General features: G+C 39.8%; 1 protein-coding gene across 1 annotated transcript; it reads right to left on the reverse strand.

Moving 5' to 3' along the window:
- Nucleotides 1–85,355: 85,355 nt before the first annotated feature.
- Nucleotides 85,356–232,111, reverse strand: LOC103176929 (kelch-like protein 1). The gene is made up of 11 exons (XM_042334101.1): nt 231,708–232,111; nt 169,269–169,451; nt 165,470–165,606; nt 150,982–151,178; nt 127,765–127,977; nt 117,832–118,018; nt 103,505–103,729; nt 93,747–93,909; nt 88,035–88,247; nt 86,477–86,648; nt 85,356–85,415 (listed from the first exon to the last, which is right to left on the reverse strand). The coding sequence occupies exons 1-11, from the start codon at nt 232,109–232,111 to the stop codon at nt 85,356–85,358; spliced, it is 2,154 nt and encodes a 717-aa protein (XP_042190035.1).
- Nucleotides 232,112–288,358: the final 56,247 nt, after the last annotated feature.

A 288,358-nucleotide genomic window follows, 5' to 3' on the forward strand; every position in this document is an offset into this window, starting at 1 on the left:
GATATGTTGTCCCCCGATTGATTGAGCATGTGCACAGCCATCTCGCTTGCTTCCGGGGTGCTGGCCAGACAATTTTCACTCCAACTATATAATTTTTGGGTTGTGAAATTGCCACCAACACAGGGGTGGACTAGGTATATGGGAAATTTCCTAATTTCCCCATGAATGGTTCCCGAGCACCCCCATGAATGGTTCAGAAGCTTACCACCTTGTGTACCCTGATTCAGAAATTCCAAGTTCGTTATTAAATGTGCGGATGTTTTATGATTTTTGGCAACCTCATGAATTGGCGTCCCCATTTTACCTGACAATCTCAAATTCTTTAGCGGATCCATTATTGTGCTTCGCTATAAACGCTTTGTGATGTCTCGAATACGTGATAAAGCGCCATATCAAATGCAAGGACTATTATAATGCAGGTTGGGGCTTCACTGTATTAATGGTAGTAGGTAACTACTAATCAGGTTTTAACTCTAAGTGAAAAAGTATACACTGAAAAAAGCAAATCTTCAATTTCAATCTCACACTGATATACCTTAGATGAGCCTTTGTAGAAGAATAGGTGGCATAAATTTAGCATTCCCAAGCTAGCACAGAAGAAGCTGTTGTACATAAAAGGAAGACTTGTGCCTTTTTCCACTTAGAGTATAAATAAAGGTAAATCTTAACATTTTAATTTTGAGATGTTGAAAGTGGAGGTACTGTCTCAGTAATTCCCTCTGATAATTACTTATAACATTAGTCTATATTAAGTGCTATTTAAAAAAAAATGGCTTTTGTTCAATAGGGACATTCCGCCTATTTTATTTGCTATGTGCTGCTGAACCAGCATTATTATACGTGACATTTTGTATATACAGTAGTAATTCTGTCAATTAAATACTAGCAAATGCTATGTACCATGTGATTATACCTTACTACTACAACAACCACCGCAACACATTACATATGTATAGCGCCTTTCACATCAGGAGGACGTCCCAAAGCCCCACACATACAGCCAGTGATAACGTTTGCCTCTCGGTAGTGTGAAATTGTATGACAAGGAAGTAATGTTGATGATGATAGGTCACCAGAGATCTGTATAATAGTCCAAAATTGTTGAGTAAGATATCTTTAACCTGAACAATGTCTGGCTCACGCTTGATGGTTTATATCATTAGAGTTAGAACCTGAAGTCAATCTACCCTGACTTGCAATGTTTAAATATCATGCATATGGGATGTGATATCTTCAATTTTTGCTGACGTCTCAAATTTTAAGTTTTCTGTGAATAAAGTACATTATTCAGCAACTTGGGATGTCCTCCCAATGTGAAAGGTGCTATATAAATGTAATTTTGTATTGTATTGTATTATTTGAAATAGCAGTTATTTTCTGGATTTTTTTAATATGATTGATTTTCAATCAACATTAAAAAACAGTTTCAAACATTTGAACTATTATATTAAACAATAGTTATTTTCAATGACTCCAATTTATACATTTAGTTTCTCTGCTTCTACATATTTAATTTTCACTTTATCAAGCCATCGGTACAACAAAATCTGTCACAGAATTCCAGCTACAGTGAATATAGTAGTATTATTTTGTGCAGGAGAAATAATTTTGTCAGCCAATTATCAGCAAACATACTAAAAGCAGTCAAATCCCTTTGTCTTTGTTAGCAGCATTCACATCAGTAAACAAACAAGTTGTTAGGATTCTAACCACAGCAAATAGTGCAGCAAACTCCTCACTGTTATGAGCGTTTCCATATTAATTTGACTAGTTTCATGGGCTAAAATAACATAAAATGTGCATTCTTAGTAAACATCAATTTAAGTATTTTTATTATAATTTCACTGTAGGCAACAACATTAAAATCCAGCATTCATAATTTGAAAACCATGAGTTTCAATCCCATGAAATGAGATGGTTTTGCAAGCTAGTTTTCTTACAATGAAAGAAAGCTTCACAGACCAGAAACCATTTTACTTCAGAGAAAATATTGAAAAAGAATGATCCTTTGCATGATAGTAAGGCAACTTTAGTGTTAATTAATACTATCAAGTGCTTTGAGATATCCTCCTGACATGAAACATACTATATAAATGTAAACTGTATTGTGAATTATGCACAAATAGTAGATATTTAGTAATATGGTGGGATAAGTCACTGCCAGTGGTACCTAAAACTATTGACTGACGAGTCAAGTCATATTATAATAATAATAATATTGTGCTAATTGAAAGTTTTAGTCAAGAAACAGATAAATGGGAAGATATTGTTGGTTCTTCAGCCAACAGTTCCCACCTCCGCAGAGCTTTAGTAAACCTACAAAAGAAATCCACACAATTAGGGAATATGGACAGATGCTCTTCAAAATATTTTGCCGACTTTAAAAAGACAGTTAAATGGAAAGAGATATAATCATCAAAGGTAATATAATTAAAAGCAAGGATAGTGCTTTACAAGCTATGACAGCTTCTGAAAGGAGTGTCCCCATCAACCTCCAGATTCTTAAATTGGAGCAGATGGAAAGAACTGCTTCTGGTCAGTCCCATGCTGCTCACTCTCTATGTTTTAGAGGGCAATTCAACTCTGATTGGTAAGTTTACCAATCTGCACTGGTCAGCATTTTCAATGGTAAATCAACCCCTAGATGTCTAACATGCAAATTGAATTCTCATCGTCCAGTGCCTTCGGACATCCTCCCGACATGAAAGGCGCTATACAAATGTAATCTTGTTGTTGTTGTAAGGAACATTACAAATTTTACTCCATTATTTCCTGCAATAGAGGAGGAAATTAGATTTATAATGCTTGCTTGGATTGCTATTACTGGGAGAGTCCAGTCCTATTTATGCACAATTAAATGTAAGTACAGAGCTCCACTAGAAAGTGGAGTTTATGTTTAACGTTAGAAAGCTTTTAAGTCTAAAAGTTTGTTTGGAATCGGATTTATGTTGTAGCCAGCAGCATCAATTTGATTCTGAAATCACCTGTAGCCAGTGTTTTTTGGAAAAGAGCTTATAATCAAATCATTCACAACTAAACTGGATGTATGACTGACTACCTCTAGTTTGATGTAAAAAGTAGATTAGAGTAATATCTTTATAGTCTGATCTAAGTGGAGAGGAATAGAGGTCGGGTAGCAAAACTATTTGTTATTGTGAGTCTAATTCTTATTTGGAACAAAACAATATCCAACAGATGTTGTAACATCTGTAACTACGTTCTGGGATTTTAAATCTAAATGTTGATCATGTCACAAATGATGGTGTCCTATACTAACCAAAGTCACACCATCTGCACCTCACTTACAAATGGTGCATTTAAAAGAATCTATATGCAAAAAAACAGATTGGTTGGTATGATTTGCATTAACATAACACCCTCAACCACAATCCTTTGACATTGATATTCTCCCTCATTGCTAGATTGTGGAAGCATTAGCAGTGCAAGAAGTGCAAATGAGGACACATATGCACTTTGTAGAGGAATTAACATTGCAATTTGTCTTGAGCTGCAAGACTGTCTTTAGAGATCCTAGTGACTCATGTCAAGAAACAACTTTTAAATCAATAACAACTTTTAAGAGGGAAGTAGCTAATTATTTGGGGAGAACAAATTTGCAGGGCTATGGGGATGGAGCAGGGCAGTGGGATTGATTTGGATAGCTCTTTTCAAAGCACAGACACGATGGGACAAATCTGTATAATTCTATGATTCTATGAAATGCAGTGTTACAGGCCCAAAGAAAATATTAGACCATTTTCAAATAGGAATTGATGTAAATATTGAAGATTATTCTGTATTTGAAACCCTTTGTGGCAAAGAAGTATTTTCAATTTAAAACGAAAGATAAGTTTAGTTTACATTTCAAATTTTAATTATTTTTCCTTTTTGTCAGCTCCCTTAGAATCCCTGGATATAATAAATATAATAATCCTTGCATTTGATATAGCGCTTTTCACATCTTCTCGACGTCTCAAAGCGCTTCACAGAATAGATTGTAAAGTGAATTGACTATATATTTGTGGGCGAAAGGCAACAGTTAATAATAAGAGACTGGAGGAACTCGGCCTATTTTCACTGGAACAGTGAAAGTTGAGGTAAATATGAGATCGGTGTTTAAAATTATGAGCAGGTTTGGCAGAGTAGGTAGGAAGATATTTTTCCACTGGTTGGTGAATCAGTGACTAGAGGGCATCAATTTAAGATAATAATAAAAATAAATACACTTTTCATTATCATGCCTTATCATGTCGACAAAACATCTTAAAGCACTTTACAGGATTTATTTTACAGTGTAGTTACTATGTATTTTGTAGTTGAAGATAATTACCAAAGGAACAAAGAGGATGATTTGAATTCAGAGAATTGTTGGGATGTGGAATGCCCTGCTCTGAGTGATGATCAAAGAAGGATCCATTATTAGCTCTTAAGAGGGAACTAGATAGATACAATATCTTAAAATAAATAATTTCCAGAGGCTTGAGGAAAATACCAACTGGTAAAAAGTAAAAAGTAGGCCTTTTTCTGTTGTAATATTCTATGGTTGTTTGCTATGCCTTTACTAATTCTATTTAATTCCCCACTTGTAGGTTCATTAGAGCAAACTGAAATGACCCACCTTCCAATTGTCTCACATTGACTCTAGAAAAATGCATAACCTCTGTTCAATTCCTTCCATACTGGCTTGTCCTAGATTAGGCTCTTGCTGTCTGAGAAGATATATTTAGAAATCCAAAGTCCAGCTTGCTGTGATGCAAAGCTTAGATACATCATGGTGCTATGCCACAGAACAGCAAGGCTTTTAGATTTCATTAATAGCTTTATGCTGACGATTTTAAGTTGTGTAGTAAAACATATATCCTAATTGGCTTTATTTCACATTGCTTGGTGAGCTTTTTAACTTTTAGAAGTAGCAGCAAATATTTATGCCAATACACCTTTTATGTTAATTTAGCAAAGAGTTTATAATGCATTTTATTGGTTCCTTTGGTACTCCTCACTAATATTGCTTTAGCGTATCTAATATTGCTTTAAGGCTTCACCTTACAAATCAATGACGGAAACACCTTCTCACGATAAGGTGCTCAGTGCAGTGTCCTGGAGCTCAGTGGTTAGAGCACTCGCCTCGCAACGAGAGACCTTGGTTTGATTCCCGACAGGGCGAAATGTTGGGTACGTTTCCTTACTCCACATGCCTCTTGTTTACCTAGCAGTAAGTAGGAACCCGGTTGTTAGTCGATTGACGGAATCTTTAGAATAGATTTCCCAGTGCATGATAGCTTCAGCAGATATATTGCCAGCAGGAAAATTTGAAGGGATTATTATTGCTTTCTGGGGATAATAATCCCTTCAAAATAATAATAATTTGGTCACTTAATCCGCGACTGTTTGTCAGACACTGCTGTGTACAATTGGCTGCAGCGTTTCGCCAACAAATATACAATCAATTCACTTTACAGTATATTCTGTGAAGTGTTTTGAGACGTCTAGAAGATGTGAAAAGCCCTATATAGAAACCATTATGTTGACACATCTTATTGTTGTATATCCTTGCATTGTGAGAACAGCCCAGACACACAAGTGTCCAGTTCATCCCAAAATTACCATAGCAACTATTTGTGTTGAACCACTGCACAGCAATAAAGAAGTTTTTTTTTAAAAAAGCCTGCTGTAAAAACTGCGTAGTATAATGGAAGACTAGTTTGAATAGATATTCTGTATCTTTAGGATAGATTTCCCTGTGCATGTTAGCTTGGGCAAATATATCGCCAGCAGGAAAATTTAAATTTGTGTTGTAAATCAGCTCAGGGCAGAATTATTGCCTGTTCACATTTTGTAGTTGGCATTAACATTCAGCAATAATGCTTATGGCTGAAGTCATTAAAAGGCAATTTAACCAATAATTAAGGGGCAGAACACCTTGAAACCCACACAGTTACAAATTTTTGTCACTAATTTCATTTTTAACTACTGCCAGTACTTAAACCAGGAGATAGTACATCTCTGGCATTACAACCGTCTCATTGGCACAGCAGGTTTTTTTTTAAAAAAGAGAGAAACACACTAAGAACTCATTCTATCTGATTGTCTGCGATGCCCTAGGTACTTTAGGGTTTTAGACAAGCAACAATTTCAGTGCATTTGTTACAGTGGAAGAAATACAGTATTGTGATTACCATGTTTACCACTGTCCTTAAAGAAACAGTATCCAATAACCTTTCAGTTCCACTTGATGGTTTATCCTGCACAGAACTAGCTAGTAATTGCTGACAAGCAAATAGTAAAATGCCCAAAAGACATCTACATTTAATTAAAATGAAATAAAACAGCCCATGAGTTAAATTCATTGCTCCCTGCATGAATTCACTAGCACGAACCTACTCAGAGAGATTTTTTTTAAAGAGACATCACTAATTGGAGCCTCTGGTAAGCCACCAAGTGGAGTGCATGTCAGACAGAGTAGCCATCCCAGTGTCTGATCAGCCATTTGAAGAATCAAAGTAGAATTAACAAGTCACATCGCTGACGCGTGCAGAGGGACCTCAGGTAGACGTAGAAGATGGACATAGAATCACATTCATCTCTATATACTGTATCTTTCCTGATTCCTGGTGACTCAAGATATCTATAGATTCTTAGCGTTCAATTCCTGAATGTTGTGATTAAAATGTCTTTCTCTGAGTTACGGATGATATCCTTACTTGTTCAGGTTAATAATTAAGGTACCTGGAAATGAAGTGGTAAATTTATTTTTTCTTGTGGCATTTACAGCCATACAAAATTCAGTACAGAAGAGATCATTTGACCCATCAAGATTATGTTGGTGCTATCTCCTCCACTGAAAGTAATGGAGTAAAAAATCGCAGTATTCCAAAATCCACTCCATTCCTTGAATAAGAAATATTTATTCTAAGGATACTATCCCAATTCAATCTAAGTTAGGGCAGTGCCTTGTGAATAAACCATGAGAGCCTATTTTTGGAAAACTATAATGAATAACTCTCAATGAAAATTTCAGGCACGGTTAGAAGTCCAAGATTTCCAAAACCATCACTGCTGATGATACCTAGCAGTGTGAGAGAGGTGGGCTGGTGGGATGGGGTAGTGGGGTGGACTGGTGGGTGGGGTGAGCTGGTAGGGTGGGGTGGTGAGGTGGGATAGTGGGTCACACTGTAGATCAGTAATTCCTAGTTTTTGACAAGAGGTTTTATCACAAATCACAATTGTCACTTAACTGTTTCACAAATATAATCATAAGTAATTTTGCCTTTATGTGTCTAACAGTAACATCATAACATTTGAGATACGTTTAACATGTGATGATCCACTCTCATAAAACATTGATTCTTACTGGTTGTTTATTTCGGAACAGAAATTGTTGGGCTGCTTACTTTCTCAGAGATTACTCTATTAACAATGTTTCCAATGATCTCTTGCATTCTACAGTCAATTTTATTTGCTATTCATTTAGTGTCATTAACACACTGTTGGCAGCAAACAAAATTCCTCTTGGTACTGTGTGTCTATATTTTTGTTTTGGGTAATGCTTGTCTCATGTGCTTAGTATCCACTAGCTTTTGGGACCTGTTGTTGGATCCAATATTGGCCTCTTACTGTTTTGAATACACCCTAATGGGTAGCATATATGAATTTTATGTTACTTTTTGTCATCTTATTATTGCTGGAAATAAACTTGAATCATTAAGAGATAACAAGGGGCTCATCATTGGTCATTGAGAGGATCAAGCTGCGTGAATTGCAATGTCCATTCAACTGAACATTGTAACCTAATGTCAACAATGTTAATTCAATTGGAAAACAAAAGATACAACATTAATGCTTTAGAGACAATTTGTCAGTATTTTCTCCTAATTACCATCAACATTTCATTAAGCCAGTCACACCCACTGAAGTATCTAACTCCAGAACTTATTTGATTTGACTATTGAAGCATCTCTGCTTCAGACCTGGCACATATCTGATGTTGTAAGCTTTAGTAAGGACATTTCAAAAAAGTGACTGCAAAATAATTATTATGGAACCAATTAAAAAACCAATCTGATATGCATCAGATTTACAGCATAGCAAAGGAGCATCACTTTCAGTGTTCCATAATGGAGCAATTTGCATACTATTTTCACATAATTTTATTTAATACAGTACACCTCTTACATGCAGTATTTGTTAGTTTTGTAACTTTAATGTTATTCAATACTCCTCTTTCTGATTTAATTCAGAAACTGAGCTGAAATTTGTTATGTGAAAGTATGTTAATTAACACCAATGGTGCTAATTAACATGAGTTTAAATTAGCAACCTTATGATTATTAACACGTTGACAGATCCCCAGGTTTGCTGAACCACCTTGCAGAACCTTTATTAACACTTGTGCTGAGAAGCTTGGTTGAACTACCCATTCAATTTCTGGATTAATAACCAACAGTCTAATGACACAACCCACAAGTTATGCAATGTACGACGTGGCAAGAGCATTGACAATGGTGTTGAGTGGGGGGTGGTTGGTGGACCTTTGCCACACCAGTTAATAGGTTAATTATTTTCAGGTCCCCACATGTGAATAATGAGTGCTCTGTGTGTTAATTAACTATCCTCCTAGGGGCAGGTAAACCGGGTCTCCTTGGTGCTGAACTGGCTCCAAGGTGACATGGCTGGCGACAGAATGTCAGAATTAAGCCAGCCCTCTGTGGCAGTCTTGATAGTCCTGTTCCTGAGCCAGGATGGTCCGTAGCATTCCAGGGCACTGCTGATGACAGCACAACCAGTATGGCTCATCGGGGTAGGGAGTCATCCCACTCAGCTCCTTTTAACCCTTCAAGCCAAAGCCCAAACTGTTAGGATGGTTCCAGCTGGACAAGCAGCAGGAAAACTTGCTGGACATCAATATCAATGGCAAGCTTTGCAGTTTTAGCTTGTTAGAGTCCAGCAGTACTCCAACGCATACTCTGGGGTCCCCAAACGTTGAGCAAGTTTCCTTACCCCACACACCTCTGTTTACCTAACAGTAAGTAGAAATCCGGTTGCTAGTCAATTTTCCGGGGATAATAATCCCTTAAAACAAATGTGGTCACTCAATCTATGACTGTTTATGGGACACTGCTGTGCACAATTGGCTGCCGCATTTCGCCCATAACATATACAGTCAATTCACTTTACAGTATACTCTGTGAAGCACTTTGAGACATCTTGAAGTTGTGATAAGGCGCTATATCAAATGCAAGGATTATTATTATTATAATATGAACTCTTGCTTCCATTGTGCTTATACATGCTTTACCAGGTTTCATGTAAAATTATAATCATTTTTTAAATTTAGATTTCCTCAGGCAACCTTGCATAATGAGTGACCAAGGTAGTTAGGGGGATATAAAAAAGCATGTTGCGTTATTATATATATCCATATATAGTATATATATACATACTATATATGTATCAAGCCATGAAAAAATATTTGGTTAATATGTTTAAATCTGCAGTCAACTAATATAATGACATTGCTGGCAGGACCTACAACTTTGTACAATTTGGAATCATTCTGACCTTCTACAGTACTTGAATCTTGCTGTGTTAACAAACAGTGATCAACAAACACCCAGTATGTACAGAAACTTCACCTGACCGGTTTACAAATGAATCTTTCTTCTGCCTAAAAACCCACTTAAGCATCCATATTAAGCAAATCAACAATTAAGCATCGCAGTAAATGTAAATGTCTCTCCCTTATTGTCAGTTCTATTTAAATTGTTTTAATTGTGTTGTGTAATCAGTAATGATCTACAGTATAAAAACAGTTTATTGGTATCGGAAATTAAATTGTTCATTCTTGTGGCATACACCTATATTTAACGCAAGCCATTTAAGAAGCAATAAAACTATGGAAACCAATGAAGCACAACATCTAGCAACATAACCCCACCTACTGATTTATTTGAGCAATTACCGGTGTAAGTCATTTGCTTTTTGCTAAGCCTTGAAATGACAAAGCTTTTTCTGATTCACTGACTGGGGAATGCAATCTTCGTGCGATGAATCATTTATAGATTTTCTCGTGGAATCTATCAATTAGCATATGTTTCTGATTTGCAAATGTGTAATTAAGTAAATATAAATAAAAATAATTAAGAGACAGGATGATAAAGAGAGATAAAATGCTGCTATATATAAATATGCTAGTACAACCTTGTCAAACTGTTGCATCAATCAATAACAACCCCTTCATATGGTATAGCGCCTTATCATGTCATTAAGATACCTCAAAGCATTTCATAGGATTCTTAATGTGAAGTGTGGTGACATTATATTTGTAGGCAAAAGAGGCAGCCAATTTGTGCACAATGATGTCTGACAAATAGCCATGAAGCGAATGATCAATTTTATTTGGGGATTGGTGGTCACAACAGTGGGAGAAACTCCCTTCAAGCAGAAAACTTTCAATCAGAATCAATTTCCACTCTGATGTTGATCCTAAATAATGGTCACCAAGTAGAAAAATATTGCTGTCACCTAGGGAGCTATTTCCAAATATCTAGAAAGTTTGTAGTGCAGTATTTTTTGTTCAAAATCAAGTAATACATCTAAAAGCATGTGAAATTCTATCTACAATTGTCAGGGCATATGGTCTGGTTGATAGCTGAGTGTTTCATTCATGTAGGCAAGCTGCCAATTGCTGCTGAATAGATATTTGGGGAGCCAGGAATTCAAACATTGATCTGCAGTGTGAACACCAAAGTGAGGATGGATGTGAGTGACTGTTGTCAGAGGCAAATAAAAAATCAAAAGAAAGAACTTAACAGAGAGAAAATAAATCAAGAAGCCAAGTAAAGTAACAAAAGCAAACAGAGAGAATTAAGACAAATGAAGATAATGTCAGAGAAGTTAAACAAATGAATTGCTATGGGATATCTTCAACTTAACACCATCCTGTGGAGTCTTGTAGCTCAGTGGTTAGAGCACTCGCCTTGCAAGCAAGACACCTGTGTTCAATTCCAGGCAGGGTGAAACCTTGGGCAAGTTTCCTTACTCCACACGCCTGATAATAATCCCTCCAAAATAAAACAATAATAAATTAGTAATTTTCAATCCACGACGGGGACACTGTCGTGCACAACTGGCTGCCGCGTTTCACCCACAAATATACGGTCAATTCACTTTACAGCATATTCTGTGAAGCGCTTTGGGACGTCGAGAAGACGTGAAAAGCGCTATATCAAATGCAAGGATTATTATTATTATTAATCTCTTGTCTTGGGCTGAAACTCAATGTCTCTGTGTGGCACCTTCAATATTATCTAAATATTTTTGTAAATGAACTGTTTTGCTTAATAAATAAGTACTATATTTTCCTTCATCATCCTTAATTTGCACAAGTACAACTATTTGAAAAAAATAGACAAAAACTAAAGAAATATCACTATCTCAGATACATTGGTAATTGCAGAAGCTGTACTATCAACCCAGGGAATATAAATTCAGATACTTAGACTTGAGGACATTTGAAGTTGCCTGCAGTGTTTGAGAAGTTTGTGTTTAGGTTGTTGGATCCAATGCTGTTTAGAAATAGAACTGCAACAACTGATGGGAGAAATACAAATATTAGTGGATCATACAGCAGGAATGAGGATTGCTGTGGAGAAAGTCTAGATAGATTCTGAAAGAGCTGAATGACATTTTCTTATTCTCACTGCTCTCTTGGCACTGTGAAGCTTAGAAGGAGTGATGATAATAACCCAAAAGGATATAGAAAAAAACATGAATATGTCAGTGTCCAGCGCGGATCTAGAAGATAAATTTGAAAATAAATTTCAAACAAGTACATTTGTCTCACTAAAATATATGGATTATATCTTAAATAATGAGTGCTATTGACATAATGAGAGGAATGTTGGTCTGCAAAGTTACTGATGAAAATAATCCTTGAATTTGATGCAACACCTGTGATGTCAAAACATCTCAAAGTGCTTCACAGGAAATTTTTGGCATTTGACGTGACTTATCAACAAATGTGGCAGCCCGTTTTCCACACAAGATACCACAAACAGGCTATAAAGTGAATGACCAATTTATCTGATGGATTGCTGATCAGGACATCCGGCAAAACATTGTTTTTTTTCCAAATAGGATCTTTAACATCCATCTAAACAAGCAGACAGGGCCTCAGTTTAACATCTCATCCAAAGGACAGCGATGTAAAGCTTCCACCAGTTTTGCATTAGAGTATCCGTCTCCATTGAGAACTCAGTCTTCATATGGAACTTGAACCCATAACCTTTGGATCTAGAGATGTGAGGATTACCAGCTGAACCCGACTGACACAATGACTGTGAAAGGGAGATTATACACACAATCAGAATCCTGCAATGAATATTGAAACAGCCAGCGTTAAATTTAATACCTCACTTACTGTACCATTCTACTACTTATGGTAATCTCACTGTCACTGCCAGTGTGGTAAAGTTAAATGAACTGCACTGGTATCTTGGGATCCTAAATTCTGGCCAAATCTCTCTCTTTTATGCAGATCTGACACGCTATGGAGAAAGTCTAGACAGACTCTTTAAAGGCCAAATGGCATTTTCAATGACTAAACCAAATTCTTATGCCTTTCAAGGCAAGAGAATGTATCAAAACACTGCACAGGATATACTGTTAATTGCAGTGACTTTGTGTTTTGTGGCCCAGTTTTGCACACAAACAATGATCCACAAACAGCCATGAAGTCAATGGCCAATTTTATTTGGGGGATTGTTGACCAGGATGTTGGGAGAAACTCACTTTTCTTTTTGAAAGTACCTTGGGATCTTTAACATCCACCTGAACAGACAGACGTGACCTCTGTTTATCTCAATCAAATGCCAAACTGCTTAGCAGAGGTAAAATCATTCAGTTTCATATAAAAGAGTTTTATTTGCAGTAAAAGAGTAATTGATAAGTACTGTCATTGTTAGGTCCTTGGTGGTCCAAGGGAGGTATTTTCCTTGCTCACCATTTGCCTTAAGATATGACTTTGAGATTGGAGGATTCCGATTTGAAATTGCTTTATTCCACATCTGAGCTTAGAGTCCAGGTTTACATGAAAGCAAATACTGTCTATTTTATAAAATCATAACAACTATTCAGGCTATTTAGAATTCCTCATATGTAGAAGTTAGTTTCCAAATAAATATAACAATTAGAAACTTACATCACCAGCCACCTCTGTAATTATGTCCTTGGGAATTTTATAATTCTCCTTAATGTTCACAGAGATTATAAAGGAATTTATAAGGCCTAATCTACAAAGGAACATTATATTACTTTACATTACATTCAAGTGCACACTTGATATGTTCTTAAGATATGTATACCTTTTTCGGGTTCAGTAAGGAAAGTGTAGTTAGCAAAGTTGAAAGGTTCAGTTGAAAAACAAGCAAGATTGTATACAAAATAAGGTTGAAAACAATAACAAAATTACATTTATAGAGCACCTTTCACATTGGGAGGATGTCCCAAGGTGCTGAACAGTCAGGTGTCGGGACCCAAGCATGGCGGAGGGGTGGGATAGGGGTGAGGGAAGGCAGAGAGTTGGGAGGACGACTGAAGGCACGATCGAAGAGGAGGGTCTTTAGACCGGCCTTGGAGGAGGCAAGGGAGGAAGCGAAGCAAAGGGACCATGGGATGGAGTTCCAGAGTGTGGGGGCAGAGAGGCTGTAAGCGGCCACCGATCGTAGGGCGGTCGGGTAGGAGACATGGATCAGGCCGGAGTCTGCTGAACGGAGGGAGCAGGCAAGTTGGTAGGGAGTCAGCAGGTCAGAGAGGTTGGAGGGGGCAAGGCCATGGATAGTCTCTGAGGGATGGGGAGCCAGTGGAGTCGGGCGAGGGTGGGAGTGATGGGGTCCCGGAGCCTGGTGTGTGAGAGTACACAGGGCTGCAGAGTTTTGCATGATCTGCAGCTTGTGAAGGGAAGAGTTGGGAAGGCCGATGAGGAGGGAGTTCCCTTAATCAAGCCTTGATGTGACGAATGCGTGGGTGAGGGTTTTGGCAGCCTGAGGGGTGAGGCAGTGGAGGAGTCTGGCAATATTTTGGAGGTGGTGGAAGGCAGTGCCGGTCATGGCGCAGATGTGGGCGAGAAAGGACAGTTTAGGGTCAAACAAGACACCCAGGTTCCTGACTGGCTTAGTGAGGTTGAGTGTGCAGCCATGGAGGCTGATGCTGCCAGCGCCTGAGGTGTGGAGGCGCTAACGCAAGCCCATCAGGAGGGCATCGGTCTTGCTGACATTCAGTTGGAGAAACTTGTCCTTCGTCCAGGACTTGATGTCGAACAGGCAGTCCTGGAGTTGAAGAGTTGGAGCTGCATAATAAATTAATGATCCTATTTGAGTAATTTCAGTTCATCATAATCAAGGCATTAAGGAACAAATTGTAAGCAGAATGATCCTAAATCTCCTTGGATTGGATATCTGACAATGATCTATCTGATGATGTAATTTAAACACCATTCTGGACAACTCATGATATGCCAACTTGTCTCATTAGGTGTTAAATCGCCCTAGTCAAAGTGACAAATGACATTCTGTCCATCTAGGATCAGGGCTTCCTCTGCCTCCTCATCCTCCTTGATCTCTCTGCTGTCTTCGACACCATCGACCACTCCTCATCCACCGCCTCTCCTTTCACCTCAACCTTCATGGCTCTGTCCTTGACTGGTTCAGATCGAACCTCTCACACCGCCTCTATTTCATCTCCACAAACGGCTTTTCCTCTAGCCCCTGCACAGTTTCGTGCGGCGTTCTTCGGAGCTCTGTCTATATGCTCCCTCTTGGTAACATCATCCGTAGACATGGGGTTAACTTCCACATGTATTCGGATGGTACCCAACTATACCTCTCTGCCTCCACCCTTGACTCCAGGACCACTGCTGTCCGGACAGAATATCTGTCAGGCATCAAGTCCTGGATGAGAGCAAATTTTCTTCAGTTGAACGTCAACAAGACCGAAGCTATTCTGATTGACTTCCGTCAGTGCCTCCACAACTCAGGCATTGATAGCATCACCATTCATGGATGCACACTGCACCTTACTAAGCCAGTCCGGAACCTCGGGGTCTTGTTTGAACTATCCTTTCTACCCCACATCTGTACCATGACCTGTTCTGCCTTCCCCCACCTCTGCAACGTCGTCCGGCTCCGCCATTGTCTCACACCTCAGGCTGCCAAAATCCTCATACATGCTTTCATTACATCAAGAAAGAAAATTAGAAGTCGCTATGAACTCAGCAGGTCAGGCAGCATCTATCTTTATCGAAGGGTTGTGGACCCAAAATATTGACTCACTTTCCTTTCTCCATAGATGCTGCCTAACCTCCTGAGTGTTCCCAGTGACTTCTGTTTTTGTTTCAGATTTCCAGCATCTGCAGTATTTTGTGTTTTGTTCATTACATTGAGGTTTGATTATGCAAACTCCCTGCTTGTCGGCCTCCCCAAATCCTCCCTCCATAGGCTGCAGATCATCCAGAACTCTGCAGCCCGTTTCCTCTCCCGCACCAGGCTCCATGACCCTATCACCACTTCTGCTACTCTGCTCCAACCCTCTGGAACGCCATCCTGCAGTCCTTCCACTTCGCTCCCTCCCTTGCTTCATTCAAGACCCATCTCAAGACCCTCCTCTTCGACCATACTTTCGATCTCCCTATTTCCCCACTGCCCTCCACCCTCCCCGATCCCCAGCTTGGATCCAAAACTCTGACTGTCCAGCATCTTGGGACATCCTCCCGACATGAAAGGCGCTTTACAAATGTAATTTTGTTGTTGTTGTGGTTGTTGTTGTTAAAGTAGCTGTTGTGTCTGAGTCAGAAGGATATGGATTCAAGACCCATATTGCGTCTGAGCTGACATTTCAGGCTGACATTTCAATGCAGTGCTGAGGGAGCCATCCTTGAGGTGAGTCATTAAACTGAGGTCCTGCCTGCCTGTTCAGGTGGACATTAATGATCCCATGACACTATTCAAAAAGGGAGCTTCTCCTGGTGTTCTGTTCAAATAAAATTGGTTAATCACTTCAAATCCGTTTGTGCACAAATTGGGTGCAATGTTTGCTAATGAAACAATGCTTTGAGATGTTTGGAATTATAGGCACAGTATCAAAAAGAGAATTATTATTCACATATTCCAAAGCACTGAGAAATTCCCAATTAATCAATGGCTAGCACATGTATGTTGTCACTGCGAACTCTAATAATAAACCTGTGGTGATGAGTCACACAAAACTGCTTGGAGCCAAGATTTTTTTTCAAAAAATCAATACTTGCAACAGATCTCAAAAACCGAATGCTGCACACAAGACTATCACATATTCATATACTGATCATTAACGCCAGCAATTTATTCCCAATAAAAATGGTCACTGGTGTTTATGTGATAGATATTTATATTTTAAGGGAAACTGTTCACATTAAATTGACTTCCACGACTTAATTGTTTTTGGTATGAAAGTATATCTTAATACATGACTGATCTGCAGTAATCCTACTGAATATTTATCCAAATGTAAGAAAAGTGTGAAAAATTTATATAGCACAAATAACACATCATATTTTCACTTTTTCCAAAACAAATTAATTTATTATAATATACACAACACTATTCTGTGCATGTACATATAATATCTATACAATTTGTAGATATGTTCCATGAGATGAAGTGACAGACAGAAAGATATCTTTATGTTTCATTTTGTATATGTACTAAATAATTTATAATGTAATAGACTTTCTCAGAATGTAGTGACCGACTAAACCATAATGTCCTGCCACAGTGGAAGCCTTGCTATGGGTTATTAAGGCTCTACTGAATCCACCCCAAACTCCCTTCGCTCTGGGACTGCAGGATGTTTCCAGCTCCCCTGGGATAGGGAGAACAAATGAAGTCTAAGGCGTAGCTGCATGAACAGGCTGGAGCTGTGGTGGAGAACACATGTGACTGTTGAGTACAGTGCTCGAGAGGCTAAGAGAACATATTGGTTAGTACCTAGATATGATGGGATCCATGAGTGAGAGTGAGTTGCAAGAGAGGTTCCAGGAGACTATAATAATAAGAGTGCAATACCAACGATGCACCCTACAATAATAATACTCCTTTCATTTGATATAGCCCCTTATCACGTTGTCGAGACGTCTCAAATTGCTTCAATGGATATACTGTAAAGTGTAGTTACTGTGTGTTTTGTGGGCAAAACGTGGCAGCCAATTGCGCACAGCAGTTTTGCACCACTCCAGGTTTGTCAGAGGTGGTGAATCTTGTCTATCTCTGGTAGGGCCACTGGAGGCTGCTGAGATTTTGATGCTATGAAGACTTGGTATTCACTGCATTATGCTCTACAAGTATTTCACACACAAATTGGTATTCTGTGCACCAGCTCATTGTGTGCTTGTGTAGATGAATGAGAACGGTTGTTCTGTGCTAAATACCAAGTAGCCATAAATTGATAATGAGACAAAGTGGCATACACATTACGCATATTACTTAGGGTGGGGTGGAGGGGGGGAATTTTTCACTGCTTGTTTTGACTTCAAGGAATGTAAGTTACAAAATGGCAAACTGGTATTGATGGTACAGTAATGTCATATTACAGAAAGTCTCATTTTCAGCATCTACAAACAATGACGTTTTATCGGTTTAATCTGATGGGCACAGATTTGGATGTTTAAATTCATCCCAGAGGATTTAGTACCTGTGCAAGAAGATTTGGAGTATTATGTTTCTGCAGTTCCATTTTTCTTGTGTCATCACTAAATACTTTCATCATCCTCTTGGGTTTAGTGGGGACAACTGCAGTGTTCAATTAATAGTTTTCATAATTACTACTAAATCGTCTCTTGAGTTGTTCAGATGAATAGCCTCCCAACATCCTCACTGCAGCAAATTGTTACTGTTGTATCTTCTGTGATGTGGTTTCATGTCTACTTTAACTACTTTAGCTTTACAGACTCATTCTGCTCATTAAATATAAAGGTGCATCATAATATAAATGTGTACTTTATATTGTAGTCCCATTGCAGTATTTAAAGAAGGGAGTTCTTCTGGTGTCCTGGCCAACAATTTGTCAGATTAAAATGACCATTCACTTCATGGGTGTTTGTAAGATATTGCTGTGGGCAAACTAGTTAGCCTGTACATACACAATCTCTATAGTTTACATTACTACCGCCTCTCCCTCTCGCAGGCCAAAACTGCCTTTTATCCCAAAATCATTTTGGAGACCAAAAACAATCCAAAGGCACTGTTCTCCACCATCCATCACCTCTTCCTCACAACACACCCACTCCCCCACCACCACAAGCTGCATCCATCCTCACTTCAAACCAAGTGCAAAGAGGTCCAAGACTTCTTTATGTCAAAGATGGAAAATATCCCCTTGCCTGTATCCTCCTCCCTACATCCCCTTCCACACTCCCAGACCGTCTCCCCCACCCTTTCCTACTGCCATGGCCCCTCCCATTCCCCCCTTCCAACACTCCTTTGCTCCAATTACTTTCCCCCTCCCTCTCAACCACATTCTTCCAGATGAAGCCCACTACCCACTGTCTCAACCCCCTCTTCACCTAATTGCTGGTCAACCAGCTCCCCCTCCTCTCTCCACTGCTGGCTGACAGAGTCAACCAGTCGCTCTCCTCAGGTTCTATTCCTCTCCCCTTAAAACTGCTGTCATCTCCCCCTGCTTCAAACAACCCACCCTTGACCCCTCCAACCTCACAAATTACCATCCCATTTCCAATCTGCCCTTCCTTGCCAAAGCTCTGGAATTCGTTGTCGCGTACCAGCTTTGCTCTCAACTTTCACTCCACTCCTTCCTGCAGCCTCTCCAGTCTGGTTTCTGGTCTTCCTCCATTCTTCCACCTTGCCCCTCCTTCCCCATTTTCAGGTCATTGCTGAAGACCTTCCTTTTTGACCGGGCCAACATTCACCTCCCCCTCCCCCGGCTCGGCGTCCTGCGTCACCACTGTCAAGCGCTCTGGGATGCTACCTTGCGTGAGGGGCACTATATGAATGCAAGTTGTTGTTATAAACATGGAGTCCCATAGCGTATTGATTGGAGCACCTGGGTTTGATTCCCATGCAAAGCAAAATGTTAAGCAAGTTTCTTTACCCCACACTTCTCTGTTTACCTAAGAGTCAGTAGGAACCAGGTCGCTTGTCGATTGGCAGATTGCTTTTCTGGGGGTAATAATCCCTTGAAAACAAATTGAAAATAAAAATGTTGACACTCAATCCACAATTGAGTGTGAAGTGCTTTGAGATGCCTTGAAAAATTAATAAAGCACTATATCAAACGTAAGGCTTATTATTATTGTTATTATAATCATGTGAAGTCTTTTGATCTATTTTGAAGATTTGGTAAGGCGCTTTATCAATGCAAGGATTATTATTATAATTATTCCAACTCCAGGCTCAGTTCATTTATTCTTGTACATTCAACCTTAGGTTTGAGGAAGAAGTCTGGTGACTAATCGTTAGGTAGCTAGCTGGATCATGTGCCATTATGTCGGTAATAAATAATCTTCCACACAATCACCTTCACAGGCCTCTGATAATGTCATAATTTATTTTCTCAAGAAAACAGACTTTTTTTCTACCTTGTTTAGTTTGCATCACCTAAGTTTTAAAACAGTGTCAATGATGTAGACGTCCGACTTTCTGGAGTAATATGGCCATCACAGACTAGTGATGAAGAACAAAAATGTGCTGTCTTATATACTCTTTGCAAATGTTATGCTATAACCCAGTCTCAGAGGAGCACACTAGTGACACATTTCTATTTGCAACACCATCTAAAACCCTCTCACCTCTCCAAGTCAAATTGTCACTTTATTTGCCAAATTGGCAGTAGTTTCTGTTGTGAATCATAGCCACTAGGATGTATGTTGATACTGTCCAATATCATTGAGCATCATTGAGCATAGGAGCACTGTAGCTAACCGAGAAAGATGACCTTTACTTCATCAGTCTTGGCTGGCTGGGTACAGGTTCCAGCATCAATCACAGCATCATCTAACCCATCTCATTCAGCCTGCTTGACATTCACAACACATGAATAATAATAATAATAATAATAACAATAATCCTTGCAATTAGTATCGGGCCTTATCACCATCATTGAGATGTCTCAAAGTGCTTCACAGAATATATTGTAAAGTAAATTGACTGTATATTTTGTGAGCGAAAGATGTGGCAGCCAAATACGCACAGCAGTGTCCCACAAACAGTCGTGGATTGAGTGATTTTTTAAAGGATTAATACCAGAAAGCAGTCCGCCAATCAACTAATATTCAGGTTCCTACTTGCTACTAAGTAAACAGCGGCGTGTGGAGTAAGAGAACTTGCCTAAGGTTTCACCGTGCGGGAATCGAACCCGGATCCTTTCACTTGTGAGGCGAGTGCTCTAACCAATATAATAATAATCCTTGCATTTGATATAGCACTTTTCATCTCTTCTAGATGCCTCAAAGTGCTTCACAGAATATACTGCAAAGTGAATTGACTGTATATTTGTGGGCAAAACGCAGCAGCCAATTGTGTACAGCAGTGTCCCACAAACAGTCATGGATTGAAGTGACCAATTTATTATTGTTTTTTTTCTTGAGGGATTATTATCAGACATGCAGAGTAAGGAAACTTGCCCAAAGTTTCGCCCTGATGGGAATCAAACCCAGGTGCTCTAACCACTGAGCTACAGGGCTCCATACAAGTATTATATATTTATGGACCTCTGAAATAATGTAACTGAATTTTTTGCACTTTATCCACTGACAAACCTGACTTATTCACTGAGACACGTTTTTCCCCACAATTCTTAATTTTTTGGTAGAAATATCCAGGACAGAACTTTATACGGGTTATGAGGCTAAATCATTCAAATTGCATGATTTGAACTGCAATTGGATAGTTACGCTCATCTTCAAATCCTGCCTTAAGACCTTTGTTTTTGACTGTGCTTTCAGTCCCCTCCCTCCCCGTACCCCCCAGCTTGGTCTTCCAGTGAATTGTGCAAAGCACTTTGAGATGTACTCCTAATCTGAGAAGCGCTATATAAATGTATAATGATGAACATATATTCATCATTAGCTGTATCAAATGCAGGTTAACATTATTTATTATATAACAACCACACACTTCACCTATTTCTCCATGGTATTATTCATAAGGCAAATATAAGACTAAGCTCCTGTAACCAAAATAAATAACTAAATATAAATTACGTAGACAAATCTTTATAATAGATGAATGTTTCTGATGCACTATGTGGTATCGCATCGTATAACTAATTTTCCCTCCACTATATCAACTTAAATTTAGTTTTGGGTTATATCCATCTGATCTGTATTCAGGCTCCTCATCATAGAAGGAACTTCTTCATCAGTACTTTTGTCTATTTTGAGGAGTTTGTGGTCTCTATTTCCCAATGTTGTCACCAGATAAATGAAACAGACTTTTAGGTGTAGTATACAGGTAAAATGTAGAGCATGGGTAAACATTAATTGGGTTTTAACTTGTGCACTCTGGCTTTAAGGTGATTCTGGGAACACATTTCTGAAACTTTCCAAACTCAAAGTCTAAATTCAGCACTGCTTTATCTTATCCCACCAGAGAGCAAGATAACTGGGAATGAAAATTACTCCACTGAAATTCAGAGATGGGATATTTTACTTAAGAGTCAATTCACTTTATAGTATATTCTGTGAAGCGTTTTGAGACGTCTTGAAGATGTGATTGTGTGCTACATCAAAAATCCAAGGATTATACTGAGACCTGAGAAATAAAAGCCATTTTCATTAGAACAGAGAAAGTTGAGAGGAGACCTGATACAGGTATTGAAAAATATGAAGGATTTTGATCAGGTAAACAGAGAGAAGCTGTTTGATATATCAATCACTGGAGGGCATACATTCCCCTCAAAAAGTGAGAGGTTAGGAGAATTTATTTTTACACAGAGGTTTATTATGATATCGAGCCCTATACAAAAACAATAGTTGCAGCAGTGTCCATAACAGTTTTTGAAAGGAAAGTAGACAAACATCTGCAAAGTAAAAGGCTTTGGGAAAAGGTAGGGAAATAGGACTAACCAGATTGCTATTAAGAGGTAGAAAATATATAATGGGCTGAATGGCCATCTGTCCTACAAAAAACATTTTTTTTTGTGATTTGTACTTATTCAATAACTTGGTAAACTTTTTTTAATAATAATTTTAAGCAGAATATTCCTATTGCTCAGTAGAACAAACACACAGCCATTGGAGTAGTGGAGAATAAACTAATGAACTCTCCCATATTCTTTGGTGATGTGCTCAGATTAAGAATGTTTGGAAGATTACAAATGCCCTGTGTCTATGATCACTCGGTTTCACACTAAGCCTTAGAGCTGTACTTCTTGAATTAACTTCCATACATTCCACAGATACAAAAAAAATGAAAAAACGTTTACCAATAATTATAGCTGGAGGGGTTGAGATAACAGTATAAATTGTGAGTGCAACATTATTTAGCTTTATTTACTCCTTTCAATTTTCACTGAAAGGACTATTATAGTGACAGTCTTTGACAATGTGGAAATGGTCCTAGAATTGAAGCAGGAGTTGAATAGAAATGATATTGTCTTAATCAATTCTCAAAGCCATTATATGAACAGTTACTTCACCAAATTTTACAAGGAATATTTGTTTGTATATTTGTACATGCTATACAATAAGAGCTGCTCGCATCTCTTCAAATTTGTCACGACATTATACCAGGAAACAAGTGAATTAGAAAGACAATTTGATTAATGTCGACACGCATGCTGAGCTTCAGCTCTACTGAAGAAAGTTGACAGTTACTATAGACTGATTGTAAATGAGGATAGATTGATTTCTTAAAAAATGTAAATGAGTACCCAGGCTTTAAAATGGATAGGCTTTTACAGTTATTACAATACTTCTCTGCATAACCTTTTATCTAGGTAACATCCTGCAGTATGTCACACATTTTATCTATGAGGTTTATAGAATAGTTGGGTTTCTACACTTGTGGAGGAAGAATCAAAAGGAATCAATTAACAGTTCGCCAGCAAAAAGTAAAACAATTTTTTTTCAAGAAAATCTTCAATTTTGTCCCTACTTTCATTGAGCTGCTCGGTTATCCTCAGGTATGATTTCATGGGTGTTGGTTGCTTACTGTGATTAGACAGTGACTGTTGATGGGATACACCACCATGTGACATTACAGTTGAGCATAACAGACATTCATGCACAAACACACACACTTCCCAGCAGACTCAACGATTATGGTGATTGATAGCATCACTAGATTTTCCTCTCTCCTCCCTCAGAATTAATGCTAATTGTAATATATAAGAGAGTCTGGAATGAGAAAGGGCTTTTGGAGAAAAATTCTTCACAGAAATTATAGAGATCCTAGAAGTTAAAGAAACAAAAAATTCCAGCATGTGAATCCATCTCTATAATTCATTTGTGGCTTCACTAGCTTTCACAGAATACATGTATTCCTTTTCTCATTTCTATCTCAGCTCGAATAGTGCTGAAGTCATCATTTCTTGTGGAATATTGTTTCATCTCAGCCCAGAACTATCTCTACATTCTCTATTAAGCTTCTCAGACAGTACCAGTTCATCGGTTCATTTGTAAAAGAACAGATCAATGCGGTACCGACTGCATTTGTGGGAATCTGTTACACTACTACTGACATCCACTGCAGGGAGGTACATTAGGAGACTTAATATTTGATCATCTGCTTTTCCTTGCAGTTAAAATGAATGGGAAGAGCTCCATGAATATATTATTTTGCCATTTGTGTCAGTGACGTTTCTGCTAGCAAGGCAACAAATGTAGCAATGACAGATCTTGCAGTAAAGTATCCAATATCTTCTATAGCAGGATCCCTTTATTTGAAATAGATGAAATAAACCTACTTATGGATGTATGTATATGGCCTTGTGTGTATGTATGTATTGTGTGTGTGGGTTGGGGGAGGGAGGGTGGAGGTGGGAGTGAAAGGCCTCAGATCTGTTGCTCCTGAATGAATAGAGTTCAACAGTAATTCCAAGTTGATTTTTTTCTAGAATATCTTTCCTTTTTGTAAGGTACAATTCACTTTTAGAAGTTAAGTATAGCAAATTGTTTTCAAACCCAATGTGTGTTTTTTAAAAAAATCTCTTTCATTTGGTGCATTAGAAAGACAATACTTCCGGATTTGTAATTGTTCGGAATCAATTTCACCTTTTCTCATTCAAAGTGTTCTTATCAGAGTTTATCTGATGCACTTCATTTATCTTACTTTTAAGTATTCAATTAAAAATAGAAGCACAGTACAAAATAATGATGAATTGGCTTGCAGATTTGGAACAGTACTTTAGGTCAAAAATTGAGGCATAGTCACAGTAGATCTAATGAATATCGTGAGTTTATGGGAAATGTTAGGAGAAGTTATGGGTATGGAAATTCAACTAAACCTTGATAAGTTGCAATATCAAATGCAAGAATTATTATTACACCTCCCAATATGTCCAATGTCTAACCAGAGATGCAATATTAAAAAATACGTACATGTGAGAATGGTTTAAATTTCCCACATTAACCTTGAGAGAGGCTGTGTGTAAACAGCCCAGCCACTTCTCTGCTGCAATTGGCTGTGTGCATGCATGCGCTTGACTATCTCAAGGTTAATGCGGAAAATGTATCCAACAGCGAGTTTTGTCATGGACAAATGGAAAAATCATGAACGTTTCCGATTATTATTATTATTTGAGTTGAATTTTAAACGCTGTCAATAAGCACAGAGAATGTTTTAATAGAACATTTTAGCAGTCTATAACAGAGTAATTTTACATGTCTGACTCTAAAACTTTGCAACGTTGAAACCAATATAGAATTTTTATAGATTGTGACCTCACAAATTAGGCCATTTAGCCCAGTGTCTGGACAGCCAAAAGAGGAACATTTTCCAACTTAAACTCGTAGTAAAGAGTTCCTCTGAAGGTTTGTCTTCTGCATATCAATCATACTGTTGACAAGGATGGTCGCTTCCAAGTTTATCTCTATGGTATGAGTGGAAAGGAGCAAAATAATCCATTAGTTCCATCCAAATTCAATGATGAGGATAATAAAGCCTTTTCCCAATACTTAATTGACTATTAAACCTGTCAGCAGTGGTTTTGAGAAAGCCATTGCTTCCTTCTTACCAGAGTTTTGCCTGAACACTTATCTACCAGTCAAATGCACTATTTCTTGAAACATACCTTTTCTTCTCAGCCATCGAACACACAGTGATACAGTAATGGAATGATGATTTAAAATTTGGTGAGCAATACTTTTAATACTGATTGGAAAAGGGTGACAATATTTGATACAGCGTTTTATCATTCTGAAACCTCCCAAAGTATTTCATAAAATGTTTCTCAATTGATATGCAGGCACAGATTAAAATGTCACTGTTCAGAAGACGGTGTGATATTGTGAATATCACAATTAATATTAGATGGATATAAATCAATAAAGATCACCCACTTGTGAGATCAGTCCTTGTGACTTAATCAAAAATGTTTGTGACATAGCATACACTTCCTGCCTAGAATGCTTGATACCAATATTGAGTGTCCCAAGTACATTCTCTTTCAATGACATTATTCACCTTGTTGAGTACAAAATATTAATTAAATTCATTTTTGTATCTTTCTTTCAGATGCCTTAGAGTGTGATGTTGCACTTTGTGATCTACATGCTGTATCGCTTTAAAAGGGTGAATCGTGTTACATTACAGATCATAAATACCCTAATTTGCAGGACTATTTTATTGCAATATAATCCTGCCATTGAACATTAGCCAAAATTAATGAAAATAAAAATGCATTTCTAATAAACAGAGAAACTTGCTCTGAAGAAAGATTAATGAGGCGAAAACCTTCACAGACATCGATGAGGTTTATGAATTATAAACCTTTCACATCCATGAAAGATTCTCAATAATTAATCAAACATCTCAGTACGTTTCCTCTATTTCACATATGAGCAGAGGGAACGGTTTGTGAATTTCTGGAGCTGGCTTCTTCCAAAATACAGTGTACATTTTAACATCAATAAAACTTCTAAGAAGTTAAAAGTCTATGACTTTCCAGTATACAAGTTAAATTATTCAAATCTAAGTGACCATATGGCACAAATTAAGCTCAAATCATTACATACCATGAAGTATTTGATCATCTTGATCTTTTTGCGTTTGCTTTCCTATTTTCCTGAGCTGAGGGGCAGCACAAGCTACATGATGACATTAGAATTACAAGTTACTTACATATAAGCACAGTGAATATTTTAGGTATTCTGGTACAACTCAAAGGTAGGGGTGAGATCTCTTGCCTGGAGCATTGTCTGGGTTTCAGAAGCCTATATATGTCATGTAACCCAAGGTAGTAGGGTGGAGAGGGGAAAGATGACCAAAAGCACAGTCAGTACGTAATACAAGCTGCTTCATTTAAGAGCTAATGCTGCTTTGAAGCATGTGCATTTCATGTATAAATATTTCACCATGAATTACTATGACACAAAATTGTTTTGTTTGCTGCATTGTATCCTAATGATCTTAGGTCATCTCATAAGTTTTTGTCTTGTAACTCTTACTGTTAATTATCAGTAATGGTCTATGGATGTACATAAAACTTTAGAATTCCTTAATTGTTGAACTGTTAAGAATGATTTAAATAGCTGAAACAACTCAAAGTGTTTCACAGGATTTTCTGCAAAGTATAGTGATTGTGTATTTGTAGGGAATTTGTTGGACATTTGTGCAAAGCAATGTCCCACAAATAGCCATGAAGTGAGTGATCAATTTTATCTGGAGGATTGTTGGCCAGGGCACTGGGAGGAGCTCATTTTGAATAATTCAATGGAGATCTTTAACATACACCTGCAATGTTAAGTCAATGGATACAAATGACAATGACTTGTCTTGTATAACACCTTACTGTTAACCATTTAACAAAGTTTTCAGGAAACTTCAAGGAATATAATACTGTATAATACTTCTTGTTCATCTCTGGACAATATCAATTGATGCTGTCTTGAAAACCCATTTCAGTATAGAGACTGTGCAACAACATGTTTTGACAATTCTCAATAGTTAACCTTTTTTCCCAATTTTAATGTATGTGGGTCCTCTCCTGTAAGCCTCAACTGCACGTTCCTTTCTGAGAGCAACCAAGCAACTTGCCTTCAGTCTTTTTGCAATGCAATTTCTGCTATTGATCCACGCAGTATGAGGGCTGCACAGCCCAGATTGAATCATCTATGATTGTTACTCCCTATGGTTAACTTACTGGAATATGGTGTGCAGTTAGCACCTACCTTTAACTCTTGCTCCCCCACCCATACACACACAACACACCCTCACACACATAGAAAACCTAATTTGGGTCCATATCAAAATATTGATAGCAAGTAAGTTCACACGCACAAAGTGTTGTACACAACATAGGTGTCAGATTTTGGGCAAACAGCAAGTGAGTGAAAAGAGATGATTCAAGTTTTATACACAGGAAAGTGAATGTATACAACCTGCAGAGGAAAAGTGTAAATGTGTACATGTTTAAAACAGGAAAAAATAAGTATATAATGCAAGAGCATTCACATGAAAAATTAAGAATTTGCTGTAGATCAGCACATTTTTTCTTGGAGGGATGAAATGAATTGAGGCACTGTGGTGATAAGCTCGATATACTTCCTACAATATCCAATGATGGACACTTTGGTACCTTCACTACAGTAAATGCAAACTCTGCTAGACTGAACATTTGCCAAGCATCTTGTAGATTACACAGATATTAGGGAGATTGTAACCCATCGCCCCACTGATTTCCTTCCAAGGTCAATTGCATTGGGTGTTCTATCCAGGCAATTATTGATTTTTTTACACTGCATAATTTACAGAGAATTGCTGAGATTTTGCAAATGACTCACTGTACAACCGTGCAATTTAAATCTTTTAAGCCAGAGTGAATTGTTCTTGATGGCTGACTTGCAAATCATATTTGACTGCAAGTTAGCAAAATAATGTATTTGCTCTGAATTTCTGCTTAGTTAAAAAGCAGCTATCCTACTGACCAGCAATCAGATGCTAAGAACTGCAAGCCAGATGTTGAACATAAAACTGAGCTTTACAGGTGTCAGCAGTGAGAATGCTTTTGTTATGTGTGTGTGTGTTGGGGTGGGGTGGGTAAAGATTGTTATTGAGGAGGACTGACTCCCACACATTCGGGTGATACTTTTTTTCATACTTTAAGAATTTCTACATTGAAAATGTGATTTAATTCACATTTAAGGACTCTAACCACTGAGGTTAGAGCACTCGCTTCGCAAGTGAGAGACCTGGGTTCAATTCTTGACAGGGCGAAACCTTGGGCAAGTTTCCTTACTCCACATGCCTGATAATAATCCTTCAAGAAAAAAACAATAATACAATTGGTCACTTCAATCCACGACTGTTTGTGGGACCGTTTGTGCACAATTGGCTGCCACGTTTCACTCACAATTATACAGTCAATTCACTTTACAGTATATTCTGTGAAGCGTTTGCTTTGAGACATCTAGAAGACATAAAAAGCGCTATATCAAATGCAAGGATTATTAATATTATTAATTAATTCCCATTATAAAACCAGCACTCAAAATGTATTATTAATAATAATGATAATCCTTGATATACAACTTGCATTTATATAGCGCGATTCATGCAGGATAGCATCCCGGAGCGCTTGACAGTGGTGGAGACTAACACCAGGCCAGGGGGAGAGTGAAGGGGGAAGTGACTGTAAGTCACCATCCAAGGTTGCACACTCCACCTTAATGAGCCAGTCCAGAACCTTGGCGTTTTGTTTGACCCTCAACTGTCCTTTCCACCCCACATCTATGCCATGACCCGCTCTGCTTTCCTCCACCTCTGCAACATCATCCTGCTCTGCAATTGTCTTATACCGCAGGTACCGAAACCCTTATGCATGCATTCATAACATCCAGGCTTGATTATGCAAACTCCCTGCTTGTCGGCCTCCCCAACTCCTCCCTCCATAGGCTGCAGATCACCCAGAACTCTACAGACCGTGTCCTCTCCTGCACCAGGCTCCATGACCCTATCACCCCATTCTTGCCTGATTCCACTGGCTTTCCATCACACAGAGGATACAGTTCAAGACCTCACCTTCAAACCCCTCCATGGCCTTACTCCCCCACTATCTCTGTGACCTCCTAACCCCTACCAAGCTGCCTGCTCCTTCCACTCAGCGGGCTCTGGCCTGCTTCACGTCCCCGCCTCACCCGCCCCACCATTGGCAGATGGTCCTACAGCAACTCTGCCACCACCCTCTGGAACTCCTTCAAGACCCATATCAAGACCCTCCTCTTCGACCGTGCTTTCGATCACCCTCCTTCCCCCCCTGCTCTCCACCCTCTCCAATCTCCACCCCCAGCTCGGGTCCGAAATACGACACTAATATCCAGCGCCTTGGGACGTCCTCCCGACGTGAAAGGCAATATACAAATGTAATTTTGTTGTTGTTGTTTTAAGCACGATCAAAAAGGAAGGTGTTTAGGTGGGATTTGAAGCTGGAGAGGGAGGGGCAAGGCAGTGGGATTGAGGGAGAGCGTTTCAGAGTTTCGGGGCATAGTAGCTGAAGGTAAGGCCACCAATGGTGGAACGCAGGATATGAGGGACAAAAGGGGGCTGAAGCCACCCGAGCAGAGGCAGCGGGTGATGGAGTGGGAGGTAAGCAGATTGGAAAGAAAGGGAGGTGTGAGGGGGGGAAGTGATTTGAAAATGAGTGAGAGGATCTTGAAGTCAATGCGTTCGGTAATTAGGAGTCAGTGGAGCCTGCCAAGGACTGGTGTGATGGGGATACGGAGTTGTGTGTGCATAAGTATCCAGGTGGTGGAGTTTTGAATTGAATTTTGTGTATGGTGGAGCTGGGAAGACCAGTGAGGAGGACATGGGAATAGTCCAGCCGGGAAGTGAGGAAGGCGTGGACGAGAGTTTCTGCTGCATTGGTTGTGAGGTACGGACAGAAGAGGGTAGGTAGTTTGATAGAGGTGGTGAAAAGCAGTCCTGGTCAGGGAATGGATGTGGAGTAGAAAGGAAAGTTGGGGATTGAACCTGACGCTTAAGTTGTACATGGGGTCGGTATCCCACAAACAGCTATAACACTCAGCTTTGCATTTGCCGAACTCCAAATAAGATTTTTAGCCGTCCAATGTAATGGTGAAAAATTGATATTTCATATCAGCTTCAATCACATTAATTGTAATATGAAACATCATATTATCCAGTCAGTCCTAAAGACTGGTCATGGACATGATTCCCCCAACTCCCCTGAATTCAGTTAATGTATATAAAAGAAAAACTCCTGCTACCTCACCTGCAGATAAGCAGAATTCAATATTTTATTTTGAATTCTGCAGTCAGCATTTGAATGCTGTTTCATAGGATACCAATTGAGTTAAGTTGATTTCCTACTTTTCACTGCATTCAAATCCTTTGAATTGAGTGCTCCAAAGGAATGGAGATTTCTTTCCATTTTTCTGAGGTCAGGAGAGGTGACAGCTGTTGTCTGGGACAGTAATTCTTACCACCCAGTTCTAAAACTGGGACAATATTCTTCCCACCCAGCTCCAGTTAACCATATAAGCCAAAACCCCAATGGGCAGGATGTCCGAGCTGGATAAGCAGCAGGAAACTTGCCAAACAGTACATTCAACAACAACAACAACAACTTGCACATATATAGCACCCTCCACGCGGGGCAGCATCTCAGAGCGCTTAACAGTGGCGGAGCCTAACTCCAAGCCAGGGGGAATGGGGAAATGGCCCTAAGCAGGGTCAAAGAGGAAGGTTTTCAGGTGGGACTTGAAAGAAGGGAGAGAGGGGGCAAGGATTGAGGGAGAGTGTTCCAGAGTTTTGGGGTGTAGTGGCTGAAAGCGTGACCTCCAATGGTGAGGTGGAGGGTGTGAGGGACAAGCAGAAGGTCAGTACCAATCGAGCGGAAGCGCCGGGTGGTGGATTGGGGAGTGAGGAGGTCGGAGAAGAAACAAATACTCACAGTCAAAGATCAATAACTTTACTGATAGAGGTGAAAAAACACATTCTTGATATTCAAAACATTTAATATTATTATGTTTGACAAGTGAATTCCAAATAATAATAATAATAACTAGGCCCTTTACAATACTTCTTAAGGAATTCCATACCACAGCAGGCCTGTATTTCATTTTTTTTCAATGTGACACTGATATAGAATTCATTTAATGTATATTTGAGGAGATTTCATCAAACAAATGATTTTCAATAATGCATTGAAATTATACTGTCTACAGCATTCAAAGCACCACAGTGCAAAATACCAAAACCCATATTGGAATTGCAGAGAAGGCAGGACAACAATGAGATTTTAAACGGAACCAAGACAAAACTGCAGTATCTCTTTTACACCATACAGTAAATGGCCAGTATAAATAATGTTGTTTGATTTCTGGAGTTCTATTAATGGGCCAAAAACAGGAATATACGCTTCACTAATAAATCAATTGAGTACATTCATTATTGCTGACACTGTGTGGCCTGAATATCACTGAACTATGTGGAAGGATTGCAAATTTTGTTTGAAAACTTCATAGTTTGCTCGCCAAGTTCCAAAGTAAAGGACTCTTGGATCACTTCTAAAAATTTATCCCAACATCATATATGCTGATGTTTTACTTTAAATATCTTCCTTTCCATATTATTGTTAAAACAAAAAACAGCTGGGATGCGATTTTACATGCCCTATTTATATTACTTTCACCTCAAATATTAATCTACTAAATCACCACAGGACACTCTAAGTCTAATTTATCCTTTTTGTTTGCCCAAAGGTTATAATAATACTTGCATTTGATATAGCGCTTTTCACGTCGGGAGGACGTCCCAAAGCGCTTCACAGAACACACTGTAAAGTGAATTGACTGTATATTTGTGGGCGAACGCGGCAGCCAATTGCGCACAGCAATGTCCCACAAACAGTCGTAGATTGAAAATGACCAATTTATTATTGTTTATGGTTTTTGGAGGGATTATTATTAGGTGTGTGGAGTAAGGAAACTTGCCCAAGGTTTTGCCCTGTCTGGAATTGAACTCAGGTCTCTCGCTTGCAAAGCGAGTGCTCTAACCACTGAGCTACAGGACTCCAGGCCACTGAGATACAGGAGCTACAGGACTCCGGAGTTAGTTGGTAACATGCACAAAGTATAACAGAGAGGTGAATTTTAATGAAACTTAATCGAGGACAGTGAAAAACTTGAAGTTTATAAAAAATGAGTAACAAAACAGAGAAGCAATTGTGTGAGGCAGACAGAAAAGTTCAGACAATTGAGCTTTAAATTGTAGTCAAGGTCAGTACAGCTATTATCAGGAAATAAGCAGATCATGCACGAAGGCAGATTTCAACAAAGACAGCAATTAGCAGCACTAGAGTACAACTCAGTCATCCAGTCATTTCTTGCCTCTCTCTGGCATAACTCCAAAATTTCCATTGGACCAGGCTGAAAGCATAGTAAGGGAATAGATAATGTAGACCTGAGAAGCTGCTTTATCTTCAACTGAACAGTAGAACTAGAGGACATGGCCTGTGATTGGAGGGGTGTAAATTCAGAACAATTCTGTGGAAACACTACTTTGGTGAACACGTAGTAAACTTATGGAACAAGTTCCCAAGGGAGACAGTGGAAGCAGAAAATGTCATGTGTTTCAAGAACAAATTAGATAGATTTCTGCTGGAAAATAATATCTTGTGATACAGTACATAGTTTGGGATACGACATGTCAAGCGACTGCCAGGATGGTGGAAGGCGAACTAGATGGACCTTGGTCTTCTTTTGTCTAGCAAATTCTTATGTTCTTATGGTCCCATCTGCCTGTTCAGGTGGATATTAAAGATCCCAAAGCACTATTTGAAAAGAGAAGAGAGTTTCTCCGGGGTCCTGGCTTACAATCCCCTCAAATAAAATTGGTCAAGGCTGTTTGTGGGACATTGCTGTATGCAAATTTGCAGTTGTGTTTGCCTACAAAATACAGTCACTATGCTTTGCAGTGAATCCTGTGAAGCACTTTCAGAAGTCCTTCCAACTTGAAAGTATATATCATTGCTTATAAGTTCTATCAAATCAAATATAATTAGAAAGCTGCTGATGCCAGCTGATATTGGTGTAAGCAGTAGCATGAGTGATAGTCCTGTATTGTTTGGATGTGCCAGTAGAGCACACATAGCAAAATAATAATAATAATCACATTATTGAGATGTTTCAAAGCGCTTCTCAGGATATACTGTAACGTGAATTGACTGTATATTTTGTCGGTGAAACGCGACAGCCAGTTGCACACAGCAGTGTCCCACAACAGCCATGGAGTGAGCAACCAACTTTGGAGATGGTGGTGGGGGGGAGATTTTAGCCAGGACACGAGGAGAAACTCCCTTCTCTTTTGAATAGTGCCATCTGAACAGCCACATACGACCTTGGTTTAACATCTCATCTGTAAGATGGCATATCTGACAACCCCCAGCATTGCACTGGAATGTCAGCTTAAACTATTTGATTCCAAGTCTAAATATGCGGCCGGAACCTTCAACCTTCTGACTCAGTGGCGAGAGTGCTACCAATGCGCCAGGCTGACACACAAAACGTGGGGAGAGTAAATATAGTATCCCTTCCCAAGGTCAGTGCTTACCATTGTTTACAGATTGCAGGTGAAGTCATGATGTTTTAAACATGTCTGCTCTGGTTTTTTGAATTTGTGTAAACAAGACATGTGTCATAATGAAATGGGCTTTTGCAATTCACCAAACAAATTGCATGAAGCAGAGCTGCCAACCCTGGGGAAGTGATAAGACAAACTAGCTCAATGGCAGAATTTATTCCCACCCACCCCACCTCACCCTTTGCCTCTTTGTTAGAGCTTCTTAGCCTCTTTGCTAGAGCTTCTTAGCCTTTCCCTTCGAGCATTGTATTGCCTATTAATTTGCCTCTCACCTACTGCCTGCTCCAATCTAGAGTGCTCCAATCTAGAATGCCCTCGGTACCTCTGCCCTGCCCCCTCTCTCGCCTTTTTCAAGTCCCGTCTGAAAGCCTTCCTCTTCGACTGTGCTTACGGCCAGCTCCACCCCCACCAGCTCAGGGTCAGGCTCCACCACTCTTAGGCACTTTGAGACGCTACCCTGCATGGAGGCGCTATATGTTGCAAGTGTTGTTGTTATTCCATCTTCCCTCATTGAATAAGTTATATAAGTGGAATCCTGTAGCTCATTAGTTAGAGCACTCACCTCGCAAGCAAGAGACCTGGGTTCGATTCCGGACAAGACGAAACCTGGTGCAAATTTCTTTCCTTCACATGCCTGATAATTATCCCTCAAGAAAAATAAGATAATAATTTGGTCACTCAATCACAACTGTTTGTGGGGCACTGCTGTGCGCAATTGGCTTCCTCGTTTCGCCCACAAATATATAGTCAATTCACTTTACAGTGTGTTCTGTGAAGCGCTTTGGGACGTCCTCCCTACGTGAAAAGCGCTATATCAAATGCAAGGATTTATTATTATTATTATTATTATTTACAATATATTCCATGAAGTGCTTTGAGATGTCTATATGATGTGAAAAGTGCTATATCAAATGCAAGGATTATTATTATTATATAAAGGTGACATTTAATAATATGTTTGATTTGATCACTTTAAATGCATTTTAAAATACTGTAAATTTAGATGAGTGACCATTGAGGCCTCAGCAACTGAACTTCTGATACTACATTAAGAATATCAGAAAACATAGAAAAAAAAGCAGGCTTAACTATGTCAGCTCTACAAGCTGTGTACAATCTTCCCTTCTGTCGTGCCATTTCCCCAGTATATCCCAGGTGCTATATTTCTCCAATCTCAGTGGCACGGAAGCTACCCTGTTCCATGGATTGCTTGACTCTCTTTTGATTTATCCTTTGCAGCTCAATTTTCATTTACTAACCACATATAAGTGGAATCCACATTGTGGAGTCCTGTAGCTCAGTGGTTAGAGCACTCGCCTTGCAAGCGAGACACCTGTGCTCAATTCTAGGCAGGGCGAAACCTTGGGCAAGTTTCCTTACTCCACACGCCAGATAATAATCCCTCCAAAATAAAACAATAATAAATTGGTCATTTTCAATCCACAACTGTTTGTGGGACACTGCTGTGCACAATTGGCTACCACGTTTCGCCCACAAATATACGGTCAATTCACTTTACAGTCTATTCTGTGAAATGCTTTTAGACATCGAGAAGATGTGAAAAGCGCTATATCAAATGCAAGGATTATTATTATTATATAAAGGTGACATTTAATAATATGTTTGATTTGATCACTTTAAATGCATTTTGAAATACTGTAAATTTAGATTTATTCCTCAGCTTTCAGTAAATACCAATTCACTGGCTTCCTTGCACTGAATAAGCCCTTTCGCAATATGTTAAAAATGATTAGTACCATTTTTGTTTTCTGAACCCACAGAGTTTCAGTTGAGGTCCAGGAGGCAACAATTGAGAGCTGCTTTGCAGGATTAACTTTGTATTCTGTTTCAGCTACACCCAAATCCTGACCATCGGATCAACACAGAGAAATCCATGGGCACAACTATTGGGATAATAATAATAATAATCCTTGCATTTGATATAGCGCTTTTCACGTCGGGAGGACGTCCCAAAGCACTTCACAGAACACACTGTAAAGTGAATTGACTGTTTATTTGTGGGCGAACGCGGCAGCCAATTGCGCACAGCAATGTCCCACAAACAGTCGTAGATTAAAAATGACCAATTTTATTATTGTTTTTGGTTTTGGAGGGATTATTATTAGGCGTGTGGAGTAAGGAAACTTGCCCAAGGTTTCGTCCTGCCTGGAATTGAACTCAAGTCTCTCGCTTGCAAAGCGAGTGCTCTAACCACTGAGCTACAGGACTCCACAAGGATGATCCCTGCCCCACTTAAAGTTTGTTAAAAACTTGTTTGCAGCTCATCAAATTACTTGTGTACTGTGCTCAGCATCTAGCTCAAATAAATTGCTTATATTTACATCATCTATACCTCTTAGCATTTTGACTTAAAAGTTACATTTCAGAGGAATGTCTGGATTCTCTCTTCCCAATCCTCTCGGGTCCCACACCGAGCTCAGGTTCCCAACCAATACTATTAAGTGCATTAGGATGCCTTCCTGATCTGAAAAGCATGTTGTAAATATAAATTTGTATTGTAGTTTAGCCAATGAAACCATTTTGTCTTAAAAATTGTGTTTGCTCAGAATTGGGGAAAATTATTCAATTCAGTCTTAATTTGGAAGCTGGTGCCGCTGAAAGAATTGTGGGGAGGGGAAAGATGACTGAAAGAGCGGTCAAAGAGGTTTTGAGATGGGCCTTGGATGAGTCAGAGAGACTCCAAAATAGACTTCCAGACAATGGGGCAAATAGGCTGAAAGGTGGAATTTCAGGCTTTTGACCCGTTGCCAAGCCAATCCAAATGGAGGTTCCCCTTAAAATGAATGTAGCTGCTCCAAAGCTCACTTTGTTTTAAACTGTATGTGCCCCCAAAACCCTGACATTTCCCTGACTAAGTATTGCAGTAATAATCAATCAGTGGGAATTTTCTTTGTCCTGCACTCCAGATTGGCTCCCAAATATACATTCTGGTCATCCCCAGAAAATTATGTAACCAATGGAGTTCTGGATAGAAGTGGAGCTACCTCGCATTGACTTTGGCCAGTCAGCGCCCTGATGTTGCCAAAGTGCGTCAGAGAGCTGAGCTATGCCGTCATCCCCAGGGCTTACTTTCTCCGCGTGCACTCCTTCTTCATTGCATTTAGCCTCAGCATCATTGACTCCTCGTACTTCACCCTGTGCTCATCCTCACGGCTCTGTCGCATTATGTGATAATTCCAAATATTTGATTTATGCGGAATACAACATCAAAGATCATCTCACAACAGGAACTAACTGCTCCAATTTTACTCAGCCACATCTTGCACTTCAGCAATATTTATTAATGGGAATGGGTTAACCTGAGAGGTTGCAGAACTTTTCTTGTGTAATTTTAATGAAAAAGTATATAGTCATTTTATTTATTGTGACATTTTACTGCCTGTTATATAAACTATGTAACTTGTCAGCCAAAACTGCTTTCAAAATTGACTGTGACAAATATATTGGTTCTGTATGTTGCCTTCCAACCAACACTGAAGGTAGTTACCATATTTAAACAATTTTCATAAGTGTTTCACTGCTTTTGTTCATAAAGTATTGATTCTATGATTGTGAGGCCTTCCTGATTGACTCCCGTCAGCGCCTCCACACCTCAGGTGCTGACAGCATCACCATCCAAGGATGCAGGCTCCACCTCACTGAACCAGTCTGACATCTTGTCATATTGTTTGACCCTCAACTTTTCTTTCTACCCCACATCCATACCATGAACCGTTCTGCCTTCCCCCACATCTGCAACGTCACCCGGCTCCGCCACTGTCTTTCTCTTTGGCCACCAAAACCCTCATCCATACATTTATTATATTTACGCTCAACTACGCCAACTCCCTGCTTGTAGGCCTTCCCAACTCTTCCCTCTACAAGCTGCAGATCATCCAGAACTGTGCAGCTCATGTCCTCTCCCGCACCAGGCTCCGTAACCCTATCACCCCCACCTTCGCCCGGCTTCACTGGCTCCCCATCCCCTAGAGGATAGTGTTCAAAATCCTCGTCCTTGCCTTCAAGGCCCTCCACGGCCTTGCTCCTTCCTACCTCTGTGACCTGCTAACCCCGTATCAACCTGTTCTCTCCCTCCGCTCAGCAAGCTCCAGCCTGTTCCATGCCCCACCCGGCCCACTCCACCATCAGCGGTCGGGCCTTCAGTCTCTCTGCCTCCACCTTTTGGAATTCCATCCCACAGTCCCTTCACTTCGCTCCCTCCCTTGCCTCCTTCAAGTCACGTCTCAAGACCCTCCTTTTCGACCGTGCCTTCGGCCACCCTCCTACCCTTCCTGCCCTCCACCCCATTGATTCCATCCACCTGCCTGGGTCAAAATCCCTGACTCTCCAGCACATTGAGACATGCTCCCAATGTGAAAGGTGCTATACAAATGAAATTTGTTGTTGTTGTTCAGTTATGGAAATAAAGGAGAGTTCAGTCTCATTTATGAATAAAATTAAAGCATGTCCTTAGTGCGGAAAAAAGCTTTTTCTTTGGATTGCATTTGAAACATTTTTGGGGGTAAGAAGACTTGTGTCACTCTGAACTTTAAACTCAAGATAGCCTGGAGAATTACAAGTGCAGCAGGAGCAAAAGTCCTAACCATGTGTAGCTAGATTTTCTAACAGGTGTTCAAGAGATTTGGAGACTTTCTAACCCAGATACTGTGCTGTGTGGACAATTGTACAGCTGCGCATTGGCATATTGGAAGGGATTGATTTGCACTGACTAATTGGTCACTTGACCATCCAGAGAATAAATTAACAAATGCGTTGGCATAAGTGATATAAAGGAACAGATGTGGTGTCCTTACTATCCATCATACAGTGTTAATAAGCTGTAGACTGACTTAAGGCAGATACTAAGATAGATGTCATCCCTTTGGCAAGACCTGAATAACTGCGGTAACCAAGTGGAAATTTACCACGGACACGTGCGACCTCAATGTTAAACCATATGAGCAAAAACACCCAAACGGGCAATGTGCTATATAATAATAATAATAATAATCCTTGCATTTGATATAGCGCTTTTCACGTCGGGAGGACGTCCCAAAGCGCTTCACAGAACACACTGTAAAGTGAATTGACTGTATATTTGTGGGCGAACGCGGCAGCCAATTGCGCACAGGTCACTTACTCCATGGCTGTTTGTGGAACACTGCTCTGAGTAACTGACTGCTGCGTTTCACCCACAAAATACAGTCACTTTACTTTACAATGGGCCACCTAGGTTTGTATCTAACTTACATTTGTGTTTGGAAACCTGGTGACATTTATTATTGTTCGTATAAATGCCAGAGGTGCATACAAATGTTATGGTACTTGTTCGATTGATAACAGTTTGAATATAGGAAATATTTATACATGTAATACCTGTCTATTTGTTGGTTGACACTGTAATTGGTTACCTTGACTGATTATTGCTGGAGAATGAAGCTTCAAGACAAGTAAGTGGGAGAAAGCACTCCCCGCAACAATATAAAGTCATACACATGGAGATATGTGTGAACGTACCTGTAACATTTTCTATGTATAAATTCTTTCACTGAATGTTGCAAATTTGACTCCAATCTGAATGTGAATTTTCATATCCTGAACAAGTAACATGAAAACATGGGGAGGTGAGATGGTTAAAATATTTGTTCTAGGTACTACACATCACAGTTTTTATTATTGCTTAGCTCCAGATTCGACAAAGGGAAGATGTTAGCTTTATTATTAAGCAAGCAGTTTTTCTATTTCTGCCTGCATAAGCAGTCACTACACTTAATAATAATTCCCTTAGACATAGAATTACATAGAACATGATTGTATGCAAACAGGCTATTTGGCCTAACTAGTCTTGGTTGATGTTTATATTTCACATGAGCTTCCAATCCTCCAAATCGCCTCTGCCATTCCCTCTATTTCCCTTCTTCCTCATGCTTCAGATATTTGATTTGATAAAGTGCTAGAAAAAAGCAGATTCTTCCCTTTTCAGTTCATGCTGCAGCATGCAGCTTCGAGGACTCTTGTCTTGCAATTTTGTACAAAGTCTGACACCAACAAATCTATCCACGCCTCATTATTAATTACCTATCAGTCAGGCAATGCTCAGGATTTTATGAGCCTGCAGCAAAAAGCTTGTTGATTTTATGACTGTAATAAAAAAAAAGCCATGGCCTTGCTTGGAGGAGAAGAGCTGGTGCTTGACCTAGGAAAAATATGCATGTTAAAGTGAAAATTGAATCCAATATGAATTAACTGCTTAATAGCTAAACCAAGACTTAATTTTCTTCTCAGATGTCCTTCAGATTATTAACAACTGTGTACCTTTATTATCTACCTTTCCTTCATTAGGTTCTCCTATTAATAACTGCTGCTGTTTTTTCGCCAATGTTTCCTCATTTCTCTGTTCTGGACATATTGACTTTTGTTTGGATATAGATCTATAGGGACTCAGTGCCCTCCAGTTGTACTTCAATCAAGTGGCCTTTCCTCAATTATAATAATCCCTGTGTTTGATATAGCGCTTTATCACGTCTTCATGATGTCTCAAAGTGCTTCACAGAATATACTGTAAAGTGAATTGACTGCATACTTAGTGGGCAAAATGCAGCAGCCAATTCCACACAGCAGTGTCCCACAAACAATCATGGTTTGAAGTGACCAATTTTTTTTTGAAGGAATTATTACCCCGGGACAAGCGGTCCACCAATCAACTAACAACTGGGTTCCTATTTACTGCTAGGTAAACAGAGGCGTGTGGAGTAAGGAAACTTGCCCAACATTTCGACCTGCTGGGAATCAAATCCAGGTTTCTATCTTGTGAGGAAAGTGCTTTAACCATTGAGCTACAGGATTCCACATGTGACTTGGCAAGATTATTTGGGGACACAGCTAAGTACGGTCAACCTGACCTCATGAAACATCCACAAAAGCATACTTTTCAGTAGGGGATCACTGGATACAGATTTGTTACAAGAGCCTTGTCTGATTTTCCTTTCTGTTTACCCACCAATCTCAGCACAGACCTTCTATGATCTTCTGATACATTTAACTCTATTTATTCTGTATTCAATGTTATGCCATATGTTTTCATGCCTCTAACCATTGGCCATAGAAGGGGCTAACTTTGGTATGTTAAAGCAACTAATAGTATAATCTTTGCATTTGATATAGCATCTCATCGCCTTTCATAGAACTAAAGTGCAAATTTCGTGGCAGTGTATTTGTAACCGAATACTATAGACAGTTTACCTGCAGCAATACCAAACACCAATTAATTTCAGATCACTATTTCATCTCCCTTAAATCCTCAATCCCTCTCCCCACCACCACCCAACCCACTTCCATCTCCTATCACCCCTGGAAAAGAATCTCCCTGCATTCCCTCTCTGCTGCCCTGGACTCATCCGAACTCCTCACCCTCTGGCCTAACTCCCTCACTGGCTTATCCTCCTCAGTCACTCTCCACCACAACTCCCCCTTCACCACTCTTGATGCCCTTGCCCCCCTCACCTCCCAAACCACCTCCCACTCATGAACCTCACCCTGGTACACCAGCCACCTTCACTCACTCAAGGATCAGGTGCATACCACTGAATGCACCTGGTTCAAATCTGATTCAATGGTCCACCGGCAGATCTGGCTGCACCACATAAAAACTTATTGGTGCACCTTCACCTCCACTAAATCGTCCTTCTATTCCAAGGTAATTTTGGAGGCCAAGGACAACCTCAGGCTTCTCTTCTCCACTACCAACCATCTCCTCCGTCCACCCTCTGACACCTCGCTCATCCTCTTCTCCATCTCAATTATGAGGAGATGCTGAATTTCCTCAAGACCAAAATTGAGGGGCTCTGTTCAGCCGCCTCTGCCCTCCCAACCACCACCCCCAACCCATCGCTGCCTCACACTCTGGCATCTACCTATCCCTCCCTCCAAACCTTTGAACCCGTCTCCCACTCCTCTCTCACTATAACCCACATGAAGCCCACCACCTACTCCCTTGACCCTATCTCTACCCGTCTACTTCCCTACCAGCTCCACCTCCTCGCCCCTTTACTCTCAGACGTTATCACCTCTCCCTCTCAACTGGCACTGTTCCCAAACCCCTTAAAACAGCTGTCATGGCCCCTATCTCCCAAAATAAGCTTCCCTGGACCCAACCCTGCTCACTAACTACCGCTCCATCTCCAACCTCCCTTTCCTATCCAAGGTCCTTCAAAGAGTTGCTGCTTCCCAGCTTCACTCCTTCCTTTCCTGCCACTCCAATTCATCCTGGTCAAGGTGACAAATGACATTCTGTCCATCTGTCACCAGGGCTCCCTCTGTCTCCTCATCCTCCTTGACCTCTCTGCTGCCTTTGACACTGTGGACCTTTCTATACTCCTCCACTGCCTCTTCTCTCATCTTAACCTTCAAGGTTCTGTCCTTGAATGGTTAAGATCCTATCTCTCACACCAGCTCCACTTTGTCTTCACAAATGTCCTCTTCTCTTTAACTTGTACATGCTCTCTCTTGGTGACATCATCCACAGAAATGGGGTCAACTTCCACATGTACGAAAATATTTCCATTAATGACCCCAGGACCACTGATGTCCTGACAGACTGCCTGTCCTGGATGAGAGCCAACTTTCTGCAGTTGAACGTCAGCAAGACTGAGGCCCTTCTGATTGGCTCACACCAGTGCCTCCACACCTCAGGCACTGGCAGCATCAGTATCCATGGATGCACACTCCACCTCAGCAAGCCAGTCAGTAACCCAGGCATCTTGTTCGATCCTCAACTATCCTTTCTCCACCACATCTGTGCCATGATCTGCTCTGCCTTCCCCCCTCCTCTGCAACAATCACTCGGCTCCACCACTGCCTCACCCCTCAGGTCAATGAAACCCTCAATCGTGCCTTTATTACATCCAGGCTCAACTATAGCAATGCCCTGCTTATCGACCTTTCCAGCTCTTCCCTCCACAAGCTGCAGATCATCCACAACTCTGCAGCTTGCATCCTCTCCCGCACCAGGCTCCGTGACCCCATCACACCCACCCTCGCCCGGCTCTGCTGGCTCCCTATCCCTCAGAGGATCGAGTTCAAAATTCTCATCCTCACCTTCAAGGTCCTCCATGGCCTTGTCCCTCTTACCTTGCCTGTTCCATGTCTGGCACCCGGCCCACCCCAACATCGGCAGTTGGACCTTCAGCCTCTCCGCCCCCACTCTTTGCTTCTCCATCCCACATTCCCTTTGCCTCACTCCCTCCCTTGCCTACATCAAGACGTGCCTCAAGACCCTCCTCTTCAACAATGCCTTTGGCCACCCTCCCCTTCTTCCAACCTTCCTAATCCCTACCGCGACTGCTACGGTCATAATCGCTGACTGTTCAGTGCCTTGGGAGGTCCTCCTGACATGAAACGCGCTTTACAAATGTAATTTTGTGTTGTACAAGTTAACTTTTCATACCGCTAGCGCACTCATGTTATAACCAGCAGAGAGTGCTGTTTCCAACTTTATTGCTTCAGAATACAAATCATGCCCAAACACTTTACATGTCCTTGCAACAGTTCTGTCAACAATGATATCAACAGCAACAAAAAACAATAGTGAAACATAATTATCTATTAAATGTTCACATCTACATAATTTTCAAATGCATTGTATTCTATTGATGTTGATATCCAATTTTTCAACCTATTTAATGGACTCAGACATTGTGAGTTTACAAAATATGTTACAGTACTAAACATAACTAAGAAAGATACACAAGGCTACAGAATTTTGACATAGACATTTTAAAACTGAGAGTGTTCAGAGCCAACTGTTTTAATCATTGAAGTTGAGTTGTGAAACATATGTAATGGACTTGGTCCTATAACAAAATGTATTATTAATGAATATAATAATCTGTGCATTTGATATTGCATCTGATATCGAGACATTTTAAGATATACTCTAAAGTGGATTGACTGTTTTGTTTTAATAATAGCCATATGCATTTTAAGATGAAGTAAAATGAAAACGTTAACATTGACATAGATTTTTGATTATCCGCTACTCACTCCTTTGTCGTAGATTCTGCTTCTCTTCCCCCACCTCCAATCTGCTTCCCTAACCCTACCACATGTTTGCCACAAATGCTGCACTTTGCAGTAAACCCTGCGAAGCGCTTTGAGACGTCTTCTTGATGTGAAAGGAATTATACTGAATGCAAGGACTATTATGTTTTATCAGCATGTTGCAGGTTAACCTTAAAGAGAGCATTTTACTCTATTTGGACCAGGACGAGGGAGGTGGGAAGAGGTTGGAATTGGAAATCAAGGGTAGGCTAGCAAATAGAAGGAGGTGGGAGGAGAGACAGATTGCAATGAGTTAAATTGAGCAAAATATATTGAGCAATGTAGTGTTAAATATGTAGTGTAGTGTAATGTAGTGTTAACTCTTCCTTCCATCACCACAATTAAAGCCAGTCCAGGATTTGAGGATGCCACTGTTGAGGGCATGAAGGGATTCAATGTCTGTCCTCAATACTATTCTGCAATTTTGTCAGAAGTACACAATACTCAGCCAGCAGGTGGCAGGGTCACTACATTCAGCTTGATGCTGGAATGGCTACAGTAATGTACATCACCTTTCATTTGGCAGCCGGGAATGAGAGAGGAAAACTAACTGTTTGTGCTGGAGAGATAAGACTTTAGTTCTTTTTATTTAGGCTATTGTGTGACTTTTCATCCTCCATTTCTAGACTCTGGTAAAAGCCAAACATGCTTGAAGAACAGGTAAATTCCTGGATAGCTGGTCAAGGTTTACACTGTAAAATACAATCAACTCCTGATAACTCAACCCTGATTTAACTTGTCACTATCATTTAAATCATCATGCTGTCAAAAACTTGACCACATTTATTTATATATTTATACATATGCTTAACTCACCACTCCGGATAACTCGTCACTGAGCCTTTTCCCCTTGGAGTGACGAGTTATCAGGAGTTTACTGTAGAATGTATTCTTCTGTCATGGTATACAGGGATCACTTAAAACAATCATTTGCATTATGATTAGCTCTAATACAGAACAAAAAAAAGTTTTTAAAATGCTTTAAGTAATTGTGTGCATTATGGTACAAAAGTTATTTCTATAGAATGACACTAGCATCTAATGGGGTTTAATGTGCTGGATGTGTAAGCTATGTTTAAATGCCTGTAATTCCCTCTGTACACATTTCTACAAAGGGAATCGCAGGCATCCTTAAATATGTTTTTAACATTCAATGAAAGGGATTACATTGGTTAATTATACAATTAAGGGAACCCCTAATTCCCACTGTGCACATGCATTTGCACATCCCGCAAATTAGACCCAGATGTGGTAATCAACTGAATGTGCAATAATAGATGAATATTTCAATCTTAAGTTATGTGTGCGGGTCAGTTAAAGCAGCCATTTCCACCAAAAAGTGAAAATAAATCTCAAAAATGGTGGGAAGGTTTTATCAATGGCAACTGTGAAAACTCCATTCTAAACGGATACGATGCAATTTTGTATCTGTTATATCCAGATAATAAAAGTATCACCAGTGTTAGCGATCAGCACATAATGAACTTCAATGAGATTCTCCCAAAGGTATCAGATTTGCTCTGGTCCTGCTGAATGTATCACATTCTTTATTTTATAGATGTGTTAATAATAATAATAATAATAATCCTTGCATTTGATATAGCGCTTTTCACGTCGGGAGGACATCCCAACGCGCTTCACAGAACACACTGTAAAGTGAATTGACTGTATCCCATCTGCAGTAGAATGTGCTTGGATTCTGCAATTACAATAATAGAGTAAGTGCAATCTTGTATTTTCCAATTACTTTTTTTTAAACAAAATAAAATCTGACATTAATAGAAATGTAATACCATAGAGTTTTTTTTCTTAAAGAAACTCATCAGTTATCTGCACCATTTATAAAGCATTGCAATTCACATGCAAATATGTTCAAAGTGCTAATTCACGCATGCGATAGGAGAGAAAAATACATTTGGATATTAATCTTTTCCCGAATAGTAATTTCAGTAATTTTCAAGAAGGCCTTCTGATGATTGTGCATGCACACTATACTCACGTGGCAAGAACGATTAGAATTCAGAGAATGAGGAACTGACAGTTGGGTAGATTTACTCACAGATTTATGACTACAGGATTGATTGAGATCTATAAAAATGTTGGAACGGATTTAGGGCAGAAAACATCAAAAAGGATTTAAGCTACATGAATGGAACACATCAATCTAAACCCTTTCTAATTTATTAAGAAGTAAAGCATTTCTCTGTGCAAGGAAAGATATATGTACTGTTTCTCAATAACTACGATATACATTTATTTTGCTCCATTGATTCAGAATGGGGGAAGAATTCTGCTTAGAGAGTAGATATAGAGAAGCATTAATATTACAGTATTTGTATGGCTTTGAAGTCAACCATAATGTAACAGTTTGCTTTCTGTCAGTTTAAGCCTAGCATTAGTTATTTTTGGATAAGATGGACAGGAGAGTATGTATCTTTGGACTATGTTGCATGTAATGTTAATTTTATACTGTTGAAAACAAAGCAGTTTTGCTTAATGCAGTAGTTATATGAAGTTAGAAATGTCATTTATACTTCCTGCTTTGCATCACATCAGGGCATTAAAAAAACAGATACCAACCTCCAAATTCATGCACAGCTCATGGCTTATGCTGTTAAAGAGGCAGCCGTGGAATTCAATCGTTAATGTCATTAATAAACCATTTCTAGAAAGTTCAATATCTGTTAGCCTTCAAAGGACCACAGCAGAGGGAACACAGTTTGATTCATTCTGTCATATTTATATTGCAGCAGGTTCCAATTGAACTATTCATCATACAATGAGGTTGGGGCGAGGGGCAGAAATCCAGCAAAATTAGTGCTGGCTCAACAAGGTTTAGGGTAAATTAGTGGCAATAATCAGTGTCGACTTAGCAAATGTTTCCTGTGTTGGTGACACTTCCTGTGATAAATCCTAAATGCATCATTCCTCCAAGCAATTTTGTCTGTTTAGGTGAGTGTGAAAGATCTTAGGACTATTCAGAAAGAGTTTCTCTCAGTGTTTTGGCTAACAAGCTTCTTGATTCATCAGTCATTCACTTCATGCTGTATGTGGGATCTTGCTTTGTACAAACTGGCTGCCGTGCTTGTCTATGAAAAAATAGTCAATACACTTGACAGAAATTCATCTACTTTGAGATATTTGGACTTTATCAAATGCAATGGTTATGTTTTCAACTGATTTAAACAATGCTCCTATTTTCTTCAAAATAACAAAAACAATTGAGAAATTTTGTGCACTTAGTTCAGGGCTTGAAATAATTCTGGAGCCTTAATCTTATACAATATTCAGCCACAAGATGGTAGTAATGGTCCTGGAAGAGTTGTGTAGTGTCCAACAGGAATTGAGATGATTTTCTGTTGAAATCGAGTAGCAAAGGACATAACTATATATGTGTGCGTGTGTGGTATGTTTAACCCTCACATGTTATTTACTGCAAAGGGAAAATAACTCAACTGCTCCTGTTGCTTTCTTCTGGGCATTATATGCAAATGCATTAAGTCAGTAATGACTGACATCCCAGCTTACAGAAATCCTCAACACCATCTTAAGCTTTTTTTTCAAATCTGCTAAAATGGTTGATGCTACAAGGTGAAAATGCAGGAACTAATGTGATTATCACCATGGAAATTCTACTATGTCCATGTCAGAGTGACTCTGGTCAACCTTAACTGCTGATATGAACCATGATTTTGTGTATAGAAATATTTGATTCACACCAGCAGTGGATTACAATATGCAAATAAATGTTCCCACCACCTATTGGAATTTATCCCATCCATAGATTTGGTGGTGGCAAACATCCTTCTGCCCAATGGGAGATAATTTATGTAATAGTGCTCAAGTACTCTGGGATGCCATCCTGCATGAGGGGCACCGTATAAATGCAAGTTGTTGTTGTTGTTATAGTAACTGTAGCCTAAATTTTCAGTGTTACATTTGGATGCGTACAAGTCTTTTTCCTTTGTTGCGAATTTGAGCTTATTTAAAAAAAGATTTAATGGACTTTGCTGTATTAAGAAGAACCCTTCAATCATTGAAGTCCTTTAGCTAAGTGGTTAGAGCACTCGCCTTGCAAGCGAGAGACCTTGGTTCGATTCCTGGCAGGGCGAAATGTTGGGCAAGCTTCCTTACTCCACACGCCTCTGTTTCCCCAGCAATAAGTAGGAACCTGGTTGTTGGTCAAGTGGCGGATCGCTTTTCTGGGGATAATAATCCCTCAAAAAAAACAATTATTTGGTCATGATTGTTTGTGGGACACTGCTGTGCACAATTGTCTGCCACGTTTTGCCTGCAAATATACAGTAAATTTACTTTACAGTATATTCTGTGAAGCGTTTTGAGACGTTTAGAAGACGTGAAAAGCGCTATATCAAATGCAAGGATTATTATTACTATTTGATCAACATGAAGTTTTAAACTTTTGTAACAGTGTACAAATTTGATCTCCTCCTTCCAGAATACTGACCCTACTGTCTTCCCATCAGAGCATCACACAGTTTTTAAATGAGTACAGAGTTCTGGCTTCAACCACCCATCTTGGTAACCTGTTAATTTAAAGTGTGCATGTTCAATGTCTTTGTAATTGTAAATTGGGAGAGATGTGGTTAGCTTATCTTTAGTCACAGAAGTTGTTTGATTCATGATATTCTGTGCTGTCTATAGCGATGTGAATCTTAACAGCATCAGATTTATGCAACTGTGGTTTAGAGGATTTGTTTTATTGTTTTTCTTCAAATCCTTCTCACTCAATGTGCTTACCTCATGTGAGTCTCCACAGAGGCATATCTTTTATCTTTATCTTTTGTGGAGTCCTGTAGCTCAGTGGTTAGAGCACTCGCTTTGCAAGTGACAGACCTGAGTTCAATTCCAGGCAGAGGGCGAAACCTTGGGCAAGTTTCCTTACTCCATACAGAGCCTAATAATAATCCCTCCAAAAACAATAATAAATTGGTCATTTTCAATCTACGACTGTTTGTGGGACATTGCTGTGTGCAATTGGCTGCTGTGTTCGCCCACAAATATACAGTCAATTCACTTTACAGTGTGTTCTGTGAAGCGCTTTGGGACGTCCTCCCGACGTGAAAAGCGCTATATCAAATGCAAGGATTATTATTATTATTATTATCTCCACTAAACTTAAACGCTCTGGAATGCTACCCAAGTGAGGGGCGCTATATAAATGCAAGTTGTTGTAAACATTTACTTGCCTTTCCTGATGCACAGGAGTGGGCATGCATACTGCCAATATGTGCCATTGGAGGTTTGCATCCACTGTGGCAGTTAGTTCATTTTCTTGGCCCTGTTTGGAGTCAGCACAGCAGCTAAGACTCAGAAGGACTCCCTTCTGTTGAGTGGAAAAGCCCTGTTCTTCTGCTGCATGAATAATGCAGGTACATCCTGGCCTTTTGGCGCACTCCTATTGTTCAGCAGCAAAGAAACTGGGCAAGTGTCCAATGGGTGTTGTAAGCACAATGGAGCCGCTGGAGTGCACAAAATGTGATTATTACTGTCAACAGTGGAGAACATAAAGCATATGCAATGGTTTGGACAGAGGCCTCGTAAATTAACAAATTATTGGATTAAGTAGTAGAAATGAGGCTATCGCCAATGGGCCCCAAGCAAAGTAACTCCAGTGTCTTTATAATTAGCATTTGGACCATTTTTATAGTATTTAATTTGGGATGACTGATTCAGGATCCAACAAAAAAATCTGAAATGTTCAAATGATTATTGGTTGACTTGGAAATCTGTATTTGATGAAAGATGTGTTTACAGCTGCCAACAGGAGATGAATAGCAGAAAGGTGATTCACTTCCTATTTCATTGTAAAGGTGGCACATTTGGCCTCCTGAGGGTTTCTTTATTCCAAATGATCTAAGTGGAAGAGTATAGGCATCAGCATCCTTCCCTGTGGCAAATTTGTGGCAGCAGAACAACTAGCACCTACTTCCCGTACTTCCATTATATTGCAGGACTTGCAAGGAAAGTGTTGGATTGGGGTGGTGGGGAGACTATCACTGGCTCCAGACATGGGCTGCCTGTCAAGGTAAACATTGCCACAACAGACCAGTGATGCAGTGTTTGAAGCAATAGCTTGCACTTACATAGCACTTTTCACATAGGATGAATAACTTGAATCACTTCACAATGAGGAGGCAATGAAATGAGGAGGAGGAACAGTTTGAGAGTGTTGACCAAAGCCATTGGGTGAAGAGATATTTTTCTGAGGCTTTTGAAAACTGAGAGCAGATACAAGGAGAAGGGGTTTTGGGAGAGAGTTCCAGAGAGTAAGCATGGCGATGAAAGGCTAGCCACTAATGATGGGACCTGGGAACATGCAGCAAATCAGTCTCATAAGAGCAAAGGGTGCAGCCAGGAGAAGAGGGTGCTGAGTTCTCCCTATTATGGTTGGTGAAACTATCCCACAGTATAAATTAGGCAATTTCACAAATGGGGAGGGAGGGACGAGGTGCCTCCTGAGCGCTCAGACCTGAATCTGACTCTGGATCTGAGCATAAGTTAAGCACAAAAGAACTGCACTCTATTCAGTGCATCTTAAAGGCTCATTGTCTTGCATATTATCACGCCTGAGCTCTGTACTCTTCAAAACCAGGCTGAGTGATGAGCAGCAGCAGCCATCTTTTTTCCAGGGCTTTGTGTTCTCAATTTTATGAGATGAAGGGGTAGAAGGGATAAACAAAAGAAATTGCAAACCGCAATATTCTGAATATTCTGTTTTAGTTGCAGTGTACAGAGTAGTTTGAATATTTTCAAGAGGTTACTCATCACCATGCTTAAGAGAATCCAAACCAGATGGAGAGTTACACATATGGATGGTTAGTAAAGAAAATAGTTGAGGTGCCAGTGTGTTTTTAAAAAAAATCTTGTCCAGATTTCACAATGATTACAATAACTTTTTATGGAAGGTACAAATGACCTTTACCTGAGAATACTCATTTGCATGTATTCAATGGCCACGTGAAGAGGTGTTGAAGTTGGATGCTTTGCATTTTGCCTTGGCACCTGATAAAAAGTGTCCAGTGTTTGAAGTTTATTTTTGTACACTAGGGTTGTTTTGAGCTGAGTGGTAAATGCACCAGATACTGTACTGAAACATTGACTGAAACATTTCTGTGCTGGAAACCCACTTTTAATCTGTGTTTTTGTATTAGTAAGTGTGGCATGATGGCACAAGAACTTGTTTACACATCTACAGGTATGTGGGGCTGCTTGAAGTAAGTTTTAATTAAACCTTTGGTTCTCCCCTTGGTTTGGCACATTCTTATTGATCTAATCGGTTGCTCCGGTCTACTACCTGCTGATAAGGGTGATGGGGAGGGGAGTGATGGTGGGTGGGGAGGGGATATGTAGTTGCTGAAACCTTCAAAGCATATTTTTTTCAAAACAGGAATTCAAGTCATGCACATTTTTAATCTTGTCAGTCTTAAGACTGATAATGAGAAAGTAACATCTGTTGTGCAGGTTTGTGCAAGTACTGTGCAGTATTTCACAAGTATGCTAATAATGAACTGAAGTCAGGAATTCTGAGCAATATAGTTTTACACCGATCAGTTTGCTTAATGTTTAAGTGGAGAGGGTTGAATTAATAATCGATGTGAATTTTTAAAAAAAACAAAATTTTGTTATGCAAAATCTGACCTAGATTTGATGATTTATTCTCCATGGTCTATTCTCTCTGGTTTATGGCTCCAATGAGTGCCTCAGCTCAGATGCAGATCCCTGACTGTCCAGCGCCTTGAGGCGTCTTCCTGACGTGAAAGGTGTTATACAAATGTAATTTGTTTTTGTTATGTTGCATTGTTGTGGTGCTGTAACTGGCATTCCTTCCAAATGGACTTTATACGTTTCCCAAACCTTCTGCAATTCTGCTCAAGTTGTTCAGCTGAACCAGATCCGGTAATAAATGCTGGCTCTACCAAGGTCACCCACATCAGGAAAACTTTTTTTAAAAAACAAAATTGATGAATTGATAAGAATCTGGGTTGAGTGAAAACTGGGACCAAATGTATGTGGTGGTCAGCAGAAGTATTCTGTCCCCTCAAGTGTCTACACAAGCACTTCCAGTGGGGTGTGTGTGGTGGTGGTGTGGGGGGGTGGATAGGGGCAGGGGGCATCTTTATAACCAAGGATTCTTAGCCAGTTTGTCACAGTTGAAATGGGTTTCCACCACACAACTGGGATTCAATGTAGCACCTTGTTTTTGGTTCAGTTGCACCATTTACGTGTCACCAACACCCACAATGAGAATAAACGTGCCCAGTTCGGCAAGCTACTGTCAGTGATTTTTTTAACTTCACCTGTGAAGGTGAATCTAATCCATATTTGGCAAATTCTTCACTAGAGTATGTATTGTCATTTACAAGTGAATTGGACAAATAATCGAGGCAAAGTATTGAAGGGTACAGCAAAAAGGTGCATGACATTAGAGCAGAGAAGGTCAAATTGGGAGCTAACACCAGCTCAGATACAATGGGCCAAATGTCCTCTTCTTGTGTTGTGTTTGGTTCCATCTAAACTGTATGTTAAGAAATTATTTCTTGATTGCTTTTTCTACGTTGGTGTTAGTGTTGAGGTATGGGTATCAGTGCAGGCTGAGGATGTGTATGGCACCATGTGTAGATTTTCGGGCGGCCGAGATGGGGCGGCCGAGATGGGGCGGCCGAGATGGGGCGGCCGAGATGGGGCGGCCGAGATGGGGCGGCCGAGATGGTGAGAGGTCATCACGAATAATTCTGCACAGGCTGCAATAGTCTTAAATAAATTGTTCTTTTCAGTTTTTACTGAGTGGACAGGTAACCGCCCTAACCTGGAAAGAGAAATCACGTATGGTGTCAAACCCAGTTGCGATGTGCAATTGCTCTTGATGACCTGAAACTCAACACGGAGTCAGTGCGGCATTCACATTAAAAGCTTTATTACTCATACATATATGGGGTGCAGAGCAGTAGCGACAACCTTCTTTTAGTGTTGCTCCCTACACTGCACACCAAATAGGTGAAGCAGCTCACCTTTATACAGATTTCATTGTACCATGAGTCATTCAATAATCACAAGGGGACATTCTAAATTGGTTACATTTCAACATGTCCTGTCTCATGAGGGGGTGTCTGCTTCTTTACAATAGCAAGACAAAAATGTCGTTCTCCCAAAAAACATCACAAAGGTGTTATTCCGTTTTAGGCAACATGAGACAATAACCTCATCTTTCAATATTTGACACATGTTGATAGAACATAATTAGACAATGCAAAAAGCTGATACTGCTAAATAATATCAAGATGTGGTACTGATACCAGACACAGAATGCGGTACCGATACCAGACATTTATCATCCACAGCGAGTGCCTACTGGCCAAAGCTTAAAATCTGAGTCTGAACCATTTTAAAATACTTGTCACAAGCATCTATCCTTTTGCGTGCAAAGCACTTCAATGACATGCCTGACTTTACTTGCCCATTGTTGGCCTCCTGCTTATCGCGAGCTTGCACAATTTACTAAAATGCTAAAATGCTGTATTCGCTTTCCACAATGGCACAGAGGAAATTTGCAATACTATTCACATCATTACTAGAGCATGCCAGGGGACTGGAGAATGGCAGATGTTACGCCTATTTTTAAGTAAGGCAACAAAAAAGACCCAAATAGACAACCACAAAATTTGACATCCATTGTCAGCATAATTTTGGAGAATCTTACTAAGGAAAGATCAAAGAGCAGTTTAACATCTCATACAAAGGACCACACCCAAAGCACTGCACTGTATGTCAGATAATGTCCATAATGTCCATGAACCAATGTGGGGATTCAACTCACATCTTTAAGACTCAGAGGTGCAATTGGTACCAACTTGCCAGTCTGACACACAATGTCAATGTAAGACATCCATTGTGTTTTCCAATTTCTGTGACAATTTATAACAAATTTAAGAAACAGCAATATCATTCATGAATTTAATCCAGGATCTCAAATCTTTCTTACTTCTTGTTCCATATGGTGCTGCACAAATGCTGTATACGAGTCATATCTGTACCATGGTCTATACCCACTTTCTATAAAGAGGCACATTTCAAAAAATATTCCAACTCTCTCACATCATAGACCTAGCCAAAAATCCGTTTAAGGTTATAATGGTTCAAATTCATTCACAGTCTCACTTCCCATCGAGTGGGATTCAGTTTAACATAAAGTCAGCACAATAGATTACCAAGGTTCAGACACCTCCAGATTTGTAGAGCAACACTGCACCTTGCTGAATACTTAATTGGGAAGAGGAGTTGACAGCAAACAAAGCAAGCTCTTTGATACAGTTCCTCATGAGAGGATGCTGCTGAAAGTAAAGAAAGCAGGAATCAGTGGAAAAGTATTACAATGTGTATGCAACTAGGTGACCAGAAGAACCCAGAGAGTGATAGTATAAGGAGTGTCATTAGACAACGTGGAAAATGTAAGCTACTTCACATGGGCACAAAATAATCCAGGAAGCAACTATTTGGAAGGAAAAATATGTTTGTTCACTTACTAACATAACAATCCTTTTATCTTCCAAACCCAATATCAAGAGGTTTGCTAAAGAACAGAAGTAATACAATCATCTGGACTCCAAGCTCTCATGGCTGTCTGTAAGAGGGTGTGCGTCACATCCCCAAACAAAAGGTTTACTTTAAGAAGGGAGCTCTACCTCTGCACATCCATCTTCACCAGACTTTCCTCTCACACTCGCAAGCCCCCAGCTTTATACTGGCATTCAATTATCCATAAGAGCTGGTGCCCAATTATCACAAACTCTAATCAAGCCTCATTGGAGTCCTGCCCTTGTTAGCTCTCTTTAACATAGGTTTTTGATCAACAATAACTATAAAAGGCAGTGACATGGTTTATCTTCCTGTCACTCTGTCATTTGTTGGACTATGTTCATACAGATAAGTGTCCAGTGTGCTTTAATGCATGTTCCACTGATTAAGTTGAGACCAATGTGTCTATAGTTGACAGATGTACCTTTTTCAACTCTCTTGGATTAAAACATCCACATTTACTTGTTTCCAGTTTATTGGTTGAAATTCCTATAGACAAGTATTCAAATAATTAATGTCATTTAGTTTTTGTTTTCCTGCCATATCAGTTGCATTCACATCGTCCGTAGAACCAGCTAGCAAGTGGGAATTGGTGCAGCGGGAAGGCGCTTCACAGTAACGGATCCCAAGACCAAGCCAGGGGGAGGTGGAGGAAAGTGACCAAAGGCGTGGTCAAAAAGAAAGGTCTTCAGCAGAGGTCTGAAAATAGGAAGGGAGGGAACGAGGCGAAGGGAGTGAGGAAGGCAGTTCCAGAGCCTCGGGGCATAGTTGCTGAAGGCACAGCCGGCGATGGTGTAGCGGACGACTTGAGGGACGGGGAGGAGGCCAGACCTGGAGGAACGAAGGATACGGCTACTGTTTTGAGGAGCGAGATGGTCAGAGAGGTTGGGGGGGTGCAGAGGAGTGCAGGGACATGAATAAAAGGGTGAGGATCTTGAAATCGATCATCTTTGGGACAGGCAGCCTGTGCAGTCTGGCGAGGACTGGAATAATCGGGGAGCAGAGTTTCGTGCAGGTGACAATGCGGGCAGCAGAGTTTTGAATGATTTGGATTTTATGGATGGTAGTGGATGGGAGACAGGCAATCTAAAAGAGGGGAAGCAGGGGGCAAAGTGGAGGGATTGGGAGAGATAGTTACAAAGCTTCAGAGCTTAATGGCTGAAAGTGTGGCCCCCAGTAATGGAGCGGAAGGGACAAGAGTCAAACAGCAGGCCAGAGCCAGCCGAGCAGAGGCAATGGGTGGTGGCATAGGGAGAAAGCAGGCCAGAAAGTTAGGAAGGTGCCAGGGTGTAGAGGATGATTGATTGTAGATATCAGAATGTAGATATCACTGGTGGAGTTTGATGCTGAGCTGGGCTGAGTGGAGAGGCCAAGTTCCTCTCACAAGCAGGGAGGAGAAAATGGGAAAGAATAGGCATTCATGGTCTGTTTCATGTTTTCCAGCATCTGGTGTCAGGAAAGATTTGGCAGAGCCCTTGAAGTACTGTAAGTTAAGTTTTCTTCTCCAACATGACCTAAGTAAACACAGTTGAATAAAAAGGAGAGAATTGCAAAGGAGGGAGTTACTGGTAAGATCATACAACCACAAATTGTTCAGTAAAGTTGAAGCAAACCATTTTATAAGTGTTTCTGTAGGATTCGTGTGACCCACGAGGTTCAGTTTCTGCATTATATCTTCCCGTACCAGTTCCTTGACTCTTCAGAATGAGAATCTCTGCGACCAAATGAAGAAGGAAACTTTCAAGTGCTTTAGTTCAGTTTTCTCAGCTTGCTTTTTGACACTTTGGATGCCAACACATTTAACGATCTAACATATATCGTGGCTTTCCTATTAGCATGTTTAACACTGTCATTCCACTTGACAATATATTCTGTGAAACATCTCAACGACGCGATAAGCCGCTATATCAAATGCAAGGATTATTATTATTAATTTTGAATGTTGGTGGTATTGAGCATGTTTTTTTTAATTGAGCGAACCAACTCCCAGGTCACTTCCGTTGCTGCGCCTTGATTTGTCTGCTGGGAGATATGTGAGAGCGAGGTAACTTTTCTTTCCATGTTCTGCTACGTTCCAGCTTCTCTCCTGCGTTTCAACCCTATGGGGATGAAAAGAGAACATCTTGAGTAGCTCAGTTAATTGAACACTAGACTTGGAACAACAAAGTCCTCTGTTCAAACTTGTTAAGGTCGATTGAAGAAGTTCTGGGGAAGTTAAGCAGAGTTAATCTATAGCTGATGTGCCTCTGGTGAGATAGTGCAGGCAAATCTGCAGTAATTTTAACACTGGTGTCAGCGAGGGTCTCAAAGCATCTGAATTTTGTAGTGAACTGAACGTCAGAGACCTGGAGGAGGAGGAAGCTGTTTCTGGTCTGGGCCAAGGATCATTACATTGCACGCCTGTTTACTGTTATGTTCAGTAACGACATCGCAGACAAGCTGTACTGCAGGGGTGGGGTCCGCTACGACATCCCACTGCCCAGTCTCTACCACGTACTGGCCCCTTCGGTCGAAGCTGCTTTGGCCCCAGTGTTGCTGTGCGTGTGTGTGTGGTTGGGGCGGGGGGTAACTGGAAATGCTATGCCTGAGAAATTGGGAGTGAGGCATATTGTTAATATGAGATAGGGGAGATTAGTTTGGTAAAATATCACTGCTGTGACATTCGCACTTTCAGTATCCACATCCCTCATTCTCACTGATCTTGATGACCCTTCCTTATCTTTATTTTTTCTTTGAGTTTAGAATGTAATATTTGACACATGCTAAAACATTTTTCGCTGTTGTGTGTTTTCTATGCCTGTCCCCTCCACTCTCTGTGCTGGTTTTACCGGTCACCGCGCTATTGTGCCTGTGTCCTCCTAGTGATGGAGTAGACCCGAAATACCGAACTAGTTATTCCAACTGTTGGATATCAAGAAAGGTCACCCAGCATTCCGTTTAGGCAAAATCTGTTAAACCAAACTTTACTAGTTCCATAAAGTTAGACCATGGAGGGATTACAACAAAGCAATACTACCGCGGGTCGGGACGTTCAGCAGCCGAGGTTCCAATCTGTCTTGTCTGGGTATTCAAGCTTTTTCATCTTCCATCAAGTCTTCCCTCGTGCTCCTCCGATTTTTCCCTTCTGTCTTTCCTTCTTTGTTCTCCCTATCTTTATACTCTCATCCCACTCCCTCTATACCTTCCTCCAATCTCTTATCAGTCGTATGCAACCCGTTATTAACATATCCAACCATGTTTCCTTCAACCCTCTTTCTTTGTACTGACCCCATATGTTCCATGACTTCTCACCCATTTTGACCCATTGTTAGTATGTTAATTCTGCACCCTTATGCTAACAAATTTAATCCAATATGAATTAACTGCTTAATAGCTAAACCAAGACTTAATTTTCTTCTCAGATGTCCTTCAGATTATTAACAATAGTGTACCTTTATTATCTACCTTTCCTTCATTAGGTTCTCCTATTAATAACTGCTGCTGTTTTTTCGCCAATGTTTCCTCATTTCTCTGTTCTGGACATATTGACTTTTGTTTGGATATAGATCTATAGGGACTCAGTGCCCTCCAGTCGTACTTCAATCAAGTGGCCTTTCCTCAATTATAATAATCCCTGTGTTTGATATAGCGCTTTATCACGTCTTCATGATGTCTCAAAGTGCTTCACAGAATATACTGTAAAGTGAATTGACTGCATACTTAGTGGGCAAAATGCAGCAGCCAATTCCACACAGCAGTGTCCCACAAACAATCATGGTTTGAAGTGACCAATTTTTTTTTGAAGGAATTATTACCCCGGGACAAGCGGTCCACCAATCAACTAACAACTGGGTTCCTATTTACTGCTAGGTAAACAGAGGCGTGTGGAGTAAGGAAACTTGCCCAACATTTCGCCCTGCTGGGAATCAAATCCAGGTTTCTATCTTGTGAGGAAAGTGCTTTAACCATTGAGCTACAGGATTCCACATGTGACTTGGCAAGATTATTTGGGGACACAGCTAAGTACGGTCAACCTGACCTCATGAAACATCCACAAAAGCATACTTTTTAGTAGGGGATCACTGGATACAGATTTGTTACAAGAGCCTTGTCTGATTTTCCTTTCTGTTTACCCACCAATCTCAGCACAGACCTTCTATGATCTTCTGATACATTTAACTCTATTTATTCTGTATTCAATGTTATGCCATATGTTTTCATGCCTCTAACCATTGGCCATAGAAGGGGCTACTTTTGGTATGTTAAAGCAACTAATAGTATAATCTTTGCATTTGATATAGCATCTCATCGCCTTTCATAGAACTAAAGTGCAAATTTTGTGGCAGTGTATTTGTAACCGAATACTATAGACAGATTACCTGCAGCAATACCAAACACCAATTAATGAAGATGTCAGTAAAGTCTTTGCTATTGTGCTAAATGAAAAAAAAGCTTCTTTGTGGGATAGAAATCTGGAATTCTGACAGTCCAAATCAGTTACATCATGTTAAAACCTGCAGAAATCTTTTCAGCACAGTTCTAAATTCTGAAACATTCAATGTTTCTGCAACGCTGAAGTAGCTCACACTATATTAACCAGAATGCAGTCAATATTCCATCTTATTTATGGCACTGAAACTGTTTTCCATATGTCTACAAAAATCTAATGACACTAATTACTGATAAAGCTGTTTGATGCCACCAAGAGAGAGCATGTACAAGTTGAAGAGAAGAGGCCATTTGTGGAGACAATGTGGAGCTGGTGTGAGAGATAGGATCTTTACCATTCAAGGACAGAACCTTGAAGGTTAAGATGAGAGAAGATCTTATTCTCTAATAAACTTCTATTAAAGAAAGTTTATTCTTTTTGTATGAAGAAAGCAGTTAATGGTTTATTAATTCTGTATTCCTAAGAGCAACAAAAACAAGTTTGAAAAACAGTACGTATCTCTCTCAATAAAACTTGATCTTGTTTTAGAAATGTTGATGATTTCTTTGCCCTTCTAGCTTCCCGTGCCTCTGTTCTGAACGACTCCTCATCTTCAGCAACATCAACCCGCACTTCACCCCTGCTTGTTCTTCCTCCACCGTCCTTTTGTCTCTCCTTTCCTTTCACAATTTCTCCCTCCAGATCCACTCTACCACCCACGTTCATGGCCATCCAATTGACCTGGTGATTTCCTGGGCCTTAGTGTCTCGGATATCACAATCACTGATAAAGCCATTTCAGATCACTATTTCATCTCCCTTAAATCCTCAATCCCTCTCCCCACCACCACCCAACCCACCTCCATCTCCGATTGCCCCTGGAAAAGAATCTCCCTGCATTTCCTCTCTGCTGCCCTGGAGTCATCCAAACTCCTCACCCTCTGGCCTAACTCCTGCACTGGCTTATCCTCCTCAGTCACTCTCCTCCACAACTCCCTCTTCACCACTCTTGATGCCCTTGCCCCCCTTACCTCCCAAACCACCTCCCACTCATGAACCTCACCCTGGTACACCAGCCACCGCCACTCACTCAAGGATCAGGTGCGTACCACCGAATGTACCTGGTTCAAATCTGATTCAATGGTCCACCGGCAGATCTGGCTGCACCACATACAAACTTATTGGTGCACCTTCACCTCCACTAAATCGTCCTTCTATTCCAAGGTAATCTTGGAGGCCAAGGACAACCTCAGGCTTCTCTTCTCCACTACCGACCAGCTCCTCCGTCCACCCTCTCACACCTCGCCCATCCTCTTCTCCATCTCAATTATGAGGAGATGCTGAATTTCCTCAAGACCAAAATTGAGGGGATCTGTTCAGCCGCCTCTGCCCTCCCAACCGCCACCCCCGCCCCATCTCTGCCTCTCACTCTGGCATCTACCCATCCCTCCCTCCAAACCTTTGAACCTGTCTCCCACCACCACTATAACCCACATGAAGCCCACCACCTACTCCCTCGACCTTATCTCTACCCGTCTGCCTACCTACCAGCTCCACCTCCTCGCCCCTTTACTCTCAGATATTATCAACCTCTCCCTCTCAACTAGCACTGTTCCCAAAACACTTAATTGCCCCTATCCCCTAAAATAACCTTCCATGGACCCATCCCTGCCCACTAACTACTGCTCTATCTCCAACCTCCCTTTCCTATCCAAGGTCCTTCAAAGAGTTGCTGCTTCCCAGCTTCACTCCTTCCTTTCCTGCCACTCCAATTCATCCTGGTCAAGGTGAGAAATGACATTCTGTCCATCTGTCACCAGGGCTCCCTCTGTCTCCTCATCCTCCTTGACCTCTCTGCTGCCTTTGACACTGTGGACCTTTCTATACTCCTCCACTGCCTCTTCTCTCATCTTAACCTTCAAGGTTCTGTCCTTGAATGGTTAAGATCCTATCTCTCACACCAGCTCCACTTTGTCTTCACAAATGGCCTCTTCTCTTTAACTTGTACATGCTCTCTCTTGGTGACATCATCCACAGAAATGGGGTCAACTTCCACATGTACGAAAATATTTCCATTAATGACCCCAGGACCACTGATGTCCTGACAGACTGCCTGTCCTGGATGAGAGCCAACTTTCTGCAGTTGAACGTCAGCAAGACTGAGGCCCTTCTGATTGGCTCACACCAGTGCCTCCACACCTCAGGCACTGGCAGCATCAGTATCCATGGATGCACACTCCACCTCAGCAAGCCAGTCAGTAACCCAGGCATCTTGTTCGATCCTCAACTATCCTTTCTCCACCACATCTGTGCCATGATCTGCTCTGCATTCCGCCCCCGCCCCCCCCCCCCCCCCCCACCCGCAACAATCACTCGGCTCCACCCCTGCCTCACCCCTCAGGTCAATGAAACCCTCAATCGTGCCTTCATTACATCCAGGCTCAACTACAGCAATGCCCTGCTTATCGACCTTCCCAACTCTTCCCTCCAAAAGCTGCAGATCATCCAGAACTCTGCAGCTTGCATCCTCTCCCGTACCAGGCTCCGTGACCCCATCACACCCACCCTCGCCCGGCTCTACTGGCTCCCTATCCCTCAGAGGATCGAGTTCAAAATTCTCATCCTCACCTTCAAGGCCCTCCATGGCCTTGTCCCTCTTACCTCTTTGACCTACTAACCTCTTGTCAACCTGTCCGCTCCCTCCACTCAGCAGGCTCCGGCCTGTTCCATGTCCACCACCCGGCCCCCACCCTTTGCTTCTCCATCCCACATTCCCTTTGCCTCACTCCCTCCCTTGCCTACATCAAGACGTGCCTCAAGACCCTCCTTTTCAACAATGCCTTTGGCCACCCTCCCCGTCTTCCATCCTTCCTTATCCCAACCCCCACCGCTACGGTCATAATCGCTGACTGTTCAGCGCCTTGGGACGTCCTCCTGACATGAAACGCGCTTTACAAATGTAATTTTGTGTTGTACAAGTTAACTTTTCATACTGCTAGCGCACTCATGTTATAACCAGCAGAGAGTGCTGTTTCCAATGTTATTGCTTCAGAATACAAATCATGCCCAAACACTTTACATGTCCTTGCAACAGTTCTGTCAACAATGATATCAACAGCAACAAAAAGCAATAGTGAAACATAATCATCTATTAAATGTTCACATCTACATAATTTACAAATGCATTGTATTCTATTGATATTGATATCTAATTTTTCAACCTATTTAATGGACTCAGACATTGTGAGTTTACAAAATATGTTACAGTACTAAACATGACTAAGAAAGATACACAAGGCTACAGAATTTTGACATAGACATTTTAAAACTGAGAGTATTCAGAGCCAACTGCTCTAATCATTGGAGTTGAGTTGTGAAACATATGTAATAGACTTGGTCCCATAACAAAATGTATTTATTATTAATGAATATAATAATCTGTGCATTTGATATTGCATCTGATATCGAGACGTCTTAAGATATACTCTAAAGTGGATTGACTGTTTTGTTTTAATAATAGCCATATGTATTTTAAGATGAAGTAAAATGAAAAAGTTAACACTGATATAGATTTTTGATTATCTGCTACTCACTCCTTTGTCGTAGATTCTGCTTCTCTTCCCCCACCTCCAATCTGCTTCCCTAACCCTACCACATGTTTGCCACAAATGCTGCACTTTACAGTAAACCCTGTGAAGCGCTTTGAGACGTTTTCTTGATGTGAAAGGAATTATACTGAATGCAAGGACTATTATGTTTTATCAGCATGTTGCAGGTTAACTTTAAAGAGAGCATTTTACTCTATTTGGACCAGGACGAGGGAGGTGGGAAGAGGTTGGAATTGGAAATCAAGGGTAGGCTAGCAAATAGAAGGAGGTGGGAGGAGAGACAGATTGCAATGAGTTAAATTGAGCAAAATATATTGAGCAATGTAGTGTTAAATATGTAGTGTAGTGTAATGTAGTGTTAACTCTTCCTTCCATCACCACAATTAAAGCCAGTCCAGGATTTGAGGATGCCACTGTTGAGGGCATGAAGGGATTCAATGTCTGTCCTCAATACTATTCTGCAATTTTGTCAGAAGTACACAATACTCAGCCAGCAGGTGGCAGGGTCACTACATTCAGCTTGATGCTGGAATGGCTACAGTAATGTACATCACCTTTCATTTGGCAGCCGGGAATGAGAGAGGAAAACTAACTGTTTGTGCTGGAGAGATAAGACTTTAGTTCTTTTTATTTAGGCTATTGTGTGACTTTTCATCCTCCATTTCTAGACTCTGGTAAAAGCCAAACATGCTTGAAGAACAGGTAAATTCCTGGATAGCTGGTCAAGGTTTACACTGTAAAATACAATCAACTCCTGATAACTCAACCCTGATTTAACTTGTCACCATCATTTAACTCATCATGCTGTCAAAAACTTGACCACATTTATTTATATATTTATACATATGCTTAACTCACCACTCCGGATAACTCGTCACTGAGCCTTTTCCCCTTGGAGTGACGAGTTATCAGGAGTTTACTGTAGAATGTATTCTTCTGTCATGGTATACAGGGATCACTTAAAACAATCATTTGCATTATGATTAGCTCTAATACAGAACAAAAAAAAGTTTTTAAAATGCTTTAAGTAATTGTGTGCATTATGGTACAAAAGTTATTTCTATAGAATGACACTAGCATCTAATGGGGTTTAATGTGCTGGATGTGTAAGCTATGTTTAAATGCCTGTAATTCCCTCTGTACACATTTCTACAAAGGGAATCGCAGGCATCCTTAAATATGTTTTTAACATTCAATGAAAGGGATTACATTGGTTAATTATACAATTAAGGGAACCCCTAATTCCCACTGTGCACATGCATTTGCACATCCCGCAAATTAGACCCAGATGTGGTAATCAACTGAATGTGCAATAATAGATGAATATTTCAATCTTAAGTTATGTGTGCGGGTCAGTTAAAGCAGCCATTTCCACCAAAAAGCGAAAATAAATCTCAAAAATGGTGGGAAGGTTTTATCAATGGCAACTGTGAAAACTCCACTCTAAACGGATACGATGCAATTTTGTATCTGTTATATCCAGATAATAAAAGTATCACCAGTGTTAGCGATCAGCACATAATGAACTTCAATGAGATTCTCCCAAAGGTATCAGATTTGCTCTGGTCCTGCTGAATGTATCACATTCTTTATTTTATAGATGTGTTAATAATAATAATAATCCTTGCATTTGATATAGCGCTTTTCACATCGGGAGGTCATCCCAAAGCGCTTCACAGAACACACTGTAAAGTGAATTGACTGTATCCCATCTGCAGTAGAATGTGCTTGGATTCTGCAATTACAATAATAGAGTAAGTGCAATCTTGTATTTTCCAATTACTTTTTTTTAACAAAATAAAATCTGACATTAATAGAAATGTAATACCATAAAGTTTTTTTTCTTAAAGAAACTCATCAGTTATCTGCACCATTTATAAAGCATTGCAATTCACATGCAAATATGTTCAAAGTGCTAATTCACGCATGCGATAGGAGAGAAAAATACATTTGGATATTAATCTTTTCCCAAATAGTAATTTCAGTAATTTTCAAGAAGGCCTTCTGATGATTGTGCATGCACACTATACTCACGTGGCAAGAACGATTAGAATTCAGAGAATGAGGAACTGACAGTTGGGTAGATTTACTCACAGATTTATGACTACAGTATTGATTGAAATCTATAAAAATGTTGGAACGGATTTAGGACAGAAAACATCAGAAAGGATTTAAGCTACATGAATGGAACACATCAATCTAAACCCTTTCTAATGTATTAAGACATAAAGCATTTCTCTGTGCAAGGAAAGATATATGTACTGTTTCTCAATGACTACGATATACATTTATTTTGCTCCATTGATTCAGAATGGGGGGAGAATTCTGCTTAGAGAGTAGATATAGTGAAGCATTAATATTACAGTATTTGTATGGTTTTGAAGTCAACCATAATGTAACAGTTTGCTTTCTGTCAGTTTAAACCTAGCATTAGTTATTTTTGGATAAGATGGACAGGAGAGTATGTATCTTTGGACTATGTTGCATGTAATGTTAATTTTATACAGTTGAAAACAAAGCAGTTTTGCTTCATGCAGTAGTTATATGCAGTTGGAAATGCCATTTATACTTCCTGCTTTGCATCACATCAGGGCATTAAAAAAACAGATACCAACCTCCAAGTTCATGCTCATGGCTAATGCTGTTAAAGAGGCAGCCGTGGAATTCAATCGTTAATGTCATTAATAAACCGTTTCTGGAAAGTTCAATATCTGTTAGCCTTCAAAGAACCACAGGAGAGGGAACACAGTTTGATTCATTCTGTCATATTTATATTGCAGCAGGTTCCAATTGAACTATTCATCATACAATGAGGTTGGGGCGAGGGGCAGAAATCCAGCAAAATTAGTGCTGGCTCAACAAGGTTTAGGGTAAATTAGTGGCAATAATCAGTGTAGACTTAGCAAATGTTTCCTGTGTTGGTGACACTTCCTGTGATAAATCCTAAATGCATCATTCCTCCAAGCAATTTTGTCTTCGGACTTAGGACTTTTCAGAAAGAGTTTCTCTCAGTGTTTTGGCTAACAAGCTTCTTGATTCATCAGTCATTCACTTCATGCTGTATGTGGGATCTTGCTTTGTACAAACTGGCTGCTGTGCTTGCCTATGAAAAAATAGTCAATACACTTGACAGAAATTCATCTACTTTGAGATATTTGGACTTTATCAAATGCAATGGTTATTGAAAACATTATGTTTTCAACTGGTTTAAACAATGCTCCTATTTTCTTCAAAATAACAAAAACAATTGAGAAATTTTGTGCACTGAGTTCAGGGCTTGAAATAATTCTGGAGTCTTAATCTTATACAATATTTAGCCACAAGATGGTAGTAATGGTCCTGGAAGAGTTGTGATGTGTCCAACAGGAATTGAGATGATTTTCTGTTGAAATCGAGTAGCAAAGGACATAACTATATGTGTGTGTGTGTTTGTGTGTGTGGTATGTTTAACCCTCACATGTTATTTACTGCGAAGGGAAAATAACTCAACTGCTCCTGTTGCTTTCTTCTGGGCATTATGTGCAAATGCATTAAGTCAGTAATGACTGACATCCCAGCTTACAGAAATCCTCAACACCATCTTAAGCTTTTTTTTCAAATCTGCTAAAATGGTTGATGCTACAAGGTGAAAATGCAGTAACTAATGTGATTATCACCATGGAAATTCTACTATGTCCATGTCAGAGTGACTGTGGTCAACCTTAACTGCTGATATGAACCATGATTTTGTGTATAGAAATATTTGATTCACACCAGCAGTGGATTACAATATGCAAATAAATGTTCCCACCACCTATTGGAATTTATCCCATCCATAGACTTGGTGGTGGCAAACATCCTTCTGCCCAATGGGAGATAATTTTTGTATAATAGTGCTCAAGTACTCTGGGATGCCATCCTGCATGAGGGGCACTGAATAAATGCAAGTTGTTATTATAGTAACTGTAGCCTAAATTTTCGATATTACATTTGGATGTGTACAAGTCTTTTTCCTTTGTTGCGAATTTGAGTTTATTTAAAAAAAGATTTAATGAACTTTGCTCTATTAAGAAGAACCCTTCAATCAATTCTTAATGATTGAAGTCCTGCAGCTCAGTGGTTAGAGCACTCGCCTTGCAAGTGAGGGACCTTGGTTCGATTCCTGGCAGGGCGAAATGTTGGGAAGCTTCCTTACTCCACACGTCTCTGTTTCCCCAGCAATAAGTAGGAACCCGGTTGTTGGTCAATTGGCGGATCGCTTTTCTGGGGATAATAATCCTTCAAAAAAAAACAATAATTATTTGGTCACGACTGTTTGTGGGACACTGCTGTGCGCAATTGTCTGCCACATTTTGCCTGCAAACATATAGTAAATTCACTTTACAGTATATTCTGTGAAGCGCTTTCAGACGTTTAGAAGACGTGAAAAGTGCTATATCAAATGCAAGGATTATTATTATTATTTGATCAACATAAAGTTTTAAACCTTTGTAACAGTGTAAGCAAAAGTTCCAGTTAGGTAGTTGCTGACTCAGATAATAAGAATAAAACCCATAAGCCATAACAGATCACGGGTATAACTAATGTCCTAGGATGGCAATAATGTGGAACTGCAGCTTCCGGACAAGTGATTATTATCACAATTTTCAAGACTAAAAGTATTCAGCCTCCCCCTATAGGTGTAGTCAGACTTAATCTTCTGTCTCTATAGTAACATTAATAACGATTTACGCAATTCAACTGAAGAAATGTATAAGTGGAATATGTAATAGTTTGAGAGAAAGTATAAAGGTGGCAATGAGGGGAAAGAAATGGTTATCTACAGGAATATGAGATGATAAAACTATGCATGATTTATATGTAGTCTTTTTACTATGAGATGAAAATGATTCATTTTTCATTTGAATATGGATGACTCAGGAGTATGATGGATTTCTGAGTACAAGTTATTAGGTTCAAGAAAGCTCCCAGCTGATGGTGTAGGTTGATAGGCTGTTAGCTGAGGTTCATGTGGTAGTTTGTCATAAAGTAGTTAACTGCTTCCCAGGTGTGAATTGAAATTCTGCAGATCACACAAGTTCACATTATTACTTTTTGCATAGAATCCAAAGAGTTAGGGGATTGTCTATAGAGCTAAAAGGATAGCTTTGTAAATGTTGGAGTATGGCAAGTTAAGCTATTTATTGCAGAAGAAACTGATTAACCCCTTGAATAAGTGGTGTCCTATAGCTCAGTGGTTAGAACACTTACTTTGCAAGCGAGAGACCTGAGTTCAATTCCAGGCAGGGCGAAACCTTGGGCAAGTTTCCTTATTCCACACACCTAATAATAATCCCTCCAAAAAAAACAAAAAACAATAATAAATTGGTCATTTTCAATCTACGACTGTTTGTGGGACACTGCTGTGCGCAATTGGCTGCCGCGTTCGCCCACAAATATACAGTCAATTCACTTTACAGTGTGTTCTGTGAAGCGATTTGGGACATCCTCCCGACGTGAAAAGCGCAATATCAAATACAAGGATTATTATTATTATTATAATACATTTTTTTAAACATGGAAAGTACATGATATAAATAATTATGGTTAGCTAAAAAAGTGGCACATGAACTGTTATTTTCAACCAATTAAAACTTCAAACTGTAAAGTCAGACACAAGGCTATTAACATGTGCTGAATGCACTGAAATTCATAACTTTCTGATCCATGGGCACAAGCACAGCCAACTTAACCAAGCTACATTGTAGATCAAAATGTAAAACCATGTGAACATTGCAATGCTATAATTAGGTATTCACTCTCATTTTCTTTATAATTCAAAGAAGGTTTAAGTCATAAAATAATAAAATATTGTGCCTTCAACCAGGTTTATGCACAGGCTGATATGTTGGTTTCATTGTGTGATGGCTACATCAATGAGCAATCTGGGTGATATCCAGAACCTGCAATTCTTAGTCGATCTCACAGTTTTCTACAAAATTTGCCTGTGCAGCTCTTTGAACTAAATATTTCAACATAAATAATCCTCCAAGGTCATTAATCCAGGCCATGAGACATGCATCATGCTGTATTGTAATTGTCTAATCAAGTTCCATGCTTGTAACAGAATCTGAGAAGCTCCACTAGTTTATATAACACTTTTCCACATTAAATATTTGCCACTACTCATTCGCAATTTTGTGAAATACCAGAGTATGCTAGATTTTGCATTTTTCCTACAAAAAATCTGCAGTTTTTACACTTTCCAGCATATCCTTGCTTTGAGACATTCTCCTGACATAAAACATGCTACATCAAATATAAGGATTATTATTAATATTAAAGTCACAATATCACCTTCCAGGGATAATAATGCCTTCTAAAAAAAACTTTTGGTCATTCAATCCACAGCTGTTTGTGGGACACTGTTGTGTGTTATTGGCTGTCACATTTCTCCCACAAACTACACAGTCAATCCATTTTACAATATATTCTGTGAAGCGCTTGGGACGTCTCAACAATGTTATAAGGCGCTATGTCAAATGTCAGGATTATTATTATTATAGACTCACTCAGGTCAAGCTTTATCTAGAAATGTCTAAAAACAAGGAAAATTGTTTTTTCCAGATGTTAAGGGTTGACAAGGTCCAATATATTGGGTTGATTCATTAAAAACACATAAAAATGTAGGAAATTTGTTGTCAGGATTTAATTGCAGATCTTCACTGATCTTCACTGAACTCCCCCAACTTGTCTTTTTATCACTGAGTCTACCTGTAACTCTGCTACATTTACACTGAATCTCTGATAGGGTAGAAACTATAAAGTGTCAGTAATTAACACAATAGACACATGTTGGATGGTTTTCAGAGTTTAAAGTCAGTATTTACCATTTTTCACCATAAATACCCAGATTTTTAGGATGGAAGTTCCATGAGAAAACATATTTTCTCCAAAAATAACAAATTCTTGATCTTTTCTCCTGTTTTCTTTTGGCTTCTGGGATGCCTGAGCATCAAAATCTTGCTGATTGATGATCCCTTCATCCACTGGCAGATGACCTCTGAACCTTGTGGCAATGTATTTATGTAACATTCTTCAGGATATGCACTTAGTGCCAGGAGTGGTCTAATTTGTTGTTAGCTATCTGAGTGTGAAGGAACTGTTTGGAACTCAGCTGTAAAAAATGTTCTGGTGACCTATGTTTAGCTTTAACATGGGCAGAAAATACAAATCAGTTGCAAACATTTACCAATTTTCACCAAATTTACTTGTGTTTTTTGCTTCAAATTATCTCTCATTTTTTGACAATTTTTAATTCACTGAAAAAATACCTATTTTGTTTACTTTGTGGGTAAAAATCTCCTTTAATAGTTCTAAATCATTTCACATTGTGAGTAATGACAATCAAACATTTTTGTATAATAATGTGAGAACGAATATATATTACCAATATGAAAATAATTCATTTTATGTTAATTATTTACTGAGATGCTTGTGTTTTAAATGTCGCTATTGTGGAGGATAACATGTTCCATTTGAAAGCTTGCAGTGCTGTTTTGCCCTCCCTCTCTGTGACAATAACAGCCTGCTCTACGTCTCCCGACCCACCCGCCTCACCAATGGCGGGAGAGCCTTCAGCCTCTGGAATTCCATCCCCCAATCACTCTTCCTTGCCTCCTCCTTAGCCTCCTTCAAGTCCCACCTCAAGACCCTCCTCTTCAACCATGCCATCGGCCACTCCCCTTCCCCTCCCCTCCCTACTCCCCACCTGACTCCAGCTCAGGTCTGAAATGCTGTACTCTGTCCAGCGCCTTGGGACGTCCTCCCGACATGAAAGGCACTATACAAATGTAAACTTGTTGTTGTTATTGTAAATCTCAGAGCAATAATGCCTTAACACGAAGCTACAGTGCTAGCCTCTCCATTCTTACCTTCACTGGTGGTCATTGCAGACTCACAATCACGCTCTTCTCCGCTATAATGTGGAGTCCTGTAGTTTAGTGGTTAGAGCACTAGCCCTGCAAGTGAGAGGAGCTGGGTTTGATTCCCAGGCAGGGCGAAACGTTGGGCAAGTTTCCTTAATCTACACGCCTCTGTTTACCTTTACCTCCAATAAGTTGATTGGCAGATCGCATTTCCAGGGATAAGAATCCCTTTTTAAAAAAANTTAAATCCAAGACTGTTTGTGGGACATTGCGATGCACAATTGGCTGCCGCATTTCGCCCACAAGATATTCAGTCAATTCACTTTACAGTATATGCTATGAAGCACTTTGAGACATCTCGCAGATGTGATAAGGCATTATATCAAATGCAAGAATTATTATTAAAAAAGCGCAAGGATACAGAAAAAANTATTTGTTGAAAGCACACCACAGCAAGTGCTGTATTAGTTATTTTACAATAAGCTCCAAAAGTGGTGATGGAGCCTACATCAAAATTCCAGACGTGCATCCAAATGTGCGTGTAGCTGGTAAAGAGTTGCGTTGATTAATGAGGTGCTCCACCATATAAAATATAACATTTGTGCTCGAGTGCAAGTGGCTTTATGCTAGTCAGTGCTAACAGTGGATATAATAAAATCAAACCCATAAAGTTGATAATAAGTGAATGTTTTATCTCCAAGGAAAGTGTGCAATGTAATGCATGCAAATGTAATTCTCCACAAATTTATTGGGATGAGTAATTGCTATCTTTCTCTGCTCTGAATAGGCAGTGAACATGACAAAACTTGTAATTAGAAGACTGATTACAAGTTACAAGATTACAAGACTGAAATTTCAAATAAATCCACTCAAAACAGAAAAAAGGGCCTAGACTACACTATGGTAGTACAACATAATATATGTATACTACTATTAAATGAGCCACTATCTGACTCAACGAAAGCCATGCCTAAGATGTTCATTGAGTAAATCTAAGGAAATGTTCCATCTTTCAGTTCTGACATGAAATAAATTGCATTTTGATTTTAAAAAATATCTAATTCTTAAAGGATTTGCCTGAAACATATAATCCATGAATCATTCAAGAGACTAATTTAAGCTTAAACACTGGGGAATTCTGAATGACATCTTCAGCTAAAAAATTACAGTCGCATAAACATTGTGTGCTAAACTTCAGCAGGATCTTTGAAAATGGACTAGAGGATCATATAAATCAGAAACCGGCATTTTCAATAAATGGAACAAATATTGCAGTTCAAAAGTAACCTTGAATATTTCATGGCAGTGGGAATCCATGGTTTCATTTTAGATTTGGTGGTCTATCTTTCAGATCTCTCATTTCAAATTCAACTTAAATCTGTTTTTTGCAACTCTAAAGCTATGTGAAATGAATGAAGGGTCATGTGAAAAGAAACCAGCAAGATTAGACTAATCTAACTCATTGAGTATCCCACAAAGGCTGTACGAATATTCAGTTGGAAGATTCACATTGCTGTTCTTTAACAGCTTGAAGCTCTGAATAACCGTAGCCTTAAGAACAACATCTTCAAATAAGATTGTGGAGAATTTTGAACGATTCTTAATTTAGAAGTCTGTTTCCTGCAGTTATTTTTAAGATCTGTAGACTAATGTTAAATTCAGTCTTATTTTGCAAGTCAATTCTTAAAAATGAACTGTAGAAAACACATTATGACTGCATTTAGGAAGTTCAACATTTTAAGTATGGAGGCTAAGAGATTGAGACTTATGTGGCCAATGATGTTGCGCTTAAGTTACATCATTGGGACAAAATTTGGAAACCTTCATTGTACAATGGCTGTGCTAATTCTATCCTGAAATGCTGAATGATAGAATTCCCCAGTTACTGATAGCCATAGGATTGGTGACCAAAGAATAATAATAATCATTGGTTTGGAAAGCACTTTATCATGTCAGAAGAACATTTCAAAGCATTTCACAGGATTTATTGTGAAATGAAGTGACTGTATATTTGTAGGAAAAGCTCCAACACAATTGCGCACATCAATGTCCCACAAACAAACAAACAAACAAACAAACAGCTATAAAATTAATGACCAATTTTATTTGGGGGATGTTGGCCAGGACACTGGGAAAAACTCTTTTCAAATAGTGCCTTGGGATCTTTAATGACCAAACAAACAGACAGACAGACAGACAGACAGGACCTAAGTTTAACATCTTATCCAAAGGACACATCCTCTGACAATGCAACACATCCTCTGCACTGTATTGGAGTGTCAGCCTAGACTATGTGAGTTCAAGTCCTGACATGCACTTTGATGTCTCAGAGGCAAAGGTGCTACCACTAAGCCAAGCTGACACAACTTGAAGTATTCACAAAAAATACAGGGGGGTTTTCTGGCCATTTTCTCAAAAAAGCCAAACAACACTGTCATAAATGTCATCTCAAATAGCTTCATATAGGGTGGATTTGAAAATATCTGACTAGATTTGAAGTTATTGTACTGGTCCTGATAACTCCTGTTTTGACGAGAAATGTGTTGCATTGAATATGATTTCAATGAAATATAGTATATGTTAAAACTCCAATGTTGTAGATCTCTCTTCTGCTCATCTTGCATCTTGGAGTGCTTAATGGTGGTTTGGTTTGACCCCGAGCTTGAAAGAGTGGGGAAGTGACCAAAGGCACAGTCATAGAGGAAAGTCTTCAGGTGTGATTTTAAGACTTACAAGGACAGAGAGATTGAGGCAGGGATTTCCAGAGATTCAAGGTATCATGGCTGAAAACATGACCACCAATGGTGGATTGGATGAGGGTTGTGCAGAAGACCCTAACCAATTGAGTGAAGGCAGTGGTTAATTAAGTGAGCTATGAGCAGACGGAAGAGGTAGTGAGTTGCCAGGGCATGAATTGATTTGAAAGTGAGAGTGACGACCTTGAAATTGTTCCGTTCTGCAACAAGGAGTCAGTGGAGCCTGCCAAAAACTGGATTGATGGGGTTGTGAAGTCTGATAAAAATGAATACTTGGGCTGCAGAGTTTAGTATCATTTGGACCTTAAAAAATTCTGTATAAATTAAGCAAAAGAATGGTTCCCCCGATTCCGTCACAATGTTTGGGCCCAACAATGGATGTGCAATAGACTTCCAGCCCAACTGCTAGGCTTAAAGTTAGGAACTTTAAGTTTTATTGGTTGAGTTAAACCAGCATCAAGCAGTCTAATTCTTCAAGCTGGCAGTCCAATATGAGGCCAGTTTCATACCCAACCATCATGTCATAATCAGTGGGGCCAGGGCAATTGACACTTGTGGAGCATTCAATGTCTCCAGTTCACAGTGCATTAAATATGATGCAAAGAGTTAAGTCATTTTTATAATGAATTGGATTAATGATCTTTGGAGACAGTTTCCAACCAATTTTGTGTCTGAAGAGGTTTCACTCAGTATGTTTTGACCCAAATCTTTTTTTTAAAAAAGCCCCAAAAAGAGTTGTATTAGTTGGAAAATAATAATTAATTTAAAAATTAAAGTAATTATAGAGAAGAGAATTAGTGAAAAGAGGAATGGTGAGGAGACGTGCAGTTTATTATTTTGTACAATTCATTTAAATATTTTGTTATTGTATTTTAGGTTATAAATATTATTGTTCTAAAGGTACTCTTGCTATTTAATTCTTTAATATAAATTGATTCACCATTGCCTACAAATATGCAGTCAATACTCTTTAGTGATTCCTCTGAAACGTGTTGAGACATCCTGGCGAGGTGAAAGGCGCAATATCAAAGGTTAGGATTATTATTATTTTAACGAATGGAAAGCTGTGGGAGCTCAGAATTTCCTGGGACCTGGCAGACTTCTGGTGGCGTTTTTATTTTTCACATTGCACAAATCTATTCCATGGAAAAAGGGCAGTAAGTGTTTTTGCAAATACACTATTAAATTGTCAATTTAGCAGGTGATGAAGACAAAAGAGGAATGTTTTGCAGTAAACAGTAAAGGTTACGAAGCCATGAGACCTATTGCTCTGCGTACCAATACATTGGAATAGCTAATTGGAATGTTCTTCATGGTAAAAGGATGAAATAAATCACTGTTAACCTATGGCACAACATGTAAACTTGAACTGATTCCAATTTGGTATCAACAATAAAAGAGTTCTCACATATTTCCATGGCAGACAAATGGATTGAAAGTGTGATTGCTATCTGCATCTTTTCCTGAATGAAAATCTTTGTCCATAGTGCTAATTGCTACAATATCAAAATTAGCTGAAATTCATCCTGGCAGATAGGGATAATCTTTGGAGAGCTTTTCAATCTGTTGGTCTAATTTTTTATAAGGATTGAATTTTAGTAAAACTAATTGTCAAAATTTACAAAAATGGTGAGCAAGAGATAACCATTCTATATCTTAAATGTATAGTGTATGTATATATATATATATTATTTTGGTTCAGTTGGTTCCAGCATGGGTCATCCTCCCGACGTGAAAGGCGCTAAACAAATGTTATCTTGTTGTTGTTGTTGTTGGGTCAGTTGTCAGTATTTTTATTTCTGGATCAGAAGGTTGTGGGCCCAAACCCCACATCATGGATTCAGGAGTTTACAATCTAGACTGACATTCCACTGGTCTGGGAGCAGTGTTATGCAAATGCTGTGTTGTCAGAGGTGCCATGCTTCATATAAAATGTTAAATTGAGGTCTAATCTGCCTCTTTTACTAAGGGATTAAAGATTTATCACACTTAGTGAAAATAGAAGGGAATTTATCCTAGCCCTTGCCTCATAGTTGTTTGTGGGACATTAATGTATGCAAACTGATTGCTGTATTATGCATAGTCACTATACTTTACAGTAATTAGTGTAAAGCACTTTGAGATGTTTTGACATTTTCGATGCTACATCAAATTCAAGGATTATTATTATTTTAAAAAATTATCTTTCCAACCAGAAGACTGTTAAACAAGATGAAGTCAATTTATGAATTTGGGCTCATAAGATAACCTGATAAAAAATCATAAATTATGGCTTTTAGGCTGCCTTCTCTTCAACCTTGTTTCACGCTCCGTGAGTTCAGAAATTGCCATTTGCCATTTTGCAAGTATTGTAAATTAGGTGGCTTTCAATAATTGCAATGGTAAGCCATAATTTGCACTTCAAAACCTATTTGCACCTATCAGAATTTAAACCCCTTGATATGGATGATGAATTTAGACATGTAAACACATGAACACATTCCCATTAGGTTCAATAGCTATTTAAGTATTAAATCATTGTTACTGAAGGAAATTGAAGTGTTGGAGAGTGTTCAGACAAGGATAATTCTGGGATTTAGAGCTCTTTAGAAAATGTCACACAGAGATTGGTGAGAATATGCAGCTCACTGCCAGAAGATGTGGTTGAAGCAAATAGAGTTTAATAGAAAATTTGATGCATGCATGAATGAGAAAATAATAGAGGGAAATAGGTGTGGGGAATAGGAGGGTGGGGGCTCCTATAGAGTGGAGTCCTGTAGCTCAGTGGTTAGAGCACTCGCCTTGCAAGCGAGACACCTGGGTTCAATTCCAGGCAGGGCGAAACCTTGGGCAAGTTTCTTTACTCCACATACCTAACAATAATCCCTCCAAAACAAAACAATAATAAATTGGTTATTTTCAATCCACGACTGTTTGTGGGACACTGCTGTGCACAATTGGCTGCCGCGTTTCGCCCACAAATATACAGTCAATTCACTCTGTACCTATCTAGCTTCCCCTTAAATACATCTCTGCTATTTGTCTCAACAACTCCTTGTGGTAGCATGTTCCACATTACCGCTACTCTCTGTGTGAAGAAATTTCTTCTAACTTCCCTATTTGATCTATTTGTGACTAACGTATATTGATGGCCCCTGATTTTGGTCTCCCCCACAAGTGGAAACATCTTCCCTATGTCTACCCTATCAAAACCTTTCATAATTTTAAAACCTCTATCAGGTCACCCCTTACCCTCCTCTAATTATAGTTCAGGGTGTTCTCGCTGTGGCTAATATTATTTAAATTCCTCCCGAATAACTGATTACATTTGGTAATTTATTTAATTGTTTGTGACGTAGCATTCAATCATAGAAATCATAAATTAGGAGTTTCAGATTTAATTCTTGGTTTATGGTGAGTTGTTTGATTTAGGATGGACAGATGTTGGGTAATAATAATAATACTAATAATCCTTGCATTTGATATAGCGCCTTTCACGTCTTTGAGACGTCTCAAATTGCTTCACAGAATATATTGTAAAGTGAATTGACTGTATATTTTGTGGGCAAAATGCCAATTGCGCATAGCAGTGTCCTACAAACAGTCGTGGATTAAGTGACCATATTATTATTAATAGGATTAGTTCATTGTTTTGGGAAAATGTGGTGAGGATTCACGTTCCTCACTATTATCCAATGAGCCTTGCTATATGACATGCACAATGCTTGGATGTTGTCTCAAAACAGGAATTCCGATTGTAAAAATGTAAAAAGATCATTGTTTTTAATGATCAGCATAACTATGAAAACTCATGCATGAAGAATGGTCACTTCGGTAAAATATTGGAGGTTTGTTAACATGTTTGGAATTGTGCCAAGGAATATTGTGGTAAGGAGCAAGGTAAGAAGAAAAGTGGTCAAAAAGAATGTCATTTTCCCAATATTGGGGTCTAATTTGCACTATTTGCAAAGCATACTCAAATGTTTGTAAACTGGTTTGTGACTTTTGGTTCACTTATTTTATGAATCATGAATTCCAAGTTTACAGAGTCTGAAAATAGGCTTGTGGGTCATGTTTTATTCACTGACCTTCATTCTGATTTTATCTTCTTGAGTATCCTAATTAATAGGCTACATATTTCAAAAGCCAGAGGTTGCAATTAATGCACCATATATGTTTGTGAATATCACTAGTTAGACTCTTGTGTAGGTTTCTATAACAAACATAAGCATAATTAACTAACGGTTGTAAGTTCCTGTATTAAACGCATCATCTTATGAGATTCACAAATAAAATTGAATCTTATATGTGAAAAGTTAGGCAGTATAATTTATGCGTTGTAATAATAATATCCCATGCCTTGATATGATGCTTTCTCTCATTGTCAAGAAATCTCAAAGCACTTCACAGGATTTTACTGTGAAGTGTAGTGACCGTGTATTTCTAGGCAAAAGTGGCAGCCAATTTGCATACAGCAATTGCCCACAAGCAGTTATGAAGTGAATGTCCATTTTTATCTTGGGGATTGTTTTATGTGATATTCTAATTGATGATATTTTAGATTAAACCATTTTATACAATGCTAATTTTTATTTGTAATGCTTTATTGCTTCAATTAGTTTGAAAGCTCGTGCTCCTAATTAATTATGTTGCAAGAGATGTATGAGCACTTACAAGCCTATATCTGATGCAACCACGTGAAAGCTACTTTTTCTCGGTGGTAAACTTACATACATTTGGCTGTGAACATATATTCTTCGCTTAGCGATAAATTGATGTGACCTTTGGTGGGGTGCACTTCAAAAGTAGAAAATAATCCTCAACACCATTTTTCCATTTTATTACATTTCACTTGAGTTTAAATTAACTGAAATTATGTGCCAAAACACATTATTTTGGTAAGAGTAAAATAAAATAAACTTAAACCTGTGTATTTATTGTTGTTAAGATGAAGATTATTTCCAAATACGTTTGAGTTCTTTAGGACAATGGAATCAACTACAGCAGAGTTGGGGAAAGGGTAGTTAAATGGGACTAAAAGGATTGTTCTTAAAGCAGCCAGTGCAGACATGATGGATCGAATGGCCTTCTTCTATGATACAAATTTCTGTGATACTATTTATATTATCTATCAATGCTGGGTTCACCAATGTTGTCGTAGTTGGATCTGGGTAATAATAGTGAAGAATTTCAAGGACATTGATATGAACCACTGCCACTGTCTTGTTTTATAGTAAAATTGTGGAGTCTATCCAGAAACAGGAAAGAAAATCTAGTGAGAATGAATACTCTTGAGAACTCTCCTGATTTCTTTAGCTCTGAAGGTGATTCTTGGGATGTCATAGTATGTGTGCCAGATGCACTAGTGCTCCATCATCTGATCAAGGTTACACTGGTATGTTCCATTCAAATAAAATTACTTTGTGTGAGATTACAGAATATTGACTGAGAGAAATCCACAATGTTGCTGCTTTTATTACCAAATGACTTTAAATCTAGTGCCTTGTGTTTCCTCAGTAAATGCGTTGGAAGCCATTGGATTACATGATCAAATCTTGGATCTCATCTGAGGTGTGTAGTCTAAATGCATAAGAATTAATGGGGAGTTCACTGAGGTTATCAGGCATGAAAGTTAGGGAAGATTGACCATTGTCACTGGTAGTTGTGTTCATCAATAACGCCTTGAATAATATCAAGAGGGATCATCTTGGGGTGTCCCAGATTTTCTTGATGATATGTTACTGACAAACTCACTTGGAAATATTGTGCACAGCATTCAATATTACAAAAATTGACCAAGCATTGGGACATGAGGAAGGGTGATAAGTTGGATATTTATGAGCCTCTGTTGACACTGCCAAAGGGAGAGCAGATATAAAGGAACTCTCAGTGGTGGATTTCTATATTTAACATTTTCCCGAGTCAAGTATTTTGTGGAACTATTGATGATTAACCAGCCTGCCTGAAACAGTGTTGATTAGTTGGCATTTAATAACTCTGCAAGCTCATGCCCGAATGGGTAGGATTTTGCAGCTGGACATACAGCAGCTTTAGGCAACTTGATCACTTGCATTTTGCCCATGGCTGTGTTCTCTGTGCATAATAAACAGGAGAAGGATCGTCTCTCCCAAGTCCCTCTTCCCAGGAAAAACCTATCCATTTAAGAAATCAAATATCTTTGTTTATATCAATAGCTGAACTGAAGACATAAGGTTACCATGTCAGAACTGTCTGATGAAAAATATACCCTAATCAATATCTCCTTTAAATAAAAATGAGTATGAAATCTATATCTATAAAATCCACTAGAAAGAAAATAAGATTATAAAGGAAGGCCTATAACAAAAGCATCCCTGTGATCTTTTGGCTTTGAACTGTATTAGAGAATATGGTTCAAAGAGTCTTAGTAGATAATAGCTTTTGTAGTGCTGAGCTCCTAAGAACCATTGACATGTACTATTTCATAACTTGTGTGCTGCTAGCAGATACCTCTTCTAATGTATATACGTATATTACTATTAACAAAATAGCAAAATTCGGCATTCAAATTAAAAGCTACTTATCATCCAGAAAAACTGTATTTGAAAGTATATGGATCTTGTTTAGAAAAGGTACCTGATGCATGTGGATTGTTCAGGATGAACAGGTCAGGTAGCCTGATTTTCTTTCATGCTGTTTAAAGCAAAGCCAAGCAACTTTCTTGCTATCTATCCTGCGACCAAGAAACTTTACGGAATTTATGTATCTTCTAGGAGGATTACTTCCTTGCTGCAATTCTGTCAGCAACCAATTTATAACCATTCAGTTAACTTGAAGGATAGTGTGCGCAAACATTAATTTTCAACATTTATCCTTCTTTGGCCTCTGAATGAAGGATTAGCCGGGCTATGAAATATGCATATTTAGTGGCTCAAGTTAAAGTAAAGATTATGTTTGCCAGGGTTTTAAATGAGGAATCATTAGACCATGAGGTTAAAGGTTAAAATGTATCAGCTTCTCCTTTATGAGAACTAATAATAATAATTCGGTCACTCAATCTATGGCCGTTTGTGGGACACTGCTGTGCGCAATTGGCTGCTGTGTTTTGCCCATAAAATACACTTTACAGTGTATCCTGTCAAGCTTTGACATGTCGCAATGATGTGATAAGGCAAACAATCTCCAAGGTAAAATTGGTCATTCACATGGTTGGTTGTGTGACATTCCTATGTGCAAATTGGCTGCCTACAAAATGCACAGTCACTGCACTTTACAGCAAATCCTGCCAACCACCATCTCCCATATGAAGGCCACCACCTGCTGCTCCGACCCCCTCCCTACCCAGTTGCTGGTAACCCAACCTCCCCTCCTCTCCCTGCTGCTGGCCAACACAGTCAACCAGTTGCTCTCCTTAGGTTCTATTCCTCTCCCCCTTAAAACAGCTCTCATCTCTCCCCTCCTCAAAAAACCGACCCTTCATCCCTCCAACCTTACAAATTAATGTCCCATTTCCAACCTTCCCTTCCTTGCCAAAGCTCTGGAACATACTGTTGCTAACCAGCTTTGCTCTAACTTCTCCCTCCACTCGCTCCTCAAGCCCCTCCAGTCTGGTTTCCACCCTGCCCACAGCACATAGACTGACTTTTCAAATGCCCTCTGCGCTGGTCTTCCCAGTTCTACCATGCACAGGAACTAGCTGATCCAAAACTCCGCTGCCCGCATACTCACCCGCACTAAACTCTGTGTCCCCATCATACCAGTTCTAGCCAGGCTCCACCGAACAGATCGACCTCAAGGTCCTCACACTCGTTTTCAAATCCCTTCATGTCCTGGCACCTCCCTACCTCTCCGACCTGCTTAACCCACAGCCTGCTGCCTCCGCTTGACTGGCTCCAGCCTCCTGCATAATAATAATCTTTGCATTTGATATAGCGCTTTTCACGTCAGGAGGACGTCCCAAAGCGCTTCACAGAACATACTGTAAAGTGAATTGACTGTATATTTGTGGGCGAACGCGGCAGCCAATTGCTCACAGCAATGTCCCACAAACAGTTGTAGATTGAAAATGACCAATTTATTATTCTTTTTGGTTTTGGAGGGATTATTATTAGGCGTGTGGAGTAAGGAAACTTGCCCAAGGATTTGCCCTGCCTGGAATTGAACTCAGGTCTCTCACTTGCAAAGCGAGTGCTCCCCACTTAGATACGGGACTCCACACATGTCCCGGTGGTCACACTTTCAGCCATTATGCCCCAAAACTTTCAGTCACTGTGCCACCTCCTGCTCCCCCCCGGCTCAGCTTTGTGCTCCACCACTGTCAAGCATCATGGGATACTACCCTGCATGAGAGACGCTATATAAATGCAAGCTGTTGTTGTTGAAACACTTTGGGATGTCCTCCTGACATGAAATGCAAATCCCTATATCAAATGAAAGACCTATATCAAATGCAAAGATTATTAGCAGTATTATCTATTGTTTCAATAAATTTATATTTCTCTCAAAGTAAGATTGTTTTTCGATGTAATAGTGAAGGATACATGGAATCAGGGATAAGTTCATTTTTCAGAACTTGTTTCCAGGAATAGCACACTGAAGCTCCAGCTTCTGTTTGGGTGGGTCACTGAGAATGCAAGTGAGATAGATAAAATGACAATGCGTGTGTACAAGGGACATTTCTTTCCACATATTATTCAGTGTACCATTGTCTAAAAAGCAATATACATATATAATGGTATTCAGCGAATTAATTTTCTGCTCAGTGAGTTCAGTGACCTAGACTTCAGACTTAGGAAAATATTCAACATAAGTGATATTAGAAATTGTACTGCAATGTTTATTGTGGGTATCAATCAGTGGCTATTGAAAAAACTCTGGACCAAACGGCAGGTGAATGCAGCTAATCAAAGAATTTTGTATTGTGACAGTGGTACAAGGAACTTTCAAATCTTGTTATACATCATAGTATAATGCTACAAGCTTTAAAGGTTTGTGCAGAATATGAATAATTCTGGAAGGATGAATTCAAATGCGCCAAATAGCATTTTTTTTTATCTGAACTGCTCTTGTGATCTTCTGAATAAAAGTTTGGGATGGGTTAATACCTCGTTTTCTATATTATGAAGTTACTGATGGAATTAGTTTCACCTCTATACTCTATTGGATATCTTAAGTATTTTGTAGATCCATTGCATATATAAAAAATATTTCTGCAGATCTGATTGAATTTAAAGAGAGAGGTTTCTGGATTGGTTTTGAAAGCTGAAGGAGGGAGCTTTCAAACTTGCATTGTGCTCTTTGTGGGGTTTCAGAATAATTCCGGAGTCAGGGGAAAGTGGTTGGAAGTTTACCCACAAATGGTAGAGTGAGCGAGAGGCATAACGAAGGCCAGAGTTGATGGATTACATACAACAACAACAAAATTACATTTGTATAGTGCTTTTCACAGAGGACGTCCCAAGGTGCTTTAAGTAAGACTCCAGGAGATCGCGTTAACTGTGGCAAATGTTTGCTGTGATAACGACGTAGCTACACATTATAAGCAGTGAAACAAATTAGTTTACTTCTGTAATTCATGCCATATCTCACAGACTGCACATACTTTTTATGTATGACAGTATACTTACAAATATTTCATCAGACAAAATGTTAGTAAATAGCATTCTATAAATTGCTGCAGTTCTACATTTGTTAACGTTGTTTCTTCTTTAATTTTCCCCTTTAGTGCAAAGTTTTACAACAACCATATTTTTCATTCCCATTCATTAGGCAAGCTTGATATTTAATGGCTTAATGTGGATTTTTTTTGGTCTTCTAACACATAGAACATAAATTTGACGTTTTCTCACAAAGTATATGTATAGTGATTTTTCAAAGTTTCTATACACATATTCATGTCAATCCATACAGGAAAGTAATCCACTTGAAATATCGTAGAAGTGATCTCACATAATCACAGTGTAGAACTGATCTCACATAATAACAAATTCACAATATTTGTTTTAAAAACAGGAATAACCAAGGATTCAACATTATCATAAGCACAAACACCAAATGTATAAATAATTCTCCTGTAGACAAATTCTTTATGTGCAATAATGTATGAAGTCTGCAAATACTTGCAATAGTACACACCAATGTAAAGCTAGAAATGCTATTATATTTCCAAATTTTATAAAATTGAATGAAGAATTAATCTAACATCCAAATAATCTCACACTAAAGATTGATTAACTAACAGCGACAACTATTGAATAATTATTGAATCTTTGCATTTCTAGTCAATATGGAGAATCAAGTTAGATTAATTCCATTTGAAAAAGAATACAATTGAGAAAATAAACTTCCTGCTGTTCACTAATGTGAGCAAAGTTTGTGTTCTGTACTTCTAATAGGACATTTTATTATAAGCATGGAGCAATAAGTGCGCTAGCATTAGAGAACCCCATTGAGACAGTTAACATAAAATAAATATAAAAATAATTTATAAATTAGCACAAAAGTGAATATTTGTGGACAATAATAATTTGAGGTGCTGCTAATTATCACAATCATATGTGTATTATACTCTATATAAGCATGTTGGTTTTAATCTAAATGTCTTCCTTATTTATATACATGTCATATGATTTTGGTATTCACAGATGTTTCTGAATGGAAATTCTGATGGAAGAACTCCAGGAAGAGTATCTGAGATTATCTTTTTTTTGCTTCCAGAAACACCTCCCTCTGACTTTGTCAAAATGATGTGGCTCAAACTCAATTTCAAAAGTATTTGCAGTTGGCTTGTCTGCTACTTAAGATGAACTTAGAGGACCCACTTTCTATTTTGAATATCTTAGCCAGAATTTGAATGTTGCTTCATTGGACAGCAATTGTAATTCAGTTAATTCAGTAAATTATCTTTATCTGCATATCTTTATCTTTATGTACACCAATCTCTGTGATCAGGAACAGATATTTCCTTAGGCTCAACTTGAATGCAGATGGAGTGATGCGTTAACTCCATGACCATTCTTTCGGAATTGATGGAGGAATGAGACAATCCATAACAGATTTGAGTTGATAATATTGCAACAAATATAGTATTTTTGTAGCATTTTCCAATCCTCTGTTACCTAGATGGCAGTGAAATTCTGAATCGAGTTACATTCACAGAATTACTGCTCAGGGATTTCTGACTGAATCGGACAGATGAGTCAAATAAATATCGATGGCTAATCTACGTAATAGTTTTGGAGTAATGATGTCCATGGTTAGATTTTAAAATGTATCAATATAGTTATGATTACTCAAATATAGATGCAAATAGTAATTTTTTGGCCTTGACCTTAGTCTTAAAACTGTTCTTTATATCCTTAGACCAGTTAAGTAATTATTCTCTTGTTGTTGAGGTTTAATTCATAATAATGAATTGACTTCAATTGTCTTCAAAGTACTCTGATTATACTGAAAATGTCAAATTCAAGAAGTTAAATATTGATATATCAGAATAAATATCAGAAATAATTCTAGAATACCTTTGATTACTTTCAGAATTTTATCCTGGATGAAAGGGAAAAAAAATTATGACAATCCCAACATTATGAGGTTTGACAGATTCATTATATATATCTGTTTACATTTTGTCTATTTATACAAAATGTGGGGGCAAAATACTAACCAAAACTTTTATTTTGTCTTCTGAAATTGCAGTCATCATATTTGTGTGTGGATATGTAGAACTTATGAACGTTTTCATGAAATTGAAAGTCTTTTTGGTTACAGAAGTCTCAGTTGGAATATTTACTGGATAATTCTTTCTACCAGCACATGTTTTCCCACGGAAAAGGAACTATTCTCTATATAAATTCCAAATCTATTATGTTCAAAACATTGAATGTCTTCTCATTAAGTGCTTAAACTAATTTGCAAAGACATTACAGAGCAGGGCAATCTCAATATCATTTAAACAATGTCAATACTGGCAAGAACATTGTTTCCATAAAAGAGATGCATCATGAATTTCTTTTCCGTTTGGTTTGACCTCACAGATTGCTGTTGAGGATTTACACTATCTGCAGGCTACATTAGATATTTTCTAATGTCTATTTCAAGTTTGTTTTGATCCTTAATATTTATTTCTTTGTCTGTAGTAGATATTTAAACCTTTAGACTCTGCTGTTTGCAAGGAACAATCTGATTTACAAAATGTTTCAAATAGCAGTTCAGAAGGGGGAAATGCCATGCATTGACTACTATTCATAGCTGTTTGACAACAATAACACAAGCTCCAGCTCTTCCGATGTTCAGTGATGCTGCCTGTGAAACATAAAACATTGCATTAGTAAATTGAGATGTGTGGAAATCGGTAATCAGAGTGGAAATCAATAAATTAGAACTTTGAGTCCTAATTGAGAACCCAGCTTCCTCTTTTGATTCTTTGAATTTTAACTCATTTTGGTTATTCTGCAGATGCATTTGGATCTATCAGGACAACCCACAGAAAGAATCTTTGCACTTGATTGTATTTTTACCCTCATTGGTGAGGGTAAAATAACCCTCATTGGACCTTTTGTTTTTAAAAAAAAATGACATACTGCTGAGATCCCCAAATCCACAACCATCAGTAACTTTTTCTTCCCTAAGTCTGGAAAATTCCAATTCATGACTTCTGATTTTCTTCTAATTGTAATCTTGTTATTACCATTATACAGAGCCATATTTTATGCCCATTCAATGACCCTACACCATAGACAATAACTGGTAAGGTGGAACCTTACCTAAGGAAACACATTCTTTGAAGTATATTTTATCTATTGTATCTATCTATCTTGGATGATCGATTTATCTTTTTCCCATAATCATGCTTCTCTACTAACAACTGATGATGAATAATATAAATCACAAGGTCACAATTTATTATTGCATTATGCAGCAGATACAGTTGAATCCAGGTAAGTGCAAATTCATGATCATGGAAGCAAGGAACCAAAAGAGGAAGTATCCATTAAATAGTGATCAGGAAAGTGATGCTTGGTTTATTGTGGACAAATTAATTAATCTATCAATTCAGTTCTTGCAACAGTAAGAAAAAAATACACAATGCTCGGATTACATCTGCAGTTGGTCAGAATATAAATCTAAATGGATTTCATTGCCGCCGCAGAATGCATTAACAGATGCTTTCTGGAATACCTGGTAAAGTTTTGGTCACCTACTCTTGAGAAGACTTTCTAGCCCTTGAGAGGGAAAACATTATAGAACGAATATCATGTTAAATAATAGAAATCAAAATTATGAGGAAATGTGCTGGGCCACTACCACTAGTGAATTCATTAATAACTATATCAGTTATTAATATAGTTATCATTAGGCTTTACCTGAATCCATTCATTGGTCTGAGGATCATATGATTCCATTGTGTTTAGATAGGTCTGTCCATCATATCCACCAACTGCATAGAGTCCATCCCCAAGTAAGCAAACGCCAACTGCATCTCGAGGCACACTCAGTGATGCCACTGTTGTCCAGGTATCAGTTTTGGGGTCATATCTATTACACAAGGGATTTAGAAATGCTTTGTTAAGGAAACACATCCAGCCACCATATTGTTGCTAACTTCATTGAAACTGGTTGACTAAATAGCTCAGTATTTTTTTTAAATGTGTACAATTTGAAATGACTTTCCAATAAAATAGTGACATTTGCAGCGTTTCAGAATGTGTTGATGTCACATTGAATGCATTGTGAAACATCATATGACAGTGAGGTATTCTTATATTTTTGCCAGGCACTAAACACTCTTCCCTGTCTGGATTTGACACAAATTACTAAATGATTCAATTGATCTGCATTGTATAAACGTATACGCTAATTCATTCATTCTCCAAGGAATTGTCTGCTATGGGAATACTATTTGTTTGGATGGAATGATCTTGCAAATAGAATGGAATGGAATACACAGGGAGTTTGATATTTGTGGCAAATCCAGACATATCAAAATAGCTCTGAGATTAGGCTATACGTAATTCTTAACGATTCAAGGCTGTAGAATGGAAGTGACATACACAGGAACTTTTATAAAGTGAATAGGGTGGGATTAAAAAATAACAAATAGGAAATCAAGTACTATCCCAGATAAATCATTGTATGATATTCAGAGGAAGGGAGATTAACTAATCCTGTATCATAGTAGGTGTTTACCTAACTCCCAGACATCTTATTTGTTGTATGTTGAAATCCAGCAAATGTAACTGTCAATTTCTATGAAAAATTTTCTATAAAAAATTAGGTTGCTCTGTTTCTGGAATTAAGTCAATCTAACTGCAATATTTCTGATATTACCTTGTGTCTTTGTGCCAGTCAGGTTTGGGATGAGATGCTGCGGTTAACTCAAATGTTGTGGAATGTGTGTGCCTCATAAGTTATACTGTGAATATTTTTGCTTGTAGTTGCAACGCGGTCATAATTGCAGTATTCCTAAAATTATTTTGTTGCTTTGTTTATTGCTTTGGGATTAAATATCCCCTTTCTTTTCTCGCTATGGATTCCCCCCCATCTCCGCCCCATGGATTCTTCTGTGTGCTTCTCAGAATGGAGGCAAAACCATATTTATTTGTAATTCCAGTTGCACAAACAACTTAATTTTAAAATATTACTTTAGCCTCTGTCTCCATAGTCTGATTAAAGGCTTTTTGATCATGTGTGGGTGATTCAATGCTGGTAAATATTTTGACCTTCATAAATGAGAGCATTGTAACCTCTGCTGCTGACACACACCAATAAATGTACTGACCAGCTCTCAGCCACTCATTGCTATTCTCTCATGAGCTGGAATTTAATTGAACCTTAATTTGGCACATTTTCAACATCTGCAAAATATGCACCATCAATATTGTGATCAGCACTACAAGAGTAAAGCGTGCTTGAATCTTTCACCTCTCCACACAGTCTGAAAGTCGAGAGCAGTGGTTTGAAGCAGGAGCATCATGACCTCCGACTGCATATAGAAAACCATCACATGTTGCAACACCTACTCCACCTCTTCTCTTGGACATTGGGGTGCACAAACTCCATTTATTGGTGTGTGGGTCATAGCACTCTATTGATTTGAGACAGGCACTTCCATCCCGTCCTCCTACAGCATACAACCTGACGAAAGAGGGAGAATAGGCAAATATTTATTAAACCTTATTGATGAACACTGGATGAAATGGTGAGAAGACTGATATTTCAATTCTATTAGACAAACATCTTGCATTCCATGTGAGAAGAATAATTTTATTTCAGACAAGAAATATTCAGTTGTTGGTATTGTACCTCTGTGACAGCTACTGTAACAATATATACATGTTTAATGGAATAGAGAAATACACCCAGAACGCTGGATTCAAGATTATAAAAAACAATTTTGTGACATACCAGACAGTATTTATTTACAGAGTGTAATTCACAGCTGAAACAGAAGGGAGATTGAGGCCAGTACATTCGACTCATTTAAAGAATAGCTTGATATTGTAAGGGTGTATGGTTATTCTGGAAGGATGAGATCTAATATGCTTTTTTCCTGAATCTGAGAAACACAAATTAGTAACAAATGCTTTGTATGTTTATATTGTGGATTCGCAATCTTGAGGAACTGGGATGAAATAGATTCAATCCCATTTTTATGCAGAGTCTTGAATAACCAGAATGACTAACTAGTGACTATCCGTCTTGGAGGGCAGTGGGTGGGGGGGGGGCGGTTTAGCGGTGTTTCCTTGGAGCTAAACTGTTTCCAGGGTGACATGCCTGGCAATGGAATGTCAGAATCGAGCCAGCCCTCTATGGCAGTCTCTAATCCAGTTCCTGAACCAGGAGGGTCCGCAGTATTCCAGGGCACTGCTGATGACAGCACCAGTGTGGCTCATCGGCAGGACTTTGCATCACTGGGAGCTTCACACCTGCCTCACACCAGGTTGTTCCATGCACGAGGCTGCATGGACTGTCAAGAAGAGGGGCAGAGCTGACGATATGACTCACCTCCATATCTACCCCTGCTGTCGTCACTCACTCACTGCCTCATGCCTTGTACAACCTGGTGAGAGGCAGGGTGTGAGTGCTGGCAAGAGGGGTGGAGTGGAAGGTATGAGTTGTATCTCCAAGAGGTCAGACGAGGTAAGAGGCAGCTAGAGAGAAGGAGCCATGTCCAGCAGCAATAAAGTAATAGCATTGAAAAAAGATTTTGAGGTCATGTTGATGAATTTGCGTACTTTCTGGCTTTAATATCAAATGTTAAGTGTGAAAACTACATGAAAAATGCTAAAGTATATAAAAGAGGATCACTTTGTGGAATCAACATTTCCAAATGTGGCAGATCTTTGTACATTCTTAACACTACCAATAACAGTCTGTGAAGCTGAATGCTCGTTCTCAAAGATGAGCCTCATCAAAAATTCTTTTGGATCTACAAAGATTCAGGATAGATTGAATGTACTCCCCATCATGTCTATTGAGAACAATTTCATAAGTATAGTAAGTGATCATGTAGTTCAATGTTGGTAACTGCAAAGTCACGCAATAACGTATTTTGAAAAGGAATTGTTGCAATTTTGCATGCATAGTTCAAAGGGCCCCCAAATATGATCTGCCTTAGGGGGACCCCCGATCCCTTAATCTAACCTTTTTTAAGTTGTTTCCCTCAAAATTGTATAGAAGCTTATCTCTTCCTAAACACTAATTATTCCGTTTTAACAAGTGCATTTCTATTATTCATTGGGTTTTTAAGCATTATCAATGGATTATGAAATTGTCACACTTAAATCCTTACAAATGATAACTAATTCTGTGTAAAACTCCATAAACGCCATGGTTCATCAAGCCAGTGTTACTCATACTAGTTATTTATAACTACATGTTAATAGCATTCATAAATAATAAATAATTTCTTATTGATTTAATGACATTTTGTTTGCATAGAATCTTATTATGCCTTGGAGAAAGATAACACTTACAACCTTAGCTGAAATCATCAGTTCACATTTGCCTTCATTGTATATTTATTAAGATTTCAGCATTCTTTTCTAGGCTAATAACTGTATATTTAATTCAGATGTCCAATGAGAAGAATAGAATATTTATACAATCACATGTCTGTTTAATAGATTTACCAGGAAATCAGGGAGTTATCCAAAAATAAGGAATATTAAGGAGAATGGGTAAAAGGCAGCAGAATGGGACAATGGGAACAAACTGTTCTGACAGAGAGCTGACACAGGCATGAATAGATGAAAAAGTTAAAATTATTTTCTACCAAGTCATAAGGCTATTTAGGTTTAAGACTATATGTAAACTCAGAAGTCAGTTAAACACCATTTCTCAGTTACTTGTTGACCTTCAGTTACCTCCATTGTTATCTCCAGTTGTTATGTCCAGTTGTTATCTACAATGATGTATTTTTCATTATTACTTGCTTGTTTTGTAGGCCAGTCCTGCTTGCGGCTGCAAACCACTTGTTAGTAGCTCTCTTGTCTCTGAGTCAGAAGGTTCTGAGTTTAAGCCCTATGTCAGGCTTGAACTCATATAATCTAAGACAAGATGACACTCCAATTGTGCTGGGATTGTGCTGCACTGTTAGAGATGGTGTCCTTCAGATGAGACTTTAAAAGTCCAAGGCTTCATCTGCGTGTTCAGGTGGATGTTAAAGATCGCACTGGCACTATTCAAAAAGAGGGAGTTTCTCCCAGTCTCCTGGCCAACAATCCTCCAAATAAAATTGGACATTCACTTCATGGTGGTTGTAGGACACTGCTTTGTGCAAATTAGCTGCTGCATTCACCTATAAAACACACAGTCCCTGCACTTTACAGTATATCCTATGAAGCGCTTTGGGACATCTGTTTGTTTGAGGACTGCTGGCCAGAACAATGAGGAGAAACTCTTGTTTTGAATAGAGCTATGTAATCTGTAATGATGACCTGAACAGACAGACATAATCTCAATTTAATGTCTCACCTGAAGGATGGTATTTCTGATAATGCAGCACTCCCCAGTGTTGCAGTGCAGTATTTGTTTGCTGCGGAAGGCTGACTAATGTTCGAACAAAAATTCAGAGTGCAAAACAATGTCTTGGTTACAATGAGTTACTAAATCCCACAGGCACTAATTAATGTATAGTAGACATTGTACATTTCTGCAATGGCCCAACATTGGAATTCAAGTCAGAAACTCCCAAGGGTCTTTTTACAAGGAATTGCTGGAGTAAGGAGATTATTCCACATAAATTCTTATGTTTGACATTTTCATGAGAACCTTACTAATTATGGGTTGACTTCCACTGTTCTTAAGAGCAAATAGTCTTCTCAGTAATTAAAGAGGTGCCAGTATATCATTGGAAGGGTAATTAAATTATAAAGAGACATCCTTGGAATTAGATTTACTGTGATCTAATATTCCTATCTTTCCACCAAAATTATTGGGGTTTGGCATTATCTTTTTTAAAAATGGATAGTGCGTCCAATTATTTTTTAGTACTTTCAATTAAAATTCACATCTGTGTTTGTTTGAGAAAAGAAAAAGCTTGTCCAATATCTCTTTAGAGTGAAGATTCATGTGCTGCATCAATGGATATCATTAATAAGAAAAAGAAGCACTAGAATGCACCAAAGATAAGAGAAAACTGTATGTCCCTGCATTAACTTCTATATGGAATTGTACTCCACTAGCTACACCAGTCAGGTGGACATTAAAGATCCCATGATACTACTCAAAAAATGAAGGGTGTTTCTCTCCCAGTGTCCTGGTCATCAATCCCCGAGATTAAATTGAACCTTTACTTCATAGCTGTTTGTGAGACATTGTTGTGCACAAATCGGCTTCTGCATTCGCCTACAAAAATGGACATTACACTTTACAGTGAATCCTGTGAAGCACTTGGAGATATCCTCCCAAAGTGAAAGATGCTATTTTAAATGCAAGGATTAGAATTAATAAATGAGGATTATTATTATTAATGATTCACTGTTTCACTGGTGTAACTCTTGCATTATACTCTAAAATACAAATTCTATAAAAATACAGCATTGTGCCTGTAAAAGGTATGAGGATAATAATAATGGTCCTTGCATTTGATATAGCGTCTTATCATGTCTTCGAGACATCTTAAGTTGATAACTGAGCAGCATTCTGCGGAAGGAAGAGTCTCCCCAGGACTGCACTGCAGCAAGGATCCTCTTGGCGAAAGCACTCTGGGTCCCTACCCTGTGTGAAGGGCGCTATATAAATGCGAGTTGTTGTTGCTGTTGATCCCTCACTAACCAAACTTTTTTTTAAAAGGGTACTTCTATACTTTCCCTTTAAAAGTAATAAGTAATACATTCTGGTAACACCATAAACTTCTTTAGCTCACTGATTACAGAATCATAATTGAGATTGAAGTCCACCCTCTACAGTGGTCTCAGCAGACCATTTCCTGAGCCACATGGATCCAATCCTTGCCAGCCTGGCTTATTGGCTGGATTTGGAGGTCAGGCCGGAGCAGAGGTTAACCTTGCAAGCCAAAGCCCATCTGGATAGGGTGGATAAACAGTGGGAAACTTGCCAGATAGTATTCTCAATGGCATTTTTACCTAGTTAAACTCCAGAACTACCTCAATGCTGTGGCTCTTGCCAACCTGCATCTAATACTCTCCAGACTTAGGTAAGCAGGGTCCATCCTTCCAGGGAATAGAAATCATTGAGAGAGAAACAAAAAGAAAAGTTAAACTGCTTACAGTTTCCATATTCAGAATAGCCAGATTGAATGGCAAGCTGGTGGAATGATTTCCACCATCACTGATGCTGTTAAATACAGATAATTGTACTATGTGAGAGTATCCTAAAATCTTCAGGCTCAGGAAAAGATTGATTTACAGACTGGTTTCATATATTAATATAACAGTCATGTTAAGTCAGTTTCTGTGTCTGTAGCATTGGAAGTTCACTTGTAGAACAGCACTGACTGCATGCTGCAACAGAATCCAGTATGAACCTTCTTGGATGGGGTCCTATTTGTATTAAAGCATGGCTGGCTTTTATCAAAGTAAAATGTTTTAGTATCATTTTGGTGCTTATAATAAGCACTATGTTGCACTAGAAAGCAAGCCCACTGCATAACTATGTGTTTAAATTTGGGATCTGCATACACGTATGTAGTATTATTACACATCAGTGATCAATATTTTTATCCCTTCCCATAAAAATATTGACTCCTGTTAACTTTGCAAGCCAAAGCCCTAACAGGTAGATCCTAGCTAGCTAAACTCCATTAGTACACAAATGCACAATCTGCAGTACACAATCATTGACTCTCACCAACCTGCTTCTAATGCTCCACAGAATTAGTTAAGTAGGTTCTTCCCTCTATGAGGCATATGTACATTCCATTCCAGACATGGGGGAAATTTCAAAGTGTAGGTGACAGACACATGTGGAACCCTGGCTGGCTTGGATGCTTGGCAATGAGTTTCTGCATGTGTCAGAGATTGAATTAATGATTGAAAGCACCAATAAAAATCCCTTCCCATTCTTAATATCAGTCCTTCTGAGAGTGCAGATAACCAGTCAAAGAATAGCTTTGATTGGAGTAACGTGTTCAGGTTGAAGTATACTGTTAAAAATGTATGCCCTACTCACTTGCCATTTAATGCCGCCACTCCTACTGTACTTCTGGCAGTGGACATACTGGCCACATAAGTCCATTGCCGAGATTGTGGATCCCACCTTTCTACTGTATTTAGGTAACTCCAACCATCGTGGCCACCTACTGCATACATAGGTCCTTCTAGCACTGCGACACCTGAAAAAACAGAAGTGTATTGATAAGCTTGAAATTAAATGTCAACAGTAACATTCATGTAAAGCAGGACCTCATCACCTCAAGGTCCATTTATTGAATGAGCCACTTTTGTATTATTTTCAATATATATTGCAATATCTTGAAATACATTATTTTGAATTGAGAGAAAAGTCATTTCTTACTGATGTGTGCTAATTCTGGTTGGCATTGTGCAAGTAATGGGGATGTGTATGTTGTTTTATTGAAGCAGAATTTTTAGATAAAGTCTTTCATCATGCAAATTATAATTACATATTATTGCTATATATGAAATGATGCTCAGCCATAAGCTACTGAATTTGAGTTAGATTTATGGAGGTGATATGTGAATTTAAGTAAGGTTAATTTTTTCTTTAATTTGATTTTAAATTGTTACTTTGTTGCAGCGGCATTATTCTTTATTCTCAAATGCATTTTTGATGTAAAACTTTGCTACTGTTTGTAAACTCAGATATTTTGAGATGTTCGTGAGTTTTCATTCTATTTAGCGACGTGTCAAAGAGGTCTGTCCTGCTTTTGTTACCTTCTAGATAATTAAGGAGACATATTGGAAAATCATTTGGTAAGAGTGTGATTTAACCATATTCTTGGTGCCTGTTGTACTTGGGTAAAGAAATGAACCTTGCATACCATTACTTTAGAAAAGGTATGAACAAAATACAGAAATAGAGCCTTGGCTCACCAAGTCTTCACTCATATTTTTCTCTAAATGAGCTGCCTATTCTCATCCCACTCTCCTGCTTACCCATCTATGTCATGTAATATTCCTTTCTTTCAAGCGCCTTTGGTCATCTAATAGGAAAGTAACTTTATTAGAGATAAGCTGTATAACATTTCCCTCTACTGTGTCCAAGTCCTGGATTTACATACTGTCATGGGTGTTCTTCATTATAGCGAGTATTGACCCATGAAATATTATTCCATTTGGTCTACAGGCCAATTGAAGTTTTAATTAAACACTAATTAATAAGGAGCAATTCTTTAACTATTAGTTCTAAACAAAACACAGTGTGTAAAAGTCTAAAGGGTCATTGTTAGCTGCTAACCTTGCACTAAATACATATTTAGTGTAAGGTTAGGAGACAACTTTAGGTTGAAAGGCACATGATCCTGTAAAATGCAAAAAATAATTTAGTGGACAAATAAGACAATGTTGTATCAGTTATTCCAGTGACAGTATGTTCTAAATTTAATAAGAAAAATGTCAAAATGAATGCCCTCAATTCTAACTTTTGGACTTCAATCAAGGTATTACAAACATGATAAATGATGTTATTTCCAAAACAAAGACCTCCAAGGAAACAATGTCCCATCTACGGTCAGTTTTACTTTCCCTGTGATTACCAGGCTTGCCTTCAGGGAACCCTTCCTACAAAGTGAGCAGAAAAATTCTATTACATTTAATTGGTTTCCAAAGCCTCTGCTTATTGAATTATTTATGTCAGTATATTGGAATAGGATGGTGTTTTCTGATTACTGCTTGAAGGTGTCAGAGAAAGAAGAGGATCAATGTTGTTCATTTTTTCCTCAGTCATTGCTGTCCCTTGATTTGTTTCCGTATCATCTGCAGATTGAAGACTCAACCACTACTACTTGACATCAGGTAAAAACAAACTCATTGGAATGCTTCTTCGTTATGTTTCCTGGCAGCAATTTTTACAGGCAGTGTTAAAAAATTTCAAATGTCCATGCTAAATGATTCATTGCAATTATTGACACATTTATCATCGTGATCTTGGACAACAATCACAAAAACAGAGTAGAAATTGCCAGAAAATGTAAATACAATTGAATAAAATTCAATTACTTAATAATCTTAGAGCCAGGATGCTCAGAGGTATAAATGTGTGCTATTTTATGATCATGAGAGTTTGAGGCACTGCAATCAATTATAAATTAAATAAAGTTGACAGACTTGACTTTAAGTGCATTTGAACTCTCAGGACCTCAGAGGACTTTCCATCAGCAGTTAAAGTGACTTCAACACACAAGTAAGTGATTAAAACCCTTGTAAACATAGTGAAGACAACAGCTTGGCAGATATTTTATCAGCAAAAGAAGAGACTGTTGAGATGTGCACAATAGACTATAAATACGATCTAATAAAATGTAGAGCATTATTCAGGGTACTTGTCTCATATCTGGACAAATTAAGATTTGAAACAATGTTAAAGTTATGTTCTTTTGGCTATATTCTGTAGTGGTTAATGATACTCTAAATATTGCCTTGTCTCATGACCCACAAAACAATGAAGCAAAGAACCAGCTCTTATACGACTAGGGTTTTCCTTTCAACATATTCTCTCATTCACTAATTGATTTCTCTTCCTGTCTCAGTGTCGTTCCTAATTTTTTTTATTGATGATAAAAATTATTACATTTGATATAGGACCTTTGATATAGGACATCCCAAAACCCTTCACAGAATATATAATAATATAATAATAATCTTTGCATTTGATATAGCACTTTTCACGTCGTCTAGACGTCTCAAAGCGCTTCACGGAATATACTGTAAAGTGAATTGACTGTATATTTGGGGTGAAACGTGGCAGCCAATTGCATACAGCAGTGTGCCACAAACACTGTGCAGATATACTCTAAGTGTCGCAACTATTTTTTGTAGATGAATGCGGCAACCAATTTGGACACAGCAATGCAGTGAATGATCAATTTTATCTGGGGGAATTGATGGTCATGAAACTGGGAAAAACTCCCTTTTCTCGAATAGTGCCATGTGGTTTTCAATATTCAGGTGGCTCGGACCCCAGTTTAACATCTCATCTGTAGCATAGCCCAGCACTGTATTGAAGTGTCAGCCTAGACAAGTTCTAAGCCCTGATGTGGGGCTTGAGTCCAGAACTTTCTGACTCAGATGTGCGTGTGCTACAAACTGCACCAGGCTTTTATTTTATTTTCAGGGCGATTGTTGTTAGTTCCTTACCCATGCATCCATGCACAAATGAAAACATAAAATATAAGCCTTATAGAGCGATTTAAACTGGAATGAAGTGGGCAACTATTGTTATACAGAAGGGACTTGGACATGGCTATTTTTATAAACGTAAAATATTTTTATATTGATAACATATATACAATGTATCGACAAAGATATAGTCAAGAGAGATGTTTAAATGATCTAAAACATCTTCAGAATTTAATGCATGTTTTATGAAATCCCATAATTACATACCATATAGTTATTAGTTATGACTAACGCAGTGTTTACACAGTATGGTTTGATATCAAACTGTGGTAATTTGGCCAGAGATTCACCACCAAATGTGCAATATAAAAGAGCCTTAAGATAAAAGTGGCATGTAAGATTTGCAATAGGCTTCTTTCAAAGCTCTTAGCCAGTCCCATCATGCGTGCAAGGAATATCAACATTGGATGTTTGCTCAGAATATATTTGGAAGAAAGGCAGAGAGGAGTGAGACTGCTATATGATTTTCAAATGAAAAAGAAAATGACTCATTTTGGGTCATCACTTTGGGCATTGGCAGAAGAAGGAATCTTCTTTCTTTTATTACATTGTGAAATGAAACTGGTGAAAATTATCAATCCCACTCACTCCGTTAGACATTTTCATAAAATCATAGAAACATGGAATTATACAGCACAAAAGGAGGCCATTCGCCCATCATGTCGCTGCCGGCTTTTTTTAAAAGAGTTATCCAAATCAATCCCAGTCCTCTGCTCTCTCCCCTAGCCTTGCAAACTTGTCCTCCCCAAATAATTATTTACTTCTCTCTTAAAAGTTGTAATCGAATGGGCTTCCGCCACACTTTCAGGCAATGCATTCCAGATCCGAACAACTCAGATCTGGAATGCATTGCCTGAAAGGATGACAATTTTTTGTCCAATTTCTCAGTTAACATTTCTCTTTTACTACAGTTCACATTTGTAGGCCTCATAGCTGAAATTTTACTTTCAATCTTTTGAAAATTATCAGCATGTTTTCGAGTGCCACTTATATTCTGTTATACTTAAGAGAACTGTGATTGAGAAATGAGTAAAATAAACATGGCTTGAGGCACACTATGAAAGCTACAAGAGCAAACTATTTCATTGTCTTGAGCACAAATAATTACCAATAAGTCAGAAAGTACAAGCTATTATTGGTCACTTGAGGAACCTTGAGCAACCTGAAAGTACTTATTCCAATGCAATTTTTCAAATGGAAGCTTTCGGTTGGATAATATTGGCCACTAGATTGTAATATTTATACATTCTTGTCATTCCTTTGGCAGAGCTCTGAAATTTCGGTCCAGTTAAATACAAATAAAAGCTTTATATTTGTCTCCCGAGTAAAATTATTCTTACTGGGTGCTTTAGCTCCCGAGATGTTTGTAAACTTAATTAAAGAAGCATGACTCTTTTTTCTTCAAATAAAATGGTGTGCAAGCATTTGCTACAAAATTTAATCTTAATGTTTATTACTAGGTAAAGAATATGATACAGAAGTTGATATGCTTTATAACTTATTTTATAATTGGTATCAGAGTAAATGGGTTAGATTTATCACCCATCACATCAGTTCTAACACAACGGATTGATTTCAATATCCTTACATTATTTTTCAAATCCTTTCATGCCTTAGCACCTCCCTATCTCTCTGACCTGCTTACTCCCCAACCCACAACATGCTGCCTCCGCTCGACTGGCTCCGGCCTTCTGCATATCCCTTGTGCCCTCCGTTCCAACATCGGTGGCCATACTTTCAGCCACTATGCCCCGAAACTTAGGAATACTCTAACTCTATCTCTCTGTCTTGCCCCTTCCTTCCCCATCTTCAGATGGCGCCTGAAGACCTTCTTCTGCAACTGTACCACGGTCACATCCCCCCCCCCACCGGCTAAGCGGCGTGCTCCACCAGTGTCAAGTGCTCTGGGATGCCACCCTGCATGAGGAGCACTATATGAATGCAAGTTGTTGTTGTTAGATCTTAGTCATCTGTGAGCTTTGATAAGAGACACAGTGCATCTTCAAAATGAAGATACAAACTGATGAAAAATGTGACGTGATGTGCTAATTATCACTCATTTTATCAAATTTTGAATGGGTTAAGTACTAAAGTTTTCCACACTATTCAGTAAAACATTTTCTGAATAGAATAGTACGGATTTAGTTTGGTGAATTTGAAAGTAAATTGTATTCACTGTCAGCGACCTGTCTTTCTGTCACTATGGGTTTATACAGCATAGGAAGCTTCCACAGAAATAACCCACAGGGATTGTTTTATCTTTCTATTTTTGGACCAAAACTCTTAAATACTCTTAAACCCAAAGACATTCCAAAGTTTATCTGTGTAATTACTTGTATTTCTGTGCAACCCAGTCTGACACCAATACAGGATAAATAAGACCAATGTTTTATGACATGAGACAACATATTATTCTATCAAATAATGACAATTGTACCTGAGAATGTAAGAAAATGCATGTTTTAGTTTCCATTGTACAGGGGCATGCCTCTTCCCTGAGAGTTATGGGCTTTGTTTATCAATGAAGAGATGTGTGTGTCGGGAGACTGGAGGAATCATTGCATCTCTCAGGCTATTCATAAAACAGGAGAATGTATTTGCATATCCCTGTTTTGCTCAAAAGCTGTCACTATTTATATAGGTTTAATAAAATGGGTTCAACTGCAACAAAAATTTGTGGGCTTACAATGAGGTACAATTTCCTGTGTACTTCAATGTTCCCCTACAAATCACACAATGTATCCTGTGAAGTGTTTGAGACATGAAAGGCGCTATATCAATGCAATGATTCATTTTAACAATGTAGCCAAAGTACATAAACAGTCATAGCTGGTGCATGTTGATCAGAACAGGGCTTATGACAGGGCTTAAGCAAATCCCCATATTTCACAGATATATTTATTATTTTGATGCAACACAACAAATGGATAGGACGAGCCTTAGTCTGACAATCATTTAAAAGTTATATCTGGGCTGGGGAGAGTGCAAATGTCACCTCTCTTTGACTAATCAAATCAAGAAAACATATTAAGCAAAAATAATTAGAAATTGTCCCCAACAACTAAATTTACATTTTTAAAAAATTGTCCAATTCAAATCTATAAGATTCTAAGAGGGCTGGGTGCACCACCTACTGGACATAGCTGAATGTTTAACAATGTCATTCTCTACTTGGTTGTTTATGGGATATTAATGTATGCAAATGGACTGCCACATTTGCCACAAAAAGTATAGTTGTTTCATTTTACAGTGAATCCTGTGAAGCACTTTGAGACGTTCTCCTGACATGAATCATGTTATATCAAACTTAATTTTATAACCATTTAATACAGAAAAATCAATCCATAATCAGGTGATTTTGGTTTTTGTATCATAATTTAGTAATGATAATAATAATAATTTTAGAAATTGGAATAAAGCCTTTTCAGGTCAGGAGAATGTATCAATGAACTTTACTGTAAAGTATAGTGTATTTGTAGGTGAATGCAACAGCCCAATTGCACTCAGCTATGTCTCACAAACAAACACAATGACCAATTTTATCTGGAGCCTTGTTGGCCAGGGCTTTTCGAGTAGTGCTATGAGATCTTTAGCATCCACCTGAACAGGCAGACAGGACCTTAATTCAACATCTCATCTGAAGGATGGGATCTCTGATAACACAACTTAACCCAAGTACTGCATTGGGGTATCAGCATAGACTATGTGATTTCAATCCCGATTTTAGGTTTAAACCAACAAACTTCTGACACAGAGGCAAGGGTGCCACCAACTGAACCAGGCTGACAGTAGTATCCCATAATAAGTGTGAATTATTGCAAACATGCAAGGATTAAAGCTAAGTCCTGAGACTACACTGCTATGTCTTTTTGGAAAAAAAACATGGTTTGATGGGAATTAACAGGATACCTTGATAATCAGGCAATCAAATAGAGTGTTCTGTGTCAAAAAATATTTATTTTAAAATGAGCTTCCCAATATGTTCCAGAGTTAACTTGTGGGAGAAATGGATTTTGCTTTCTTAATTCCTTGTTTAAAAAATATTTAGATTTTGTTTAAGAATGCCCATTCATTCTCTCATAAATTTCTTTCAAACAACAAAATGCAACCTTGGATTCAATGATTTGTTCCTCAACATAAATTGAAATGAAATAAAATCTGCCATATTTGCTAACATTGTGTCTGGCAGAATTTGATCACTTCTCGATTTCTCAGCCAGAAAGTATACACTCAGAGTCAGTCACTTCCCTGACCCCAGTTTCTTATACAAACTCATTACAACTGCTGTCAGTAATATTGTAAAGATTGACTAGCTATCTGGCATCATTCCATTGCTGTAACTTTAAAAATAACTACATTACTAAATCTAAATTATTTTATAAAGTGCTGATGGATTGCTTTAGAGGAGTTTTGTTTAAAGAAGATTTATAATAATAATAATAATAATCCTTGCATTTGATATAGCGCTTTTCATGTCGGGAGGACGTCCCAAAGCGCTTCACGGAATACACTGTAAAGTGAATTGACTGTATATTTGTGGGCGAACGCGGCAGCCAATTGCACACAGCAATGTCCCACAAACAGTCGTAGATTGAAAATGACCAATCTATTATTGTTTTTGGTTTTGGAGGGATTATTATTAGGCTCTGTGTGGAGTAAGGAAACTTGCCCAAGGTTTCGCCCTGCCTGGAATTGAACTCAGGTCTCTTGCTTTATAATTTGTCTCAGTTCATTAAAGTGACTCAAAGTGTTCTTATGCTTTGGATTGCAGAGCATCTTACAATACTGGTGCACTAGCTTTATCTCCCTATTCCTCTGGCTCCTTTTGAACATTTAACCCTGTACCATTCTTCCCTCTCCTTTAAAATCCTCCTTATTTATCGTCCTCACGAATAACCTGGTTCCTTTATCTCTGACATTTCCTCCCTCCTCTCATCCCTCTGCCTCCATCATCGCGTTTTGCATGTCCCTTCTGCCCTCCGTTCTACCATTTCTACCATCAGCCACTACGCCCCAAAACTCTAGAACACTCTTCCTCTATCCCTCCACCTTGCCCCTTCCATCCCCATCTTCAGGTTATGCCTGAAGATCTTCCTCTTCCACCGTGCCTCCCCCAGCTCAATGGGGTGTTCTACCATTGTCAAGAGCTCTGGGATGTTCCCCTGTGTGAGGGGCACTGTATAAATGCAATTTATTGTTGTTGTAAAGAAAGAAGAAATATGATGTCAAAACATCTTACAGATAATTTCTATTAAGTGTAATAATAACAATCCTTGCATTTGATATAACACCTTAGTTGCCATGGCCAGAGAAAGGTCGCTTTCTCGACATCGAGTCCTGGACGAGAGACAACTTTCTTCAGCTCAACGTGCGAAAAACCGAGGCCCTCCTGATTGGCTCACGTCAGCGCCTCCGCACCTCAGGCGCTGACACCATCAGCATCCAAGGCTGCACTCTCCACCTCTCAAAGCCAGTCAGGAACCTCGGCGTTTTGTTCGACCCTGAGCTGTCCTTTCTCCCTCACATCCGCACCACAACTGGCACCGCCTTCCATCACCTCCGGAATATCGCCAGATTACGGCACTACCTCACCCCTCACGCTGCTGAAACCCTGGTTCACGCCTTTGTCACCTCAAGGCTGGACTATGGGAACTCTCTCCTCGCCGGCCTTCCCGGCACCTCCCTCCACAAGCTGCAGGTCATTCAGAACTCTGCAGCTCGTGTACTGTCCCGCACCAGGCTTCGGGACCACATCACTCCTACCCTCGCTCACCTCCACTGGCTCCCCATCCCCCAGAGGATTGATTTCAAGATCCTCATCCTCACCTACAAGGCCATTCACGGCCTTGCTCCCTCCTACCTCTCCAACCTACTATCCCCCTACCTACCTGCCCGTACCCTCCGTTCCTCTGGCTCCGGTCTGCTCCACGTCCCCCGCCCCAACCGCCCTACTATCGGTGGTCGGGCCTTCAGCCTCTCAGCCCCGAGGCTCTGGAACTCCATCCCCCAGTGCCTTCGCCTTGCTTCCTCCCTTTCCTCCTTCAAGGCCGGTCTCAAAACCTTTCTCTTTGACCGTGCCTTCAGCTCCCCTCTCGACTCTCTTCCTCCTCCTCGCTCCCTCCCTTCCCTCCCCTCACCCTGACCATTTCCCCCTCCTCTCTCCCTCCCTTCCCTCCCCTCACCCTGACCATTTCCCCCCTGCTCGGGTCATGACCCAACTGTGCAGCGCCTTGGGACGTCCTCCTGACGTGAAAGGCGCTCTATAAATGGAATCTTGTTGTTGTTGTTGTTGAGGCAATAAAACAGTTGATCCTTAAGAATGCAATGTGGGAGTGGGATCTTGAACTGTTGGACAGCTTTTTCTCTACCCCTCCCCATCCCAACATTGGGATGCAAGTGAGGTGTACAAAAACATATCATTAAAATTGTATGTGTCTCAATAAAACAGACTAATTTTCTTCCCATTACCAAGACACCAATATAAACACACAAATTTACGGTTTACAAAATAATTGCTTATTGTGAAAGCTAATAAGATTATTTCATGTTGGAATCCAAAAACATGCTTACCGAGACCATGTCTGTGAGTTGACATGGGAGGCAAGGCAGTCCAAGTCTTTGTTTTCGAGTCATAACATTCCACAGTGTTCAAAGTCTTCAGTCCATCTCTGCCTCCAACCACATAGAGTTTATCATCAATGACAGCCACACCAAACTGCAGCCTCCTACCATTCATCACTCCTGCTTGGGCCCATGTATTTGTTCTGAGGTCATATTTTTCTATTGTTGTGGCACCTGATAAGAAATTAAAGTCGACGAGATTGTGAAGTGAAAGATTGCATTGGCATTCTAAATACATACAGTATATCACACACAGCTGAACAATATGTCACACAGAAGATATTTTGCCTTGAAAACCAATGGTATGAAAATCAAATTTAGCAAGTCTAAACTCCAACTAAGCTGCCCAATTACTAGGTTTACTATCTAACAGGTACCATCAAAATTTACTGAGCGTCATGTTGGGAATGTTTAGCACACAGTAACACAATAAATACAATGTGATAATAAAAGCACTGTCCATAGCACTACATGTCTTTTGAAGACTGAACTCTTTGTTGATGTTGTAGTAGTCTTGATCCCAACTGTTCAGCGCCTTGGGATGTTCTCCCGATGTGAAAGGCGCTTTACAAATGTAATTTTGTTGTTGTTGTAGTGAAGTCTAGTTTCTATTTAGCAATTAGAAATATCTGTTCCTCTCCTTAATAGTGTTTCCTCCTCAGGAGTGTTTCCATAGTGCCTTTTGTGATGTTGGCATACATAATGAGCTCAGTGCAACCTTGCTTTACTGCTAATATTCAAGTACTAAAAGCTTACAAAATGTCTCCTTATAGTAACAGAAAACAAAAGCTGTATTTCATGAATAGGCTAAGTTAAAATTTCCATACAATTGTTCAATATAAGTGAGAAAAGGCAGCCCTTCAGATAATCTCTTGGGTAATGCTTATTCTGGTTAATTTGTTTTCTCAAAACACAGAATTATCATCAGTTTGTGTATTCTCTCTTGTTTCCAGCAACACTTAGCTGTGCCAGCACATATGTGCTGCTATATCACAAGCCTGTGCCTTTTAAATAAAGCAAGAAAAAAACTACAAATAGTTTTTGCTATCCTAAATAACCAACAGTTTAACACAAATTAGACAGCATGTAAACAAATAATTTTACTGCTGATATTAATCTCTCTGGAAAATTTTTTTTTCTCTCATATGTATATGCTAGTGTGGTAAGAAACACAGCTATCTTTAGATCAACTCCAGCATTTGCTTCAAATGCTCTAATTTTCAGGTATTTTAGATGCAAAGACTAAATCCTAAAGCTACAATGAGCAAACCAAATACAGATAGTTTTTTTTACTAATACTCCTCAATTTGTCTTTTTACTAAAATTGCTTTTGACACTTTACGAATAACACTATTTGTTTCTGGCTCATTTCAACGTACATATTATGTTACACATTTTGACTCTGTTAGAGTTAATAGAATGAAACCATATTGATGTGAAAGGTCTGATTTGTGCCCCACTGGGATAAGTGCCTAGAAGTAAAAGACATTTTTGAAGGTGGATAAGTTATCTCCCTCATAACAATCCAGACAGTCAGTATTATACATCAAACCTGTCTGGTTCAGGCTTGACACCTGGAGTTGTTGCCTCCAACAAGATTGATACACTTGTAGGTTTGAGCTCTGTTATCATTCATCCAAGAGCCAGGAACATTCTTTTCATATCACAATAGAAAAAACAGCTTGGACGCAAAGAGGTGCAAGAAACAATTAAGATTCAACTGTTCAATGATAAATGTTAAGACTATATTAGTATATTAGACTATATAAGTCCGAGGTCAGATGCAGCATAAGTTAGATCTGTGTATAGCTCCACTCTAATTGTAAAACACATGTTGATATCCATGAATGTAAAAGCATCCAAGTCATCTTTTATAAAAATAAGTTGCAATACTGATAATTTGTCTTATACTATGGTTGAATTTTATGTTTAAGAATCTGGAGATTTTTCTTCAGATGAACATATGACCTGGTTAAGAAATTACAGATGCATGAAAATCAGAGCTCAACAATTTCATTTTCATTACCTGTTTTTTTGCCAAACTTTGTATTATAGTTGTCTTCAATGCAGGTATAGATATACCAGTTTCCAAATTAAATTATCTCTTTGCCTCTGGATTGAACATGAAAACACTGTACCTGGTGACACCAAATACCTGGCACCACCCTATCATTAGTACCTGGTTCCATCCTGGAAGTGTCTGCAGTAACTGCAGTTGAACTATCAGTTGAAGATAGGACGACTAACTTAGGTTTTCAGCCTATCAGCCAGGATTTTTTTTCAGATACCATAACGATCACAAATGTAAATGGTTGAAGGCACTACAAGTGATTCACTGAATGCGGAGAACAACAGAATATTCATGAGTGTTTTCTTCAATAAGTAGACTTCTCTAAAACAACCAATTGAATGATTTTCCATCACAACTGTAATGTTGTGATGGATGTACTGCAGAACAAAGAGTAGCCCTTCTATTGATCTGGAAGAATAATAGAAGTCCTATTAATTATGTACATCAGATGAATATTTAACTACTGTATAAACATAAATAATCTTATAATTGAACATATTAAGCAATATATTAAACCAGTGTACATGGATTTATTGTCATTTAATATATTGTTATTGCCCTGCACCTCATAATAATAATAATAATAATAATCCTTGAATTTGATATAGCGCTTTTCACGTCGGGAGGACGTCCCAAAGCACTTCACAGAATACACTGTAAAGTGAATTGACTGTATATTTGTGGGCGAACGCGGCAGTCAATTGGGCACAGCAACGTCCCACAAACAGTCGTAGATTGAAAATGACCAATTTATTATTGTTTTTGGTTTTGGAGGGATTATTATTAGGTGTGTGGAGTAAGGAAACTTGACCAAGGTTTCGCCCTGACCTGCCTGGAATTGAACTCAGGTCTCTCGCTTGCAAAGCGAGTGCTCTAACCACTGAGCTACATGACTCCACTCATACAGGAAATGCTTATTTATTGTTATTAGCAGTTACACAGAGCTAAGATTTCCTCATCTAATACAGTGTTTATGCACTTTTCTTTGGGACATATTAGAACTCATACGGCAGAGTATGAATGGTGTACAAAATGTGACTAATTACACAGGACATAAAAAATAAATAAAAAGAGCTTTAAATAAAATAAAAGGTTAGAGTTAACTGTAATACATAAAGCAAACCTTTAGAGCCTATAACATCAATGTGCTTCACAGATAATTACAAAAAGATGAAATGACTGTATATTTGTAGATGACTCCACATCTAATTTGTACCCAGGAACGTCCCACAACAGCATGAAGTGATTGATTAATTTATCTGAGGATTGTTAGCCAAAATACTGGGAAAAACTACCTTCTCTTTTTTAAACAAAACGCAAAGTACTGCAGATGCTAGAAATCTGAAACAAAAACAGAGAGAGCTGAAAAAACTCAGCAAGTCAGGCAGCATCTATGGAGAAAGGAAAGTGAGTAAACGTTTCAGATCCACAACCCTTTGTCAGATCTGGGGCATGTTGGGAGGGAGAGGTTTTTAAGGACAAGTTGAGAGGGGCAGGCAGGACAAGGAAGGCAAAGAAGACAAAAAAGAAGACAAAGGAGCGAATGTGTTAGTTGATGGGTTAAAGAGGTGATAATGGCATAAAAGCAAAAGGGGGGGTGGGTTGGAACAAAACTGGGGAGAAGAGGTGTTAATATTGCAGAACAGGCAAAACACCAGAGAGGCAAAGTACGGTCTGAAGTAATAATTATAATGATAACAGAAGATACCTTTCCAGTAACAGAAAGAGGGGGAGGGGGGAAGGTGAGCTGTTATGGTCTGGAGTGGCTGTAGGGTCCCTAGCAGATAGATAAGATGATGTTCCTCAAGATTTCACTGTGGATCATTGGAACAGCATAGGAGACCATGGATGGAGAGGTCAGACTGCAAATGGGAGTGTGAGTTAAAAAAGTATAATTATCTGTGAAGCATTTTGATGTTATAGGTGCTAAAGGTTTGCTTTATGCATTACAGTTAACTCTAACCTTTTATTTTATTTAAAGCTCTTTTTATCTTTTTATGTCCTGTGTAATTAGCCACATTTTGTATACCATTGTGAGTTATTTTAATTCCCATTCCCATTCAGTCTGAAAAAAATTTGTATCAGTGTTAGAAGACAGGAGGGATTCATTTAAGATTACCCAAAAGGAACAGGTCTGTTGGCCTTATTAGCCTTTTATGGTCGCAAACATTTCCCGTGTTTGCTATTTACCAATGACAAGTGCACCTTTCTTTAAGGGACCTCTAAATATGTAAATTGACAAACAAACTGCACCTGTAGACATATGGAGACTACTTTCATGTCTCCTTGTACAGAAAGAATATAGATATATTAGTTATCCAGTATATAGCTCTTTGTGACAATGTTAATTTCATGGAACTATGAACTGATTTGAGCAACTTGTTTGATACTTGTATGTGGCTGAGTGTGACCAAGGAGCCCACTGTCATTTAGCTCTTACTGGCTATTGCTTAAATTTTGTTCTTACTGTTCTTACTTTTCAAATTGCCCTTAAGTGAGATATATCATTTGTGTTCCATTTGATTGCTCTATGATTGAAATGTCACAGTTAATGTGAACTAATCTTTGACTTATTCAAATGCTGTTCCGCTTCCTACATCTCTGAGTAAAACAAAGGTTCACAACTTAGGAACTTATACTGTATTTTGGAAAGTATCAAACTGACACAGATTCAGAACTGGATGGGGGTGATACACAGCTCTTGCCATTGATGGAGTTTGATGGCTTATCTAATGAGCTTCACGTATTCAGTGTGTTAACTCAAGATTAATGTATTGTTTTGGCCAGATTCATCTCTTTGAAATTAGTCTACTTTCTCAAAAGTTCATCGCTATGTCACTTCTAGAAGTAACATCTTAATTGGGATTGAAATATATGTAAATTCACAAACCAACTGCTGCTGGGAACACGTAGAGATTATTTTCATGTCCGCCTGGTACAGAGGTACTGTACTCACACATTCAGATCTTTCATTGAAGAGAAAAAACATAGAGGAATGCATACTTAATTGTAAATTACCTGGTCTTGGTCTGGTAACAATTTTGGTAAATGAAGCATGAGGTTAAACCTTCCAGAAATTGAAACATTGTAACTTTATACAGAAGAAGGTAGCTATGGAGAGGGGTAGTTATGAGAAGTTGGAAAATTAATGGTCTCATCAGTCATTTATGGGTGCCTTGAATTTTAGTGTGTTAAGATAATTAACAATGAATTTTGGCTTCAGAAACAATCGCGATTTCATTAAGATCATATTCATCACTTCTGAAGCACATTCTCTTGCCAGTTATTTGTTAGTCATTTCCTGTCAGAACAGTTTTATTGAGCTTTAATTCATTCAGTGAGCTTGTCAGCCATTAAATACAGATCTGCTGGTGTTATTACCCTAAGGAGAATAGTACCCAACAGTGCAATCCTTTTTCATATTAATTATTTTTTGATTTGTAATCAAATTACATTTTCATTTCACCAGATAGGATCAGAAGAGCTGGTGCTAAAAATTGATTTAAAAAAGTTAGAACTACAATGTGCAAAAACATAGGGGGAAGTAATACAATCATTTTTGTCAATGGCAAGATTTTTTGAACTACATTTGCAATGTTTTGAGCCGTAAAAATTGCAGAATTGTTCTTCACTAAATATTGTTAGAAAATAAGTATTCAGTTGGTGTGTACTTTTATTAATTGGTCACAAAATGATCCATTAATAGGAATAATCTGAAGATTACAATGCACAATGGTACTTCAGATCTTGAAGCAATAGAATGAGAAGAATCCCCTTTATCCCAAGTATTAGGTGATTGAAAATAGGCTATTTACATAAACTAAGGACAATTCTGTGTGATATCACAATGGAATGTCGTGTAATAGAGTATGTTAAAAAGCTGTTTCTAAATGTTAAACCCAGGCCTTTTAATTTAATACATTCTATGAATTTTGAAAAATGTTTAACAATGGCTTGCACTTATATAGGATATTTTCACATAAGGAAACCTTTTTTTTGCACAATAGATAACCTAAAATTGGAGTAGAATTATGTGGAATGGGAGGTAAGGGATTTGAAAGGAAGTGACTGAAGGCACAGTCCTGCAAGAGCATGGTAACAGTCAGAACGAGGATGTTAAAGTAAATCCACTGAGAAATAGAGAGCCAGTGAAGCCAGGTGAGGATGAAGGTGATTTGCTCGCAGAGCCTGGAATGGGAAAGCATAGGGAATGCAGAGTTCTTATTATCTGGAAGTTGTGGAGGATTGAGCTGTGAAGGCCCAGCATGGAAGGCATTGGAGTCACCACTTTACAGTATATTCTGTGAAGCGCTTCGGGACGTCTAGAAGACGTGAAAAACGCTATATCAAATGCAAGGATTATTATTATTATCATGTTTGGAGGTGACAAAGATGTGAATGAGTGTTTCGGCTGCATCGGACGGTTCGTTAGGAGTGGAGGTCAGTTATGGTGCATATATGACAATATGACTTGGTCATGGAAAGGATAAAAGGCTTAAAAGAGCTGTGAGGATTGAACAGATTGGCAATTTAGTGGAAATACTTTGTTGTGTTCTCACTTTACCTATTATGCTAATTTTTCTAATTCATAAAGCATAACAATCTGATTTGTAGCCATCAGCATTTGTTATACAGGTTAACATATAACTTTAAGAATCAGGAGAGATATAGTAACTTCAGCAAATTTCATAATATTTGGAAACACAACAGGATGGACACCTACAGTTATTACTCTCAAGTATTATTCCAAAAAAATACCCTCCTGCCATATTTTTATTCCATGAGTTTAAAAACAACTTCCAAGGAAACTAGTTTCTAAATATTTTCCTTAAAATTCTGAGTCACCCAATTGAAGCTGTATCTGTCATATCATATCTGCTTCAGTAAATTACCAAGACAATAGCTACTGTGCTGGCAAATGAGTCTGAGCTCCAAAGTATCACGTTTCAGAGCCCGACAGCCATAAGGATTGTGGGTCTAATTACAACAACAACAAAATTACATTTATATAGTGCTTTTCACGTCGAGAGAACGTACCAAAGCACTGAAATTATAGGCCATTTATTGTGCAATAAAACGTTGACAGATTTGTTTTTGACATAATTACGCATGTTTATAGAGGTTTTGGAGGATGTTCATTTTAAACCATTCTTCTGGAAAAAAATGTATTATTTCTTCCAGTCAGTACTGGAGAAAATTTTAATAAATTACTTTAAAAGTGTGATGTAAATTGACAAGCTCTCCTCTTAGAATAGCTCTGCGGTCTTTCAATCAGTGACACTGCAGGAATACATTATTTACTTCTATCAAATCATACATTCTGTGTCCACTTTTCAATTATTTGATGTTGTAGTGTAATAATTTTTTTTCTCTGATGATGCTAACTGGTGCCTCCAGTGAATGACGCATGACTTCTTTATAGTCTTCAATTGTTGCAGCCAATCAATTAATTCCTGTCTTCCTTATGTTTTCCTTTTAGTCTAACCTCTGCCTCATGAAATTATTATAATCTTCCCTCTGGTGTTGACAATGCCTAATTTTACAGTCGTTTTTATTTCATGTTCCATTTTTCAGATTATTAATGAATGTGTGAAATTTATTGAGTACATCGTGTTGCAACACTAAAAACAATTAAAAACAGTAAAGTACAGCCTGAACCTGACAAAATCCCTTTGTTGGGATAGGATAGATGTAGGATACAATGCAATCTGCACTCTTATTGGTTTTCTCTTCAAACCATCAAGGGGTGATGGGATATAGGAATTATAGACATAATGCAGGATTGTAGTTAAAGATTCAGATGATGTTATAAACAGCGAGTTTATTAGGTTCAAAATGGCCCTTGATGTAAGATCACTCCAGAGCATTTTCTTCTACCATATATATTTACTGTCAATTTTTTATGCTGGCTTTATTCACTCCCAGATCTTTCAAATTGCAGGTTTCAGTGTGGATATTGACTACCAACCCACTGTGTGTCATTTTTGTGGGACATTGCTGTGCGCAATTGGCTGCTGCGTTCGCCCACAAATATATAGTCAATTCACTTTACAGTGTGTTCTATGAAACGCTTTGGGACGTCCTCCCGACGTGAAAAGCGCTATATCAAATGCAAGGATTATTATTATTATATAGTTGTAGTTGATCTTCACACTAAAGGATGAATGCTAAAAAATGTAACAGGTGAAAAATGCAACATGTGCTGTGATATTATGATGATTTTCCTTATATTTTAAATAACATTTAATCACATGGTCAAAATGTATCAAAGGGCTTCATGTGATTTTTTGTAAAGTGCAGTGATTGTATTTATAGGTGAAGTTGTAATTATTATATTGTACATGACATTTTAATACCAACACCTGCAACTATAAAAATAGCTGGAAGATTCTCTGGCAATTATTTGACAACATTGGACCTTTTAAAATTATGATTTTAATAATAGCATTATCTTATCAGATTTTAACTTTCATGGTTGTAATTTTTTGTAATTAATAAGTGGGAATTGAATTTTTTCTTGAGGAAAAAGTTCCTTAAATGTCTTTTTGGGGGGCATTTAAATAATTAGGGGATTGATTCCCTCATCCAAATCCTGCATCATTCTGTCCCATTTCTGGAAAATGCTGCCATATTTATAGTGAGGACTGTGCAACTGCAGGCTGCTATAAACAAATCTGCACTAATACATTATAACAGGACAGAATTGCATTTACAAGTAAATCTATCTGCCACTCCTCAGTCCATCTGCTTAATCATTTGAGGTTTATATGAATACTGTGTAGCATACTTGGGTGGGCCACAGCATTCAGTGGGTGTGTGGGTCAATGTCTCAGAGGAATAGGTGCACTGGGGCCACCCCAACCAGCAGGGAGACAAGCCAGCCACTTCTAAAGGCTGGTGGGGAGGTGGCCCAGGGAGTCAGCTGGAGAATCCTCATGAACACGGGACATTGCTGACTTCCAACTAGAGGGAAGAGGAACAATCCTCAAACAACAAAACACACCACGGGTCCACTGTAGGAGAGAGATGTTTGGACTGGGTTATGGGAGCCAGTGCTTCCCATGAAGGGCATCTATTTGGTGTTAGAGTGAGTGTAAGGGAGAAGCAGTTTGATGACAGGTGCTCTCAGCACGTGGTTCACTTTTAAGTTCAATAAAGCTAGCATTTTAGACAGAAGAACATATTGACTTTCAATTATTATCAGCCTAATATCCCTGACACTAGCAACAGCTGTTGATCCTCCTTATATCAGTCTTCTATTCAATATTTCAAAGCATATTCTCCCCATATTATTTATGAATAGTGTGAACAGCAGGGAATCAGAATAGAGCTCAGAAGAACTTCACTCATCACTGCCCCCGGATGGAGCTGTTTCACTCTTTCATCTCCTTTTTCTTTGTATTGCAAAATATTTTCAATCTATCCAGCTAATTTGACATTAATTCAAATGTAAAGCTCCATTCTTTCAAAGAAGATTAATCAAATATTTTCTGAAAGTGTAAGCAAATCATATTCACTGAATGGCCTTCACCTACTCAATGAATTCCAATAGATTTATCAGGCGGGCTCTATTCCTTCCAAATCCATGCTAATAACTCATTATGGCTTCTTAGGTCTGTAGATGAGCTTTGAAAGCATCCTGCATGCTGCTTTCAACCAGTTTTCTCACTGCAGCTGTTAAAATAATAGATTCATAATGTCTACGCCCATGTTTCACTGCTTTTTTTGACAAACAAGATTATGTTTGTTATCCTTCTGTCTCCAGGTATAGCTACAGTGTTTGTGCAGCTTCAAAGAATATTCTCTAGATTCTCACATACTTCCACTCCTTTCCAAGGTGCAACCTATCTGAGTCAATTGCCAACTGTTTGAGTTTCTTTAGAACTCAGCCAGTATCCTATTAAACAGCGCTCAAATGCTGGCTCAGGATTCGTAAAAAGAAATGTTGTCCCAGGAAAAAATCATCTCTAAGTGCCAATTACCAATGGCAGCTAAACAATTTTGAAAAGGATCTTGTGTCAGAGTCATGGGGGTGTTCAGACCTGAAATCAGTCTAACTATCACCTGAAATTCTACTGGCTCATAAGTAGATTTGATATGATAATTATCACGTTGAATTGGCTGTGAAATGTTGCAATTTTTACTTTGATGTCTTTCAACTCATCTTAGCCAGGCAGTGTTCTATGAAATGTTAATCAAACATTGTGCTTGGTGGATGGCAACAACAATGATAGTGATAGCTTCAAACCGATCTATTGTGCCAAAATAAAGGTGGGGAGGCGGGGGGAGGCTTCAGACGTTTGTGGTTGCTATGGCAATTCCTTTTTTTGCATTCGGTTTGGACTTTCATTTTTAGCGATTTGATAGTTCTCACATCACAGAGCACAAGTCGCATTTCCACCATATTATTTCTCTTCAACTACTTTTCCAGTCCTTTATTTAAGTACTGACTCCCCCACTCCTCCCCCCAGCCTCAGTTTGTAGCATGGTGTATAAATTATACAGCCTTCCATAATTATTCTAATAATAAGAAATGTTAAAGAAAACCTCTAAAGGAATATCTGGCCTCTGCTTGATAGTTCATCACAAGTTCATCATAATCTTAAACATTTATTATTATCTGACCCTAATGCTTTTTGTTTCTTTTATTAAAAACTTTATTTTAACTGGTTCGATCCATGTCAAAAAATAGTGCAGTATGTGTGCTTGTTTGCAAAATAGACTTTCTGCCTGTTGTTTCACCGAAAGCCCAGTGAGAGAACAGACCTGTCTTAAATGTCAACATGAATATGTATTGTTGGAGCTTCATGCTGCTTCTCACTTCTGAAGGCACTGAGATGCATCAGTGCTTGAGCTGACACACCCTAAAGTATAAAATTATTCCTGAATGTGGGTACCATTAACCCAATATTGTCTATTCAGTACATCAGTTATCATTACTTTCTAATTCTAAACAGCTCTTATTCTGGGCAATTAGTTCATATTTCCTGTATCTTATAAATTGAGGGACTTTCTTTCAACCTAAAATTATTGTTTGTATCTTAAACAGTAACACGGTAATATTGGATGAATCTTGTAATAATTACAGATTACATTTGCTTCCCCACATAAAAACTGTTCCTGGCAAGAGCTAACTATTGGTCCTACTAGCCTACTGATCCAACTTCGCAACACCTATTTCCTAATAACTAAGAAGTCTTATTATTTCTAGGAACTTTCTTTTTGAAAACATTCAAGTCACACCTTTGTAATTACCATTTATAAATAAAACTTATCACATCCTCAATTCACAAAAGTCAACAAAGGCAGGCACAAGATAAAAGTACAAAGAAGGCACTGTAACTGTAGGCAAGACCCTTACTTTTCACATCATTCTGTTCAGATGTTCAGTTTCAAAGCCATCTTTTATTGCATTCCTGCTGGTTTCCCAGTTGCATATTGGTTGTGATTTTATGACCAGACAGACCAGGCACTGCAGCCTCAGAGGGATTGAAGTTCACTACTTTAGCCAATACAGAGGTGGTTTAAAGATAAAATAAAGGTCAGTTGACTAGAGAGAGTTCTGCAGCTTTAAATCCTACAAAACCATCTTAAAAAGAGGGAGAAAAGCCAATATGTAAAGGTAACAGAATGAATGTCAAACACAGAATGAAATTGCCATAAGGAATACTCACAAATTGAATTGTTATTCGCCACAAGGGAATTGAAACTAAGTGTTGCCTCCCTCTGTTTTGAGCAGTGAGTCATTAGCAAAGCCCTTGGAACCACAGGCCTTCAAATTGCTTTGAAGGGAAAATATTTCAAAAGACTTGTTTCTGGTAAATTATATTGTGGTCAACGGTGAATCACGAACATTGTTAAAATCCACCCACCACCATACATACAGAGAGAGAGATGCATACAACACGAAATGCCCCAGAATTCAATACATAAATCGACATTGAAATCATTTGCAATATTTTTCTCTATGTATAGGATGTAGGAAAGGTACATTTATTCCTGAAAGGCAAATGAAGACTAAAAAGTAAATGTATAAAGAAAGATGCCCATCTTGTTCCCTTGTTTTTATTTTAACTAATACATTAACGTATTTATGAAACAACAGTGTTAATGAATAGGTCATCATTTCCACTATTTTAAAAAGGGTACAAAGTTTAAAATCTATATTGGAGGTAAAAAAAATTATAAAGGCAGGTTAGAAAATTGTTATTTCCATTTTCCTATTATCCATTGTCTTTTTATTTTAAACAAAGTTGTCCCAATTATTAATGATCAAATTGTATTTGTTTCAGTTCACTACTCTTTGAAAGGCCCATATTTCTTATCATTAGAAAGAAGGTTTGTTTGGAATTATTTTTGCATGTTTTTCTTCTTTAAACTTCTCGATTACTGTTGCCATAGTAACTTGTTTATTGGCTTCTTTCTATGCACTGGTTCCAGTTTTATCAGTTGGACAGGAGACTCTGGATTTGAGTTAACTTCATTTCTGTTGAAACTACAGTGTCAAAAGTTGTCAAATGCTTGGAACTGGCACTTGTCAAGATTTAGATGCAGATTGGTTGATCAAGGTTAAACATTTTTTTCTGAAGGGTTTGAGAAATCATTCACATTGGGAGTTTTAAGCTACTCTGAATCAGCCGAGTAGTTCTCCACTGTGAACAGTAACTAATTAGTCTGTATTAAGGGAATCAAGTGTACCAGTTCAGTACTCTTCCAGAAGATGGTATCATTAGCTTTGGGAGGTGGTAATGTGTTTCTGAGCAATTCTCAGTGGATTCTTTACTGTGTATTAGTTTGCTGTCCCAATTATCCAGGACATCTGTTTTAGTGTACTCCACTCCATCCTTTCTGGCAAGATTATTAGTTTATTTTTATTCCTGTTTCACGCAGCTATTCATTAAAATGCAATAGTCAATTCTTATTTTGGAATTAGGAATATCTGAACAAGGCTGTGTCTTTCAATTCTCCTGAAAATCTCTGTTTTAAAGTATGCAATTTGAATGCTGTCAATCTGCATTCAAAGCCATTTTGTTTACTGAGTAAAGAAGAAAATGTGTTCTGTGTCTTGGGTGTTTTTACATCAGAACTGTACAAGATGAATGTTGTGACTGGAAGATTTACTTGCTCCTTCGTCAATGAACTGCAAGAACTACAAATACCTTTGCCTTGCCAGAACTTGAAACCCCTAGACTGGGCTGGAGATGGCATGTCTGGGTTGTGCTATGTGACAATGCTGGCAATAATTGTCTAGGGATATGAAAGTAGTGACAGATAGTTCACCACATTTGTAAGACTGGGTGATGGAGAAATAGAGAATGTGTGCAGTGGAGAAAGATTAACAACCTTCTTTTTCTGTTTATGTCACCCAGTATTTAAGGGAAAGCTAGATAGGTACATGAGGGAGAAAGGAAAAGAAGGTTATGCTCGAAGGCTTAGTTGAGGAAGGGCAGGAGGAGGCTTATGTGGAGCATAAACACTGGCATAAGCCATTTGGGCTGAATGGCCTGTTTCTGTGCTGTATATTCTAATGTAATCTAATGTATAGTATTAGCAGTAAACGTTAGAGAGGTGAGTGTTCTGTGTTATTTGCGCAGCTATAAGGTTCCTGGTGCTTATCAGGGCCTTCTTGCCCGATCCAGTCAAACCTTGTCTGTTAATTTAGGTCAGCAATTTTAGCATATAAGGCATTTGGAAGAGGCATGTGAGTTTCAGAAAACATTGATATTTCGAGGCAGAAATACTCATAGAGATTACAGTGGAACATATCTTCCTCAACTGTTTTGATCATTCCTTGGAAGTTAACATGATACATACTCAGTTTTCAGGTGTTATATTCTTCTTCACATGTTTGAATCCTGATGGGGAACCTTTTGAAGGGAATGTATTTTGAATAGTTTGGTTTGCTTCCACAGGTATGGTTCCTTCTTAAAATGTATTGAAAATTTACACACAGAAGGCCATTCAGCCCATCATCTATTGTTTTATTCCAAACAGAATTCTGAATTTTTTATTTGCAATATTGCAGACAGTTGCACTGGGGATTGGAGCTAGAACTGGGTATTATATTCACAGATTTTGCTTTCAAGTTCCCCTCTGAACTACACTTAAGATATTAATTCCTTTCATCTTCTCCTCTGAACTTCATTTAAGACATTAAGTTTGACTACATAAAATCATAGTTCTGAGATTTGGGAAATATCCCTACCTTTATTAGCATCCATCCCTCCAACTGCATACAGAGCTCCAACAGTGGACTTTCTAGGCTTAGTCCTTGGACTTTGCATCAAAGGTCGTCTCTCTGGTAACAGATGGTACTTCATGGCTTCAAGAATGAGTTTTTGACATTCCAGGTCATCCTTGAAAAGAGCATTATTCTCAAGGTCTGCCAAGAGCTATAAAAAATAAAATATTCAAATAAATGTGTGATTTCCACACTTGCCAATTTCTGTTCATAAAATGTATATGGCATAGTGGGGGCTATGTCAGGAGACAGAGGCTGTAATTCAATTCAGCAGTTCTGATGAAATCGTAAACCAATAGAACAGTTAAAATTGGTTTATGAATGTCAGCAAGAATGAATTACAGTCATGTAACTTTCTCTGCAGCATATTTTGTTTGATATAATGTGCACTAACTAGGTTTCTTAAGTCCAAAAATTAATTGGTAACACATATCATTATAACTGCACTATTGAGGAGATCAGCTCTTGTGAACAGAATTTTAATAGGCTTTAGACACACAGAAAATATTGTTCATGATAGATTATAACAACTAAGCATGGTGTATACCAAGCAATTAGTTGCATGGAATTTAATATATTTTATTTGTCAACTAGACTGATAGAATAGATTAAGAAATATTATAGCCCCCATAAGAAGTTGTATGTACTTTGGAAATAATGAGGAAATAAGGTGTGCCTTATTTGATAAAACTAAGCCCCATGTCTTCCAAAATATCGTTTCACAAAATATATTTTTCTCACTTAAATAGCCTGTTTAGCAAAGCAAGCTTAAAATTATAGAGGTTAAAAAGTACCACTATATGAAGTACCAATATATTCAGATAAATGATATGATGTAGCATGCTAATAAATTGGAGAAGTCCACATTTGAGAACTACCTCTCTCTGGAGGTTAACAATAGATCCTGGTCAGTGTTTACATCAATAGATCCTGGTCAACCCCTCCGCCTTGCCCCTCCTCTCCCCTCTTTCAAGTTCTGCCTGAAAACGTTCCTCTACGACCGTGCTCATGACAACCTCCCCCCAACCCTCCGGCTCCGAGTCAGGCTCCGCCACTGTTAAGCACTCTGAGACGTTACCCGGCGTGAAGGGAACTATATTAGTGTAAGTTGTTGTTGTTTATTTCAATTATCCAACAATGTGGATCCACATTATTGTAAAGCAAAAATTTCTGCTGATCTTGCCAGAGAATCTCCTGTTTTTGCGAGGGCAATTTGTTTGTACATTTTTAACTTGTGCACTGTGATGCTGAAAAACTATTACTTACAACAATAAGCCACTCAAACATCAGAATAGAGTTAATACTGTAATATTAACCATTACCTTCCTAAAATAAATACCAAAACATTGTGATTCAGTCGGTGTCATTTATCAGTAGCAGATATCAATAGAGTAGTGCATAATTATTATGGCAGTTTTATTAAGAAGATAATGCCAATAACTGTAGTTACCTATAAAAAAGATTATATCAAAGCCATAATTACCTATCGCAATTAACATTTATGACAGAATACATATTTGCTTTCTTATTGCTCATCGCAACCATCAAGCATTTTTTTAAAAAAATGTTAAATGTAGGAAGAGTGAAAGGTAATGTAATATTTTCAAATTTCTAACAGTGTGTATTATTTATGTGAAGACACACAGGAGAATTTTAGTCTCACTGCAGCATAGAACCTGCATTGATCAACAGTCGAGTCTCATGTGCTGCAATTTCAAACAAGTTCCTTCATTTTAAAAGTACATTGCTGCATTGTATTGGAACTTATATCATCTACTTTCAGAACAGAGTTTCCACTGGTCAGCGTGACATGCTAAGAGTTACCCAGGGAGATCCTGCTCGGATTTTCTAACGAAATGATATTGACACATTAGACTACATTGCACAAACACCAACACCATTGTGGCATAAAACTCAAACAGCAGAGAAGTGATCTGCTGCTGCTAAGAGAGAACGTGCCATTGACAAGCATGTTTCAGTGTGGTGTCCAGGTGGCTTTTACAATTTATCAAGCTAAAGCAATTATAAAATTGTTTTGAGAGAAAAAAATGATAGCCACATCATGAAGATGCAGTTAATGAGCTTAATTGTATGTGCTTGTACTTTAAACCTCATTTGTTAGCATTCAAGGGCCTGAATTACATCTATTTCAGTGTTATTTTGGGACGATCCAGATGGTACCAAACAATGCTGTAGTATATTAATACATACGGGATAGAACTGATCCCTAAGGAGGTTTTTAAAAATTGGCATCAAATATGATTTGCACTACTGGAAGAGGTATCTGGAAGCTGTAGCTGTAGAGAACCGAATTGCACAATCGTGCTGCTATTCATGTTTTTTTTAAAAAACGGACCTGTTACAAACAGCAGGAATAGTGATGATTTTACAACATTCCCATGTTACCCATTACCAAAGTGACACAAACCATGGAGCAGGCTATGTATTCAACCTAAACCATGACAATCCAAAACCACTTCCAACAATGAGACTACTTGTCTGCTTTTCTGTCAGTACTGTACATTAACATTTGTATCCTTTTCTTTAGTATTACTCCCAAGATCCTTGCCACGAGCAGAAATGTAGTTAAGAAAAAGTAAACTGTCTGTAGTTTGTGGTAATTTCATCGTACATGTGGTGACAAATTAAAGGCACAGTGTTCTTTGAGTAACATTGACCTCAGAAGTGGCAGAAGGAAAGGCTATTTAGGAGCAAGTTAATTAAAGCAACACCTGGATCTTAAAATATAAATATTAATAACTCATATTAAAAAAGATGTCCTGTATTCTACCTGAATGTGAATATTATGATGAAAGGCACTCATTCTGCTCCTCATGAACTCACTGCTCCATAAGGGTGTCCATCATCCTATGGGTTGTTTTGTATGTCAGTCATAAACCTGCTTGATCGTATAAATTGAGTCTAATTCAGATTAATATCTGCTGCCATAGAAACTAGGCAATGATGCTTAGTGCATTAATATTTGTTATTTTCTGTTTATAAATGTCATTTATATTAATCTCTGTAATGTAATAATATTTAATTCCGGTAAATTTGCCATTTGAGCCAAGAATAAATACATTTCAGAAGGTAAATAAAACAAATTAACCACAACTTGCATCTATATTAGCACTCTTCACTTGGGATAGTGTATCAGGACGCTTATATATATGTAACATTTTTAAAGTGTGATATGTTAACTGACACCTATGCACTATCACCAGTAATTTAAGCAACCCTATGATAATTAACAAACCCAAAAGTTCCTGGAAGTGTGTACCTAAGTTGAGTAACAGTAAAGCTGGTATCCTGATAACTAGCAGTTCACTATTTCTGCCCCAAATATTTCTGTGTTCCTGGTCATGGAGAACAGTAGATTTCATCAACTAAACATAGGATACCTCTTTGAATCCAATATTCTGTAAAAGCAGCTTCAGATATTGCTGGGAATTGAGAAAAAAAGTTCCATTTTTGGTTACTTTGAATGAAAATAATTAACTACATCTTAATAAAACCATTACTAGAGATTCTGCAATATAATACTAATATTATATCATATCATATCAATAGGGAGTGATGTTAAACTAAGCACCTGTGTATCACTGGGTTGCAGTGATTGTGACAACATAGTGATCCAAATTTTTTATCAGCCAGTTGCCAACTGTGTTTTCTTTCTAATTTCATGATTGCCAATAACTCCTGTGATTTGCTGTCATTGCTAATGAAATCTCATAAGACATTAATGTTGAAAAGTTTGGGCTTTGTAAATTAATGAACCGAAATCCAATTGTTAAAAATCCTGCTTAATCCTCTGACCTTGATACGGATTAGTTAAGATTTTATTGCAAGGTCTGTGCGCATCCTTAATGACTCTTTTGGACTGACAAATTATTATTTTAGTGAGAATGAAAAGAAGCATTCTTAATAAGCATTGAAATTGAATGTATTCAGCGTGGTTGATGCAAAAGTTATTTAAAGATTTATTTTAAGCACAATTCCATTAACCGTGAACAAGGGTTATCTCAGGTGTATACATCTATTTTCCATTATACCACTTGAAGTGTCCTATTTATTCATTTTTAATAAGTGCTTCTGTTTTATCTGCTATTTTTTCATCTTATACCGTAAATGTTCCTTTTTGTCAATAGGTAAGTAATGGGCATATATATCTGTCATTGGAATGCTTTCCATCTTCAGTCAATTTGAAAGCTTTAATGAAAACCTTCCTTTTTTGTCTGATGGCGCTTTAAAAGTGCCAAGGACGTGTAGGTTATTTATTGAAGAAACAACGGCAATTCATGCATAATTCAGAATAGAGGCAAAAAGAAAGCCTGCTGTCAGGCCAGTAAGCATTATAAATGTTATTTTATGCAATGTAACTAATAGGTGATAAGACAATCACTGTATAGGTCTGTTAATGATATAACTGATGGAACTCACAATTTCTGCCATGTAAAATCCATTTTTCTCAGAAAAGGATCAATATCTTCACAGCTCACCAACTAGCAAATATCACTCCATTATTTAAGAAAGGAGTGAGGGTGCAATTAGATAACTACAGACCTGTTATCTTAACTTTTGTTGCGCGGAAGTTAATAGAATCTCTCATCAGGGACAGAGTGACTGAGAGTTTGGATTTTTTTNAAACAATTTGGTCAGCAGGGTGTCTGACACATGCGCAAACCCATCACCATGCTTAAGAGTATCCAAACCAAGCTAAGAATTCCATGCATCCCACCTAGACATGAAAATCCCAGAGATAGAGATTGTTGGAATGGAACACTCTCTCTCCTTGGAGGGACGCATCCTGCTTACCTAATTCTAGAAAGTATTAGGCGCAGGTCGGCAAGAATCAAGGATTGGGAACCCCAGAGTGTGTGTTGGGGTGCTGCTGGAGTCTAACCAAAGCTTGCCATTCATTTTGCTATGCGGCAGGCTTTCCAGCTGCTTGTCCAGCCAGTTGAAGCATCATTTCCTCTCCTTTATATTCCAGCCCCCTTGAGATAAAGGCCAACATCCCATTAGTTTTTGATGACATTTTTGTACATGTGAGCTTGTTTTTAGTGATTTGTGTACTTGAGCACACCTAAATCCCTTTGCTCCCCCATAGTTCTTAGTTTCTCAGCATTTAGAAAATATTCTGTTTTGGTATTTTTGGTATTTTTGGATCCATAGTCAGACCCCATCTGGAGTACTGCATTCAGTTTTGGGCACTGCAGCTCAGGAAGGATATATTGGTTCTGGAGAGGGTGCAGCACAAATTTACCGGAATGATACCCAGGGTTTAAAAGGTTAAATTATAAGGACAGGTTGATTAACCTGGTCTCTATTCCCTCGAGTTTAGAAGGTTGAGGGGTGATCTGATTGAGGTTTTTAAAATAATAAATGGATTCGATAGGGTAGATACAGAGAAACTATTTCCTCTGATGGAGGAATCCAGAACAAGGGGCATAATCTTACAATTAGAGCTCGCCATTTAGGAGTGAAATCAGGAGGCAGTTTTTCACCCAAAGGATAGTGGAAATCAGGAACTCTCTCCCCCAAAAGACTTAGGTGGATAGATATGTGTTAGGTATTAACGCATATTGGGCAAGGGCAGGTAATTGGAGTTGAGGTACTGATCAGCCATGATCTTATAGAATGGCAGAAAAGGCTCGATGGGCTGAATGGCCTATTCCTGTTTCTATGTTACACTATAATAATAATAATAATCCTACATAATTAAGAATTAATACGCAAAATAAGAAAGTATTTTTAGGGGACACATTCAATAGTGTTATGAAGAGAGCTGCAACTTATAGACCTGGAGCTTACCTACCGTACTGAGTTTTCTTGGCTATAAGGGGAGACTAAATTGGCTCCTGACTTCCCAGAGTTAGAGAAGAGTAAAAACATCCATGGTCCCTGTACTGCACCCTCTACTAGTTGTACACATGTGTGGCAGCTGGGTGGGTAGAGCTCTGTGTTCCACAAGCAAGTGGCTTGTCATTGTCAATACTCACACATAAGCAATGCAACCACTTGGGATAGGCTACCAGAGGGAATCAGCACCCATGAAACCACACCCAACCAAGAGAAGGTCAGACCATGGGCAAACAGGAATACGTCATTGGGGGAAAATTAAAAAGATAATTGGACACATTAAACTGATAATAAATAATAAACCTTGCATTTGATGTAGGTTCTTTCACTTTAGGAGGATGTCTCACTGGGATAATAATAATAATCTTTGCATTTGAGATAGCGCTTTTCACGTCTTCAAAACGTCTCAAAGCACTTCACAGAACATGCTGTGAAGTGAATTGACCATATATTTGTGGGCGAAACTCAGTAGCCAACCGCACACAGCAGTGTCCCCAAACAGTCGTGGATTGAAAATGACCAATTTATTATTGTTTTATTTTGGAGGGATTTATTATTAGGAGTGTGGAGTAAGGAAGCCTGTCCAAGGTTTCGCCCTTTCATCATCAAGGTGATAGGACAGCCAATTTATGCACAGCAATGTGCCAGAAACAGTCATGAAGTGAATGATCAATTTTATTTGCGAGATTGTTGGCTATATTTTTGAGTAACTCCCTTTTCTAGTAATGCAACTTTTTTTTTTAGCATATACCTGAACAGGCAAACAGGATCTCAGTTTAACATCTCATCCAAAGAATAACCGCCAACAAGGCAATGCTCCTCCAGCACTGATTGGATTCTCAGCTGAGACTATGTGAGTTCAAAGTGCCAAAGCAGGGCTTGAAAAAAAGAGTTTCTATCCTAATGATATTTTTACACAATCTTTTGTAAATTAAACAATATTGAATGATGATTAGGGAACAAACATTGAAATATCTGATTTTTTACATATTTTTTACATATAATACAATACATATTTGAAAAAGCCTTTCACGTCAGGAGGATGATTTACACAGCTGGCTGGGCATTGGAGCGGCATGGGGGGGAAGGGGCTCGCAGAAGAAGGGTGGGGGAAAGATGAACAAAAGTGTGGCTGAATAGGTAAGTTTTAAGGTAGGCTATAAAAGTGGGGAAGCAGGGGATGAGTTGGAGGGATTCCAAGATGGAGTTCCAGAGATTGAATTCCAGAGATTTAAATTGGCCAAGTTAATAAAAGAAAAACTGAGTTTCATAGATGAATTCCATTTTCTGTGACTAAGAAGGTAGGCAGTGACCTGTTTTGAAGCTTCTCGTGAGCTACTTGCTGACAGGTGTATGAGATAAGAATGATTAATTACCCTTGTTGACAGCCACCTGGCCCCCACCCCAGCTCGGAGTCAGGCTCCCTCACTGTTAAGCGCTCTGAGACGCTACCTTTCGTGGAGGGCGCTATATAAGTTCAAGTTGTTGTTGTACCCCTCATATTTCCCATGTTTTTTTCTTGAGAAATGCCTCACCAATACTTATTGTATCCCCAGAGGCTCTGAGTGAGAATGGTCTCTTGCTCCATGGAGAACTGTTGAGCAATCCCAAGATCCGATGACGTACTTAAAAACTAGCAATCTGTACCACCTTTGCCTTTGGTAAAATTAAAATTCAGATATTTGCATTCATACTTTGTATAGACTACTTATTGGATCGTGGAGTCCTGTAGCGTATTGGTTAGAACACTCGCTTCACAAATGAGAGAGAACCTGGGTTTGATTCCCGGCAAGGCAAAACATTGGGCAAGTTTCCTTACTCCACACGCCTCTGTTTACCTAGCAGTATGTAGGAACCCGGTTATTAGTCGATTGGCGGATCACTTTTCCAGGGGTAATAATCCCTTCAAAAATAAAATTTTAAAAATAATAATTTGATTACTCAATCCACCATTGTTTCTGGAACATTGCTGTGCGTAATTGACTGCAGTGTTTCGCCCACAAAAAATATATATACAGTCAATTCACCTTACTTATTCTGTGAAGCGCTTTGAGACATCTCGAATATGTGATAAAGTGCTATATCAAATGCAAGGATGATTATTATTATTATTTTGGTGGTTTTATTAAACATTTTGACAAACAAAATAAATAAGATATCAGAAATGATTCATACCACCCACCATATATTGTTGACAGACCTGAAAAGGCATTAATTGTGGCCACCTGCCTGAAGGATTGTATACCGGGTACACTAAGAAACCAGTTCCCAGAAAATCAATAAGATTATAACATTTCAGTATCAGCGCTCCCCAGTTGGCTTCTTATAGGTTGTCCGAAGGAACTAACAAAAAGTATTGAACCAGATGCCAGATTGCCAGAATGTTACCATGTCCCACATTCGCTGTCACTTTTTTATTGGGTATAGATACTGTTGATGTCAAGCTTTTTGAGGTCCAGAACATTCCATACTGGATCCTTACATTATACAGTCAGATATTCAGTGCAGGAAAAACACTCATACTGACTTGCTAGTGCCTATGGTTAATGCATTAGAAATCATTTATTTTCTGCATTATCTATGCACTGAAATGGCTACTGAGGTTCAAAATCCATCAATATAGATCGCCTGCTTAATCCAAAATTTGTGACACTGTGATTTTGAAATTAGACCCCATTTAGGGAAAAAGCATTATCAATTCCACCACCGTGTTATGAGTTGTATTGTGTCAGCATCAATTCAGGTATTCTGCCCAGCAAGAAAAGGTAAAGCTAATTGATTAAAATCCCATCTTTAATATCCAATACAGTCCTGGTAGAGAGAGAGATGAGAAGATCAATCAGTAGAAGAACCGTATAGTCACCTTGTGATATAGAAAATATGTTGGTACCACTGTAAGTGGATATTTCTGCTGATGGAATGGTCAGAACAGCTGATTGTTGAATGGGTGAGACTCAAGGTTGATGGGGTGAGGATCGTATCCCAGAATTACTTATGAATCCACCAAGTGTAATCTGCAAATGGGTCTTTGACGTATATAGTGAGGTCCTGTTCTCAGTTAGAAAACATACCCAGTCATGGTATTCAATTGCAATGCTTGTACCTGAAGCACTAAGGAAATGCAACAGGTTTTGGAATCAATAAACAAGAACTGTGAAGACTGGATGTTATATTATTATTTATTTCTGCAGGGTATAGAGAAATCATTGGGAAAAAAATGCCTGTATTTAGAAAAGGCAAATTATTTTTCTATGAATCTGTTCAACATTGCAGACTCCAAAAGAGATAGATTTGTATGTTATCCAGATTATTAAAATTTCATATTGATGTTTTCCCAGATCAATTTAGATGATTTGACATCAGAGTGTACCTTCACTAGCAAAGATATAGAAGACTGCAATGAGTGAAGTTCGCTATTATGTGGATGACCTGATCAGGAGAAACTCGATGCTAGATGGATTTGAGTCTGATCTCTATAGCAAATGTTTGATGTAGTTAGATGTGTTTTCATTCATACATTAAACATGGTCAATGTGGATACTATATTACATTGTGATAAGTTTGAGTTTATGAAAGTGTGGAATCCCTTCACGTGTAGGACACATGGCATAATATCCAGTCTTGAATGAATAATAATCCCTCCAAAACCAATAATAAATTGGTCATATTCAATCTACGACTGTTTGTGGAACATTGCTGTGCGCAATTGGCTGCCGCGTTCGCCCACAAATATACAGTCAATTCACTTTACAGTGTGTTCTGTGAAGCGCTTTGGGACGTCCTCCCGACGTGAAAAGCGCTATATCAAATGCAAGGATTATTATTATTATTATTATCTTGGAGTGGGAAAAATTGGTACATTAGTCTCATTCCTTAAAAAAAATTCTGTGAGTTCACCACAGAATGGCCCAAACTGTCATTCCATTTTATCTGAAGAAAAATATGATGGTGGAAGGTAGCATTAGAGAAATTAGAAAAGAGAGAACTCGGGTAAAATATAAATATTTGATAGCTTTTTCTTAATGTCTTATTTACCTGTGGTGGAAGCAAAGGCAATCTGATGTAGGACAGAAGCTTACTGAGGTCACTGCATCTTTTCTGCATATCATATTTTACCCACATCATCAGGGCATGGAATATTGTCTCTTCTTCAGGAACATTCAGATCATCACTAGCAAGAAGTTTAAGGATATCATCTGCAGGTAACAGCAGAAACTCCTGATTCCTGATCACCTCCACAATATGTTCCTATGGAAAAAACGTAAATTATTCTCAGAATTTTACTTACAATCTCTGTATTAATTGGAATCTGTATTCTTTTAACATGCTCATAAAGCAGAACTTAAAGCTCATCAAACAGATGAGGGGTATGCCACATAAAGTCTTCAGATCTGGATATAGTTCCACACTACTCAAGTAGAAATTAATCAAAATGAGTTTGATTCTATAATGTTAAATAATTCTTATAGAAAATAATGGCATGGAATTATTCCAAAAATGTATTATCAGAAAATAATTCTTCAGATTGACAGACAGATTGTGGTCAAGGAAAATGTGCGGATAATCTGTTATCATTACAAGATACAAATTGGCTACATTGCTGACCAACAGGTTATACTATCACTGTAATGCCCCACTGTGCTAGGTTCTCTTTTTATCTCCCTCTCTCTCTCTCTGATTCATTATTGTTTTCCTCCTGCTTTTTTAACACAGTAGTGATAGTAGACAGAACAACAACAATAACGAGATTACATTTGTATAGCGCCTTTCATGTCGGGAGGACGTCCCAAGGCGCTGGACAGTGTACAACATTTCAGAACAATAACAAATTGCATTTATATAGCACCTTTTTCTTCGAAGAGGACGTTCCACTGGTGCTGGACAGTTGAGGCTAGGATCCTTTCAGTACTCAACCACTGACATTACATTGAGAAAGTAAATGCAACCATATTGAAAGTAGAGAATTTGATTTACCAAAAAAGTAGATTAGTAATGCAGCCTGGTAGTAATGGCCATCACTGCAATGCTAATGCTCTGGATGAGTAGGCTTAGTTTGCTCCTTTCTCTGTGTTTAGATCAAATGCATTGTTGGGTAAAATTAAAAACAAACATGATGAATTGAAACACAAAACACACTGAAAATGAAATTAAAAGATTTAAGTTCCAGGGTAGAAAGTGGGATAAAAAGAAAATTTAGTAACAAAGCTTGCAGGGAAACTATTTTGTAACTTTACTCTCTTCATTATTGTTCAGCCACATCTGAGCATAAAAAATTTCAAGGACGTTTTAAGAACTCCGTCAAATACCAATGTCTGTTTTCTCAACACATCAGTTAAGCTATTTATTACTCAATATTTTGGATGTTAAAAGGTTGTGGCCTTTAACCTCAAGCAGATTAAAATGCTCACCATGAATATTTGTCAATAGTAGTTTAGATTAAATATTAAATTTATGCGAATCAATAGTTATATGGAATCTGAGGGCAAAAGGGAGCAATTTACCTTCAGAAGCAAGTTCGTCATGCACAAGTAGTTCAACTTTAATTGCCAGATCTATGAAAAATTACATTTGATGTTCAAAAGAAATGTGACCTTTAAGGAACAAATTAGCTTTGAGCAAAACTGTTTTTGATTACTGATCTACTAATCAATTCCCAACATAGGCAACACAAGATCAATCAAATATCCTAATTCATTCCTAAAGGTCACTGCAAAGAATGGCATTCTGTCAGAGTTTCAGGCCTATGGGAGATAATATTCTCGAGGCATGGCTATTTTTGAATATGAGGTAAACTCTTATTCAGGCAAAATATTTTATTCACTTTTGCAGTATAATAAGATACCATGTGCCTTAGTGCTTGATGTAGATTGGTATGAAGAATATATTATACACTAGAACTAGTCACTGAGTGCTACGCAAGCTGCTCAGCGAGTCATATCCTACTAGTGTACAATGTACATATTTCCATGTATGATGTTTACGTTATGTATTATCTATGGATTGGAAGAGGGACCATACTGTCTGCATCTACAATACCAAATTAACACTGTGGGAACACTCTTGAATGGCAAATAAGCAGGTTGTTTTGATATGATTGTCCACAAAATACATAGTCACAACACATAACAACAACAACTTGCTTTTGTATAGCGTCCCTCATGCAGGGTAGCATCCCAGAGTGCTTGACAGTGACGGAGCATAACACTGAGCCAGAGGGAGGAGGAGGTACTGTAGGCACAGTCGAAGCAGAAAGTCTTCAGGCATGAACTGAAGATTGGGAAGGAAGGGACAAGGCAGAGGGATAGAGGAAAAGTGTTCCAGAATTTTGGAGCACAGTGGCTGAAAGCACAGCCACCAATAGTGGAATGGAGGGCCCAAGGGACAGCCAGAATGCTGGAGCCAGTCGACCTGAGGCAGTGGGTTGTGGGTTAAGTATGTCGCAGAGGTAGGGAGGTGCCAGGGCATGAAGGGATTTGAAAAGAAAGTGAGGATATTGTAATCGATCCCCTCAGTGACAGGGAGCCAGTTGAGCCTGGCTAAGACTGGTTTGATGGGGGTGCGGAGTTTCGTGCAGGTGAATATGCGGGTGGCGGAGTTTTGGATCAGCTGGATCCTGTGTGTGGAGCTGGGGAGACAAGAGGGCATTGAAATGTCGAGTTGGGAGGTGACGAACGCATGGATGAGTGTTTTGGCTGCATGTGGGATAAGGTACGGTCAGAGGCAGGCAATGTGGCGGAGGCGGAGGAAGGCAGTCCTGATCATGGACCGGTTGTGGGTCAAAACTGATGTCTTGGTTGCACACCAGTTCGGTGAGTCTGAGGGATAGCCCAGTGAGACTACGAGGAGTTCAGAGCCATAGGATAGAAGACGATGAAGAGAGCCAAGGAGTATAGCGTACAACATTTAGTTGTAAGATGTTAGTGCTGATCCAGGACCTGGTGTCTGCTAGACAATCCAACAGATTTGTGGAAGTTTACCCCATGTCTGTGGATGACAACAATAAAAACAACAAGATTACATTTGTATAGCGCCTTTCACATCGGGAGGACGTCCCAAGGCGCTGGACAGTGTACAGCAATTCAGACCTGAGCTGGGATCAGGGGGGAGAAGGGAGGGGAGGGTGACTAATGGAATGGTCGAAGAGGAGGGTTTTGAGGCGGGACTTGAAGGAGGCTAAGGAGGGGGTGAGGCGGAGTGATTGGGGGATGGAGCTCCAGAGATTGGGGGCAGAGTGGCTGAAGGTTCTCCCGCCAATGGTGGGGCGGGTGGGTCGGAGGACGTGGAGCAGGCCAGAGCCGGTTGAGCGGATGGAGCAGGCGGGTTGGTAGAAGGTTAGGAGGTCAAAGAAGTAGGGTGGAGCGAGATCATTGAGGGCTTTGTAGGTGAGGACCAGGATCTTGAACTGGATCCTCTGAAGGATAGGGAGCCAGTGGAGTTGGGCGAGAGTGGGGGAGATGGAGTTAGGTGCGGAAGAGGACACGAGCTGCAAAGTTCTGGATTATCTGCAGCCTGTGGAGGGAGGAGTTGGGAAGGCCGACAAGCAGGGGACGCTTGCGTAGTCGAGCCTGGAGGTGATGAAAGCATGAACAAGAGTTTCAGTGGCCTGAGGGGTGAGATAGTGGCGGAGTCGGGCAATGTTACGGAAGTGAGGGAAGGCAGAGCAGGTCATGGCTTGGATGTGGGGAAGACAGTTGAGGGTCAAACAAGACACTTAGGTTCCTGACTGGCTTGGTGAGTTGAAGTGCGCAACCATGGAGGTTGATGTTGCCAGAGCCTGAGGTGCTGAGGCGCTAGTGCGAGCCAATCAGGAGTGCCTCAGTCTTGTTCATATTCAACTGTAGGAAGTTTGCCCTCATCCAGGACTAGATTAGGACTTATTATTATTATTATTATTATTATTGATGTCCGACAGGCAGTCTGTCAGGATAGCAGTGGTCCTGGAATCGAGGGTGGAGGCAGAAAGATAGAGTTGGGTGTCATCCGCATACATATGGAAGTTGATCCCATGTCTGTGGATGATGTCACCAAGGGGGAGCGTGTAGATATTAAAGAGGAGAGGCCAAGGACAGAGCCCCAGGGGACACCAGATGTGACAGTGCGGGGGCTGGAGGAGAAACCATTAGAGGCAATAAAGTGGAGACAGTGGGAGAGATAGGAATCGAACCAGGCAAGGGCAAGTCCGTGAAGATTAAGTAAGGAGGAGAGGTGAATGAGGATGGAGTGGTCAACAGGTGGCAGAGAGGTTGAGGAGGACAAGGAGGCAGAGGGAGCCTGATCACAGATGTTCAGAATGTCATTAGTGACTTTGACCAAGGCTGTTTCCGTGTTGTGGGCAGTGCGGAAGCCGGATTGGAGGGGTTCAAAGAGGGAATGGTAAGCTGGGACGCGACGACTCATTCCAGGACCTTGGAGAGGAATGGGAGGTTAGAGATGACATCGCCAAGATGGAACATATAGATGAGAAAGAGGAGGGAGTCAAGGAGGGAGCCGTGAGGTACGTCACAGATGACCAGGCGGGGTTGAGAGGAGAAACTGTTTGAAGAGACAAAGTGAAGGTGGTTTCTAGGTAGGACTTTGACCAGGCTGGTGGGGTCCCACTAAGATAAGTGAGGGAGGAGAGATGGTGGATGAGGAAGGTGTCAGAGGTCCAGGAGGACGAAAATTCAGAGGGAGCCTTGGTCACAATAGAGAGAACATCGTTTTGACCTTGACAAGTGACGTTTCTGTGCTGTGGGCAGGGTGGAAATCAAACTGGAGGGGCTCAAGGAGCAAGTGGAGAGAGAGGTGTGTTCAAAGCTGGTGAGTGACAATGCGTTCCAGAGTTTTGGCCAGGAAGGGCAACTTGGAAATGGGATGTTAATTTGTTATGTTGGATGGGTCAAGGATGGATTTTTTTGAGGAGGGGAGTGATGGTAGCGGTTTTAAGGGGGAGAGGAACTTTACAGTATATCCTGTGAAGTGCTTTGAAACATCTTGATGATGTGATGAGGCACTGTATTAAAATGCAATAGTAAAATGTTATTATTGTTACACTCCTATCTTTATTCACTATTCACTCTTCAATTTGCACCACTTTCAATTATGAGTAAATTAGTTTTATTTCCAAATTGGTATTCATCTTGCTAACTGTCACTACATGACATTTAATCTACCTCTGGGGTATTCTCATAACCTTTCTTGTTGTGTGACTTCGGCTAATCACCATCTCCTCCTTTGCACTCCAGCTTGCAACCAATTCTGTTCAACCTTTCCACAGTACTGCACAGTGAGTTATTTTACTGTATTTTATTCTTGCTTACTCATCAACTAAATCACTAACCCAGCTTTACGTTTGTTGTTTACAATTCAAAGTAAAATATTCAATTTGATGTTTATCATTTACAGTAAAGCTTTTACAACCCTTTAAAAAGAAAAGCATTACTATATCAAAGAATCCATTACTGTGTTTGTACTATCGGTAATATTTACAGTTTTCCTATATTGTTAGTTACTTAAGCTTTAAGGATCATCAGCAGATGATGCCCTTCTCCAAGAAAATGGTTCATTGCACTCAAGGTCTTACTTTCACCACTTTGAGACAAGCAATCTTATCTTGTATATGTTAGGTCCTATATCGAGCTCTACCTTTCCTTTTGTTGAATTTTCTTTCCAAGGGTTGCTCTGCCTAGGAGTGCTCTCCTTGTGCAAACAATTAACTTTTAGCAGTCGGATACTGTTATTGCACTCAGCAGAAATTATCCTCAAGACATTTAGATGTGTTAAGGTGCTGCAAAAAATACAAGTTCTTTCTTCTAACTCACAGAACCATAAACATCTAGAAAGCAATCAGAGGTCTTTCAAGACATTATATTAATATTGATGTTTGCTCCTCCAAGAAGCTATCTATCCTAATCCCAAATCCTTGCGCTCTCTCTGGTCTGTCTAATGCTTCTTCTTTATTTGGTTATCTAATCCCTCCAATCAACTCTGCTCCAATAGCCATCCCTGGTAATTTATTTCATATTCTGATATTTCTGCAAGATTTGTTCCCTAACTTCTCTCTTCACATTCCTAGTCACAATCCTTGTAATAAATTCATGCCCTCTTATTCTCAAATCACCAACCAGCAGAAATAGTTCCTCACTATTTAATAATAATAATCCTTGCATTTGATATAGCGCCTTGTTATGTCTTCGAGACATCTCAAATTGCTTCACAGAATATACTGTAATGTAAATTGAAAAACGTGGCAGCCAATTGCACACAGCAGTGTCCCGCAAACAGTCATGGATTGAGTGACCAAATTACTACCATTTTTTTAAGGGATTATTATCCACGGAAAAGTGATCCAATACTCAACTAACAACTGGGTTCCTACTTACTGCTAGATAAACCGAGGTGTGTGGAGTAAAGAGACTTGCTTAACGTTTTTCCCTGCAAACCCAGGTCCTCTCGCTTGCGAGGCGAGTGCTCCAACCAATATAATAATAATAATAATAATCCTTGCATTTGATATAGCGCTTTTCACGTCGGGAAGACGTCCCAAAGCGCTTCACAGAACACACTGTAAAATGAATTGACCGCATATTTGTGGGCGAACGCGGCAGCCAATTGCGCACAGGAATGTCCCACAAACAGTCGTAGATTGAAAATGACCAATTTATTATTGGTTTTGGTTTTGGAGGGATTATTATTAGGCGTGTGGAGTAAGGAAACTTGCCCAAGGTTTCGCCCTGCCTGGAATTGAACTCAGGTCATGCTCTAACCACCGAGCTACAGGACTCCACAATTTATTCACTCAAACCCTTTTACAACCTGAAACATTTCAATCATATCACCCCTTAACTTTCTCTGCTCCAATGGAAATAGTGGACATTAAAAATCCCACAACACTGTTCAAAAATGAAGAGAGTTTCTCCTGATGTTCTGGTTGTGTGTGGGACATTGCTGAGCACAAATTGGCTGCTGCACATGCCGACAGATACAGTTACTGCACTTTACAATAAAATTCTATGAAATGCTTTGAGAATTGTCAATGGTGTAATGAGGCGTTATAACAAACGCAAAGATTATGATTATTTTATTGTTCCTTTATTGTGAAACTTCCATTTGAGAATTGTTCAAGCAGAATGTGCGGAGGCTTCCCTGAGAGGAAATTTCCTAATTTTCCTTGTCCGCAAAAAGACTGGAATTGTAATTGACAGTGTTCTTGTTTAAAAATCTTTGTAAAAGTAAAAACTTACAAGTTAAGAACTTTTTGGATAGTTTATTAGACACCAAAGAACTTTGGAGAGATGAATGCTAATGTTTTTAAAGAATTGTTTGCACTGCTGGCTCTTTAATGACAGATAGTTTCAAAATGTGGTATTCCTAAACACATTCTGTTCCTTAATCATCTCTGGGAAAGACATAAAATGACTACAAAACTATATATGGAAATTCTTATGTCTGGAATAGATTGCACACTCTCTCTTCAGAGGGATTCTTATCTAATTTTGGAGAGTATGAAGCGCAGTTTGGCTAAAGCAGAGCCCTGGAGTTCTGCAACTTCAGCTCATAAATACCCACCAACATTTATTGTCACTGAACATAACCCTGTACATTGCATTCACAATGCCCAGACGCTCAGGTAACACTTTTTGAAGGAAATATAAATATTGTTTGTGTTTTTAATCATTTTGACTAAATTTCAAATTGCTTTCAGTTGCATAAACGAGGCATCAAACTGCTTGTTTCCTTCCCTGAGTTCTTGTGGTGATAACTCCCATTGACAGAGCAGGAGATAAAAAGTCAAAAACTTCCTAATCTTATTTTATTGCTACTGTGAGCTCAAAAATGGTGGTGACTTCATTGATAAAACAGCTTCTAGTTCCTATTAGCAGTAAAATGCAGTGCAGTGTTTTGCAAGAAATAACATCATTAAATCCTCATCATTCACTCTTTACAGTCAGCAGAAGAGCCAACTGTGATGCTCTGCAAAATACAATAAACTAAAACTTATATAAGTCTTATCTTTATAATCAATATAATATCCTAAATCGTACATCCAACTGAATCCCATTCAAAACCTTGGAACGAGTCGTATTAATCATTTCCTAACTTATAATGAGTTCCCCTTTCCTCCATTAGTCCTGCACTTACCAACTGCATTGAATCATGGGAAATGCATCCCCTGACCTGTTGACGCATGGGCACTGGCTGCATTGATTCACGGGAAACGTAATCTTAATCCGTCCGAGGCAGATGAACTCTATTTCCCCTTATTCAATGTGTTTCCAATGCTTTGTGGAGTCCTGTAGCTCAGTGGTTAGAGCACTCGCTTTGCAAGCGAGAGACCTGAGTTCAATTCCAGGCAGAGGGCGAAACCTTGGGCAAGTTTCCTTACTCCACACGCCTAATAATAATCCCTCCAAAACCAAAAGCGACAATAAATTGGTCATTTTCAATCTACGACTGTTTGTGGGACATTGCTGTGTGCAATTGGCTGCCGCATCTGCCCACAAATGTACAGTCAATTCACTTTACAGTGTGTTCTGTGAAGCGCTTTGGGACGTCCTCCCGACGTGAAAAGCGCTATATCAAATGCAAGGATTATTATTGATGGTAAGTGTGCATGCGGCAACAGGTCAAGATGCATTGAACTGCAGGAACCATAGTCTTGAGCCGTCACCACATGCACACTCACGGCTTGATTGAATTACGCATAAGCAGTGTAGAATATCGATTAAATCAGATTTTATTCGATCGATACAAGTTTGCCTGCAAGTCATATTAAATTTTATGGTTCCGACTGATACAACTTATGTGAGTTTTACTGTACAATGCAAATTTACATAGCGTCTTTCACATCAAGAGCTTTTTCATAGGCGCTTAACAATCCTGGCTTTGGCACCCGAGCTGGGGATGGTAGCCAACAAAGGTGGGGAGAGAAAAAATGACTGTAACAGCTGTCAAGGAAATAAGCCTTGAGATGGATCTTGAATGAGGTGAGAGAGAGAGTGAGTTGGAGGTAATCCTGGATGGAGTTCCAAAGAGTGGGAGCAGATAGGCTGAATACCCACCCACTGATGGTAGAGCAGAAAGGGTAGAGACATGAAGCAGGCTGATGCCTGCTGAATTAAGCCAGTAGGCAGAATAATGAAGTCCATGGAAAAGATTAAGTCTGTCAGTGGGAACAAAACTGTATTTGTGGAAGGGGTTCATTGACATACATACTGTATGGGAGACAAAGATCACACAGAGGATTACAATGACAAAGTTTGACTTCAGTTCATGCATTTACTTGCAATCTGTTGTTCTCCAATCTAATGCAGTCAACTGTATACAAACACACATAGGTGAAAAATAGTGTAAAATTAATAAAACTGTCTCTGCTAGAATAATAGGAAATAACATAAAGTGAGAATTACTCTTTTCAGGTGTACTTTTGCTGATGTGTGGCAATAAATTTCACAAAACGTGGCATGTGATATCATCACCAGTCATTAAGGTACCTGGCAGTGCTTTTGATCCTGCCATTATACAGATCAGAGTGTTTCAGTACTACATCATGGCAAACTCAGAGCAAGTTAAACTGGTGTCTCACGAAGCTTCATTGAAACTTCAGCTCCAGTGTCATAATAATTGTAGCCACTGGCAAGAACAAAATCATAGAAGGGATTTCAAGCCATTGTGCAGACATGAGGGAGGGAGGTTGTTTTTACCCACTGTCTTTAGTCATAGATGGAAACATTTTATGTTTCTTAACAGATTCAATAACACATTCAATAAACATATCAAATATGCCCAGAAAAACGTGTCTTAGCTACCAAGATTGCAAGCAAGGTTTGGATGAGGATGACCTTGCAGTTTATTTGACCTTTTCAAGATAACCACCCTACCTTTTCTCATCTATTTATTTTTGGTCACTCGGGTATCTGGCACATGCGGAGACCCATCATCATGTTTGAAAACACCCAAACTAGACAGTGTTTCACATACATATTGTCATTTACAGAAGTTTCTCCGAGTCTGAAATGGAAGCTGTGCTCTCTCCCTGAAGGAACACATCCTGTTTACCTAATTCCAAAGAGTATTTGAATAAAATTTACCTCCAGCAATTTATTTTCAAATACAATAATTTCTGTTTGAAGCTGATTCATAAGAGGGTTCGAAAAGGCAACTGCTTGCCACATTGCAATCAAAGTCAAAACTAAATATTCTAAGGCAGCAAACCTTCGTCAGCTGAAGAGCTAGTGTCCTCTTTATTACACTGGCAACAAGGCTTGAGGAGAAACTCAGTAAAATATTCCTTGATGCACCAAGATGCCACTTTCACTCCCCTCCTATCTGTGCATTTGTGAATCAAACTAAAATTTCTGCGATGCACTTGTGTTTGCTATGGACTTCCACAAACCCCACAGGCAGACCATTAGCAGGCAGACATTAACTTTTGATCCACAGAATAAAACAGTAACAGATTAGTATCTCAACCAGGTGGCTTACCCAACCTCTTTCACTCTGTATTTCTGGGTATGTGAATACACTCAGTTATAATAATCCTTGCATTTGATATAGCGGCTTATCACGCCTTTGAGGTGTCTCAAAGCACTTTACAGAATATACTGGAAAGTGAATTGACAGTATATGGGTCCGAAACACTAACTGTCCAGTGCCTTGGGATGTCCTCCTGATGTGAAAGGCGCTACACAAATTTTGTTGTTGTTGTATATTTTGTGGGCGAAATGTAGCAGTCAATTGCACACAGCAGTGTCCACAAACAGTTGTAGATTCAGTGACCAAATTATTTGTATTTATTTTGAAGGTATTACCCCCGGAAAAATGGATTTGTGCACACCTAAGACACACCTAAGATCTCACCAAACCTCTCCCTTCTCCCTCATGTATGCTGCCTTGAGCCCCTCCCAATCAGCTTCAGGTAACTTAACTCCCCCTTCTCTACCCACTGCTGGCTGACACAATCCACTCCCCCTCAAAACCGCTGTCATCACTGCTCTCCTTAAAAAAGCCTACCTTCGATCCCTCCAACTTCACAAACTTCAGACCCATCTCAAACTTGCCCTTCCTGGCCAAAAAAATTAACTTCTTCACACCTCTCGCTCCATTCCCTACCCAAACCCATCCAGTCCTGCCAACAGCACACAGGCAGCGCTTAACAAAGCAACAAATGACATCCCCTCTGTGACCAGGGCTTCTTCTGTCTCCTCGTTCTCCTAGACCTCTCCGCTGCGTTCAACACAGTAGATCATGCCTTCCTCCTCCATTGCCTCTACTCCCTCATCCACTTTAGTGGGACCTCACTCGCATGATTGGAGTCCTACTTAACTACCTGCCAGCAATACATCTCGGCAAAAGGTTTTTCCTCCCGCCCCCATTGGGTCACCTGCAGGGTACTCCAAGGCTCAATACTTGGCCCCCATCTTTCCCTCATCTGCATGCTCCTTCTCGGTGAGGTCATACACAGACAGGGGTCAACTTCCACATGCATGCGGATGACACCCAAATTAATTTTTCCTCCAGCTGTGACTCTCAGTCCACTGGAGTCGTGTCAGCTTTTTTGATGGACATCAAGGCCTGGATGAGAGCAAATTTCCTGCATCTGAATGTCGGTAAGACAGAAACCATTCTTTTTGGTTCCCATCAACATCTTCTCTCCTGCCGGTCTGAACTCCTCAACCTCCCCAGGTTCTCCCTCAGGCTCACCAAACCCATGCGCAACTTAGGCATCAGGTTCAATCCCCAACTTTCCTCTTTACCACACATCTGTTCCCTGACCAGGACAGCTTTTTTTCACCTCTGTCACATTGCTGGACTCCGTCTGTGCCTCACAACCAAAGCAGCCGAAACCTTTGTCCAGACCTTTGTCACTTCCTGGCTGGACTATTCCAATGCCCTCATCGATGGTAATCCCAGCACCACCATACACAAAATTCAACTAATTCAAAAACTCCACCACCTGGATACTCATCTGCACAAAGCTCTGTACCCCCATCACACCAGTCCTTGCCAGGCTCCACTGGTTCCCAATTACCAAACAGATCAATTTCAAGATCTTCTCATTAATTTTCAAATTCCTTTATGGCATTGCACCTCCCTACCTATCCAATTTGCTTACCCTCCAATCCACCACCCGCTGGCTCCGCTTGGCTGACTCCGGCCTCCTGTTTGTCCCTCGTCCCCTCCTCTCCACCATTGGTGGTCTCTCCCTCAATCCCTCTGCCTTGCCCCTCCCTCCCCACTTTCAAATTCCACCTAAAGACCTTCCTTTTTGATCATGCTTATGGTCATCTTCCCCCTCCCTCTCCCCCTGGGTTCGGGGTCAGACTTCACCACTGTCAAGTGCTCCGGGATGCTACCCTGCATAAAAGGCGCTATATAAATGCAAGTTGTTCTTGTTATTAAGTTTTCTCTTAAATAAATTTATGTTATTTCCTTCAACCATACCTTCCAGCAGTGAGTTCCGCATTCTCATCACCCTCGGTATAGGGATGTCCCTCTTGAACTCCCAATTAGATCTACTACTAGCTATCTGGGCTACTATGCCCTTTAGTTTGGGATTCCATCGAACCTAATATTAAATAGAATAATTTCAATGCATTCTGTAACAAACTAAGAACCAAATAAAAAATATACACAAATAAATTGAGGACAGAAAAATATTGATAAAATATAAATAATAAACAATTTGCAAAAAATTAGGACGTGTGATTATCTTGCAAAACTAATAAATAATAATAATCCTCTCATTTCATGTAGCACCTTATCACATCATCAAAGTTTCTGAAAGCTCTTCACAGTATTTTTACTCGTGTGATTGTGTATTTGTAGGCAAATGAATTGTATTGAATTGAAAATGCATAGATCGTTCACTACTGTAAATCGAAATTCACCACTATATTAAGTCACTCTAGTTTGGAAATAGTTACGATACTTGTACAGAAAAAAGGTTGATTCTAGTTGCATAAATTCTTCTTAAAATACAATGAACTCAACAGAATGCTGAATTTGCAAGCAGTTGTGAGTCCCTATCATCAGAAGGTATTTACTCATCTGTTTGGTGGAGGTCATTGCAAAGTTGTAAGCATCTGAATTGAGCACCAAAGGGCCTTTTCATTGAGCTGCAAAAAGTACACTTCCTTCCCATGGTTAACCCATTTTATTAATGTCAACAGGGCAGAATACTGGACCCTGGGAGCAATTATTTTGCTGTCGAGAAAAAAATATAGTTCAGAGAAAAAAANTATGACTTGCTTTGACGTTTGGAGCATAGTTCTGTTAAAATCTATCATGGTGTTTGTAATGTACATTTTTTAAAATTTTGAGTGTAATTCTAAAAATGTAAACCCATTATAATGATGAAGAAGTAACACGTTGACATATTTGGAATAAACTTGCATCATTATATTCAAAATGGTTTCAATTATTAACACCATACTTTGCCCCATTAGTAAAAGGTCATACCCAGGTTAATGCTGCTTAATAAACTCTCCGACCCACAACCTCCACCTCACCATCACACACGGTCTTGATATCTTTGATCTGTCCACCAATGTCACTCCTGCCTTGACTACTCACATAATCCACATAATCCAGTTAGTTCAAAACTCTGCCACCCACATACTTACCTGCAGTAAACTCCGTACCCCCATCACACCAGTTTGTGCTAGGCTCCACTGGCTCCCTATCACCTAATAGATTGATTTCAAGATCCTCACACTTGTTTTCAGATCCCTTCGTGCCCTGGCACCTCCCTACTTCTCTGACTCCCCAACCCACAACCTGCTGCTTTCGCTCTACTGGCTGCAGCTTCCTCCTTGTCCCTCATGCCCTCTGTTATACCATTGGTGGCCGCACTTTCAGCCACTGTGTCTCGAAACTCTGGAACACTCTCCCTCAATCCCTTCATCTTGCCTCCTCCTTCCCCAACTTCAGCTCGTGCCTAAAGACCTTCCTCTTCAACCGTTCTTACCGTCACCTCTCCCCTCTCCCTGGGTCAGCATCATGCTCTGCCACTGTCAAGCGCTCGGAACACTACTCTGAGTGAGGGGCGCTATATAAATGCAAGTTGTCGTTGCTGATACTATACTCAGTTTGTACTTCCAATGTTGGTTATATAAAACAGGAAATATTAAGCATAATGACTCGTCACTGGAGAAAGAGTTAAATCTAATTACCTGGACTTTTTTTCCATTTTGTAACTTGGCAAAGTTATAAGTCACTCAGAATGAGTCTAACCAACCAAAAATAGCTAACTAGGCAATGCTTTGGGACTGAAACCATGGCTTTTGTATTGATTTGAATTTGAAACACTATTGTGCTTAAAGATAAAGAGAAGGTATAAAGGCAGCTATTGTGCTCTTAGATGAAGAAAGGAAGATGCTGGCACACAGAAATCTCATGAGCAACAAGGAGACATTGTACAAAAGAGAGACAGCATAGGTCTGGAATGTCAATTTAGTCCTATCTGAAGAGCACCTGCCTATAGAGATACAGACTTTCCATCGAGATATGTGTAATCCTGCAAGCTGATTCAATGACTCTAATTGCTCTGTCTTTGGTCATGAAAGTAAAAAAAAGCCTTTTGTTCTTAATGTAAAGTAAAAACATAATGTAAAGCCAAAATCAGATGATAGTGTGGTAGGCTACCTGCATTTGATAACAATCAGTAAATATAAATATTCATTAGCTTTTGTGACGTTTTGCAATCCAACATTACTATTACTAGGCCTTAAATAAAATATACGGTAAAATGTTCACGTTTTTATTAGATTGTTAACAAAAATCTGTATAAACATACAATAATCTTGAACAGGAAATAATATAGGAAATGTTGCTAAACTATAGTCTCTAATTCAAGACAGTATCATACTTGAGGATATAGTTAATAAGTAGTTACATTCAATGTTAACTGCTCTAGTCTTACCTAACACTTAATAGCAGAATTATTTTGCTTAATATATGAAACAACAACAACAAGATTACATTTGTATAACACCTTTCACGTCGGGAGGATGTCCCAAGGCGCTGGACAGTGTACAGTATTTCAGACCCAAGCTGGGATCAGGGGGGGAGAAGGGAGGGGAGGGGCAGGGGGGGTGGCCGATGGCATGGTCAAAGAGGAGGGTCTTGAGGCGGGACTTGAAGGAGGCTAAGGAGGGGGCGAGGCGGAGTGACTGGGGGATGGAATTCCAGAAGTTGGGGGTAGAGTGGTGGCTGAAGGCTCTCCCACCAATGGTGGGTCGGGGGACGTGGAGCAGGCTGGAGCCGGCTGAGCGGAGGGAACGGGTGGGTTGGTAGGGGGTTCGGAGGCCGCAGAGGTAGGGTGGGGCGAGGCCATGGAGGGCTTTGTAAGTGAGGACCAGGATCTTGAACTGGATCCTTTGAAGGACAGGGAGCCAATGGAGTCGGACGAGAATGGGGGAGATGGGGACACGGAGTTTGGTGCGGGAGAGGACACGGGCTGCAGAGTTCTGGATTATCTCCAGCGTGTGGAGGGAGGAGTTGGGAAGGCCGACAAGCAGGGCATTTGCATAGTCAAGCCTGGAGGTGATGAAGGCATGAACAAGAGTTTCAGCGGCCTGAGGGGTGAGGTAGTGGTGGATTCGGGTGATCTTACGGAGGTGAGGGAAGGCAGAGCGGGTCAAATGAAATGTGCAAATGAACAGTCTCTGAAGTGCGAAGTGCAAAAAATAGGAATACAGTAAAAATTTAGAACTACAAGTGCCACGATCAATTAATGACTACCTTATGGTCATTAGTATTTTCATTAACATAGATTAATTTCAAATTCTTGTGGGTTTGCTAAATTAAGATATTAATTGGACATCGACACCTGGACATGTTTCCTGTCTATGTTCAAAGAACAAAAAATGGAATATGAATTTTTTTTAAAAAAACTCGAGAGTAGAAAGCATTCCCTGTTCACTTCAAGATAGGAAAAGTAGAAAAACAGAGCCAGTGATTTCTCTTCCAATATCCTTTCATTTCTGTTTTCCTGAAGGCAGCAATTCATAATAGTCATTCAAGTGTCTCTTCTTCAGATGTGAGTCTGGATAGTGACAATCCTCTTGTCCTTACCCAACATACCAGATGAAAATGTTCCAAAGGGGAGTATGGGGGTGGCACTTGGTAGGAACCAAGAGTGGGTTCTCTATTTGTTTTTCTTTTGGGGGTTCTTGATGAGGCTGACTGTAATTGTTCTATGGGTACTTTGACTGAGGTCAGCTAACAGACCAACTGGCTCTGTAAATATTGATATACACAAGAAACTGGAGGGCTCAATACCTACACTTTCTGAACCCATGCTTCTGTCAATTATTAGATTATTTTTAATAAGGTAATCTTCCACTTTCTTTCTGATGGCTGACGCCATAATTTGTCATATTATTGAAGTCAGGCTAATAGGTCTCTTGTTGCTGGGTTTAGCTTAGTCATATTTCTTGAATATGGGAGCAACATTTGTTTGCTTCCAGTAAATTGGAACCTCCTGCTCCCGATAGATCTCTCACGATGTCTGTCAATGGTGCACAACTTTGTCTCCCCCTTGCCTCCCTAAGTACCCAGTGCATCAAACCAGGTGATTTGTTGTTTTTAAGCCCCTTGAGTTTATGTAGAATCTCAGGCTCCTTTATATTAAAGTCTTAGATCTCAAACAATGTGTGCTGGTCTTTGGCTGGATATGTTCTTAATGTCCTCGCTAGTTAAAAAACTCCAAGATGTAATCAATTAATATGTTTGCTATCTTCTGTATATTATTTTTTCAACCCCATGTTCACGGATACAATTAGACTGAAAGCTAAATTAGCTTTGGGGAGAAATTCCACTTGGGTTTCCATTTATTACAGTTACGTAGCATTTCAAAGCAGTCGGAATTTGGAAAATTGTTGAATTCAAATTTCATTTTGAAGTTTTCAGCTTAAAAGAACATACAGAAGACAGACTTTGAAGAATTCTGCTTTTAAGCATTTGACAAATTCTGGACTCCCTGAAATCTAAGAAAATAAATTTAGAGACCCAGAGTAAACCTGGACCCAGGTACAAACTCTACCTTGCTGTTAATCATATCACTTGGCGTAATATTTGAATTTAAGAATTAATGGGATGAAAACATTATGCGTGATTTAATAATAATCACAGGTAACGTTATCACATTGTCAGATACTTCACCCCTGTTGAAGTGTCAGTCAGTGTCTAGGCATGGGTGAGACCCACTCTCCCAAGTGATTGAACCCAAAGTGACATTGAACATGCTGCTTTGTGAATTGTGACATTTCGGTACTGGATCACAGGATATTGGCTTAACTAACATTTCAATGCTAAGAATTGAAGCAATTCATGCATTGGTCAAGAATACATAAAGGAACTTGAATATTTTCTTGAGATAAAACAAAAATCTGCAATCATTAACAATACAATTTATTTTTGTATCTTGTTTGGATTCTGTAAACTTCTCCAAGATGGTGTTTTAATAATTATATACTTCAATGGCAGTCTTTCTTCACTTCAATATGTACACTCCCAAAGGCAAATAGCAAAGGTAATTGTGGCATCAAGGTGATAAAAAAGAATGGAGTTGAACATTTTTTCTCCTATTAATAATGCAGCAACATCTAATTTTTCCTGTAAGAGTTGTATTATCCAAGATATTAAAGCCATTTATTACACAAAAGAGACTAAGAGGTCAGTTTGTGAAGTTAGATGTGCTATTGTTCTCAGGGCCTAGGCACTGATCAAAGTAACATACCTAATTAAAAAGTTTGGAAAATTCAATATAAGGTTACAGATTCTGCTTACAATGACCACACAGGTGAGAAAAAGTCACATCAACAGTGGAACATGCACAGAAAGTAATCTCCCCTCTGTGATTACCGCACTGTGATTACCAGGTCCTACATCTAAGATTATGTCAATATTCCAGATGTTACCAAGGTTAAGTGAACGTCCATTAAAATGATGGCATGATTCTCCCAAGACAGGAAGGTTTATGAAAAATTAGCATCAAGTTTGAACTGTAGACTAAATTATAGAATTGAACAAGGTGATATTTTAAATTGACAAAAAGTAGTACTTAACAATTAATTAAAAATGATGAGAAACAACTTCTCATTTCTATAGATCCAGATAATTTGGAATTCCAAAAAGAACACGCATAGCACAATAACCGTGTAACCTAAATAAGCAATCTTGACAAGACTGATGGCAAGGTGGATGAGGGGAAACCTGTGGGGAGAACTTAACTTTCTGCTTAGTAACTGTGTTCATTCTTATCATGAGGTTATTGCTTTGTTGCACGTGTTAATTTTCAGTTGATGGAATACAATAACCTAATAATAATCCTTGCATTTGACATAGCGCCTTGTCACTTCTTTGAGCCATCTCAAAGCGTTTCACAGAATGTACATAAAGTGAATTGACCATATTTTGTGGGCGAAACGCGGCAGCAAATTGCACACAGCAATGTCCCACAAACAGTCATGGATTGAGTGATCAGTTTAAATTATTGTGAATGGGATTATTCCTGGAGTCCTGTAGCTCAGTGGTTAGAGCACTCGCTTTGCAAGCGAGAGACCTGAGTTCAATTCCAGGCAGCGCGAAACCTTGGGCAAGTTTCCTTACTCCACACACCTAATAATAATCCCTCCAAAACCAAAAATAATAATAAATTGGTCATTTTCAATCTACGACTGTTTGTGGGACATTGCTGTGCGCAATTGGCTGCCGCGTTCGCCCACAAATATACAGTCAATTCACTTTGCAGTGTATTCTGTGAAGCGCTTTGGGACGTCCTCCCGACGTGAAAAGCGCTATATCAAATGCAAGGATTATTATTATTATTATTATTATGGTGTTCAGATTCTAAATGACGCACCAGCCTCACAAACAAGACTCAACTGGAGGTTCACCCGATGAGCAGTTGAAAGAGGACAATGGTTTGATGCACATTGGGAAAATAGGAATAGCTTTGAGCAGATATTGGAGGGGAAGAGGATGGGGGGGAAGGCCTTTACAAGTCTTTAGGGAGTTTTTAAAAAGTGCAGTATGTCATGTGATAATTATCACAGACCGCATTTTGCAGTTTGTCCATTCACAATGAAGAATCGTTTGACTGCAGGAATTGTTTTATGCTCCTTTTTGTTTTGGATTAACTGTTTCATTCGCCAGATTTATTTGATCTTTTTTAAATATATATGAAAACAATTTGCGTTTGGCCCAGAATGTTTCAGTGTTGTCAATATTGGTCTGTAGCAGACACTTAAAGTGAACTGTTACTGTTAGCTCTTTGTTGCCCTATGGATTGACTTGAAAGTCCTCAGCTTCATCTATAAATCTCTTCATGCTCTAGCAACTCGCTATCTCTGATTTTCTCTTGCCTCACTCTTTTGCTCACCATCTCTGCTCAGCTAACTTGAGTCTGCTGCTGAGCCTTCAGCATCTACAATAAAATACAATATAAATTTACATTTATATGCCATCTTTCATGTCAGGATGTATGCCCCAAACCTCTGAAACTCTGTCCCTCTATCCCTCACTTCCTCATCTATATGTCTTTAAATACCACCTAAAAAAAACTACCTCTTTAACCACAACTGTTGAAAGACTGCTATGAAGACCTGCCTAAAATTCATTTTGTCGTCAGGTACACTAGAATTATGTTTCTAATAAAGCAATTTGAGACCCATAGTTTTCTATTCGTAGTCATTTAGTGGGATTCACATGCATATGATAGATCTGCTGTATTTTACTTAGTAGACAAGTAGAATAAAGCAGATTGCAAAAAGAAAATGAGTTAAAGAGTTAACGTACTCTCCAACTGTTGAGCCATATGGTAGAGAAACCAAATCTGTTCAGTGTAGAGTTTTGCTCCATGAACAGCTGTGAACTTTGTAGCCTACTCATCATTATTATTATTTATGGTCACGGTAGATCTGCCATGAAACCAGACAAGCTAATGATGTCTATAGACCAACATCTGTGCTCTGCCATTTTTCTGTTTTATGCTCTTGGTAAAGCAACAACTGAGCAACAATAACAACTTGCATTTATAATGCACCCTTCATCACCCTTCAGCATCCCGGAGCACTTAAACCTATGCTAAAATTTTCTTTTTTTTAACTTTTTTCCCCTCCAATGTTTCCCCTCCTTCAATAAAGGCATATTAGTTCCATAGACACTAGTAATCTTACCAAATGACAATTCATCATGCCAAGAATGTTTTTTTTACTTTGGGAGATAGCACATCTCAATGCAGTTCTTTTTCTCATTAAAAAAATGACTGATCTCTGGGTTGTCAGGTCTCTGCTCTCACTTCCTGATCTTACATGATCTTAGAATCAAGATAAAGCCAAAGTAAATACACCTCAGACTGCAAAATCATGCACTAAATCTCAGTTTGCCATAAGAAGAACTGACATTAAGAGAAAGTGACCTTTCTCACCATGCTCACAATTCATGAACAATGAAGATTAGATTTCAGCTAAAGTGACAACTTTGGCTCATGTAAGTGTAAATACGTAATATATTTTGTAGCCTCTGAATAGCAGGTCATGACAAACTGAATTGCTAACGTGTTGTGGCGTTTTATTTCTTGCCATAGGGAAACCACTGTAAACTCCTCTGTCAGTGGTAAGCACAGCCAGAACGGTACAAGTGTAAGTAAGAGAAAAATAAAATGATAGCACAGCGAATATTTGAAGTAGATTTAAATTTAGTGCCGACCAAAATTCAAATCATCTCTATGGAAATTCTAGAAAAACATTTTTTTAAAACATAAAATGATAGTGTGCAAGTCATACTAAACTACTATAATCCCCAGGTCACAAATGTAAATGCCAACAGTGTAATAGCAAACAGATTCACAATTGATATTCATTGCACATATGCTGAAAAGCCAGGTTAGAAATCAAGATATCAGGAATAAGGGTGAAAGATGCAATGGAGATATAATGAATTATATACTATGGAACTCACATAAGTTGTATCAGTCGGGACCAAAACATTTAATATGACTTACACAAAGTCCGAGTTGCCGGCAAACTGTCGTAGAAAATCCAATTTAATCAATAATCTACATTAAATTACGCAGTTCCCATGATTTAATGTGTCTTCACCCGACACTGCACTGTTACTGGCAAACATTGGATTCGCAATGAATCAAGGGAAATGAAAGTCTTCTGCGCATGTGTCAACGGGTGAAGGCTACGTTTCCTGCTATTCAATGTAGCCATCCGGTAAGTGCACATGTGTCAATGGGTAAGGACATCATTTCCTGTGATTGAAGGCCTCTGGTAAGCGTGGGAGTAATGGAGGTTATTGGAGCAGCATTACGAGTTAGGAGGCGAGTAACATGAGTAGTGTAAAGAAACCCAAGTGGTTTTGATAGGAAACTGAATGGGACTCAGGTGAATGTACGACTTAGGGGTTTCTACGATTTATAAGTAATAATAATAATCCTTGCATGCCTTATCACATCTTCTAGATGTCTCAAAGTGCTTCACAGAATATACTGTAAAGTGAATTGATTATATGTTTTGTGGGTGAAATGTGGCAGCCACTTGTGCACAGCAGTGCCCTACAAACAGTCATGGATTGAAGTGATCAAATTATTATTTTTAACATTTTTTTAATAGAAAAATAAAACTTATGCGAGTTTTAGTGTACCAAACACCACCAGACGTATCCACATTTGAATTGTTCCTTTGTGCAGTTGTCTTTAAAATCTTTGATACAGGAATGCCTGCCCAGAGTTTGATTTTAGATCCCAAAGGCAGCAGTGTGTGCAGTTTCATAGGACACAATGGAAATAAGTCCGCAATGTGTTTTAGCTGCACTCGAGCATCAATCTCCACAATCGTTGTAGCTTCAGGATGCCCAGGCACAATGAGGAATGTGTTATGAAATGCCGTAAGTTTTATCCCAGCGTTTCAGAAGGGTTAACAAGTAGTGTTAAGTGGTGAATATTGTAATATATTTATGTCAATGTTATAATACAATCCCTTGCAGCCTGCTGCTATACTTATTTCAAAATCCTTTAGCACTGCAGGACTGAGACTTCCATCATATTTCTGACTGCTGCCTCTTTCACAAACTATGACAAACATTGCTTTTTCATTTTTGCTATTCTTTTTTATTGTTCTTAACACCTCATTAACATATCTTCATTACTATTGAAGGTTATTGAATCTCGATGTATATTGCAGCTTTAATAAAATTCAGTAATAACTATTGAGCAGCTAAGACATTCTCAGCTGCTACTTGATCACATTGTATGGATTGTGTCAGACGTTTCAATATCAAACATGACATGTGCAATAGTTTAGTTCTAAGCTGTTCCAGGGTAATGCAGTACGTTGACATTGTTTTATTGCTGCCAGATTGTTTAATATACTGCACCATAAGAACAGCACAGATGAGTTTTTTTTAAAGAACCACATGTTAAAGGAGATTTATTATTAGGCTATCGATATTGTGTTCTGTGGTGCTAAATGTAAATAAGCAGTGTTATTTAGTGTTGGTGTCTGCCTCGAATTTTTCATTTTAAATTGTCATGTCGACCAAAACAATATGGATTTGTACGGAGATTTTATGTTACATCATTCATGATTTGTTGTATTGGTACATATTGCACCCAAATTAATAGATGGGAATTAGACACCTAATTTATGAGGGACGGTTGTGAAAACCCAGCATGTTTACATTAGAAAAAAAATTAAGGGATGATTTTATTGAAGTCTTCCAGATCCTAAAGGGTATAATCGATGAGTTGGACTTCAATGCGTGTGCAATATAGTCAAGATGTCCACAATTAGGACTGTTATTCATTTCAGGTTTCATCTGTGCTTCTGAGATGTTTGTTTTTAAGTGAAAGGTGCAATATAAATACAAGTTATTCTTAACAAGAGGTCACGACTAAAGCTTCTAGAAAGAGATAGAAAATTGCCCGCAAAATATATGTTGCACCTTTAATATGGGACATCGATGTGATACAATGTTAAAGGTAGTGGGTTGAAGAAAACCAAAGGTACATTGAAATGAGTAAGATCTTTAGCAGGGTTTTAAACACAATGATAGAGAGAGTGCAAGGCAGGTAGTTCGAGAGAGTGGAGCCATAAAAGCTGAAAGCTCGAACACTGGTGATAGATCAGAGGATGCAATAGATGTGCAACAAGCCCAAGTTTGTAGAGTGACGAAAGTGGGAAGGTAGTGGGAAGTGGTAAGTGGGAACACCGAGACATATATGTTCTGAAGAGTGAAATAAGAAAATATTTACCGACTTACCATAGTGTATTTATGAGCCACGTTCATTAACTCTATACAGCCTTGAGCATCAGCAAATGCACGGATGCCCAGACAGTTTGATGGATGGAGAAGCTTCATCAAGAAATGACAGCACACCTCCACTACTTGTGAGAGCTGGAGTAAGCAGGCTGCTGCTAAAAGGTTTTCAATGGTCTCTTCCTTTAACTCCAGGCAACCTGAAAACAAATAAATAATAATAATAATCCTTGCATTTATGGTGTCTTTCAGTTTAGGAGGACATTTCAAAGCACTTGACTGTAAAGTTTTTGTGTGTATTTTGTCCCATGAACAGCCATGATGTGAATGACCAATTTTATTTGGGGCATTATTGGTCAGGACACTTTGAAAGAGAAACTCTCTTCTCTTTTCAAATAATGCCATGGGATCTTCAATCACTTGAACAGGCAAATGGGACCTCAATTTAACATCCACTCCTAAGGATTGGATTGTCTGCATGGACTCTAAGTTCAAAGTCCTGATGTGGGACTTGAACCCACAACTTTCAGACTCGGGTACCAACTGAACAACTGAACAAATATTAATTGTGAGATTTGCCCTGTCAATAAGATGTGAATAAATAGATTGCATTCCTTTTGAAGCTGGAGGAAGACCATATGTTCTGTAACAAACAAATGGTGAACAAGGGCAGTGTATTTTATAGCTTCAAAACCACTGGATTCAAAACCGGTGGTCAGGATAAGTGTTATTGCAAAAAATTAAAATATGCTCATCTTTTTCTGCAGTTTTCTGATTGGCCAGTGGTGTCATGGTATCACTGTGGAATTCACCAGGGCTGTTGAACTGGCAAGGGAATTCAACTACACCAGAAAGGCAAGAATGGAGTAGTTCAAATCAGAAAGAAAAGTGGAAAGATTGAGAAAGAAGACATTAAAAAATATCAATAAAATGGGAACTAATAAATGAAATACATGTAAAACGATCGATTTATATAATGCCTTGCACGTCCTCCTTACGTGAAAGGCATTATATAAATCCAACTTGTTGTTTTTGATTTCTGGTATGGGAATATCAAAAGCTGTTTAATTTATTACACTCACAAAATGACTTAATTATCATTTCAGTAAGCTGGCAAAGTGCAAGAAAAGGCCAGAGAGCAAAATATTATTGGCCCATTCAATCTCCAGTCTGTCATTTGTGAATAACACAAATTAAACACAGTGTCTCCTTATAAATTATGGATCTCATGTGGAAAATGGTTAGTTCCACTGCTGGACAACTCCCAGGCTTCAACAGAGTTGTTTGTTATACTGTTGGCCACGCATTTGAACCGAATATCAGGCAGAAGTGAAATAAATTTTACTCATGGGCAAGATAATTGATCCAAGGGAAGACCTTGTCTTAGAGCTAGCAACACAAAAGAGAATGGGAGAGACTGCGGAAAATAAAATTAACCATTTGGCTGGATGGAGTGTAATAAAGACATATAAGAACAGCTCTAAAGCAGGGAGCAGTTGAGAATTGCCTCGGTCAAAATGTCTTATTTGTTTCCTCTACCAATGTATTGAGTGATACAAGGATCTTTTTGATTTGATTGTCTCCAACATCTATTATGAAGTCTAATGTCACCTGTATCTTAAATATTTTGAGATGAAATATGTAATGTTTCATATCAGATTGTTTCATTCAATCTGTTGAGAAACAGAGGATTTTCAGTCAATAATTATCGATTGGTTTGTGGTCTGAATACCATCCTCCTCTCCCCAGACTTCAGGTTTTATGCAAAAATAAATGCTACTGTAAACATTTTCACAGTGGCAGCATGACAAAAATACATTGTATTGACAGGATGGTTGAGTTAAGCCAGTTTCCTAATTTTAGTTATGAAAACATGTCCTCTACAACCGTCACCACTGAAGTCTTCAGATGCAATCATTGTGTTGAAGTTGGGGTGGGGCGGGCAGTGTTCAGAAGTCTGTGAACTAGGATTTGTTCACTTTCCAACATTTTTCTAAATTCTGAGATGAGATGACCTTCAAGAAAACCTCTCTGGCTTTACTTCATTAAATAACACTCCTTGCATTTGATATACTAAAAATTGCGTTCACATTGTGAGGAAACATCTCAAAACACAGGGTTTACTGCAAAATGTAATGACTGTATTTGTAGGTGAACTCAATATTTTAGTCATAAAACCACAACTATACAATTTCAATCATTGCTTGAATTTGAATTTTTTACAATAAACGAGTGTGTACAAGGTAATGTTATCTTCATAGTCTAATTGATATCACTGTGTCAATGAGTTTCCTATAAATAGATTCAATGATCCCATGAGTGAAGGTCAGAAAGGATTATTTAACTAGCAAATGTTGGAAAGCAGATTTAATACAGAAGGGTTAGTTAATATAATCACTCATGTATTTCCCATCTTTCAACTGGCTACATTATTCTTTATTCAAACTTTAGTTTTTCTCATTCACTGACTTTCTCTTGCATGGCAGAGTCTAATGTCAGTTCTAAAGTATGGCACAAAGTCTCATGAAGGCACTTTCAACATAAAGTGTTATTACAACGAATAATAGCTATCACTTGCAAGATAGTAATCTCACTGCATGTTCTAGGTAATATGACAAACTACAAAACAAGGTTTCCCACTTCATAACTATCTTCTAAACCCTTAAATTAAGCAATGGTCTTGAAATTACTGTCCTATAATATTAATGGGAGTTTTTTTNGCTAACAACAAATTTAAAACATATTGCAACATAAATATTTTCCTTATATTATGCCTTCAAAACTCATATACTGTATCATGCACTCCTCAGTGTCTATAAAACCAACCATACATTGCTTGCATGAATACACATCTTCCCATTTCACACAAATATAAAATTATAATTCAGTACCTAATCAACCTATTTCAATATAATTGCAAAACCTCATCTGAAGGTGACTGACTGGTAGAGCATTCCATTAATTGTGCCACTACATCCATTAAATTCTCACCTGCAAAGAAATTAACATTTCCACCAGTTTAAATATTTTTAATCAGCTGGGTGTCTAATAACAACAATAACAAGATTACATTTATATAGCACCTTTCACTTCGGGAGGAAGACCCAAGGCGCTGGACAGACGAACTGGGGGTCGGAGTCGGGGAGGGTGGAGGGCTGGGGGGGAAGCAGGAAGATCGAAAGCACAGTCGAAGAGGAGGGTCTTGAGATGGGTCTTGAAGGTGGCAAGGGCGGGGGTGGGGCAGAGGGACTGTGGGATGGAGTTCCAGAGGGTGGGGCAGAGTGGCAGAAGGCCCGCCCACCAATAGTGGGGCAAGCGAGGCGGGGGATGTGAAGCAGGCCGGAGCCCGCTGAGCGGAGGGAGCGAGTAGGATGGTAGGGGATTAGGAGGTTGCAGAGGTAGGGGGCAGCAAGACCATGGAGGGCTTTGAAGGTGTGGACCAGGATCATGAACTGTATCCTCGTGTGATGGGAAGCCAGTGGAGTTGGGCGAGGATGGGGGTGATAGGGTCACGAAGCCTAGTGCGAAAGAGGACACAGGCTGCAGAGTTCTGGATGATCTGTAGCCTATAGAGGGAGGAGTTGGGGAGGCTGACAAGCAATGAGTTTGCATAGTCAAGCCTCGATGTAATAAAAGCATGTATGAGGGTTTTGGTGAGTATCCAAACCAGACAGAGCTCCACACATGTATGTCAAATACACATGGACATTTCCCTATGCCTGGAATGGAATGTGCACTGCCTGCAGGGACTTACCCTGCTTACCTAATTCCAGAAAGTATCAGTTGTAGGTTGGCCAGAGTTAAGGTGAATGACCTCAGAATGCATATCGTGATCCTGCTGAAGCTTCATCAACTAAAGCCTCACAGCTTACCGTATTTGAAAAGCACTGTCTGGGAATCTTTATGCTGCATGTCCAACTAGGAACACTCTGACCACAAGGCTTGCAGGGTTAACAGGAGATGGGTGGGAAGAATCCCTGCCCACAGTGACCAGTCTGCCATTCCAGACCCTGCTGATAATTCAGGCTGGCTGCGCTGTCATCAGCAGTGCTGTGAAGAACTGCAAACCCAGCTATCTCAGTAACTGGACTACTGAGATCACCACAAAAGGTTGACTCAAATCTAACAGACCCACAATTTGCCTTTAACAAATCTGTGTTGACTGTCATTAATTAACTTATGTTTTTTCCAAGTGATAATTAATTTTGTCCTGGATTATGGACTCTAGAAGTTTCCCCACTATCGACGATAGGCTGGCTGGCCTGTAGTTTATCCTTCTTCCCCCTTTTGAACAGGTTGTAACATTTGCAAGCCTCCAGCCCTCGTCACTATCCCCATATCCAATGAGGATTGAAAGGTTGTAGCCAGAGCCTCCACTATTTCCACCCTAACTTCCCTCTGCAACCTAGCATACATTCCATCTGGACCGAGTGACTTTTCTACCTTGGGGTAAAAATGACTTTTCTACTTTGAACGCTGCTAACCCTTTAAGTACCTCCGCTCTATCAAGTCCTCATATGTGTTTCATGAAGCATAAGGCTCACCCTATCTTTGACAATGTTTTATTGTAGGTTTGCACTTTGTTAAAATCAAGAATAATTTATTGAAGATTATTTAAGGCTGCAATAGTTTCACCTCCACTTTATAATCCGATGCAGAAATACCGACTTCTGATTTATCAGAGCGGATGGAACTCACATTTGCAGCCAAAACAAATTCAGCAAGACAATAAGTACACTCGCTTTGGGAATATAGTTTCCTAATTTGCATTGCCATAGTCTGCAGAAAATTTGGACGAGTTTGCCATTATTATAAATCTATTCACATTTGATGAGGTTAGCTCAGACAATACAATGTTGGCTCAACATGCTTTTTCATGGGCTTTGTGTGGAGGGATTTGAACACCTTGGGTGGTTATTTTCCCATTATAACTGCACGTCATTGATGTTGGTAAAATCGTTGCTGAGGAGAATCATATGGGTACAATGCCAATGTTGATGCATTTGCCAAAAACGAGAGAATAACTGCCCTTAGTATAATATCACCAGATGTTCTCAACAGATATGTGAGCTCTCCAATTGTTGCAATACCATTCAGCTGCTATCAGTTTCATAAATAATATCCTCACAATCTAAGTGAAATAGCTTGTTTGCCTCTACGTTATCTACTTGTCTCAGTATGTTAAAGACCTGGATCATGTTCCACACTGTCTTATTTTTGCCAATTAAAACAATTTCAGTTCAATTCTCCAAGACTGTCATCATCCCTTAGGACCAGATGATCCAGAATTGAGCTTGTTACACTTCTCTGATCCCATTTCAATGCATCAATATCCTATTGAAGATATGGTGGGTGCTCAAAAGCTGGGAACATACTAAAGAATCGAACATCCAAGGTGGCGATTTCTGGATTACTCCCTGTGCCTCGGGCAAATAAGTACCATAATGGCAGGATCAAACATATAAATGCTTGGCTGGAGTAATGGTCCATAAAAGAGGGCTTCAGGTTTCTGGATCATTGGGACCAGTTCTGCGGCAGGTGGGACCTGTATCATATGGATGGGTTGCACCTAAACAGGGCTGGGGCGAATGTGCTTGCAGACAGACTATCTAATGCTGTTGGAGAGGGTTTAGTTTTTTTGAGGGGGGAAGGGAATACAAAAAACGAAGAGATAGGAAATGGAGGAAAAAAAACAGGGGGGAAGTGCAGAACAGCTCAAGTCGGTCTTGCAGTGCATGTGCCTAAATGCACGAAGTTTAGCAAACAAGATTGGTGAGCTGCAGGCTCAAGTGGTCATAGGGGGATACAACGTAGTAGCAGTTACAGAGATTTGGCTCAAGCAAGGACAGGAATGGGAGCTGAATATTCCTGGCTACAATCTATTCAGGAGGGATAGGGAAGGAAAAAAAGGAGGGGGTGTGGCAATGTTAGTCAAAGATACGGTTATAGAAAGGGTCGAGGTGCTGGAGGGCCCCAAAACGGAATCTATCTGGTTAGATTTAAGGAACAAAAAAGGAGCTGTTACGCTGATAGGGGTAAATAGATGAGCAGATCTGCAAGCAGATCTCAGACAGATGCAACGCCAATAGAGTCGTGATAATGGATGACTTTAATTATCCCAACATAGACTGGCAAAACAACTGTGCAAAGGGCAAGGAGGGGGAAATAGTCCTAAAATGCATACAGGACAACTTTCTTGATCAGTATGTTTCCAGCCCAACAAGGAAGGAAGCAGTGCTAGATCTAGTTCTGGGGAATGAAGTAGAGCAAGTGCAGCAGGTTTCAATGGGAGAGCATCTGGGCAATAGTGATCATAACATCATTAGATTCAAAGTGCATATGGAAAGAGACAAGGAACCATCTAAGGTAAAGATATTCAACTGGAAGAGGGCAAATTCCAGTGAGTTAAAAAGGGATCTAGCCATGGTGGACTGGAAAGAAAGATTGGCAGGTAAAACAACTAAAGAGCAGTAGGAAGTCTTCAAGGATGAGATAGCTCGGGGACAGAATAAATACATTCCCACAAAAGGGAAAAGTAGAACTTCCAAACCTCCCTGGATGATGAAGATAATTGTATCTAGAATGAAGCAGAAAAAGGAGGCGTATGACAAATGTCAAACCCAAGATACAGAAGACAACCAAATAGAATATAGGAAGTGCAGAAGAGGTTTGAAAAAGGAAATAAGAGGGGCTAAAAGATTATACGAAAAAAGGTTAGCGGGTAATATTAAAGGGAATTCTAAAATATTTTACAAACATATCAAGTAAAAAAGGCTAGTCAAAGGTAGGGTGGGGCCAATTAAGGACCAAGGGGGAAATTTTATTGTGGAAGCAGAGGGCATGGCTGATGTGCTGAATGAGTACTTTGCATCTGTCTTCACAAAAGAAGTGGATGCACCAAATGCCACAGTATTGGAGGAGAGGGTAGAGGAAATGGATAGGATAAGTATAAACAGAGAGAAAGTGCTGAAAAGGTTGACTGAGCTGAAGGTAGATAAGTCACCGGGTCCGGACGGGATGCAACCAAGGTTACTATGGGAGGCACGGGTACAAATAGCGGAGGCTTTGGCTATAATTTTTCAATCTTCGTTGGACACAGGAGTGATGCCAGAGGACTGGAGAGTGGCCGATGTGATTCCGCTGTACAAAAAGGGACAGAAGGATAAACCTGGGAACTACAGGCCAGTCAGCCTAACATCAGTAGTGGCGAAACTCCTGGAGACTATAATCTGAGAGAGAATAAATCTTCACTTGGAAGAATATGGGTTAATTAGGGACAGCCAGCATGGATTTGTTAAAGGCAAATCTTGTCTAACAAATCTATTAGAATTTTTCGATGAGGTAACGGAGAGGGCAGATGAAGGTAGTGCAGTTGATGGAGTTTATATGGACTTTCAAAAGGCATTTGACAAAGTGCCACATGAAAGACTTGTAAGAAAGATAGAAGCCCATGGTATAAAAGGGATAGTGGCAGCATGGATCCAGAACTGGCTGGGAGACAGAAAGCAGAGAGTTGTGGTGAACGGCTGCTTTTCTGACTGGAGGGAAGTGTCCAGTGGCGTCCCCCAGGGATCGGTATTAGGACCACTGCTCTTCTTAATATACATAAATGATCTGGACTTGAGTATAGCAAGTACCATCTCCAAGTTTGCAGACGACACAAAGCTAGATAGGGTAGTAAACAGTGAGAAGGATAGGAGCCAACTGCAGGAAGACATAGACAGAATGGTAAAATGGGCAGACACATGGCAGATGAATTTCAATGTGGAGAAATGAGAGGTAATGCATTTTTGGTAGAAAGAATGAGGGGAGGCAATATAGGCCGGTAATACAATCTTAAGGGGGGGTAAAAGAACAGAGAGACCTGGGGGTGCAGTTAAATGAATCCTTGAAGGTGGCAGGACAGGTAGATAAGGCTGTAAAAAGGGCAAATGGGATACCAGGCTTTATAAATAGGGGCATAGAGTACAAGAGTCAGGAGGTTATGATTAACCTATATAAAACACTGGTTAGGTCTCAATTAGAATACTGCGCCCAGTTCTGGGCACCACATTATAGGAAGGATGTTAAGGCATTGGAAGGGGAGGAGATTTACGAGGATGGTACCAGGAATGAGGGACCTTGATCATGAGGAAAGGCTAGAGAGGCTGGGATTATTCTCATTGGAGCAGAGAAGGTTACGAGGAGACCTAATAGAGGTCTTCAAAATCATGAGGGGATTTGATAGGTTAGAAAGGGAAAAACTGTTTCCACTGGTGGGTGTGTCAGTGACTCGAGGTCACAGATTCAAAATAGTATCTAAAAGAAGCAGAGGGGAGGTGAGAAGAAATTTTTTCACGCAACGAGTTGTTCGAATCTGGAACGCATTGCCTGAAAGGATGGTCAAGGCCAATTCCATAACTACTTTTAAAAACGCGGTGGATGGGTATTTGAGGAGGACGGGTTTGCAGGGGTTATGGAGAAAGGGCTGGGGAGTGGGATTGACATTAATTGCTCTATTCAAAGAGCCGGCACAAACTCGATGGGCCGAATGGCCTCTTTTTGTTCTGTACAATTCTATGATTCTATGATTCTAGCCTGTAGTTCAGAAAATTGTTGACCATACCCCATGTCGGTATTTTAAGCTCACAGTCTAGGCTGACTGTACAATACGGAAGAGCATTTGTATTGTTGGAGATGTCGTCCATCGGATGGGATATTAAACCAAAGCCTGTTGAGGTGGAAATTAAAGATCACATACAAAATTTGAAAAGAGAATGAAGGTTTTCTGGTGACCCTGCCAACAAAGTCCTCTAGATAAATTGATCCTTCACTTCAGGGCTGTTTGTGGGACTTCTATACATGTATTGGCATCTTTTATCTGAAATCTAATTTCCTAACCCGCTAATTTGATAAAAGTGCATTCTTGCAATTTTCCTCAGGCAAGATCCTATTCAATTTATCCCAGTTATAATCAAATCAAAATTACACAGAACCTTGTCAATTTGTCTGTCTGAGTAATTTAACTATCCTGTCATAATATTTACAAAAATGCCAAATACGTTTATCTCATTCCATGCACAGTCACTATTGGGAAGATTGTCAGTCAGGTCACTGACAATGGTTTCCATGGAAGATGAGGCAAACCAGGCAACTACAAACTACAGAATACAAGATTTTTTGAATTTTATCTGAGTATATTTTGTAGACACAACTATGAAACCATATAAATGAATCACCATTGCTATCGCACAAATCTAATTTTCAAAATCTCGATCGGCTTCCAAAGTGTACGTTTCTATAAATGTGTTATGAATCACCGATTGAATTACAATATCTTCTGTTGCAGTACAACGCTGCAGAAGGATGTTAGGATGAGATGGAAAGGACAGTATCATTAAATCATTGTAACCTATGAACATTTTGCAACCACTATTGATAACTTAGTTAAGTGATTTTTTTTTGCAAGAGAATATGATCTTCCTTGAAGGAACAAATTAAATCATAGTCAGATTCTATAAGATTGGGGTTAATCATGCGGCTATTTCCAGCACTTAACATCCTCTTTGCTATTTGTTTATAATGGGTAATGTGCTTCTTTTTAAAATTGGGAAAGATCCTTTTACAGTAAATCCAAATGCAGGGATTATTGTAATGAAAAGATGATTATTATTGACAATCATCACATAATGGACCCAATTGTCTTGATAAAATCAATCCATAAACATACAATATTTGTCTTTTTTCTTGCACTATAAAATAAACAGTTATCTCCCAGGAATTCAACCCCTGTAATTATGTAGTTGTTACATCCAAATTTTGGGGGGACAGCATGAAAATGAACAGAGCATCCTATGCTGTTGTGGGATGAGCTTTCTGACTTTCGTTGCTGTATGTATATTATACTAAATCATGTATTGTGTGACATGATGGCCACAGAGGGATATGAAATCTGGATTCTGAATCACAGTACATTGTAAAACAGAGCATTTTCTGTTTATAATATAATCTGATTCTGGTTAGATGAACATGGATGAACTACAGTATCTCTTACAGAGATTTCTTAACAAGGGATTGGAGTTGCACAAATAGAGATACCTTTTGGCAACCTCATGCCAGCCTCTGGAAAATCACATAAGTATTGTTGCTACAGTAGACGAAAATACAGCAAACAAGATCCCAACAATTATACCCTTGTGTATATCTGTTATCCTTTAGGTAATAGGGAATTACAAATTAAAAGAGCAATATGCACTGAAAATTTAATTATTTCTCCAGTTGATCATTTTTCAGATATTGTTCAGTCTAAATTTCAAAAAAAATGCAATGGTTAAGGGAACTATCTGAAATTCAATTACACATTACATTCAATGGAATATACAACTGCCAATGTTTGTCAAAATTCAAGAAAGCAAACCTACAACAGAAAATAAGATTTATTAAAATTTTTACCTAAATTCTGGAATGTAAGCTGCCTTGTTCGCACAATGAATCACTAACTTTTTAAAATGAAGAATGATTTGCTTATGTGGAGGTAAGTTCTGTTTTAATGAATCTTCTTTCATGAAATAATAATAATCTTCGCATTTGATATAATGCTTTTCACGTCTTCTAAACATGAAAATTATCACATATATAATATAATAATAATACAACAATACATATATAATATATATATATAATAATCATATATATAATCACATCTTTATCAAAGGTAGATTCCAAGTTTTAATTATTTTTTAGCAAAGGTAATGCTTGCACACAGAAGCTTAACAAGGCTCATTGGCAGCAAGGTCAGTTATATGACAGTATAATTTCCAAGCTTCCTCAATTTTATTGCAGGTATGGCAGCTGTTTTTATATAAACCTAGCTCCTTATCAAACCAGCACAGGTTCCTGCCTACAATCTCCAGTTTTTTTCACAAAATTTTCTGACAACTCAATTTAACATTGCATCAGCAAACAGCATCTCCTACGGCCAGAAACTAGTGATAAAGGTGATGAGCAGGCAAAGTTATTGGTTGCTCAGCTAAAGACTGGTAAGTTGAAATGTATAATCTTGCTGGCTCAAGATATATACATTACACAACATAACAAAATTACACTCAACATTACACTCATGCTAGAATGCAATAGAAAAGTCTTCCCCATAACTATTGATTTATTTTAGTTTTGGTTTGTTTAATAATAATAATTGCATTTTATGTAGCACCTTATCACGTTGTTGAGGCATCTCAAAGCACTTCACTACTGTAAAGTGAATTGACTGTGTGTTTTGTGGGCGAAACGCAAAACAAAGTCAATATAAAGGAATCATCACTAAAATGGCCCTACACAACACTTATAATTTACAATCTTTTTAAAAAAAATACATTTCCTCCTCATTGGCAAACCAATATACACAAACTATATACATGGAGTCCTGTAGCTCAGTGGTTAGAGCACTCGCTTTGCAAGCGAGAGACCTGAGTTCAATTCCAGGCAGGGCGAAACCTTGGGCAAGTTTCCTTACTCCACACAGAGCCTAATAATAATCCCTCCAAAAACAAAAACAATATTAATGGTCATTTTCAATCCACGACTATCTGTGGGACACTGCTGTGCGCAATTGGCTGCCGCGTTCGCCCACAAATATACAGTCAATTCACTTTACAGTGTGTTCTGTGAAGCGCTTTGGGAAGTCCTCCCGACGTGAAAAGCGCTATATCAAATGCAAGGATTATTATTATTATAGTCACATTTCCAGAATTTCCGATATGTGCAGAAAAATGTAACTTTGTTTCAGAAAAAGCTAAGGGCTACATTTCCTCTGCAATTTTCTCTGTAATATATATTAGGAGGTGAAAAACGCAATGCCATATGATAATTATCATAAGTGATAAATATCATTGCCAAACAATGTGGTGAAACTAGTCAATAATTATAGACTGATCCACTGTGTTGAAAACCACTCTGCTGACTATTGATTAGCAGACTGCCAACACAACTTAGATTTTTTGGTTTCTTAAGTTAGCATCCCTGTACACAACAGTCCAAAGCCACAATCTGTTAACTATAAGTAGAATGCATGACATGGCTATTTAAAACAGTGTCAGGGAAAGATGGCGGGAGGCTGGGGATTTGCATACCTGGGGACCAGTTAATGTGTTAAATGTTATAAAATCATGAAAGTCAGCGTATATTGTAATTTATACCATTGATGTTAAGTAACACATCACAATATCACAATTTCCACTCCTTTATCCGTAACGCTATCACTTTTAATTCCGCTTTTACACTGTGGTTCTGGAGCTCTAAATGTCACCCTGAAAAAGAGAAGCCAATATTTTTAAACAGCCTCCAGACCACCTGGGACAAATTATGTTTTTATTTTTGCACTTAGAATGAACATCCTGAATGTAGGTATCATAAAGATGTTAAAATATTCATGCTTACACAAACCACCATTGGAATGTTTTGGAGTTGTCTCCACTAAGTCGGCAAATAATGGTAAAGACTCGGAGATCTGCTTTACGCTTCGGGCTCATTCCCCTCATTTGAGCACCTTTCACTCTACCATCCCTCCAATCATTCCCTCAAAATTCTCCTCATTCACTGTCCCCTCTAAAACCTCCCCCACCTTCATCTCTGACGTCTCCACCCTCCTAGCTTGCCTCTGCCACTGTTCTGAACGCCTCCTCATCCTAGACGACTTCAACCTTCACTTCACCCCACCCTGCTCTATCTCCTCAGACTTCTCCTCTCTCCCTCTCCTTTCCTCTCACAACCTCTCCCTCCACATTCACTTTGCCACCCAATTTCATTGCCACCCACTCGACCTGGTGATTACCCGGGGCCTCAGTGTCTCGGATATCACAATCACAGACAAAGCCATCTCAGATCACCATTTCATCTCCTTTAACTCCTCAATCCCTCTCCCCACCACCACCAAATCCACTTCCATCTCCTACCACCCTAGAAAAAAATCTTCCCGCAATCCCTCTCCGCTGTCCTGGAGTCATCTGAACTCTTCCCCCTCTGGCCTACCTCCCACACTGATTTATCCCCCTCGCTCACTCTCCTCCACAACTCCATCTTCACCACTATCCCTGTCCTTTCCCCCCTCACCTCCCAAACCGCCTCCTACTCACGAACCTCACCCTGGTACACCAGTCACCTCCGCTCCCTCAAGGGTCAGGTGTAGTCCGCCGAATGCACCTGGCTCAAGTCTGACCTAACGGTCCACTGGCAGATCTGGCTGGACCACATCAAAACATATGGCTCTGCCCTTGCCTCTGCCAAATCATCCTTCTACTCCAAGACAATCTAATAGGAAGCAAAGGACAACCCCAGGCTATTCTCCACCACCAACCGGCTCCTCCATCCATCCTCCCACGCTTCACCGATTCTCTCTTCAAGCTCTGACTGTGAGGAGAAGCTGGATTTCTTCGAGTCCAAAATCAAGGGGATCCATTCAGCTGCCTCCGTCTTCCCAACCACCACTCCCTTTCCATCTCACCCCCAAACTCTGACACCTACCCATCCCTCCCTCCACATTTTCGAATGTGTCTCCCCCTCCTCTCTCATCACCACCATATCCAGCATGAAACACACCACCTTCTCTCTTGACCCCATCCCCACCCCACTCCTTCCTCCCAGCTCCAACTCCTCGCCCCTCTACTCTGACACCATCAATTGCTTCCTTTCATCTGGCACCATTCCCATGCCCCTAAAAACAGCTACAATCACCCCCATCCTAAACACCTTTCCTGGACCCATTCCTGCTTTCTTACTAATGGCAGATCTCCAATCTCTCATATCTTTTGAAGTTTCTTGAAAGAGTCATTGCTTCCCAGCTTCTCTCATTTTTCTCCTAGCACTTCCTTCACGAGACCCTCCAATCGAGTTTCCGTGCTGCTCACAGGATGGAAACTTCTCTAGTTGTCTTCCCAACATGAAAGGTGCTTTACAAATGTAATTGTGTTGTTGTTGTTGTTGGAAATCAAATGGCTTTACTCCTGGCTTTTTCTGTGATTCCACTTCTATTATTTAACTAGTGAAGATCCTCCCAAAAAATTCTAATGCAGATCGTGAGATGCACAAACCTCTTGATGTTATTGCAATACCCACACAATGGCATACAGACGTCCGCACATGTGCAGACCGCCGCCTGGCTCACTTGGTACAGCCTTCACTCTTGTCACCTGATCTCCTGTATTATGTGGAGGAAAAGCGGATTCGACTCAGAGCTTGATAAATTTCATTTTTACAATACTGTACAGATTACCACCACAGATAAACTCGCCTCCAGAGATAATGTGGTCATGTAAATGTAGCATAAGATTGCATGTGATGAATACACTAACAAATGTAAAGTGCCAATTAGTAATTAACATGATGATGATGATCTTCTCTGAGCCCAAATGTATAGGGGACTTAATGGGAACCCGACCTTCATTAAAAACACAATCCATACACCGTTGGTTATACATTCTGGTAGATAGTAATAAATATGTCATTCAATATACTGTACCTGTATAAGCAAACTGAACAAGATCCCACAATGCTTTAGGGTCTATGCCCTCCATTTTGATTTCCTCTTGCTTGGCTTCACAAACATCGCTCGTGAACATAGCAGCAAAGTAGTCTGAGACGGCACTTAGAACAAGTCTGGGAAAAGAAGCACCACAAGGGATCTAATTAAATTAGTGTCTTTTAATTAGCTGTGAAGAATTGACAGAAGGAATCCATTAAAAAAAACATACCTTAAGGCATAATGGCACCAGTGAACCATGACAGAATCTATTCTTGGTTAATTTTATATTGTTAGTAAGGATTTATTTTATTGCTCGTCATGGAAAAGCAAAGTTGTGAAATCTGTCTTTTGTTGAATTGAATATCAAACCCAATTGATTTTACCTGTCTGTAGTCAAGATATACGTTACAATGCTTCCTTCTGTCATGTCTGAAGGTTTGTGGAGTCCTGTTGCTCAGTGGTTAGAGCACTCGCATTGCAAGTGAGAGACCTGAGTTCAATTCCAGGCAGGGCGAAACCTTGGGCAATTTTCCTTACTCCACACAGAGCCTAATAATAATCCCTCCAAAAACCCAAAACAATAATAAATTGGTCCTTTTCAATCTATGACTGTTTGTGGGACACTGCTGTGAGCAATTGGCTGCCGCGTTCGCCCACAAAGTCAATTCACTTTACAGTATATTCTGCGAAGCGCTTTGAGATGTCTAGAAGACGTGAAAAGCGCTATATCAAATGCAAGGATTATTATTATTATAAGCTAAGATGAGCACTCAGTAAATTAGCATCATTTGTGCTGAGTCAATAAATTCTCACAGCTTTATTTTAATAAAGGATTGATGAGTTCCATGAAATTAGTCAGTTACTGTTCCTGACGTCCTCCTGATACTAAAGTTGATATTGACAACTCTCATTATAGTACTTGAATGAACTCTAAAGTATGGCATTTTTTAAATATAATTCAACACTAACTTTCTGGGATAATGTTTAGTCTATGGATCCGCTGTACAGAACTGATGCCTTAAGACTCTTATTTCTTATTTTCGTAGACAGCATTTTTTTTCATTTTAGACAACAGAACTAAAATATCATGCAATATCATGATACCTTATGGTACCTTATGGTTCACTTTAGCATCAAGACTTGTTTGTTTGGGATGCTCAGGGGATTATAAAGGCAGTGACCAATGATCTCTGGAGAGAGCTGATAGAATGCTTACATTCATGGAAAGTATTAAAACTCACACCATAACATTTTGTCTTCTGTCTTTTTCCATTTGAAGAGTCTAAAAATAGCATGAAAAGGCCTAGGGTGTTGTTCTGGATAGAACAATTCTAGGTAACCAACTTAGATAATTGTAAAGTGAAATTGTAATGGTTTATTTTGGCACATTGAATCCATTAAAATTGCAGTTTCCATCCCTTTATTTCAATGAGTGAATGGTATACAATTTCCTTGACACTGGCATTTATTATTATTCTTTACGTTTCATTATGAAAATAAAATAAATATTTGTTCCTCAAGAATATCCTCTATAATTACATGAAAGATCTAAGTTTTTAGGCTGATGGTAAGCATGTACCTGGCAAAGCCCCATTGATATGCAATTTTGGAGGTTTTTTAATGTTGTGCCCCATAACAATAATGAAAATAATCCTTACATTTGGTATAGCTAACTTTCCTGTGAGGAGGATGTCTCCAACCATTTCACAGGATTTACTGTAGAGTGCAGTGACTATATATTTCATAGGCAAACTTGCGATTGAACACAACAATGGCAGCCCTAACATTTTGAATTGGCTCAGGTCTAATCTTTGTTTCAGATAAAGTAATAAGGATAATCCTGAAATTTAGATCTTACTAGCATAGTTAAATATATATCCTCAAATTAAGATTCAGGAGGGCATGATCTGGGTCTTTTAACTGTTGAAAGATTATGTAAAAGTTAGCAGATTATATAAGACTGAACAAAGAATCTAAAGCTATGGGCTTAATATAAACAGTTCTCAAGTGCAGAAATATAAATCTGTTTTTCTGTAAAGATAAATCTTTAACTTTTTAAATAGTTAATAAAGTTCAAGTAACATTTTTTTCCTGTCAATGTAGCAGTTTCTGTAGAATAGGCGATAATTTAATCATGCACTTTGTTTTGTCTCATTTTATAAAAAAAGTTGAGTATATCTATCCACCTAGACTGATAATTATTTATGTATTACAATTAGCAAATCTGAACATCACTTCCATGTTTACCTGTTGGCAGAAACTAAGTGCTTTCTGTCAAATTAATGGACTGTAAATGTCTGCCTCCAGCATTGCAAAATTATTGAATACCTACAACCATATGATTCACAATCTCTGTATCCAAAGCGCTTTCTGCTCTAATTATTTCAGGTCCCCATTGTATTATTTTCATGAGACTAGAGCTGTGATTTCTACATGGTGGTAATACTTGAGGATTGTTATCTCACTAACGGCGAAAGGTGGGGGAATTATTGTGCATTTCATTTGTGTGATTTTCAAATGAATCATCAGTGTGGAACAATTCAGGCTTCTGCACCTCACCAAGAAAGATGAATTCAGCCTGAAGAAACCATTTACAATCTATTAGCATTCCTTGTGTAACCATTCTCTTGCAGTATCCTTCTGTTTCATTTAATTAGCTCAATATCTACAGTAGAAATTTCCATCAGAAAGTCATGGCAAAATATTGCATTCAGTTCTCCAGTATGCTTTGTTTTAAATTATAATAATATTATTCTTCATGACTTGTGGCTTTTTATACTGCTGGGTATGCAGCGATATCATTTCTAGTTTGAGATGGGTGCGTTTAGACAAACTGAAATTGTTCAAAGCGTGGGTGAATCAAACCGGTTCTTTGGTGTAATGTCTTGGACATGTCCTGTTGGTGATATGTTGCATGCACAAGTTACAAGTGAGTTGAAATGTTTTAATTGAGGTGTATTAATCATAAATCTATCTAAAGCAGGAGAAGTTGTAGAAGTTAATTAACTAGTCAATTAATAATTAAATACTTTGGGGAAATTTTGCACAAAAGCTGATACTTGCTGTTAAATTCAACATATAAATTTATTATAATGCACTTTTATGTCAATAGAGATGAAAAGTAAATTTACAGATTGTATCTCCATCTGAGACTATTCCAAGATGACTAACTACCAAAATGTAAATGTAAAATAATATTTTGAAATTTCAAACTGCTCTAGTTCTTTCAGGTTTTCGTGCACTTAAACATACAATCTAAATGATGACATGGAATAGAAATCTAGAATTTGTTGCATCAGTTGCTTTAACGCACAATTGGATTTCCTTCTGAAATCACCTTCAGTCTTATGATTCAAACATGTCTGTTTTTTTTTATCCAGAATCTATTTAATAAATGTAATAATAGATACAGCATGGGGCAAGTTAAAATTAATCTTTGAAACTTTGAATGTGTTCTATATGTTGAATTTAGCAGCAAATATCAGCTTTTGTGCAAAAATTTCCCCAAAGTATTCAATTATTAATTGACTAGTTAATGAACTTCTACAACTTCTGCTGCTTTAGATAGATTTAGTTTGCCTACAATGTACACAGTAAATCCTGTGAAGCTCTTTGAGATGTCCTCCCGACATAAAAGGCGCTTTATCAAATGTAACGGTTATTTATTATTATTGTTATTAAAACTCACAACTTGCTTCCAATTTGTTTATTTACTGTGTGATTCTCTTTTGTATCGAACTGAGCTGCCTGGATAAAGTCAGAGTGAGCTGGTAGGAGAAATGGGTTTGAGCCCTACCTATGAGCAGGTATCTTTCGGTTTCCAGCAATCAGGATGACATCACACAGTTGATGCTGCTTTAGGTAGATTTCCATCTTACGAAAGGTTTGCTCCGCATGGTTCACAGCCTGGAAGAACTCCTCCGAGCTATCCGAGTCCATATCACAGTGTGGCATCAGGGAACGGTTAGTCACTGACAGCCTGTGGACCACAAAGGAAGAAAGTGTTGTTGATGAAAAGCCCGAGATTTTGCAGCCTTAATCACAACCCATGCCGACAGCAGCCTCAGGAAGCTGATAAGGGTCATCAATACATGCCTACTCCCTCCTAACACACAATAGATGGAAATTAGTATAATGTATTATTTTGACTTCCTCAAGCTTAACTTTCATTTTCCTTGACAATTATTTTTGTAGTCTAGCCAATGCTTCCAGGAACTTTATTTGATAACATAGCATAGCAACCAATATAAACAATTACATTCTTTTCCAAATGATGATAATTGTCTAATTGGCACAATGAACATATGAAATTATCAAAACTGCAACTCTTCCAAATTAAAGTAACTTTATGGAGTTCTGTAGCGTATTGGTTAGAGCACTCGCTTCGCAAGCGAGAGGATCGGGTTTGATTCCCAGGCAGGTCAAAACCTTAGGTAAATTTCCTTACTCACATGCCTCTGTTTACCTTGTAGGAACCCAGTGGTTAGTTTATTGGCAGATCACTTTCCAGGGTAATATTCCCTTAAAAAATATCCGGTCATTCAATCCGTGACTGTTTGTGGGACACTTCTATGCACAATTGGCTGCCGTGTTTCGTTCACAAAATATAGTCAATTAATTTTACCATATATCCTATGAAGCACTTTAAGGTGTCTAAACAACGTTATAAGGCTCTATATCAAATACAAAGATTATTATTATGATAAAGTAAGAAGCTAGTCCTTGTTAGATCTATAACCCTTGTTGGACTAATTTAGACAACTGTCTTGAATATCCGTTTGTGAATAACTATCCTTGGTAAGTGAGAACAGTGTACTCTCCGCTGATTTATAAATCTGGATTTCCCATTACAAACTTACAATGTTACACACTATAAATCTGTGGGCAGATGGAAAGTATGTTCTCACACATCAAGATTTGTAAATGTACCGACAACTGGAGAATCGCTCTCAAGGACATTTAGCAAATGGACAATACTTTGTGACTGTCATCACAAAACTTATAAAATCTACGCCCTTTTCCTGTTGTTAATCTTGTAAATCTAAACACCAACACTCAATTTGTGTTTACACCAGACAGCTTTCCATCCTGAAAGTGTTGTAACATGAATGTACTATTTCCAGGTGCACACCAATGCAGACTACCACAATCACAAATGTGGCCTGAAAGCTTACAGATAATGCAGGTATACAGGAACAGGAGTAGGCCATACATCCCACCACTTCTTATAGCTTCTTCTGCTTTTAGATCATAGCAGATCTTTTAATTCCATTTCCCCACCTTTTCTCCACACTTTATAATAAATATTTTGAATTTTATATTATTATAATGTATGTTTCACAATCTTATTTCCCAAGTACCTACTCAAGGGTAATTTAGATCTGTCCAAAAGCGTCCTTAGGGAAGTGTAAAGCAGATTGCCACCTAGATTACCAGTTTGCAACTTATCAGCTGGATAATATTTTGTTGGTTTAAACTAGTATCACATTAAGAGCTGGAAGATTTCACTGCCGTCATTGATGTTTCCGATTGTGGAGCGCATAGTTTCAGTGCATTAACCTGTACCAAGAAGGAAGCGGAAAGTGGGAATTATGGTTTGAAGCATTGTTTTACAAGTTAAGATGCCTTGTATGGACTTTCGAGTACATTGTGGATTTTACCAAGTGTTGGCAGAAAAAAACTTAATATTGCTTGAACTCAAAAACAACAACTTGCATTTATATAGCGCTCTTCACACGGGCTAGCGCCGCAGATACGATGGAGCGCTTAAACTCCACCTTATCTGCTTTTTTCACCTGACATACATAACAACAGCAACAACAAAATTACATTTGTATAGCACCTTTCATGCTAGGAGGACATCCCAGGGCACTGGATAAGCAGTGTTTCGGACCCGAGCTGAGGGTCGGGAATTGGGGAGGATGGGGGGCAGGGGGGGGAAAGGAGGATAACTAAAGGCACGGTCGAAGAGGAAGGTGTTGAGATGGGTCCTGAAGGAGGCAAGGGAGCAGGCGAGGCGGAAGGACTGCAGGATGGAGTTCCAGAGGGTGGGGGCAGAGTGACTAAAGGCCTGCCCGCCACTGATGGGGTGGGCAAGGCGGGGTACATGAAGCAGGCCAGAGCCCGCTGAGCGGAGGGAGCAAACAGGTGGGTAGGAGTTAAGAGGTCACAAATGTAGGGGGGAACAATGTCATGGAGAGCTTTGAAAGTGTAAACCAGGATCTTGAACTGTACCCCTGTATGATGGGAAGCCAGTGGAGTCGGGCGAGAATGGGGGTGAAAGTGTCGTGTAGTTTGGTGCGGGAGAGGATACGGCTGCAGAGTTCTGGATGATCTGCAGCCTACGGAGGGAGGAGTTTGGGAGACCGACATGCAGGGAGTTTGCGTAGCAGAATAACACAATTGTGCTGGAAGTTCCAGAAACATATATTCTTCAGTTTTATCTTCCATTCATTATAACTTAGTGAAGCAAACCAAAATACCTGTATTTAGCCCAGATCACTGATTAAAATAATAATAATCCTTGTCTTTGATATAGTGTCTTATCATGTTGCCAAGCAATCTCAATGCACTTCACAGGATATACTGCAGCATAGTTTTGACTGTATCTGTTTTGTGGGCAAGCACAGCAGGCAATTTGCACACAGCAATGCCCCACAAACAGCTGTGGAGTTAATGACCAACTTTATTTGGGGGATTGTTGGCCAGGACATGGGAGAAACTCATATCTTTCATATTGTGCCATAGGATCCTTATCTAAACAGACAGCAAAATAACCCTGAATTAAAATTTAAGAGTTAAAAGTAATTGAATCTCATTGGGTAGTGCAAGTCTCCTGCATCCTGAATCTTGATCTTAGCTGGGTAACTCCTGGAGATGTTAAACATCTCACAGCAGCTCATGGAAGAGGAACATTGGAACTAGCCCACACTTTCAACTGGGGATTGCATCTGCTAGGAGGTGAAAAAGAAAGATAAGCCTTACTTATTGGGAGACTCATTCAGAATATATTTAAATTATTGATAGCAACTCACAAAGTCTTTCACATGAGTGAAGGCTGGACTACCTATCGTTGAAGCTGCACATGTTAAAGGCACAAACCTACTTCATTATTAATGGCAAGCCATTTTATGGTAAATAGTTATGATAGATGCAACTCTTAGAAATATCTGAATCCTTAGTCATATTCTTTCTTCCTGAACCATGAAAATGTAATGTTATTTTAAGAAAGGTTAAATGGATATTATTCTAGATCATTTAAAATTAATTTTCATGAAGGTCAAACACACATAAAAGAATGTCTGGAAACACTCTACAAAATAATTAAATTGATGTCAGAGATCATTTGAACAATCTTTACAAACTGAGTCAATGCTGCATCGAAGTTGCTTTGAATGTCTAGCTTGGAGACTGACAAAGGGTAAATTCATTTAAGAAGTTCCTCTCTGATTTAATATCTTCGAAATAACCAAATAAATGGCAGGACACATGATGGTGCAATGGCTGAATATCAACATCATGGTGGTCTCCTGGGCTCAGGAATATGCTCACAGACTAGTTGGTGTTTAAACACTACCAGTACTGTAAATGATTTGGCATTGTACATTAAGTTCCTGGCAGCGAGTTTCACATTCTCACCAAACTCTGTGTAGAAGTTAATGTGGCAAAGCAATTTATTTGTAGAATGCAGTATTCAGATATACTTAGAAATTTGGAGTCATTCATAATTCTGACAAGGCTATTGAGCTCTTGAGTTGTATAGACAAAATGATCTCGACCACAATTAATCTTTTAACATTTTGGCCAGTGATAATTCTCACATCACACTCTGCAATTTTCACCCTTATGGAAAATTGCTTACAGCATTAAAATGTATAATTCATGCCCTAGTAATTGATATTCAGTTTCATGGCTGCCATAATGGTTGATTTGGAATGGGATAAAAATATGCCCTTCATTTCAGTGAAATTATTTAAACATTCAAGTTATCTCAGTCCAGAAATTGTGCTGTTTCGTGAACAGAATCACCCTGTATCAGCAAACATGTACAATTAAGTTGCTCTCATTCTTATTTATTAGGTTATTCTGCATTTTTACGAGTACATAAAACTCTCTACTCTAGTTCTATTTCAGTTGCTTAAATTCACTTGAGTAATGGTGATGTGTGGATGTATGAATTCTGGGAGATTGGCTGTTCTTTGTAAATTTTTAATGCACACTCACAGGTTGCAGCAAATCAAAATTCCATCAAGTCTCAGCATGAAAGACTATGTTTGTCTTAAATGTTAAGATCATGGAAGATTTGTAATTAAGAAGATAGTTCATTTTAATGACTGCAATAAACCAGCTTTAAGAATTTTATGCAATTGTGCACAGTCTTATATCTTAAGACGATTAAGACAAAACATTCTCATACAACAACTTAAATTTATATAGCGCCCCTCATGGAGGTTAGTGTCCCAGACCGTTTGACAGTGGCGGAGCATGACACGGGGCATGAAGGGATTTGAAACAAGTGTGAGGATCTTGAAATCGATCTGTTCGGCGATAGGGAGCCATTGCAGCCTGGCTAGAACTGGTGTGATGGGGGTACGGAGTTTAGTACGGGTGAGTACATGGGCAGCGGATTCACCCACATACTCATAAACTCAAAATTGGTGGAATTTGGGGGACTATAGGTGTACAAGAGAGATTCTATCAGATATTCACTGGTTGCATTGCAGATGAATTTCTGCTTCAATAAAACTTATTGTAATAATCAAACTATTAAGTCAGCCTGGCTCGGTTGGTAGCACTCTTATATTTTGGTCGAAAACTAGTGGGTTCCAAGTGCCACTTCCAGTTCATAAAAAAGGCTGTCATTCTGATCTCTAATACTATGTTGGGGGAGCACTGCATTGTCAAGGGTGCCATCCAAGGTCCCATCTGCCTGTATAAGTGAACATTAAAGATCCCATAACATTATTCAAAAACAAATGAGAGTTTCTCTCTGTGTCCTGCTGAAGAATCCTCCAGATAAAACTCATGCTAAACTTCGTGTCTGTTTATGGGACATGGCTGTGCTCAAATTGGCTGCCAACTATACCTGTGAAGAAACTGATACAGACACAATATCAAATGCAAGGGTTATTATTAATGTTTCTTAAAAACATTACATAAAACTTAAATGAATTTAAGTGAATCTTTTTGCTTTGCTTTGAACGCTCAGAACAAAGGTGGCCTTTTTCTTAAGTGAAAAATACAAAAAGGCCACAACATGTAGTTTGAGACATACCTTAAAAGAGGAGAAAGTGAGTGAGTTGGAGGGACTGAGAATGGAGTCCTCGAGAATGGATGCCCTGTGGCTGAGCCTGCCCATCAAAGATAGCACGGATAGAGCTGGGAGTAGGTCATGGAGACATGGAGTAGGTGAGTGCCCCCCAAGCAAAGGCCAGATTGATATGAGTGAAGTAGATTGGAGTGGATCGTGGAGAGATTTAACAAGAAAGCTAAATGGGATGTACAGAATTTTGTTGGTAACTTTAACCAGGGTAGTTTCAAGCTGTGGATGGGTTGGGAACTGGATTGGAAAAGTTTGAAGAGAGTAGGGGAGAGGATAGAACAAACTGGGAGGTGATGTCTCATTCCTGCAGCATCAAGAGAAAGGGCAATTGGGAGGCTGATGATGATAGTTTTGAAAGAGGAGTGGGTACTGTGCCAGTGGAGAGGGGGGTATGACGTGGAACTGGGTGATCAGAAACAGTGGGGGGATTGGGGTAAGTAACAGAGGTGGAAACAGTGGAGTAAGTCCTCAATTCTTCAATCCAACTGAATTTTTCATATACCTATATCTCGGAAAATTTTATGGGGATATGTCTTGCTTAAGAATGTGTCTGTATCTCAAATCCCCTTTGCATATGCAACACATCTATTCCTACAAAGTTATTCTTCACAGTTGATGAATGATGACAATTTTCTTGGCCCTCTGAGATATAAATTAATCTGACCCTTTTTTGTGCTGTCTTGAGATAATGAATTATATCATCAATCTCAACTATCAAGAGAGGACATAAATAATGAACAAGGCAATGGTGAAGTAGAGCAACATTGGATCTTGCCTTGTCAATAGTCACCTGCAAACAGGACCTATTCAGAAGTTTGCTTTTTCATGGGAGTGTAACTTTCTGACAACACCTCCTGCTATCTTTTCTCCCTCTCTCTCCCTTACTTGAAAATAAGTGACCACAAATGACAGCAGTCTGTAATGGATCATTCACAAAAAATTGAAGAAAAACCATTGAAGAAATTTATGGAGAAATTTCTTTGTATATAATTCTTGGATGTATTGTTGCCATATTTGGAAATGAGAAGAAGATGAATCTGGAAATATTCACTAGAAGTTGAAGGATCACTAACCATTATGTAGGTTTCCAAATTATTATTTATTTTAACTCAGCAATAAAGCCTTTAATATAAAGGGGATAATTGTTTCCACATAAAAAGACAATAAAGCAATTTAAATACAGAATATCTAAAGAGATTATTCAATAAGGAAGCTACAACATTTCCTAAATCGTAGATAGAAAAATTAAAATTCACACCTCAGATGATTGCTTAAATTTAAGAAATAAGAAAGAATTTGCATATTTAATTTTTGCTGTATAGGGGGATTAGGAGGGGCGGAGGCTCATGTGGAATATAAACACTCAACATGGACTAGGTGAGATGAATGGTGAATTTTGGTGCTAGTCTATGTAAATGTATGTAAAACCTCCCAATTTGTTCCATCGTCTCCCCTACACCTCTCTTCAAACTTTTTCCTTATTCCCTTTCCCCTGTTCGGGTTTCTTCTTAAACATATTGGTGCTTTCTGCTTTAAACACGGCTTCTGACAGTGAATTCCACTTAATTTTTTTAACACCACAGTTGTTACCATATGTTACAATATTTAGAGTATTTCAGTCTTGTTCATTGAGCTTGTGGATGTGAATAATAACAGAAAATTATGCGTGTGAATATCAGTCAGACAATTTCATTGAAGTCATTCTTCACTTCTTTCATTTTAGATCTTATTTAATGATATACACATTGTGTAATCATATTTATTGCTTTTGGCACCACTGTGTATTGCTGTACTAATGCAACATTTGTCTTATAACACAGTACAGTTTGATGAGGTACATATCCTCTTCATAAGCTATGATTTATGTGATTCTATGTTTCTTAGTATTAAAGTCAACTTGTTCTTAATCTTGGCAACTGAAATGTCTGTACATCACTTTGAATTTTACATCTAACTTTTATACATTCTGCCTTACCACTCATTTTGATGTTGTCTATGCAATTAAGCATTATACTCAAAACATACTCGTTCAAGTACTTTGAAAAACAGAGGTCCTACATCCAAAGCTGAGAAACGTTGCCTTGTGAAATTGCCAAATTAGAACTACTATGGTTGACCACAATCAATTTCTCTCATCAACTGACAGTCCCATTTACAACTTTATCTTGGGATCTATGTGGTGTGACCGTTATTCGTATTCTCCTGTAAGAAACCTTATTGGATATTTTTCCATAAGTCAAAATATAATATCCACCACCTTACTCAAGTGTAATAATGGTTCCATCTTTGAATAATTCCAATAAAATGTTTGGTTTCAATAAATTCATGCTATCAGTGATTTAATGCTTTTACTCTCTTAACAGCATGAAAACTGTGGAGATTGCTGTAATATTTGGCCGAGAATTGGTTCCATAACTTTCCTATAGTGTACTGAGGGAAATTAAGAAATGCTGAATGGGAAAATATTATTTCTCTGTACTGAATATTTATAACATAGTCTTATACTTATTCATACTATCATTGATTTAATGCTTTTACTCTCTTAAGAGCATGAACACTGTGGATATTGCTGTAATATTTGGCTGAGAATTGGAGTCCTGTAGCTCAGTGGTTAGAGCACTCGCCTTGCAAGTGAGACACCTGGGTTCAATTCCAGGCAGGGCGAAACATTGGACAAGTTTCCTTACTCCACACGCCTAATAATAATCCCTCCAAAACAAAACAATAATAAATTGGGCATTTTCAACCCACGACTGTTTGTGGGACACTGCTATGCGCAATTGGCTGCCATGTTTCGCCCACAAATATACGGTCAATTCACTTAACAGCATATTCTGTGAAGTGCTTTGAGACGTCTAGAAGACGTGAAAAGCACTATATCAAATGCAAGGATTATTATTATTAAGCAATAAATATAGTTCTTTCACCCGTTATGTTTATTGTTGCAATTTTTCTGATCAGGGTCTCATGAGTGCTTATGCTGTGGTGGTATCTGAGTTTCTGATAACGCATGAAGATGCTATCCCCCTTTTTGAATACTGACAGGAATCAGGAGGTCCGTTCGTTTGAGAGGCCCAGATGAGGAGAAGAGAGGCTGCTGTAAGGAACTTGAATTAAAAGCCAAATGGCTCCTGTGGGGATCTGGAACCATTCATTTCAGAAAACCAGCCTAAGGAAATGAATCAAGCTGTTGGATGGGAAGTTGACCTGAATCGCAAGCACTGACAGTAAATAGCCACCATGTGAGCCACCACTCACATTTATAAAGAGTTACATGAATTGCTATATTAAAATGTGTCTGCCATAAATAATTCTTATCAGGGCACTTTTTAATTATAATCTATCTATGACATTTCAGATGTATTGTTAATGAAGATGAATTAGGTTTTGAGTTGCAGATTTGCTTTTCATTTAGTACACTTCTATTCTGGCATTGGAGTAAACAAACATTAATATTTATATTGTTTTGAATAATAGGAGCACTTATGGTTTCTACAGACCCAGGTCCACGTGCCATTCCAGAATTGATTTATAAGAGAAAAATAAACAACTATCAATAAACCATTGATCCAGAAACCTTATGTGCAGTATAGAAATCAGTGGGAGTCTTGCCCTGCAGGGTTTACTACAGTATCACCAGCAAATTATTGAAGCTGGTGGAAATAGAAGTATCCCCTGCTGCCAGCATGTTCAAATGATTTTATGTCCGAAAGGCTGGCAAACAAAAAGAGAAACAGCTACGCAGCTTAATAATGAAACATAGGAAGAGATAACAGAGATAAAGAGAACCACTTTCCCCTTTCTCTTATTGCCACAACAACAAGCTGAGATCTTACGGTCTTGAGTGCATGTTTCCAGTGATTTCTAAATCACAATTTTTATTTTACTGGGAATTGCAGTGTGAAACAACAAAACCTGCATCTCTAATGACTGCAGTATATGAAGGTAAATATCATGTCATCCATGTTTCTCAGCAGTGTTTTTTTTCGTGAGGTAAAGTCACCAGAATATCTTTTTGTGAGAGATTTGGCCTTTGCACCGTGTCCCATCAAAGACACAGTTGGCTGAAAAGTGCCAAAAGAATGTTTCGCACACTATCTCCAAGAAAACAATGTTTGGGAATGATTAAGCAATGTCATGCAACATTATACATGTTCACGCTGCTGATAATGCAGCATGACTTTAAATCAGTTGTTATTTCTTAGTTTGAAAACTGCAATTTCCAAACAATGCAGTTTTATAAGACAGTCTAATGGAGTCCAAAGCACTGTCATTGAAAAATGATCTGTATTAGAAGCAAATGCGACATGAATAAACGTTAAAACATTATTAAAAGCATAATTAAAATGTTCATTAAAAGCATTCAAGTAGACTTTTGACAGATTTATTGCTTACTCAGTCGACCCAGTGTGTCTATTAGCCAAGAAATGCTTTTCGAAGTAGTGACACCTGAGCACCTTGCTTTTACAAGATTCATAAGATAAATCAATGTCTTCAATTCCGTCAGTGCTTTTATTAAACTGAACTTGACCAAACTTGGAAGCTAGTGGATAATCCTACTGCCTTATTATGAAGTTAACAACAATACAAAGTTTTAACTTTACTCAGTAATACAACATATACATGATAATGTGACTCAGTAATTCCACAGATTGTAAAATATAATTTGTGATGGTGGGGTATGAATAACTGCATTTCTAATTTAAGTGCAACAATTTCAGTATACCATTCCATTCACTCATTATACAGTAAACTGGATTGAATTGTAACATCTCTTTGCAAATGACTTATCCAGCTTCAACCATAGTTAATTAATGCAAAGACATTGCTGTTGGACATGGTACACATTTTAGAAATAGATCTTACATAAATATTTGATATATTAATAAGAAGAATTAAATGAATCAGTTATGGCTTTTCTTGTTCTGTCTTAAATTTTAAATTTGAAAATGAATGGTTTTCATTTTGCAAAATTAACCCACAACCAAGTGCATCCCACATCTTCAGTATATGGTTATTTGCCTCTCTCACAAATATAAACTATGGCCTCAAGCCATCCGTGCTGGCTGTCTGCCTGGAGCATATTAAGCAACCAACTGTGCAATTCAATGCTCCACTGTGAAGACAGACCAGATAAATCCTGAATGGCACATTGTCAAATGAGTTATGCTTTGCCTCAATAATATTAGACCACAAATAATTCTGCTTGCAGCACCAGCAATGAAAAAACAATAATATATGTTATTTTGCCTATCTTTTGTTTGTGGAATTGATTCATTTATACTGAAACATCTAACACCCTTAGATATCACTGTTAGAGCACTGATATCTATGGAAGAAATATTATTCTACTGAGTCTTTGAATATAGTTGATAACTGGTGACAACATTATTTATAAATATTCTTATCATTCATACATCGTTTGTCTGAACTTCTTCTATTGTGGGATTTCTTCCTTTTAGTACCCTCCTTCACCTCATTACTTTGATCTCCTTTTGGGCTTGAAAGGGCAACTGAATATGTTCATAGTGAAGGGATTAAATAATGTGCTTGGAGGGAAGGCCCTTAATAAGTTGTAATTGGAATAAACGTAGACTAGATATGGATGTACAGATGCCTCTCCTGCTATCGGAGGGTGTTACAACTTTCCCACCCCATACAGCAGCTGTCCTTAGAGACGTATATAACAAAAGCTCAGGTTTGGATTGAGAGTTCAGTTATGAGCACGAGATATTGTTATGGAGCAGTGGCTACCCTTTGCTGATTTAAAAAAATATCCATTAGCATTCAGGTGATAAATTATTCAGTGTAATTTTCCTGATTATATTCATACACACACATGCCTCAAGCTATTTTACTTGCTCGTTCAAACATATGCAGAGTAACTTGTGATCATCCATTCCCTTTCATACACAATCGATAGAAACATAAAGATTCCAACTCTCACAGGACCCAACTCCTAACTGTGTGTTTTAACCCATAGTCATTGAAAAGTGGAAGATTAGTTAAAAAAAAGGAATAAGGTGGTGTAATCCATGAGTCTAGTTATTTCAAGACCTGCAGGACCAGTTGATTTTCTATTATTCAACATTACACTGTGAGTTTTTTCTTCATATTGGGTTTTCCTTCAGAACCTAAGAAAGTGTAGACTGTGAAAAGGTCATCTGTTCTCCAAATCCACTCCTTACGAACACTCCATCAAATTTTATGTTCCCCATAGGTAGAGTGGGGATAATTTTGCATGCTTACTACCCAAACAAAATGGTAGTTTAATACTAATATTAAGTTAATTCATGTTTAACTTACCACTTAAAACATCTAAGTAGCTGGGAATTAGACCTTTGGTCCTCAGTTAGCCTAAAGTCTATCACATGCAATGCTGCAGTCAATGCACTTCAAAGTAACTCATTGGACTAATTATTAGTAACACCTCTTAACACCTCTCATTATTGAAAACCTCTATTCCTCGGTTTTGTTGCAATCCCCACCTTTGTTTTGCATCATTTAACACCACTTTAACCCATCATCCCCTGTCCTCTACCCCATTTTCCCCTTTGTCTTCCTTGCCCTGCCTCCTCCCTCTCTGTTAGCCCTTAAAAGCCTCTTCCTCCCAACGTGCCCCAGTTCTGGCGAAGGGTCGTGCACCTGAAATGTTGACTTTCTTACCTTTCTCTATGGATGCTGCCTGACCTGCTGACTGTTCTCAGGGACTTCTGTTTTTTTTCCAGATCTCCAGCATCTGCAGTATTTTGCATTTTGTATATGTTTTTCTATTGTGTGTTTGGAACAAGTTGTGACTGCAATTGGTGACAGTACCTCTAAACATAACAAATTAGTATGAACAAATAACATGATGCTCATAAGAAATAACATATGGTGCCCAGTCAGCTGTATGAAGCACTTTGATATATCCTCCCAACATGAAAGGCACTATATAAATATAAATTGTTGTTGTAGTAATCACAATGAGACAAATGAGGTCCTACAACAGACTTGGATGTTTCTTTGGCATTATGCCTTGCATGATTTCTGTGTTCTCTGCATGAAGCAACTAATAGAATGTTAGTAATGCCCTGAAATATGTCCAGTCTAGTCCTTTGAGGTCAGCTCGGTGTTCAATGGTATCCTTAAGCACTTTCCTCACACTGATTGTCTGGCTGTGACTGTTTAAATTGAGTCGATTGATGTTGGACATCTCCAGAGCCAAATTAGTCACCATTACACACTCCCAAACAATCTAAATCCCTATCAATCTCTCACAGAGCACACAACCTGAATATTAATGGAACAGTGGCCTTCGTAATACACTGCATTAATAGTGCTGACACATATGTATTACAGATTATTTGTTCAATGCCCTACCACACACCCAGTGTCATGAAATGAATGAATCTGGAAGCTTTCATTATCTGCATATATGCAGTTTACTGGATACCATTGGTCATGAGGGAACCGCGAGTACTTCTCTCCCTTGAAGCCTGAGACACTTTCAAGACTTAAAGGGCCTTTGGAACTATAGGTTAAATGTGGTAAACAAAGTCTGTGATTTCAGTCATATCAATGATACTTCAGTCAGTGCATCTCTATCGAGATGCAAACAACATAGACACTGCTTTGCTGTTAATAACGAACAGTTAATTATTTGCCTTTACAGTACCTGAAAAGGATAATTCATCATCCTCCAGAGCCTTGTGTTTTCTGTGTATGAATTGACTGCCATGTTCAGCTACAAAATACAGTCACTATATTTTACAGTCAGTACATCATGTGAAGTGCTTTGAGACATCTTTCTAATGTAAAAGGTGCTACATCAAATGTAAGGATTATTATTATTATTATTGTAAAGCTGCTGTCATGAAAGCAAACATTTCTAGCACAAGTGATGTTAATGGAGTCAAATTTGCAATATTTCTTAACAATATTCCATAATATGGAATGCCACTAGAATTCCTGCTGACCCACAGGAACTACCCTGGAAGTTGGTTACATCAGAGCAGACTATCTTTCTGGCTACCAGATGGAGTTCCTGTTTGCATGACTCGCATTCCTCATGAAAGAATCTACTTGGGAAATATTGCAAATTAAACCCCAATATTGTTTTTAATCAATAACTTGGATAAAGCAGTTGAGGTGTCCTAACATTATTTCAATTTACTTCTGGTGGGCCATATAATATGAATGACACAGGGATACTGCAGATCTATTGTGGGTCTTGTTAATGCACTGTGTAACTTAATGCTCATGATGACTATTCAAAAGTAGTATTACGGCCAATAAAAAATCAATTAACCAGTAACCAGACTAGCCACACTGACAGTATAAATAATGTTATTATTATTTGTTAATAATAAAAACATATTAAATATTATTTGTTTAATAATTACTTTGTTAGATAATCTTCAATTACTTATTTTACATTTGCTTACAAACACTTTGACTGTAAATATCAAGAAAGCTCTTTTTTTTCCAATAGTGTTCTGACGTGTTTGGAAAGATGAAATGACATTAGCAAAATTAGTTTCCTTATCCTGGATTGCATATTAACTGAAAACAATGGATTTAGTATCCAGGTTTGATGGTGATCCTGGTTGTTGCAGTTGGGGAGAATCCTGACACAGCCCAAGACTTTGCCACGTAGTACAACAACAACTTGCATTAATATAGCACCCCTCACACAGGGTAGTGTCCCAGAACGCTTGACATTGGCGGAGCACATCGCCAAACAAGAGGTACTATCGGAAATGAAATTCATGCCAGCTTGGCTCAGTTGGTAGCACAGAGGGTTGTTATCCTTTGGATGAGACATTAAACTGATATTTCATCTGATACTATTCCAAAAGAGAAAGCAATTTCTCCCAATGTCCTGGCTTAGAATCCACTGGATACATTGATCATTGGCTGTTTGTGAGACACTTGACTAGTGTGTGCAAAGTGCTACATTTCCCTGTAAATACGGTTACTACTCTTAACAATAACTACCTTAAAATACTTTCAGACATTTTGAGCTATATGCACTATATCAAACGCAACGGATATTATTATTATAAATGATGCAACTTTTTACAAAGGTATCATCAACAGTTGCTTCTTGTTTGTATTGAATTGCCACAAGGCATCTATTTACAAACTTTTTAAGTTTAACGGAAAGGAGAGGAGCGGGAAGATGGGAAAGGATACACAACTTGGGATTTTTTTTAAATAAGCAGCAAATATTTGTTCTAATTGTTTTCTTCATTGCATAGAACATTGTTAAGAGAAAACATTTGCAGGTGGGTCTCCCATAAATGACTTTTACAGTTTGTAATGGCAAAGATGGTAGTGGCTAGGATGGTAATGGCTGGTAGAGCTTGTAGAAGCTTTGTTCAGTCTGCCATCATTTAAAATCCTGGCATTAGAAAAAAACTCATCAGCCCACAAAATATACAGTCAATTCATTTTACAGTATATTCTGTGAAGCGCTTTGAGATATCTTGAAGATGTGATAGGGCACAAGGATGCAAGAATTATTATTATAAATCTTTTCATCCCAGTTTTCCCTTGGGATTTGTACTATAAATGACATTTCTTAGACAAGAGAGTTCCGCCAATATTGTGCATCACTAATGCAATCAATCAAGTAAGGAAAGAACAGGAGTTTCAAACACTTATAATGCTGCATCTATCTTAATATCAGTGTCATATGACAGCAAGGTAGAGCTTTACTGATAAGCAATACACTGCACATTACCAAGGTATAGATTACTTTGTGTATATTTATTAAAAAATAATGGATGTTGATTCTCGTGCCCAAGGTTTTGCATAAATGGCCTGTTGATTGATAGTCTGGAACACCACATAAATAATAAGTGATTGCATAAAATTCAAATCAGCACCAAACTTTGGATTATATTAATTTAGGAATAATGTTTTTTACACATGCTGAATATAATTACAAGTGCTAGAAATTTGAACAAAACAATTTTGAGAAATCCAGCTTCAAGGAAATTTTAGTATGATAATTGGATCAATCATGTGGAGTCCTGTAGCTCAGTGGTTAGAGCACTCGCCTCGCAAGCAAGAGACCTGCGTTCGATTCCCGGCAGGGCAAAATGTTGGGCAACTTTACTCACTCCACACGCCTCTGTTTCCCTAGCAGTAATTAACAACCTGGTTGTTAGTCGATTGCCAGATTGCTTTTCCAGGGGTAATAATTCCTTCAAAATAATAATAAAAATTGGTCATTTCAACCCACAACTGTTTGTTGGACACTGCTGTGTGCAATTGGCTGCTGCATTTCACCCACAAAATATACAGTCAATTTACTTTACAGTATATTATCTGAAGCAATGTGAGACATGGAGTCCTGTAGCTTAGTGGTTAGAGCACTTGCTTTGCAAGCGAGAGACCTGAGTTCAATTCCAGGCAGAGGGCGAAACCTTGGGCAAGTTTCCTTACTCCACACAGAGCCTAATAATAATCCCTCCAGAATCAAAAACAATAATAAAAATTGGTCATTTTCAATCTACGACTGTTTGTGGGACATTGCTGTGCGCAATTGGCTGCCGCGTTCACCCACAAATATACAGTCAATTCACTTTACAGTATGTTCTGTGAAGCGCTTTGGGTCGTCCTCCCGAGGTGAAAAGCGCTATATCAAATGCAAGGATTATTATTATTATCTCGAAGACGTGATAAGGCTCTATATCAAATGCAAGGATTATTATTATACTTAGAGATACATTAGCTGTTTAACACATTGAAAGCATTCCGATCCAAGTGTCATCAAGAAGTTTAACTTATGTAGTATTCCCTGGCACCTTCCTACCTCACCGACCCTCTCACTCCCCAATCCACCACCCATTGCCTACACTCGACTGGCACCTGCCACCTGCTTGTCCCTCACATCCTCCACTCCACCATTCAGCCACTATGCCCTGAAACTCTGGAACACTCTCCCTCAATCCCTCCGTCTTGGCCCCTCTCTTCCCATCTTCAAGTCCCACCTGAAAATCTTCCTTTTCGACTGTGCTTACGTTCACCCCCACCAACCCCCCTGGTTCAGATTCAGGCCCCATCACTGTTAAGTGTTCTGAGATGCTACCCTGCATGGAGAGCATTATATAAGCGCAAGTTGTTGTTGTTGTTGTATTGGAGAGGGGAATAGAAAGGTATCGGAGTGAGTGAAGAATAGTTGAAGGCTCATGTGGATTATAAACACCAGCATGGACTGGTTGGGAGGAGTGACCTGTTTCTGTGCTGTATATTCTTCGTAATCTTTTAGCACTTTTCACATAGAAGATCTGGAAATGCTTTACAGATGTAAAGTGGGAACTAGAGTTGGTTAGGATAAGGAGAATGGTGGTCAAAGGTGCAGTTAGAGATTCTGAAGGCAGAAAGTGTAATGGACAACTGACGTTTTTCTGAAAAGCTGTTTTACCGCTAATGGCAGTTGAAGGTCACATGGAGGAGTTATTTCGATTGATAGGAGAGTTAGTGACTTGGGGACATAGTTATACAATAGTCAGAAGAACAGCGAAAGGAGACATTTCTCCCAGAGAGTAATTATGTAGAGTGATGGAGCCAGAGTCCATTGTAACTTTCAAGAGGGAAGTAGACAGGCATATGAAAGAGAGGGTCTTGAAGGGGTATGGGGATAAGAAAGGGCAGTCCATGACATTTTGGTACATTCAGTGCACTAAGTATCACGTGTACTAGAAATTGACCCCAGTGTAGTTGGCTGGAGCTTCTAGCAATGAATGAATAATGAGCTGGAACACTGACTCAGTTAGCTGGCTTTTAAACAGGTTAGCTTTTGCATTGTAAATGTGGGAACTATTAATCTGCCCATTAAATGTTTTTTTATGTTTCAGATTGGTGTACAAATGGACATTCATTGATAAAATGTAAAATGAATAGAGTTGTATCCAACTGAAGAGAAAAATAGTGATCCTAGATATTCTGCTGCTAGATAGGTGTCAGTCAGGCATCATGTGCAGCAGCAAATAGCTACTTATAGCATTACAACTGGTTTCTTCTGTTTTTGGAAAAGTATTATGCATCATCGTACAATTTCAGTTATCTAGGCTTACACTACATTGCAGTGGATTACACTTCAATATGTCATTATTTATCCACAAATTTTAAGTGTTTTACTTCTGTCTCAAGAATTGTTATGAGTCCAACGGCGATGGACAGTAAATTCCATATTTACGGCCTAATATTTCTGGCGTTTGCTTTAAACATATTATTAAAACAAGATATCATATTTTTATCAATTATATACATGAGCATGCTTGTGGCCAAATCCATATTAGTTCAGGACATATGTGCCATGCGACTGCCAGGATGCTGGAAGGAGAAACTAGATGGAACTTGATCTTTTTTTTGCCTAGCTTTTCTTGTGTTCTTATGTTCTTAATTAGCTTTTAAGAGAGAATTCGGTACACATCTGAAAAGGAGAAATACAAAAGGTGTGAGGAAATTTGGTGTGAAAAGCCAATATTCATGTTCAGTGTTATACGTTTCTATGGTGCAAAGTTTCTGAAAAATTTGAAGACGGTAGCAGCAATTCACTTGTTAATATTTTATTGGATGCTAAACATAATATCAAAACCTTAAAACCAGGAAAGGTGAGTACAGGAGTTGAAACAAAACTCTAGAACTTATCTAATTTGTCTTCATGGGAATTTTACAGGACAAGCTGTGAGACTCTCTTGAGAATCCAGAGGTGACATTCAGTTGAATAATGTAGGTTTCAATGAAGTGGCCACATTGCTTTTACATGTGGTCGAATAATAACAGCTTGCAGGAAATCAGTTAAATGTAGCTTTGTCCCTGTGGATTCTGGAGGACTTACACACACTAAACATAACAAGGAACGTCTGTTTGTGAGACATTGCTGTGGGCAAATTAGTGCTGCATTCGCCCACCAAATACGCAATCACTACACTTTATGCTAAATCCTGTGAAGCACCTTGAGACGTCCTCCAGATATGAAAGGCACTTTTTCAAATGTAAAGATTATTACTATGTTAGTTAAGAAGAAACCTGAAATGAAATTCCAGAGAAGAGCCAGATTCCAGCAGTAATAAGATAATGGGCCAATAACATATGAGATTTTCCCTTCTGCTACAATAAGCTGTATAGTCAGGTTTGTTTAAAGTTTCTGTGGCATTAACCAAGTTGAATGATTGTGCGTACGCTTTGTACCTGCTGCTGCAAGCAATTGCCAAAAATATTTCTTCTTTGGTTTTGCTTGGCTGTAACTAATCTAATGATATCACTTCCTGCTTTTCATGCGCACAGCAAATAGGATGTTACATCAGGAGTAACTTCATAACATTGGAGGTCAGCCATTTTTCTTTGAGTGTAGGAGCTAAAAATACACACTGTCTTGATGAGACTTTTTTTAAAATTAAGTAAAATCCAGTCGATATACTTTTGTATGTGTGGGCCTTAGTGATGCAAATGGCTGCAAGCATGTAGTATGAGCTGTCAATGGCAAGTAATTAATATATTTCCACTACCAGTGCTGTAATGTCTTATTGTCATATGAATTGTCATATGAATGGAAAGAGAGAGGAGGGTCTTGAGATGAGTCTTGAAGGAGGCAAGGGAGGGGGCAAGGCAGAGGGACTGCGGCATGGAATTCCAGAGGATGGGGGCAGAGTGGCAGAAGGCCCACCTGCCAATGGTGGGGCGAGCGAGGTGGGGGACGTGAAGCAGGCCGGAGCCCGCTGAGCGGAGGGAGTGGGCAGAATGGTAGGGGATTAGGAGGTCGCAGAGGTAGGGGGGAGCAAGACTATGGAGGGCTTTGAAGGTGAGAACCAGGATTCTTGAACTGTATCCTCTGTGTGATGGGAAGCCAGTGGAGTTGGGCGAGGATGGGGGTGATAGGGTCACGAAGCCTAGTGTGGGAGAGGACACGAGCTGCAGAATTCTGGATGCTTTGCAGCCAATGGAGGGAGGAGTTGGGGAGGCCGACAAGCAGTGAGTTTACATAGTCAAGCCTCGATGTAACAAATGCGTGTATGAGGGTTTCGGTGGCCTGCGGTGTGAGACAGTGGCAGAGCCGGGCGATGTTGTGAGGGTGGAACAAAGGGTCCTATGTGGCTGGGCACAAATTACAAATGGAATTTGTTGTTGAGGGTCAATGCTCGATACTTGATACTGGCTAACTGCCATATATCAGACACTTTACAATATATACAGTGAAGCACTTTGAGATGTCTCAATTATGTAATAAGATGCTACATAAGGTGCTATAAGAGCTCTGGGTTACTACCCCATGTGAAGGGCGCTATATAAATACAGATTGTTGTTGTATATCAAATGCAAATATTATTATACTTATTATTATCTTCCAGTGGATGAAATTCAAGATCTTTGTCCTCACTTTCAATTCCCTCCAAGGCATTACTTCCACCTTATCTCTGCAATCCAACTATTAAGGCCAATTGAGTACCTCTTACCCTTTTTGTGTTTTTTGTGCAATTTAAATCTCACTCTCTTCAGTTTTGTCAATTCAGACAATGTTTGATTGTAGCATTCAAAGTTTCAAACTGTTTTTAGCAAGTAAATTGCTCATACTGAGCTTTCCCTTAATCTGCTCCTTGGGACGTCCTCCCGTCTTGAAGGGCGCTATAGAAATGCAATTTGTTGTTGTTGTCAAACAAGTGATCTGTTCTATTGTCCTAAGTTTAGGACCTCTATTGATTTCCTGTACTTGGTGATGTCCTTGAAGTGTAAGAGCTCTTTCTTTGCAAAATATCAGTGACTCAACTACTGATAAAGCTGAAAAATGCTGTATATACTCAAACTAACATTTATTTCACACTCAATAGTTTTAGATTTGAGAAAATAATAACTTTGGCAAGAATTGAGAGGCAGACAGCTCTGATTAAGATGTGGTTGAAAGCAATATGTGTTCAGAAACTCTGCTGTCAGAAAAACTCAAACTATACATCATTTTGTCAGGGATGCCAGTGCTCAAAAAGCATCCATTGCTGCCTTTAACAAGTCCATTGAGTTTTAATTAAAGCTTGAAGTGTACAGTTGTGTCTTTCATTCAATTCCAACATTGTCAGAATTAAAAAAGAAGATGCTGAAGTCTAATTAGCCTAGATAAAAGCACATTTGCTTCGTAGGGTTATAATTCCAATGACCACATTTCAAGGACATTGAACCAATATTATTCTTCTGAACACAATCAAATGTTAATTTCCAAATTTATTGCCGGTCATCTTACCATGACTGTGTTTCTCTATTATACAGAACAAAAAATTAATTTATATAACACTTTTCAAGTCTTGGGGGAGGGGTGTGTGTCTCAAAGGACTTCATACTGGGAGCCTTTGCTGGGGAGGGAGGAAAGTGGTTGAATGTGTGTTTAAAAATATAGGTCTTCAGGTATGTATTGAAAGTGGGTAATGAGGGGGCAATGTGGAGGAAATCCAGGATAGATGGAGATCCAGACAACTGGGCAGAATGGTTGATATCTCACCCACTGAATTGGGGAATTTGAAAAAGCTTGGTGTTTTCTGAGTAGAAGGAGCTGCCAGGGTAATAGGGTCACAGAAGGTCAGGATTATTTTTAATACAGTGTCACAATTCAACAAACGATTGAATTAAAATAAGGAGAACCAATCAATATCAAAAATAATCTCACTTCATAAATAATTATTTGCTCTTATATAAACCAATGGGGGAGGGGTGGGGGGCTAATTTGTGATCTTGCAAAAGAGGTAGAAAGGACTGTTTGTGATTCCCAAATGCTGTCCAAGTATGAAAACAAAAGTTGGAGAGTAATATGTTATCTCCTCATAGCTGTCAGTTTTGTTCTCTGGACATTATTTGCACTTTGCGGTATTGGAAATTTTATTGGGATATGGCCGATGATAAGTCCTCGTGAATGGGAAGAATTTAGCCTACAAGGAGAGAAAAATGGAGGAGAAGAAATCCAGATATTTCTTTATTCAGACTTAACTGCAAAGCATTGAGGTTTGCGGTGTCTTCAGAGTTGAATGTTAAATACCGGAACGTGACAGCAGAATTTTATTAATTTAACACAGAATATTCATTCTCATCTGGACTGCAGATTTCAGGCACATAAGAAACAGACATTTTTCAGTTAACACCAAAAACGCTAACTGCCTTGCTATCAAACAGCAGTAAATTGTACTACTGCAACAGCTGTTCTAATGCAGCATTTTACCAAGATGGTTATTCTTGCACACAGTAAAAGTTATATCTAGGAGAATAGCTCTTGAGAAGGATTGAAGAAAGAAAAGGGTATCAGGATAAAGTTCAGGTTAAGCTTTCCTTTTTTGTATTGAACATGATACTGAATTTGTGCTTACTTCTTCTAGTAGATGTTTCAAATACTTTCAGAATTGCCTTGTCAAGTACTGTACGGTTTCCTAAAAGCAAGGGCACTTCTTTGACATTACATTACTCAAATTGGTTAGCGAGTTCTGAACAGTTGACCTGTCTTTCCTTTCGGATGTTGATTGAACTGGAGGGAATCGTAAGCCTTTACTCAATACCATAAGATATGTTTGGATGAAGAAGGCATAAAGAAGGTTTTAGCTTATCCTTCCTGAAAAATAGCCCTACCATCTTTTAGTGTGCCATCCTGGCTCAATTCTTAGAATTGTTGAATCATAGAATTATACAGCACGGAAGGAAGCCATTCAGACCACCGTGTCTGTGCCAGCTCTTTGAAAAGAGCTATCCAATTCAATCCCACATCCCCGTTCTCTCCCCATAGCCCTGCCAGTTGCTGGTACTCTCAGTTGCTGGCACTTTCACTTCTGAGTCAGAAGGCTGTCGATTGAAGCCCCACATCAAGACTTGGAACCCGTAAAGACCAGGCTGATATTCAATGTAGTGCTAAGGGTGTGCTGCATTGTTGAGGTGCCATCCTTTAGAGGTGTTAAACCAAGCTCTTGTCTGCCTATACAGGCAGATGTTAAGGATTTCATGGTGCTACTTGAAAAGGGAAGGAGATTTCTCTTGTTGTCCTGACCAATACTCCTTGAAGTAAAATTATCCATTCACTTCATGGCCGTTTGTGGTGCACAAAAACACAGTTACTCCACTTTATAGTACATCCTGTGAAGCACTTTGAGACGTTATCCTGATGTAAAAGATGCTATGCTAAATGGAAGGATTAGCACAAAATGAATTGTTGCCTGAATGAGTTTAGTGTTCTGGCTTCAATCGCCTTTCCCAGAAATCCATTCCAGCTGTTTATCCTCAGTGTTAAGAAATATTTTCAGATATCTGACACAAGTGTTTGCTTGACAATCCTGAACTGTGCCCTGTTGTTATTTTCTCTTGCCCTTTTGGCCTTTGTATTCTCAAATGTATTTTTCTGGGTTTATATTCTCTTCCCCATTTAACAAAGCAGCTTCTTCATCTGAATTTCTCCTGTGATCTTGTGATAATTTTTTACATCCGTAAGATCCCTTTTTAAGACATCTCTTTAAAGGATGAAAAGTCTTGTTTTTTCTAGTTGTTTCATTATTTTTAATATTTGTGTTTTGTCCACAAAATACATAGTCAATCGACTTTACAGTATATTCTGTGAAACGCTTTGAAACGTCTCAATGATGTGATAAGGCGCTATATCAAATGTAAGGATTATTATTATAATACATCCCTTCAACACTGGGGATCAGTCTTATTTCAGCGCCTTGGGACGTCCTCCTGACGTGAAAGGCGCTTTATAAATGGAATCTTGTTGTTGTTGTTGTTGTTATTGCTCACCTTTCCACTATCTCTAAAGCAGCCCACATTAATAATGGCGCTTGGAATTATGCACTAATCTTCAGGTGCAGCCTGACATATTGCAATGTACTGTACTGTTTCTGGGGATTTAAACTCAGCTCAGCGTCCAGTAAGATGCCTTTCTTTTATCAAACCTATCTGAATCATCATAGCCCCAATGCATAATGTTGAAAGTAAAGGGAAAATTATGTATCCTAAAATAAGGTTGAACTATTAAAATGGGAGGAAAAAGATGATTGGGATTTGGACCACACATGAAGACTGATGTAATGACTGAGCTAGAAGATTTACAGAGGCTAACGGGACCAATCATTTTAGCAATGTTTCTGGACAAGGGTTAAAGGGTAACAAGTGGAGTTCAATAATAAGTGGATCAGCAGATATTCACCATTCTCTTTCATCAAAAGAAAGGAATCAAATGACTGGAGCTATCTACCTCAGAAATTATTATTGTCTTTGAGGGCTATCCTGAGAAAGTCAATTTGTATAATGTGGAGATCAAGGAGAGTATCAAATGTCATAAGGGAAGTGCTTTTGTCCTTTTTTCTGATATCTATTGGAGTTTCCAAATGGAAGATTTAAGCTTCACTATCCTGTTATAAATCAAACATAATGTTGTTTTATCTCTGCCTCTTGTAGCTGGTTCATTTATGTGCTAACCTGTAACTAAACACTGACTCAGGATGTGACAAATGGGATCTAATTTGCAGCATTCCTTAATAGGATTTTTTTAATGAAGGAATCCCATTAGAATTCCTGATGACCAGTGGAACTCCTTGCACTGTGGAGTTCATTTCCTGTAAGAGTTTCCCTTTATGCAACTTAGATACTTTGTTAAGGAATCCCATTAAGAAGTCCTTAAGAAGTACTGCAAATAAATCCATCAATACCAGTATTCACTACTTACATGATGTGCAAATAACTATTTTAAGGGAATTTCAGATACGATTCCAGATAAAATTAATTATTCACTTTACGGCTATTTGTGGGACATTGCGGTGCGCAAACTACCACATTCGCTTACAAAATACACAGTCATTACATTTTACAGAAAATACAGTAAAGCAAAGAAGCATCATCGGATGTTCTCAGCCAGGGTTATTGTTTAATTAAAGATTGTGGAGACTTGTAGCTCAGTGGTTAGAGCACTCGCTTTGCAAGCGAGAGACCTGAGTTCAATTCCAGGCAGAGGGCGAAACCTTGGGCAAGTTTCCTTACTCCACACACCTAATAATCATCCCTCCAAAACCCAAAACAATAATAAATTGGTCATTTTCAATCCACAACTGCTTACAGGACACTGCTGTGCGCAATTGGCTGCCGCATTCGCCCACAAATATACAGTTAATTCACTTTACAGTATATTCTATGAAGTGCTTTGGGATGTCTAGAAGACGTGAAAAGCGCTATATAAAATGCAAGGATTATTATTATTATTATTGTCCATTTTTGAAGCAGTTATTTCTGTTTAACTGACAAATTATACAATTAATATACATTTATATGTTCTTCAGAAATGCCAAAGTGGATGCTCCCCTGAATAACATTGTACAGTGAACAGCACAAAGCAATGATAAACTTTTGGTGGCTGAAAGTGCATGACATTACCAGAGCTATCAAGACACCTCTAAATTGCTGTTCCAGCAGCCCAGAAGTATTTTTCACAGCAGGGTACCAGATTTGCTTGTATCAAGCGTGCTGTTTAAGAGGCATACAGTAGTTTTATGGTTTTATAATCATGGTTTTAAACATTCCCATGTTTCACCCCCTCCTTGAAAAATATTGACCCTGCAGATGATCCAAATAATTGAGGTATATAAGATTGGCTAAGGATGCAGCAGCTGTATGCTGATGCGAGTTATTGTACTTAAAATGTCAGCCTAGCTCAGTTGGTAGCATTCTTGCCTCTGAGTCAGAAAGTTGTGAGTTTAAGGCCCACGTTAACACTTTGAACACACCATCTAGGCTGACATTCCAATACAGTGATGGGAGAGAGCTGTATTGTCAGATGTAATGTACTTCAGGTGCAATGTTAAACCAAGATCCTGTCTGACGATTCAGGTGGACATTAAACATTCCATGGCATAATACGAAAAGTTGTTCGCGTAACTGCATGGCTGTTTGTGCCATTTTGCTGAATTCAAATTCGCTGCCGCGTTTGCCACAAAACACACAATGACTACACTTTACAGGGCCGGGTAAATATAGTGTAACATCACTTCCTGGTGCCAGTATCAAATCCGCCAGGGTAGGGTAAGTACACGCAATTATCCTTCTGCTACTTTGTCCTTCCTTTCCTCCCTTTTTTTTTGGAGAGGAAGCTGTTCTCTCACCTGAGCCATGACCGCCATCCCACTTCTCCCCCTCCCCACCCTGTGCTGTCTCTGTAGCCCACAGCTGATGCTATCCCACTAATCGCTCGCTCCCGGTCTCTGGGTGCGCATTTTGGTAGCCGCCCGAACCCAAGCCCCTCCCTCCCTCCTACCCCACTCTATCCGCTACTCCGACTCTGTGCTTCTCTTCTACCGACCTCCCGCTTTCTCTCTCTCCTGGACCCCACCATTACTTAACCTCTGCTCCATGTTGGGCATCCTCTGCCAGGCCCACCATGGCTCCTGGCATTGGTTGTCCTAGAGCAGCCACCCCAACTGTCCCATCGCTCATTCTCTCCACACCAACCACCTCCGAAAGGCAAACACCCCTTCTCCCTCCCTCAGCCAAACCCTCACCAACACTCCCTGCTCCTCAAACTCTATGATCATTTCTCCCCATGACCCTAAATCCTCTCCATACCACTCTCTCCTCCATCTTTCCCGCACCCCCCCCGAACATTCCCCAACCAGCAAACCCATCCACATTTCCCTACAAAATGTCCGCTTCCTCTCCCAAAAAGCCCTCACTATCCATGACCACATCCTGGATGAGCACATGGATAATCTTGGGCTTACGGAAACCTGGCTCTCCCCCAGTGACTCTGTCCCCCTAGTTGTATGTAGCCTACCCTCCTGGCTACACCTTCCTCCAACCCCACCCCCACCCCGCCCTAACCAACATGGTGGTGGGATGGCCCTCATCTCCCAAACTTCCCTCTGTCTATTCTCTTTTTCCTCTTCACCCTCTACCATCCCTCCTCTCTCTCACTCAAAATTCTCTTGGTTTACCGCCCCCCAATACCCCCTGGTTTCTTCCTCTCCGATATCTCTCCTCTCCTCCTGTCCTTCTGCTCAGAATACCTGCTCATAATGGACCACTTCAACCTCCACCTAAACTCCCCTTGCACTACATTCTCAGATTTCACTGCCCTCCTCTCTTCCCTAAACCTAACCTTCCACATCAACTCGCCGACGCACAACTGTGGCCACCCCTTCTACCTCGTCATCACATATGGCCTCGACATTTCCAACCTGTGCTTCATGGGCAAGGCCAGCTCGGACATTTCCTCATCTCCTTCTCCTCTCGCATCCCTCTCTCCTCCATCAATCCCTCAACCATACTTTTCTGCAAAGCTTCCCCCTGAGACCCTTGCAAAGGCCCCCTCATTCTCAGACTTCCTATTCTTCTGGCCTTCCACCCCCGGTGACCCTGAAACAGCCATCCAGCTGTTCCATGATCGCCTCTCCTTTAGCTTCAACTACCTCGCCCCCTGAAATTCATAACCAACCCCAAACCCACCGCCTTCCCTTGTTATAATAGCCATCTCCGCCCCTAAAATCCCAAACCCGGTTGCTCGAGCACAGGGAGCAGAAAACCAGCCTCACGGTTCACTACCGACTGCTCGAGCATCTTCACAGCTACCGCTGCTCCCTGTCGCAAGCAAAAACTGTGGCCTACTCAAACATCATAGTGGAGGCCAACAATAACTCTAAAATCCTGTTCTCCACTGCCCACCGCCTCCTCTGTGCGCCCCTTCAAACACCCTCAATCATCACATCTAACGCCGAATGCGAAGAGGTCATGGACTTCCTTACCTCTAAAATTGACAACATCCACTTGGCAGCTTCATCCCTCTGCCCTGTGTCACTTACCACCACCCCATTCCATCTCCCTCACCCACCCTGCCTTCAGCTCCTACCAAGGCCCCCATCCTACATTCATTTGCCCCCATCTCTCCTTCTTCCCTTTCATCCACAATGACATCCACCACCTGCTGCCTCGAACCCTCCCCACCCAACTGCTGATCACCCAGCTCCCCTTCCTCTGCCCACTGCTGGCAGGCACTATTAACAAGTCTCTCTCCTCAGGATCAGGCCCACTCGCACTCAAAACCGGTCCCTGACCAGCATTCCTTTCTTCCACCTCCGCAACATTGCCCATCTCCAACAATAACTCACCTCAAAGGCTGCCGAATCCCTTGTCCATGCCTTTGTCACCTTTCGGCTGGACTACTCTAACACCCTTCTCGCCGGTCTCCCCTCCTCCACTATTCACAAAATTCAACTCATTCAAAACTCCCTCAACCCCTTCAACTCGCCCCCTCCTTCCCCATCTTCAGGTCGTGCCTGAAGACCTTTTCGACCGCACCTACGGTCACCTTGGCTCGGCCTTAGACTTCACCATTGTTAAGCGCTCTGAGACACCGCCCGGCATGGAGGGCGCTAAATAAGTGCAACTTGTTGTTGTCGTTAAAGGAAATTCGGTGAAAAGCTTTGAACCCACCCCCCCCCCACACTTTCCCCCCACCTCCACCCCCAACATGAAAGGTCCTATATAAAATGTGGGTTATTATAATTATTTGTAGTAAGTAGGGTTTAGCCATCCTTTATCTGCTGACTTCATATTTCTGTGTTTAAGATTGAATGAAGGTCCAGTGAATTAGAGATCAATTCCTTAATTATCATAATGTCAAATTAGAATTTTCTTCTAAAAAAAATTAGTCACAGAATGAACGCGTAAAAATAGTGCTGAACTACATCAAACATGTAAATTATAAAAAGGATAATACTTTGTTCAAAGGAACATAATGTAAGTGTCAAAGTGTCAAAGTCCTCTACTATAAATTCTTTAATTACTTTAATGTACAAGTGATTTATTAGGGACAGAATAACCCAACAAATGTGGCATATTTTGTTTGAAAGGTTTGTTTAAACATTTAAAACAATGTTGCCGTTATTGGGAAGCAGAACAGTTTAGATAGGATTTATGCAGATAACCAGTAAATGTGCTTGAAACTAAATCTGTGTATCTAAGGGCTGCCAATCAACTTCGTGCACACCTCTCCTCCCACTCCCTCTTCGAAGCCCTCCAGTCCGGTTTCCGCCCTGCCCACAGCACAGAGAGTCACAAATGACATTCTCTCTATCTGTGACCAGGGCTCCCTCTGCCTCCTTGTCCTCCTGGACCTCTCCACTGCTTTCAACATAGTCGATCACGCCATCCTCCTCCACCTCCTTTCCTCCATCATCCACCTCAGTGGGACCGCACTCGCCTGGTTCGAGTCCTACCTCACGAACCGCCAGAGGTAGATCTGGACAAACGGCTTTTCCTCTTGCTCTCATCCGGTTACATGCGGGGTACCCCAAGGATCCATCCTTGGCCGTCTCCTCTTTCTGATCTATATGCTCCCTCTTGGGGATGTCATCCGCAGACATGGAGTACACTTCCACATGTATGCGGACGACACCCAACTCTATTTTTCCACCTCATTTTGTGACCCCGAGTCCACTGATGTTCTGTCAGCCTGCCTGTCAGACCTCAGGAGCTGGATGAGCGTGAATTTCCTTCAGCTGAATGTTGACAAGACGGAAGCAATACTCTTTGGCTCTTCTCAACATCTTAAATCGCAGGTTCTCACTTCCTCCACCTATCCAACTGCCCACTAAAACTCTCCGAACCCGTAGGCAACCTAGGCGTCAGGTTCGACCCCCAATTATCCTTCCTTCCCTGCATCCGGTCCCTCACCAGCATCACTTTCTTCCACCTCCTACGCATCACCTGTTTCCGTCAATACCTCACCCCAAAAGCCACCAAAACGCTGGTCCATGCCTTTGCCACTTTTCGGCTGGACTATTCAAATGCCCTCCTTGCCGGTCTCCCCTCACTACAATTCATAAAATCCAGGTCATCCAGAACTCTGCTGCCCGCATTCTTACCTGCACCAAACTCCGCTCCCCGATTACCCCAGTCCTTGCCAGACTGCACTGGCTGCCTGTCCCAGAGAGGATCGACTTCAAGATCCTCACTCTTGTCTTCAAATCCCTCCACTCCTCTGCATCCCCCCTACCTCTCTGACCTCCTCTCTCCTCACAACAGTGCCATTGCCTTCGCTCCACCTGGTCTGGCCTCCTCCTTGTCCCCCGGATCCTCCGCTCCACCATCAGCGGCCGTGCCTTCAGCCACTATGCCCCGAGGCTCTGGAACTCCCTTCCTCACTCCCTTCGCCTCGCCCCCTCTCTTCCTATTTTCAGGTCTTGGCTGAAGACCTTTCTTTTTAACCACGCCTTTGGTCACCTTCTTCCCCCTCCCCCTGGCTCGGCCCTGGGATCCGTTACCGTGAAGCGCTCAGAAGCGCCGTCCAGCGTGGAGGGCGCGATATAAATCCAAGTTGTTGTTTTGATTTTACAAAGGACAGATATTCTATTACATTGGGTACTGTCCCGAATGGGAAATTATCCCTCATCATCTATTTCTTTGTCCTTTCCATAAGGAATTTAATCCTAAACTGATCCTTTGAGCAATAAAATTGTTAATTTACTTAATGTTTGTGATACATTACTCTGTTCAAATTGGCTGTTGTATTCACCTACAAAATATATAGTGACTACCATTTCCAGTAAATCCTGTGAAGGGCTTTGAGACATCCTCCTTGTTATACGATTATTATTATTACCCTATAGAGCGACTCATTGGAAGATTGTGGACACAGAGACATATCAAAACATATCTCCTTGACCACACTTTCGGTCATCTTTCCCCTCCCCACCCCTCCCTCTTGCCTTCCAGTTTCAGCTCAGGTACCTAGCTAGCATTGACAAACACTTTGAGGCATCCTCCTGACATGAAAGGTGCTATATAAATGTAAATTGTTTTGTAAAATTGGTTCCATCCTTCATGTGTACAGATAAACGTGAGATTTTTCTGAAAGCAGCTGTTTTTCATAAAATAGAGTTGTCACTGCTGCTGGTAGGAAACATTGTTAACTGACAGTTTTCAAAATCCATGCAAGTTTTGAGACATTCCTCCCATCATAAGCACATATTTTGAAAGTCACTACACTTGACAGCAAGAGACATCTCCTGCCCAGGGTAACATTTGCAATTATGATGGGGAAAAGCATGATTCTGAATGGTAATGCTAGCTGGCTGTTAGTTTCCATGGAAACACCAAGAGGAAAATTAATACATTGGTTCATGTTTGGTTATTCGATTACAGATCAGATGACACATGAAATACATTAGACTCTCGATATGGACAGTGAGGAGTCATAACATGTTCAGATTCAGCTTCTGTTCCATGCACAAAACATGGAACATATAATTAAACATGAGCTTATTTATTAGGTGAGACTCGAGCATATTTATTCAGATAAAAAAGCCATCCAAGCAAAATATGAATAACTGTCAAGCTCAGGTAATGATTACAGTTCAAATTGAAATTGGTTTAATTTAACTACACTAAAATAATGTATGATATATGATTATTGTGTATTTTGCATGTCAAGATTAAAGGGCAAACAAGGCACTGAATCCTCAATGGATGCTGCCCTGTTAAATTATACATACCGTGTTCAGTTCAGTTTTGAAATGTTCAGTCAAAACTGATGAATATGGAAATCTCCCAATATGACCAACTGTGAATATATTCTCATAAACAACCATGCATCCTTTTTTGCAAAGAATTGACTGAGCAATCAAATGTAATAATACATTCTTTTAAAAATTCTTCAATGAATTTAGCAATATGGACAAATGTATTTATTTGGGTAAAATTGCAATATTATTTAGTGTGTTTTTTGTGTTCAATATCAGGAAACTCACTATTTGAAGTCAGTTTCTTGTAGTTTTATTATCTGGGTGCTTTGCTCACATATTGGGGACAGGGGAAGAATTTGTTTTGTGGGAGCAGATGACTCAATAAGCAGCAGTCTGTTTATAGAGAAGGAGATAATGCCAGGGTAAAATAAGGAACAACTGAGCAATGTTCATTAATACGTATCTTAAGGAACTGTTTAACAAAAGCTAAGAAACATTGCAAATGGAATCCCAGTACAACACCTCTAATGTGTGGAATCCTCTGCCACAAATCCATGCAAAAATCCATAAATTATTTTAAAAGGAAATCAAATAAATGGATGAAGATGTTAATTCGTATGGAGAAAATTTGTTAGTGTCCTTTGTATGCACTAACCTTTTGGAGCTCCAGCCACTATCCCTCAATCCCTCTGCCTTGCCACCTCCTTCCCCTTTTTTCCAATCATGTCTGAAGACCTTCCTCTTTAACCCTGCTTAAGGTCACCTCCTTCCACCATCACGTTCCACTACTGTTAAATGCTCTGAGACGCTACCCCGTGTGAAGGCTCTATATCAATGCATGCTTTTTCGGAAGTAATAATGCCGCCAAATAAATAATAATAATTTGGTCACTCAATCCACGAATGTTTGCGGGACACTGCTGTGCGTAATTGACTGCCGTGTTTCGCCCACAAAATAAACAGTCAATAAACAGTCAATTATTATTAATTATTATTATTATGCTTTTGTGCTTTTGAACCACATCTCATGGCTTTCAATCCAGCAGTTTCGTGCCACCTCATAACTTGACTAAAAATCTTTATCGAACAAAACATTATTCACCCAAAAGCTGATTTATTTGCTGCATTTTTTAAAAAAAATTGAAATGCTACAATAGGGAAAAAAATCTACGTTTTCAGTGCCTTACGAGTCCGTTTTCTCCCTCATGCTCAGATGTAATTCAAATGCACTGATGTGAGAGCATCTTGCGTGTCAATGGAAATTATCCTATTAATATGAATTTAACAACACAACCCAATGTTGAGCACCACTAAATAGAATTTTGTACCACGATGGACACAAGCACGCTTTGTATTGTCATTTGCAACACTGCAATTGAAGTAAATAGAATTTGGTTCATGGTTTGTATGACAACAGGTTTTAGAACAGGGAATGTGACAGGTTTCTGAAGCGCCTCTAATGGACATTGATTTTGTCTTATAAGATAGATGGTTTGTTTGGTGAAATAACACAAATTACCTCCAAGGAATTCCCCAGTTACTCCAGGATGTTTATACACTGAGCTTATAATGAGACATCTTTTAGTACTGTTTACTGCTTAAATGTCTGCATGTAAAGCAGAAGGTTAGAGATTGTTACAATAACAGTGCTAAACAGGAAGCACTTCAGTTTTTTNCTAAGCCCTGAAGCACTTTCGGGATTTTCAACTACTGGGACTATGGCCTTTAGCATTTCAAAATTGTTCCACAAAATATTTTTAATTTTTATTGTGGTGACAATCACCTTTATGTCCTGCTAAGCCGTGGTCCACAAAATTAGAAGCATGACTCAATTTCCTTGCAATGTCCTTGTTTGCCAACACCATATCTCTATAACATGAAATTCCACCCAGATATGACACAAAATGTGAAGGAAGTTTATCAAACAAATAAAGCGCAATTGCTGCTGGTTTCTCACACATTTCAATCATGTGGAATGGGGAAGGGAAGAGAGAGAAAACTTGAGTTTCTATTTGCCTCCTTAATGATGATTTGTGGTTGACAAGGATGTAGTAAAGGTTATATTAATTTCCTTTTTAAAAAAAACATGCAGGTCTGTAGCTCAGTGGTTAGGGCACTCGTCTAGCAAGTGAGAGTATGCTGGTTCGATTACAGGTCAAGTCGAAATGTTGGGCAAGTTTTCTTTTTCCACACGCCTATGTTCACCTAGCAGGAAGTAGGAACCTGGTTGTTAGTTGGTTGGCAGATGTCTTTTCCAGAGGTAATAATCTCTTAAAAAAATAATAATTTAGTCACTCAATCCACAATTGTATGCGGGACACTGCTGTGCTCAAGTGGCTGCTGCATTTCGCCCACAAAATATACCGTCAATTCACTTTACAGTATATTCTATGAAGTACCTTGAGACATCTTGAAAATATCATAAGGCATTATATCAAATGCAAGGATTATTATTATACGTATTAAAAAAAGTGGAGTAGCTAGTGGTTCTATTCTGCTTGCTCACTGGGTTTCCATGTGGAGAGGGGATATTGGTATTCCCTGAGGTATGCATCTGTCCTGTTTTGTAGGTTTGTGATGCCTTGAAAAGTACATGACATTTGATTCATCTGTATGGGTGATTGGAATATTCGGGAATTGGAACTTCTAAAGGTCAATATCAGACAGTTCAAATTTTCTCAACTTCAATTTGTTCTCACTTGTTACAGTATTGATTCAGGAAAATTTTAGCTTTACGTATCCAAACTGAGCCCTAAATCAGCCATCTTTGACCTCAAGATTGCCCTACAATATACACTGTAAAGCTATTACAGAAAACTCCAGATAACTTGTCACTCTAAGGAAAAGAGCTTTAGATATCTGGAGTGGCGCATTAAGCATAGGTCCTCCTGGGCCACAAAGTGGTGCTGTGACTGGTAAAGGTGCACATGCTCAGATGCATCGCAGAGGCCTCTGGTCTATTGGAAGGCCTTGCCGTCAAAGGATTGGTCAGGAGTACAATAGACCAGAGCCCACTGAGATGCATCTGAGCATGTGCACTTAATCTCCGCTGAGTGATCGCACCGGTAACAAGATAGGGCAGGAGGCCTCTGCGATGAAAGACACCATTTTATAGGATGAGTTATCCAATCAATTTCTAGAATACAACCAATTATTTGTTAAGCAGAGTGACAAGCAAAGTGGAATCCCTTATTAACATTTGCATGGGATGAGTCCAGGATAGTGATAGCATAGCTACTTAATTGGTCATGACAAATTAAGCCAGGGTTGAGTTATCTAGAGTTTACTGTACCTGTGAAATGCTTTGAGGCATTCTTTACATTGTAGTTCCTACATCAATATAAGGATTAATGTTATAGACTAGATTGTCTGAGTAATTTGGAGGCAAGAGTAGTATTTGGCAGGTAGATAGATATGTTTTGATGCTCAGCAGTTTAGTATGGATGTGCAATGATACCCTATCCCTGGGACTGTAGAGATGAAAGAGGAGTGAATGTAGTCCTGGGATGGTAAAAAAAAATGTTTTTATAGAAACGTCTCAAATGCCTCTCAAGGTGTAGTCACTGATTGTGTAGGCAAATGCAGTAACTATCTTGCTCACTAAGACCCACAAAAGTCCATGAAATGAATGATCAATTCATCTGGAGAATTGTTGACCACAACATGAGAGAAATTCTCTTTCCAAATTGTGTCATGCGATCTTTAATGTTCTGCTGAACAGACAGACGGTTTAATGGCTAAACTGGAAGGTTGGCATCTATGCAGTTACAACATTTCCCCTATTACTGTACACTGTGGAGTTTACAAAAAAACAAAACTACATTTGTGAACCTTCTGACGCAGTGGCAATTGACTTGGCACTACAGAGAGTATGCAGTAGTGGGGTGTGTCAGTGGCTTCGTAATTCAGCAAACTTTACCCATTATTTGGTGGTATTATGTCCATGATTTCAACTCCCTTGTTTACATTTGGTCACTTGGCCTGCCATAGATACTAAGTCAGATGAAATGAAGAAAATTCTTCTGCGGTGAAACGACAGCAAAATTTGATCTCATTGAGTTTGCTTTATTAAATCTGAGAGCAGATTTATGGTTGTTGTATAAATGTCTCAATCCTGTGCTGTTCTGTTCCCTTGGAGAACAATGAGGCATGGTCGAGACAAATGTGAAAGAGAAGAAAAACAGAGAAATATAAAAAGGGGCCCATTGAAGAGACATGAAGCAGTAATGCCTGATAATTTCTCATACTTCTGTTGTTCAGGCATGTCATTCAAAACTTAAAAAGCTACAGTGAAAGTCTAATAACTAGCCTCTGTGATAAGTAGTCAACCCCATGTAACTGGTCACTCACTCAATATCCCGTCTATTTGAGTTCTTTGTACTTTCGAGATACTGTACTCTGGATAGCTAGTCAAATCTGATAAGTAGTCATTTGGGCTATTTCCTTAGGGGGGATTAGTTATCAGAACTTCACTGTACTTGCTTTTTACAAATTGTCTCTTCAGTGACATTCACTGCAACAATATCCAAGACTTTGCTGAAATAATCAATTTCAGCAGGATGGAGTTCAAGCTATTCTGCCATTGACCTCCACTCCCTGCCTCTGGGTTCTTGCCAATCACAAGAGGAGCGAACAATGGAAGTCAGCATCATTCTTGAAGTCTGTCGTCAGAATCAGAGTGAAATTGTGCAGATTGTAATAATGGTTTGGTAGCTGGTGCTTTGCTAACATTACCTTCACGGGTCAGGGAAATGTTTCAGGCCTTTATCTTCTTGAAACTTTTTCCAGCAGATTTTTCATCTCCCTCAAAAGAGGGCATTCAGTTCAATCCATGATCCTACATTTGTTACAGTCTGATGAAAGCAGTGAGGTCAATGGGATGAATGGTCTTTATTTGTTTCATAGTATCTCAGGTTCCCTGCAGTGATTTGAATAGTTTATTCACTCACTTGCAATAAATATTTTATTACTTTTTTTGTTCATTTTTCTGTATTAAAAAGAATTGATTTTGGAGCAAACTTCAGCAACTAAATCTTTAAATACTAAATCCTGTGGAGTCCTGTAGCTCAGTGGTTGGAGCACTCGCTTTGCAAGTGAGAGACCTGAGTTCAATTCCAGGCAGGGCGAAACCTTGGGAAGTTTCCTTACTCCATATGCCTAATAATAATCCCTCCAAAAACCCAAAACAATAATAAATTGGTCATTTTCAATCTACGACTGTTTGTAGGATATTGCTGTGCGCAATTGGCTGCCGCGTTCGCCCACAAATATACAGTCAATTCACTTTACAGTGTGTTCTGTGAAGCGCTTTGGGACGTCCTCACGACGTGAAAAGCGCTATATCAAATGCAAGTATTATTATTATTATTAGTGGTTAGAGCACTCGCATCGCAAGTGAGAGGACCTGGGTTTGTTTCCCGGACAGGGCAAAACATTGGGCAAGTTATTAATGCCAGAATTATTATTATATAAATAAAGCATGTGAAACTAGATCCCTAAAATGCACCTTGGTAGTTAAGATTGAATATCGAGTAAGTTACATATTAGTAACAGGAATACTCGAGGGGAAAAGAGGATACCCTGTATAACAGAGATACAAAGACATAATGCAGGGAGTTCACAGCAGCTCTACCAGTCTCTAAAAGAAAAAGAGAGGTCAACACGTTGAGTATTGTCCTGCATCAGAACTGAAATAATCTGGTGAAATCCTTGTGAGACTATAATAATAATCCTTGCATTTCATATAACGCCTCATCACGTCTTTGAGATGTCTCAAAGCTCTATAGAGAGACATTCAGAGAAAACAAACAAATTGAGATTTTAACCTTTTTTAAAAAAAATTAACTGAATACAAACAGTCAGCCAGTTTGCCACTTTCCAGATTGTGCTGTGAAAGGATTGCACAAAGTACAAAAGAAATCTTAGATACGAATATGTAGCCATCAATAAACACAAAGATAGAGTGATCAGTGTGAAGGCAGTAAAAATGGGCTTCAGAGGAGTTCTCCAATCTCATGTTTCCAGTTTACCTGAAGAGTTACACTCAAAACATGAAATGTATCTTTCTCTTGCAGATACTAAGTGACCTGTTGTGCATTTTCTGTCTTTGTGTTTTGTAACCCATTCGATATCTGTCCATAACAGCTCCAATATCTGATTGTTATTGAAACGACTCAGAAAATCTAAACTGACACGAGTGCACTGGTGAAGGAGCACTGCATTGTTCGAGGTACCATCTTATTATTGTGTGTATATTGGCTGTTATATTTGCCTACAAACTACACAGTCACAGTATTTCCTGCAAAATGTTTTGAGGCATTCTCCGAACGTGAAAAGCCCTATATAACAAGTATTATTATAACATGGATCAACATGGAATAGCGGACATGGTTGAGCTTTATAGTTTATTGACACACAGCAACAAGTCAGCAAAACATTACACAGACTCCACTCTGCTTCTTGCCCGGTGTCAATCCTTCCCATCGTTAAGCACTTTGAGATGTTCATATATAAATGTTTGATGTTCTTGTTATTGTTCTCAGGTTGATACTGTTGCCTGGCTCGAGAATGTTTCATGACATCAACTAATCCTCGGGGCATAACAGATAATCAGGAGTATGGAGTAAAGAAATTCTTTATGCAGAGAGAGGGTGGTGACAAAAAGCATCAACACATTTAAGAGAGAACTCAATGTATACAACAACAGCAACAACAAATTGCATTTATATTACACCTTTCACGTCATGAGGACATCCCAAGGTAATACATGAGGGAGAGGGAAATAGAAGAATATAGGTGAGGGGAAATAGGAGGGGTGGATGTGTGTGTAAAATATTATTAATCCAAGACAAGTATGATTATAATTAAAGCCACTTGTACATTGCATTTGTAATTTGAAATTTGTTTTTATGCTGTCATCTTGTGAATCTTGGTTAAATGTGTGCTCTTCCTGCCTCACAAATCATTTTTTACTGATTACCATCCAGCCTCGAGACTGGCCTGGCTGTTTGATAACGTTTCTGGTGTTTCTGGCTGTGGAGGACACTGTGATTCACAAGATTATGGCACAAAAATAAATATTATGTCAAAAAATGAACTTATAAACCAGTAGAGCATCTGTGATTGACATTTAACCCACCTTTGTGGATAATAAAAGTGGCTTTGGATGAAATATACAGAAGGACATTCAGCCCATCATATCTGTGCCAGCTCCTGTAAAAGCAATGTTTTCGGCCCATTTACCTGCCCTTTCCCCATGTCACTCTTGAAGGGGACATTGCTGCCTGGTAACCATTTAGTTTTTCACATTAAACATCACAATGTGCGTCATTAGCTATCACTGGCATTAACTATGACTGAAGACAGTTAAGAAATGCAGGCCCACTGTTTCATATACATTACCAATTTTACTGCCATACTCAAAACGAGCCCTGGGATTTTTGTTCAATGGTTACTTCAGGCTAAGAAATGTAGGGGTGAAAAATTGCAGTTGTGGTACAATACTTACCATTTCATGAGACATTATGCTTCTGGAAATTTTCCAGTGAAAACTGGTGTGGGGAAATTCTCCCCTAGACATTTCATTAAAATAGTTGTGGCCAAAAGCTGATTTCTGCAGTTTTTAAATTGGCCTGTGGCATCTCTGACTGATCCCATCGCTGTGCAGAGCCCAGTCTTGCAGTACAGATACAGGCAAGAGTGGATTAACTAAACTTTTAATTCAATTTTCTCTTTGACTTTGACCCTATTTATGCAAATGTGTCAAAGCACCTCCATTGTCACGCCACGCTGAATGAATCCTCTTATTTCATTAGCTCACTAAATACCCTGTCTACACGCGAGAACACTGCATGGCAGATTTTTAGTTCTGGTCCCATAAGGTCAACCTAACAAGTTTGCAGTGGTATGGGGAGAGAGTGGGGAAGTGGGATTGATTTGGATAGCTCTTTTCATAGAGATGACACAGATACGATGGGCTGAATGGCTTCCTTCTGTGCTGTATAATTCTATGATTCTAACCTAACATCACAAGTGCTTCAGAAAACAATTGTGCACTTGGTGAATAAACTAACATCGGGGCTTCAAAAACAAAGCATTCCAGTGAATGAATCATTGAATGACATTTTGAATCATTAGTCAACTGTATGCACGTGTCTATATCAGGATTAGCATTCATATTTTTGCCAAATTAACTGTCATAGAGTTCTCTGAGACATATTCATATTTCAGGGATATTCTGCTGAATAATCAATAAGTTATTCATCTATTTTTATTGCATAAAACAGCTGGTTGACGTATTGAAAAAAGAAGTGACAACCAATTTTCCAAGAAAGCGATACTAGAGCCTCCATGTAAATAGAGTAATTATTTTTGGTGCTTGCATTTTCACACTGCATATTTGTATTAACAAGTAGCTTTCTCCAGCTTTTCTTCAATGGCTTTTTAATTCTAGCCCCATTGAAATACAGTGCCAGTGCATTGACTCGTAAAAGGTACGGTACTGCATGAAGCAGCTTCAATGCCACTCATAGTAATCTGCTGTAAATTGGAAAGTAGCTAGTTATTTTATATTTTCACATGAACTCAACCTACAAAAAAACTGAACAGTGTGCATGCGTGTGTGTGTGTTATTTTCATAACGAGAAACATGACTGAAATTTCCACTTTAAGTAGATAATAATAGACTCTTGACCATCAGTTTATACAGACAATGCAATGTATTCTTTCTTCAGTCATAGTTACAGATTGTATTAAGGCAAATAATAATTAGATACAATGATAATCAACGGACAATTCTGCATAAAAAATTATGCATACTACAATAAAGACAAAATAATGGACTAGTTCATATTTTAGGTGAACAAATTCTGTATTACTCAGAAAAATACACCGTGAAATGATCTGTAAAGTCAAAGAAAGGTCTTTTATCTTATTTACATAAAATAATACTGGTATATCAAAAATCACCATAGTAGCTCATCAACGTGAAAAGGTAAATGCATTGCTAAAGTGATTCATCAATACTAGCAGTCCTTGATTATGCATAATTGTAACTATTTTGAAACATTGGTATTGGTAGCATGTCATTTGTATGATGGTACAGATTTTTAATTATTTTAAGTATTTATTAATAAAATTAGATGCAATAAATACACTAACTTATAGTTTTGAGAATCAATCAACAATTTAGGGTTTAACTTTCCCTCTGCTGTCACATCAGAAAATCTGAGAAATTGTCATCCTCCAGTGTAACTATTCAATACCTTACATTACCAATGTATTCAAACACAACTTCATATAATAAGAACAGAGGCAGAACTCCACAAATCTGTGTTACAGTAGCATAGTGCCGCACCTATGAATGAAATTCCCCAAATAAAAAGGAAGCAATCACGACTACTACAAAAAGTATCATTTGCATTCCTGGCTTCACAGTTTAAAAAAATACATTTGCAACAGTTGTTTGTGCTACAGTGGCATAAATCGAGCAGGCAATGGTCTGGTTGCTGAGCCAGATGATCTGCATCACCATGCTAAAGAGCATCCAAACTAGACTGAGTTTCATGCATGGCACCAACACATGGAGATCCCTGTGTCTGGAATGGAATACACACTCTCTCCCTGGAGGGACAAACCTTGCTAACCTAATTCCACAGATAATTAAGCACAGGTTAGCAAGAGATAAGACTTAGACCCATAGTGTGTATTGGGGTACTGCTGGAGTTTAACCAGCTAAAACCGCATAGTTTACCATTGAAATCACTGGCTGGCAAGCTACCCTGTTGCTTGTGCAGCTAGGATCTTTGATTTGCAGGATTAAACAGGAGCTGAGTGTGAAGAATCTCTGCCCCCAGTGATTGATCTACTCAAGTCCTTCCAATGAGCCAAGCTGGGTAGTCTGTCATGAGCAGTGCCCTGAAATTACTATAGACCTTAAAAGCTAGAAGTGTAGAAATGACAGATTTGCTAAAGAATGATTCTTGGTGAGTTATTGTCGGAGTACACCTATACCTCCTGTGTGTTGGCTTCACATGGGTAATTTATCACCTCACACACACACTCCCACTCTGAATAGCAAAGAATGACAGATTTTTACATATTATGGCTTCAAATTCAGTAGCTGCCATACCAAGCGTCATGTGATCGAATTGTATTTTACATTTGCTTTCAGATCTCTGTGATAATAATGTTATGAAAGATTTCTTCTTTAAATATATTTTTTCAGATATAATTTGTTATGCAGGAAATTATTTTGACATTTAATCTCATTTATAATGCATCTGCATCCTAACTTTTGTATTTCAGATAATTTTCCCATTTGATTCCGTTAACTTTCCTCTTCTTTGGGCAATGGTGACTCAACGGCATACGATTTCACCAGCATCAATAGCACTCTGGTACTTTGCCAAAGAAAGTGTTCTTCATCTGTGAGTCTAGACAGTGTTGGCAGGCTCATCGATCAAGAGGGCAGCAGAGCTCAATTCTGCCCACACCCAAATATTACATAAGTACAAGCAGAAGCGAGAAATCTGGGTGACTCATCCTTCCCTAGGCACTGAGACCACAATCTCCATATATTAGCAAACTCAACACACTCAGGGGATGGGGAACCAGAAACCTGCCAATAATGCATAACTTTAGTAGTGCTCTGGGACATTACCCTGTTTGAGGGGTGCTACATAAATGCAAGTTGTTGTTGTTGCAGTTGTTGTGGTTAAGTCATTCAAGTAGATGAGTTGGAAATAATATTTTTTTATTGTAAAATATTGCTAACACCTGCTCCAATGGAAGATATTCTCTTGTTTCTTATCAGAGAAAATTTTCAGAACCATATAGTCAGACCCTCTCTCCTCTTCTTCTCATTCAAAGCTTCAGAAAGCTTTTTCCCAGTTAGGCCTGTTTGTTCTACCAAGGGACAATTTCAGCAGGACCCAGTTTAAAACGTGTATTGATCAATACAGGATTAATCAATAAGCTACAAGACATTCTTGTGCTTCTAGCTTGATTTCTCATTTGAACATAACAATGCGCTTTGACAGAAAATTATTGATGGATGGACTATGTCCTGGAAAATTTGTAGAAGAGGAGAAAACACATTGCAAACAAATCCAACTTGTTTTCCTATATCTCTATTTACAGCAACACTGAATTTTTAAGTACAACAGGAATTGTGCCTATTTTCATTGCAACTGAGAAGGTTGAGAGGATATCTGATATATTTATTTTTAAATTAGGAGGCTTTGATAGAGTAGACAGAGAAATTCTTTCCACTGATCAGTGAGTCAATGACTAGAGAGCATCAATTTAAGATATTACAATTACCAAAGAAGCAAGCAGAAAGATTAGAAGAAATTGTTTTACACTGAGGGGCGTTAAGCTGTAAACTGCAGGTGTATGGGGAAAGAACTGGACAATGGGCCTGAAAAGTTTGCTCTGAAAAGAGTCAGCATAGACATGATAGGCCAAATGGCCTCTGTGCTGTAATTTTCTATGGTTCCATAATGTGGAGTATTTTATCTGTCCTACAAATCTAAAATGTATTTTTAATAGTTATTTCATCATGAAACTATTTGCTTAACTCTGAGAATCATACTGCCTATCCATATTGATTGTTTTTAGAGATTTATTTTAAATAGAAAAAGATAGAGATACATGGCAATCCTACTATTAGAAGTCGAATGGAAGTTGTGTTATAAGCGAAGCACAAAAAAGGCTAGCTTCTCGGTCATAAGGTCCCCTCTTATGTCACTTTGTATACCTATATGCAAGAACAAATGAACAAACAAACAAAATTACATTCTTATAGCACCTTTGACATTAGAGATGATGTCCCAAGACGCTGGACATTCGGTGTTTCGGACCCAAGCTCGGAGTCAGGATTGGGAAGGGTGGAGGGTAGGGGGGGAAGGAGGGTGATCAGAGGCACGGTCGAAGAGGAGTGTCTTGAGAGGGGTCTTGAAGGAAGTAATGGAGGGGCTGAGGCAGAGGGACTGCAGGATGGAGTTCCAGAGGGTGGCGGCAGAGTAACAGAAGGCCCGCCCGCTAATGGTGGGATGGGCAAGGCGGGGGACATGAAGCAGGCTGGATCCCGCTGAGCAAAGAGAGCAGGCAGGTTAGGAGGTTGCAGAGGTAGAGGGGTGCAAGACCATGGAGGGCTTTGAAGGTGAGGACCAGGATCTTGAACTGTATCCTCTATGTGATAGGTAGCCAGTGGAATCAGGCGAGGATGGGGGTGATTTCCTTCGTGAAGTGATGTCAGCAGCACTTCCTGTTCATTGCACTTCCAGTACAGTGACCAGGAAGTCATATTAATGACTCATCATGTGAATATAACAGCAAAATTACATTTATATAGTGCCTTTTACGTCAGAAGGCATTTTAATGCAGTTTCCCCAGATTTTTTAAAGAGTAGTAAAAATATAGTGATTCATAACAGGTTATCATACTAAATCTGTTGGATTTTTCATTCTCCAATTTCATTATGTAATTGGTTTATGGTTCTTGTATTGAAATAAATGCCATGTGAGATCTTGTGAAGAAGGTGACCTGTAATTTAGATTGAAAGTACAATTGAAATAGTAATTCTGCAAAAAAATGGTTTAACTTAAAGGGTAAGCACTACTTTGCATGGAATAGTGCATTCAGCGAAAAGGTATTTCACTGTGCAGTTTATTAGAAACATCATTATTTTATTCCCTACAATGTGAGAAGAAATCATTAATTATATTTAGTCACTGACAGCTTGTTTGAGAATCTATCAGGTCAGGCTTCACAGCTGGAAGAAAGCTGCTCTACTGAGATATACAGCAGATCCATTAGGGAGCAACTGTCATTGTAATATCATGAATCAACATCTTTTCTGGTCCTGGTTACCAATGTTGGCAATCCAAATCAATTTAAGCAGTGGGGTTTTTCACCTTAGGAACCTGGCTTTAAATCTAGCTCAAACTGAAAGGTTCATAGTCTGTTCTATGTGTGTTGGCTTTAAAGGTCCTATGTGAAATTAAGTTCAGCAGTCTCAATCCATTTTCTTGTGGAAATTAGTCTACATGACAAAAGTGCCCATAAATCAGCATTAATTGATGCAAACGTGGGAGTCTCAGTCAGAAAGGCCATTATCATCACTGGTGTTGTGCATGGAAATGTCACAATGGTGGAATAAAAGGTTGTTATATTTCCTGATTCACTTCACTGATTCCTATTTCTGTGCAGGCTAGATCATAGCTCTCATAAGAGGACATGGTGTGCTACAATCTAGAAGCTGTGCTTTTCCTATTTTAGCCAGTACAGAATTTAACGGGTTTAACACTGAAGCCTTATGAGCAGATCTATCCATACGCCTCCCCCTGCTGCATCAGCAATCTTACTTCTGATGATGTAAAATAATACCAGCAAAATGTAAGCTAAAACTATTTAGTCATTATGTGAAATTAAGTAATACTTAAGAACAATTACTACATAAGCAAGACAATGTTTGTAGATAATTGAAGAAAACCATTCAGTGACTTTTCTGTTCTTCTAATTCTTAAAGTAGATAGATAGATGCAGTTCTTTTGTTTCAGAATTGCAACACTTGAGGAATCTTGAAGAAGGTATTTTAGCTTTATTTAGATCAAAAGATTAGTTTGGATGAAGGAGGCCGTTCACCATATCTGTTCTCATCCCTCCAGAATGCCTACCCTACCTTCTTCCAATCGGAGCATCAAGCTGCTTTTTAAATGAAATACCACTGGCTTTTAGTGAATTTGATTGTTGTAGCTGGTTAGTGACAGCACTTTCTTTCTCCCAGAATATAACTTTTGGTGATTGTAGGGGTTAAGGAGGCAGATTAAAGGAAGGCTTCTTCTGCATACATCGTACACCTAATGATGAAATTATTTCATGTAGTTAGATACGAGCATATATGGATGGGACTGAAAAAGGGTTATTTGGAACTGTACATCTGTGGACTTTATTTTGGAGAAAATGGAAAGCAGAATGATTACAGCATGATGACAAATACATTTTAAAGGAATCTATTGGAAAGTTGAATATCAAGAGGGTTACATTCTAACCCATTATAAGGTCACAAATGTTACTGTTTTTGGGTAGGTAATTAGAACCAGGTTCTCCTGGTTGGTTCGATGCAGGAAATACACTTAAATCCCAAGACTCTTATCAGACACTGAGGCATCACTTCTGATGTCCCTTTTCGGCTGAGCACATTTGAAACGGAGTGTTCAGTTTTCTGACAATATGACAAAATCAAAACATATTACTTGTTGAACTTGCTTGTGCCGCTCGTGTACAAAGCCAAGTGACCTCCTGTTTAATGTGTGCCACCATTTTTAAAAAATTATCATTAGAATAGCAAACATTTTTCATCAATTGTTAGCACTGGGGAAACACGGCTGCTTATGTTGTGTGTTTGGAAAAAATCAAAATTATAATAATAATCCTTATATTTGCTATAGCATCTTTCAGGTCAGGAGAATGTACCAAAGCACTTCACAGGATTTACTACATTAAAATTCACGGCATTTAATATGACGTATGTGAAGTCCGACTTGCAGGCAAAGTGTCATAGAAAATCTGATTTAATCAATAATCTATACTACCATGCGTAATTCAACATAGCCAGTAAGTGTGCATGTGGTGATGGGTCAAAACTACATTACCCACATTTCAATGCATCTTGACTTATTGCAGCAAGCATTGGAACTGCATTGAATCGCGGGAAATAGAGCTCTGAGCAGGCGTCGATGGATCAAGACTGCATTTCCCGCGATTCAATGCCAAACAGAAATATTGCTTTGTCTGGACATTACTAGGCACAGATTGCTATTTTATTGAGATTGATTTCACAATTAATTATTTACTATTTGCTATCTTGCTCTTGGTGCACAGATATAGTGCTATGTCAAAGTTGTGCTCACACTCAGAAATACTGAAGGAATGGAGATAATAATAATCTTTGCATTTGATATGGCACCTTATCACGTCGTTGAGACGTCTCAGAGTGTTTCGCAGAATATGCTGTAAAGTAAATTGACTGTATATTATGTGAGCAAATGATACAGATGGGTTCCAGGAGAACTCTGACATCCATGCATGGAAAGCTTGATATCATCCACCACAGTGCAGTACCTGCCAAAGATGAGCCTGGGAGAAATGGATACTCACTTTGGTTGCCAAAATCCACTGTAGCCAATCCTCTAATGGCCAAATATGTCTGAATGTTGCTGGACTGCTGTGCAAATCCAAAGCTTATCACAAAACACAAGAGAGACTCAAGAGTACAACGTTCTGCTACACTGAATTGCAAATGCCACCAGATGTGAGATAATGGGGAGAAAATATTTCAATTCTATGGACGGCTGGCTATAGAGATGGAAATGCATAAAAACATTGGGTGGAATAGAGCTCATGGAAACCACTTGAATACAAAAATGGCAAGAGCAGACTTGTGGCTTAAAGTTCCAGACTCTGTGTAGCAGGCTCACAGTTACAGATTTAGAAAGACACTTTGGATTTCATTTGACAGATTTTGTACATTTGAATGTATTGCCAAGTCAAAGCTTCAATCTAGTGTACTGCACATGCTTTGGGTAAAACCATCAGCAACTAAGTAGAGAATAAAACATCTTGGTTCATTTAATAACACAGCCTTGTGAAATGGTTGTTAAAAAAAAGTACTTAAAGTTACTGATAGTATATTCAGTGCAACACAACTGCACATAACTAGGAGTATAGTAATGAATTGGCCCAGTTGAAAGCCAACCATTAGTTATGGATTGACCTGACACGTGAAGAAATTACTATCTTCATTTTAAAAAAAAGTATTTAGAACACTTTTTTTTCAGGTGAAGGAGAAAAGCCAGACATTAGTTTTCTTACACTGAGATCTTCTATACTAAAGACATTGTGACTTTGGAGATGATACTGCGAGTAAATTGATAATTGGAATTATGAGCTTGAGTAATGAGCAGAGGTTACGGAAGCTGGGAATGTTCACAATGAGGAGATCTCAGGGAAGCCCTTACTGAATTACTCCAATTCCTAAAGGATACAAAATAAATAAAACCTATTAGAAAATAAAAGATCAACACCAGCATGGACTAGATGGACTGAATTCTATTAACATTCTATGTAATTCTACATATATCTAAGAATTTTAACATAATTAAACATAGTCAAAAATCTGCAATGAGGGGACATGAATTCATACCAACGGAGGAAATGTGAACAGTTCAAATTTAGATACTGCATACAAAGATTATTCAATGTGTGGAATAGGATAAGCAAAGAGACTGCGAAAGCAGATTGTGTCAACAGATTCAAGAGGGAATCAGATAGTTATTCAATGAAGAAATTGATTGAGGTGCATAAGAATTTGAGTTGTATCTGATTTTTTCAATGTTTGAAACTGGCCACAATGGAATTTCAGTCCTAAACAATCCATTCAATTCATCTCCTTCAGAATGGTTATTGAATCAAGATCTCTTTTAGCAGTTGGCAGATTGACATTTAAGATTGCATCCAAACAGAAAAAGAGGCTTTTCCCAGTTTCCTGGTCAGCATTGTTCCAGATGAATTAGCCATTCAGCTGTGCCTGCAAAACAGTGACAACAAATGACAGTAAATACTTGTGAAGTGCCTTAATACAAGATTATCTAACAAGGCATTCTAGTAATGATTCTTGCATTTGACATATTATCATAATATCTCAAAGCACTTCACAAGTATTTACTGACAATTGTAGTGACTGTGTATCTGTAAGATGGTGTAGTTATGTAGTTATTTTAGAAAGGGAAGTTCTTTTCTATGCTTTTCAGCATGTATTTAAGTTATATGATCACTTCATGCAATTGTAAACAAAACTAATATATTTTCCAATTGTTTTAATATACTGAGTATTTGCTTTAGCTATAAAAAGTAATATGGATACTTCTGTTTCCTTTTACATTCACTGTCTCCTACAGGCTGAGTACAAAGTTTCATTGTCATCATAAATTATAGAGGAGACTGTGACCCTATTTCATTAATAGCTTCTGTTTGGTTCTTATTTTTCACATATGAAACTGAAGGGATAGTATCTTTCAAGTCAGAAACTCTGATTTATAAATATTCAGATTAACAGTCATTTATTTCCACTGGTTGACAAGATTAAGCAATGCTATTCTGACCAATCAAGACCAATAAATTGAAAACTGTACTGTGCCCAGAGACATGTAAATTACCAGCAGCCTTGATATTCAATAGTCCATTATATGAATAAAGATGGGTCAAAAAAAAATAATTTCACATGAAATAAAAGAAACATATTAAAAGGAATTTTTAAACTGTTTAAATTGTTTCATAAAATATCAGTTTGTAGATTGTTGCATGGCACAGTGTCAAACAGGGGGAAAGCTATTGTGACCTTTAGTCACATTGAAGTTTTAGACCATTGGCCAGTCTTGCAAGAACCATTACAAATTATGAAGGTATGAAAATATGAAAGAGACATCATCGCTCTCAGTTGGTTACTGAATCATTACTAGATTCTGCACAGAATAGTTATTCGTTGGAGTTGATATTTTTCCTATTGTTGCAATCCTGATGGTATTTCTATTGTAATCCCGTTGGATTGTTCACTGGTTTCTGGAGGAGGACAACCATGCACAGTGGGTGCATTTATTATGTGTGCAAACTGAAGATTTGTGATGTCGATTGAGGCACTGTATAACTATTTTATGGACCTCTACATTCCTCTCCCAAGACGCCCTGTGCTAAGCTTGAGAACTCCAGGTCATTCTTCTATTAATGCTTTTATACTTCACAATGGCAGACTTGGACTTCAATCAAGGAAGAAAGGGGAAGAGGGAGGAGTCCAAAGACGTGGTTCAAGCGACAGGTTTTAAGATGGTATTTTCATAATAATAATAATCCTTCCATATGATATAGTGCCTTATCATGTCATTCAGACGTCTCAAAGTGCTTCACAAAATATATTGTAAAGTGGATTGACTGTATTTTGTGGGTGAAACATGGCAGCCAATTGTGCACAGCAGTGTACCACAAACAGTTTTGGATTGAGTGCCCAATGTTTTTTTTTGAAGAGATTATTACCCCGGAAAGTGATTCGCCAATCGACTAATCAACTGTTTTTCTACTTACTGTTACCCACCCTCTGGAACTCCATTTTGCAGTCCTTCCACCTCGCCCCCTCCCTTGCTTTCTTCAAAATCTATCTCAAGACACACCCCTTCGACCGTGCTTTCGATCACCACCCTCCCCAATCCTGACCCCCAGCTCGGGTCCAAAACTCTGACTGCCCAGCACCTTGGGACATCCTCCCGACGTGAAAGGCACTATACAAATGTAATTTTGTTGTTGTTGTTGAAGATAGAGATAGAGACAGATAGAGAGAGTGCAAGGTGAAGGGGAAGAGTGAAGGAGTTCCACAGGTTAGGGGTGCTATCACAGAATAATTAGCTTCTCTGTGGCAGTCTGCTTACTGTTTATTGCAGTACCACTGTTTATTGGGTATTTTCACAATAACCCTACTTTTGACACTGTTAGCATAAAATTGTACTTTCTGCATTGAATTAAACTACACATTTAATGTAGTTTAATTCAATGCAGAAAGTACAATTGCACGGCACCAATTAAATAATTTCTTGGGAGCTCGACCTGACTAAGATAAGAAGCTCTAATTTGCTGCATTCATTATGCAAAAGGTTCAAAATAATTTGCCAGAAAATGATGGGAAATTCTACTGTAAGTGCACATTGCTATAAAAAGAAATAAAAAGCGCATTGCTATAAAACGAAAACAACCACAGAATAGATTCCTCTTCTCTTTCCATTTTCTTAAATTCACCCTTAATGGAAATTAAATCATACTTGTTCACAGTTCAAACATGTTTTCCAGTTGTTAAGCTATTTAAATTGCATTATCCTCTTTTATATACAAATGGAATAATTTACTGTCAGTGGCTTATTATAATTCAATAAAGTGAACATTACAAACTACTGTAATGAGGGAGTAGAACTATAAATAATTTTCACAGTTACTATTCATTTCAACTTTACATCGTAATAATTAGGTTTTGTAAACAATGGCTGATGTGCTTTGGTCAGATGTATAATAATAATCTTTGCATTTGATATAGTGGTTTATATTGTCGAGATAGTGACTTGTGTATTTTGTGCGGGAACATGGCAGCCAATTTGCTCACAGTAATTTCCTACAGTCATGGAGCAAATGCGCAATTTTATTTGGGGGATTGTTAGCTAAATAGTGTGCAAAGCATGAATTCTCAGCAAAATCATTGATTATAACATTTCCAGAGTGTAGTTATCTTAAAAGTGTAGTTGAAATCCTGAAAGAGTGTGGCTAACTCAGTGTGGACTAGAGACAGAACCTTGCGTTGATCACACCTCGCCTTTTTTATATGTAAAAGAAACCCTCTGGCTCTTAAGCAGCCTGCTCAATTTTTTCTGTAGCTTGAATTTACTTGCGTCATTCCACTGATGAATCATCTGTAGTCATTAATATGAGAAACCTTTTGGCTCTGGAACTCCATCCCCCAGTGCCTTCGCCTTGCTTCCTCCCTTTCCTCTTTCAAGGCCGGTCTCAAGACCTTTCTCTTCAACCGTGCCTTCAGCTCCCTTCTCGACTCTCTACCCCCTCCTCGTTCCCTCTCTTCCCTCCCCTCACCCTGACCATTTCCTCCCTGCTCAGGTCCCGCCCCAACTGTCCAGCACCTTGGGACGTCCTCCCGGCGTGAAAGGCGCTCTATAAATGCAGTCTTGTTGTTGTTGTTTGTTGGAAAATCATAAAAGACATTGGTATAAAATAGGTGGAGTTAAGCTGGGATTCCCTGAACAGGAATGGGAAAGCTGGAATGTGTGTGGCAGCAGGTTTTTTAAAAAAAAGGTTGACTCTACAACAAGAATAATAATGTCGTGCATTAATTTAGCGCTCTTCACACGTGCTAGCATCTCAGAGCTTTGGTTCAGAAGCTGCACTAAACAGCTTTTGGGTGAAACCATTTAAACAATGTCGGGGGTAGGAGTGGAATGATCCACATTGTAATAAATATCACCAACGATAATTACCATCAACACATCACATATCAAGTCTTTCACCCAGAACTAAAAAAAATTCTCCTGGTCACCTGTCAAACAATCAGCATTTTGGGATTGTATTCACCATCCTCCTTGCAGGTTGAACAATTTCCCTAATGATATGCAACTTGTGTTGTGTATGATAATGTTTTTGACACTGCAGCTGACCTCAGGTAATCTTATATCATCACTAAGAAAAACAGATGCTGCCTTTTGTAATAACTTTTATTTGATAAATGATTTGAACTTGGCGATAAACAGGGTGAACTAATCTTGTGCTACTTTTTTTTATTACAGCTTTGACTGCAGAGACAAGCCCACCTCTGTAGACAAATCGGCTGAAAACGGCTTGTTTTCCTTGCCCCTATTTTGGGAGAGTGGATTCTGTTCTTCAATTGTCTAAGCACAGAGGAGATCTCTAATTCCATAATGTAAAGGGACGGTGCTGAAATGATTGGGCCCAATGAAATTTCGTGCATGACCATTTTGCATCTGACATCAACACATAAGTGGTGTGGTGAAATCAGAGGTGCTCGTACAAGTGCAAAACTGTTAGAAATGTATTTTTGTGATCTTCCCTGCCCAAAATGGTGGTAGTTGTCATGAGAAAAAGACTGGGAGTAAGCTGTCCTGATAGTCAAGCATACTGATGTTATCATGCTTCTGTGCAATGACGTGAAGATGTTTGCACATGTAAATATCATTTTGCTGCAAGTACGCTCCAGAAATATGGAAGAAACAGTGCAGTAATGGCTCAAAATGTGGACAGTACTTCTGGTTCTGCAGCACATTTTAAGCCTCCAGAAGTAGTAAAATATAAGATAGAAACCACATAGGTGATTCTCACAAATATTATTGTCAAGGATTGACAGCTATGTTGATGTTTGCTCTTTGAATATGAGAGAAGGTATGCAGTCCTCATAGCACTGCATCATTTATTTACCAAATTAAGATGCAAAGATATATTGGAGAAACTATGCAACTGTGTTGATTGACAGTTGCTCAAAGAATGATGGATCAGTAAAGGTAATCAATTGTGTTCCGAGGGATTCACTGAATTTTGGCTCAATGAGGAATCAACATTTCCAGGATGCTTGGAAACAATTAATATGTACTCCCAACAGTAATAAACTCCAGATCACACAATAGAGCATAATCTCAACCTATATGGTCTCTACATTGATTTTACATTCTTTCTTTAATAATTCAAGTATGCAAAATGAAAAATGTGATACTTCTTAACAGATTTCAAGTTTTTTTAAACCACGTTATCAAATCTATTGATCACATTGATCACGTTACATCTTTATATCTGTTACTAAACATTGGCTATTGTTGTGAAATGTCCTCCCCACCCTTGGGAACAAAGGCAATTAGCCCAAAGGAATTATAAATCGACAACCCTCTGGAATTCCTTTTTGACACCAATTGACACTGATCCCTTGCACTCTCCAGGAGTCTTCTTTGACTCCAATTCAGCTGTGTGAAACTCAGAAGTAAGCTTGGAATCTGAGTGGAGTTCCAAAGTGGTCGCCTCAGCCATTTCCAGATACCTGCAGGATTCACTATCCACACATTTTTTAAAAATCTAACAAATTAGACTATTGTGGAGAAATCTGTTTATTTGCCCATCTCTAGATGAGAGTGTTGAAGACAGTTGTAGCAGCTCTACTAACATTCTAGGTGAGATCAGATAACTCTGCACAATGTAGGGGTCAAACCTAAGCCTCAGGAGTTGGCATGGATCAGTTTCATTCCAGGCTGAGTCACTGGAGGAGCACTTTTAATATATTTGATGTACACAACAGTTACTTGTCCATGAAAAGCAGCGATGCACTAGCAAAAATAATACTACAAAAGGAAACAAACGTCTACAGATATTTAGCATCAAAGATTGTTTATCTAGCAAAAAAAAGTGTTGACGAAACAGCCATTATATCAGATTACTAAATCTGTCAATGCACTTCCCAATTCCTTCCTGCAATGTTCAACATTCAGTTGTATTGTCAAATGTTTTCATATAAGGAAATTAGATCTGATTACAGTTGCCCATGGATGTTGCTTTGAGCCTTCAATATTGCCTTTGTGAAATCTTAGCTATTCTCATCTGTCAAAATAAATAAAATCAATGGCATTGGATTAGGCAGCAAGATGCATAAGAGGTCTCCCCAGTCCACTACAAATATGAGTGAAACAGTTAACATGAATAAATTTAAAATGATGCTGGTTTATCAAAATGAATTCATGGATGTTTTCACCTCAGAACCTATTGCCATCATATATTATGTTAGTTAATGATTCCTTTCATTTTTGTGGTTTCCAGCCAATAAAAATCTACAGGTCCTAAAGAGGCATTTACCTAACTGCAATGATTATTTCTCAATCCAGGGATAAAAAAGAATATTAATAGGTCAGCCAATACAACAACAACAACAACAATAATAACTTGCATTTATATAGTGCCCTTCACGCTGGGTAGCGTCCCGGAGCGCTTCACAGTGGCGAAGTCTGACTCCGAGCCAGGGGAGAGGGAGGGGGGAGGTGACCATAAGCATCATCAAAAAGGAAGATCTTTAGGTAAGATGTGAAAGTGGGGAAGGAGGAGGCAAGGCGTAGGGATTGACGGAGAAAGTTGCAGAGTTTCGGGGCATAGTGGCTGAAGGCACAGCCACTGATTGTGGAGCAGAGGGAATGAGGGACAACAGGAGGCCTTAGCCAGCTGAGCGGAGGCAACAACAACAACAACAACAAGATTCCATTTATAAAGCGCCTTTCACGTCAGGAGGACGTCCCAAGGCGCTGAGGCAGCAGGTGGTGGAGTGTGGGGTAAGCAGGTCGGATAGGCAGGGAGGTGCGAGGGCATGAAGGGATTTGTGAGAGGATCTTGAAGTCGAACCGTTTGATAATTGGGAGGGAGTCTGTGATGCCTAGCTAGGACTGGTGTGATGGGGGTCGGTGTTTTGTATGAGTAAGTGTCCAGTTGGTGGAGTTTTGATTTAGTTGAATTTTGTGTATGGTGGAGCTGGGGAGACCAGCAAGGAGGACATTGGAATAGTCCAACCGGGAAGTGCCAAAAGTGTGGATGAACGTTTCGGCTGCATTAGTTGTGAGATACAGACGGAGGCGGACAATGTGACGGAGGTGGACAAAAAGGGTCCAGGCGGGAGAGAAGATAGGGAGGGCAGTAGGAGAGGACCGAGTGGGAGTAACGAAGGCTGGCGAGTAGGAACAGGGGCATTTTGGGAGACTGGCTTGGGTCAGCGTCGACAGCTGCTGTCTCCCACGCTGAGACTGGGAGCAGAGCGATCAGTGGGGCATCATAGCCCACAGGCATGTAGTGATCTTGTTGGTACAGTTGGATGGTAAAAAATCACAAACAATTTACTTCATACAGAGGCTAGTAAAATTGTGGAACTTGTTCCCTGAAGCAGTGATTGAATCAGGTAGTGTAGATGCATATAAAAGGAAGCTAGACCTTCACATGAGGAAGAAGGGAATAGAAGAGTATGGGATGGAGTAAGGAATGGGTGAAGACTAGTGTGGATTAGTAACACTGCCACAGATTGATTGGGCCACGTGGCCTGTTCCTGTGCTTTACATTCTTGAATTCTTTGTGTAACTGATCATTTGTAAAATCTGAAATTACATTTAAGGAACCCAAATTAACGTCTCTAAATTTTTTTATACTTCACAGCAAAAACAAAAGTGTAAAATGTCATGGCTGAAAGACATGTAAAAAAACAGTGTTCCCTAAGTGATTTCCAGGCAATATAAACCCATGAGTCTCAAAGAAGTATTTCCCAAACTGAAATGCCTCTCTGCCCTAACACTGTTCACTCATTTAACCAGTAAAGTAATAAAATTGTAAGATCCATCTCGTGTGTTCCAAATGTCTGTTTACCTAACAGCAACTTAAAGAGGCAATCTTACAATTAGCACAACTCTTTTGTAAAGAAGAGCCTGTTGAAACAAACAAACACCTTTATTCAATGAATTTTTTTTAAAAAGGTTTTTGTTTAATGAGTTAATGCTGATGTCAGTTGTACTGGCCTGGTAGAGTTATAGAGGCTGACACCACGAAGGAGCCGATTGATTGTGCAGTCGATGCTGAAAGATGACAGTTTCCTTACAGGCAGTCTCAGTATCCCTCCAAGGTAGTATCCCAATCACGCCATTGCTCAAAGAAAGTTTAAAAATTCAACAAAACTGCAACTGATCTTCAAAACAGCTCCAGATATGAGATTCACTCTTCAAGAACAGCAGGAATTAATGACACGGGGTCTCAAAGAACTAACATTATATCCTTTTGAATTGAATACAAAATTCTCACCCTATCCCCTATTACATCCACAAGACTTGAATTTTTCCCTGTAAATTTCCAATGTTGGATAATCAAAAGTAGAATTACAGAAATACCGTATTCAGAGTCATTTCACATTTATGAGTTCAATGTTCTCAATTGCATTTAAGTGTCATGAATTATTTATTCTCAACCAATCAAGGTTTAGTTCATTTAGGTAAACTATATTTTACATTATAAATCACTACAGAGCGATCATTCAATTAGATCACCATATTGTCAGTCACTGGAAAACCTTTTAATTGCACATAAAACCGTCAAAGACCGACTACAATACTGTATTCCGATAATGGATGCCCTCTTGTGGCTGTGTCAGCTCAATGAATATTGGTCAAATTGCTGAACAGAAAGGAGAAACACTATTGAGGAATAGTATTTGCATTTGAGACCCGGCACTGTTCTTTGTTTGCTTATTTGACCAATGGGGAAATTAAAGCCCTTCTCACAATTCCCTAAGGATCACACACACTGATCAGGGATTCCAGATAAATAAATCATTCTAGTTATTTTTTCCTCTTTCAGCTCAGAAGCATAGAATAACACCAATGTCATCTAGCTAAAATCAGTAAACTACGCACAGATGATGGTCACACATAATGTCTTTCTGGCCTATGAAATCTGAGACCTTCTTGGCTCAGTCACATTCAGTGTTGTGTAATTACCTGCTTAACTATCAGGGGAGGAGATGCTGTGAAAACAATGAATTTGATTCTTAATAGATTGATATCCATGGTTAGTCTAAACCAATCTGTACAGTATTCAAAATGGCTAAAATAATTCCCTAAACCATCTGAAAAGGCTTTGAATGTCATGTTATGTTGTCATTGGGGAATCATTTTGTCGGAAATCAGCTTGAAATCTTTTTCTGCAGCTCTTTTTAAAGAATTATGGAAAACACATTTCCAAAGTAAGGCTGAATTTAAGATTTTTCCCCCAAATTCTACATGGTATTAACTTACCACTGGAGATGTTAGGTTTCTGTGGGTGCAATTTGATCTGACTGCTCCATTGCATAAATCTTTTAAATAAGAATAAGAGAGTAATGAAATATTTCAAGTTCTTTCGTCAATACATTATTACAAAATTGTTTCCTGCTTTCTATACAAATTGAGATGTTAGAACTTGATAACCAGCCTCACCCTATTTATACAGTTACTTTGTAGCTGATCACCTTCACACCACCTCCTCCAACTGGAAGCAAATTAGTTTATACGTTGTATTACGAAAAGTCTATATAAATAAGTGTATTTAGAATGGATCTTAGAACAACAACAACAACAAAATGACATTTATAGAGCGCCTTTTAAGTCGGGAGGACGTCCCAAGGCTCTGGACAGTTAGGTGTTGGAAGCTGAGCATGGGGGAGGGGTGGGGTAGGGGTGAGGGAAGGCAGAGAGTTGGGAGGGCGACTGAAGGCACGATCGAAGAGGAGGGTCTTGAGACTGGCCTTGAAGGAGGCAAGGGAGGAAGCGAGGCGAAGTGACTGTGGGATGGAGTTCCAGAATTTGGGGGCAGAGAGGCTGAAAGCCTGGCCACCGATGGTAGGTCGGGTGGGAGACATGGAGCAGGCCGGAGCCCGATGAAAGGAGGGAGCGGGCAGTTGGTAGGGAGTCAGCAGGTCAGAGAGGTAGGAGGGGGCAAGGCCATAGATGGCCTTGAAAGTGAGGACAAGGATCTTAAATTCGATCCTCTGAGGGATGGGAAACCAGTGGAGTCGGGCGAGGGAGGGAGTGATGGGGTCACGGAGCCTGGTGCGCGAGAGAACACGGGCTGCAGAGTTTTGGATGATCTGCAGCTTGTGAAGGGAAGAGTTGGGAAGGCCAATGAAGGGGGAGTTTTCATAATCGAGCCTTGATGTGACGAATGTGTGAGTGAGGGTTTCGGCAGCCTGAGGGGTGAGACAGTGGCAGAGTCTGGCAATGTTGTGGAGGTGGTGGTAGGCAGTGCCGGTCATGGGCGGATGTGGGGGAGAAAGGATAGTTCAGGGTCAAACAGGATACCCAGGTTCCTGACTGGCTTGAAGTTGTGTGAGGCCGTGGAGGCTGATGCTGCCAGTGCCCAAGGTGCGGAGGTGCTGGCGCAAGCCCATCAGGCAGGCCTCGGTCTTGCTGACGTTCAGTTGGAATAAGTTTCATTTTCTCTAGGGATCTTTTGGGGAACATATTTTCAATCTTAAGAGTGTCTTTGAATCAGGCCAGATGGTAGGGATCTGGATGTGTGGGCCAATTAGCTTTGAACTCTGTTTACACCTTTGATCTACACCTATTAAAGTACATAATTCTCATGAAGACCCGTTTGGAACCACTAGCTGGACTAATTGTGAACTAGGCAAACTGAAATCAAAATGTTAACATGCGCATTACTGACAGGAAAGCATTGTTCCCTATGGTAGGAAAAAACAGCAGTGTAATTAACCAATAAGTGCTTTTGAGATATATATGATGATATAGAAGTAATCATGTTTGGATGCTACCTACTCTGCACACAATGTGCCACACTGTCAAATATTTGTAATAGATAATACTGATTATAACACAATGTGGTCTTCCTTAAATCCTTAAATGAGCAGACGTTTAAGGAAGACTACGTAATAGTTCAAGATTGATTTAGATGAAAAAGGCCCTTCAGCCCATCTGATCCCAACGCAGCATGGAGATGATTGACTGGAAAGTGGAATGTATGGAATGAGTTATGAAGACCTTGCCATAAATGGTTGTTAATCAGTATGCATGGATATAATTGGCAAAAAATAATACAATTGTGTATATTTTCTCATTACAACAATAACCTTTTCAAATCTTGTTTTAAGCAGATTACAAAACTCCCCAGTGTGTAATGAGGAGATCCACTTGTTTCACCTCCAGGGTTGAGGGAACTCAATATCTTTTGAACAGGGATTAAATATTAAATTCACCAGACTGTCATGATCTTAAATGCTATTCATTTTATCAGTGTGTTAGGAAACAGCAGCAATTTGTAGCTTTGTGGCTTGACATAATTGAAATATATCTCAAATGCATTAATAATTGCAGTGCAGAGAAAAAATGTGTCTGTGAAGTGCTCGTGCTGTAGTGATGTAGTTGATTAATGGCGGGAGTTGGAGGAAAAGGAGAAGTAGATCTGGTGTGACAAATTGGCATCATACTCGGGTGTCATATCAAGAATCCCTCCAATGGAAAATATATTTTAATTTGTGTAGTGACAAATGACTATGTGTGTCATTGCCAATTAAAGTGGTAATAAGAATTAAATCAGATTAAGTTCAACTGATCAACAGTAGAAGAAAAGGAACCACGGGATAACCTTCAAAGCAAAATGTAGTTTGGACACTGAAATTTGACTTGTCAAGTATTCGGATAACAAACAAGTTTGCATGGAGCTACTTAATAATAATGTTTCATCTTCATATTATTGCACCTCTAAACAAATTCTGGAGTGGTGTGAACTATTGGAATGTTGTATTCTTTCTATTCCTATATAAAGAGTACTAACATGCATATGTCGTCTGCTGATTTGGTCTAAACCATGCTCATTTTTCATAACTGCTAGACATTTCTATTCAGTACAGAATGTCTAAAGGAGAATCACAAAAGGTTTCTGCAAAGCCTACACAAACAGGCAGGAGAGATTACAAAAAAACCCTGAGGAAAAAAGTCATTCAATTTCACCTTTCTCAATAAGATCTGCCTAGAATTTTGCCACATTGCTACTAAAACTTCCAATACAGAAGATTGCATTTTAAGATTCAGCCACCTAATCTAATAATCTTTTGTCCACTGCTGTGTTTTTTCCCCTTGCTTGGTACATTTTCAAACAGATAGGATAGTATCACAAATAGGATTTAAAATGTTTGTATTGGAGCTGAAAGAATTGCAGCTAAAATCCATTGTGGTTTACTTACCAAGAGAGTTGACCCAATCTTTCTCTCCTATACATTTACAACTTAAGTACATTTGAAAGGAATCTTCACTAATTGAAAGATACGTTATACATCTTTGTACATTTTCTGAGTCTTAGTTACCTCCAAACATAATGAAAATGAGGGGGTTGTTTTCAATCATTGTGAACAGTGAATTATGTGGTTAAATTTGTAGTCTTTCTCAATGAAATTCCTCAATAAGAAGTCTAGTCAGAATTGGTATTGAGGGAGGTAGATCGCACCAGCCAGTATTATCACGGATTGATGTGACATACTTCTGGTTACCAGAAGGAATTCCCATTTACATGATTTAAATTCCTTATTTAGGAATCCCATTAAGAAATCCCCAAATCAGATCTTTATATCTAACATTTCTTTATATGTCATTTATGTTGTATGTACATGTGTGTCCCATCCTTCGAATGAGGTGTTACACTGAGGTCCCATCTGCCTGCCAGGCATATTCAAATCGAAAAGGGAATTTCTCCCAGTGTCATGGCCAACAATCTCCCAAATAAAAAAAATCAGTCACTCACTGCATGGCTGTACGTGAGACATTGTTGTGCACAAATTGATGCTGTGTTCACCCACAAAACACACACAGGCCATATCACTTCACAATAGAATCCTGTGAAGGACTTTGAGGTGCTATCTGATATGCCAGGATTATTACATACATTAGAATTAATGTCAAGAAGCCTAAACAAGTAAATGCTTTAGAGAAATTATATCAATTTTATTCCAGTTCAAACGATCCTCAACACTCAGTCAAAATAAAATAGTATACTGTCTTATTATTACTTCACTCACACATGCACAACCTTTCAACAATTAATGAAACACTTTTTTGATTTAATAATGCCTCCCATTTTGCAGTCAAATCTGTTTTATGTTCATACATGTATTAATAAGAAAGGCATTTGTTTTGCTTCCTGATCATTTTCTCAACTGTAAATGTATTACAGGATTGGGGATGGATGAACATTTATTCTAATAAAGTAATTAAAACGATATATGTTACATCTCAGTTGAACTGACGGAGAAAGGAAAGTCTCCTGCCATGTAAATCCCTCTTAATCCCAGTCAGTTGTTAGATATTTTATTCAATAGCAGCACATTTCATGGGGTTTGCAAGGATGAGGGGGAAAACTCCTGTCCTCAAATAAAGGGAAAATTCTGCTTCAGTAGACAGGAATGATTTGGCCAATATATATAAGTGAGAGGGATTTCCATTTTCATGCATTGAAAAAATCAGCAACATTGGGTGTGTGCACAACATCCTCGTTGATGGGGAAAATATTACAATTTAGTTCTACATCAATCTTTGGGTACCTCACAAAAACAGTGGCGCACCAATGACACTTAAGGTGCCATTGTTTTCTTGTTTTAATAAAACATAAGGGAACAATCCCTTCTCCTATCGCCTTTCCTTCCCTCCAGGCCACAATGACCTGGAGGGAGGGAAGGTAAGAGGGTTTTTGTGCTTTAACTTCTGATATTGTTTTTAACAAAAACATATCAGTGAAAATGCAGTATTTCATAATGAATTAATTATCTTAATTCTCACATTGAATCAGGTATGAATCTGCACTCTTTTCATTCATACTTTTTTTAAAAAACAGAAAATGTGCTGGCTCTATAACTTTCACCCTGCTCAAATAGAAGACTCTTATTTAATATTTACAATAAGATGGGGAATTGTTTACCACCTGTTCCTTGCGTTATTTTGCTGTATGTGCAATCAGACATAACAGGTAAATTGCTTGGCAGGCTTCACAGTAACAGCTAAAAGGCACATGCTTGATTTTAACACCATAACGTTTGTTTCCTGGTGCTGGTACTGAAAGTAAAGCTAAATATAATGGATAATGGAAGAAACACTAAACATTGTACCTCCCCCCCCCCCCCCCCACACACACACACACACCATATTTATGTTTGTAGTCATCTTACACAGGCTGCAGTTTTAAGGTGAGACACCTTGATTTTTTCTCTGATAGTTCAGTGGACAAATGCACCACCGAACATGATACAAAATCATATTGATCAGGAAGATTTTGAGGTGCAATCGTAGCTTTGTGCTCGCTTACAAATGCAGTCACTACACTTACTAGTATTTACTTTGAGATGTTTTGATGTAATAATATGAAATGTAAGGTTATTTTTGTCTGAGGTAGTTATGGCACTACAATTGGCCTGTTCTTGATTGTTATCTAATGTCCTTTACAAGAAAGTGTGGGTATGCAAATGTCCAAGAAGGTGGTCACATGAGTTGGTTGAGGACCTCCTGAAATGCTGTTCTGACACTGATCACTGACATTGAGTAGATGTCTTACAGGAGCCAGACACTCTTCCACAGATATTCCTCCCTACAGATAAGGACCTGGCTCTGCTCAGCACCACCCATAGCAACAAGGTAGAGGCTGTGAGCTCACTGCATGGAAAATCCAGGCATGAACTTGACTTTTATCATTTCTGTGCATTAGAGCTTGAACCCCAAGTTGTATTCCCACGTCACCTTCACACACCTTGCGATGCATTAGAATGTACAATTACTGAATTAAAATTCATAAAATAACTAATTATCTCAAAACGTAAGTGGTTTAAACTGGGTGTACAACGTACAAAAGAAGTTCACTGTAATTTTAATAATGCAAAAGCGGACAACTTTCCCAATGAGTATATTTCTGTGAATGCGTTTGAAAATGCGCATGTATTTTTGTTGACAACCAGATAATTAGTTTACATCTTGTACTGTGTACATTGCTGATAATATTACTGATAGGGCTATATCCTAAGAATTATACTCACTATAACTCCTGTTGATAAAGTTGCTGTTGATAGTCATGACAAAACGACTTATAACACAGTCTGGTATCAACATGTGTGCGAGAAGTGCAGATTTTTAAACACTGAAGCTATTTGCTAAATCTATTTTCCAAATGTATTGCTAACTAGTTGTTGGGTGACTGGTAAATGCAGTCCTACTTTGTTTTACACCGTCCTGACAAAGCATGGGATGCTCGAGGAGTGGGCACACTGCCCCTTGAAGTTGATTTGGTAAAGTTTAAAGCCTTTACTGTACCTGTGCAGACATCTCTCTCCCGTCCCCTTACAACAGTCGGAATGCACCATCTCTTCTTTCACATCTTCAACCGACGACTTGCTGTCCCTGGTGAACTGCAACCTCGGCACTTCTTCCACTGCCTCGACGTAAAAAACAGTTCTTTGCTGCTGTTGCTGGCAGTCGAGATGGCTACTTCTGCCATGTGCTGGAAGTAGGACACCGTTGAGGGTGTTTGTTTTTTTCCAAAAGCTCCCTCTCTCATGGTTGTGATTTTTCAACCTGTTTTGACTGGGACCCCAGTGCTCAAAGCTGTCCTGGCAGCCCCCAGTCCCGGCTGAACTTGGTGACGGGTGGTTGAACAATTTCCAACGAAGTCGCAGGATGTGTTTCACATCGAATTCTTTCCTCCCTGAGGCTGACATTTTTTTTTTTTTTTTGTCTGAACAGATGTGTTGAAATAGGTTGAGATAGAGATAGAGATAGAGAGAGAGAGAGAGAGAGGGAGAGGGGGAGAGAGAGCTGACTTGGCTGTAATTCAGTGTCACGGAATGATGTGCAGAGAGAGCACTGCTCTCCAGTCTGTCTGGTGTGTGCACAATCCACTGCCTTCACTGTTCCTGAGCTGCGGACTTTGCTGCTGCAACACAGACGCTATGGAGCTGCGATAACCATTGCTCCCGACAGATGACGAGGCGAACTTGTGAAGGCTAATCAGCTTTACTACAGGATGCAACCTGCCAGCGCAGCCAGAGCAGGTGCCCTGCACCCTGCAGAGTGCAGGCACAAGAGCACAGTCACCTATAAGCTTCCCTGTGCTTCCTCCATCTGTCTCAGGGGAACTCGTGCTCACACAGCGTCAGAACGAGCAAATAGACTGACAGATTCTGAAAACCATCTCCTTCAAATATGTATATATATATATATAAATATTATATATATTATATATATATATATATATATGGCTGTGCTGTCAAAGAACTCCAGAACAATATTTTCTGTTCCTGCCTCCCCCTCTGTGAGTGATGCAGACGTGCTCTCTGAAGCTTTCAAAGAGGCTTATGTCTCTTTTATTTTACAGCTTTAATAGTCTCCTGCGTTGAATTGTCATTTCCCTACTCAAATGGTTGAATGATGGAATCGAAACAGAGTAACAAAGCAACATAGCCGTATAAATAGTTTTACATTAAAGATAACTCTCATCTATTAGACCACTTACTGATTACAAAGGGTTACAGGTTAGTCACATCTAGCAAGGGTGCCATTCATCAGGCAGAGGCAAAGAGCTATTGTTAAAGTATGTGTCACTATTTCTGTTGGTTCTCAGTGCTCAAAAGACAAAGGATTACAGAGCCAATCTCTAAATGTTAGTGTCCTTGGCATTAAAGCATTCAGTCACAGTTAAACCATGAGAAAGTCTGTTATGGCGCAACAATCCTGTCAATTACCAGTTGATGAGCGTAGACAGTTCTGTAACAGACTATGTACCTCTGTCAAAAAAGCATGCTGTTTGCTGATGATCAAAACTCTGTGAAAGAAAATACAGTTGACAAAGCTGATTTTCTCTTTGTACCAGCTTATAAATCAAAGCAGATAATATAAAATGCATGAAAGCTGCAGGCATTGCAATTATATACACAGTCAAGAAAAATCAAATGCCTTACTAACTATGGTGAAGGAAGAGAAGCACCTGTTAATCTTCTTCCTAAAGGTCAATCTGCTTTCCAAATGCACAGCTAATTTATTTTACTATTCCTCAGTTATATTGAGACATCAACTGTCAGGAGAAACCTCAGTGAGTACAAGCAAAAGAGGACAAGGAATAAGTTCACCTCTTTATTGGAATACTACAGCTCCCTGTCATGCCAGCTTAGAGCATTAAAATAAGTCCCAGAGGAATAGGGGTCAAACACATTCAACATATTTCCATTACTGTTCAATAAGCCTATTGCTGAATAGTGAATCTATTTATCAGCTTCCATTAAGCGCACTAAGTCCTACTAAAGTTACTTATCTTAATAGAATAAGAATCAGCACATAGTCCTTTTAGAATTGAAATGCTGCACAATTGCTAATGTGCATTTTAAATGTTAGTTAATGATGCAGCTTGTTTTGAAATCCTTTGAATTGCATAGATTTTTGGTTCATAGTTTTCTCTTGGTGCAAAGTACAATTGCACTTGAGAGAGGAATATCATTGGTGAGCCAGATTGTTTTCAAACCGGCTTATGAAAACAGATTTTTTTTTATTGTTGCTCTATCCTCACAATGAGCATATACTCAGCCTCTTGTTTTATTAACTAAACTTGCATTAAGATCATATTGCTAGTCTTAATCCAATTTCAAGCCCAACTACATATATTGCTTCCCTTATTCCCTGATCCATGCATTTATTTTCACCTTGGGCTGCATTTTATAGTTCAGGATATTAAAGTAAACCATCATGATTATTTTCAATTCTCATCGGGCTTGTGTTTCATGTAACAAAACTATCTCTGAACATTGATTTAAATTCTCTCTATGCTATCTGCAGAGTGTTTTTCTTATACACGATAATAAGTAATGAAATACAGTAAGTTATAATAATAATAATAATAATCCTTGCATTTGCTATAGTGCTTTTCACGTCTTCTCGACGTCTCAAAGTGCTTCACAGTTGTGGATTGAAATGACCAATTTATTATTGTTTTTGTTTTTGGAGGGATTATTATTAGGCGTGTGGAATAAGGAAACTTGCCCAAGGTTTCGCCCTGCCTGGAATTGAACCCAGGTGTCTCGCTTGCAAGGCAAGTACTCTAACCACTGAGCTACAGGACTCCACAAAGTTCTCCCCATCGCAAGAGAACACATTGGCAGAAACTGATGAATCCTTAATGTTCTCAATGTTTAAAGAGAAAAAATATTGCAAATAATTGAGGATATTATGATGGTCACTTTGGTTGCAGCTACAGCAATGATTACTTTGCCTGGAGTACAGGAGGGCTGGAAATTTGAAATGGGCTGGCTAGCCAGTGGGCCAAAGAAAACTAGACAATAAATCGTATATCTTTGAATTGCCAGCAGGTAAGTAATAAACTATTCTGCAAGACTGCGTATAACTCTACCATTTCTTACAAATAAAGCCTCATTAAAGGAAAGTACAACAAAGTTGAATTTACAACAGTTTATAAATCTCATGACAAATATTCCTCCCAATAAATTGGGTTATAAACATGATATTTGCAGCCTAAGGTTTGCTCAGGATTCCTAAATGCTGTACGTAATCCCGCCGAACTCGAAAAGAGCATTATGACTTCCTCTCACATCAGAGCTGAGATCCTGTGGCCGATTTGATGTATTTCTGGTTACTGTCAGGATTCAAATATAGGAAGATTGTATAAATTTAAGATGCTAATGTGTTTTTGACCCTAGTGTTAAACCTTCTCTGGCTACCAGGTCTCATCCTTTTTTTTCGACTTATGCTGCAGCTGTGAAGCCTCTAATAATAATACAGCAGTTTGTAAAAGAACAAGGCAATCAAACCTACCATAACAATAATACTTGCATTTGATAAAATGTCTTACCATATCAAAGTATTGCAACCACTTGCCACATAATGAGTTACTTTTAAGTGTGATGACTATTTTTATACAGGCAAATGCAGCTGCTAATCTATGGCAGCACAGTCCTACAATGAGATAATATTAATAATAATAATACTTACATTTTGTACAGCATTTTTCATGCCTGGAGGACATTCCAAAGTGCTTCACAAGATTTACTGTGAAGTGGAGTAACTGTATCTATGAGCGAACGTTGCAGCCAATTTTGCAAACAGCAATGTCCCACAAACAACCATGAAATGAATGAACAATTTTATTTGGGGGATTCTTGGCTATGACACTGGGAGAAATGCCCTTTTCTTTTGAGAAAGTGCCATGGGATCTTTAACGTCCACCTAAAAAGACAGACGGGAACTTGGTTTTAACGTCTGATCCGAAGGATGGCACATCCGACAATGAAACACACTCCCAGCACTGCATTGGAATGTCAGTGTAGTGTGCCCATACAATAAAATCCAAAACTACATTTGTAAAGCGCCTTTCATGTCAGGAGGATGTCCCAAGGCGCTGAACAGTCAGGGATTTGGACCTGAGGATGGGGGTTGGGAACAGGGAGTGTGGAGGGCAAGGAGGGTTGGAGGGTGGCTGAAGGCGCAGTCGAAGAGGACGGTCTTGAGGCAAGGTTGGGAGCGAGGCAAAGGAAATGTGGGGTGGAGTTCCAAAGGGTGGGGGCAAAGAGGCTGAAGGCCCGACCTCTATGAGCAAATAACTGGCAAATGAAGTTTAATACTGATAAAAGCAAGGTACTACATATAGCATTCAAAAATAGGAAACATAAATACTCCATGAATGGGATGAAACTTGCCAAGGGGGAAACTAAATAAACAAGGCAAACAGGATGCTGTGCTGTATTGCTAAATCACTTGAGTTTATATCCTCAGACTTCACGCTCAGGCTGTACAGTGCTCTTGTCAGACCATACCCTGAATACTGCAGACAGTCTGGTCACCATGACATATAGAGGCTGTCTGGGACCTCGAGGCGGTGCAGAGGAATGTAATGAGGATGATCCCCAGTATTAGAGGAATGAGCAATGAAGGAAAGCTCGGGTTCTTCAGTCTTGAGAGACGACGACTCAGGGGAGTTCTCATAACGGTGTACAAATTTTTAAATAGGATTGAAAAAGTAAACCAAGATCAATACTATAGGAGGTATCATGCCAGTGAAACAAGAGGACATAAGTTGTAAAGGACAGCTTCAGGACATACACCAGGAAGTTTTTCTTTACTCAGAAAAGGACTGGAACGGGTTGCCAGGAAAGGTGATAGAGGCCAGGACACTAGGTTCATTTAATAATAATCCTTGCATTTGCTACAGCACCTTATCGTGTCTTTGAGATGTCTCAAAGAGCTTCACAGGATATACTGTAAAGTGTAGTGACTGTGTTTTGTGGAGGAATAATCAGCTTGATCCTGTGATGTGGGGATAGAGTGGGTTTTCTGGAGGAATGTGATCGGAGGGGCCAAAGTGTCTTCTTTATCCAGACTGATCTTGTGATTTAGAAATGGAGTTCAAGCCCCGGCAGGGGCCACAACCTTCTGACTCAGAGGCAAGTGTATTACCAACTCAGCCCAGTTTACACACAATGAATAACTAATTAAATAAGTTCTCAGTGATTTGGTTTTGGAAGTAAGAGAAATATTGGACAGGACAACAGGAGATTCCCTGCCATAGCATATTTAACATTAAACTGAACCACTGGAACAGGCAAACAGGAACTTGGTTTAATATCTCATTTCAAAGGACGTTAACGCAAGACATACAGAGAAACCTACTTTACAGAAGAATGGTTTCAGGAATCTTAAGAAGTGTGAGCAGTTAAGGTTCTAGGCTGAAGTGAAGATGAATGTTAAGGAGTACAGACAGGGCTCGAGGGAATGCACAAGATAAAAAAAAATCACACTTTGAAAATTCAGCCTCTGAAGACTCATGTGCAGAAAGCATTTGAGGACACCAGCACCATTTCAAAATCACAATGCATTATTTTTATGATTCCAGAAATAATATTTAAAGCAATATAGGCCCAAAATTGTATCTAATATTAACTTGTAAGACCATTTTGTTTCAAAATTTAAGATCTTACTGAATTATGTATAATACTTATAATTTTACATTATAAGTGTAATTCAGTCTTAAATTGGAGGCTAATTTTTTAAAGAACTGAATTAGACCAGCTTCCAAATTGAAACTAAATTTAAGAATTTTCCACAATTCTGCACAATCTGCCATTTTAAGACTAAATGGTTTTACGGACACTCAGTGGAATTCAGGCACTATATTTTTGTAACTTTCTATTTGACAATATTCATCACAGATCATTTTTTGTATGAAGGTGCATGATACCTGTCATCAGAAAATGTTTGTTCAAAAATAAGAATCAATAATTGGGAGGATGTGTAAATATTTAACAGTGATAGTGCTTTAGATACGATTTGGCACAATGCCCTGATTATTTAAGCAGTTCTAAGAATCCACACTTAAACCTCCCTCCCCACCCCCACCAACTTGATGAAAATTGCACGCGCAAAAGGACACAGTTACTCCATTTTACAAATACCCTGTAAAGCGCTTTGATACATTCTCCTAATGTGAAAGGCACTGTACCAAATGTAAAGATTATTATTATTATAATTATTATCAAGGAATCAAAACCATACTGGAATTGGATGTAATACCCAACAACACAATCTGGGTGCACACCTGACAGATGGGCACCTGACCAAGATAGCGGAATGAATCATAGGTTTCAGTAGAGAAAAGATAACAAATTGAAAAATAATGGACCTTCCCTAAAACTATTTATGCTATGCTTCCTCTCAGCTCATGCTAGCAGGAAACCCACCTCTGGCAGAACAAGTGTTTGAGATATCATGAGATATCAATGTATAGTTTGGCCAGGGTAACTGTGCTAATTTCATACCTTAGAAAAGTCAATGACAAATTAATATCAGAATCAGTTTGGCAGCAAGAGCCGTGACAGATTCAATACTTTAGAGCATTAGTGATTGTTTTATTCCAAGGGGACATTTGAAACTATAGCTCACAATTCAGCTCAGTAGATTTCTACAGATGACAGCTGCAGTGCTTGGTGTGTTTACATAAACGCGCAGAAGCTTGAGCTGAGACACACTGTGTTTATTTTCCCTTTTTTATAGGCCAATTTAGATTTTTTTTGATGAAATATTTATTTTCACCCCACCTGAAATGCATTTACCTTCAATTTCCCATTGGCAGTAATTAAAGCAATGTTTTTTACTCATCTAACTGGCTGGAGCTTTACTTGAACTTCAACTTCACAATAAATGTAGTTGAGGTTGTGTCTATTTAATACTTTTAAAAGGTATAACGAGATAAGTATTCGTGAATAGTTAGGGCGGATATTGAGATGAGTACACGCTGATAGGAATAAGTTCTCCATGGATATGCTGTGGTTTCCAAGGTATTTTGTTGTTGTTGCTGAGAAGAAACATTATCCATGCAGGAAAAGAGGCCAGGTTTGAACAGTGGAGATGTAGATGAATAATCAGGAATTGTTTACCACTGGGATTAGATTATCTATACAATACTATCCTCCAGGAGATAGGTATGGGGGATAAAGTTTACAATTGCACTGCTGCAGTTTCATAGTTTATGGAAGGAGTGGACTTGGTGGGCCAACAGCTTTTTCTTGTTCAGTGCTTTCTTATATTTTTTAAATACCTGCCAGGTTGAAAGGCAAGGGGAACAGTGCTTCTCAACAACAGCAACATATTGCATTTGTATAGGGCCATTCATGTCAGGAGGCCGTTTAAAGATTTTACAATGATCATTGTTTTCCAACAATTGTACCATATATGTTTTGAAAGAAAAAACTCTCACAATAAACAACAATCAATCAAATGATGTTATTTCTCAAATATCAGGTAAACATTTATTTTAGAAAATAGCTACTGGTTTGCAGCAATTTATTGTGAACACAGGTATTATTGATCTGTGCTCTGTTATCAATCCAAGAGAGTGTTGTCATTGCAAGCAATATCTCTGTAACTTAGCTCATGATGAAAGAATACTCCATGAAATAATTAAAATTCTTATCAGGAAGCCAACCACAGAGGAGGAAGCTTATCCTGTGTTTTAAAATATTACTGGTATTTTTTTTACCATGGGAATTCCCAAAATAAGGAGATCATGCTGATTTGAATTGGTTTAAACTTTGAACAGTTCATTGATTTTTTTCAACACACCATTACACAAATCTGAAGCAAATGATTGATGTGTGTCAGAGAAGAGACTAGAAACAGTCTGTAAATACTCTATTAATAAATTTTAAAAATCTTGCATTTTAATATAATGCCTTACATCAACAATAACAGTAATAACTTGCAATTATATGGCACCCTCCACACAGGGTAGTGTCTCAGAGCGTTTTACAGTGCCAGAGCCTGACTCTGAGCTGGGGGAGAGAGGTGACTAAGCACAGTCGTAAAGGAAGGTTTTCAGGTAGGACTTGTAAAAGGGGAGAGAGGGGGGAAAACAGAGGAACTGAGGGAGAGTGTTCCAGTGTTTCAGGGCATAGTGGCTGAATGCGCGACCCCAATGGTGGAGCGGAGGGCACGAGGGACGAGCAGGAGGCCGGTGCCAGTCGTGCAGAGGCTCCGGGTGGTGGACTGGGGAGTGAAGAGGTCGGAGAGGTAGGGAGGTTCCAGGGAGTGAAGGGATTTGAAAACGAATGTGAGGATCTTGAAGTCGATCCATTTGGTGATGGGGAGCCAGTGGAGCCTGGCCAGAACTGGTGAGATGTGGGTACAGAGTTTGGTCCGGGGAAGTATGCAGGCGGCAGAGTTCTGAATGAGCTGGATCTTTTCAATAGTAGAGCTGGGGAGATTGGTGAGGAGTGCATTGGAGTAATCCACGCGGGATGTGACAAACGCTTGCACGAGGGTTTCAGCTGCATTTGGAGAAAGGTTCAGTCAGAGGCAGGCAATATAGCGGAGGTGGAGGAAGGCAGTCCTGGTCAGAGACTGCCAGGGACATATTACTGAGATATCTCAAGCACTTCCTAGGAAAGTATAGTGACTGCTTATTTTGTATGTAAATGCAGTAGCCAATTTGTGCACAGCAATGTCACACAAACAGTCGTGAAGTGAATGATCCATTTTATCTGAAGATTCTTAGCCAGGGCACTGGGAGAAACTCACTTCTCATTTCAAATAGTGCCATGGGATCTTTAGGTCTCATCTGAAGGATGGCACATCAAACAATGTTGTCCTTTGTTGTGAATTCAAAGTCAAGATATGGGTAGTGAAAGCAGTGGGACTTCTGACTCAGGTGAGAATGTTACCAAATGGACCAGGCTGACTACTGTTATATTGGCAGACTGAGGGAATTATAGCCTTTTTATAATACACATTTTGTATTGGTGTCAGCTTGGTTCAGTTGGTAGCAATTTTACCACTGGGTTAGAGTTTGGTGTTCAAGACCCATGTTGGGACTTTGAGCTCACAGTCTAGACAGATACTTCAGTACAGTACTGTGAGAAATGCCATCCTTCGGTGATGCTTTACAGCCAAGTTTCTGTCTGTCTATTATAATCATTGCATTTGATATGGAGCCTTATCACATCAAAATGTCTCAAAATAAGGTTTCTCTGTAAAGAGTAGTGACTGTGTATTTGTAGGTCAGTCGGGTGTCTGACATAGGCAGAAAGCCATCATCATGCTGAAGACTATCCAAACCAGACTGAGAGTTCCATGCATCCCACCTATACATGGAAATTCCAGAGATGTACACAACAGCCAAAATGCACACACCAATGTCCCCAACAGCCATAAAGTGAATTACCAATTATTTATCTGGGCGAAATTGTTGACCACAACACCGGGAGAAACTCCCTCTCTTTTCAAATACTACCGTGAAATCTTTAATGGCCACCTGAATAGGCAGACAGTACTTTGGTATAACAATCTCATCTGAATGAGATGAACCTTTGACAACGTAGTGCCTCCCCGACACTGTATTAGAATGCCAGTGAACTGAAATTCTGATGTGGGCTTAAACCACAACCTTCTTACTTGAGGTTATAGGTACTGTGTAAACACAAGGATTATTGTTAATACCTTGGTTATATCACAATATTGTATGTAAAGGATTTGTACAATAAGAAATACTTATTTTCTGTATTTGTTCGAATTTCTCCTTTTTGTCACATTCTTGATTTCTCACTGTGGTATTTTGACCTCTATTGTGTGTCTCCTATATCCTTATTTCTCCTCTATGGAGCTCTGTATGCATCTTTTCATCTTTCCTTTGTGAGTGTCTATGACCCTTTCCTGTTACTGTCTCTTTTTCTGTGGGTCATTTTAACTTTTTTGTGGGTCAGTGGTCTCTGTGTGTGTGTCACTGTCTGTTTGTAGATCACTGTCTCTTCACAGTCTGTCTTCTTTCTGTGGGCACTCTGTCTTGCCGCTGTGAATTGCTTGCTCTAGCTTTTCTTAGTTGAAGATAGTGTAGACCTATTTCATGGAAGTGCTTTCTGCAAATGCATCTTTGCTCAAGGGACGTGAAGAAATAGGTTCTGAAATGAACAAGCTAAGCTCTATATCTTTTACCAGAAAAAATATATGGTCATTCACTTCATGGCTGTTTGTGAACCTACTCTTAAGAAGAAATCTTTAACAAAGTGAGAAAAGTCCTTAGTAATCTATAGCATTGTAAATCATGCCCGGCTCATTAATAAAGTTTGGAGCTGTAGTTATGCTTCAATTCTGCCAAAGTAGTAATGGGAAGGCAGTCTTAGTTGGATAAGTAATGTGAAACCTACCCGAATATAAGGCGTGTGGCTCCATTTCATTTTTTTATTAAGGTAGACGATTCTCCATCTGCCTTGACATATGATTTAATGCAATATGCCCCAATGAAGAATAGCATAGTAAAAGTACATCATGAATTAGGGACAAAAAGTGCATTGGTTCTAAAATGTGCGCTGTTCATCACATAACCACTGATACCAGTAAAAGGAATAGGAATGTCTTTTAAAAAGCTGTATGTCACTATGTTGTATTTCATTTGTTTTACCCAGGAAATCCATCAACCTTCATAACAAACTAGGTCAAAGAGAAAAACTTTCAGATAACATTTTCTACAATGGTTTATAAGCATTTTGTCAGCCTTCTTATTCATTCACTCCAGTTCATTTGATGTCAGCTAAAATAAGCACAATAGAAAGGGATTCATTGAAAATCTCTTCTCTGAATATATTTTATATAATTTCGATATTTTTTCCAATGGTTGAATGAACATTTTTCTCTCAGGTGTAAATACTGTGAAACTTATAGGAAAACAAAGATGTCTTGAATTATATGTGGTTACACACAATTAGTACGGTGCTAGGAGCCATGTTAAGTGCTTTACTTGATGGCTTTCTGTACATCATTTCATTAAGCAAATTGGATTCTCTCTATTTATATTGCCGTGAAGATTTTTATTGTTATTCAAAGGATTTTCCATGATTTACATGCTTTCTTGTCTTCAGTTATTGAAGTGCGATAAATTCAGAAGCCATCTGAGGAAATAAGGGCTGCCAACACTAGCAATTGTCATACTTCAAGACACTTCAATATAACTGTGTGTGCATGTGTGTGTGTGTTTCCTTATTGTAGTTTTCTCAGTGTATAAGCCAAGTGGAACAGATTTTGTGTTTCTCTCTAAAAATGAAGGAAGTATACTCAGCTTGGATTTTAAATCAGTTTAAGCCTCTGTTCTGATCCTCAGAAGTTATACTCAAGCTGTACAGTGCTCTGGATAAGCCATACCTGGACTGTTCAATACATTTCAGGTTGCCATGACATAAGCAGGCTGCCCAACCTCCAGAGACAGTTTAGAGGAAAGCAATGAGAATGATTCCAAAATGTTAGAGGTTTGAGCAAAGAGGAATCATTAGAATAAGCTAGGGGTATTCAGCCTAAAACAAAACATCTCAAAAGGTACTTTATATCAGTACTTAAAATGCTAATTGATACAGAGGAACGACATGAAACATTGATAATACTGAGTCAGAGTATACAGGGAAGGTAGAAATCACTGGAAATTTCTTATTCGAAGCACAAATGTTACTCATCAATTTCACTGCATCTCCACTATAAATGTCTATTTTTAACACTGAGCATGAATACCATCATAGTTAATTCTTGGCTCCGAGTATAAAATAGATGGATGCATAAAAGCAAAAATTATTATTATTATAGTACTGAGATCCAATATATAGTATGATCAAGCACAAATTGCATGTACGTGATACAGTGAGGACTATCAAACATTCAGTGAGAAAACGGTAGTATAAATATTGCCTTACAATGGAGAAAGCACCTTGGGGCACGTAGTGCATCTTCTGCAGAAAATCCAATGTCTATCACTTCAAATTCAACTCTGAGGACTTGGCATTGATGAGATTTCAGGTCTCAGCCAAGTGAGCGTTGGTCAGTGTACATACGGTTGCTAATATGTACACTGTAAGAGACACGCTTTAGATATCGAAACCCAATTTCTGAGACGAGATTTATACTATTGTTTTCTCAATGAACATTTATTAATCACCACTGTAGCGTCCGGAGCGCTCGACTGTGACTGTGACTGAGTCTGACCCCGAGCCAGGGGGAGAGGGAGGGGGAAGGTGGCCATAAGCATGATCAAAAGGGAAGGTCTTTAGGCAGGATTTGAAAGTGGGGAGGGAGGGGGCAAGGCGGAGGGATTGAGGAAGAGAGTTCCATAATTTCGGGGAGTAGTGACTGGAAGCACGGTTACCGATGGTGGAGCGGAGGGGACAAGGGACAAACAGGAGGCCAGATCTAGCTGAGCGGAGGCAGCAGGTTGTGGAGTGGTGGGGGTAAACAAATTGGATAGGTGCGAGGGAATGAAGGGATTTGAAAACAAGTGAGAGGATCTTGAAATTGATCTGTTCAGTAATTGGGAGCCAGTGGAGCCTGGCAAGGACTGGTGTGATGGGAGTACGGAGCTTTGTGCAGGTGAGTGTCCGGGCGGCGGAGTTTTGAATTAGTTGAATTTTGTGTATGGTGGAACTGGGGAGTCCAGCGAGGAGAACATTGGAATAGTGCAGCTGGGAAATGACTAAGGAGTGGACAAGTGGATTGGCTGCTTTGGTTATGAGGTACGGACGGAGGTGGGCAATGTGACAGAGGTGGAGAAAAGTGTTCCTGGTCAGGGAACGGATGTGGGGTAGAAAGGAAAGCTAGGGATCGAACCCGATGCTTAAGTTGTGCATGGGTTTGGTAAGTCTGAGGGAGAACCCAGGAGGTTGAGGAGTTCAGATCTGCAAGAGAGAAGACGTTGACGGGAGCCAAAGAGTACGGCTTCCGTTTTGGGACATTCAGCTGCAGGAACTTTGCGCTCATCCAATCCTTGATATCCATCAAACAAGCTGACAGGACATCAGTGAACTGGGAGTCACAGCCAGACAAAGAAAGGTAGATTTGGGTGTCATCCACATACATGTGGAAGTTGACCCCATGTCTTCGGATGACACTGCTGAGAGGAGGAGGAGGCAGCCAGGCGGATGTTATCTATCTTAGAGATAAAGAAGTCCATAACCTCTTTGCACTTGGCATCTAAAGTGAGGATCGAGGGTGCTTGAGAGGGGTTGTGAAGGAGGTGGTGGGTGGACAGTGGAGAATATAATAATAATAATAATAATATAGGAGAATAGGATATTGGGGTTATTTTTGACCTCAAGAATAACCTGTGAATAGAAGGCGGTTTTAGCTTGAGAGAGGGAAGATGCTAGAGCCACAGTTGGCGGTGATCCGTGAGGCCAGTTTTATGCCATCTGTGCTCGAGCAACCAGTTTGTTACTTTTGTAATATCATAAATTTGGGTAAAAAAATGTTCCTGACATAATATGATTTGAGTGAGACCAAACATAAGGAGCAAAATGATACCACGTTGGGTGAAATGTCAATTCAAGGTGCATGGGTTTTAAATTAAAACAATATCAGTATAATTTTACACTCTGTATTTGAGGGCTGCACAAATGTTTCTAATAATAATAATCCTTGCATTTGATATAGCGCTTTTCACGTCGGGAGGACGTCCCAAAGCGCTTCACAGAATAGACTGTAAAGTGAATTGACTGTATATTTGTGGGCGAACGCGGCAGCCAATTGCGCACAGCAATGTCCCACAAACAGTCGTAGATTGAAAATGACCAATTTATTATTGTTTTGTTTTGGAGGGATTATTATTAGGCTCTGTGTGGAGTAAGGAAACTTGCCCAAGGTTTCGCCCTCTGCCTGGAATTGAACTCAGGTCTCTCACTTGCAAAGCGAGTGCTCTAACCACTGAGCTACAGGACGCCACACACTGATTTCTGATTTAACACTGCACAACAATGAACTCAAAGATATATGAATCCCCATGAATTGTCACGTGGGAGGGCTTTTAGATGAACCTACATAAATTCACATTAAAAGTCAAGCCAGAGTTCCATTATTATGGAGCTGGTGGGCTTTTTACTGTGATTTACATGTTAAATGGAACCTGTCTATTTTTACCTCCATTGAAACAACACAAAAAGGTGACTTAACAGATTTCAGGCATATAATTCCTATTCCTGATATTCATTTCCAAAACCCCTGATTTGCACAGAATTCTAGGGAGGTTCTGACTATAAAAATGCAATATAAAATGTGTATTGCATGTTTTGAATCCCTTCTCTTTGAACAGAATATTCATAGTTTCTGTCATAATCAGTGTAAACTGTTGCTGAGTTTAAATACATTTGTCTTATTTTCCATTGGAAATTGTTTTGTTGGTTTATTTTCTTGCCTCTGAAGCAATGATACACTCATGAATTACATTTCTACAGTTGAAGCTTCTTTATGTGAACAGCACCTCAGTGGTAAATACACACAAACATCTGATTGCACTTTTGTATAAACGGGAATATAATTGGGGTTATTCTGCTCCACGCATTTCATGTGAAACATCGTGGGTGGTGTTTCTTTGGTTCAATTAAAGCAAAGGTGAACACATCTTATGAATAGCTGATACTTCTGTAACGTATTACAACAATATGACATATTACTAAAATTCTCTGTGGCCTCACAGGATATGGTATTATTGGTATGTGATGAGGGTTTGGATATCTATAAGATTAAAAGTGTTCCCTTTATAACAACAACAACAACAGCTTGGATTTATATAGCGCCCTCCACGCCGGATGGCGTCTCAGAGCACTTCACAGTAATAGTTCCCGGGGCCGAGCCAGGGGGATGGGTAGGAAGGTGACCAAAGGTGCGGTCGAAAAGAAAGGTCTTCAGCCGAGACCTGAAAATAGGAAGAGAGGGGGTGAGGTGAAGGGAGTGAGGAAGGGAGTTCCAGAGCCTCGGGGCAGAGTGGCTGAAGGCACGGCCGCCGAGGGTGGAGCGGAGGATTCGGGGGACAAAGGGCTGTTAACGCTCAGTCCTTCAACATATTCAAGACTGAGATAGATAGATTTCTTATTGCAAAAGGGATTAAGGGATATGGGGATAAGGCAGGGTCAGGTTATTAGCTGGAGTTAGATTAGAAGATCAGCCATGATTGAATGGTGGGGCAGGCTTGAAGGGCCGAATGGCCTACTCCTGCTCCTACATGTTATGTTATGTTATGTTATGTTATGTTATGTTATGTTATGTTATGTTATGTTATGACAAGGAGGAGGCCAGACCCGGTGGAGTGAAGGCAATGGCACTGTTATGAGGAGAGAGAAGGTCAGAGAGGTAAGGGGGTTGCAGAGGAGGGAGAGATTTGAAAACAAGAGTGAGGATCTTGAAGTCGATCCTCTCTGGGACAGGCAGCCAGTGCAGTCTGGCAAGGACTGGGGTAATCGGGGAGCAGAATTTGGTGCGGGTAAGAATGCGGGCGGCAGAATTTTGGATGACCTGGATTTTATGAATGGTAGTGGAGGCAAGGCCGGTGAGGAGGGCATTTGAATAGTCCAGCCGTGAGGTGTCAAAGGCATGCACCAGGGTTTCGACGGCTTTTGGGGTGAGGTATTGGCAGAGACAGACGATGCATCGGAGGTGGAAGAAAGTGGTGCTGGTGAGGGACCGGATGTGGGGGAGGAAGGATAATTGGGGGTCGAAACTGATGGCTAGGTTCGGAGAGTTTTAGGGGGAGGTCGGGTAGGTGGAGGAGATGGGAACCATTTTAGATGTTAACAAGAGCCAGAGAGTATGGCTTCCGTCTTGTCAACATTCAGCTGAAGGAAATTCACGCTCATCCAGCTCCTGAGGTCTGACAGGCAGGCTGACAGAACATCAGTGGACTCGGGGTCACAAAGTGAGGTGGAAAAATAGAGTTGGGTGTTGTCCGCATACATGTCGAAGTGTACTCCATGTCTGCGGATGACATCCCCAAGAGGGAGCATATAGATCAGAAAGAGGAGACGGCCAAGGATGGATCCTTGGGGTACCCCGCATGTAACCGGGTAAGAGCAAGAGGAAAAGCCATTTGTGCAGATGTACTGGTGGCGGTTCGTGAGGTAGGACTCGAACCAGGCGAGTGCGATCCCACTAAGGTGGATGACGGAGGAAAGGAGATGGAGTAGGATGGCATGATCGACTGTGTCGAAAGCGGCGGAGAGGTCCAGAAGGACAAGGAGGCAGAGGAAGCCCTGGTCACAGATAGAGAGGATGTCATTTGATACTTTCACTGTACTGTGGGGAGGGCGGAAACCGGATTGGAGGTGTTCGAAGAGGGAGTGGGAGGAGAGGTGTGTGCAGAGTTGATTGGCAACAGCGAGTTCCAGGACTTTGGCGAGGAAGGGCAGGTTTGAAATAGGGCGGGAGTGGCTAAGGTTTGAGGGATCTAGGGAAGGTTTTTTGAGGAGGGGGGTGATGACAGCAGTTTTGAGGGAGGCAGGGACTGATCCGGAGGAGAGGGACTGGTTGATGATGTCAGCCAGTAGTGGGCAGAGGAGGGGGGCTGGGTGACCACCAAGTTGGTGGGGAGGGGGTCGAGGCAGCACGTGGTGGGTTTCATTGAGGTGATGGTGGGTGAGAGGGAGGAAGGAAAGATGGGGAGGAAGGAATGTAGAATGGGGTCGTGGTAGGAGCTGATGATGGGAAGTGTGAGGGGGATGGAAGGGTGTGGCAGTGGGTGACAAGAGGCAGGTGGATGAGGCTACCTGGCAGATGTTATGTATTTTGGATGAAAAGAAGTCCATGACCTCCTCGCACTTGGTATTGGATGTGAAGATTGAGAAGGGGGCGCACAGAGGAGGTAGCGGGTGGTGGAAAAAAGGACTTTGGGATTGTTTTTTGCCTCCAAGATGATGTTGGAGTAGAAGACCGTTTTCACGCGAGTCAAAGAAAGGCGGTAGCTGTGGAGATGCTCGAGCCACAGTTGGTGGTGAACTGTCAGGCCAGTTTTCTGCCATCTGCGCTTGAGCAGCCAGGTTTGGGTTTTTAGGGAGCGGGTGGGTTTGGAGATGGTCCTGGATTTCAGGGGGAAGAGAGAGTTGAAGGTGGAGGAGAGGCGATCGTGGAGCAGCTGGATGGCTGCTTCAGGATCTCTGCAGGTGGCATGTGAGAGGAGGAGATGAGGAAGTGGTCCGAGATGGCCTTGTCTACTATGCTAAGGTCGGAAATGTCAAGGCAGTGGGTGACGACGAGGTCGAAGGCATGAACACATGAGTTGTGGATCGGTGAATTAATTTATTGAATCATTCTTCTTGAGCAAACCCCATGGTATGTGTTAAGAATGAATTGGGCCATTACAAACTCATCCTCGAAGAATAAATATTCTTATTTTCAGGGTGTTACCCATTAACTGTTATGCATTGGATGAATGATTTGAATGCTGGTGCCATGCCAGTAAGTGCCTTGGGACGATGTCCTGATGTAAAATGCACTATATAAGTGTAAATTAGTGTTACATAGAAACCTGCAGCATTGAAACAGGCCATTCAGCCCAACTAGTGAGTGTTTATATTTATACTCCACATGAGCCTCCACTAATCACATTCCCCATGTACTTGCCACTTTTTTCTCCCACTACCCCCACATACCTACATGTCTTTCTCTCTCATCTAGGCATCACATTTCGTCTTAGGCACTGATGCTTTCCACTTGAACCACAGCTTCTTGCATTGAGTTCCATATTCTATCACTCTTGTATAATGTATGGTATAGGCCTTAGTCACTTCAATTTTTTTCTTGCTTGCCTGAATGGATAGATAACATTAAACATAGTATCATGGTATTTTAGTGGAATATAATAATAATACTTACATTTCACATTGCGACTCAACACAATGTTCAAACGTCTCAAAGTGTTTCAGAGTATGTATATTGACAGTGTGTTTTGTGGGCAAATGCAGCAACCAATTTGCACGCAGCAACCAATTTGCACACAGCAATGCCCAACAAAGAGACATTAAGTTAATGATTAATTTTAACCTGGGGAATGTTGGTCAGGAGACCAGGAGAAACTCCCCTTGCTTTTCAAGTGGTGCCATGGTATCTTTAATATCTATCTGATTAAGTAGACAGGACCTCACTTTAAGTTCTCATCCAAAGGATTACAACTTTGACAATGCAGTGGTCTCCCAGCACTGTGTCAGCCTGGACTGTGAGCTCAAAGTCCTGATGTGTGGCTTCAACCTACAGTCTTCTGACTCTGCACTGAGATTGTTAACATTGAATATTTATGAGCACAAATTTACATAAATTTTGCATAAAATCTAAAAGCCTTTTCCAAAGCAAACATCATAATTTGTATAAGTATTTGTCAAATAACAATCAACATTTAAAGATTTTAAATAATGCATAGGATATTTTATTTTCAAGGACTTGGAAAAGTGCTTTTAAAAAGAAACAAATTACCTTTTTTTTTGGATTCACCAACATTTTATTTGTTCAAGCTCTGACCTGGAATATTCCGGGAGAAGGGAGAACGATGAAACTGATCTGGCTCCAAAAGCACACACTCTTTGGATCAAGTATGTAAAACTATTGGTTAATTGAATCTGCAGCTCATTTATCTGACAGCACAAAGAGGTTAAAATTGCAATGGAGCTAAAATACAACATTTCTGAATATATTTCATCCTCGTTTAAGGAATGGATTTAAAATTCCTGCCTCTCAACTTTAGAATCAGTCCAGTGCTCAAACATTGCTGAAACGTTCCAGGTCCTGCACTTAGCCTCACTTAATAATAATAATAATAATAATAATAACAATAATAATAATAATACTATTGATAATAATAATAATAATCATTGTGTTTGATATAGCACCTTATCACTTCATCGAGACGTCTCAAAGCACTTTACAAAATATTTTGTGGGCGAAACACAGCAGCTAATTTAGCCAGATGTCCTTGAATATTGCAGCAAGACAAACATTGAAGATTTTGAACTTTGAACTTGGCCTCTCTGAACTTCTTCGGGGTCTATTGGCCTAAGTCAAGATAAGTTAAAATAATATTCTGGAATTAAGCCTGGAGAGGCTGCTTTCCAAAAAGTGACCGAAGGTGGAAGGCCTTCAGGCAGTTCTTGAAGGAGGCGAGGAAAGGGCCGAGGTGAAGGATCTCTGGAGTTCCAGAGAGTGGAGGTTTAAAGGCTGATGACCAACTGCTAATGGTGGAGAGGGCAGGGCAGGTGACGTGAAGCAGTCGAGTACCTGCTGAATGGAGAGAGCAGGCTTGTTGTTAGGGTTTCAGAAAGTAAGGTGGGGCAAAAACTGTGATTTAAAAGTGAGGTCAAGAATCTTGAACTCAATCCTCTGGGTGATGGGAGCCAGTGGAGCCAAACGAGGATGGGGGTGATAGGTATACAGTGTCTAGTGCGGGAATAGATCTTTCGATCTTTGTCGATCTTTATTGATTTACAGTGTATATTGACAGTGTATTTTCTGGGCAAATGTAAAATGCTCAATAGGATAGAGAAAATTAACTGTATTATCAGCATATTGAGGGTAATTTTAGGATAGATATAAGGAAATATTTATTTACGCATGGAGTAATTAAGAGGTGGAAAGGGTAACCGATAAGGCTTGTAGAAGACAAGATGGGGGATTATTTTAAGGAACAGCTTGATGCTATAATGCAAAGGTAATTTTAGAACAATGAGATCAAATGGGTTGAAGAACTGTCTATCTGAACATCTCCTGTGATCTCATGATTAAAAAGCTGAAGGGCAGTTCAATGGACCATCCAAGAAGGTTTAGGAGGATACTTCTTCAATGGAGATCAATTGTCTTAATGTTTACAGCAGATATATAAATTGTTGCATTTCTGACAGAACCACCTGCTCAAGGTAGTGACAGCAGACAGATTTCATCATGATTTGTTTTGCTGCAGGGTACCTGGGCCTGATTTCTATTGTCCCTTTGGTGCCGTTCCTAAGTTGAGTAATATGAAAACCACAGATCAAATTGAACGTTAATCCCAATCGGAATCCAAAGAAAGATGCTTGACAGGACTACATTACCATTGCACAATATTCCTCTTTGTATGATAGTGTAACTGGTGTGAGGGAAACAAGCAAAGCGGAAGACTTATATATGTTATATGCCGGGGTGCATCATTTGTCTTTCCTGGCACCTCTCACAGCAGTTGCAACTGGATTCTGTTTTCAGTGGAAGAATTCAAAGAAAACCAGCAGTGTCAGGGAGAGAGTAAAAAATCTAAACTTTCAACACAGAATTATATTTCACATTGGCTGAGGAAAATATCCTTAGCTAGGATAGAGAATATTAAGGATATAAGGATTAAGGAATTGTCCTGAAACAAAGTTGTCACTCATTTCAACCAGCAGAACTATCCTCTTTGAGGGGATGTGGAGGTGGATGTGTGGGGGGTGGGGAGGGAGGTAAGTCAGTCTCCATGGACCTCAGCTGGCTCGAAGTTATCGTGCTTGGTAACGTAATGTTGAAATCGAGCCAAACCGCTAGGATAGTCTCAGTCATCTAGTTCCTGAGTCAGGTGGGATCATAGTATTCCAGGATACCACTAATGACAGACTAGGCAGCCTGGTTCATCAGCAGGACTTAGAGGGGCAGACCAGTAGCAACTGGGGACAGGGATTCTCTCCACTAGGCCCCTTTTAAACCTGCAGGCCAAACCTTTATCGAATAGGATGGCCCTTACTGAACAGGGAAGTGCTCTCAATGACACGTTACATGAATTGTCCTGGTTAACAGAGGCCGCCGAGACCCTCATACATATATTCATAACATCCAGGCTGGACTATGCAAACTCCCTGCTTATCGGCCTCCCCGACTCCTCCCTCCATAGGCTGCAGATCATCCAAAACTCTACAACCCCTGTCCGCAACCCTATCATCCCCATCCTCGCCCGACTCCACTGGCTTCCCATCGCACGGAGGATACAGTTCAAAATCCTGGTCCTCACCTTCGAAGCCCTCCACGGACTTACTCCCCCCTACTTCTGTGACCTTCTAACCCCCTACCAACCTGCCCACTCCCTCTGCTCAGCGGGCTCCAGCCTGCTTCACGTCCCGCCTCACCCACCCCACTATTGATGGGCCTTCAGTCACTCTGTCCCCACCCTCTGGAACTCCATCCGGCAGTCCCTCCACCTCGCCCCTTCCCTTGCCTCCTTCAAGATCCGTCTCAATACCCTCCTCTTTGACAGTGCCTTCGGTCAGCCTCCTTCCCCCCCTGCCCTCCACCCTCCCCGATCCCGACTGGCTTGCATAATCTTGAGCATGGTGATGAGTTTTCATACATCCAGCTAGCCAAAACAAATTACCAACAGAATCTAAACCATGATTGTGATTTAGAAAATCTATCACTGTATGCTTGCCACTTACATAACAAGGTTAAACAAAATGGAGTTTGGGAGTTCGGTGTCAACTTGGCTCAGATGCTAGCAGACTTGCCTCTAGGTCAGAAGTTTGCAAATTTGTGCCCCAGGTTGGGACTTGAGCTCACAGTCCAGGTAAGGGGTCCCCATCCACTCGATCATCACTAGGTGGCGCTCTTGTGAATAATCAAAAAGACAAGAGGAGCAATAGAACTGTGTTGTTATTGAGTCCAATTGAAAACGAAGCCAGATGCACAAACTATTTTCTAGTTTCTAGCAAGCCAAACTATTTTGTGCATCTTAAAATGCAGTTATGAGCATTAGTGTTTAAACTGTGGTAAATATTGTTCCTTCCTCTTCTTTCTTTTGAGCATGTTCGAGATGCCACCTTGTGCCGATCAACTGGTTGGAGACCCCTGGTCTAGGCTGAAACTCCAGTGAAGTGTTAGTGGAGCACTGAACTTGTGCCGGTGCTGTTCTTTGCATGATTCATTGAATCAAAGTCCTGTCCTTCTGTTCAGTAGATAATAATAATCTCAAGACACTATGTAAATAGAAGAGAATTTCTCCCGGTGCCAACAACCCTCCACTGTTTATGGGACCTTGTAGTCTTTAAAATGTCTGTCACAAAAGCGCTTTGAGACCTTTTCAAACATTAAAATGCACTTCTTTTGCTGTTAACAGTCATCATGGTCTAAAAATCCTGTAGTTTTGAACTTCACTCAAAATCTTCATTTAAATCTTCATTATGCAGCTTGGCAAGTCAAACTTCACTCTTAACAGTAATTTATGTAATTCTATAGTTAAGTTCCTGTCCTGCAATTACATTAAAACTTCTCTGTCCATTTGACCAAGTGAATCCACCAGAGTTTAAAAGTACCAATGTGACATTTTCATTTCCCACACCAGCCATCCTTATGGTCTATCTGAGATTGCCCAATTAACGTCAATTAGTATCAAATCATGAAAAAATTTTTTGCTGTGGACTTGAGTCCACTGGGAATTAAATCAAAACTGCCCAATCTCATTCCCCTTAGCATCTTCAGCATTCATTACAGAAAGCAGGAGAGAGAAGAGACTTTCATTCCATCTGTTCAGGCTGGATATAAACCCATGTCTCAGAGGGAAATGGATAATGTTCTAACATTCTGTGCTACCCAGTGTCATCACTGAATTAATGTGTTGAGTAGTAAATTCCTTTTGCAGTTTTCAGGAAAATATACCTGGGGATTCAGTGTGCTTTCTGCTAATACTTTGGTTGTGTAAATAAAGCTTAATCCATAGACCTGCTCAATTGCTTTTTCCAGTCTATTTCTTTCTTATTAAAACTGATCTTCAGTTGAAAATAAAACTCTGCTGGAATAAATCAAATATAGTACTGCTCTGTGCATTTGGGGAATTAACATTCACAGTGACCTATGACATTTTCTGATCCAGAGCAAGAGTAATAGAACTTTTCATCCTTGGACATCAAAAATTAAGTTGAGTTATATGCCTAAGAAGTGTGTATTTATATGTACATAAATTCACAGTGAATACTTTGTTACATTACTTCACTTTTGCATCTTGATACAGGTGCACTTTGGGATAGTGAACGATTGAATGAATATTACAGCCTTAAGTTTTATCTCTTTCCAAACAGTATTATAAAATATCATTTATTTCATAAATCCTACTGCATTTGATAAAAAATGTTTTTTTTCTTTATACATTTTACAGGCTATTTATTGCAACTTTCCCCCTTTCTCTCCTGAAGACACTGGGGTATGGTCAGCAAGCTAATTTGACTGTGGAAAACATCACACTTGAGCCCAATGCCATTCTTACCTACCATCAATATATATGCATTTTGTCACCAAAATCCTTAGATAGTGATTAGGAGTGAGAACCATGACTAATATTTACTATCACTAACCCAAGGCATACATACACTAATGTTGCCCAGGCTGAGACCTGATAACTCAGGAATATGGGCTTGAGCCTCTAACGTTTTAGTCTATATGACCTAATGTGAGATTCTGTTGTGCCTTTATTCATAGCCCTTTCACTGTGCTACACAGGATCTGTTAAGACAAAATGTAAATTCTGCAATCATTTCTGCCCAAGTAAATATTACTTTGTCATATAGAAGGGTACATATTCTATAATAATCACCCATTAACAACAACAACAACAAGATTCCATTTATAAAGCGCCTTTCACGTCAGGAGGACGTCCCAAGGTGCTGCACTGTTGGGTCATGACCCGAGCAGGGGGGAAATGGTCAGGGTGAGGGGAGGGAAGGGAGGGAGCGAGGAGGGGGAAGAGAGTCGAGAGGGGAGCTGAAGGCTCGGTCAAAGAGAAAGGTTTTGAGTCCGGCCTTGAAGGAGGAAAGGGAGGAGGTGGCGAAGGCACTGGGGGACAGAGTTCCAGAGCCTCGGGGCTGAGAGGCTGAAGGCCCGACCACCGATGGTAGGGCGATTGGGGCGGGGGACGTGGAGCAGACCGGAGCCGGAGGAACGGAGAGTACGGGCAGGTAGGTAGGGGGATAGTAGGTTGGAGAAGTAGGAGGGAACAAGGCCGTGAATGGCCTTGTAGGTGAGGATGAGGATCTTGAAATCAATCCTCTGAGGGATGGGGAGCCAGTGGAGGCGAGCGAGGGTGGGAGTGATGTGGTCCCGAAGCCTGGTGCGGGACAGTACACGAGCTGCAGAGTTCTGAATGACCTGCAGCTTGTGGAGGGAGGTGGCGGGAAGGCCGGCGAGGAGAGAGTTCCCATAGTCCAGCCTTGATGTGACAAAGGCATGGACCAGGGTTTCAGCAGCGTGAGAGGTGAGGTAGTGCCGTAGTCTGGCGATGTTCCGGAGGTGATGGAAGGCGGTGCCAGTTGTGGTGCGGATGTGAGGGAGAAAGGACAGCTCAGGGTCAAACAAAACGCCAAGGTTCCTGACTGGCTTTGAGAGGTGGAGAGTGCAGCCTTGGATGCTGATGGTGTTGGCGCCTGAGGTGCGGAGGCGCTGACGTGAGCCAATCAGGAGGGCCTCGGTTTTTCGCACGTTGAGCTGAAGAAAGTTGTCTCTCGTCCAGGACTCGATGTCGGACAGGCAGGCTGTCAGGACATCGGTGGTCGTGGAGTTGAGAGTAGAGGAGGAAAGGTAGAGTTGGGTGTCATCCGCATACATGTGGAAGTTAACTCCATGTCTGCGGATGATGTCACCAAGGGGGAGCATATAGAGGGTGAAGAGGAGGGGACCGAGGACAGAGCCCTGAGGGACACCACATGAGACAGTGCGGGGGGTGGAGGAGAAGCCATTTGTCGAGACAAAGTGGAAACGGTGAGAAAGGTACGACTTAAACCACTCAAGGACAGTGCCTTGAGGGTTGAGGTGGGAGGACAAGCAGTGGAGGAGGACAGCATGGTCGACCGTATCGAATGCTGCCGATAGGTCGAGGAGGACGAGGAGGCAGAGGGAGCCCTGGTCACAGATGGTCAGGATGTCATTGGTGACCTTGACCAGGGCAGTTTCTGTGCTATGGGCAGCACGGAAACCTGACTGAAGGGGTTCGAAAAGTGAATGGGTGGAAAGGAAAGAGCGCAGTTGGGAGGCGACAACTCTTTCCAGGACCTTGGAGAGAAAGGGGAGGTTGGAGATGGGCCGGTAGCTTGATAGCTGCGACGCATCAAGGGAGGGTTTTTTCAGGGTGGGCGTGATGGTGGCAGTTTTTAAGGGAATGGGGACAGAGCCAGAGTAGAGGGACAGGTTGACAATGTCGGTGATATGTGGGGCAAGAAAGTGGAGCTGGGAGATAAGGAGTGGAGTGGGGATGGGGTCAAGGGAGCAGGTGGTTGGTTTCAGGGATAGGATGAGTTTGGTGACAGAGGGTGGGGAAACGGGTACAAAAGTGAGTAGGGGAGGATGGGTAGCAGTCGGAGTGTGGGAGTGAGGGGGTGGGGGGTTGGTGGATGTTGGAGGAGAAGTGACCGCGGAGCGAATTCCCTTGATAGTGACCGCGGAGTGAATTCCCTTGATATATGTACCCTTCTATATGACTTGTTGCAAAATAAAATCCAATTAAATCCAGGATATTTATTCTTAGCAAATCGTCATAACATGTCCATAGTCAATTCAGCATTTTCACCACTCTCTGAAGGTTAATTTGCAACATTCGCAACAATAAGGATTCTGTATTACTCCTGTCTAACGCACGGGAAACCTGCTCCAGAATTTGATTGTGCATTCCCAGCATTCCTTGGACTTGGGGATAGGGAGTACAATTTCCAAGTTTTCAGATGATACTAAGCTAGAGAGGAGGAGGATAGTAGCAGTGAGGAGGATAGTAGCAGACTGCAAGAGGACATGGCAGATAAAGTTTAATGTGGAGAAATGTGAAGTGATGCCTTTTGGGAGGAAGAATGAGGAGAGGCAATATAAGCTGATGGTAGAATCTTAAAGGGGGTGAAGGAACAGGGAGACCTGGGGGTTCATATAAGTAAATCTTTGAAGGTGGCAGGACAGGTAGATAAAGCTGTTAAAAAAGCATACGGGATACTAGGCTTTATAAATAGGGGCATATAATACAAAAGTCAGGAAGTTATAATGAACCTTTATAAAGCACTGGTTAGGCCTCAGCTAGAGAACTGTGTTCAGTTCTGGGCACCACACTTTAGGAAGGATGTTCAGGCTTTGGAGAGGGTGCAAAGGAGATTTACCAGGATGGTACCAGGAATGAAGAATTTCAGTTATCAGGAGAGGCTAAAGAAGCTAGGATTAATTTTCTTGAAGCAGAGAAGGTTAACAGGAGACTTTATAGAAGGTTTCAAAATTATGAGGGGATTCAATAGGGTGAACACGGAGAAACTATTTCCACTGCCGGGTGGGTCGGTAACCCGAGGACACCGATTTAAAATAGTTGCTGAAAGAAACAGAGGGGAGGTGAGGAGAAATGTTTTCATGCAGCGAGTTGTTTGGATCTGAAATGCATTGCCTGAAGGGGTGGTGGAAGCTGATTCGATAACAACTTTTAAGAGAGAAGTAGAGAATTATTTGGGGAAGACAAGTTTGCAGGGCTATGTGGAGAGAGCGGGGGAGTGGGACTGATTTGGATATACCTCTTTTCAAAGAGCTGGCACAGACACGATGGACCAAATGGCCTCTTTCTGTGCTGTATAATTCTATGATTCTGTGTACAACTGTTAACATGAGTCCCTATTTGTGCAAATCAATTCCTGATAAGGATTGCCATTATGAAATATCAAACTTTTTTACGTTCAGCCAAATGTCTGACACATGTAGAAACCCATCACCATGCTTAAGAATATCCAAACCAAACAGAGAGTTCCATGCATACCATCTTTGCAAGGAAATTCCTGAGATATTTATTGGAATGGAATGTGCATTCTCCCTGGAGGGATGCACCCAGCTTAACTAATTCTGGGAAGTATTAGGTGCAGGTTGGCGGGTGCCAAGGCCTGGGAACCACAGAGTGTGCATTAGGATACTGCTGGAGTCTAACCAGCTAAAAGTAATACCTTGGCATCGAGAGCCCTGTGTGGCAAATTTTCCCGCTTCTTGTCCAGCTCGGACCGTTATCCGTTAGGGCTTTGGCTTGCAAGGCTAACAGGAGCTGGGTGGGAAAAATGCCTGCCCCCAGTGTCTCGTCTGCCCCTCCTACAAATGAGACAGGCTGGCTAGCTGTCATCAGCAGTGACCTAGTATACTGCAGACCTGCCTGTCTCAGGAATTGGCTTGATTCTTGCATTCCGCTGCCAAACATGTCACTTTGGAGCCAGTTCAGCTCTGTAGATACCCCGTTTACCTCCCCTGTACATAAGACCCCTGTGGATAAAATACTTAATCCTAAACTATCTGTCTGCCTTCCTTCTTCAGAGGTTGTCCCAAAAGAAGGTGTTGCATTCTTTGGGTTATGAGTTTTAAAGAATTTTGGGTGCCTAAATTACAAAAAGAAATTTAATCCAGAGCTGGCTCTTTCTTGTACCTTAACCCAAAGAGCACTTTTAAAAAAGTATAATTAAGATAGTCAGTCAATGCAGAGACTGAGATTGGATCATTTACAAATGACAGTGCCAGGTTCCATTGATCTGTGAATTACATTCCACTGCACCTTATGTGCTAAATCACGAGGGATTAGCACTCAGGTTTTCACCATGGCCAGTAATTTAGTACAACAGTGTCATTCAAGTCAGTTTCATGTTAAATTAATTGGGACGTTGGAATATTTTTATTCTAAGCAATTTCATTACATCTGGTTCACCACGAGCATGTTAAACCTTGTTCTGATTTACCTTATATTTTCTGTACCATTAGCTGTGTTTGGGTATTAACATGAATAATCACTAGTTCTTTTATGTGTACATGCTCACTTCTGCTTGATTATACGAGGTAGAATTTATTCTTGACCCTATCTTTCAAGAGCAAGGAAACACATTTGGGAGTAAAGCACACCTTAGACAAAATCAACACCTTAGCATGCTGGAAATGAAACAGCCTACAGCGTCAGCACAACTGATGTCACAATATGAACTTTCAGAATACTTTCAGAGACTGAAGATTGAAAGTGCAAAAAATTTGCACTCTCAACTATATGCACTCTCAAATATGACTCAGAAAGTTGTAGATTCAAGTCAGGTCAACTCAAAGTTGAGACTTTGAACTCACAGTCTAGACACAGTCCAATGCACTGCTGGAGTAGGCTGCTTTGTTGGCTGTGGCATCCTTTGGAATTCGTTTTGGTCAGCTGGTTCTCTGACACATTCAGAAACCCATTGCCATGTATCAACAACAACAACTTGCATTTATATAGCGCTCTCCACGCTGGGTGGCATCCCAGAACAATTAACAATGGAGGAGCCTGATGCCAAGCCAGGGAGAGGGGGAAGGTGACCATAGGCACGGACGGAGAGATCTTCAGGCACAACCTGAAAATGGGGAAAGACGGGGCAACGCAAAGGGATTGAGGGAGGGAGTTCCATAGCTTTGGGGCGTAGTGGCTGAAGCCACGGCCACCGATGGTGGAGTGGACAATTTGAGGGACAAGGAGGAGGCTGGAGCCAGTAGAGTGAAGGCAGCAGATAGTGTAGTGAGGAGAGAGGAGGTTGGAGAGATAGTGGGTTACCAAGGCCTGGAGGGATTTAAACACGAGAGTGAGGATCTTGAAATCGATTTGTTCTATGACAAGGAGCCAGTGGAGTTTGATAAGGACTGGGGTAATCGGGGTACAGAGTTTAGTGCAAGTGAGAATGCGGGCGGCAGAGATTTGGGTGAGTTGAATCTTGTGAATAGTGGAGGTGGGTGTTGGAGTAGTCCAGCCGAAAGGTGGCGAACGCGTGGACAAAGGTTTCGGCAGCTTGTGGAGTGAGGTATTAATAATAATAATAATCTTTGCATTTGATATAGTGCTTTTCACGTCAGTAGGATGTCCCAAAGCGCTTCACAGAATATACTGTAAAGTGAATTGACTGTATATTTGTGGGCGAACGCGGCAGCCAATTGCGCACAGCAGTGTCCCACCAACAGTCATGGATTGAAAATGCCCAATTTATTATTGTTTTTGTTTTTTGGAGGGATTATTATTAGGCTCTGTGTGGAGTAAGGAAACTTGCCCAAGGTTTCGCCCTCTGCCTGGAATTGAACTCAGGTCTCTCACTTGCAAAGCGAGTGCTCTAACCACTGAGCTACAGCACTCCACATTCTGTATTATATTGTCGAAGACAGACAATGTGGCGGAGGTGGAGGAAAGCAGTCCTGGTCAGGGACCAGATGTAGGGGAGGAAGGATAATTGGGGATCGAACCTGGCGCCTAAGGTGCGCACGGGTTCAGAGAGTTTCAAGGACAGATCGGGTAGGTTATGGAGGTCGGAACCGCGGGACAGAAGGTGTCAATACAAGCAAAGATGATGGCTTCGGTGTTGTTGACATTTAACTATGCTCATCCAGTTTAACTTTGCGCTCATCCAAACCTTGGTGTGTGTCAGACAAACTGACAAAACATCAGAGGACCAGGGTCGCAGCTGGAGGAGAAGTAGAGTTGAGTGTCATCCGCATACATGTGGAAGTTAACCCCGTGTCTACCGATGACATCACCGAGAGGGAGCATATAGATGAGGAGGAGAAATGGACTACCAAGACCACCCAATTGCCTATTTTCCTTAGCCCAGATTGTCAAGGATCAGACAGATAGAGCATGATCATCAAACTATCCAGTTACCAGTGTCCAAGACTAGAACAAATTAACAATACAAAATTGCTATGACCACATATTGAACACAAGATGAAAATGATCAAATACAGGCTCGATAATTGCCAGGAATCAGATAGCCTGCTTGACTGCCATCCTGACATGAAAGACTCTCTATAAATGCAATATGTTATTGTTGTTGTTGACTGCACGTTTTGTTATTTGACGGTGCTTTCGGTCGCCTTTTCTCGCCCCACCCCTCTTGACTCCTATCGGCAGCTCAAATGCCTAGTCAGGTTTGTTTAGCACCTTAGGTCATCCTCCCAACATGAAACACATACATAAATGTAAATTTGTATTTGAATTGTACACAACTGTCAAAATGACTTTCCTATCCAATTTAGTTTGTTACAAATAATGTGATGTGATTCCAGCAATAGATGGTATCCATTCTATTTATATTCATGATGACAATGGAAAATGCAAATGACAAATCCATTTTAATGGATTCAACAACCTAACTTTACTGTTTGAACAATAAAATAATTTCTAGTGTTTGTATTTAATATAACTCTTATAATATTGAAATGTCTCAAAGCGCAGCACATAGTACCTGTGCCTTCAGCCATCTTTCCCCTAACTCCCAGCTCTGGCTCCCACTCAGTCTTTATAAAGCATTTTGAGACGCTCTCCTATGTAAAGGTGCTATATAACTGCAAAACATTATTGTTGTTATGAAGTGCAGCAGTTATGTATTTGTGGGCTAACCCAGAAGCCAATTTCTACGTGGTAATGTCCCACAAGCGCCCATGAAGTGAATGATCAAGTTATTTGGAGGATTATTGTGCAGGAAACCAATAAGTCCAATATTTGGGTATTTCCAAATGAACACAGAGAAATATTTCAAGTCATTTCTGGTTTTGTATTTAATATCCTATATGACATTTTATGTAATAAAAGGTCAAAGGCACTCTTATTTTACACTCAGGATGAATTTTAAACATTTGAGTTTATATTAGTAACCAAGGAAATTGTTGCAATACATTTTTTTAAACTGATTTTGCATTTAATTGTTTGAAGTACACAAAATTGTAATTACTTTTCACAGTTATGAGGAGGTGTTATCTTGTGACCAATTAGCTGCTGTTTAGCTCATCACCTAGTTGTCATGGTTTAAGTGCCTGAGCATCCATATTTTATAATGTGTTGCACATTGTGTTGAGCTGAGTTGTGAGGTTCATGAGAATATGGAACAGACTGCTTCAGAAGGCTCTAGATACAGAGTTGATTGAGGCATTCAATAGAGAGATCATGATACTTGGTACAATAACAACTTGCATTTATATAGTGCTTACTCTTCATGATTGATAACCTCTCAGACCACTTCAGAAGGGCAGGGTCGGACACCAAGTGAGGGAGGAGGGAAGAGGGAACTGATCGCAAGATCATCAAAGAGGTTGACTTTTAGGTGGAATTTCAACACAGAGTGGGGTGAGATGGAAAGATAGAGACAGGGAGTTCCAATATGTAAAAAATATTAAAGGCTGTGAAAAATGGCAGGGAAATGGAACTAAAGAGTTGCCAGATTTAAGGGTGGTGCAGGCTCAATGGCCTGAATTGTTTACTCATTATTTTTCTACAATTATCAAGGAAAGCACAAAAGATTGTTATGATCATCCTAAAAGTTTACCATTACATATTTTTCTGCTCCCAATAACCGTCAATTGTTTAAAATCTTGGCAAGCTGACTTAGCAACTCTTGGTAAGATTTACAAACTTGAATCTATGATTCATTAATGTAAATAAATTAACACAGCATGTAATAAATGTAAAGTTGCAAGAAACTTAAAGGAAATATTCCCACTGACGCATTGCTACCTGTAAAGCACATCTAGGTTATTCTAGAAATGAATACAGTTTAGAAAGTTTCATTACAGAAAAAAGTTGGCTATTCCAACGCGCAATATTACAAGGTGGTAGGGTTTAGATTTACGCACATGTTTTCTGACAAACAATGATCTTTGCTATTCCCTCAGAAGTAGCTCCGTTCTCTGCAGGTAGAAAATAAATATCTGTTGATAGGTCACCACAGATCATTCTCTTAGCAACCAGCTCATGTGTAGCTTTGGCAGTAACCTAGGAAGAGGTCACCTACTCACTCTGAGTTGTAGGATATAATAAAAATAACCTTTCCAATTGCTTTTTAAAATTACCCATTACCAATATCTCTACAAAGAAAGATTGCATTAATGATTGGAGCTTTTGTTTGCTTTAGTCCTGATATGACTCATGACTGAACCATCTGTGCCTGCCTGATAGTTACAATTAACCCATAAAACAGTACTTGTATTATCAGCATTAATTTGACTTTCATAAAAAATGTGTTAAATGTCAGTGTTGCTTCTTGATCAATTTAATGACTGGAAAAGAAGATAAAAAAAACGCACAGGGATATTAAATCTACATACAATGTATCTAATAAAGAGCAATCTTTTCAATAAAATAAAGGGGTGGTGAAAAAGTGTGATGTGATGATTTCCACATCATTGATTATTATGTGATAAATGTGGATTGTGATGTGATAACCATCACATGGACAACAAATGTACTTAAAATCTGCCCTAATGATCTAGCTTTAAAGATATATTTGGGAGTGACCATTCCTCCCCTCACTTCCAGAGAATGCCTTCACTCAGACCTGCTGAAGATATATTATCAGTGACATGTTTGTATTAGCTAGCAAATAGCAAGAACTACCATGAACCTCAGCATTGGACCAGCATTTTGTTGCTTCTTCACCGGATAGTGGCTTAAATTTAGCAGGTATCTGGTAAACCAGCACTGAAACACTGAGCCAGGAATACGAATTTTGCAATAGCTAACAAAAAAATGCACCAAAATTCAGTGTCTTCAGTGAGGAAGGTGGGGACAAGGATCTTCAAATTGATCTATCAATTAATTTCTTGCTTCATTTATGATAGAATGCTACATGTAAGATGTTCGTCACTGTAAATATGTTGTAATCAATATTAACCATGAAAAACATATTGACACTTAGTAATGGTAAGTGAATACAAATGTGTCCAAGTGGAAAAACTAAGTGGCCTTTCTAAATAATAGAAGTCCCCCCCAGACGGCAAGGGAGCAACTATTCTTTTCTTCAGAGGTTATAATAACAATAATGATAATAATCGTTGCATTTCATATAGTGCCTTATCACGTCTTCAAGACATCTCAAAGTGCTTCACAGAATATACTGTAAAGTGAATGGACTTTATGTGGTCAAAATGCAGCAACCAATTGCCCACAGCAGTGTCCCACAAACAGTCGTGGATTGAATGACCAAATTATTATTTTTTTAAATGTACTTATTGTTTTGAAGGGATCAATACTCCCGGAAAAACGATCTGACAATCGACTAACATGGGTTCCTATTTACAGCTAGGTAAAGAGAGGCATGTGGAGAAAGGAAAGTTGCCCAACGTTTTGCCCTGCCCGGGAATCAAACCCAAGCCCTCTCGCTTCCAAGGTGAGTACTCTAACCACTAAGCTACAGAACTCCATAATACTCTTCACTTTCCCAGCAAGTGGAGTGAGAAATAAATCTGTCAGTCTATACAAGAGTCTACCAGAGAGAACACCAGTTTATTCTCGGGGGTGGGCAGGTGTTATAATTTGCTTGATAAATGTAATTGGACTTTAGACAGGTTCATAAGAGCTTATGTCAAGTTGATCGCACCCTATTTTCGGTCCCCTGAGCTTTGTCACACCGTTGACAGAAATTTAAGCCATCTAGTTACATGTTAGTTGACATTATACAGATTTTATATATTTAGCCATGCAAAACCATGTTACTTAACCTATTGCAAATGATGTTACTTAGAATTCTGGTGCCGCTAATCACACAAAACAGCAAATGACAAATGTCACAGGAAGCAACAGTTCAATGCAATGAAACTGTTCACACTTGTCATCGAATAGAGGAAAAAAATAATCTAAATCACAAGCCCATTCCATTAACAATGCTAAGGCATGTGCCTGCATAGAGGACAAGGGAACTATTTTAAAATAGTTATTCTAAATTCAAAGAAATTTCCCATAGGAATATCAATGTGCAGATCATGTCATTTATTCAACTTCTCAGCCGACATCTCCAAGATTGCCAAGCCACAAGTGTGATGTGCCGGCCAGCTATGGACCTACCCACAAAGGGTCACATCTCATTTATTAACTATTCTAGTTATTGTCTTACCTCATTTTCTGTATTTATCATCGATGGGAAATTAACATCAGCCACCATTAGAATATTACAGTTTTCACCTCCATTATCACATTTATATTCTGGGAACACAGATTTATTTTATTCAGGGTAAAAGTAGATGGGATAGGAATAGGAACTGCACAGGTTGCAAGGATTAAAATATCAGTCTGGCTCAGTTGATAGCCTCTGGGTCAGAGGGTTATTTATGGGTTTAAGCTCCACATCAGGACTTTGATCTTGTAATCCAGATTGACATTCCAGTGCAATGCTCAGGGTGTGTGGCTTTGTTGGAAGTGGCATCCTTCAATGAGACATTAAACAAAGATGCCTGTTCAGATAGATGTTAAATATCACATGGCACTCTTTGAAAAGGAAGTTTATCCCAGTATTCTGACCAACAGTCCTTCAGATAAAATTGATCATTTATTTCATTTCTGTTTCCTCTCCTCCCTGCTCTCCTCGCTCAACCTCTCTCTCCACATCAACTCACAGTCACGGCCACCCACTCGATTTGGTGATCACCCAGGGCCTCAGTGTCTCGGATGTCACCATTACCAACAAGGCTGTCTCTGATCACCACTTCATCTCCTTCACCACCTCCACTCGCCTCCCCACTTCCACCAGACCCACCACCATCTTCTACCACCCCTAGAAGAAGTTACCCCCACAATCCCTAACCGCTTGACTTGGAGTCCTCTGAACACCTCTCCCTCTGGCCTTCAACCCTCACTGACCCCTCTTCTGCTCTCACCCTCCTCCACAACACCCTCTCCTCCACACTCGACACTCTTGCACCCATCACCTCCCGTACTGTCTCCTACTCTCGCTCCTCCCCCTGGTGCACCACCCACCTCCGCTCACTGAAGAGGCAGGTGCGGGCCGCTGAACGCACCTGCCTTAAATCTGGCCTAACAGTTCACCGACAAATCTGGCTGGACCTCCTCAAAATCTACCGCTCCACTCTAGCCTCAGCCAAGTCGTCCTTCTACTCCAGAATAATCCTGGAGGCGAAGAACAACCTCAGGCTTCTGTTTTCTAGCACATCCCGACTCCTCCGTCCTCCCCGCCACCCCGCGCAGGTCATCTCCTCCAACCTTCACTGCGAGGAGATGCTTGATTTCCTTGAATCCAAAATCAAGAGAATCCGCTCCGCGGTCACTCCCCCTCCAACTTCCACCCACCCCCCCACCCCTTCACTCCCACACTCCGACTCCTACCCATCCTCCCCTACACACCTTCAAACCCGTTTCCCCACCGTGTGTCACCAAAATCATCCTGTCCCTGAAACCCACCACCTGCTCCCTTGACCCCATCCCCACTCCACTCCTTATCTCTCAGCTCCACTTCCTTGCCCCACTTATCACAGACATCATCAACCTGTCCCTCTCCTCTGGCTCTGTTCCCACTCCCTTAAAAACTGCCATCATCACTCCCACTTTGAAAAAACTCTCCCTTAATGCGTCGCAGCTATCAAGCTACCGGCCCATCTCCAACCTCCCCTTCCTGTCCAAGGTCCTTGAAAGAGTTGTCGCCTCCCAGCTGTGCTCTTTCCTCTCCACCCATGCATTATTCAAACCCCTTCAGTAGGGTTTCCGTGCTGCCCATAGCACAGAAACTGCCCTGTTCAAGGTCACCAATGGCATCTTGACCATCTGCGACCAGGACTCCCTCTGCCTCCTCGTCCTCCTCGACCTATCGGCAGCATTCGATACGGTAAACCACGCTATCCTCCTCCACCACTTGTCCTCCCACCTCAACCTTCAAGGCCCTGTCCTTGAGTGGTTTAGGTCGTACCTCTCCCACCATCTTCATTTTGTTTCCACGAACGGCTTTTCCTCCAGCCCCCGCACTGTCTCATGCGGTGTCCCTCAGGGCTCTGTCCTCGGTCCCCTCCTCTTCACCCTCTATATGCTCCCCCTTCGTGAAATCATCCACAGACATGGGGTTAACTTCCACATGTATGCGGATGACACCCAACTCTACCTTTCCTCCTCTACCCTCAACTCCACGACCACCGATGTCCTGACAGCCTGCCTGTCCGACATCGAGTCCTGGACGAGAGACAACTTTCTTCAGCTCAACATATGCAAAACTGAGGCCCTCCTGATTGGCTCACGTCAGCGCCTCCGCACCTCAGGCGCTGACAGCATCAGCATCCAAGGCTGCACTCTCCACCTCTCAAAGCCAGTCAGGAACCTCGGGGTTCTGTTCGACCCTGAGCTGTCCTTTCTTCCTCATATCCGCGCCACAACTGGCACCGCCTTCCATCACCTCCGAAATATCGCCGGACGACGGCACTACCTCACCCTTCACGCTGCTGAAACTCTGGTCCACGCCTTTATCACCTTAAGGCTGGACTATGGGAACTCTCTCCTCGCCGGCCTTCCCGACACCTCCCTCCACAAGCTGCAGGTCATTCAGAACTCTGCAGCTTATGTACTGTCCCGCACCAGGCTTCGGGACCACATCACTCCCACCCTCGCTCGCCTCCACTGGCTCCCCATCCCCCAGAGGATCGAATTCAAGATCCTCATCCTCACCTACAAGGCCATTCACGGCCTTGCTCCCTCCTACCTCTCCGACCTACTATCCCCCTACCTACCTGCCCGTACCCTCCGTTCCTCTGGCTCCGGTCTGCTCCACATCCCCCGCCCCAACCACCCTACCATCGGTGGCCGGGCCTTCAGCCTCTCAGCCCCTAGGCTCTGGAACTCCATCCCCCAATGCCTTTGCCTTGCTTCCTCCCTTTCCTCCTTCAAGGCCAGTCTCAAGACCTTTCTCTTTGACCGTGCCTTCAGCTCCCCTCTCGACTCTCTACCCCCTCCTCGCTCCCTCCCTTCCCTCCCCTCACCCTGACCATTTCCCACCTGCTCACGTCCTGACCCAACTGTCCAGCGCCTCGGGACGTCCTCCCGACGTGAAAGGCGCTCTATAAATGGAATCATGTTGTTGTTGTTGTTTGCTGTTGTGGGATATTCCTGTGCGCAAATTGGATGCTGCATTTGTCACAAAATACATAGCATTCACTTTACATCAAATGCAAGCTTTATTCTTACAATCTATTTCATATTAGTGATGAAAAACAGCTACAGAGCCAAATAATCAAATACTACTATAAATTCATGTCTTAGACTGCAACAAAACACAGAGAAAAGGTAGCGTTATTAGTAATTCCTAATATACATTGTAGTTCATAAACATCTGAAAAAATAGTAACCAGAAACATAATTTTAGAATCTCTTAAAGGTGTGGAAACTAAATACTGGTGAAGTATACTCTGATATCATGTTGCCAAAAAAGTATGGAATCTGGCTGTACCTACCTGGATAAAACCCTGCTTTATTAGTGCATTTTAATGAAAACTGCACTGAGGAGGCTGGCCAGTGATAAGCCTAGTTCAAACCATTCGTCCTCATCTCCTTCTCAAGGGATATTGTTTTTTAGAACTTTTATGAGATGTAAGTAAGTCATAGGGAACACAGAAGCAGCCACAATAGCTGTTGCAGCTGAAATGCCACATTGGAAAGTAGATATGGTGAACAGTCTCAGCTTAGATCTTTCAACCTCCAGCTTCACAGCTGTGTTTGCATAATTTGCTCAATAAATAACTCTATCTTTGTTGATATTGATGACTTGATAATTTTTGAAAGAGTTGCTCATCTTCAAGGTTTATATTATGTACAGCGCATTTTTGTTTCTGTTGAACCACAGCAATTCCAATGTATTTCATTGACATTTGAGTTTATGTTTGCCTATGGCTTTTTTGCACATCCTTTGCAGACATATTAATTTACAAAACACCTGAATTTACCACTGAGAAATATTCCTCACTGCCCTGGCTGTTGAAGACCTTGGCTTGTATCACTAGGCTTGTTCTAGCCCATCATCTCAACGGTTAATGAATACCAGATCTCCTCTGGAAAATCCATTTTAATGTTAGAGTGAATCGCAGTTGTGTAACACTCAGCATGCCTTTTCTCAGTTGCATTTTGTGAAGAAGCAGGCAATTACTTCATTCTCAATTTGATGTTTGTACATTCAATAATTGCATCACATTTTATCTATAATTGGAGAGGTTTCCAAGATTAAGTAGAATGCTCATCAACCACATTTTACAGGCATAGCTGTGGTCACCAATCTATCATTCCTGAGGACTTAATCCAACTTTAATTTTGTGGATTTAAAGAAGTTATACAAAATGAAAGAGTCACACGAGAACCTAGATTAATTTGCATGCACACACGTGGGTCATGATTTACACTGTGCAACACAGTTCGTACCAATGTTTGAAACTCAGGCACATAATATTTCAAACTGAATATAAGAACAATTTTCATCGAATAAAGAAAATAAACTCCACCCTCTTAAGAGCTGGAAATTGGAAGGGAAACATTATCTTTTAGAAATCATAGGAGATGTGTATCAGCTGATGTGAGTTGAGTTAAGCATGAGTCCTATTGCTCAGATGCTCAAATATACGTACAACGTGACCAAGAACAAAGCGATATTTGGGTGCTGAAGCTGGAGGATGTTCCAAGCAAGATCAAAGAATGTTCTCTTACTGGTTCTTAGAAGTATTACATATTATATACTGAAACCAAGTAAGATATTTCTTTGTGATCAGTGTTTTAGATTATTGATTCTGGGCTGCACTGGTTTGAATTGAAGTATGTACTTTCTGCCATGAGATAAAATTTGACAATGAATCAAGCTTCCACAAGTAGTTTTGACAGAATTCAGCAAGTGTCCGCGTGAATGAGTCAATGGCATTAGGTGACTTATTCCATTAGCAATGTTGTTGCTTCTGATAACCCTGTGTTACTGAGTTATACTTCAAATCTTGTTGTCTGGTCCATTTGTTGTTCCATTAATTCAACTTCATTTGTTTTATATAGATCAGGGTGAGGCAGGAGATTCCAGAGATTAAGCGCATAGTGCTTGAAGGCACAGCCACCAATGGTAGCGAGGTAACAAGGGTTACACAGAGCAGTCTTGCCTCCACTGAGCGAAAGGGCGGAAGAGGAATAGGGTACCCCAACTCCATCACCCGCTGCCTCCACTTGGCTGGCTCCAGTCTTCTGTTTGTCCCTCATCCCCTCCACTCCACCATCGGTGGCCATACCTTCGGCCACTATGCCCCAAAACTCTGGAACTCTCTCCCTGAATCCCTCCGCCTTGCCCCCTTCCTCTACTTTCAAATCCCACCTAAGGACCTTCCTTTTTAAATGTTCTTATGGTCACCTCCCCCCTCCCTCTCCCCCTAGCTCGGGGTCAGACTCCGGTACTGGGATGCTACCCTGTGTGAGGGGCACTATATAAATTCAAGTTGTTGTTGTTCAAGTGGGTCAGAGAGATAAGGAGGTAACAAAAGTGGGGCAACTTTGCATGTGTCATGCTCATTTTAGCACTTGTGGACTCTTTTCAATATTTAGTAATTCAGGGTTGATTCTTCCACTATATCACCATTCTCATCTATCTATAATTCAAGAAAAAGTACTCTCAACTCTATTGTCGCCATTCAATTATTCATTTGACATTTTGAATTTTTCATTATTTTTTGAAATTTGATTGCTAACTGAGACCCTGTGTATGCAATCTCAAGAAGCTAGTTGAAAGCTTTCAGCAAGTCTATTAAAACATTATCTTGTGATGTCCTTAAATTACCCAGAACATTTTGCAGTAAAACATCTCATTCCTCAGGTAGGCAGGTTTGAACAAATTCATTTTAAAAACCTAGAATTTTCAATAACAACTTTGCACTAACAACTTTAAGGCTTGTGATCCTTGAAAGTCTAACAGTTCTTAACCAAAATTGTAGAAATCTTAATTCAGTCTTAATTTTATAATCTTAATTTTAGAACAATGAGAACACAGTTTCCAGTTCAGACTGAATTTAAGAATTTTCCACAATTTGATTTAAGTTTTAGGATGATATACAGGCTTAAACTATGCAGAAACTAAGCCTGTTATCTTTTGGAGTTATCAACAACAGTAGAGAATTCCATTAGCTCCAATATCTCCAATAGATATTAAGCTATTGGAGAAAATTTATGCTTAATATGAATTACTGTGTTGAATCTATACTTAATTTATATTAAAAAGTTCACAACAGGCTTCTACAATGCTTCAGTGAATTAATTCAGGTCCAAATCCCTGACTGGTCAATGCCTTGGGATGTCCTCCCAATGTGAAAGGTGCTTTACAAATGTAATTTTGTATTGTATTGTATCTGAACAATATAGACTGTAAAGGTCCAGGATTTGATTCCTAGTCAATGCTGCATGTGTTTATTTTGATTGGCCCTAGAGGTCCCACAATTGCTCTCAGGCAATTCGTGAGTAAAATCATCAATGATTCCTGTTCTTGATTGCTATTTACCTGGAAACATCAATGCCTTCAGGTCTTTTTGATGCACTCTCTCTTTGATTCACTGGGCTCCAGACATGTCTCCTTAGAGCAAATTAACTCCCTGCTGAACCCTTTCTCCCCTTCCTTCAGGAATATTTTTTAAACAATGCATTATTTTTTATCAAATTAAAGGGGTGAGGAATAAGTGGACCCAGTAGGATTCAAGCTCAGAACCTTCTGATCCCAATGCAACCAACTGAGCTGCTCAGGTTACATAACTTGTAAAATGCATGAATGCAATATCATGAGTGGGGCCTCATTCTCCAAACAAGATACAGTATAATCCTTATTTATTTAAATGGAAAGAGAGTGGTTCTCTCACCCTGAGGAAGATATCCAGCATAAAAATATCAGAGCAGCCCAAGTATGACTGAATAAAGTATAATTATAAACTTTGTATACAATAGTGTGTAAATTTGTGAATGAATCAGTCAACTCTGATCAGCCATGCCTTACTCTAATTTATAAACAAAATGCTTCCATATAAATGTGCTATGCAACTCATCTTCTATCTATTCACCTTGGCTTTTATGTATCCTTCAAATCTCCTGTACAATCACTTCCTCTGAGCATTATTGTAAAATCTGCCTCACTTAAGTGAACACTTTTATTGGAATATACTAATTCCTAAAATCTTTATTGGCAGCTGTTATATTCTACACAATAAATCAGTTAATGTATGATGCCGTGATCTGTGCCCACCTTTTAAAAAAAATTGCCCGATTTCTACAAGTCCAGAATACAGTTATTTTTCCTTACACTAAGCCATTGATTCTTCTTGAAAAGCCTTTTTACTCTCTTTCTTACTCTTCCTGTTTGATGTGATAGGAAAGTGTGATGTGATAGGAAAGTGTGATAGGAAGTCATCACAATGTTGACTTCAAGATTCTATAGATCAGGCCTGACCTCTACTTTGTAAACAATTCAGATCTACTTAGATAAAACATAAGTAATTTATTCAGACACACATAAGTAGGTAATCAATTGGGAAGCTATACCACAGGCAAAGCTGGAAACACTGCTGTTAGCAGTTTCAACAGAGCATGTAATTTCAGTAGGCTTTAAAAGATAGTTCAGATCAAATGAAAAGAAAACAGCAGATGCTAAAAATATGAAACAAATGCCAGAAATGTTAAATTTGCAGCCAATAAATCAGCATTACTAGGAGAAAGCTAAACAACCATTCAGCCCTTTATCAGAACAGAAACAATGGTCTGAAGAAGACTGAGCAGCACTGAGGAGGGCAAGACATCAGGAAACAAGGCCATTAACAAATTGTAAGAAGCATAAATGTTGTTGATACCAGTAATGAATGCCAGCTCAGTTGGTATCATTTTCCTCTGAGCAAGAAGGTTATGGATTCAAACCCACAGGACTGCCACATGTCCTCTACCACCCCCACCCATTCTGTCTCCTTCACCCACCCCCCTCAGCTCCTACCACAGCCCCCATCCTACATTCCTTTGCCCCCGTCTCTCCTTCCTCCCTCTCATCCTACATCACCCTGATGAAATCCACCACCTGCTGCCTTGACCCCTTCCCCACCCAGCTGCTGATCACCCAGCTCCCCCTCCTCTGCCAACTGCGACAGACACCATTAATCAATCCCTGTCCGCAGGATCAGTCCCACTCCCCGTCAAAACCGCTGTCATCACCCCTCTCCTTAAAAAACATGCCCTCGATCCCTCCAACCTCGGGCACTAACGCCCTATCTCAAACCTGTCCTTCCTGGAAAAGGTTTTGGAATACGTTGTTGCCAACCAACTTCTTGCACACCTCTGCCTCCACTCCCTACTGGAACCCCTCCAATCCGGTTTCCGTCCTGCCCACAGTACAGAGACAGTGCTCGTGAAAGTAACAAATGACATCCACTCTCTCTATGACCAGGGCTACCTCTGTCCCCTCCTCCTCCTGGACCTCTACACCACGTTCAACACATCGATCACGCCATCCTCCTCCACCGCCTCTCCTCCATCATGCACCTCAGTGGGACTGCACTCGCTTGGTTTGAGTCCTAGCTTACAAACCGCCAGCACTACATTTACGCAAATTAGTTTTCTTCTCGCCCCCGCCAAGTCACCTGCGGGGTTCCCCAAGGCTCCATTCTTGGCCCGTTCCGTTCCTCATCTCTGTGCTCCCTCTCGGTGATGTCATCCACAGACACGGGGTTAACTTCCACATGTATGCAGATGACACTCAACTCTACCTTTCCTCCACCAGCTGCGACCCCTAGTCCTCTGATGTTCTGTCAGCTTGTCTGACACACATCAAGGCCTGGATGAGTGCAAATTTCTTGCAGTTAAACATCAACAAGACAGAAGCCATACTCTTTGGCTTCCGTCGACATAATAATAATAATAATCCTTGCATTTGATATAGCGCTTTTCATATCTTCTAGTCATCCCAAAGCGCTTCACAGAATATACTGTAAAGTGAATTGACTGTATATTTGTGGGTGAATGCGGCAGCCAATTGCGCACAGCAGTGTCCCACAAACAGTCATGGATTGAAAATGACCAATTTATTATTGTTTTGTTTTTTTGGAGGGATTATTACTAGGAGTGTGGAGTAAGGAAACTTGCCCAAGGTTTCGCCCTCTGCCTGGAATTGAACTCAGGTCTCTCACTTGCAAAGCGAGTGCTCTAACCACTGAGCTACAGGACATCTTCTGTCCTGCGGTTCCAATCTCCTCAATCTACCCGACCTGTCCTTAAAATTCTCTGAACCCGTGCGCAACTTAGGCGTCAGTTTGATCCCCAGTTGCCCTTCCTCCCCACATCTGATCCCTGACCAGGACTGCTTTCCTCCACCTCCGCCACATTGCCCAACAATACCTCACTCCACAAGCTGCCGAAACCCTTGTCCATGCATTCATCACCTCTCGGCTGGACTACTCTAATGCCTTCCTCGACAGTCTCCCCTCCTCCACTATTCACAAAATTCAACTCATCCCAAACTCCTCCACCTGCATTCTCACCTGCACTAAACTCTGTACCTCGATTACCCCAGATCTTGCCAAATTCCACTGGCTCCTTGTCACAGAGCAGATCAACTTCAAGATTCTCACTAGTGTTTAAATCGCTCCATGCCTTGGGAGCCCCCTATCTCTCTAACCTCCTCTCTCCCCACAGCAGTACCCGCTGGCTCTGCTCCTGGGCGGCACCAGGCTGGGCATGGCGTCATGTCGGAGTTGGGCTGGTGACGGGTGACAGTTGGCTCGGTAAGGCAGCGGGGTTTCCGGGTTCCTCTGCACCGTGGTTTAACAGCAACTAGCTGGGGCTCGAGTTGCGGTCTCACCTCGAGCTGGGGCTTAGCCCCTCCCCATCTGGAGTTTTTATATAATAATAATCTATCTTTTATACTGATAAAGACAAAATGTCGGTCTGTGTGTAATAATAATAATAATAATCCTTGCATTTGATATAGCGCTTTTCACCTCAGGAGGACGTCCCAAAGCGCTTCACAGAACACACTGTAAAGTGAATTGACTGTATATTTGTGGGCGAACGCGGCAGCCAATTGCGCACAGCAATGTCCCACAAACAGTCGTAGATTGAAAATGACCAATTTAATTATTGTTTTTGGTTTTTTTTTTGGAGGGATTATTATTAGGCGTGTGGAGTAAGGAAACTTGCCCAAGGTTTCGCCCCGACCTGCCCGGAATTGAACTCAGGTCTCTCACTTGCAAAGCGAGTGCTCTAACCACTGAGCTACAGGACTCCACTTGGAGGGATTATTATTAGGCGTGTGGAGTAAGGAAACTTGCCCAAGGTTTCGCCCTCTGCCTGGAATTGAACTCAGGTCTCTCACTTGCAAAGCAAGTGCTCTAACCACTGAGCTACAGGACTCCACATCTATCTACATTCTATATTGGATCCTTTGGTCGCAAGCGAAGTTGCAACAGGTACAGGTATTTACTAAGTAGATAAATTTCATGCCACCATTTTCCTTTGATTGTTTTATATCTGTGCAGTTGTTATGATGTGAAAAGAATCAAAATGCTATTTTCTAATTAACTGGATGCTAATTTGTGGTAGATTAAGCCATGTACCACAAATATCAAAGTGGTCAAATCTGTGTAAATTTAGCTCTTTAACAGCCTGACATTGAAAATCTTGATATTGGTGCAGACAATACTGACTCACACTGCTATCACAGTACACAGTTTGAAATAGTGACAGCAAGCAAGAAACAGCATTTGTCATGAGGTGCAAATTGCGAGATGTCATGTGATAATCATCAATGATCATTCTTTACAGGAGAAAAAAGGAGATAGAAGCTTGCCAGATAGTGCTCTTAGCAAGCTTTGTAGCTTAGCTAATTAAACTTCAGCAGTAATCCAACGTATACTCTGGGGACTGCAATTCTTGGCTCTGGCCTACTTGAATCCAATACTTTTTTTAAATAGACAGCAAGCAGCCTATGCTATTCGGCCAATTAACACAACAGCTTCACACAAAAAACATGTTGTATTTAACTCAAAATCTCAGCAGGCAGATCAAAAGCACAGTCGAAGAGGAGGGTCTTGAGATGGGTCTTGAAGGTGGCATGGAAGGGGGCGAGGCGGAAGGACTGCGGGATGAAGTTTCAGAGGGTGGGGTAGAGTGGCGGAAGGCCCGCCCGCCAATCGTAGGGTGAGCGAGGTGGAGGACGTGAAGCAGGCCGGAGCCTGCTGAGCGGAGGGTGCGAACGGGATGGTAGGGGGTTAGGAGGTCGCAGAGGTAGAGGGAGCAAGGCGAGGGCAGAGCGGTAGGATTTGATAATGGTCCAGCCAGATCTGCCAATGAACAGTTAGTACCAACCTACCCGCTCCCTCCATTCAGCGGGCTCCAGCCTGCTCCATGTCTCCCGCCCAACCCGCCCTACCATCGGTGGCCGAGCTTTCAGCCTCTCTGCCCCCACACTCTGGAACTTCATCTCACGGTCCCTTCGCTTCCTCCCTTGCCTCCTTCAAGGCCCGTCTCAAGACCCATCTCTTCAACCATGCCTTTGGTTGCCCTCCCACCTCTCTGCCTTCCCTCACCCCTGCACCACCCCTCCCCCATGCTTGGGCCCCGATCTTTGACTGTCCAGCGTCCTCGGACGTCATCCCGATGTGAAAGGTGCTCTATAAATGCAATTTTGTTGTTGTTGTTAGATTTGATTTAACCTAGGTACGCTCAGTGCAGTGCAAAGAGTGACAGCAAGATGACACCACTAATGGCTCATCGCCCCTCCGGTTGCAAAACCAGGCTCCACTACTGCTTAGCTGACTATATTTGTGAGCAGTTTCGGCTACACAGTGTATAGTCAATTACAGTATATTCTGTGAAGCGCTTTGATACGTCTCAATGACCTGATAAGGCACTATACCAAATGCAAGGATAATTATGAAGGATTATTATATATATCCTTCTGTCTTCTACTTAACTCTCCTTTTGGTCAGTACTAGAGTTACTTTTGGAGCTCCATTATAATACAGTAATTGTGGTCCATAAACCCCAGTCAGCCTTGCAAAAGAGTGTGAAGTACCTGTTCAGTTAATCATTGAAGATTCCATGACACTATTTGAAAAGAGAAGAAAAGTTCCACTCAGTGAATTAGCCAACTATCCTCCAGATAAATTAGTTATTCACTTCATGGCTACTACTCTCACTCCTCCCCCTGGTTCACCAACCCACCTCCGCTCACTGAAGAGCCAGGTGCGGGCCGCTGAACGCACCTGCCTCAAATTTGGCCTAACGGTCCACCGACAAATCTGGCTGGACCTCCTCAAAGTCTACCACTCCACTCTAGCCTCGGCCAAGTCGGCCTTCTACTCCAGGATAATCCTGGAGGCGAAGAACAACCTCAGGCTTCTGTTTTCTACCACATCCCGACTCCTCCGTCCTCCCCGCCACCCCGTGCAGGTCATCTCCTCCAACCTTCACTGCGAGGAGATGCTGGATTTCCTTGAATCTAAAATCAAGAGAATCCGCTCCGCGGTCACTCCCCCTCCAACTTCCACCCACCCCCCCATCCCTTCACTCCCACACTCCGACTCCTACCCATCCTCCCCTACACACCTTCAAACCCGTTTGCCCACCGTGTGTCACCAAAATCATCCTGTCCCTGAAACCCACCACCTGCTCCCCATCCCCACTCCACTTCTTATCTCTCAGCTCCACCTCCCTGCCCCACTTATCACAGACATCATCAACCTGTCCCTCTCCTCTGGCTCTGTTCCCATTCCCCTAAAAACTGCCACCATCACTCCCACTTTGAAAAAACTCTACCTTGATGCGTCGCAGCTATCAAGCTACCGGCCCATCTTCAACCCCCCCTTCCTGTCCAAGGTCTTTGAAAGAGTTGTCGCCTCCCACCTGCGCTCTTTCCTCTCCACTCATGCATTATTCAAACCCCTTCAGTCCGGTTTCCGTGCTGCCCATAGCACAGAAACCGCCCTGGTCAAGGTCACCAATGACATCTTGACCATCTGCGACCATGGCTCCCTCTGCCTCCTCGTCCTCCTCGACCTATCGGCAGCATTCGATACGGTCGACCACTCTATCCTCCTCCACCGCTTGTCCTCCCACCTCAACCTTCAAGGCCCTGTCCTTAAGTGGTTTAGGTCATATCTTTCCCACCGTCTTCATTTTGTTTCCATAAACTGCTTTTCCTCCAGCCCCCGCACTGTCTCGTGTGGTGTCCCTCAGGGCTCTGTCTTCGGTCCCCTCCTCTTCACCCTCTATATGCTCCCCCTTGGTGACATCATCCGCAGACATGGGGTTAACTTCCACACGTATGCGGACGACAGTCTTTCCTTTCCTTTCCTTCTCTACCCTCAACTCCACGACCACCGATGTCCTGACATCGAGTGCTGGACGAGAGACAACTTCCTTCAGCTCAACGTGCGCAAAACTGAGGCCCTCCTGATTGGCTCACGTCAGCGCCTCCGCACCTCAGGCGCTGACAGCATCAGCATCCAAGGCTGCACTCTCCACCTCTCAAAGTCAGTCAGGAACCTCGGGGTTCTGTTCGACCCTGAGCTGTCCTTTCTTCCTCATCTCCGCGCCACAACTGGCACCACCTTCCATCACCTCCGAAGCATCGCCAGACTACGGCACTACCTCAGCCCTCACGCTGCTGAAACTCTGCTCCACGCCTTTATCACCTCAAGGCTGTACTATGGGAACTCTCTCCTCGCCGGCTGTGCCTGCACCTCCCTCCACAAGCTGCAGGTCATTCAGAACTCTGCAGCTCGTGTACTGTCCCGCACCAGGCTTCGGGACCACATCACTCCCAGCCTCGCTCGCCTCCACTGGCTTCCCATCCTCCAGAGAATCGAATTCAAGATCCTCATCCTCACCTACAAGGCCATTCACAGCCTTGCTCCCTCCTACCTCTCGAACCTACTATCCCCCTACCTACCTGCCCGTACTCTCCGTTCCTCTGGCTCCGGTCTGCTCCACATCCCCCGCCCCAACCGCCCTCACATCGGTGGTCGGGCCTTCAGCCTCTCAGCCCCCAGGCTCTGGAACTCCATCCCCCAGTGCCTTCGCCTTGCTTCCTCCCTTTCCTCCTTCAAGGCCGGTCTCAAGACCTTTCTCTTCGGCCGTGCCTTCAGCTTCCCTCTCGACTCTCTACCCCCTCCTCGCTCCCTCCCTTTCCTCCCCTCACCCTGACCATTTCCCCCGCTCGGGTCCTGACCCAACTGTCCAGCGCCTTGGGACGTCCTCCCGACGTGAAAGGCTCTCTATAAATGAAATCTTGTTGTCATTGTTGTTGTTTGTGGGATTTACTGTGTGCAAATTTCCTGCCATAGTTTCCTGCTAAATCAGTCATTCCACTGGGCAGCAGTTATGTGTGAAATGCTTTGAGACTTTTCATCACATTGGTGTTTACATCTAAAGATTATTATTGTTAATCAGCATATGGTACCACCATTGAAACAACCTTGTATATTTTCTATACTCCTGTACCTCCCTTCAACTATATTTCTTGCTATCTATCTTAATGACCTCCCAATTATCTTTCACATGAGTGAATTCACATTAAGATTTATTAAATGACTGAAGATTTATTTTTGATCAAATTCAAAATATATATTTTTTAAATCCCCAACTTTCACTCCTTCATGTCTTCTTCACGTTCTGTGCTGTAAACAATTCCATGATTCTATGAAGAAACAGAAGGGAATGCACTCTTCTAAATTAGTGCCTATGTTGTGTAAAATATACACAGTGGGATATGCTGAGAGCAAACTGCCAACCAGGGGATTTCCCATTAAAAGTGCATAGTGAAACAATTGGTAAATATATTGATGCCCTGAGTATAAAACATGCACAAACCAAGGTCAGTAAATTTACTGACAAGCATAGAATAACCCCAGTGGTTTCTGAATCATTAATTATTTTTTAGAGACTAATAGAAATCCATTTCAGACAGAAATTTATTGTAAACATATTCCACTGAATATTTTTTACACAATGTCTATCTGTCAGTAAATTGCCTGAGCTATCAGATTTTAATTCTATATAAATTTCAAATACAAGACAAATAAAAATGTTTATTAAATTCTCTTCTTTTAAAATAGAATTTAAATTGCAATCATGACCCTTGCTTATAACTACTGGCCTCCTAAAAATCATATCAATTTATTGCTGAAAAAACTACTTCTTAATTATACCACAGCTTCTGGGGGTGGGGATGAAATTTGCATTGTGTGATAAATTGATTATTACCAATGATAATTGTCTTATTATTGATAAATCTGGTCAATATTGCCAAGTGATAACATGACTCCAATCAAATGTGAACATTTCCTTCCCCACCTCATATTTTGTTTCATTCCGAATACAGTCCAGGCCCGTAGTACTTGGGGACCACAATATGATATTGTGTGTTATATCATAAAGGCTTGTGTTCACTTCTGTGCTAACATCACTGAGCGCAGCCATAGACTAGCTAGTCAGCAGCAACTTCTCCTTGGAAATACTATAAGAGCAGGAAGTTAGTATACTGAGGGTTCACCATTTTATCACATTATATCCAAACCTAGGCAATCTATAACAGGGCTGATTTGAAGTTGGCCTATTGACATCCATTGGACTTGCTGGCCCAAGGATTACAGTGTAGTAATGCTAGTTGGTAAAAAATTTAGTTAAGCAGATATCCTGATGAAATGCTTTACAAAGCAGTCCACAGGTTGGCAAGTCCAATAGTCAACATGGGCTGGCTTCAGACCCAACCATTTTGAGTAATAATTGCTGCCGGTGGCATTATTAATTGGTCTCATTGAACACATTTAGCAACAATGTCAGCTAACACAATGTCATGGTCATAATTAACATACCATACATCATAATTTTCACATGAATATCTCAAAGCCTATGGGTATTGTATGAATAGTCAGTGCCCCCTCTTTGCCCATCTTCGGATCACACCTGAAGACCTACTGTTCAACCGTGCCTCCAGTCATCTCACCTTTCTCACAGCTCAGCCTCAAGTTCTGCCATTGTTAAGAGCTACTCCACGTGAAGGGTGCTAAATAACTGCTAGTTGTTATATTTTCAACAGACTTTTACATGCCTTGGTACATACAAAAACATTAAAAACAATTGTTGTTATTAACAAGCAAGGTATACCTTTGACAACATGGAGGTTTGAACAGACTTTGGAGGAATTAACAAACTCTGAGTTTAAGTTGGATACTCTTAAACATGGTGATGGTTTTCCGCATGTGTCAGACACCCAGCTGACCCAAAAAAAATTATTTGGAAAGATTAATCTAAAAAATCTAATGTGTAATGCAACCTAGATTATTGCTGGTGATAATGAACTCACCACACTTCAGATGTGGTATTTTCATTGTACATCAATGCACTGTAACTTTAAATTTAAAAAGCCTGCCTCTCCACTCAATATAACTTTTTCAAACCCATCTGCAGTCATACTTATCTCCTTTCCCTTCTCCCCTCCCCCCAAGTCAGACTCAGCTTCCAGTTCATTTGCAGGAATCTTTCAAATATTCTGGTTAAGCCTCTGCCCCCACAAAAAAAGGTTTGGAATTCTGGATGTAAATACAAATCCTATTTTTTTAAATGCCTCCACAAATTGCATGACATCCTAACTGTCAAAATGTACTGTGTGGAATTTTTTTTGGGTGGGTGGGGGGCGTGTGGAAGGGAGGGGGGGGGGGGGTGACAGGTCAGGCGCGTGTCTGAAACATGTGGAAACACATCACCATGTTTAAGAGTATCCAAACCAAACTGAGAATTTCATGCATCTCACCCTGTACATGGAAATTCCAGAGACAGATTGCTGCAGTGGAATACACACTCTCTCCCTGCATACCTAGTTCTGGAAAATATTAAGCAGGTGATAAACCTATTGTTGATAAATGTTGGCAAGCCAGTCGATAACTAAAGACTTAATGCCAGTCAGATTCCCTGGTCCTGTTCATCCAACTGACTTTGATGGGATGGGCCTGAAGCCAGCCCACAGTAGGCAATGGAATTGCAGGCTAGGAATTTTTTCAGTGTTTTTGAGTGTTAATTCATAGGATATTGGCTTAAATTTGATTACTGTCATTTCAACTGTAGAGCATTCAATTCCATGAGATACCAGTTTAACTCAGTTAGGCATACTCTTTTTTCCTTCTTTTGCTGGAGGCCCTGATTGCTCTGATGCTGGATGCCCTCTGGTATATTGTTTAAATTATTATTATTCATCTGTATATTACAACAGGGAGTGTCAACAGAGAGTGTCAACAAACTATTCAACCACAGGATGCTAGCACAACTAAACTCAGTTCTTTTGTCCAATGTTAACACACGCACAGGCCCAGCAGGGATAGCTAGATATTGATTCAGAATGGAATTCTGCCTGATATTTGTTTTCATCCTAACTCTGGGGTACTGGGGCCAATTTTAATCATGCCAGAGGTTGAACAACTGGGATCAGCTAATTCAGCACAGTCAGACAGATGTATGGCTCAAGTATTGAGTGGATAAACAAGCTGAACCATTGAAGGAATTATGCTCTTTATGAGCTCCCACTATCTGAGTCAAGCAGTCTGCTTACATCTCCACTATCTTCAGCTCTCATATTTTAAAGACCCTGCTGGCTTCTTCTTTGTATCATATAACTCTTAAGGAAAAGACGCAGAATTCTGTAATCCTCTTGTAAGTTCAAGTCTTAGAATTATGCTTGTTGTATTACAAACTTCACACGCACATATTTAAAATATGGCCTCACCAATGATCTGTATAAATTTAATATCAATAATATGGTCAAAAATTCTTGAGATCCAATTGATTAGTAATGTTACAGTAGAATTACATTGACTGGAAATCTTCAGCGAATGATGTATGATCACATTTACATTTCTTTCCACCTCTGCTAATGCTCACTGTTTCACTGTGTACATGTTTACCAATCCTTGTGTAGTAAGTTACATTTTCTTGAAAGCAGTTCATCCGCCACTTTTTTGCTGTGCTGCTGAATTTTCTTTAATGACCCTTTATAATAGTGACCTGCCCAAATAGTTTGAATTCATCAGCAAATTTAATATTAAAAGAGGTTACTTCTCCAAGTCATTTTCAAATAGCGTGCACGTCAGGAGACCCACAAAGGCTGCATGCAGAACTGCTTTCGTCACTGCCCCTACGAAAGCATTATTCCCGTACATCCTTAGGCAATGTCAAGTACTGATATGAGTGGATTTATTTTTAAAGATTTCATTTCATTTTACCCAGCTTAGTCAGGCTATTTCCTGCCCACTCATCTGTACTCAGGTACTGAAAGTCAATGATAAACTCACAACCAAGGTCTTCCTACTTTCTCTAATGATCTACTCACACTCCTCCGTATCAGGAGAGGTGAATATATTTTCTTTCAGGCTCTGTTTTAGAATAGGATAACTTTTATTCATTACAATAACTTGTGAAATTTGTGGAAGGTGGCCACTATGCGTCAAGGGATAGCCACCCTCTAATTGTCTTTGTCAGACAAAATTTGATTTGCATGAGTTCAAATCTTCAGGTGTGAGATTCAACATACTGCAATTGTGAGGAGATGCTGGATTTCCTCGGGACCAAAATCGAGGGGATCCGTACAACTGTCTCCATCCTCCCAACTTCCGCCCCCTCACCATCTCTCCCTCACACTCCTGCCCCTACCCATCCCTCCCTCCACACCTTCGAATCTATCTCCCCCTCCACTCTCACCACTACTATAACCTGCATGAAGCCCACCACCTGATCCCTCGAACCCATCCCTACCCCTTTCTTACCTCGCAGCTAGACCTCCTCACCCCTTTACTTTCAAACCTCATCAACATCTCACTATCAACTGGCACCGTTCCCACCACCCCTAAAAACAGCTGTCATCACCCCTATCCTAAAAAAACTTCCCTGGACCCATCCCTGCTCACAAACTATTGCCCTATCTCCAACCTTTCCTTTCCAAGGTCCTTGAAGAAGAAGAAGGAGTGAAGCTGGGAAACAACAAATCTTTCAAGGACCTTGGAAAGGAAAGGGAGGTTGGCGATAGGGCAGTAGTTTGTGAGCAGGGATGGGTCCAGGGAAGTTTTTTTTAGGATAGGGGTGATGACAGTTGTTTTTAGGGATGGTGGGAATGGTGCCAGTTGATAGGGAGATGTTGACGAGCTATGAGTGTAAAGGGGTAAGGAGGTGGAGCTGCCCCAGTCAAGGTGGCAAATGACATTCTGCCCATCTGTGACCAGGGCTCCCTCTGTCTCCTTGTCGTCCTCGACCTCTCTGCTGCTGCCTTCGACACTGTGGGCCACTCTGTCCTCCTCCACCGCCTCTCCTCTCACATGAAGCTTCAAGGTTCTGTCCTTGAATGGTTCAGATCCTATCTCTCACACTGGCTCCACTTTGTCTCCAGAAACAGCTTCTCCTCCAGCCACCACACTGTCTCATGTGGTGTTCTTCAGGGCTCTGTCCTCAATCCTCTTCTCTTTAACCTGTACATGCTCCCTCTTGGTGACATTATCTGCAAACATGGGATCAATTTCCACATGTATGTGGATGACACCAAACTTTGTCACTCTGCCTCCAACCTTGACCCCAGGACCACTGATGTCTTAACATACTGCCTGACAGAATCCTGGATGAGAGCCAACTTTCTACAGTTGAACATCAGCAAGACTGAGACTCTTGATTAGCTCGCGCCAGCACCCCCACACCTCAGGCAATGGCCCCATCAGCATCCATGGATGCACACTCCACCTCACCAAGCCAGTCAGGAACCCAAGCATTTTGTTCAATTGTTTTTTCTCCCCCACATCTGTGCATGCCCCGGTCTGTCTTACCCCCCTCCGCAATATTGCCGAACTCCGCCAGTGCCTCATCCCTCAGGTCACTGAAATCCTCATAGAAACCTTCATTATATTTAAGCTCAACAATGCCAACTCCCTGCTTGTCGGCCTTCCCAACTGTTCCCTCCTGCAAATCATCCAGAACTCTGCAGCTTGTGACCTCCCCTGCAACAGACTCCATGACCCCATCACACGCACCCTCACCCGGCTCCATTTGTGGAGTCCTGTAGCTCAGTGGTTAGAGCACTCGCTTTGCAAGTGAGAGACCTGAGTTCAATTCCAGGTAGGGCGAAACCTGGGGCAAGTTTCCTTACTCCACACGCCTAATAATAATCCCTCCAAAAAACCCAAAAAAAACAATAATAAATTGGTCATTTTCAATCTACGACTGTTTGTGGGACATTGCTGTGCGCAATTGGCTGCCGCGTTCGCCCACAAATATACAGTCAATTCACTTTACAGTATATTCTGTGAAGCGCTTTGGGACGTCCTCCCGACGTGAAAAGCGCTATATCAAAATGCAAGGATTATTATTATTATTATTATTATTATTATTTGCTCCCATCCCTCAGAGGATTGAGTTCAAATCCTTGTCCTCACCTTCAAGGCCCTCTCCGGCCTGCTAACCCCTTATCAATCTGCCTGCTTCCTCCGCTCCAGCCTGCTCTATGTCGCCTCCCTGCCCCGCCCCACCATCAGCAGTTGGGTCTTCAGCCTCTCTGTCCCAACACTCCAGAACGCCATTCCACATTCCCTTCACCTCACTTCCTCCCTTACCTCCTTCAAGGCACAGCTCAAGACTCTTACCTTCAACCGTACCTTCGGCCACCCTCCCTCTCCCTGATCCCAACCTCCCCACCCACCCCCTCCCCACTCGGGTCCTTATCCCTGACTATTCAGCACCTTTGGATATCCTCCCAATGTGAAAGGTGCTTTATAAATGTAATTTTGGATTGCATTGTACTCTTAGCTTGATCGACTATTTTGTCTTAAAATGTATGATCATGCAGAATTATGGAAATTCAATCTTAACTTGGAAGTGGTATTTTGTGTACAGTTAAAGGAACAAGCTTCTGAAAAGCTTAGGGAGCTTTAGTGTTCAATAACAATGTAGCTTTCAAAAAAAGTAAAAAAGTGAAAAGAAAAAAATAATGACAGAACTATCTACAAGTCACAAGACTACAAGACTGAAGACTAATCAGAGAAAGACAATGGAAAAATTTAACATCAAAGTCAGAGGACACTTTGACACTTCAACCAATGTGGAAATAAAATATGCAGAAATACTAAGATTTCTGTAGTAACTTGAGTTCACTAAGTAAATGGTTCTTTAAAAACTGGATGACATTTGGAAAAATACCAAAGTACCCAATGAAAGAGCAGCCTTTACCGTAGTAATCCTTCAATCATGTAACTGTGTAGCACTGAAGCATGAGCAATGAAAAGCACAGAGAGAAGTTTGACATCTTTAGCACTAAATGTTTTTACAGGATACTCAGATTCAGAATGGTCTGATGAGTTTGGTGAATGAAATAGTCAAGGAAAGAATAAAACTGCCAGTAAGCAAACTCAAAGAAAAAAGCATCGACTAACTGAGCCATTGCTCAGGTTGCAAGACTCGAAATTATGCACCAAGCATTGAAATGGCACTTTCATTGAAAAGTATTGAAGATCCTGAATAATCAGTTAGTAGCAGCTGATACCACCGGTAAAAAAATATATTCACACAGTATTGTGCTTATCCAGCTGTAATACCATATCTGTAGACTTTTGGTCCTCACCTTCAAAGCCCTCCAAAGCCTTGCTCCTCCCTACCTCTGTGTCTTCCTAACCCATAAGACATAGGAGCACGAGTAGGCCATTCGGCCCCTCGAGCCTGTCCCGCCATTTAATAAGATCATAGCTGATCTTCTAACCTAATTCCATTTACCCGCTCTATCCCCATATCCCTTAATCCCTCTATCTCTTAGAAATCTATCAACCTCAGTCTTGAATATGTTCAAGGACTGAACATCCACAGCCTTCTGGGGTAGAGAATTCCACAAATTCACTATCCTCTGGACGGAAGAAATGTTTCCTCAACTCAGTTCGAAAAGGCTGACCCTTAATCTTGAGACTATGACCCCTAGTTTTAGATTCTCCAACCAGGAGAAACAGTCTCACGGCATCTACTCTGTCAAGACCCTTAAGAATCTTTTAGGTTTCTATAAGATCACCTCTAATTCTTCTATATTCTAGAGAATATAGGCCTAGTTTACTCAACCTATCCTAATAGGTCAACCCCCTCATCCCAGGAACCAACCTAGTGAATCTACGCTGCACCCCCTCTAAAGCGAGTATGTCCTTTCTTGGATAAGGAGACCAAAACTGCACACAATATTCTAGGTGCAGTCTCACCAAGGTCTTATACAACTGCAGCAAGACTTCCCTACTCTTGTACTCTAACCCTTTTGCAACAAACGCCAACATGGCATTAGCTTAGTTGCTTGCTGTACCTGCATACTAACTTTTTGTGACTGGTGTACAAGGACACCCAAATCCCTCTGAACATTAACACCACCTAATCTCTCCCCTTCTAGAAAATAATCCACTTTTCTAGTCTTACTACCTAGGTGAATAACTTCACACATCCCCACGTTATACTCCATCTGCCACCTTCTTGCCCACTCACCTAGCTGTCTATTTCCCTTTGCATTCTTTGTGTGTCATCCTCACAGCTTATTCTCCCACCTATCTTCGTATCGTTCGCAAATTTAGATATGTTAATTTCTATTTCCTCATCTAAATCATTGATATAGATTGTAAGTAATTGAGGCCCAAGCACTGATCCTTGGGGCACTAATAATAATAATAATAGTCCTTGCATTTGATGTAGCGCTTTTCACGGCTTCTAGACGTCTCAAAGTGCTTCACAGAATTGACTGCATATTTGTGGGTGAAATACGGCAGCCAATTGCGCACAGCAGTGACCCACAAACAGTCGTGGATTGAAATGACTAATTTATTTATTTTTTTGAGGGATTATTATCAGGCATGTGGATATGTTAAGTTTTAAGTTAATGATTTCCCTTTGGTAAAGCCACGTTGACTCTGCCTAATCATGTTATGATTTTCTAAGTACC

The sequence above is a fragment of the Callorhinchus milii genome, unplaced genomic scaffold, assembly GCF_018977255.1.
Source record: "Callorhinchus milii isolate IMCB2004 unplaced genomic scaffold, IMCB_Cmil_1.0 Scaffold4, whole genome shotgun sequence".
NCBI lineage: Eukaryota > Metazoa > Chordata > Chondrichthyes > Chimaeriformes > Callorhinchidae > Callorhinchus > Callorhinchus milii.

Bases quoted from the DNA above. Each gene is read 5' to 3' on its own strand.
- LOC103176929 (XM_042334101.1), bottom strand. From the start codon at position 232,111: ATGTCAGCCTCAGGGAGGAAAGAATTCGATGTGAAACACATCCTGCGA. The intron at 93,910-103,504 runs GTAAGCATGTTT...CTGTTTTTTCAG, and splicing joins AACTCACAGACATGGTCTCG to GTGTCGCAGTGCTAGAAGGA. The intron at 86,649-88,034 runs GTGAAAGATTCA...CTTGTGTAATAG, and splicing joins CTTTCAGACTGTGTGGAGAG to ATATGACCCCAAAACTGATA.